Here is a 262,582-nt window from a genome sequence, read left to right as displayed (position 1 = left end):
AATTTGGTAGGTATGTGGAACGTGATGGGACGCACAAAAAAGTCAAATGGAGGTATATCCTAAACCAAACAGGAAGTCGGCCATTTTGAATTTTATGACGTTTTTGGACCGTTTCAAGGCGCCGTACTTTAACAAACTCCTCCTAGAGATTAAACCCGATTGCCTTCAGATTTGGTCAGTATGCTCTTGAGACCTTGGCAGTGAGACGATACTCAAAGATCAAAAAGTTATCGAACTATGTGTCCGTGGCGTGGCGGCAAAAAAACACCATTCGCCATGAAACAGGAAGTTGTTGTAACTCGGCTGTACATTGCCTAATCTGCTCCAAATTTCTCATATGTCATAACATCCTGACCCTGAACACATGTATATGACAATTTTGAATCATAGTAATAGCGCCACCTAGTGGCAACAGGAAGTCATAGGTTGTGTACTTTGACACCCTACTGCTCACAGATTAATCGGATCCCTCTCAAATTTTGTCACAAAAGCCGTAAGACCTTGATAATGCTTCATTGTGAAAATTGTAGGAAGTTGTCGAAGCGTGGCGACGTGGCGGCTCTGCGAATTTCGATCCTTCGCCATGAACGAATAAACTGATGTAACTCGACTCCGCATCATCAGATCTTTACCAGATTTCACATGTTTGATTAAACTCCAGGCCTGAAGACATCTGCAAGCCAATTTTGAATCATAGTCATAGCGCCACCTACTGGCAACAGTAAGTTAAAGTCTTTATACTTTGGCTTGTTTCTCTTAGTTGGAAAATCAGATCAACATCAAATTTGTTCCACACAAATGTAAGAAGTTCATAATGCCAGTTCTCTAAGCTTTTGATGTTTCGTCGAACGCCGTTGCCGTGGTAACGCAGTCTTCGCCGTGAAAAACGATGGTCATTTGGAGAGGTTAAAAAAGCTCGAAACACAAGCAAACTTGACACACAGATCACAAGGCCAAAATGTAGTTCTATAATATGATTTTATTCAATCAGAGTGTTAAATCGGCTCAATAGCGCCCCCTACAAAATTTTGACGAAGCAGCCCTCGCAGTACGTTTCACATAGATTAAGAAAATTTGGTAGGCACATGTATCACATGTGGACTTAAATAAAAGTCTCTTGGGGCCATGCCCTAAACCCAACCGGAAGTCAGCCATTTTGAATTTAGTCTGAATTTCTAGTGTCGTTTTTTCAATTTCCAGGCGCTCTACTTTAACGAACTCCTCCCAGGGAACTAATCAGATCAACTTAGAATTTGGTCAGAACAATCTAAAGACCTTTGTGATTAAAAGTTACTCAAAGCTTGTTGTTTCGTGAAATGCCGTTGCCGTGGCGATGCATTCCTCGCCATGAAAAACAAAGGTGTTTTTGAGGGGCTAAAAATACTCAAAACAAAATCAAACTTGTCACACACATTTAAAATCCTGAATGTAGTTATCTGATGTGATTTTAATGCTTCAGAGTGGCAACTCGGCTCGATAGCGCCCCCTACAATATTTCAACGATGCAGCCCTCGCAGTACGTTTCACCTAGATGTATAACATTTGGTAAGCAGATGTATCACATGTGGATTTAAAAAAAATCGTAGGGGTCCATGCTCTAAACCCAACCGGAAGTCAGCCATTTCTAATTTTGTATGAATTTCTCGTGTATTTTTCCCATTTCCAGGTGCTGTACTACAAACTAGTCCTAGGTAATTAATCAGATCAGCTTAGAATTTGGTCAGAACAATCTAAAGACCTTTGTGATTAAAAGTTTAGAATTCATCAAACATGGACTTGGTGTAGCGGCCATTTTACATGGTTCGCCATCATCCATCAAGCTGTTGTAACTCAACTGTACTTTGTCAAAACTGTCCCAAAGTTGACATGCTTGATTACTGTCATGATTTTAGGACATCTGCATGCCAATATTAACTCATAGTCATAGCGCCACCTACTGGCAACCACGGACGTAAGCAGGATTCTATAATTACAGCGGCCCAAACACTGAACTTGATAAAAGGGTTTGTGGTCACACCATGAGAAAAAGACTTCTCTGATCTAAATATGTGCAAACTAAGATGCTTGGAGAGCAAAAGTTAGACAACAGTGGTTCTCAAACCATGTCAGTGGGCATTAGTATAAATGATTAGTCCAGAGCTTCTACTCGAGAATCAGAATAAATGTTGCAATGAATGCTTCACACTACAATCTAAAGTTACAGAAGAGCTTAAAATTAAAACAGTGTTAAATTAAAGTGTTCAAGTAAAAGCAAATTACACTACTGTTCTGTTAACTTTCATGTGAGTCCAAATACAATCAGCAGGACAGTGCACCCAGTAAACTGACAAGTCTCTTATGTTACAAACACTGAAGCGCATTCACGCACATTCATTTTCTTAATGATCTTAACAGGCTTACATTTATGATTGCATCGGAGTAAACTCAAAACATTTGAGGCATAATGCCTGGCAACATGGTCTTGCTACGCTGCTGGTCGACGCAGAAATATCATCTAACTCGTGCACGCAGTGTATGATGGTCACAGAAATGCATGGCCGCGTCAACTAGAGTCCTGCCGGTGTCCTCGACGTGCGCGTAGTTGCGAGGGCCCGATCAATGCTGCTTGCAGCTTTAATTTTATTTTATTTTTGTAAGGGGGTAGGTTACTCTGGTCCACACTCCAATACAGTAGGTGGCGGTAATGCGCCTTTCACTGGATACCTCCGCCATAAAACCTATGGCGGAGGGTAGAAGAAGAAGAAGAAGACGAAGAAGAAGAAGAAGAAGAAGACGAGCCGCTGGAGGACGCGAGAGCGTCGCTTGTGATCACAGCTGCAGCACCTTACTCATTATCATACTCAGCTACAAAACAATAACATAAATATAACAGTGTTGTTTAGCAATACTATTGTAATAATTTACCGCATTAAGGTTCGAAGTACAACTCGTGTTCCACTGTCTAATGAACAATGTCAGTGTGGGGTTTAGGGCTATTCGTGGGCTCGTTGGTCTACGTGTGTTCGTGGAGACGTGTCTGCTCCGCGTGGGCTCATAGTCCATGCTGCCTAAAGGCGGCCAACGCTTTGTCTTGTCTGCGTTACTGTCGCATTGAATGAGCACGTGCACCAAAACGTCAGCTTGTTCTATTATCCGACTTTTATGATAGTTGAGTAAAGGAAGTCGAGAGCCGGAAACAGTGACAGCTCGCCTTCAAAGTAAAAGTTGACCGTTTTCAAACGTGTTCGCTCCAGCGATCAATTTAAGGAGAGCTAAATCAAATACAGAAACAAATGTGATAAATAATGAACGTACTATGTGCAGACGTGTGTATAGATTGTAAGCTTGCAGTTAAATCACAGCTATTATTTTACTCTTGATAAGATACCTTAACCAGAGCAGGTTATCATTTTAATTTAAATCATTGACCTGGATTGAATGCATAGTAATTGCAAATAGAAGATAGGCTACAATTCTACCATCTTTACAGTGACAGTGGAAGTCCATTCATATAAAGCCATGCAGTAACAGGGTTCAATGAAAAGTAACCACTTATTTTTGTGTAGGCGATGGTTCTCTGTGCTTTATATGACTACAACCTTTGGAAATAAGACCTCGGTCTCAATGGATTTTGTCTAAATAAAGGTTAATAATAATAGTATTGATTGAAAAAAAAAGAAGCTAATTAGCCAGCTGTTCAACTAGAGCTAAACTACTGATTAATAACTGAATAATACATTTTAAAAAAATAAAAAAATTTTTGCTTAAAGTAAATGTCTTATCACTTCATTTTCTTCTCAGAGTGCACCAGAATGCTACATTTTAAAGCTCATATTATAATAACATTCTGCCGGGGAGCATCAATCTGTGTACAGAGTGCTTCAACATGACCTCACACAAGTCACTAACATCACAACCCATAATTAAATAACATCTTCAATATGACAGTCTGCAACAAGTTGCACATGTTTCTGCTCACAACACGGGTCTGTATTACAATGCTTATAACAATAGTAATAACATATAAGACACTTTCACTCTTCTAATTGCTTCACTTTGAACAGAGTACAGAGGTTTTCTACCACAGCCTGCTGCCCGTTGACATGGTAACATGGATTTCAGGCCAGCCAATCAGCTCCTTCCCATCTTCAAACTCTATTTCCGACTCTTATGTCATCTATTATAAAGTAGTACTAACCATTATTATTGCAGCTTCCTTGTTAAAGACATTTGATTGAATCAGTGTAGACTACAGACACTGTACACATGAAAAGCAAAATGAAGTTGTGCAATAACTTTATGAGAGAAATGTTGGATCTGCTGGTTCTATGTGTCAAAGCTTCTTGCTATACAGTCATTAAAAATGGTCAGAACACTGGAGTTAATAACAATGAAGTGCTCCTGAGCAAACTCGCCTTTTCATATTCAGATCCTGTAAGAAAAAGTACTAATATCACGCTGTGAAACAACTCTGTTACAAGTAAAAGTCCTGCATTGGATATATTACTTAAGCAAAAGAAAGTATATGTCACAAAGGGAGCTCTTGAGGAGGACTCGGACGCAGAGTAGAGGTTCAGCTGACAATCTTTTATTTCCAACAAAAATACACAGGGAAACCCCTGGAAACAAAAAAACTCCTCCGAAGAGGGAAGAACGGGGAAATGCTCTGGCTAAACTAATGGAGCTGGGCAATATTAAATACGGGAAGCCAACAAAAACCTCTCTTAGCGAGGAAAGAAGAAAATAACAAAGTAGAACTAAAAATGCTCTGATTTAACTCAAGAGCTGCAAAGTCAAACGGCAAAAGCCAAACCAAAAATCTCTTCTCGAGGAAGGTATTAAACTACAAGTAAAATGCTCTGATTTAACTCGAAGAGCTGAATAGTCAAAAAGGCAAAAATGCAAAACCAAAATCTCTCTTACCGAGGAAACAAGAAAATAATCAGACACTAACAAAAAGGCTCTGAAATAATTCTAAGGGCTGTGAAGCAATAAACGGCACAAGGCTAACCAAGGACTCAATAACAAGGTTTGGGACAGACAAAACTATGACTTGGACTTGATACTAGCGTAGGGCGGGTGTGCAAGACGAAAGGACATGACACACTGGCACAGGACAAGGGGAGACGCAGACTATAAGTACACATGAGGGAAGTGGGGGAACAGGTGGACACAATCAGGAATCAGGGAAGACAATCAGACTGGTGACACATGAGGAAGGGCAAGGAACCTGAAACGAGAGGAGAGTTAATTTCCAAAATAAAACAGGAAGTCACAAAACAAACGTGGAGACAGGACAAAAACCCAACTTGACATACAGGTGTGACAGTATAATCAGGAAACTCTTAAAGTATTAAGTACAAGTTGTATAGTATATACTGTGTTTAGTAATGTCTGTTTACAAATTTGTAAAAAAAATGTCATATCTTTTAAATGTGGAAGTGAGGTCACAATTTAATTTTAGCCAATCACAAATAATATTTTATTAAATTTATAATGATATATATTAAATTATTAAAGTCTGTACATTGTATGACACATGTCATCATTCACCCATTCATACACTGATGACAGGGGCTACCATGCAAGGTGCCACCTGCCCATCTGGGCAACGTTAAACACTCACACACCATGGCACAGCTAGGAGCAATCTGGGCTGAAGTGTCTAGCCCAAGGACACGTGGACATGGATTAGTGGAGCGGGGATCAAACCCGAGCCCCTGTATGATCCTCCTCAGGAAAGATGTCCATGATAGAGAAGGGCTGAGGCTCTGACTCGAGGGTAAGAGGTTCCATCAGCCCCACTACCAGCACTTCCAGTTCTTTGGCCAAATCCAAGTGGTCCGCCTCCACTGGTCCATCGCTGTCCAGCCAGAAGGACTCCTAGTCATGGAGCAGGTGAGTGAAGCGTCTGACGTCCACAGTGGATACAGTTTCCGTATAAGGATGCTGCAACTGGATGGTCTCCATCTGTCACGTGTGTGTGTGTGTGTGTGTGTGTGTGTGTGTGTGTGTGTGTGTGTGTGGAGGAGCTTCCACCACGCCTGTGTACTCTGAGGTCACAGCTTCTTTGCCTGCTCTCCAGATGTGGATGCTGCAGTACAAACAAAACGCTGATCAATCCTCTAAGACTTGGTAAAAGCTTCTATGTATTTGGACTCTCTATGATCTGTCATAGTCCAATACAAGCCTGTCATTGAGTCTCCATCCCATGTGACATGAAAACAAGCTGTGATCCTCAGAAACATTGTCTTATCTTCAGCCATTTAGGCGGCATTGTTATTCCCTACACCGTAGGGGTCAAACTCAAGGCCTGTGGGCATACTTAAAATGAAAGTCTATTACAGTGTACAGGGACCATAAACTACATCTCCCACAATGCATGTTGATTTTGTGACATTGAACTTTGTCAGCTACATTTTATTTCACACTGCGACGGTGAAGGTAAACTGTGTAACTAACCCGTGGTTCACCTGTGCTGAACCGTGACTCAGACAGTTCATGCATGTCTGAATACAGTGATTGTTTATCCTAACAAATGGACGCATCTTACTGGCTGTGGAGGAGCAGCGCTGCACTCGGGACGCGATAGACGAGAGGCAGCTTCTGTGAAGAGAGAGGGAAGGTCAGCCAAATGTAAGGAAACACACAATAGTGAAACCAATCAAGTAGTGCTCTGTTCAAACAATCATTCATTTCAAGTTGTTCAAAATATCTGATCGAATGAATCTTCCCTTGAAGTGGGAGATTTCCCACAAATTCAAATTCTCCAACTTATTCCAGTGAACCTCATTCTATTTTCACTACAATGAGCACTCTTGGATTAATGCTTCTGAATTATGAATAAGAGGCAGTTATTAAGCGTATTGATGAGTCTTACATGGCTGTTGTACAACTCATTACGTTCAACATCACGTGAGATAACAAGGTGCACTTATGTTAACATCTGTATGAGGTTCAGTGGTTCTTGGTGGCCGACGGGAGCAGCCGGTCCAACATTCAGTCTCTGAGGAGCCATTGATGTATGTGGCTGCTCCCAGGGGGGTGCACCCATCCATCCCAGCGGGGACGGCAGGATGAGCTGGAGCTGGAGCTGGAGGTGGAGTTAGATCACCAATATCATCCAAATCCAGATCCAGATCAAATGTTGATTCTGAACTCTGATCCATGTTTTTATTTTGTACAATGTTGCCATAGTGTGTATGTTGTACAACAGAAGATTACTGAATTAATATGTTGTAACAGAGACGGTGTTGTCATTCACACATTGGGCTCTAGTATGGAGAACAGATTTACTATGATCCATCTCATCCAGGAGGTCTAGCAGTGAGTCTGATGTGTACACGCTCCATGCCTTCTAGATTTTCTAAATTGATACTTTGAGTGGAGCTTTGTATAGTATTTTAACATCAACTCATTATTTCCATGGTCATTGTGAAACAAGATTAACAGCTTTGTGAGGATGTATTGAAGCACAAAAAACCCTTTGATCTAAATATTGAAGTCAGCAAGGAAAACGTTTCCATAATGGTGATGAAACATGTTCAACGTTTTAGTTTAGCATGTAAACATTTGCTGCTTAGCACTTAGCACAAAGCAAAGCTGAGGCTGATGGGAATGTCATTAGTGGCATTTAAATTTCGATCTGATGATCCGACCCAAGTCAGAGGATCACCTCATGTCACTCAGGAGAGACTTGTTTTATACTCTAACAGTATTATACATGCATCAAATATGAAAAGTGCAAAGTCTTTGGCCATTGGACTCCATCCTGAAGTGCTATCACCGAGGGTAGGGATCCTGAGGTCCAATAGGCCTGATCCCCCTGACCTGGTGGTGGTGGTGGTGACCTGATGATGAATCAGGAGCAGACTGTGATGCTGACTGGAGGTGACTGGGTGGAGGAGGGTCGCATCTGCTTAACGCTGAAATGACAGCTGACAGCAGCAGAGAGGAGAAGACTTTTTAAAGTTTGACAGCAACGATGTGATTGGCTTAAAGAAACCGTGAACAGAATCTGGTTGGTTACTTAACAGTACACGCCCCCAATCAGCTGATAGAGTAACTACAAGGAGAGGAGAGACAGAGATTAGAATGTTTGTCTTCCTGACTGAACTTGTGCTGAAGCTTCATTGTTCCACTGTAGACCAAAGTGGAGGCCCTAGCATGTACAAATGGGACTGTTACTGATACGACTGGTGGCCTCTGTTCTGTTTCCTCATGACACAAAACATGGAGGAAGAAAGTGATTCCTACGTAATCACACACAAGCTGTTATCCCTCTGCCTCCTAACACATCAACAGTAACTACACATCTAGGAATCCTCCCAGGGTTATAGGTCAGAGTACTGATTGACCAGCCAAACGTGAAAAGTCACGACGTAAGCTAATCTCAGCTCACTCAATGACAGCGCTGCCATGCTGTTGCTTAGCAGGTGAAATGCTCCCTGTGTTCAAGGTCCGTGTCGGTTCTGATAGTCTGTTTTACCTTTCATTCTAAAAAACAAGACTACAGTGACGCACAGCCGTCCTTCTGTTTTTGTACGTATTGGGTTTTTATGAATCCCTCTTTTGTTTTTTCTTTTGAAGAGAGACGCAAAGCAAGACCGGTGACCCGGAAGTGCGAGTATGTCAAAATAAAAGCCGAGGCTGTGATGCAAGCACATACCAGGGTAACATTAAAAGAAAATAAATGAATGAATACAAATGAACAAAGCTGGGCCGATGGGAGTATGCTAGCAACAGTAGATGACCACATGCAGTTTAATATGCATGTACACAGCAAGAATCAATTGTTTGATGCAATACAGTTCCTAATATATCTGAATCAAAGTAATTTTGTTTCATGTTGAGTTGTTGCTGTACGCACTGATATCTATTGTTCCACCACACTGTGCTGTTGCTTGAGTTAACACAGAGCATGTCACATGGAGATTTAGTGTGTTAGCATGCTAACATTATCAGTAGTAGTACAAACATGTACAGCTGAATCTACTGGGGAAAAGTCTTTCACAAATTTAAGTTTTGAGCTGATGATAAAAGGAACATTAAGGGATTACACAAGTGATTGTAATTCATCATGAGGCAGACATGAGTGTCTGAACCACCTTCAATGGAAATCTGTTTTATAGATGTGGAGACATTTCAGCCTCATAGTGGCATTAGAGGAAAGGTCAGAGGTGCATCCGATAGTTGTTGAGGTATGCAGGTAGCAACAGAAAGCATCCTCCTCGTTGACTTCGGTGACAAGTAACAATATTTCAGGAAAATGTGGTTCTCTGAAGGGGGTGCAGCAGAACGGGTGTGCTGCCTTGTTTACTATGGGGTCTGCACTTATTCTGATAGGCGCCACATCGCTCTGTTGGCATCAGGCGGGGGTCAGAGGGCAGCTGTGGGTCTGGTGGGTTCCCTCCATCAGATGGAACAGGAAGGTCTGTTGGACACTCTGCTCTACCTGGGAGGAGTTTCTGGCTCTGCCTGGTAAATGTGTACAGTCCCACATAAACCATGTACATGCACACTACACTTCATTGGGAACTCAGAAACGTGACTTTATTCTTAACAATCCCCACCTTTTATGTAGATGTCCAATCAGTGCTGATGATAATTGTAGTCCACTGAAGACATTCCCTAGTGTGTCCTGTATTGGCATGTACCAGGACACATCTGCTACATCTCATAAATATACAACAAAAACTCACAAAACATCAATGGAGGAAACATTGTTACACCTAAACCTAGCCTTGTTAAGTCATTGTAAAACACTGGACAGAAACAATTGGTAGGAATAAACGCTGAATTCAGAGAGTGAAATGTAGAAATAATCTGTCTGTACAAGCACTCCTCCTCTCTCTGCTGAGTGGCTGCCGGTGCTTCAGCGGCTCTCTCTCCTCCTACGGAGGCAGACCTTTACGTTTAAGAAGACAAAAACTACCCAAACATCATTGCTCTGATGGTTTTGGTTGTCCTATCAAATGTATCTTAGCGATCCTGAAGACTGTGTCCTTCATACTAGGAGCAAGAAGTTTGCTTCACTTTGTGCACAGTGACTTTGTGCACAGTGACGCAAACAATGCTCAAACAAAAAACAACCCAGATAGAGTGAAACAATGCTCATTCTATCTGGGTTGTCGTCAGCAACAGTATCCAACAAAAACTGCATGCTGATATCCATTACAGCAGAAAGATTTTGTTTCTGTTCAGCATGGAAATTTGAGCAAATGTTTTATCTCGCCAACTCAGGTTCCGGAGAATCTCCACCGGCCAAAGTATCCCCGTGCAGCTGCATTCCAGCAGAATACAACAGTGTTAGCAAAAACACTGTAAATGTACACCGTAAAATATCGTCCAGAACATCTTCTGCCCTCGTATTTTGGGATGCCATTTTCACTGATGGAAATGTAACACAAGCGGAAAAAACGAAGACGTTTTGGATGTTTTGCCGCCACACAGATACCAAACCTGAGAGCAGCCCTCTGTAGTTTTAACGTCTAGCGCGTATGTCGACCTCTGTGCCCCAGAGACACAGAGAACATCAGTAACAACTGCAGCCGGTTTTCACACTATCTACCTAACTCTTTCTGACCTCAAAGAGTTAAGTTCAATTCTTTTATGTCTGACAGTCTTATGTGCAACCTAGAACATGTCACACTACTGAAGTATGTGGATGACATGGTGTTAGTGGCTGTAGAGTCATTAAACATGTACACGAATCGTCTTTGGTTGAACAAAAGATGTGTCTAAATGGTAACAAGAACAACCTGTCAAACCCTCCATTTAAACCAATTACAGTTCTGTGCCAGGAGGTGGAGCTAGTGAAGTCCTTTAAATACCTGGGGATGATGTGGAATGCCTTTACAACAAAGCACAGAGACACCTCTTCATTTTGATTTCTGCCAGAGACTGTGCTTTAAACAGTCTCTGTTGGCTCAGCCGTGTGGAAAGCTATGTAGGCAATAGATAGTTTTATATATGTCATGTCATATAAGTTACAAAACTAAATGCAGATAGGCCATGTCAATATAAAACTATATATTTTATAGCCATGTGTGAATACAAACACAGAACAATGTCATTTCTAGGTTCATTGTTCACTAACCTGATCCCTTCAATCCTCATCCCATCTGCAGCACAGGAAACAAAAACGGCCTGTAGAAGGTACTGAACACACATAACTATGCACACGAGTCAGACCGTGAAAAGATGCAACATGACATATTAGGACCACAGACTGCAGCTGTAGATGAGTACTGAGTTCAGACTGCCACTAGATTCCTTCTTGATAATCAATCAGGTTTCTTGTTTTTGTAAGTCTTTCTGCCTCTGTGTGCCTGTGCCTGGCTCAGGTACATGGTTTGAGAGGACTCCTCATGAGGCTGGCTGTACAGGTCTGGGTTTCTTCCTCAACGCCTCTCATGTGGGCAGCAGCCGTGAAGCAGATCGTGGAGGTAAAGGGCCAGAGATGGACATGATCAAGCTGGAGGTCTGGACTGAAAGAAATGTGACTTTAAAGTTGTAGTCTGTCTATTTCTTCAACCCCAAGACACCTTTTGTCACATTCACGTAACGCTTTCACATTTTCTTTTGCTATCAACGTTACAAAGCTAACAGCCATATTTAGCATTATGGGAATGCAGATCTAGTGAGAGTATAGAAAGTTCATTTTCTTTCTGGAAAACACCATGTCAGTGGAAAAATGTTTGGAAGATATGTGGATTGTGAAAAATAAGTCAAATATGTACTTCGGTGGCTGTGGAGCAACAGAATGGGTTATGATCTGTGTTCAGGTTCACGTCTCCCATTAATGGACTCAGGACCGGCCGCTAGTGTCCTACAGGGGCTGGGCCGTGGTGAGACGCTCGTGACACAGATACAGGAAACTGACTCCCAGTGGGGTCTCTTCTTTCTGAACCGTCTCTGGCTGCGGTTACGTGTGACCCAATGACGTCATGAGTCATGGAATACAGTATCCTGTAGTTACTGTAAACCTTGAGTCCGTGGACGGGTTTTAGGGCTCAAGGATCCTGAGAAACTTGGTTAAATGGCTCAGCTGCCACTTTGAGAGGCGAGTCCCTAAACCTCCAGATTCAAGAAACATCAATGTTCTGTCTATTCTTAACCATTTGTCCAGCTTGGTAGTCCTTGTTCCTAGCTGTTTATATTTATGTGTAAGGACTGGAGACACATTGCTTGTATGCACACATATTTGGCCAATGAAGGTTATTCTGATTCCGATTGTGTGTGTGTGTGTGTGTGTGTGTGTGTGTGTGTGTGTGTGTGTGTGTGTGTGTGTGTGTGTGTGTGTGTGTGTGTGTGTGTGTGTGTGTGTCTCTGGACTGAAGGTATACAGGGTTATAGAATAATAGCTTATATAACACACTCCGATGTTATGTGGTTTATTTTAGGCATGTAGATTTACATTTCTAACAGCTCCACAGCAGATCAACTGTCTGGGACATCCTGGACCGCTACATGCGTGGTACCACCGTCTTTTGAAGCTAACAGAAGTGATCAGAGAAAAGATTCCACCGTTTTATCTGACCTGGACAACCTGCAGAAAACATTAAAAGGTACTAAAGTTAGCGATGATGGTGATAATCTCGAACTTCACATATGCAGAGAACGTTTTCTGGCTGATCAAAATAATCCCACAACAATGAATCCTCTTCCTATGAATTTAAACCCGTTGGTATTTTTGGGAAAGAAGAGCCAAGAAGAACAAAAACTGATTTTTGAGCAGCGGTGTCAGAATCTGTTGGCACCCTGACAGATTTGGAGCCAGAGTCTGGATGAAGCACCGATCAAAGAGAACGGTCAGTACCAGAGTCACACCATTCTTTAACTGCTGTCTGCAACTTGATAACCGATGCAATTACATTTTTTAACATCGGTTTCATCGTATTATGGCCCTGAAAATACTCTAAACACAGGATTGGGCCAACAATTTTAAGAAGTGCGGGCATAAAAATGAATAAGAAAGATAATTAACTGAAGGTTAGCACAATAGCTGCACTAGTTACCTTTACCAGACAGGATCTCTCTCTGTAAATACCTTTACAAGCTGTGAACATATTATAATGTATAATGAATACTGGAATTTCACCTTTCGGGTTGTTATGGCTAACCTTTTGGCCAAATTGTTCCTACTGACACATACAGACACAAAACTAAATTGTCATTCATTCAATTATTTTTATTCATTTGGAGACATATCTCTGTCAACATGCATTTTGAACTGAAAATGAGAACAGAGCATGTCATAAATAATATATAGGACATAAACACAGAACAATTATATCAAAAATAGAAAATGGGGCTGATGACGCCTTCAAGGTGAGGCGTTTAAGAAGTGTGACGTACATGTAGGTATATTAATGGAGCCCTAGTGTGACACAGTGGGTGAGAACACACCATCTGACCCATATTACACTAATCTTTATTGATTCAGTTGCATTTCATGAGTTGCTTTGTTACTCACCATACCCACCATGTGTTCTAAGGTTGAAGGAGGAGGCACCCAATCATTTCCTCTATTTATACCCTGAATGATGTCAGCAGTGATGTCAGCAGTGATGTCAGAGGGTCAGACCAAGTACAGGGGGAGTAGAGTTTATATAGATATGTTTGTGGGTTAGTTATGATCTGTTTTATGTTGGTGTGAGTGTTTAGCAAATTGTAGACAATATACAACTGTTGGCTACCTAAAGGTGCTGTAAGGAACAGCTTGTGTCTATTAACTATTGGAGTCAGTAAGTGTTGTCACCTCTACTCATGGTAGGAGCTAGAGCCTGCTGATGGAAGGCTCTATATAAGGAGACTTTGACTGTACAGAGGGAGGAGCATCAGTGTGCAGCTGTGTGCGCTACTTTATGATGAGTTGAGTTTATTCAGTTAAGCTTTTGTTTTGTTTCTATATCTGCGTGGTTACATGTGTAGCAGGTAAATAAAGCACCTTTTTGTTATCTGGACAAAGCCTCCTGTGTCTGCCTCCTACCACTTCAGAAGCCACTCTGGTCAGGCTTCACCACACCTACAAGCAACTAATGTCACACGGCTGGCTAATGAGAATAAATCAAACTGCCAACATGAAGAACAAGGAGATTCACGAGGCTGTTATCCGCCGTCCAGTCAATGTCTAGGGTGGTCAGTTTGAGCATGGGGGTGGATTGACAGACCAAGAAATTATGGATGTGGGTGTAGACTCAAAATGTTATAAATTATTGAACTAATAATTATTTCTTATAATTTCTAGAACTCTTCATACCTCTTGTTCTTCCTTAATCCTTCTTCTTAGGCATGATGCACGGGCTTCACAGAGTAGCCTTCAGACTTGTGAGAGAGGTTCTTCAGCTAGATCCAACTGGGAGAAGAGTGAGGTTTTGTTATGTGGGCATTGGAGGCAGGACATGCTGCCTCCAATGCCCGGTCAGCTGCATGGCCTAATACAACAAAACCAACGCAACGTGTTAAACACAGAAACAAGAAGCAAGCACAGCAATGAAGGTAGTCTCAGATGGGTTGAATGCAGAAGTCAAATTCTGTGTATGTGTATATGACAATAAAATACTAACACAGCATTTAACAGGACTCAGCGGTCCATTAAATTCACAACACTCTGTAAAAACGTACAGGGCAATAAAGGCTGGAAGAGAGCGGGTCTCATGAGTTGTTATCCTTCCCCTTCTTGAAGCAAGGTGGTCCGTGTCTTTCTCCTGCAGGTCGGGTGAGACCACAGTGATCTTTCAAAGGATCCAAACATGTTTGAAAAACACCAAAAACAGTCGGTTCTGACCAACACTGGAGTTGAATAAAGAGAAGAAAAGGAAAAGGGGAAGCGATGTGTGCTGCCTTGTGCTGTAGGGTCTGAACATATTTTGGTAGGCACGTCCAGATCGGTCAGCTATGCTTATGCAAATTTCCATGGAGGCAAATACTTGCTCATTATTGAAGGAGAGTATTACCCATAAAGCCCAGAAGAAGACTCTCTGTGCATATAGAACTAGGTTGACCACTGTGTCTAGGCTATTTTAAGCTACAAATATGTGTTCAAGTGTCTTTGGTCTCAGGAACTTGACCGTGTCAAATGGGAACCCAGGATCTGAATTCAGATTAAGTCTCACTCTCAGGTGAGACTTGATCTGGAAGGGTTTTGTCTTTGTTCCATGGTTCAGGCTTCAGGCTCTACATGTAGGCCTCTATATGCGCATGCTTTTTATTCTACATGTAGGCCTGTCATTGTTCACTTACAGTCAACCAAGTTCAGATGATTTACTAAATGGATTTCCACTCTAATCAACAATTATATAGCAGATGTGAAACATTCAGACCGCTCATAGACATAAACCCAGAGCACTACTTCTGTTATTGCGTTTCTTGTCATCTAACTTGCCGCTAGTTCATTAGCTAGCAAGTTAGTACCGGCTCAACATTAACATACTATACAATTACATTTAATTCAATTACATTTATATTGTGTAGCCCAAAATCACAAATTGTCCTCAGAGGGCTTTACAATCTGTACACATGTGACATCATCCTCTGACCTTTGACCCTCACATCAGAACAGGAACCCTTTAACAGAGAAAAGAGGAGGAGACCCGAGGGAGAGCAACAGAGGATCCTCTATCAGGATGGACAGAAGTGTGATAGATGTCACGTGTACACAATCAACAACATAACAGAGTTACTACACATTCAATGAATGTGACAGAACCACAGCAGGAGGCAAGACCAGGGTCCAGATGAAACCAGGATCCACAGAAACCTGCGAGGAGAGAAAGCACAGAGACTCCAGTGAAGAAGCAAAGTCAGGGATGTGCGTTAACGGGAGGCTGGTTCCACAGAAGAGGAGCTTGATAGCTGAAGGCTCTGGCTCCCATCCTACTTTTTAAGACTCTAAGAAAAGAGATCATCTTACTGCTGTGTTAGCTTCTCTGCACTGGCTCCCTGTAAAATCTAGAATAGAATTTAAAATCCTTCTCCTCACCTACAAAGCCCTGATTGGTCAGGCACCATCATATCTTAAGGAGCTTATAGTACCACACTACCCCACTAGAGAGCTGCGCTCCCTGAATTCAGGGTAACTTGAGGTTCCTAGTTGTTGTTAGAACACGAGCTGCAGCCTTCTGGATCAACTGGAGAGGTGTGAGAGACATATTAGAGCAGCCTGATAATAAGGAATTGCAGAAATCTAGTCTAGAGGTAACAAATGCATGAACTAGTTGTTCTGCACCGCTTTGAGACAGGAAGTGCCTGCTTTTTTAAATGTTAAATGAGAAAATCAATAGCCCATCAATCTCATGTCTGTGTGATAAGTACAGAGCTGGTGTCAGGACGTGTTAGCCTAGCTTAGCATAAATACTGGAAGAAGGGGAAATGAGTTAGCCTGGCTTTGTCCAAAATTTCAACTATGCCTATCACCACCAGACCTCCTAGTGTTTGCCCCACAAAGGATCTGAAAATAATAGGTAATTTGTGATTAGAGACCATGTGTATTATGGTCAAGTACTTGCTTTTTATTTATATTTTACTAACAGCAATTCTGCACACGTTGATATTGATTACAACTGAAGTAGAGAATACACAAAGTTAAACTCAGTAGCTATGTTTGGGTGGTGCAGTAATACCTCCACCTTATAGGGGGCACAAACATTAGTAATGATCAATGGCTCAGCCCTACATCTCCAGTCATAACACTCTGGAAACTACGTCACGTCCCTTACGCTGTCTTTATGCAGGTTATTGACCTGCTCCTTTAACAAACAGTCTCTTGGGAGTAGAGCCTTTGACTATCAAGCTTCCCTTTGTGGTTTAGGCTAAACCTTCCCAATCCAGGCCGGAAATACATATTTTCTCTGTGACCTCCAATGACCTCTCCCAGTCTCACTGGCTGAGAAATCTGATTTCTTCTTTGACAAGTCGGTACTCCAATTCTGTTCTGCTTTCTTTCTGGATATCATTTATAATTTTTCAAACCTAAATCCGTTTGTTATATTAACATTGTTACCTGTGTGTTGGGGAATCTAGATTTGTTCTCATGCCCAGGATGCTGTAGACCAGTTCTATTCTTTATCATCCTTTTTCTGTCTAACAAACCCTGTTCCCTCTTTCTCTACTTCTGCAGTCCATTTTGGTACATGAATGAAACTTTAACAGACAGATATGCTATACAGCATTTTTTATCACAGTTGGTAGCCAAGGCTAACTATCCTTTTCTCTTTTCCTACAGCATCATCTCTATCACAGACCTCCTCACAGCCTGTCTTCTTCCCGTCTATGTAATGACAGTGGCTAGAGATGTCCTGCAGATAATAGTGAGGTCCTGGGGGGCAAAAGTCAAAATCAAAGCCACCATGGCAGGAAGTAATTCAAGCCTTAGTCTGACCCCAAAGCTATTTTGCAGTATTGTGTCTCTCTGTTTCTCTCTCTCTCTCTGTCTCTGTCTCTCTCTGTCTCTCTCTCTCTCTCTCTCTCTCTCTCTCTCTCTCTCTCTCTGTCTCTCTCTCTCTCTCTCTCTCTCTCTCTCTCTCTCTCTCTCTCTGTCAAATTTCAAATTTCAATAGCTTTATTGGCATGAAAGTTTAGAAACAGTATTGCCAAAGCATCAACAAAATTAAACATACAATAATATTAATACACAATAACATTAATATACAAGTGTGTGTGTGTGTGTGTGTGTGTGTGTGTGTGTGTGTGTGTGTGTGTGTGTGTGTGTGTGTGTGTGTGTGTGCGTGCGCGCGCATGCGCGTGTGTGTGTCACTCACTGTCCCTCATGTTGTGGCATGTTAAGACATATTGGGCAGCTAGATACTTCCTATCTCCTTCTCCTAGGAGTATTTTTAATTTTGAGTTGTTATTACATGTTTTAAAATCTGAAATTACAGAGTTGAATTTGTTAAAGTAAATGTTCCTAGTTTGATTGAATGCTTCACATTTTAGGAGGAAGTGCATCTCTGTCTTGGTCTCACCTGTCCCACAGTGACCACACGTTCTGTTCTCTTTTGGTGTCCATGTCTTCTTGTGTCTTCCTCTTTCTATTTCCAGTGTGTGGTCACTGAGCCTGTACCTGGTGAGGATCTGTCTCTGCTGTCTCTCTCTGACAGTAGAGACATATTCTGACTATTAATCAGATAACATTCTAGTCTACTTTGTCTTTTGGTTTCTTCCTTCCAGTGCTCCAGATAGGTTTCTTTACATCGTGTTAGAATGCGTTTCACTCTGATTGGTGTTTGGAGAGCGGTGTTGTTGTGAGACTGGTCCCGGTGTGTCTGAGAGGAGGCAGTTAGTCTCAGCACCAGCTGACATAGGGGACTCTTCTCTGGGCTCAGCTCTTGGGTCTGGAGGGCTTTGGAGTGGAGGGTGTGTAGAGGGCTGGATTTAAGGTGATTGAAGAATGTGAGTGCTCTCTTCTGAATGTTAATGATCAGTGGGAATCTGCCTAGTTCTGCTCTACATGCATTTGTTGGTGTGTTTCTGTGTACGTGTAAAATGTATCTGCAGAATTCTGCGTGTAGAGATTCTGTTGGGTGTTTGTCCCAGCGGGTGTAGCTGTGGTGACTGAGTGGACCCCATACTTCACTACCATACAGCGCAATGGGCTGGATGACACTGTCAAAGATTTTGAGCCAGATTTTAATTGGGATTTGAAAATTATAGAATTTTCTCTTAATTGCATGAAGAGCTCTTGGAGCTTTTTCTTTTAGTGCATTCACTGCCATGTTGAAGCTCCCTGATGCTGTGATGGTTAAACCCAGGTAGGTATAACTCATACTGTGTTCAATCACCTTAGTATTTATGCTAAACTGGTATTTGTTCTCCTGACATCTGGGGCGTTTTTGAAAAATCATGACATTAGTTTTCTTCATATTTACTGCCAGGGCCCAGTTGTGACAGAACTGTTCTACTATGTCCAGCTGTTGCTGTAGTCCCTGTTCAGTAGGAGACAGTAGAACCAGGTCATCTGCATAAAACAGACACTTCACCTCTCTATCGAGGAGGGAGAGTCCAGGAGCAGCACACTGATCACACTGAACAGCAAGTTCATTTATATATATGTTGAATAAGGTTGGACTTAAATTGCAGCCTTGACGAACGCCTCTTTTCTGGGTAAAGTAGTCAGTTTGTTTGTCTTCAATTTTCACAGCACATCTATTTTCTAAGTACATTGATTTGACCAGATCATATATTTTGCCTCCTATCCCACATTGTAGAAGTCTGTAATAGAGCCCTTCATGCCAAATAGAGTCGAAAGCTTTCTTGAAATCAATAAAAGAAGAGACTATTTTACCATTTTTAGTTTGGTGTACATGTTTGTTAATTAAAGTGTGAAGGGTATACACATGGTCCGTGGTTCGGTGTTTTGGGAGGAAGCCAATTAGATTTTTACTCAAGATGGAGTGTTCATCAAGGAAATGCAGCATTCTTTTATTGATAATGGTACAGAATAGTTTACCCAGGCAGCTGCTAACACAGATGCCTCGGTAGTTATTAGGGTTTGATTTGTCCCCACTCTTGTGAATGGGGGAAATGAGTCCTTTGCTCCAGATGTCAGGAAAATATCGTGTCTGTAAGATGATGTTGAACAGCTTCAACACTGCGCTCTGCATCTCTGGGGTGCTGCATTTGATCATTTCGTTTTTGATGCTGTTGGGACCACAAGCTTTTCTTGGCCGGAGAGACTTTATCTGTGCGTTCAATTCTTCCAAAGTAATTGGGAAATCAAGGGGGTTTTGGTTGTCTTTAATTATTTCCTCAAATTTTTTGAGTTTTTCTTTTATAATATATTGATCTGAATTAGTTAGATTTATTGGTATGTCTTTGTACAGATGTTCAAAGTGTGCTCTCCAGGTGTCACCATGTTGGATGGGTGATGCTTGTGGTTGCGTTGTGTTGAAGTTTTTCCACATATCCCAGAATTGATTTTGATTAATGACATTCTCAATATCTTCAAGTTTCATGTTGGTATAATTTTGTTTTTGTTCCTAATTGTACGTTTATATGTGTTTAAAATTTCATTGTATCTAATACGTAAGGCTGGGTTGTTTGGTTGGCGATGTTTTTCATTTGCTATTTTTCTCAGGTCTTTTCTGATGCTCTTGCATTCTTGGTCAAACCATTTGTTAGTGTTTTGCCTTTTAACAGGCTTCCGTTTTTGTTTTATAAGGTCAGCTTTAATACCTGCCTTGTGAAATATCATATTGATATCATCAATGGCCTTGTTTACACCATCTCTGGTGTGGATATATTGATTTTGGTGATATATTGATATGTCGTCCATCAGATCAGGTGAGTTCAAGGCCATGATGAATTTGTCTCCACTGTCTGGGGCCCATCGGTAAGTGGGATTAATTTAAACAGTTTACTGAGTTCTTTTCTTGTGTCATTTATTTGACCTGAGAGTTTAAAGAATATATTTATTTGGTTGTGGTCTGAGAGGGGGGACTGTTGTCTGACAGTGAATGCACTGATAGTGGAGGGGTCCATGTCAGTGATTGCATAGTCCACTACACTAGATCCAAGAGCTGAGGAGTATGTGTATCGCCCTAAAGAGTCCCCTCTGAACCGACCGTTAACTATGTATAGGCCTTAGGCCCGGCAGAGATGCAGTATCTCTTTGCCACTTTTATTTATTTCAGAGTCCAGGTTGTTCCGGTGGGTGATGGTTGGTGTGGTGAATAGGGGAGTCTGACCAAATACATGGTTGTTGCCCTGTGGGTCGATGATATCTGGTTCGATCCCCCGTTCGTCCATTTAGATCACCAGTTAGAAGCACGTTTCCTTGGGCCTGGAAATATGTGATTTCTGAATGAAGAGTTTCAAAAATGTCTTCTTCGAAATAAGGAGAATCTATTGGCGGTATGTAAATGGCACAGAGATATAGATCTCTATCGGTTATGCCCAGGGTTTGATCTAACCTTAGCCAGATGTGTGATTTACCCTGTTTTACTGGTGAGATCTTATGGCAAAGGTCTCCTTTATTCCATACTAAGATCCCCCCCGATGTTCTGCCCTTGCGTATGTTTTTAAATTTTATAGAGGGCACCATGACTTCATTATATTCTGGAGGACAGTGAGTGAGCAGATCGTTTTGACACCATGTTTCTGTTAATATAATTATATCAATATCTTTGAGAGATTTTATGAATTCAGGGTCTTCACTCTTCAGTTCAAACGTTGAGGAGTGGAGGCTCAGGCGCAGGCTGAAAACCCACCTCTTCAGGAAGTGCTACCCTGAGCCTTCCACTTAGCACTTATTGTTTTCATACTAGCTTGTTGCACTTATTGGATTCGTATTACTTATAGCACTAACTGTTTTTCTTGTTTCTGCACTGTACTTTGGCTCTGAGTTATGCTCTGCTTCAGGCTCTTAGATGCTTGTTTGGAAAAGGAAATGTACTTATGACTTCTGGTGACTAGTAGTTCTTTTGATTACTAATGTTGATGCACTTATTGTAAGTCGCTTTGGATAAAAGCGTCTGCTAAATGACTGTAATGTAATGTAATGTAATGTAATGTAATGGAGACCCTGAATATTCCAGCAGCTTATATGAAACAAACGCATTTCAAAACAATCAAAATGAACCTGTATAGTGAGACACATATAAAAAACACCTACACCTATCTATACATTTACAATAGTGAATATTAATTTCAATGGAGGCATGTACTATTTTCACTAATATTACCATTGTATTGACTGCTAGTATTGTTATTTTTACTATTACTCATGAACAATATATGTCCGAGTTGTTCTGTTATGTAAGTGGGAAAGTGTTTTGAGTATGTTCATCTTAGCTGAGCAGAAGCCGGGTGCACAGGGTGTGCAGCATCTCTCTGATGTCTCCCAGCTCAGAGGTAGCAGGGGGAGGGTCTGTGGCAGTAGGTTGGGCTACAACTGCAGCATAGCTCCGCTGTTGTGGGTGTGGAGGTGGATAAGGGGTAGTTGCTGCTGCTGTGTATCTCTGCTTCTGATATTGTAAAAGGGGTTGGTGGACAGGGGCCGAGGAGGGGGAAGGTGGTCTCCTCTGGTTGTGCTTCATATTGGGGTGGTGGCTCTCTCTCTCTGTCTCTCTCTCTCTCTCTCTCTGTCTTTCTCTCTCTGTCTCTCTCTCTCTCTCTCTCTGTCTTTCTCTCTCTGTCTCTCTCTCTCTCTGTCTCTGTCTGTCTGTCTCTCTCTCTCTCTGTCTCTCTCTGTCTCTCTCTCTCTCTCTGTCTCTCTCTCTGTCTCTCTCTCTCTGTCTCTCTCTCTCTCTGTCTCTGTCTGTCTGTCTCTCTCTCTCTCTCTCTCTCTCTCTCTCTCTCTCTCTCTCTCTCTCTCTCTCTCTCTCTCTCTCTCTGTCTGACTGTGGAAACTGCAGTCTACACTCTACGGGAGGACCCAGATGTGGACAGGTGAATGGGGAGTCAATGTGTTTCCAGCTTGTTCCGCTGAATCAAAGCAACTAACAAATAAAACAAAACAAGTTGAAGCAGCTTTAACTAATCATTTAATGGTGGTTTTATTGACAATGAATACAAGTGGATTAAAGCCTGGGCAATGTAGTCTGATCAGGAACTTTCTTTCATCTTATCGCTTGTCTAAATTCAGCCTGTCATGATTCAAGATGTGAGGGTGAGAGGAGGGACCTGTAAGGAGGAAGGTGAGGGTGAGAGGAGGGAGCTGTGAGGAAGAAGGTGAAGGTGAGAGAAGGGAGCTGTAAGGATGGAGGTAAGAGGAGGGAGCTGTAAGGAGGAAGGTGAGGGTGAGAGGAGGGAGCTGTAAGGAGGAAGGTGAGGGTGAGAGGAGGGAGCTGTAAGGATGGCGGTAAGAGGAGGGAGCTGTAAGGAGGAAGGTGAGGGTGAGAGGAGGGAGCTGTAAGGATGGAGGTAAGAGGAGGGAGCTGTAAGGAGGAAGGTGAGGGTGAGAGGAGGGAGCTGTAAGGATGGAGGTAAGAGGAGGGAGCTGTAAGGAGGAAGGTGAGGGTGAGAGGAGGGAGTTGTAAGGAGGAAGGTGAGGGTGAGAGGAGGGAGCTGTAAGGAGGAAGGTAGGTGAGGGTGAGAGGAGGGAGCTGTAAGGAGGAAGGTGAGGGTGAGAGGAGGGAGCTGTAAGGATGGAGGTAAGAGGAGGGAGCTGTAAGGATGGAGGTAAGAGGAGGGAGCTTTAAGGATGGAAGTGAGAGGAGGGACCTGTAAGTAGAGAGGAGGTGAGAGGAGGGAGCTGTAAGTAGAGAGGAGGTGAGAGGAGGGAGCTGTAAGTAGAGAGGAGGTGAGAGGAGGGAGCTGTAAGGATGGAGGTGAGAGGAGGGAGCTGTAAGTAGAGAGGAGGTGAGAGGAGGGAGCTTTAAGTAGAGAGGAGGTGAGAGGAGGGAGCTGTAAGGATGGAGGTGAGAGGAGGGAGCTGTAAGTAGAGAGGAGGTGAGAGGAGGGAGCTGTAAGTAGAGAGGAGGTCAGACTGGGAGCTGATTGTACTCACTCTCAATGATAAGGTCTGAACATTACATTACATTACAGTCATTTAGCAGACACTTTTATCCAAAGCGACTTACAATTCAGTATCTATCTACACACCGTAGACGCAGCTACGGGAGACATTCTGGGGTTAAGTGTCTTGCTCAAGGACACATTGACATGAGACTAGTACTACTAGTCACATTGACATGAGACTAGTAGAGGAGTAGCTGGGGATCGAACCGCCGACCCTCTGATTGAAAGCCCTGCTCTCCACTTAGCCACGGTCACACATGTAACATAATCACAAGAAGCTATTGTTGATCACTGTTGAAATTGTGACGCAGGTCCCTGGTGGACGGCGGCTCTTCCTTCCTTCTTGAACAGTGTCTTTACTGGCAGTGAGTCACAGCAGCCACCTCAGTGACCAGTGAACTCTGACTTGACTAATCCTGAGATAGAAAGATTCCATCTCACGAATAGCATCTATTAATACGACACAAATGTTATACTAAAACAGCAAATACATCTTTACAGGCTACATATAGAAATACTCACAGACTTAGACCTTTAAAGGCTACCAAACAGGAGAAGTGAAAAGGTACTGCAGCATGTCCTCTCAGTAGAATCAGAAACTAACTACGGCAAGAGAGGAGGGATAAATATGAGAAAGTAAATGCAATGACATTCTACACCACTTGGTGTCTCTGATGCAGCACGTAGAAATGTGGGGGCAGAACAAACACCATTAGATTTTATTCTGTTTTGTCGATTGATTCATAATTTAACAGACTACAATGAAGTGGTGGAAGCTGACCGTATTAGGGTCTAGCCTACATTTGTTCAGTTTTAATCTGACGAGTAAACATACACAGGGGCCAACTGAAGATGGAAAATATACTTAAAAGTTATAAAAAAATGCATAGATCATTAAACATAGGAGATCACGCATGCTGACTATGGGAGTTCCGCAAGGTTCAGTCCTGGGCCCCCTTCTCTTCTGAACTGAGCTACTGTTCCTCCTGGGGAAGGGCTGCCCGCACCGGGACCTGTCCATCACCATTGATGATACCGTGGTGACGCCAACTCGGACTGCGAGGAACCTGGGTGTGACCCTGGATGACCAACTGTCATTCTCGGCAAACATTTCATCCGTCACACGCTCCTGCAGATTCCTGCTCTACAACATCAGGAGGATTCGTCCCTTCCTGACTGACGAGATGGCGCAGGTTCTCATCCAGGCTCTTGTCATCTCCCGCCTGGACTACTGACACTCTCTACTCACTGGAGCCCCGGCGTCGGCCATCAGACCTCTGGAGCTTGTCCAGAAAGCTGCAGCTCGCCTGGTGTTCAATCGCCCCGAGTTCTCCCACACAACTTCCTTTCTCCGTTCTCTACACTGGCTCCCTGTAAGAGCTCATCCAGTTTAAGACTCTGGTGCTAGCCTACAGGGCAGTGAATGGAACAGCTCCTTCCTATTTCCAGGCCACGGTCAAGCCCTACACCCCCGCCCGACCACTTGGCTCTGCTGCCTCGAGGCGATCGGTCGCCCCGTCGGTCAGAGGTCCCGGCGGCCGATTGACCCGGTCACGTCTGTTTTCTGTCCTGGCCCCACAGTGGTGGAATGAACTTCCCACTGACGTCAGGACAGCGGAGTCGCTGCCCATCTTTCATCAGGCTGAAAACCCACCTCTTCAGGAAGTGCTACCCTGAGCCTTCCACTTAGCACTTATTGTATTCATACTAGCTTGTTGCACTTATTGTATTCGTATTACTTATAGCACTAACTGTTTCTCTTGTTTCTGTACTTTGGCTCTGAGTTATGCTCTGCTTCATGCTCTTAGATGCTTGTTTGGAAAAGGAAATGTACTTATGACTTCTGGTGACTAGTAGTTCTTTTGATTACCAATGTTGAATGCACTTTGGATAAAAGCGTCTGCTAAATGACTGTAATGTAATGTAATGAGACATGATTGTAAGCTCACAATCTGACTCAGTAATAATGTGTTGGGTGATTTAAAGGTTGAAATATAGTGGATTTTAAATGTTGTACATTATATTTGGTTCTTTACTCATTCATTACTCAACATTCAGTGGCTTTATTTCAGCTACTTCAACACATGTAGTCAAATTAAACTGAAATGAGTTTAAAACTTACAACACGCAGCCTAAACTAACTTTCAAACTACATTCTACAGCTGCACCATGATTCTGCTCACTCAGACACATTAACATATAATCTCCAATATTATAGGAATTATGTTCCATCAGTGTCCGCTGACATCAACTGGGTGCAACTGAGTCACAGCTATGTATATATAAAACAATATGAAAATATGAACCAACGCTGCACACAAACCAAATCCAATCAAATGGACCTACTCACAGCAAGCTACGGTGACTCAAACCACACGATAAAATACACCAGCAAGATAGCTACTCTACCACTCGGTCCGCCCTTCAGTTGAAAACAAAGGGAAACAAATAAAAGAGAAAATGGCTCATTAAATGGATTAGTTAAAAGGCACACTAAAATCAAATAGTGTCTCTAGTGTCCTTGTTTGAAAACTAAAAGAAACAACACATTAATGTACATAAGGAACCTTTACAACAACATTTTATAAAACATGCGATAAATAATCTAGCTTTCTGGACTGGAAAAAAGTCCCCTCCCCCTGTGGAAGACCATATATAACCATATACTATTGTCTTAAGGGGACTAGAACCCATGTAAAAACACAGTGAGTGCATTAAAAAGTAGTAACTTTAGTGTTGTGAATGATCTCATGCTGTGTAAATAGCAGCCACTGGTGGATAGAACAATCATTACAATTGAACCCAACATTCCCCTGCTTTGCTTCAAGCCACTACATAAGGCCTGCAATGAGAGCTGCAATTCTCTCTGCTCTCCATCCAACCCCACCTCACATGTCCATGAGAACACACTCATGGTTTGGATGGACAGTAAAACTACCACACTGCGATCATTGTCAATGTCTCTTTAACTTGAGAACCTCAGGTGGTCAGTTAATATTCCACACTTAAAAAAAAGCTTTAAGTGTATAATTAAATTTAATAAAAATATATATATATATATATATATATATATATATATATATATATATGGTATATATGGTTATGGTCACATACTGCTTCAGATTCAGCCCACTCTCTCTGTTTAGGGCTGTATCTCAGCCCCCCTTTCTCCGATTTTCACCATTGAGACCTCCTTCGAACCGTAGGAGCCAATAGAATTCCCTGGAATTGAAAGCTAGATGATTGACAGCACTATTAGCCAATGGGAATGATTAACGTCCCATCTGATGGCAGATCTGAAATCGAATTTGCTGAGCTTCCAACCCTCCCAAGAAGCCGAGGAGTGTCGGAGAGACACGAATCGAACGGATTCACACAGAGCACATGCAGCTGGACATACCAAGCAGTGGAAGTACGGAGATATTTCATTTTTTCGCTGAGATTCGACCAAAAGTGAGTACAATATTCGATGAAAGCTGTGTGACTTTTTGTGTTCGAAGCTGAATATCTCTGCGATGGTTTACCGGAGAGAGAAATGGAAGATATGTCCGTAATTTCCGTCAAGCGGACATGCTTTTTCATGCTGCATGTTCGTAGGTAGCACGTTGCTAACGGAGTGTAGCAGCTGTTTTCTCCGGTCTTTTCCAGTCATATCGAGTATGATTTATGATATTTTGTTATTTGTTTGCTTGGCTGATGGGAGATGTGTTTGTCTCATGTAGAAGTGACCGAGTTCATGTTGTTCCCAGGACGCTGAGGTTTCTGCAGAACTATAATATCATTATATTCGTTCTTCGTGGGTTCTCTGCCAGTTACTTTTAACACAAAACTCTCTAAGTTTTTATGTACTCTGCGTCCAAATGGGTGACCCTCGGGCTTAAAAGGTTTTAATATTCAGATTTTCCTGAGTAACAAGCTAATATCGGACCAGGACTTACATTCTACCAGTGGTGGTCGTCAGGGCCAGCTAAGCCTTCTCTGCTGGCCTGAACAGAATCACAAAGTTATAGCTATTTTATAATTTAATAATTTTTCACAAATACACTACAAGTATTATAATTTGTTTCCCATTATCTTATTTTCTCATTGCACAGCTCCTGTCTTCCTCAGTTGCTCTGCTTCCAGTGCAGCTTGTTTTAAGTAGAGCTCTTATCCAATCAGATTCAGCCTCTATGTCTCTATGTAAGGAGAGAGGCCCGAGGTCCTCTAGGTAGACCTTACAGATTAAAGTATATGAGGACGATAGTGTTGATTGTCATCGTCTTCAACCAATCAGATCTTTAGTTTGACATGTTGGACGTATTCTAGGTAGCCTGCTAAGTACGTCAGCATTAAGGTGCTGTGATTGGTCAGTGGGCCAGCGTGACTTTTGTCAAACAGAAAGCTAGCTAGCAGATCTTAGTGTTTAGTAAGAGTTCAAGTTGAAACATATGTAAGAAGTTATGACATTGACGTGACATTTTTTGCGTTTTTAAATAGATTTCTCAAGAAGAACATTTCCAGAAAAGCTGGACATTGTATCAAAGGGTCGGTCAAGCCCACAGCTAGCAGCTCTGACCCAGCATGGAGAAGGATTTGTATGAACGGTGTTTCTGGCTGACAGCGGTGGAGAAACGTTTCACATTTTATGACTAAGAATGCGTTTCATTTGCAACTGAGCTCTTGGTGTTTGGAGCTACGCTACGCTAACCAAGGCAGCTACACGACAGGACACTTACAAGCTACTGCTTTTGAAAACGTTTGGAGACCTGAGTGGTCTTTTTAAGTGAAGAGCATCTGTGGTAAGTGAACTGATTTTGCGTCTTTACATCTGCAATAGCGTTTCTATGTGTTCATTTGTCTATCGTGTTGTTTTTATGAATAATATGAATGGCTCGTGCTCTAGCGCCGCAGTGTTGCTGGATTGATTTGTTGCTTTGTTGTCATATAAATATATGTGACTGGTTCTTGTGAGTTGTTCTTGTCATTGTGTTAATTACATTGATTTGGATTATATGCATTGTCCGTTATTTACGAAGCATCCCGTCATGCACGGGGTTATTGTCCGGACAATTGAATCCGTTTAAGCTGTTGTTTCCCCGCTAAGCTAGTTAGCTTAGCCCCCCTGAAGACACGCGCGGTGCCGCAGCCTCAGCTGTTTTTTGTTATTGTTCCGGGTTCAGAGGTCACAGAGCCTGTTGTCTGTTACGTGAGCGCAGTCCACCGAAAACATTATATTTACCACAATTTAAGCTTCTGCATTTTCCAAATGCACTAGTATTATTCAAACGTATTGTTCGGTTCTTAAGCCTCGTACCGAACGGTTTAATAGGAATATGTGTATTATTACACCCTAGAAACAAATAACCATAGCTGTGACGTCATAATGAGCTCATTAGGACATGGCTCAAGTCTAGTAGGACAGCACAGAAGGCCCAGGTATAAAATGCACGGTCCGCCACTGCATTCTACAGACAATAACATAATGAATGCGCTGCGATATGCGCTTTTAAACTGACTGAATGAATGAGGATAGAAACAGTGTGTCTGGCTAAGAGGGAGGAGACGGAGACAAACTCACCTGGGGAATCGCAGACAGGAAGTGCCCACTGGGAAGAATGACATACCTCCAAAGGCGTTGCTTCTGTTTGCATACGACCGGCAATAGGAACGCTAAAGTGACCAAAGCCATGCAGCTCGTGAGACCGGTGTGCGGGGGAGTTCCACAAGCTCTCTTTGCTTATTTAGTATTATAAGATGAAATAAATACCTCTGTTTCATGCTACAAGCATATAAATGCAAGCACAACGGCCGCCATTAAAGTTTATTCTGTGATTTCAGTTAGACTTGTCTATTGTTATTCGGCTCAGTGGCTTTATGTTACTGTGTTAGCTCTCACACGTTCTCTGTGGGTGTGTGCTCATTAACAAGTGTTGGTCCATTTGTCTGGCCCAGTCCCAGTGTTCCCCCCTAAAGCCTCAAAACCTAAGCCCTCAGGGACTTATTGAGGTCACCTGGTAAGTAGTAGTAGGAGAGACCATAAGGGCTTAAAATGGTGTCAATAGGACATATCACGTTACCATGACAATGTCAAAAAATCTCACTCTCTCATCTTCAACCGCTTATCCGGGATCGGGTCGCGGGGGCAACAGCTCCAGCAGGGGACTCCAAACTTCCCTTTCCCGGGCCACATCAGCCAGCTCTGACTGGGGGATCCCGAGGCGCTCCCAGGCCAGTTTGGAGATATAGTCCCTCCACCTGGTCCTGGGCCACTCTCGGGGTCTCCTCCCAGCCGGTCGTGCCTGGAACACCTCCCTAGGGAGCCACCTCAACTGGCTCCTTTCCACGCAAAGGAGCAGCGGCTCTACTCCGAGTCCCTCACGGATGACCGAACTTCTCACCCTATCTCTAAGGGAGATGCCAGCCACCCTCCTGAGGAAACCCATTTCGGCCGTTTGTACCCGCGATCTAATTCTTTCGGTCATGACCCAGTCCACATGACCACAGGTGAGGGTTAGGAACAAAGATCGCCCAGTAGATAGAGAGCTTTGCCTTGCGGCTCAGCTCTCTTTTCGTCACAACGGTGCGGTAGAGCGACTGCAATACCGCCCCAGCTGCTCCGATTCTCTGGCCAATCTCCTTGAACTCCTTCACTTGGGGTAAGGACTCATTCCCTACCCGGAGTGGGCAATCCAGCAGTTTCCTGCTGAGAAACATGGCCTCAGATTTAGAGGTGCTGATCCTCATCCCAACCGCTTCACACTCGGCTGCGAACCGATCCAGTGAGTGCTGGAGGTCACAGCCCGATGAAGACATCAGGACCACATCATCTGCAAACAGCAGCGATGCAATCCTCAGCCCACCGAACTGTAAACACTCCTCCCCACGACTACGCCTCAATATCCTGGCCATGAATACCACAAACAGGATTGGTGATAAAGCGCAGCCCTGGCGGAGGCCAACCCTCACTGGAAACGAGTCCGACTTACTGCCGAGAACCCGGACACAGCTCTCGCTTTGGGCGTACAGGGATTGGATGGCCCCCAGAAGTGGCCCCCTCACCCCATACTCCCACAGTATCTCCCGGGGGACCTGGTCATACGCCTTCTCCAGGTCCACAAAACACATGTAGACCAGATGGGCGTATTCCCAAGCCCCCTCCAGGATCCTTTCGAGAGTGAAGAGCTGGTCCGTTGTTCCATGGCCAGGACGGAATCCGCATTGTTCCTCTTCAATCCACGGTTCGACTATCGGCCGAACCCTCCTTTCCAGCACCTTGGAGTAGACTTTACCAGGGAGGCTGAGTAGTGTGATACCGCGATTATTGGCACACACCCTCTGGTCCCCCTTTTTGAACAGGGGAACCACCACCCCGGTCTGCCACTCCCTAGGCACCGTTCCAGACCTCCACACAATGTTTAAGAATATGATGTATAATTGTGTGTATTTATTTTACAATTTTTACTCCCTGATTTGAATGTCTTCAGGCTCTTTCCTCACAAGATGAGAGGTAACAGATACCTTCAGATAATCTATTTACTTGTTTTTGTCAAAACAGCTTCAATGACAACATTTTGATGAATAAATAAATAAATATCCTCTTTTTGTTCCATCTTTAACCCTTAATGTTTCTGAGTAAACATAATAAGACAGGCTGAACACACTGAGCCATCCTCTTAACGGCACATTGCAATGAATTGTGGGTAATTTCCATGGGCAAAGTCTGCATCTAATACTGACCTATGGAAATGGTTCATAAAGGGCTCAACATGTCTGATAGAGAGCCCTCAGTGGGGCAGAACTAAACCCTCACGGAGTTTGTGTGAGCGCGCCTCAAAGTCCGAGAGTCTGGAGATTGGGATTGGGCCTCTGTCTTTTTCTAAAAATGTTTCTACAGAGCTGTTGTCAGGGGCCAAATCCCAATGTCCCCTCACGGACTCACGGACTTTGAGGCGCGCTCTCGCGAAGTCCGTGAGGGTCTAGTTCTGTCCCACTGTCAGATCATCGAGTGTTTGAGGCTCTCTGGCAGACATGTTAAGCCCTTTATGAACCCTTTCCTATGCTGACTTAGCCTAAGGGAATTACCCACAAGTCATAGCAGCGTGACGTTAACACACTACTACTCGGAGTAGTAATCTTCATGTTCTCCTTCGACGTCTCCTTATATGAATTATTTTTTGTCAGCTTTTTCACGTTTTTTGTTTTTCTCATTACTTGGTTGAGCACTTGTCTGATTACTGGTCTGATTCGCACACATTTCTGTCATTTCAAAAATATATTTTCAAAGCAGCAGTATTCTCTTCTTTGCCTTGTTCAACCTGTTAGAAATGACCAATTTGAATGTTTGCCATCAAAAACTGTGCCTTACAGGTAATACACAACAATTTCAACATGTTTTTTATGTCTTTATTTATGTCTTGATCACTTTCACAAAACATTTCCTATCAAGAAAGCACCATCATTTCACCAACAAACCATCAGCTGGGCAGACGATCCAGGCCGTGCCTCAGGAAACGTGGCCATGCACGGACACGGTTGACATTCATCGACCAGCGAGTTGACAGCATCACCAACCCACCGACAGCGATGAATGTGAACTGGGAACCTGCTTTGTTGGAGCAATACTTTATGTGGAGTTTTCCTAGTAAGGAACCACAGATGAGGATGGGGGGCAAACAAACACTGGATAGGTGTCCAGGGAAAACTGATACGCCGTCCACGTCCAGAACTGAGGCCAGAGGGGTACCTAGAGTGTCACAGTCTGAAGCTTATGTTCACTGACCAAGCATCTGTGCATGACGAGATGGGAGTGAGAATGTGTTGGTACTGTATGTGGTGTTGAACAGCCTGTCTGTTGAGCTGAAAACAGAATTGGTTGACAGTGGATTTTGTTCCCCATATCTGACACTGGAGCTGTGCTAAAAAGAGACCCACTTCCACCAACAACTCTTTCAGTCTACATGTGATCATGTGAATACTGTTTTTTGCAGAACATGCAGTACATTGAATAAGTCAAGCAGGTGTGCATTTTTAGTTCCACTTGTGACTGAATATCCTATATACTATCTAAATACTGTAAAGATGTGTGTAATGCTATTCACATGTATATGGTGTGTCTGTGTTCGCACACATGACAGTGTGTGCTTCAGACTCATGTGAGCTCAAGTCTTAGGGTACACTCAACACTCGATGGTTTCTCTGAGTCACAAACTCACCGACAGCGTTGAATGTTCCCCAAGACTTGAACAACTCAGGACATTTGCAGCAACTTTTCTCAAAACTATGCATTGCAATTTTACATATATGTGAGTGATTTTGAATACAATGGAATCTATCTGTCTCACAACAACTGGTAGTCATACTGTGAGTGTTCTGTTTGTCTTCTACCACAGCATCACGTGTCCTTAACTACATCACTGGGTTGTACTGTAGGTTAGGTGGACTTACCGGCACTAAACGGCTGCATTGTTGACAACACGGGGCTCCACATAGAGCTGCAGCTGCAACTGGCAAAGAAATGACAGATATTTGGTCACTACAGGTAGAAATCAATCAAATCAATAGTTTGTGCATTAGTCAATTACTGCCCATCACATGCAAACACACTTCAAATAAAAAGTACATATGAATGCTATGGCCATTATGTATTACTGGTAATACATTGTACTTAAATACAATTATATATACATTTGATACTATGTGTGAATGTACATTATTATAAGACTAGCTAGATAATAAAGATAAGCTCATTTGAGAATGCCAATAACAAAGTATGCACATTCAAAGCTTCATCCTGCTAGAGTAGAAATGGTTTACCTCTATTTGTTACCTGTAGTGCCTTTCAAACTGAAGATATGTATTCCTTAATGTTTCTATAGTGAAAAGCATCACAAATCTGAAACAATGACATAAATAACTGATACTTCCTCCACCATTATCTTAGTTATAAGTATACCTATTGAGTTTGTTATAATGATTACTAGAAATGTGTTTCCTGCTGCAGGGGCTCCTGTGAGGTGGAATGAGCCACAAACTTGAAACTTCACCCAATAACTGCAAATTCTCAAGAAACATGACCACATGGTGGCGCTGTAATTAACGCCCAATAATCTGATTTTGGTGAGACCACACCCCCACAAATTTGACACATATGACATGTGCTCTACAAAAAGCCACTTTGACAATGTGAGTCGGCCTGACTAGATGTTCCTCCTTGACCATAGGTCTAATTACAACACATTTTCAGTGGAATATTATTGAACCAAGCTGACCAAATGTTATATATAAGCCAAGATATATAAGATAAGACTTATGAACTTCAACAGGGCAAGGCTCAGCACACAGCTGGAGCAACGTCAATAACTGTTGGGCCAATCATCACAAAGTTCCATTCAAACTAACAAATGCTAAACATGAGCGCGGCACAACACAAATAAAGACTGTGAATCATAAATCACCAAACATCACCAAACTTATATATTTATGATTAAGCTGTTAAACCATGTCCCCAAATACCGAGAAATATGAGCTGAGGGAATAAGATGAGTGTGTGTGTGTGTGTGTGGGGGGGGGGGGGGGCTGTCTGGGTTAGAGGAGTGTTGATCGATCCCAGGCTTGGTATTTTCCAGACAGGCTGAATGGTAAAGGTCAAAGGTTAGCCACTCTTGTTTCCTATGAAAGAGCGGCTGTGTGTGTGTGTGTGTGTGTGTGTGTGTGTGTGTGTGTGTGTGTCCAGGCATATTTGTGATGACAAATATCCACGTATATGCTCCAGAAGTTCCACCCACATTGGTGGAAGGACTCATCTCTTACTTGAGGAGACATTGTGTGCCTGTGTGTTGTCATCACTATGTCAATGCAATGTAGGCCTAGCTACATGAGAAGTCACAGCCACACAGTGACACACACACACACACACACACACACACGGTAGTATGGGGCAAATGTGTCCGATGGTGTCCAAGCAAATCCTGCAGAATTTAAAAGTGGGGATGTAAAGTGTTCAGTGTTCAGATCTTCAATGAAGAATAGCTTCGTTTATCAGCTGACAGGTTTCACCGGATTTGTCAGCCACATCTGAGGCTCCCAGGAATCAGTTTACATTGAATAGCAGCAGTAAACAGTGCACTAATAGAAACATAGAAGAAAAATGGAGATAAAAAGCAAAAGAGTTCTGACTATGTTTCTCAAGATCAGTAGAAGTATTGATTTTTCCTCATTTTGTTTTCAATGACTGATCATTTCAAATATTTCTGAAACAAAAATGCTTTGCTACTGTGAATAGGTGTGTGTGTGTGTGTGTGTGTGTGTGTGTGTGTGTGTGTGTGTGTGTGCGTGTGTGCGTGTGTGTGTAACAAAACCTTTTTTAGCCATGTAAAAGAAAGGAATATGAGTTTAAGTGTACTCTTTATTTTGAATATGTTCAGACTGGAGCACTGACCTAAAAGTGAAACTTATCTGTTTTTGTCAACAGTCTGGTGGCCTTGAAGAGAGCTTAGATCAGTTCCCTGTTAGACAGGACCAAGTCCAGCAGTGAAGATACCCTGAAAATAGTGCAGACTTCAGCTGAATATTGCTGAAACATGTTTTGCTGCTGCCCTCGTCCACAAGAGTGCATTGCTTGGCTCCTGTGCTGATACTCTAGTGTGATTCTCCAAACTGTGGTGATGCCAACCACCATGTGCTACACTGACTTTGTATAAGTACCTCATACAACCCCACTCCTCTTTAACGCCCATGGCTCAGGACCTCGTGACCTCCGCACAGACTCACAGGAAGCACAGAGTATATGCCACACATGCATGCATCTCACACACACACACACACACACACACACACACACACACACAGTCATACAGTGTTGTGTTACGTCAAGGTTGCATCTATTGAATTTACACTACTTCCTGTGTATGTGTGTGTGTGTGTGTGTGTGTGTGTGTGTGTGTGTGTGTGTTTGTGCGTGGTTGCGTATGAATGCATGTGTGTATGAATGAGAAGACGCGGTGGCCGGAGCGTGAGGTAAATCAAATGTGGGGGAGGGTAAAGGGAGACACAGAGACACGGGGTGGCTGGTGGGCTGAGTGAGTGAGTGAGCGGAGTTCCTCCTCCCGCCTTCCCTTCCTCCCTCCCTCCCAGTCGCTGCACCCCCTCCCTCACTTGGGACTTGAACCCGTGACCCCCTGGTGAATGAGTTCAAGGGAGGCACCGCCTGGTGTGTGTGTGTGTGTGTGTGTGTGTGAGTGAGAGTGTGCATTAAAGTGAACCGATGGTGAGTTCGCCGGTGTGTGTAGAAGGTAGAGTTTCAACTTTTTAATAGTAGTTCTGAAGGAGAGCTTTGCGTCTCTGGTTGGTTGGTTTGTGTACGTGAGTGAGAGGCTGTTTCAATATTTAGTTAATCAGATTTTATTTAGATATTTAGTGTAATGGTGTGTGTAGAAAATAGTAGTTCCGAATTAAAAGTTTGCCTTCGCTTAACATTATTAATGCATATAGATATTAGTGGGCTTGTGTGTGAAGCCTGAGTTCCTATTTATTCAATGGGAGCGTATATGCACTGTTAATGATTATACATATTTGTTTGCCCCCCCCCCTTTAATGCTGGGTGTGTGACCAATGTCTGCATCTTGCTACCTGACCCAGACTGGATCAATACTTTAATCTAATTGTCATTCACTTCCACCGGGACAGCCAAACACCAGACACACATACACACACACACACACACACACACGTTATGGGGACGAGCATTTTGAAAGGCGAGTCCCAACAATGTGACTGTGAAAACCGATTTATGTCCCCACAAGACAGCTGAAACACGGCTACACACATAAAACACACACTCAGCACATGGAACATGCCTATCTATGCATGCAACCACATGCATACACACAAATATGCTCCTCAAATACAAATGCACACTTGTAAAAAATGTGCACATCCCTCACACACACATACACACTTGAGAAATCATGAATGAAAACCCCATTGTGTGAATGCACTCACTGCTATGTCAGCATGCAGCCTCTGTGTCCTTTACTACATCCACCTCCATGCTCAACTCGGCACGCTTCCCCTGCCGCTCTGGGCGTTCCTCCTTGGCATTGCATCATGCATCAGTTTCAGCAAACATCCGCTGACACATTGTCACATCGCATTCATGTCTGCCAGCAAGCAGCCTCTCCCACAGAGCGACAATGGAAAGTAGATACGAGGGCTGCTCTGGGATCAGAGCCCTGACGCATGCACAACCATCAACCTGTACAAATGTAAGAAATAAAGGTGCAAAGTGACTTACCTAACATCCTCCTCTGAAGGAGCACTGGTGTCTTCATCCCTCTTTCTCTGCATTTCTCTATCTTTAAACCTTATTCTTGACCCCTCCCATTGAAAAACCAAGCCACCACTCTCTCTCTTTCATCCTCCGTTCACATCTTTCACTCATCTCGTCTTCCCCAAATCCCTACTCTTCCTCACTTCCTTCCTTCTCCTTGTTTCTCTTCCTCCTCTTCCTTGTCTGTCGTTTGTCACACTCTTTCCCTTTCTTTCTTCCTCTCTGGTGGCTCTCCGGTGTCTTCCTATTGCTGCTGTAAACTGCAGACTGTCTGGCGAGAGAGAGAGAGAGAGAGAGAGAGAGAGAGAGAGAAAAAGAGAGAGAGAGAGAGAGAGAGAGAGAGACTGTGGAGCAATGGAAAGTGCAAACCAGGACACACACAGCCTCTGTCAGTTTGAATGAACATTGTGCACAGTCGACTTGTCTCTCCTCCCCCCTCTCTCTCTCTCTCCCTCCCTCCCTCTCTCTGTCTACCAGACACCCCTCCTCCACTCCTCTCTAGCTTTGCCCTCCTTCGCTATCTCCTCTTCCTGCTCCCTCGCCGCTACCTTCAAACATGTTCACACACCAAGACTGACTAACATTATAGGGCTGCACTCACTGACACCCCCCAAACACACACACACACACACACACACACACACACACACACACACAAATGTGCACACTTCCCACTCTAGACCCAGACAGTTAACCCATTTGATGCAGCCGCACATGCTGTCTGTTTGATAATTGTCTGATAATTTATTATAATTATGCAACGCATTGTTGCACAACAAAATATTGCAGCGCATTTTCTAGGCTACACAAAAAAACAAAAGGAGTACTGCATTCCTGTAGTGCTTTTAAAAAATGTTTGCATCAGGATGAATGTCAACAGCAGCAACAAAACAATTCTCTAGGCAGATAATATGGCCGGCATCTTAACATTAAAAATTCAACTATACTTTTGAGCATCAAGCATCACCGGTGGTGGTGCAGAAGTGTAGCAGAAGTGTAGCACCCTTTGTTCGGTTCTGTCAGCAGGTTTGCCGGTTAGATTTTACTGTTGGCGCTGTTAGCGCTGTTAGCACCGTTGGCTATGAGCCGTTGGCCTAGGGTCACCATGTTCCCAATCTTGTATTATGCATCTTTAAATAAGTATATCCTGAGAATAAACTTCAAATTATGTATTTTGTCTGCTTTATCTGATGTAAAATGCTGTTTCACATATTGAAAATGAAATATCTAAAAATCTACATGAGAAACCACGTGTACATAGGAAAAACTATATGAAATGTAAGTTTCCTTGTGATATTTAACAAATTACATCTGCTCATGTCATGTGAATTTTTAAACTGTGAAATGGTGGTTCACTTGTGTTTTGCATTTGCTGAATTTAAATTTAAGAACCGAACAATACGTTTGAATAATACTAGTGCGTTTGGAAAATACAGAAGCTTAAATTGAGGGAAATATAATGTTTTCGGTGGACTTCGCTCAACCTGGCAACCCACCACGTAAGAGACACTCTGACCCCGGAAACAAAACATTGTACCCTGGTGAGGCTAAACTAGCTTAGCATGAAAACAACAGCGCTACAAACTCCCCCTGCAGCGTTTAGCTGTTCTACTGATTCAAACAGGGCTAAAGAAATTACCACACAATCCTCATTTCTCCAGACCATAATTCCTGCTTTGTAAAAGAAAACAAAACCCCAAAGAGAGAATCAAATGTCCGACCCTAACCAAAGCTGCTGTTCACTTAAAGACAAAGTCCATCCTCCTTTCTTTGTTAATGAAGAGTTCAATGACGCGGTTCTACAGAACATCGGTGTGGTTCAGCTCCAGCCAGAGGTCCTGTTGTGAACGTGTTCGTTGAGTTGTAGATCCACTCGGGTCTCAGCTAAAGTTTTAAAAGCACCGTAGCTTGTGAGTGTTCTGTCTGCTATGGTGTCATATAGCTGCCTTGGTTAGCGTAGCGTAGCTCCAAACACCAAGAGCTCAGTTGCAAATGAAACACATTCTTAGCCATAAAATGTGCAACACTTCTCCACCGCTGTCAGCCAGAAACACCGTTCTACAAATCCTTCTCCATGCTGGGTCAGGGCTGCTAGCTGTGGGCTTGACCGGCCCTTTGATACAATGTCCAGCTTTTCTGGAAAAGTCCTTCTTGAGAAATCCATTTCTCCTCCTTCAGCCATCGAGTGTTAAAACCAGATACACCCGTAGGTCCCCCATTTGGACGCAGAGTACATCAAAACTTAGAGAGTTTTGTGTTAAAAGTAACTGGCAGAGAACCCACGAAGAACGAATATAGTGATGTTATAGTTCTGCAGAAACCTCAGCGTCCTGGGAACAACATGAACTAGGTCACTTCTACATGAGACAAACACATCTCCCATCAGCCAAGCAAACAAATAACAAAATATCATAAATCATACTCGATATGACTGGGACAGACCGGAGAAAAAGGCTGCTACACTCCGTTAGCAACGTGCTACCTACAAACATGCAGCATGAAAAAGCACGAGCGCCTGACGGAGATTACGGACATAGTTTCCATTTCTCTCCCCGGTAAACCATCGCAGAGATATTCAGCTTCGAACACAAAAAGTCACACAGCTTTCATCGAATATTGTACTTACTTTTGGTCGAATCTCAGCGAAAATATGGAATATCTCTCTCACCGCTGCTGGTGCTCCGTGTGAATCCGTTCGATTCGTGTCTCTCCGACACTCCTCGGATTCTTGGGAGGGTTGGAAGCTCAGCAAATCAGATTTCAGAGCTGGACCTTTTTGAGCTTTATTGGCTAATAGTGCTGTCAATCATCTAGCTTTCAATTCCAGGCAATTCTATTGGCTCCTACGGTTCGAAGGATGTCTCAATGGTGAAAATCGGAGAAGGGGGGGCTGAGATACAGCCCTGAACAGAGAGTCTGATGCAGGATTTGACCTTAAACTAAATAACTAAAAAGGGCATAGAAAGAGCTTAAAACACTCAAAAAAGGTCCAATCTTCGGTCTATTGATTCAATGAACATCATGAGTGATACATAGAAGTGATATAGAGTGTTTTTGAATTTTAAAAATACTTTTTTATTCAAATATTGGAGTATTTGATCAGTTTTCTAATTTGAAATGCTCTATATTTCATAAATGTTTCACTGTATCTATGTATAGCTGTGTATATAGAGCCTATATCAGTTGTTCTAAGAGCCCAGCATATTAAAAGTCTTGGATACCCATACTTTCCAAAAAACAATACCCTAAAAGTGCTGTTTTTCAAGATCGAGCTTTTGAGTTTTCCAAGTTCTGCTGTGTTCCATCCTTATCTTATGTGAACCAGTAACATGTATTCTGATAGTTCCATGATTTTTCTCATCTCAAAAATATATAATTTATTTATTTATTTATTTATTTTATTTTTTTTTTTTATACAATTAATTAGGTATTTCTTATCTTTATTCGAGCTGAGGCCTGCAAATAGGCCTCGTTTTTAAAAGGTTAAAAAAAAAAATCTACACCAAGCAAAACGCTAAAAATGTCATGTTAATTCAACTTGAACTCTTACTAATACTAACTTCTGATAGCTGCTTCAGCTTGATAACAGTGACACTGGCCCACTGACCAATCACAGCACCTTAATGCTGACGTACTTAGCAGGCTACCTAGAATACGTCCAACATGTCAAACTAAAGATCTGATTGGTTGAAGACGATGACAATCAACACTATCGTCCTCATATACTTTAATCTGTAAGGTCTACCTAGAGGACCTCGGGCCTCTCTCCTTACATAGAGACATAGAGGCTGAATCTGATTGGATAAGAGCTCTACTTAAAACAAGCTGCACTAGAGGCAGAGCAACTGAGGAAGACAGGAGCTGTGCAATAACAAAATAAGATAATGGTTAAAATAATTATAATACTTGTAGTGTATTTGTGATAAATTATTAAATGATAAAATAGCTATAACTTTGTGATTCTGTTCAGGCCAGCAGAGAAGGCTTAGCTGGCCCTGACGGCCACCACTGATCTAGAAACAGTTTTGCTTCAACAAATTTGGCTCGAGATTATTTTAGCAACATTCTGAAATGCAACATTTTGCTTCCCAATCTAAATGCAACAGTTTCTCTTCCTATGTTTCACATAAATCAGCTTGATTTTCTTCAATCCAGGCACATGAAGCTACTATAAATATTCTCCTAGCCCATGGCTCATTCAATTCAATCATAGTCATAGAAGCATGTCGTTGTGTGGTTTGCATCTATCAACACCACCCAAACATTGCCCCTTTACGTGTATTTTCAATTACATCGTTCATCTACCCTCCTCCATCTTTAGCAACCTATCCCCACTCCTTCCATCATCCCTCCTCCTTCTTGAGTTACGTATTGATTAGGTCGCTGTGTGTCTGTGTGTCTGTGTGTGTGTGTGTGTGTGTGTGTGTGTGTGTGTGTGTGTGTGTGTGCATACAAGACTGGCCCTGCTGTGGTCAATGAGGTCAACATGGTGGCCAGACAGACATCCCCACCCCCTTCATTTTTTGTTGTTTTTTTCCCTGCCTCCTCCACAACTTCTTGCTCTCCCTTAAGGGTTAGCAAGTGTAGTCAAGGTAAAGGAAGCGTTGAAGTACAATGTCAGCATCCTTCATGGGCTCACCTAAAAGCTCAGTTGACAACAGCTGACAGAATGCACTGGCTTCTAATGTGCACCACAGCATCACATCATAAGCTTGCTGTGTTCATGTGGCGAGAAGCGAGGTAATACAGTAGATTTACGATCCCTGATTTAGTTTCAAATGAACCATCCAGTTTTCTCACAGTAAAGTTAACACAGATAACAGTTGAGGCTTCAAACCATCAGATGGAAGGAAATTCCAACAATTATATCAACATAAAATCATTTTGATTCCCCCATGTGAAAATGTTCCTGATTATTCTCTGAAGACGAACAGGTGATCCTTCGCCTCTCCAATCTTGTCTTGTGTTTTTCAAACACTAGCTGACAGTGACCGCCCCCACTGACCCCGAGAGCCGACGGACTCGCTGTCTGAGTGGAGGAGGGAGCAGGATGGATGAGAGTGCAGGGGTCGATAGAGGTCCTAAGGCAAAGATTGAGGGCGATGCACACAGAGAAAGCTTGAAAGGATGCAACACTAGAGGGAGGTGACAGAGACAATGCAACAACACCATGTTTTCAGCTTTTTGTACATTTTTACCTACTTGCTTGTCAAATTGTTGTGTTAAATATTGCAAAGCTAAAATATGAACTTTAGTTGATAAAACAATTGCAGCAAACAGCCATCAATGGACAAAAATGTTACGTATTGTTGATATTTCAAGACATTAATGACATTAATAATTGATTATATGTTTAACAGCAACTGTCGTGGAAAAGAAGTTCAGGCCGGGCCGGTTGATGAAGTCCAAACCACTGACCCCCAACTCTATTCTTATTCTGTACTTAATACCTATTGGTGTCCTGATGATCTATGAAGAACGCTCTGAAATCAGACAGAGTTTGATGCAATAGAGTTTATTCTGCAAGCAAAGAACACAACCTGAGTCATTCTCCGAAAAATGACTGATTTATTCTGTTCTTACATAGTCTTATATAGTGTGGCTGACATTGCTTTTGCCCTTTTAAGCTCTTTCTCCTTTTCCTTTGATATGTCAATCTTTTTTTAATTAAGTAAATCACAGGTGTGTCACTTTCCCTGTCATTTGGGTGTGAGTTATGTTCGTATGGTTTTTAATGTGTGTATTGCATGTACCAATGTGTCGTAGTCAGCTTTATCTATCACAGGGGTCTTCAACGTTTTTCAAGCAAAGCACCCCCAAACTGGCCTATTAGTGCCACTGCCATGCATAAACATACCTGTTACCTTGCATACAATACTGAACTATTACAATAATGGACAGATTCATGTTTTTTGGTTGAGTTACAAAATGATTCATTTTCGCTCATAACAATGTCCATACATACACTTGGATAGGAGCTGCAGTGTTTTAGTCAGGAATATCTTGCAAAAATGATTACACAAGGATTTGTGGGTGAAGTAAATGTTGTTGTTTTTTCTCTTCAAATGATAGGCAGTGTGTCTGTGATCTTAGTCAGCTGGGGACTGAATAGGCTCTCGGTCAATCACAGAGAACCTGACAGAGCCAGCGTGTAACCTGCGGCCTCGTGATTGGCACAGCAGCGATAGGGGCGGGTCCTCCTCTTTGTGTGCAGGAGGCTTGGAGGGACAGGTCCAGGCTAGTCTCACACTGTGAGTGAACCAGTGCCCAGCTGGAGAGAGCTCCTGTGTGTCGCTGAATGTGTGCATTTCTGACTGAAAGACAACATCTTCTGCCTTCATTTATCTATTCGTTGGATTCATGTTAATGTGTATTTAAAGACTTTTTAATTTGAGAAAAAAAAGAAAACATTTTGCAGACCCCCAGCAGTACCTCCGTGGACCCCCTGTTGAAGACCTCTGATCTGTCAGGAGTTGAATGACTTTTCCTGATAACACCTAGCATAATGCGGCTCTTCTTCACATGCGTCTTTAGTAGTAAAGCCAGTCTTACCACACACCTGCTATGCCTCTTTGGTAGTAAAGCCAGTCTTACCACACACCTGCTATGCCTCTTTAGTAGTAAAGCCAGTCTTACCGTACACCTGCTATGCCTCTTTAGTAGTAAAGCCAGTCTTACCGTACACCTGCTATGCCTCTTTAGTAGTAAAGCCAGTCTTACCGTACACCTGCTATGCCTCTTTAGTAGTAAAGCCAGTCTTACGTACACCTGCTATGCCTCTTTAGTAGTAAAGCCAGTCTTACCGTACACCTGCTATGCCTCTTTAGTAGTAAAGCCAGTCTTACCGTACACCTGCTATGACTCTTTAGTAGTAAAGCCAGTCTTACTGTACACCTGCTATGCCTCTTTAGTAGTAAAGCCAGTCGTACCACACACCTGCTATGCCTCTTTGGTAGTAAAGCCAGTCTTACCACACACCTGCTATGCCTCTTCAGTAGTAAAGCCAGTCTTACCACACACCTGCTATGCCTCTTCAGTAGTAAAGCCAGTCTTACCGTACACCTGCTATGCCTCTTTAGTAGTAAAGCCAGTCTTACCACACACCTGCTATGCCTCTTTAGTAGTAAAGCCAGTCTTACCGTACACCTGCTATGCCTCTTTAGTAGTAAAGCCAGTCTTACCACACACCTGCTATGCCTCTTTAGTAGTAAAGCCAGTCTTACCACACACCTGCTATGCCTCTTTAGTAGTAAAGCCAGTCTTACCGTACACCTGCTATGCCTCTTTAGTAGTAAAGCCAGTCTTACCACACACCTGCTATGCCTCTTTAGTAGTAAAGCCAGTCTTACCACACACCTGCTATGCCTCTTTAGTAGTAAAGCCAGTCTTACCACACACCTGCTATGCCTCTTTAGTAGTAAAGCCAGTCTTACCACACACCTGCTATGCCTCTTTAGTATTAAAGCCAGTCTTACCACACACCTGCTATGCCTCTTTAGTGGTAAAGCCAGTCTTACCACACACCTGCTATGCCTCTTTAGTAGTAAAGCCGGTCTTACCACACACCTGCTATGCCTCTTTGGTAGTAAAGCCAGTCTTACCACACACCTGCTATGCCTCTTTGGTAGTAAAGCCAGTCTTACCACACACCTGCTATGCCTCTTTAGTAGTAAAGCCAGTCTTACCACACACCTGCTATGCCTCTTTAGTAGTAAAGCCAGTCTTACCACACACCTGCTATGCCTCTTTAGTAGTAAAGCCAGTCTTACCGTACACCTGCTATGCCTCTTTAGTAGTAAAGCCAGTCTTACCGTACACCTGCTATGCCTCTTTAGTAGTAAAGCCAGTCTTACCACACACCTGCTATGCCTCTTTAGTAGTAAAGCCAGTCTTACCGTACACCTGCTATGCCTCTTTAGTAGTAAAGACAGTCTTACCACACACCTGCTATGCCTCTTTAAAGCCAGTCTTACCACACACCTGCTATGCCTCTTTAAAGCCAGTCTTACCACACACCTGCTATGCCTCTTTAGTAGTAAAGCCAGTCTTACCGTACACCTGCTATGCCTCTTTAGTAGTAAAGCCAGTCTTACCACACACCTGCTATGCCTCTTTGGTAGTAAAGCCAGTCTTACCACACACCTGCTATGCCTCTTTAGTAGTAAAGCCAGTCTTACCACACACCTGCTACGCCTCTTTAGTAGTAAAGACAGTCTTACCGTACACCTGCTATGCCTCTTTAGTGGTAAAGCCAGTCTTACCAGACACCTGCTATGCCTCTTTGGTAGTAAAGCCAGTCTTACCGTACACCTGCTATGCCTCTTTAGTGGTAAAGCTAGTCTTACCACACACCTGCTATGCCTCTTTAGTAGTAAAGCCAGTCTTACCGTACACCTGCTATGCCTCTTTAGTAGTAAAGCCAGTCTTACCATACACCTGCTATGCCTCTTTAGTAGTAAAGTCAGTCTTACCACGCACCTGCTATGCCTCTTTAAAGCCAGTCTTACCGTACACCTGCTATGCCTCTTTAGTAGTAAAGCCAGTCTTACCGTACACCTGCTATGCCTCTTTAGTAGTAAAGCCAGTCTTACCGTACACCTGCTATGCCTCTTTAGTAGTAAAGCCAGTCTGACCACACACCTGCTATGCCTCTTTAAAGCCAGTCTTACCACACACCTGCTATGCCTCTTTAAAGCCAGTCTTACCACACACCTGCTATGCCTCTTTAGTAGTAAAGCCAGTCTTACCGTACACCTGCTATGCCTCTTTAGTAGTAAAGCCAGTCTTACCGTACACCTGCTATGCCTCTTTAGTAGTAAAGCCAGTCTTACGTACACCTGCTATGCCTCTTTAGTAGTAAAGCCAGTCTTACCGTACACCTGCTATGCCTCTTTAGTAGTAAAGCCAGTCTTACCGTACACCTGCTATGACTCTTTAGTAGTAAAGCCAGTCTTACCGTACACCTGCTATGCCTCTTTAGTAGTAAAGCCAGTCTTACCACGCACCTGCTATACCTCTTTAAAGCCAGTCTTACCACACACCTGCTATGCCTCTTTAGTAGTAAAGCCAGTCTTACCGTACACCTGCTATGCCTCTTTAGTAGTAAAGCCAGTCTTACCACACACCTGCTATGCCTCTTTAGTAGTAAAGCCAGTCTTACCACACACCTGCTATGCCTCTTTAGTAGTAAAGCCAGTCTTACCACACACCTGCTATGCCTCTTTAGTAGTAAAGCCAGTCTTACCACACACCTGCTATGCCTCTTTAGTAGTAAAGCCAGTCTTACCACACACCTGCTATGCCTCTTTAGTAGTAAAGCCAGTCTTACCACACACCTGCTATGCCTCTTTAGTAGTAAAGCCAGTCTTACCACACACCTGCTATGCCTCTTTAGTAGTAAAGCCAGTCTTACCACACACCTGCTATGCCTCTTTAGTAGTAAAGCCAGTCTTACCACACACCTGCTATGCCTCTTTAGTATTAAAGCCAGTCTTACCGTACACCTGCTATGCCTCTTTAGTAGTAAAGCCAGTCTTACCGTACACCTGCTATGCCTCTTTAGTAGTAAAGCCAGTCTTACCGTACACCTGCTATGCCTCTTTAGTAGTAAAGCCAGTCTTACTGTACACCTGCTATGCCTCTTTGATCCTTACTAAGGCAAACAGGCTGTATGTTGACCCATTTAGACCCCAGCTTCACACTCAATATGTAGATGTATTTTACGAGTGAGTTTCAAACAATGAGTTTCAAACATTTAGATATAATTAAACAAATAGATATAATGCTATTATGATAAACCAAACTCTAACACAACAAATAGCCAAGCAGAAGTCATAATGCCTTTAGCCATGTTAGCAGTTTAGCTCTTTGGGGATGGTTGGTTTTAATTCAATCCACCATTTCAATGAAAAAATCTCAACTTCAGGGGCCACCATAAGTTTGACATTTCTTTTTTTAGTAAAATGTCTCAAAAAACGTATTGCCATGATATTTAGTACAGACATTTATGTTCCATTGTTCCACCCATGATAGGATGACAAAGTAGAGCTTCCCTAAGGACTTTTCAATCACGTAGAAGGTACAGGGTGTCTGTACGTATGTGTACATTTTTGAATTTCTACATATATTTAAAACAAGAAACATTTTTATGTGGATTTTGTTTGCATTTATATTTAATGAGAATATTTTGTGAGGACATTTTGTATGTATTGACACAATTTTTTTTGGAGAGACATTTATAAACATCACTAAATACATTTGTTTATCCTTCTGTGTCCATTCATTAATACAGACACTGATCTGAGTACACTTCACTGGATGGAGGAAGACCATCTGTCCTCTTTGACCAAATGGGACAAACATTTCCCAACACAATTTCCATAGTTTATTTTGGACTGCAGAGCAATTCTCACATGTAAAATTTAAACCATTTTAATTGTTTTTATGGATTTTTTGTCTTGGAGATGTTACATGGTTAACATGTTGACAGGAAACATGGGTAGAAAGAGACGAATATGATCTGCAACAAAGGTCCATGGCGGGAATAGAATTATATATAGTATAGTGTCTTAACTAGGGGCTGCAACTACCAGTTGTTTTCCTAATGGCTTAATCTGCATATTATTGTTTACATTAATTGATTCATAATGTGGTCTATATGTCAAACAAAGTGCTTGTTTGATGTTTAATTTACCGTCACATGAGACAAAGAAAAGCAGTGCATTATCATAAGTTAGAACTAGTGTTTGGCTTTTTGCATAAAAAATGATTTACCAGTAAATGATTAATCAAGTATCTAAATAGCTGGTTACTTTCTGACAATCAACTAATCAACTAATCTTATGGCTCCAAGATGGAACAATACAAAAATACAATGTTTAATACTTAACACAACCCCACTGTTCCTCATTGTTTACTATTTCAGCAGTCCCCAAACAGGAGCAAAAGTGCACCGCTGTAAAAGAAAGTGTTGGAAACCGGTGTAATTGAAACTAAATAATATATATAATAAGATTAGTCACCCAACCCTAGTGGCTTGGCTATTCAGAAATGGTGCATTTGTTTACAGTGGCCTGTGTCTCGCTAGCTGCAGTGTTTTCACTCCACCTTCTAGTATCGCCTCAGCTCGCTTGGAACCTCGGCCGAGGCGGTACCAAAACAAATGTATGAGTGACATGTTACTATCTACAACTTTTGCTAATTAATAACAAAAACAGAGCAAGCTGAGGTGAGCCCTGCCATATATGCAGAAAGCCATTTAGGCTAGCATTCACACCTATGGGCAATTTAACCTAATCTGCAAGTCTTTGGACCGTGGGAGGAAGCTGGAGAAAAACCCATGTTTACACTGGGAAAACCTGCTCACTCCACACAAGCCCAAAACCGGCGGAGGGTTCGAACCTAGTGTCAGAACTAATTATTTCAACACCATGTCTGTGACGATCTTGGTTTTGATTTAGTTTGTTTCCTGTTTTATTTTGAAATTCCCTGCCTCCTGTGCCCAGTGGTACTTTGACTTCCTGTCCTTGTGGTTTCCCTCCTTTGTCCTGTGATCACCTGTGTTGTATTCGTCTCGTCAGCCTTGCTCTGTTCCCTTAGGTTTCTTCCACCAATCAGCTTCCAGGCTGCCCTTGTGTCTGCCCACCTGTGTCTTGTTGTCTGATTCCTTTCTTGTGTATTTAAAGTCCTTCCTTTGTCTGTTATGTTCCTCTTATTACCTCTTATTATCCCTTGTGCACATGTCCAATTTAACTGGTCCTGTTTTGTGTCGTTTTGCCTGTTGGATTTTTAGTAAGGCAAGTAAGTTTTGGACATTTGTTTATTAAAATCACAGCATATCATGTTTCTCTTCCCCTGTTGCCTGTTTGCCCCTCCATGACAGTCTTCTATCCTAAAGTGACTGTTCCATAGTGTCTAATGGGATGTGAAATAGTGGCATCCAGTACTGTGTTTGTGCTGGGTCTGGGCTCATACATTTTTTGCACTGTTTTCAATTAAATTGTATTTAATTGGTATAGCCCACTATCACAAACAAGACATTTGCCTCAGAGGGTATTACAGTCAGTACAGCATACAATAGCCTCTGTCCTTGGACTCTCACATCGGAAAAGATGTCATTTGTCAATATATCCTCATGCAACGGTTACGCCCCAAGTTATTTTATCATTTTGAGCGGTTTGGGTGGTTTAGCTCAGGATAGCCCTATAATGCTTCTATCATCATCCTGCCTTTGCTGTACTGCACACACCTTCACGGTTGCTCCTCTGCACTGTAAGTGATAATGTAAGATCTCATAAACCCTCTTCAGGGTTAAAACATGATTTAAAAACACTTGAAAGCTTGTTGTCTATTCTCTCCTGTTTGGTACAATTAAGCCTTCAAAAACTGGAACATAGTCCTTCACCGTCTTTGTTCAACCTGGCATGGAAATCAGTTTAGTCTTGCATACACTGCCTCCCACAAGCGCAGACAGCCAACGCTATGATTTTAATGTTTTGTTTTTTCCAGAATAAACTGCCGTTGCCCACGTCAGCCCACCACTATGCACGCACTTCGCGCCGGCTTTACTATGGTGAGTTTGGATCTAATCCCAGTCTTCACCCCAAACCTAAACCCTGAACTCTTAGGGACTTAATTGAGTGGGAGAATCTGCAAGGGCTTGAAATGGTCTGAATATGAAGGGGACAGCACTTTGCTTCACATTGCTACGAATTGTGGGTAATTCCCTCAGGCAAGGTCTGCTGAAATGTGGACTTAAGGAAAGTGTTCATAAAGGCCTCAAAATGTCTGCAGCAACAAACCTACTTGGTTAGGAAGAGATCGTAACTTGGGTTTAAATAACCACAGAAGTGCCGTTCCTGAGGTACGCAAGTTACGTAATAAAAACGAATGATCAACTGCGGTCTCCTGGCTGAAAGATTGCCGTTTGTTGGGCCCATCCACCGCCCGGCGTGTGATTTAGCGGTGTTTATACGTCCTCGTTCAAGTTTACATGGACACCATGCAAAACAATTCCGTGGGATATCTAGGAATTACGGCCCGTTATTTCTACAAATGCTGGATGAGACCAGTCTGCATGTGTAGAGTGGGTTGGCCTTCAATCTGAAGGTCATTTGATTTCCAGCTCCTCCGGAACACGTCCATGTGTCATGGGCACACTTGATCACAAAGTGCTCCCGTAGGCTGTGCTATAAATGGGTGAATGACATGTCCAATTATTATTTACCATTACACACATAACAAGAGTAGTGAAAACGTATTAGCGTAACAGAAGTAATTATAGAAAAAAACAGCCGCAGTGGATATAATAGAATAATGACAACAAAAGCTGTAGCAGTAATAGAATCATGACTAAAACTAATAATTGTAGCAGTAGGTGTCAGGCAGGGCTACGGCAGTAGGCAGGACCAGGGTCCAGATATAACCAGGATCCATGGAAACCTGTGAGGAGAGACTCTGGGGAAGAAGCAGAGTTAGTAATGTGCATGAATGTGCAACATGAATGCACACAGACGGAGAGGGAAAGGAGTAGTTTCAATAATCTAGTCTAGAAGTAACGACATTGACACATTTTTCTGCATCTTTTTGAGACGTGTCTGATTTACATGGGGGGGTGCAGTCCTTGAAATTTGTTTTATGTGGGAGTTAAAGAGATAATTTACAGTGGTGCTGGATTCCAGAGCAATACCATCTAGAGAAACTATATCATTAGAAAGATTATTTGGGAGGTGTTCAGGGCTGAGTACAATAACGTCAGTTTGCTTTGAGTTTAACTTCAGGAAGCTGCAGGTCATCCAGGATATTGGGTCCTCGAGGCATACTTGGAGTTAAGGTAACTGGTTAGTTTCGTCCGGCTTGATAGATAGATATCATTTGGTATTGTCTGCATAATAATGAAAGTTTATGGAGTGTTTTCTGATAATATTGCCAAACGGAAGCATAAGCTGAATAGAATTGATCCGAGTACAGAACCTAACTAACATTGGTGTACATGGAGGCTTCATGGTTCACATATAGGATTGTTCTGATAAACAGGACTCAAACCAGCCAAGTGCTGTTCCTTTAATGACAATTAATTGTTCCAGTCTCTATAATAGGATGTGATGGTCAATGGTGTCAAATTCAGACAAGTCCTTTTGTCTGATGGACATAGAAGATCATTAGTCCTTTTAGAACATCTGGAAGCAGCCCTGTCAGGATGGGCTCTAAGAGCAGATGGCTTGGATGTAGAAATCTTTGAAGTCTGGTGGTGAAGGTCGATTGGAGAAAAGCAGTCTACATATTTCCCAGGTTGTGCAGCTGTTTCTGCGGTTCCTGTATTTGAGGATAGATCAGTACTGGTTGAGGGCAGGAGGTGATTAATCCTGTCTCTGATAGTTAGAAATGTATCATATAAGAAGTTTAAATGAATTTGCAACAGTGCTGAAGAGAAAGCTGGGGTTGTTCTTATTTTTCTCTATCAATGATGATTAGTAGGCAGCTCTGGCATTACATCGCCCTCTGGTGGCTAAACCCTGAAATAGCGCGAGTCCTTGAATCCAGTGGCGGTTAACACCCCAACCGCAGGATGGCCCCTGACCTATGACCTCCACTTAGTGACATGTGATAGTCCCTGCCAGTGGGTGGGATCAGTGACAACCTGAGTCATCTTTCAACCCATTATGGTTTAATGTCCCCATGGCTGGGTCAGGACTTAAGAGCAGTGATTGTTAGCTGCAAGTAAAGTAGACCAGAACATGTACAGTCACAATGAGTGTCAATGCCACATCAACTTCCCTCCTCTTTTTCTTGGTAGGGGTATCTGTGATTGCATTGCGACGTCTCGGTCTTTGGGAGGAAAGTCTTTTCCCACGTGGTTGCGACAACTAGGTCCAACTCCTAGCACAGCACAGTTCCTGGTAAAAGCATGGTGACCGACCGTACGTGTAGATCAGATTACATCAAGTGACCGTTAACGGAAGAGCTCGTCGGGTGAAGAAGTCTGTTGTCGAGGGGATTTGAGGCAGGCTTGGTCACACTGCTGTAGTTCGCTGTGGTCACGGGAGCTGCTGTCTACATAAGACAGTCGTCGCTTGGATCGTGATGCTCGTCTATTCATGGTGTTACGGTACGGGTGCCCAGAGCGGCCAAATAGGATGAAGAAAGTAAACATTCAATTGATGTAATTTAGGCAGCCTAATCCACCTGTAGGGTCACAGCACGTTTAACATTATTATTATTATTAACAGAAACATGTTCTCACACATTGCTGTGCTAGGAGTTGAAGCTCACACAGCTGTAACCATGTGGAAAACACAATTCCTCCCAAAGACAAAGACTTCACTACGTAATTCCAAATATCCTGACAAACAATAAGAGAAATTGTGCATTTTGGGAAATTAAAACATTACATGGCTTCAATAATCATTGAATCCCTTTGTCTCATGCAGCCAGCAAATAGTGCTCATAAGTCCTCATACGTGTTAGTCGGCCGATCATACATGTGCTAATAACCTCATACAGTGCTTTAGGTCACTTACAGCGTGTTATTGATGTTTATGAGACATGTCAGAAATGTAGAACGTATGTTACGTTAGAACAGTAATGAGCCGATACTACATGTATACTGATACTACATAATGTCCACCACTTCTAATACTTCAACTGTGTTAGTTGTCATGCATGATTAAAAACATTAACAGATTATTATAAAGGCTCGTTACATTTTAATGTAGTGTTAGCAATGTTTGTTCCCACAAACATGTTTGTAGTTTCATCTTTTAACATAAAAATGGAAGAACCATTGAATTTCAGGTATACATTAAGCTCTTCCTTCTAAATCAAGCGAGGTAATGCAATAGAAGTCAATGTATTAGTTGACAATATTTGAAGTTTAATAATTAAAGTTGTTAATTTCACATCAAACAAGTGTCCTCTTGTTGAAGTAAACTATGCTGTATTTATGAAGTACTGCTCTTCAGTTTGAATAAGCAATGAAACGCTCCTCTAACATATGGAAACATGCATCTTTGACAGCATTATAGCAGTACAGTATTAGGACAAGAACAACAATGTATGAAAAAGTATCCTGAGCTGTTCTGTATGAACGCTGAAATGTTGGTCATGTTTGTGTCTTCCTGTATAAAGAGCGCGTTCCTCGGTTCCTTCTTCCTCACTCAGACACACGTCACAGTGGAAAAGAAGACACTCAGGGCAGGACATGTTGGACAATACCATAAGAAGCAGAAGACAGATGACAGGCTTCACACACTGATATCCAGCTGAAGTGGGACAAAACAACAGTGAGACATCTGGAGAGAATTGACACATTTATTGATGTATGGGTCATGGTATATATATGATATTTGAATAAAAACATAGCTCAGGACTGGGTTCCACTGGCCGTGTGAGATGACACTTCATAGCTGAAAAACTAAAGTAGATAAAAGTGGTTTATTGATTGCAACACAGCATGCAGCATGAGATAACTGCACTAGTTCAGATGTGTGTGTCCAGCATGGTGTGCCTGCAGTGTTAGGCTTGAGTCTGCTCCTCTTTCAGGGCTGCTGATTGGCCCTCTTCACTGACGCTCTCCTCCTCTCTGTCCACTACACTAGTTTCTTTCTCCTCTTCCCTCGGTTTCAGTGCTAACCAAGACTCTTTGTGCAACCGCTCGCTCCTGTCCACCTCCTGAGCGCTGGGCGGAGACGTCACCTGCATGTGCGGCGGCAGGTGCTTGAACTCGTCCTCGTTCACGTCGTAGTCCTTCATCTTTGAGTCGAGCACCCACCAGCGGCCGACGAAGCCGACATCTAGCACCCTCTGAGGCAGCTCCCTCCAGGGTGCCGACAGATTGGAGCACTGGGCTTCGTACAGCGTGGTGTCTGGGTCGTAGTCGGAGCGGTAAACCAGAGAGAGGAGGCCCAGGCTGGCGTGGTGTAGCCGTCCCTCGTTATGAAGTTTCACTAGACTCTGTACGTGGCCATCGGAGGTCCCGTTGCGGATCCACGGCGACAGCAGGCCCAGCTGGTTGGAGCACTCCAGCAGGGTGGCTTCAAAAGACGAGCGGTCCGGTTTCGTGTAGCAACAAGCCCAGGCTCCGCCCAGCAGAGAGGCATACACAGAGGCTTTGACGGGTCGCTCCCACGAACCGACGACTATCTCCCGACACGCCTCTTTGTAGTCAGAGACCAGGCCGCGACACCACGCCCCTACAGACACAAGCACAACAGTCACTCAGTCACTCAGTCCTGCTGACAGCACACGGCTCCAGACATGTGGACCACCGAGTCCTCAAGCTGAGTCACTACTCACTGGTGATTTACTGAATTACACTACTGAACTTTAAAAGGAACACTTGTATACAGTAGGGCAAACAGATTATTCCATATTCACTGGAAATGATTTGAACTATATCAAGAGTAGGAGTGCAGCAGATCACAAACCTCAGTTCTGAGTGAATCTCCATTGTGATTCCAGCAGAACTAAAGACCTCCTGCAGGGATCAGGGATCGAGTCTGGTTTAGTGAGTCACACCACTCGTACAGTATAATGCAGTCTGTGATCCAGTCATGTGTTCACTACTTCCCACACGTTGCTGAAACCTGACTATCTCAGACACATGGGACTCGTCCTAGCGCTGCTGTGGGTAAAGTGGGTCATCTGTTAACCACTGGCTCGTACTGTCCACACGTCCACGAGTGAGACACTGAAGCCCTAGCTGCTTCACATCAACTCACTGCTCCTACAAATGCTTACGATGGGTTAGATTCAGTGGTCAAACGTCATGTGGATATGGTGATTCTAATTAGGCCCGAGCAACGACGACCCTATTGAAATTCTAAGAATTATTATTTTTATTTTTCCACTTTGGGTGCATTTTTGGACTATTAGCCATACTCAAACTCACCACATTGTGCACATTGTCAAGCCTGGTGAATATAGCCATGTGATATAGGTTGCATATTTGTGAGTAAAAGTGTCTCTCTAGCGCCCCCTACAAGTTGGACCGGTGACGCCCCTCGTTCAGTACGTTCGATTTACTTGAAATTCAACACACATGTCCATCTCCACTAGCTCTACAAAAGCCTCTCAGACCCCTAAGCTCCGCCTAGAAACAGTAAAAAAAAAAAAATATATATATATATATATATATATATATATATATATATATATATATATATATATATATATATTCCAAACACAGAGCTCATCAGAGGGTTTGGAATAAGAGCCTGACCTCTGCTGGTGACCTCTGACGTAGAGGGAAATGATTGCTTCAAGACAACAGAAAAACAATGACGTTTCTCCATTGTGGGTCTTTTAATAGTGACATCTAAGACCATTTATATACACTGCATATTACACACTTGGATAAAAGTACTAGCTTCTACTTCTTGAAAAAGATGTATTAATATGTTATGTTTTGATTAACCACCCTCCTACATGTGATCTGACACTTCAACAGACACTTTTAAGTGAGTGGTGGTGCCACAATCTGTTCATCTGTCCTTCATCTCCGGAGGGATGAGATGGATCCGTCGACAGACTTGGTGGATCTGAACTGGTTCTGTAGATGCTGAGAACTCTCACACCGCTCCATCCTGGTGCTCTGCAGGCAGCGGTGAAGAGAGAACCCTCTCGTGTCATGTCGTCCTTTTACGAACATCACATTACCAGTGACCTAAACTAAGATCAGCGGCGCTCTATCGACCTTACTCTAACTAAGTAACTAACGCTAACTAGCTAAGCTAACGTTAGCGGTGCTCCTGCATTACACTAGCTGACGTCATGTCCTCACCTGCTTTGCTGTTTCTCAGTCTCTCCCACCTGCTGCTCGTGACCGGAGCTGCTGCGGTTTGTGCCACAGCGGAGCACATCCTCCTCACGACACGCAGCGAAGCCATGTCCGCTGGTAGTGCTCACTGGACGCTCACCTTCACGCCGGGACAGACATGCCGCTAGTCAGGAAGACAGACGACTCGCATGCAGCCAAAATGGCGCCGCACACGTGACTCGTTCTTAACCTTCCGACAGAAAGCCCTACTTCGCAAAGGTTCCGCTTCCTATCACTTAAACCGATATTATTCATTGTTTTATTAGTAACAACATTATGAAAATATCTATGTTGTATATTGAACAGCCATAACGATGTGTTGCATACCTTTGCATTACACCGTATGCTATATTTACAAAATCAACAAACCTTTTAAAAAGATGGTTCACGTGACAGCTTTGTTTACGGATGACGTGTACAGGATGCTAAGCTAACCGGGCTAACCGCGGAGCAGACTGCCTCACAGCACCGCCGCTAGTTAAGAGAGACAGTTGTTAGCAGTGTGTTATCATTAACCCGCGTGTAGTGTTAGGTACGTGTATGTCTTCAAACACATGAGAAATGTGAGCGTGAACGTATTCTAACGTCAGCTACTACAACGTTAGCTGTCCTCAGAGACGTCCTGCTGCGGACAGCTCGGTGAACTGTCAGACAGAGGACCAGTCTGTGGCACAATTCTGACTGTCTCGATGACTTTCGACATTACTGCACAGTGAACCGTACACTGAAGTATCTTGGTAGGTGAGCTCGCTGCTTGAGCAGATCCTTGATCTATAAAGAGATCTAGATCTAGGACCCTAGCTCGTGCATGTATCTGACCTAAGCATTAATCTCCTCCTAGGTCTCGCATGAGATTGCTGTCCGACCACTGAAGCCATGGCTAGTCCTAATGATCTACAGTTCCAAGGTAAAGACTGCGTCGTCATTCCAGCGTGTCTCTGTCCTTCTCTTCGTCTGACATTCCCTCCTCAAATCCGTGTTTCATGTCTCGAGCTTGACTCCGGCTTTCAAAATGTTGACATATTTATTTTTTCAAGCAAATTGGAAATCATATAAATATATCTCGCATCACAATATAGTTTGTGGACAATTTCACATGGGACTGAACGGAAATGACGTTGATAGATAACTGTCTTTTAATCATCATATCAAGTGTGAAGAAAGTGTGAAGTTAGGTTTCCATTCTACTCTGTTTTTCTTCTGCTGCAAGGAAAAATATCCGTTCATATTAATATTGAAAATGTTAGATTCAGTAAATCATGCTTTGGAATTGGTTGATCCTCTTTCCTGTATTCGGCCATATTGAAATGCCTCTCTGTCTATATTCTCTACTGACTCGACACGTTCTGCAGCCTGGAATCATGCGGACAAGTTCTGTTTATTATTTTTTATTTTATAAGCAGGCACTGTTGTTAGAACAGGATCAAGGACTATTTGAACACTAGTTGAACGACTCTGCCGACGTGTTGATGTAACGTGATGTTTGCTGTAAGGCTGTAACACAGGTTCATGTTGGCGGATGTGTTATGTCACCTGATCCTGAAAAAGGGTCAGTTAACTACCACCAATGTGTGTGCACCCTGGGCCTGTTGTTGCACCACTGCTAGTATTAACTCTAGCATTAACTCTAGCATTAACTCCATTAACTCTAGCATTAACTCCATTAACTCTAGCATTAACTCTAGCATTAACTCCATTAACTCTAGCATTAACTCTAGCATTAACTCCATTAACTCTAGCATTAACTCTAGCATTAACTCCATTAACTCTAGCATTGACTCTAGCGTTAACTCTAGCGTTATCTCTAGCATTGACTCTAGCGTTATCTCTAGCGTTATCTCTAGCGTTATCTCTAGCATTAACTCTAGCGTTATCTCTAGCGTTATCTCTAGCATTAACTCTAGCGTTATCTCTAGCGTTAACTCTAGCGTTATCTCTAGCGTTATCTCTAGCGTTATCTCTAGCGTTATCTCTAGCGTTATCTCTAGCATTAACTCTAGCGTTATCTCTAGCGTTATCTCTAGCGTTAACTCTAGCGTTATCTCTAGCGTTAACTCTAGCGTTATCTCTAGCGTTATCTCTAGCGTTATCTCTAGCGTTATCTCTAGCGTTAACTCTAGCGTTATCTCTAGCGTTAACTCTAGCGTTATCTCTAGCGTTAACTCTAGCGTTATCTCTAGCGTTATCTCTAGCGTTATCTCTAGCATTAACTCTAGGCTGTAACACAGGTTCATGTTGGCGGATGTGTTATGTCACCTGATCCTGAAAAAGGGTCAGTTAACTACCACCAATGTGTGTGCACCCTGGGCCTGTTGTTGCACCTCTGCTAGTATTAACTCTAGCATTAACTCTAGTATTAACTCTAGCATTAACTCTAGCATTAACTCCATTAACTCTAGCATTAACTCCATTAACTCTAGCATTAACTCCATTAACTCTAGCATTAACTCCATTAACTCTAGCATTAACTCTAGCATTAACTCTAGCATTAACTCTAGCGTTAACTCTAGTACTCTAGCATTAACTCTAGCATTAACTCTAGCGTTAACTCTAGTACTCTAGCATTAACTCTAGCATTAACTCTAGCATTAACTCCATTAACTCTAGCATTGACTCTAGCGTTGACTCTAGCGTTATCTCTAGCGTTATCTCTAGCGTTATCTCTAGTGTTGACTCTAGCGTTATCTCTAGCGTTATCTCTAGCATTATCTCTAGCGTTATCTCTAGTGTTGACTCTAGCGTTATCTCTAGCGTTGACTCTAGCGTTGGCTCTAGCGTTATCTCTAGCGTTATCTCTAGCGTTGACTCTAGCGTTGACTCTAGCGTTATCTCTAGCGTTATCTCTAGCGTTGACTCTAGCGTTGGCTCTAGCGTTATCTCTAGCGTTATCTCTAGCGTTGACTCTAGCGTTGACTCTAGCGTTATCTCTAGCGTTAACTCTAGCGTTAACTCTAGCGTTGACTCTAGCGTTGACTCTAGCGTTATCTCTAGCGTTATCTCTAGCGTTAACTCTAGCGTTGACTCTAGCGTTGACTCTAGCGTTATCTCTAGCGTTATCTCTAGCGTTATCTCTAGCGTTGACTCTAGCGTTGACTCTAGCGTTGACTCTAGCATTAACTCTAGCATTAACTCCCAGTGTTTCTTGATGCATGTCTGCAGAGTTTGAGGAGGCAGCAGAGCTGCTGTCTGCTGACCCGGGGGCCTCCACACTCAGCGCGTCTGCCTCAAACACCATCACTACAGCGGGAGGAGGAGGAGGAGGAGGAGGAGGAGGAGGAGAGGATGTGAAACTAGACCTCTCAGAGGACGAGGAGGGTCAGGAGGAGAGTTCAGAGGTGCGTAGCATATATGTGTTGACGTATGTCACCATGACACAGGTTCTCAATGTTTTGAGTGGACAGCAGCTGACAGATGTGTGTGTGCTTCCAGCTGTTAGGAGGACAGAAACCAGCTGGTGGCTTCTGGACCTTTGAGTACTATCAGTCTTTCTTCAATGTGGACACAGTGCAGGTATGAACCCCGTCCTCTCTACAAGTACACTGTTGATACACCTGCAGTTGTTACTGAACAATTCATACATGTGGGTTTTTAATGATAAACCAATCTCAGAGGAAGTCATTTACATATCTTATCATGATAATGACTTTTAGTTTGTTCTTCTGCTTGACACCCCATCATGTGATGCAGGTACTGGACAGAGTTAAGGGGTCAGTGATGCCATTACCTGGAAGAAACTTTATCAAACACCACCTTAGGAGTAACCCGGATCTCTACGGTGAGCCAACGGTGACGTGTTGAACCTATTATGTTGTACTTTCCCTTTTATTATCCTTCATTGTCTCTGGATGTAAAGACCGTACGTTCAGATGGGTTTATAGTTGTGTGTAGTTAAGTTGTAGGCTGCAGTCGCTGTGCTCCTCAGAAGTGGAACTACATGTTGAGTCTGCGGAGATACCAGAAGTAGTCGTGGTCAGTCTGGGCTGCTTGTGTTTTCTTTTCCACTTTTCTGAAGCCAGTGAAGGTTGTTGAGAGTGAAGACGATATAAAGCACGTTGAAGAAAGTCATTGTTTTCTTTTCTCAGAAACGCACAACTAAGGGTACATCCCAAGTCTCTTAACTGCATCCTCGTTTCCCTCACTTGCGTCCTTTCCTTTGCGTCCTTGGGTACATCCCAAGTCTCTTAACTGCATCCCCGTTTCCCTCACTTGCGTCCTTTCCTTGCGTCTTAGTCCCTCCCACCTGGGATGCATGGAAAGACGCATGGAAGCCATGCCAGGAGAGAGGAAACGAGGAAATATGTTTTAAGAGATATGAGACGTCCTTTCCTCAGTTGCGTCACGTGAAGCGACGTCTGTGATGACAGCGGATCAGCTGATCACATCTGGATCAGCTGATCACATCTGGATCAGCTTCTGCTCTGGGGCATAAGAGCTTTGGGCTGTCAATGTGGCGGAGCAGAACAACTTCCGGTTCAAGCGAGGAGCGAGGAAATGACAAATAACAGACTTGAGATGTACCCCATCACAGACATCTCCACTGCAAAAGTCCTGCTCACAACAGCTGTGAGGCGTCACACTGAATGATGACACCTTATTCACACTGAATGATGAACGCAGGAGTCTCCTGTTGAGTAGTGAGGCGAGGTGAAAGAGAGGTTCTCTGGACGTATCGGCAGTTCTTCGGTACATCCGTGTTCTGTTATCTTTGATCCTCTATCCTCTGAACAAGTTTTAGATATCTAGGGCTGAAATGCTAACATTTCTTCTCTAAATTTTTCCTGCGAAAAAGGTTTAGATTTTGTTATAATTCCTGGGAGATAACGTGATATAAATGTCAGGTGTTTCATAATAGACAGTTACAGCAGGAATTTGGTGCTGACGGGTAGTTCGGGAATGGAAGAAGTCACTAAAGGTTGTGTGTGTGTGTGTGTGTGTGTGTGTGTGTGTGTGTGTGTGTGTGTGTGTGTGTGTGTGTGTAGGACCATTCTGGATCTGTGTCACGCTGGTGTTCTCAGTGGTGATCAGTGGGAACTTGTCCACCTTCCTCAGTGAGATGGGGAACCCCTCCTACCACTACAGACCACAGTTCCACAGAGGTCAGTCATCCACAGGGTCTTTAATTCACCTGGATAGTCCATCATAGACCTGAATAGTCTGTCTCAGTTTCACTGAGGCTGCTTTCTTTGTCCTGCTTTTCGTGAGCAGTGACGATAGCAGCGGTGGTGATCTTCATGTACGCCTGGCTGGTGCCGATCGGTTTGTGGGGTTTTCTGACCTGGCGGCAAGGGTCCGAGAGGCAGATCGGGGGCTATTCCTTTCTGGAGACGGTGTGTGTCTACGGCTACTCTCTCTTCATCTACATCCCCACCTCGGTGAGTCCTTCACTCTCTCTAATGGATGTCAGGGTCACAGTAAGCTGTCTTTACACAGACAATATGCCAGTATATGTGGATTGGCATTAAACTTCAGTGTATAGATGACACACGGGTCACAAAGCCTCTCTTTGCTGCAACAGTCCTCCTGAGTGATTGAAAGAACACAAACACTATTTATGACATCTGTCTGTCCTTTTCTTTCTGTCCTTTAAGTGCTCAAAGAAGTTTAAATTTGAACATCTACAATTCCATGACGACTGGGGGATAAACTGCACCTGTTGAAATAGATTCCGTCACATGATCGACAGCCACATGCACTGACTAAGTTGCCTTGGTCCAGACCTTTGTATTCAACCACTCCACCTAGTTGGATTGGACAGATTAGCGTGGCATTGGGAAATGAAACAGCGGTTTCTCGATTAAATATAATAAAGCCCGACAACTCGACTTAAAGTGACATTAGATTTGGGCTGATACATTGGCCTCTAGGGTTAGGTCAAATCGAACCCCCAACGCCCCTCGATTAGAGCGGAGGCAATGTCGGACTGAAGATAGAAACAGTGTAACGAGTTGAGAATTCTCCCTTAAGTGGACCTTATAGTAATCTATTGTAATGCCGCCACAAAAATTGAGCCGCAAGAACAATTAACAAAACTAGTTTGCCTGATTTAAGTGCAGAGATGTCTCTTATACAGACCTAGCACGTCTCTATCTGCAGGTGAATTCAATAGTGCAGCAGTTTGAATTCATGTCAAAATCATATCTACTCATCCTGGGGTTGGTTCATTCCTTCCGGACTCTTGGAAGCTGACTGGACCCCTCTTTCAGGCAGATGTGGTCCAGCTGTTTAGTCTGCAACAGAGTTTGATTAGCAGGTTTCACATCAGCCTAAATAAACCAAATTTGATTGAAATGAACCAAACGTGTTCGCTCTGGATGATATATCCCACTGATACATCACTGACCGACACGTAACTCTGTCATTTGCAGGTTTTGTGGATCATTCCGTTCGAGTGGTTGCGCTGGACACTGATCCTGTTTGCCATGGTGATCTCCGGCTCCGTCCTGGTCCTCACCTTCTGGCCTGCTGTCCGTGATGACACCAAGGTGATGTCAGTGGCTACAGTGGTGACCATAGTGGTTTTGCACACGCTGCTAGCTATCGGCTGTAAGGTAAGTAAGCTGCAGGGATGAGGCCTATCCGTTGTACACATTCAACCTGAAGGGAATAGTACATTCTTTCATTTTTTTTCAGATGTACTTCTTCCAGACAGCAGTCCATGTACCAACAACGGCCCCTACATCCCCCCCGCTTCACATAACAGTGGCCACCAGACCCCACTGACCAATAGAAAGAGTGGAGAGAGGAGCTGAAGGACGTCTCTGTTGTGTTTGGAACCACATGCAGATATAATGCCATGTATAGAGAGGCGGGTTGAGGCAGTGTTGATTCTTGCCGATGTGTGATCTGTTCAGTGGTCGCGTGATGAACTGGTGGGATGGGGGGGGTGTGGTTGTTTGTCTAATTTATCCTGATCTACTGGGACTGAAGTAGCACTTGTTCACTGCAATAATTGTACATTTTTACTGTGACGTCTGAGGATGTGGTGCAAGTTTAGAAGAAGACATAAAACATGATTCATTGGTGTAAGGGGACAGTGTAAAACTTCTAAACCAAATACAATCATTAAACCATGCTGCAACCATTCATCAGTGTTTCTGCTCTGTGTGCTTCTGATTGATATTAATTCATGGTATAATAGTCACACCACATGCATGACACAATATCACAAACATGTATTAATGTTACACATTTCATAGCAGGTGATCATAATCAACATATCTCATAGTAACTACGTGGCGTCAGCTCAGAACAGCTGAATGAAGGTGATGACTAAACGTTGGGTGAGGCTCCATAGAACGTGTTCACTCACTCACCTGTTGACTCCACTGGTGAACCACTGGAAGAAAAGCACTTCACTCAAAGCTAGTGAGCGAGCTCCACCTCAATGAACAGTCAGGTACGTCCTCTAACAGATGGCTCATTACACTGGTTTACAGTGTCCGACTGTCTCCCTCCCTTAGAACTATCAAAGTGACATTTCTGTGTAATACTGATGTTCATTATTGCAGCTTGCTATCTGAGAAACATGATCTCACAAACAGAAAGTGCTTTCTTTTATTTTACGTGATGGAGGAATCAGTTGAATTGACAGTTGATTCTGAATGTGTATTATGGTAATATAATAGAATTTCTTAGAAATTGTTTAAGTTGTGTTATTATTGTGTGTTATGAACCTCACTGACATGTTGTCTCTGTAACAGTTCAACAGAGATGGAGGTCTGATGTCTGTGTTTCACCTCATCTCAGGAGGCTTATTGTACCATGCTGATGTTAACATTTCTGAGCTAGCTACAACATAGAGTTGCTTAAAACTCACAGAAACAGCTCATTTTAACCTCATCAATTATGTGAATCATATGATGTGCATATGTAAACTATTGTGGGTAATATGTGTTGATGTTTCAATAAATTGTAAATACTTTAATGGCCACAGGAATGGCCAGAGGGGGAAGTTGTTGTGGCAGTTGATCATGTTCTGTTAGATACCTTCTATCGCAGACGAGGCCATCCGAACTCATCCAATGTAACAACGACTAGTACTCCAACCTTAAGAACCGTAAGAGCCCAGACGGTGGCTCAGCCGTCCTGGAGGAGAGCCACAGACCATGAATCAGATGAGTACGATGCAACCACACGTATTCTAACCCGTGCTAGACCAGGACCTTTTGGGTTCACACCAGCTCACACTTGTCTCTTTCACGTAGAAGGAGACAAGTTCACACCATGTGGAAATGGGAAGCTAGCACACAGCTGACGTTGAGGTCAGAATGAGCAGACTGTGGAATCAAGATCATGCCTATAATATATATATATATATATATATATATATATATATATATATGTGGAAATAAAAACATGAATAGTTCAATATAGACTCTTGTATGGGTCTCAAAAGAAACACGACTACTGAGATCAGTGTCCTGAATATCAATTTTGCAATGCATGTGCAGAAGTTACGACTTACACGTCGCAGAACGAGCCTCCCACTAATTATAAAACTGATCAAGTGGAAGAGTATGAATGTTTTGCCAGTGGTGGATTTACTACGGATGAGAAACGGGTTGATGTAGGCAATACTACCGTTTACTGTAAAGTAACCTGGGTGGTGTCCTGGTTCCCACAGGCTAACATTACTCCTTCATTCATTAGGAGACCGGTATGGTATGAAAACCCAATATTACTAGACTAAAGTTGTGACAACATAACTGTGACCATTCCCACTCTCCATTTGTTAAGTGAACAAACAACAGGCACAGCCGACAGGGATTGAATGTGTGGTGGAAATGTTTTACTGAATATTCTGTTGAAATGGAGAAACATTTTGGGTTTGAGGGAAGAGCTTAAGGAGACTGCTGGCAAGAAAGGTTGGTCAGGGTGTTGGTTGGACCAAACTTTGGGAAAATGGGGGTCCGTATAGGAAAAAAACAGGCATTAGTGCATTAATAGCTTTAATTGTAGCTTTTCTATTGACATGTTGCATCGTACCCATCCTGAGGAGGCAGTGCCAGAGGAGCATGGACAAACAGATGGGTGTCATGACGACCAGGTCTGTTTCCCACTCCGGACTATCTGGAGGACTCAGATGAGGAGGAACCTGGACTAGGAGGCATCTCAGCATAAAGACGGGAGCCTGAACTCTGTTGAAAGTTCATACGTACACGTCCAAAATCACACGTCACATGGTTTAGTGTCATTCCAGGAGGATGAAGTGAAAATGATAAAAACTGAGTGTTTCACTATAAATTGAATGTATTGTAATCAGATAGTTCCACATTCATATACATTCAAAGTTTACAATTCATAGTCCTGATTCATATAGTCAGTGTACCAGTGCCTTAGCTGAAACACATGATCAACTGAGTTTGATCATAGACGTTGTATCTGATGAGCTCCTGTACATGGTTCAATCCTTTGCAGAAACTAGACTGTGACGTATCAGTGAACAGGTTCACTTCATGACAAATGTTCTGTATTAGTATGTAATCAAGAACATATAATCTGTATAATCACTTGTGTTGTTGCAATGCTGTGAGGGATCAGAACTTTGGGTTACATTTCCACCTATTTGACAAGAGCTCTATGAAGGTATGGTGGGGGTCAAGTGACCTCCAAAGGGGGGTTAGATGAAGAAAATCATCATATCATTTAGGGTTGAACTGAAAGCATGTTTTGTAACAGATATCTCAACACAGTTGAATAACAGACATCCCTAGAGGGAAGGATGGTGGCGTCAGGAAACTCCTGAATGCGATAAACACTTCCTGTCTAACGAGCCGAATGTCCTGCCAACATGTTCTGTTACTGTATCCCCGACAAAGAGAGAAGAAAACAGATTACCAAATATGATATTATGTAAGACACCATATGTGTTAACCAGAGGTGCTGGGTTTGAATTTAGACTATAAGTGTAAGTTGTAATAACTGACACGTTGGACTTGATGCGCATTGAAACACTTCCCGCTGGTTGCTACTCCAAGAACTGCGTCTCTTCTCTTCATTTGAGCCACAACTTGATGGTAGTGTTTCTGCCACGACATTGGTCGGTGTGTTTACTGCGCCGCTGAATGAGTACCGTAAAGGCTGGAAAAGCTGCGCCGGTTAAAATAAAAGCGCTCCATCAAAATGTAACAATTCTCAATTATCTATCGGTTTTAGGTCCTGGGTCTATTGGTGACCCCTGCTATACTGACCAACTGTTTCAGTGAAAACACATCGTACTGTAATTTATAAATAAATAACATGAATATTTATTGTTGCAGTTCTTTTACATTCCCTAATATCAGTTACCATCTCATTTGAATACAGCGATGTTCATATTATTTAATATAGAGGGCGTGTTTTCATGAGAAGATATAGTATAACGGTCAAATGTTCTTAAACATGTATTCTAGCTGTATCTGAGTGGTGTTCTTATTCGCTTCAACGAGACAGGATTACACCCTGTATGGGACAGTACCTACTTTGTTTGGTTTCAGTCACCTACAAAATGGTAACAACTTGATTTTATTAAAATGTGTCACACAACAGTCACATACCACAATTTCAATTCAATGAAACAGTCTCTGTGCAACAATAACTCCTTCTAACACTCCTACTGTGATGGCTTCCTCTTCATCAGCTGTCACTGGTTTGCTATGAGGAATATCTAGTCTCTACACTAGAAGCCTCCCCTCTTCTCTCTGCTGTCTGCTCTGCTGTCTGCTCTTCTCTCTGCTGTCTGCTTGTTCTGCAGGCTCTTCTCCGTCTGCTCTGTCTGTGAGTTTTTCCTTTTTTCTGATAGCTTCTGGTCCACACTTCTCAGTGGATAAGACAGTAGAAGGGTCTTCTTGTCCTCTGTTCTGAGTCTAGTTGGGGGGAAAAAGCCCAAACTCACAGATTCTCTGCTCCTTTTTATGCTGCTTTAAAGGTCACAAAAGGTTGCATAAGGACACAAGGCTTCGTAAACGTCAAACAATAAGGACGGATCATTCTAAAAGTTATTTTTCTCCAACATATACTCATTTTAGTGTGGCTATGCAATGTTCGAGCAGAGGCCTAAAAATGGGCCTAGGGTCCAGAAGGACCAGAATACTGGAGCTTGAGTCTTGTTCTTCGTGGGTAGACTCCCTCATGGGCTCGTCTGGTCTTCAGGTGAACACAGTGCTGCAGCGGATGACCTGCTTGCTTGCTCTCTTCTTTTTGAGTTTGCTCTTCTGTCATCTGTTGAACGCATCTAATGAAACTGTTCGTTTGCTCTTCTCTGGGGATGGATGGGACAAAGTGACAGAGGGTTATCACTCTCTTTCCCTCAAACACAAGTCAAAGGTCACAGGTTTAGATGTAGAGGTATCAAAATCTGACTCTGAAATGAAGATCATTGTTGGAATAAAACTGAATTAAATATTGCTCTCTTCCTTGCTGTAAACTGAAAATGACTCTACTTTTGATTTATTCCCTCAGTAAACATTGTAAACATGAGTTTATGGTCTCAATGTCTAGTTTACAGTCTTCTTCAATACAGCATGATGTTCATTTAGTAACTTATGGTCCATTTAGGAGTAAAATAGACAATACACTTTTTTTAAGGTGAAAATATGAATATAATTGCATTCACCTCTAAAACCAGTTTTTATTAGCTACGAGTTGATTGTGAAAGAGAACAAAAACAAACAGTTGTCCTCTTCCTTCTTTCCTTCCTTCCTTCCTTCCTTCCTTATAACCTATGCATGGCGCACACCAAACGGTGGTGAAAGTAACTAAATACATTCAGAAGTTAGTTACTTATACACGTATACTTTCCAAGTTGATGCTCCTTTGTAACTTTACCCCACTATAGTTCAGAGGGAGACATTGTAATATACTCCACTACATTTATCTCACAGCTGAAGTTATGAATAACATAATTAATTCAGATTAAGTGTCTATAGTCTAATAATATATAATAGTATATCAGTGACAGCTGCCTCTTTCCGCAGAATGAGTATTTTGACTTTTACTTAAAACACATCACTGTAGCAACACATTTTTCAAGTTGTATACTTTCAGTGAAGTAAAGGATCCGATTACTTCTTCCACCACCGACCGTTACAGTCTTCTTTATGTAGGTCAGCTTCACACCATGCAGTGCTGTGAGCAAGGTCTCAAGCTGTACGGGGATTGTTATAATCCCCTGACTATTAAAATTATCACGTTATTAATTAACCCCCCCCCCCCCCACACACACACACACACACACACACACACACACCCTGTAGAGATAGAGTCCTTGTTTTCCAGCCTGTCCAACTTGACATCTGGAACGTATTGAGAAACCCTTCCACCAAAAGCCAACACATGGTACGAATCAACAAGGTTGTGTGTGCATGTGTGTGTGTGTGTGTGTGTGTGTGTGTGTGTGTGTGTGTGTGTGTGTGTGTTAAGATATAACGGCGTGCTTGTTTGATATTGTTCTGGATTGACTCTGGCCCATTTGTGTCTCTGTGCTCCTTTGTCTGCCAATAGCTGACTGGACCCTGAGTTGATAGAGGAGGAAGCGTAACGCTCACGGTTATTTCCACTGCCCCAACATGCAGGCTGGAAATACGAGTTTTTCAGCCCCAGTGATTTGCTTCTGGCTTTGTATTGCACTAGCCCGAGCAAAAGCAATGGACAACATGGAGGGGAACACAACCACTTCTGAGGTGAGGGATGCATGTCAAAGGATTCAGGTTGTATGATGTGCTATATGTAGTATGATGCATATAATCAACTGTCTATCACGTGTTATATACCAGGGATTTGCAGCATGTATCAGGTTCCACTACCCTGATGTGTAGTTTGTGTCTGTGGGTACTACAAAGAGTGAAGCAGACGCTGTATTATACTCATTGTGTTGTTGCAGCACAAGAATACATTAAAGTATTGTCCCATGAAAGTGTGAAACATTTCAATGTTTGAGGCAGATTCAGCTCTGGGATGAAATGAATGTACAATATATCAAGAAATACATACATTATTTAAATATGTTTGTATTTTACCCTTTTTCATATTTTGTATTGATTCACTGTATTTTATTATATTTCAATCTCTGTACTTTGTGGCCTGATTGTATTTGATATTATTAAGCTTAATTGTTTTATCTTGATTTTTGCAAGTGACGTTTTGAAAAGTGCCTTGTATATAATGTGTATTAGTGTTTATTAGTATTATTTCTTATTCAGCTGACTTTGATCATCTCCAGAAAGCCATCCGTAGCTCCAGATCTCTGTGTACTAGTGAGCAGCAGTATGTTCACAAGAGGAAACAAGTGGTCCTGGAGTCACTTAGCAGCCTGGGAATCAACTGCACTGCAGTAAGGAAGACAATTCATTTCTCTTTCCTTCGTTTCCTTCACCAAAGAGAAAAGTTGTTCTCCTGCACCTGTTTATAATGTGACGACCTCTCTTTTTATAACAGCAACGTCTTTTTCCTGCATGACTATGAGCAGCGTAGACGCTCATGGGAACACAGTGCTCTCTAGTTCATCCTCAAGTCATGTGATTTAGCTTGTTGACTGTACTAAACGTTCTCTGTACTGCTAAATCTGTAGTGTTAGGTAACAGGTACTGCGGCAAGTGATCTAGAAGGATGTTATAAGTGGTAAGACATGTGCCATTCTTACACACCTGTTCTAGAGGCTGCTGCAGGGATGACGTACTGTTGTAGCCTCGAAGTTAGCATCGTACCGGTTCCCTTGAGAAAACAATCGATTCTTCCACTTGATTTTGGATTAGATAAAAGCGTGAATGCAATCAGTAGAAGTAAAATCCTAACGTTTGGCTATAAACAAACTACCCCTCTGTCGCATGTACGTACATACATTGAGGCTCTGAAGACTGAAGTATGATGACATTTAGCCACTTAATAGCAAACGCTTTTTTAATACACATAACAAATTCACAACAGGGGTAGGGGAGAGTCAGCAGGAAAGACTAGTACATTAAAATGTAACGTGGGATAAAAGTACATTTTTAAAAGTAAAATGAAGTAAAAGTACCCCACTGGAACATGGAGGTGGAACCACACAGGAACACAGAGACTGATACTAAGGCTGGACCAGAGGAGAGCCCAGCAGGAACAGGCAATCCTTCCACTGCCAGGTTGAGAGTGTATCAGCCATGGTGTTTTGATCCCCTCACTGCGTGCCATGGGCAGAGCAGAATCTCCATACACTGAACCAGGGAATGAAATGAGTCATATAGTTCTTCCTCAAAGAGAACGTTTGCTGGGTCCAGCAAGTGCAGTTTTAGACCACAATGCAGATTAAGAATTGAGTAGTGCAATGATTAAATGGAGTCATTTACAACTGGAAGACCAAAAACAGGCAGGTAATGAAAATTAATCAGAAATGCTCAACACTGGGGAAAACTATAATCAAAGAACGGATCAGGAAGGCAGACACCAGCAGATGAGGCATGAAACAGGTGTGGTAGAAAACAGACAAAGGCAGGAAGTAGAACCAAGCATGAGGGAACTCAAAATAAAACAGGGAACTAAACTATCACAAAGACGTTCATGTTCATGGTTGGCTTTTTATACCCTAAGCCATAGAGGAACCCCAGCCATATTATTTGAATAAGGCTTTAGTCTGACAGACAGCTCACATACGAGTACATCAATACATTATATTGTTTCAATGCATGTCTAAAAGAATGCAGAACTAATACAACAGCAACTACTTATAACGTCATAAATAACCCTTACAATGGAGCTTGTAAAATAAGACATTCTCTTATAATTGACTTTACAATGCATTAGCTTAGCAGCTCAAATGAACCAGCTCTCCTTTGTGTTTCCAACAAGGATTCAGTTCCCCACATCACTCTGTTGGCATCAGGCGGGGGTCAGAGGGCAGCTGTGGGTCTGGTGGGTTCCCTCTATCAGATGGAACAGGAAGGTCTGTTGGACACTCTGCTCTACCTGGGAGGAGTTTCTGGCTCAACATGGTAACAAAGTCACACACATTTGTGTATGAATGAGAACTGAACAGATGGACAGACCAACACACAAAACGGAACAAACAATTGAATTCAATTCTGACATTTATTTGATAGCATTTCAGTGAACAACAGAGGTGACTCGAGTAGAGAGGAGTACCACTGCAATACTCAAGACTTAAGATCTCACTGGTGCATGGAACGCTAACGCAAATTCATCAATGAGGAAGCAGTTTGTATGCTAAAACATAATTAGTCATCAAGCACTGCATTGCCATTAACACAACCAATACTATAGTTTGGAAACTGCTCCTCGAAAAGGTCCGTTTAGTTAGTTTTGGGCAAAACTACTTTGTTAGGTTGAGGCACAAAAACGACTTGATTAGGTTGAAAACATGGTTTGGGCTAAAATAAGCATTTGAATCCTAGAAGTTATCTCAGGGTGCATGTTGTGTAGCAATGTGGGCGTGTCGTTCAGTAAGGTGTAGCCTGTCAGACTGTATCGGTTCATGTATGCAAGTAGTAACCTGCCAGGGCAGGAAGGCCCACTAAAGCCAGTTGATTGCCTAATACAAATAAAAGCATGCAGACACACGACACATGATCGTGAACACGGCTGCTCTGGGTTTCTATAGCATAGAGAGGAGGGCCACATGTCATTTAGCAAGGGCTTGAGTTTTACATCCATTCATAATGTTTGCTTCTCTACTGGGTTTGCTTTGGACTGTTAAAATAAGGGCATTCGTTTTTTTTACATTTGGCTTGAAGAGCTTGGTTAATGCAATAGTCAATTTTCTTCCCCATGACAATTCATCTTGACCTCTGTACTTGTCTCCTCTGATAGGTCCATGTCCTCCATCTACAGTGACCCACAGTGGAGCAGCAGCCTGGACACAGAAGTGTCCAGGCTGTCAGGTCCTGGGGTTGAGCTGGAGGTCGCTCTGGCCTGGTTGGGTGAGAGGGCAAAGGAGGAGCACTTCTCTCTCACTGATATCTGGGGGGTCTTGACCTCTGCTGGGATCATGAAACAGGTACCAGGACAAACACGGACACTGTTACTCATATGTCCCATCTTAAAACGCATCACACTCTGTTCTGAAGGTAGTCCTTAAAAACATTGTGTTTCATCAGATGGACCTACGGCGTCTTTCAGACGAGGCCAGCAGAAATGTCACCAACCCTTACCCCATCTACAGCGCCATAGAGAAGCACTGCTTCTCATCTGGTCCTATAGAAGGTACACATTCATGTGCACAGGTCACATTCGGACCTTAGTGACTTATTAGCCCTTTTCACACAGCCTATTGAAACCGGTGTAACAGCCCATAGTATACCCCAGTCCGGACTATAGCTGGGGTCAAAGGGGCCTAGGCTGGATTATACCCCGGCTATATTATGGCCTAGGCTAGATTATACCCCTCAGGCCAGATTATACCCCCGTGATATCAGTAGTGTTGAGTGATATACACAAGAATGACTTAATGTTTCAACATTTTATTGGGTTCAGCTTTGTCAGGTAAGTTAAGTGAGAAAGCTGACTGACTTAAATCTTAAAACTCTAAAACATAGACTTTTATTACTTCAACCAGAAAAACAGAAACAATATTAGACTTCCACAAAGATCAAAGATTACTACGTCCTGAAACTTCAACTTCAATAGAAATATTCAAAGTTAAACACTGATAACAACATCAAAATATCCACAAAGATCAAAGATCACTACCACAATTCTCAGTAGTGTTACACATTACAATAAAAGCACATACCCAAAACATAATGCATTTGTAACATAATGTAATAAAAGTCATAACGTTCTGAAACGGACAGTTTATCCCCGAGGTATAGTCTGGCCTGGAGGGGTATACTCTGGCCTGGAGGGGTATAGTCTGGCCTAGGACAGTTTATCCCGGGGTGTACTCTGGCCTGGGCCAAAGTATACCCCAGTTTGATCTGGGCGGGGCTTAATTTGGCCTGTTACACCGGGACTGTTGGACCATTCATTTTGTGAAAAAGCGTCGTCGGCGTGAGGGCGGACCTTCTTCACGGCTGTGTTACAGAATCTCAATGTGAAAGGGGCTATCGACTTGTAAACAGACTTTCTGTCTCTCAGGAAAATGGTTTGAGGTGAGCCCTCACGAGGCTGGTTTCACAGAGTTGGGCTTATTCATCGAAACGTCTCTCCTGGGCAGCAAGTTCCAGAGCGGAGAGCTTTTGGAGCAAATGCCGGAGATGGATATGGTGAAACTACAAGGTCAGAATCACAGTCACCGTTATTGGCCAGTTCACTTTGACAGCTCCCTGATGTTCTTACATTGAAATAGAAACAGCTAGGAGCAACGACAACACATCTGGACAAAGGTAAATAGAATAGGACTTATGTACACTAGTAAAAAAATGGGTCTTTTGATTATAAATTGATGATATTGTATGAAAGCACCGATATGTCTAAATATAGATGTCTATATACACACAAGTCAAGCGTTCTGTAAACAATACAAAGTGCACATGTGGCAGGGGCAACGCCACCTGGGGAATTGCACCCCAAGGATTACAGACATGAAAAAGGTTGGCATGCTAACTGATCCTATTAAACACATACCTGTAACAGAGGACAGGCGCCAAAAAGAATGAGGCTATCAACAGGTACCTCTCCCTGATTAGGGAGTTAGTTGGGGGAGGAGCCAGCCTTAGGAGCATTCACTGTTACTAGGGGACCATTTCCCACCACACATAGAAATGACTACTGAATGGATATTTGGCAGCAGTGGATATTTTGGTGTTCGAGGATTATTGATCGTGAATGACTGATTACGTGTTCATCAGAATGACGGCCAGTGGACAGAAGCTGTTCCTGTGTCTGGTTGTTTGTCCGTGCAGTGTTCTGTAGCTCCTACCAGAGGAGAGGAGCTGGACTAGTTTGTGTCCAGGGTGTGATGGGTCTTCAGTGATCTTTCCTGTCTCTGGAAAGGATAATTATCTGCAGTCCTGACTGTCCATTGTAGTCTGTCCCTGTCCTGTTTGGTGGCTGATCCAATTCACCCAGTGATGGATGTGAGAACAGACTGGATTATTGCAGCGTAGAACAGGACCAACAGCTCCTGAGGCAGGTTGACCTTCCTGAGCTAGTGCAGGAAGTACATCCTCTGCTGGGCCTTTTTCCTGATGGTGTCTATGTTGGCAATCCGTCCTGGGAGATGGTGGATCTCAGAAACTTGAAGGCTTCCACAGTAGACACAGTGTTGTTCAGAATGGTGATAGGGAGCAGTGTCCACTGTCATCTCCACAGTTGTAAGAGCATTCGACCCCAGGTTGTTCTGACCGTACCAGAGGGCCAACAGTTCAAGCTCCCGTCTGAATGAGGCCGATGACCGCTGTGTCGTAAGCAAACTTCATCGGTCTAACAGACGGGTCTCCTGAGGCGCAGCCGTTGGTGTAGAGGGAGAAGAGGGGAGAGCTGCTGCCTCCGGTCTGTCACCGGCACAGTGAGCTGAATGACTGGAGGGGATGTCTGCAATGATGGTGTTGAACGCCAGGCTGAAGTCCACAAACAGGATCCTTGCGTATGTCCATGGGGAGTCGAGGTGTTGAAAGATGTTGACTGATCTGTTTACCTGGTAGGCAAACTGCAGGTGGAACAGCAGGGCTCCTGTGATGTCCTTCAGGTGGGCCAACAGAACGGGTTGAATGCTTAGCCTGTGGTACTGCTGGAGAACCGCTCATACAAACAACGTCACGCACAACACAGCGCTTTCTTGGGTCCCCAGCAATACACCTGCAATTACATATAGTTGCGCCACACACCCAAGTCACAGCTACTCGAGGTCAAATACACCCATGAAAAAACCCAAGGGGGAGACTTTACCATTATGCCAGGTAGGCAACCTGGGCCTGGGGCCCCAAACAGCTATAGCTTTATTACAATGTTTAGATGTGAAAATCTTGAATTATGTTACTATTCCAACTAATAGTACCCCGACATAACCCTGACAAAGTCCCCAAAGCACATCAGAAATATTCAACTCAACTGTATACTACTTACTGTGTACTTCTACTTCAGAGGAAAACATTGTACTATTGGAATTGAAAGCTCCACTTTGAACAGATATTAGGTAAATCTCGGTACATGGGCCTTATGCAAGAACCACTCGTACAGTGGTTCTTGAGTGGCTTGTACGAGTGATTGAGGAGCACTTGCTATATTATATTATATTATAATATTATTAGTGCTGGGCAACGATTACAATTTGTAATCGCAATTAATCTCATTGTTATGCACAAAGTTCAATAATTAATTCAAAAGTAGTGTATTGCGCACTTTTATTTTAAAGTACTGCTATATGAACAAAAGGTCAATAACATTTGGTTTGAATCACTTTAAACAGATCAGGTTATTTTTAAGAGCAGTATTCTTTACACAGTAGTTATAATACAGTTATAATGATTCTGACCATAGATATTCAGCTGGTGTTCACAGCTTTATCTTCATGTGTGTAATAGATGATATTTAAATATACACCTTTAAAACTGCAAACCTATATACATCATGTTTTTGTGTTTGTTAAAGTCTCAGTAGGATAACTAAATGATGATTATTATACATATTACAAACAAAACAACTTTAAAAACTCTAAAACAACTATTTCAATGAATCATTTCTTTTTTGCTTTTCTAGTGTTTTGGTCAGACACATTATGCAACGTTGAGCGGCAGGAAGAGACGCCACGCAAACAGCTGTTCACCGCTCGCTGCGGTTCTTCTGTTAAAAATGTCCGCTTAATAATAAAAAAGAAAATGCGTTAACGCCTTAACTTGCCCAGCCCTAAATATTCTATGACATTGGCTATTGACTACAATATCAATATAACCATCTCATACTGCAGAACAACTAAAAGTAAGCACTAATTAGAGGTTAGTCTGTCTCTTAGAAGTGTAACGAGGCATAGCTAATCACTTCTTGGATGCTGTAGCCCGTCAGGCTCTTGAAGGAGAACGTGTCTTTAGACAGTGTTCCTATATTGGCAGAGATAGAGGAATGGTTCTCCACATGCATCCTCCCAACACGTCACTCGTCATCACTTGTCACGGGGAACATCCTCCGTTGAAATGCCTGATGGTGCAACATTTTCATGAATGAACACTTCCGATAAATGGCCAGTGGTGGCCGTCAGGGCCAGCTAAGCCTTCTCTGCTGGCCTAAACAGAATCACAAAGTTATAGCTATTTCATAATTTTATATTTTTTTACAAATACACTACAAGTATTATAATTTGTTTCCCATTATCTTATTTTCTCATTGCACAGCTCCTGTCGTCCTCTGTTGCTCTGCTTCCAGTACAGCTTGTTTTAAGTAGAGCTCTTATCCAATCAGATTCAGCCTCTATGTCTCTATGTAAGGAGAGAGGCCCGAGGTCCTCTAGGTAGACCTTACAGATTAAAGCATATGAGGACGATAGTGTTGATTGTCATCGTCTTCAACCAATCAGATCTTTAGTTTGACATGTTGGACGTATTCTAGGTAGCCTGCTAAGTACGTCAGCATTAAGGTGCTGTGATTGGTCAGTGGGCCAGCGTGACTTTTGTCAAACAGAAAGCTAGCTAGCAGATCTTAGTGTTTAGTAAGAGTTCAAGTTGAAACATATGTAAGAAGTTATGACATTGACGTGACATTTTTAGCGTTTTTAAATGGATTTCTGGAGAAGGACTTTTCCAGAAAAGCTGGACATCGTATCAAAGGGTCGGTCAAGTCCACAGCTAGCAGCTCTGACCCAGCATGGAGAAGGATTTGTATGAACGGTGTTTCTGGCTGACAGCGGCGGAGAAGCGTTGCACATTTTATGACTAAGAATGTGTTTCATTTGCAACTGAGCTCTTGGTGGAGCTATGCTACGTTAACCTGAGGTGGCTAACCAAGGCAGCTACACGACACCATAGCAGACAGGACACTCACAAGCTACGGTGCTTTTAAAATTTTAGCTGAGACCCGAGTGGATCTACAACTCAACGAACACGTTCACAACAGGACCTCTGGCTGGAACTGAACCACACCGATGTTCTGTAGAACCGCGTCATTGAACTCTTCATTAACAAAGAAAGGAGGATGGACTTTGTCTTTAAGTGAACAGCAGCTTTGGTTAGGGTCGGACATTTGATTCTCTGTTTGGGGTTTTGTTTTCTTTTACAAAGCAGGAATTATGGTCTGGAGAAATGAGGATTGTGTGGTGATTTCTTTAGCCCTGTTTGAATCAGTAGAACAGCTAAACGCTGCGGGGAGAGTTTGTAGCGCTGTTGTTTTCATGCTAAGCTAGTTTAGCCTCACCAGGGTACAATGTTTTGTTTCCGGGCTCAGAGTGTCTCTTACGTGGTGGGTTGCCAGGTTGAGCGAAGTCCACCGAAAACATTTAAGCTTCTGTATTTTCTAAATGCACTAGTATTAGTCAAACGTATTGTTCGGTTCTTAAGCCTCGTACCAGACGGTTCAATAGGAATACGTGTATTATTACACTCCTATAAACGAATAATGACCGTAGCTGTGGCGTCACAGTGAGGTTATTAGGAGGTGGTTCAACTGCAGAAGGACAGCACTGAAGGCCCAGGTATAAAATGCACGGCCCGCCACTGCAAATGGGGCAGTTCTCATAGCCTTATATGGTATTATTGGGACGTTCATCATGCTAATGTGGCAATTTGAGCAATTTTAGTGAGCTCAAAGACCAAAATAAAGACGATCAAATGATTTCTGCTCCCCTGAAAATGTGGCTCCAGATCTTGTTTAACATCTTCAAAAAAAGCTTCATCAGAACTGTGTGAATGTGGTTTAATTGACTGACAAAAACCCAGCAACTGCCATTAGATTTGATATACATATATGGGTAGTATAAATCCTGAATGGTGCACACAATGTACATACCATCACCTCTTTTCTTATGAGTTTGAATGAATGAAAACGGTGGCAGAGACCAGTGAAGTAAGCTAATTGAGAAAATAAGTTCCATAACTTTTAAAGGTACATGGCCTGTTTGCCTTTGCTTCACAGAATACCACAATATCTGCAGATTGTTTCATGCATACAAGTGATCAAACTGTGTGTGTGCTCGTGTGTGTGTGTTGAAACCATGCAGGTGTTCTAGGTTGTGCGTTGGCTCATGAGGATACAATCAAGGAGTTCATCCCTCCCTGGCTGAAAGGTAATCACAGTTTGACATTGTCTCACACACTAAATGTATGTTAAGACACTGCAGGGATAAATATTATGGTGTGTGTGTGTGTGTGTGTGTGTGTGTGTGTGTGTGTGTGTGTGTGTGTGTGTGTGTGTGTGTGTGTGTGTGTGTGTTTCAGTGCTTGGACAGACAGACGGTACTTCTGAAGAGTACCTGCGTGTATACAATGGCCTTGATAAACTACTTGCCCTTATCAGAAGCACCATCAAGGATCCGACTGCTCTGTCTGACCTCGACAAGTTGCATAAAATACTAGACGGTAGTAGTTATGAGTTACCCTGCTCAGATCATTTCATAAAACTGACCTATTAAATACAATTGTTTTGGTAGCTGCAAGCTAATTTGCAAGATTATAGCTACTGACAACCTGAAAATGATGCTATCAATGTTTAAATTGTCTTCACATTTGAGCGTTTTTGTGTCTGTGATGAAACTATGACACAGTGTCCATTCAAATCTTTTCTTTTCCAGACAAGCTCAAACACAATGAGTCCGCGTGGCTGGAGCCACAAGGTTCGGAGGAAAGAAAACGTCTTTCTCAGCGGTGGATTACGGAGCTGCTGGCGGAAGTAGAGACCTGGAGCGAGAGTCTGGAGGACGGAGCTTTGAAAACACATGGTCAGTGGGTCAAAGTTGTAGACAAACAGACCCATTTCAATATGATGTAAACATGATGTAAACATGTCTGTGTATTACTTTTCAATGTTTTTCCCCAGTCTCTGTGCTTACGAAGAAGGTCCTTCCCAAAATGATGAGATGGGAGTGGGGAACGACCAGCAACTTCCTCTACCAACACCAAGGTGAGAGAACAGACCCCTTCATCAAAAGCTGCGATTACCTTTGGTAAAAACGCTGCTTTGTTCATCTGGTTGATGGTGCTTGACCTCCCTTTACCTTTGTCATGACTTTGTTTAGCTTAGTCAGTGTGGATTACTGCTGAAGTACCACAACTTCATTGCCGTCACAGCGTGCCGGTTTTGATCGGTCAGTAACTGCAGGAGTGAAGGGATGCTTGGATCCTTGGAGATCAGGATGAAAGGCCCCTAAAACCAGCTGTTCTTACTTTTTGGTTGTCATACGTGTTCAACAAACAAATCGTGTTAGGTGAGAGGTGCTGGTGGGAGGATTTTCTTACCACTTGGATAGAACAATTGTGTATCGTGTAACTCATTACATTTTGGGAAATATGCCGAAGAATGGGTGAAAACACGATGTGTATTTGAAAGGTGTTGACCTAGATCTAGATGAACCCTAGATAATAACACGCTCTCAGGAGTTTGTCGAGACCACAAACAGACCTAACAGTGAGACGCATCATGTGGACTCAAACAGGACTCAATGAGGGCTCCATATCTACTGGATGTGTAAACAGATATTGAAACGTTCTTACATTCGTTTGCAGATCCAATGGTTCCAACTTGTCTTCGCTCTCAAGAAAGCTTCCACCTGGTAGACGCCGGGCTGCTGATTAACGTGGCTTACCCTCCATTTCTGGGAGAGAAGAGGGACATTGACCTCATCATCGCACCGGAGTACAGCGCTGGAAACATGTTTGAGGTAGAGCGGCGGCAATCTTCCCTCCGTCCGACGATCCACATCACCACCGCTGTTACGGGCTGTGTTTGGCAATAAGCGTGACGCAAAATGAGTCTTCAGAGGCAGTGGCTCCATTTAAAAAGGTTCACTCAACACAAATACAGTTACGAGAAACATTCTGTGTCAAAACATCTCCTCAGACTGCTTTATTTTACACAAATCACTTAACCCATCTTATTGAGTCTAATATGGCTCTTACAGTAGGCTCACTGTCTGATTATGGATTGACTGCGTTGTAACTTGAACATGTTGTTGATTGAGTACACATCTGGGAGAGGGATCCCTCCTCACTTCTCTCTGGGGTTTCTTCCATGTTTTTCCCATTAAAGGTTTTATTCTTATTTTCTTTCTAAACAGATGCAAGAGTCCAAGGACAGGGCGCTGTATGCTGCACAGATTGTAAAGCCTCCTGAGGCAAATTTGTGATATTACAATTACTTGAATTGTTTCAATCTGCCTGAAGCATAAATTAAAACTAACATCCCTGCAGTACAGTACTCAAATCAAAGCTATCTTGTAAATAATATAGTGGAAATAAACCTATTGCTTAACAGTCAGTAATATCATTATGGAAAAAAAAGAATTTCTGGACTTAATGCGACCAAGTCTGCCGTCCATTTGAGATGCTTTAATGTATTTCTAATATAAATTTGGATGATACACATTGGTAAAACCCCTAATTACTGCTTCTAATCCCTTTATACAAGTATCTCCTCTATAAAGTGGTATCTGCCTATGCCTAACTCAAGGCAATTTATTTCCAAGACTTTGTTCCAGCGAATGAAACCACGTTCACCCTCTGCTCCTTTCAAAGACTCTGACTCTTGCCAGAGATTATGCAGCTGAGCTGAAGAAGCCTTTCCCAGAGATAGACGACAGAATCCTGGAGGAGAAGGACTGGCCAAAGGACTGCTACGTGTTCCAGGGACGAGAGAACGAGCCCTCGATCGTTTACATGCCGCTCTTCAACAGAAGAAACTGCAAGGGTCTGTACCACACACGGAGACTGGTATTGTAGTGAGGCAACAAGCAAACTAAAACATACAGTAGGGTACTAACATGCTTCCATTCATCATTCACTCAGAAACATCAGCAGACACGTTCATTTATATTGACCCATTCATTCCATGTGCTCCATTTCTGGCTTTGTCTTCTATGGTAAACAATGTAGTCCTTCATTGGTCCACATGGCCTATAAAACATTTATCAGCTTACAACTGACTCAACTAGCTTACTTTATGTGTCAGCCGTAGCTTAACGAAATGAATCAGCGCTGATGGTTAACTTGTCAGTACCAAGGATTCAAGGATCATTTATTGTCATTATGCAACACAGGGATGCACAACAACATTCAGTTGTAGCCCATTTACAACACAACAAACCAACACAGTAGTACATTCCTGTAGTGCATTTTTTGGATTTGCATCATAAGGAATGTAAACAGCATCATGATGTGAACACAGAGTCCTCCTCTGGTCCACCAGAGTCCTGCTCTCTGTCCTGATGTCCACCTGTCAAGTGCAGCTTGATCCTGGTGAATGATGGATCCAGGTCTCTGTGAAGACGTGGGCTCAACAGTCACTGAACTCTGAACACTGAATCCATCGACAGCCAGCAGCATGCTGGGTAGTGGAGTAGCCTCAGGTCCCAGCTGGATTAGCTTAGCTTCCATCTTGGCTCTCCTGCCTCTCCTCCCTGGGGCAGTTTGGTGGTGTAGGTGACTATCTGCAACTTAAAATGAGTCCCGAGAGGCTGAGTAGGGGAGACTAACCTGAGGTCGGCTGGCCGTCAATGATGGCTGAGAAACAAACTAACTCTTGTGCTGAATAACACACAATGAAAAACGTTAAAAAGAATTTCTCTTGATGTACAAAGGTAATCGACAGCGATCAACAGCGTCAAACAATGATGATAGTGCTAATAATATCGATAGCAGCGGCAAATAGCGTAAATAGTAAGACTCTCTTACCCGCTCTCCTTCCATTCATCCAACTAAACTACAGAACAGCATGTATCCCCATGGCAACCCCCAACACCGTAAGTGACAACAAAGGGTGTACCAAATGGCCCAGGCCGTCCCTGGCTCCTACAGGTGGCGTTTGGTCCGGCAGGTCTGGCTGGTTGGTCAGCCGTGGGCGGTGATCCCCCTAAAGTCCGCTGCTCTTAATCCTCACGCTTCCTCTTTAGATGTTGATGAATGCATTCTGTCAATAGCGATAAACATGAAAAAACAACAAAATGTTTTAGAACAACAGCATATCATAATGACTTATTAGTTAAAGTATTATAAGACTTCATAGTTGCTAACCACTCAAACATGTTTTGCATGCCTCTATAATCATTATAAACATACTTATAATATGATATATACACATAGTATAAGACAAGAGGCGAGGACATTCAAACTAAAACCCTCGGACCATAGCGCTTACCTGAGCTACACTTTTAGCAAGGTGTCAGAAGTAGAAGGGCAGCAGGTGATTGGAGCCTGAACCAGTGTTCACTGCTTTGTTGTAGATGCAGAGGAGGTCAAAGCGAAGATGGAGGAGTTCTCCACCTTCCAGCGTCCCTTCAGCCAGGAGAAGATTGAGTCTGTGTTGGAGACGGCGAAAGCCAACATAAAGAACAACAAGGAAACTCTGCTGCGGGAGATTCACAAGGCTGTTCTCCACCGTCACAAGAGGTAGGGATGGGTGGGGGCAAAGCTGAATCTCACATCTCCACATGAAGTCTGGGGGCTCACTGTGTCTCTGTGTCTGAGGAAACACTCAGACGGACAGATACAAAAAGAATTCAGTTACCGGAGTTTATGTCCTGTCTGTGGGATCGTCTGAGACAGAGATGTGGATGGTTGACTGATTACAATCTAACATGTCCACTTCTCTTTGCTTCTCCCCACCAGGAAGTCTGTGCTGCACTAGATCTCTGATTTCATCGTGATAACTCAGACACTGTGCCTGAGGAGGCTGTGAGAACACAACCAATACGTAATCATGTAATGTAACAGCATATAGTTATACTTGTTTAATGTACTGTTTGTTTCCTAAAGTGTATGGATTCTACTTTTATCTTAGTTTCAAAGAGGGGAGATCTTGCTGTAGCAATAATTGGCAACATTTGAAGAAGGCCATGTGCTGTTTCACCATGATGATGACCTCCTGCTCAAAACCAGGGGCCGGTACCACAAAGCAGGATTTGAGGTTAGCGAGGTAACTTCAGGGTTAACTCCGGGTTTTCAGCTCCACCAAGGAGGTTCACTGATTACCGGGGTCGTCATGGTTACATACACTGAACACCTAACCGGAATAGGAAAGTTGGAGATAAGCGATCAACTGGTAAAAAAACACTGCCTCCCAACCAACCAAAGCTCGCTACGTAGATATCGGAATCAATGTTGTACAAAGAAGTTTACGTCATAATCCAGACTAAAAGCAACACAGTCTAAACAGACACATGCTGTCAATAAATTGCCGGCTGTGTGAATGTGCAAAGGAACATATTTGTAACATCACTGTCTCATCTAGAGCCCGACAGATCTGACTATAGTTCCATGTGTATTTTGGTAAATAAACGTCTTGCAGATCTATTGTCACGCTGTGGGTGTGACAATATGTTTGCCTTATTCTCTCTGCTGTCAACGCAGCGGTGTGGATCGGTATATTCTCTCATCATATCTTCTCTTCAGCTTCTTGAGCCGCGTGAAGCCGGTTGACATGTTGGAGTTGTTCCTTACAGTGTCGGACTGGATGCAGCGTTACTTTGCTCACTCTGAAGGAATACGACTTAAATATCGCCATAAGAATACATCTAAGCAACACATTAATTTAACGGAACACACATGATTATAGTCAGCTCTACTCGTGCTGCAGCATTTTTTTCCGGTGAAAAGACGTTTAACGGTGATTTTATAGATCTGTTAATTTCAGATCCAGGATTAGTTAAGCCAGATAACCAAAAGAAACTCGGGTATGTTGAACTTGCTTTATGGTACAGGCCTCTGCTCCATCAAGACTGGAGACTGCGAGCCAGCTTATATCACCTAATATTAGTGCCTGGAGAACATTCAAATAATTTCTAAGAGGGAAAGTTTCTCTGTGGTCACCTTACATTTCAGTTGAACACCAGCAGGATCATCACTTGTCTGGAAACCAATCAAGTGTGTCATGGTCAGTGTGTACAGAGACTGAGATTGGACTTTACAATGAAGTAGGAGACATCAAAATGAAAAAATACACTCCAAGACGAAATACAGGAGCCAGCTCAGTGTCTTCCACTATGGCCAAACATCCTCAGCATATCCATATACTGTGCATACTTGCCCCGTTTACTAAATGTTGGTACGTCATCATGTCACATGTCCTCCTATGAAACACCTGTCACGCTGGTTTCGAATGAACTAACCCTATGCCAGCGCTAGAGGTCGCACAACATCCACAGGCGGGAGTTGTGTCTCTATGTGGGTCAATGCAGCCAAGCAGCTGCATACAGCACAGTAACTCTACCCTTTAAAATAAGACGCCTGATCAGTGTAGACAGTGAGACCATCACTGAGTTTCTATGTCTTTCTTTCTCTTCTGAGTTTGTAATAAAAGGATTGGACCTGACTCTGTTTGTATTAACTCTCTTTTAATTGTTTCTGTTGAAGTTTCCTACAGAAGTACGACTTCATCGTTCTCTGTGGCATTCTAAGCACTGATTTCCCAATCATAATCTCTACTGGTGTTTTGTATATCTTCAGGTGAAATAATTCTGTCATCATACGATGTCATGAATATGATCTCTCTCTGTTTCTGCGCGTCCTCCGTGCGCTTTCCGTCGTCCGTGAAGTTGCCTGATCCGCTGCACACATCCGCCCTCTCCAACCGCAAACAGAGGAGAAGAAAATGCTTCATGAACGGATCTCACAGCTAGAATGCCTTCATGGTGGATAGACACAGAGCTAGATGCATTACAGACGCGAGTAAGAACACCGACATGCTGCCAGAACACCAAACCGAGACGCGAAGCAGGACGCTGCCGTGAGGACGGATCTCCGGTGAGGCTTCAAACCGTGTCGGCGCTCCACGGGGGACAGACGTGGACTACAAGAAGAGGGGACAATGTTCAAAGTTGGTCCGCAAAGCGCCGTCCATCAACCGCTGCAGCATACGAGCATGAATTGAACGAATAATGCGTGTCGTTTGGGATATATCTGTGATTCTGCAAACATATATCATCTGCACGTCTTCAGGTAAGGTGCCAAGAAGGAACTATGCTCCTTCACAACAACAGGAGAATATCGCATGATTGAAATGAAATGAAATGAAATGTTGCAGTAATGCCATCTCTCACAGGAAGTCGTCATTAAATACTTATTTAACTAAGATATTATGTCATTAAAGTGATATTTCTGTTCAGTTACTTACTACAGAATATTGGGCTTAATTTCGTCCTCATATCCTGAGAAATCACCATAACTACAAACACACCTGCCAAGGTAACACTTGACCTGTTGAAGTGTGTGGCGTACAGTACGTACAGTACGTGTTAACAGGCTGTTTGCACAGAGAGACATAAAGTACGTCCCATCAGCCACTGATGAGAAAGAAATGAGATGACTGGATTCATGCCTCAGAAGTCACACATCATAACCCAGCACCTCAACCCTCAGAGGCAGACAGTACAGCAGCCTACAGTACACAGGGCTACGACACTGTCAGCATGTCAAACAGCTCATACAGTATGGCCGTGTCACTGACACTACATCCACACTACTCCATTTCTATTTGAAAATATATAACTATAATATGTTTTGCTACGTTTACACTGAGCGTCCTCACTACGCCGGCGTTTGAAAACGCTCCTGAAGACGGATGAGTTTGAAAACTCCGGGTTGCGTCTTCGTGTGGACGGACGAAGACGGATAAGTTTGGAAACGATGACGTAGACACTTGATTGGTTCTTAGCAGTCATGACGTGTCCTTCCCTGATTCGTCACACCTCTATCACGTGACCGGAAATCATAAACAACAGCCTTGATTACCGGTCGACTACCAGGTCAATTCAACACGGACGACTGATGACGGGTGCTGTTGACCGTGTTGTCTTTACTAGCAGCTGTTGTTCAGTTAAAGTCTGCATGTCTGGAGGAAGCAGCTGTTAATGGAGCGATCAGTGAGCGACGTGACCAGCGGAGGAATCGGACCTACGGAGACGTCTGAAGTCACGGTTAGCGGCTTTGGAGAGGACGGACACAAAACGGAGGACTTTCCTGTCCTTATTAATGCTTATTTTGTTCTGCGCAACTATTGTGAAGTCCACAGATAACATGTAGGCTAAAGGAACAAAAGCAGTAAATGTTCTCCAGTGGGACAGATAGTTCAGCCTCCAGCAGAGCTACGAGTGAGAACAGACAACGAAACCGAGAGAACGAGTGAGAGACGAGTGTTCACCACATTTATGGACCATAATCTAGTAAACCACGTACACCGGTACCATCGCGCCCAGTGTACGTGAAGAGTCACGTGATGTTGGTTTTCAGGCGTGTCAGTCTGGACGGAGATGGTTCAGTAAACGGAGTAGTGTGGACATGGCCTGAGGCAACCATCCATTGAGTCTCATACTCAGGCCCCAGTTTCTTAACTCGGTCTGAGAGTGATATTGTCACACTGCTACGTAGACATCAACATACACTCAATATGACATCTTTGTGGCAGATGCTATTAGCACCAGGTTTCAGAAGCCAACGATACTATTTGCACCCGGGCGGATTAGCCAATGTGGCTTTTTACATGTGGATGTTTACAGCCAACCTGTTTTCACTCCTAACATGTCAATTAACGCTGTTTGGTCAGAGCTCAGGAGGGGAGGAGGATGGGTCAAACAAACACAAGACTATCGTCCTGGAAACTGTGATGGACTAACAATACAATACATCTTTACTGTCCAATTCTTAATTCTTAATTCTTAATTCTTAATTCTTCGCCTCCCCAAACACAAGAAACAACAACATTCAGTTAGTTAACAAAGAGACAGGACATCTTACACATGCAAACAGTTCATGTCAGCATCTGCTTAGCTCTACCCAGTCACTTTGTTGAGGACTCTTGGGATGAAGGACTTCAACACATTTTTAGTTTCAAGAGGAACTTTATAGCGCCTCCTGGAACTGAAGAGCTCAAACTCGCTGCAAAGAGGAAAGGAGCTATCTGCCAGGAGACTGCATGTTCCGTGCAAAACTGAAAAGTTAAGAATCCATTTGATCACATCACTCGTCAGTCCCAAGACTCCTGAGAACCCCTAGCTACATGACTCGTTTGTCACCCGCTGATCAGAGAGTTGTTAGTCAAGTTATTGTCACATTCGCTCTCTTCCTAAACCTAACTACCTGTTTTGTGTTACCTAAACCTTACTTCCTGTGAAGACGGAAGTATATTTGGAAAAGACACGATGCATGTAAAAACGCGTACAGAAGTGGCACTAAAGGGACACAGAGCGTCATAGTCTGAAGCTTAGTGCTGCTGACCGAGCTGCATCCTTTGAAGCATAGTGTTGATATAGCGTGGCAGAGACAAGCACAGGTGTCCCTAGCCAACGATGCTATGTGCACCCAGCACTGTTTGTGTATAAGTAGCCTACTGTAGGCTTTTTATATTCTCCCTAAGCCATACCCAAGTACTTTTAGTTGCCTATACCTAACCAAACTGCAGCTATACTGAAAATATTAATAATAATACAAACATAACTAAACTAAGCTAAAAATAGGCTTTCCATGGAGCTCAGACCTGGAACCCTGTGTTTGATCCATTCATCCACCACAACCTTCTCCCAAAGCCTACTACGTCCCTCTTTATCCTTCTGCTGCTGTTAATATACAGAGTCACTGTGACTCACCCACTGCTTTATGGACTGCTGGTTTGAATATTTGGAATAATCATTTTTAGCCACCAAAACGGTTACAATGAAGGACTTCAACACATTTTTAGTTTCAAGAGGAACGACACTGTAGTGAAGTGAAAAGACACTGTGAAAGGTTTAAAGTTGTGTGACCAAAACACGGACAAGTCCTAGACCGGATAACTCTCTGGTAGAGACCTGTCAATCACTGTAGCCCCGCCCTCAAGCATCCCCTGCTTTATGGTCTGTTTGACTCTAAATGGACCATAATGCAAGTAGACACTCCATGTTTTTATAACTGCCCCCCCACACCTCAACATAGCCCAAGCTGACTCAATGTTAGCCCATAAATGAAGTATTAAATAGTGTAGTAAAAAAGTATAACGGTCTCAGGGTCCATCGTCTTGCATCTTTTAGACTTCTTTAACTTTGAATACATTAAACACATTTTTCTGATTATACTTATATACTGAGTTACATTTTCAATGCAGGACTTTTCAGTTGAACCAGCGTATTGGTGCAGTTTTGTATTCATACTTTTACTTTATTAAAGAACCTGAATACTTCCTCCATCACTTGTTCCTGTTTGGTTCATGTGACCTGGTTTTGCATTGGAGCAACAAAGACTCAGCTGTATCTGATGTATCTGATGTTTCTGTTCCCGGTGGGTCCGCCTTAATTGTGCTGCTGCTGCCAGGCAGGCTGGTTGCAACCTGCAGCATTGGATGGAAACGGAGCTGAGGCACAGTCAGTGGCAGCCTGAGGCCAGAGACACACAGGCCACTGGTTCCCCATGCTAGAGGCGCTGCACCGAGCGTCCCACATGTACGGATCTCCATGTGGCCTACTTAGAAAGCTTGGTGACAAGTTCATTCAGCTTCAGGAGAAGAAATAAACAGATCACTGTTTTGATGATTCAAAAGTAGTTAAACCATACAGTATGAATTATACGATTAATCGCGATTAAAAATTGTAATCGTTGCCCAGCACTAATAATTATAAATGCTGTATTGATGTTAGCAGGCATGCATGTTTTTGATTAAAGTTGGACTTTACTTCTGGGCCTTGTTTGGTTTAAAATGGGGGTACTACGTACAGATAGGATGGTTAAATATGAGATGTATGGGGCCAAATGTAATTTATGAATATGCCATCAATAATTTATGCCCAATTGGTCCATTTCTGTTCATGGATGACACTGTCATGGTGACATCAGTATTATAGTATTAAGTATAAATGAGAGACATGATGCTAGCCTTGTTTTTTTGATACAGTACTTACATGTGTTGAAAGAGTACCTGCCATCAGTACTGGGCAGTAATGTGTTACTCAGTAAGACTTAGAGTTATGTGCACTATATTTTCTTTATTTACTTTCTTTGGCATACATATTGATTTGATGAAAGTCTCATCATGGCTCGTTGTATGACTCCCTCCTCTCCCTCTTTACAGTGCTCCTTGTAGGAATCCAGCTGTAACTTGTTATGAACTAAAAGCCCCCGTTAATAGAATTGAACGGTGAGGGTTTAGTTGTTTTCTGTTCTCGGTATGTTTCTGTCTAAATTCCTTTCTTTTCTTTTGTCCTTCACACTACCAAAGGAACTCGCTTCACTGACAGAAGAGCTGATTCCTCTCTCTCTGTGTTTCTCTTTGCAGCCCAGCCTATTGCATCCAAGCTTGATGCGGGTTGGTGGGCGTATAAGGACGTCGTCCAGGGCAGCTTTGTTCCAGGTAATGGTGCCATAATCAACAATATTTGTCAATGCTATGGGAAGTGTGTGGCCGATGAGAGACTAGTCTGCCCAGAACTAGTGCTAATACAAATACTTACAGAAGAAATGAACTTATTACTGTATGGCAAAAGCAGCATCCCTACTATCCCCAAACATGTCACTCATAGAGGGGAATGTCCAGTGACTCGTGTTCAGGGGTAGTGCTCTGTGACAATGCAGGGAGCAGTGTGAATCACAAAGTCAGGGTGGTCAATGGTTGACAGTTAATAACTCAAACTTCCATGTCTCAGTTAATTATGCCTTGTATTTGAATTGTTTTCATAAACTTGTACATAAATCATTCACAAATTGACTCATTTAACGTCTTTGTTTTGCATTTGGGTCACTGATCAGATTCTATATTAGTAATACAAGTTATTATTATTACTAAGTGAGTTTGGAGATGATATAGATGAGTGGCTCTCTATACACCTCTGTTGTCACTTATATTGTCATATTCAAGTAATTAACCTCATGCTAAAGCAAATGCCAGGCTTTCTAAATGGTTTCAGAATGAGACGTGTTTGTGGGTGAAGGGTGACAGGCCTTCTGGGAAAGTTGAGACTGACAGTAGGCTCATCACATTAGGGAGTGCAGCCGGACTTTGACTATAGCTGTTTAAACCTCAGTCTCCTCTCAGTCTAGTTGACAGCTGAAGAATAACGTGATAATGAGAATTATATATCTACATTCTTAAATCTTAACTTCCAGGGACTAAGTGACAAGTTTACGACCCACGGCATGGATAAACACACGGCATGGATTTATTGAATTATGACTCTTTTATGGGGCGATGGCCCTGATATCTGATTTTCTTCAAAAAGACTCAGACTCAATATGAGACTAGAATGAAAAGTACATTAAAATGTACGTTACTTAATATGCTATGTTTGAAATATATTTTTTTATCATTGGAAGATTGTTTGACATATACATTTTTGTAACTAGAATGAATCCTTGTCCAAGCATTCCATTGTGAGATAAAATCCAAATCTATGATTCAGTGAAAACAACTCCGATGTTAATGAGTCTGATGTTTTGTATGTATTGTGTTTTGTCCTTTCTGTGGACATCAGGAAGATCCAGTTAATAAACAATAAACAATGTTAGTTAATAGATTGTAATGTTAGTTTAATAAATTCAAGTTAGATGTCAGAATAATTAAGAAATTAATTAATATAATAAGCTGAAGGATATCCCTTACAATTTGAATGGATAGGAAATTGCTTTACAATCTTCCATAGCTTTTTAAACTCTTGACTGCTGAACAGTGCGTTCATCCTTTGAAACAAAATGTTATGAATAAATGTCAAATAACTAATTTGATTGGTTAACATTTGTCAAGGATATCAGTCACTGTACTTGGTCACATGTTGTCCGTTGTCATTCAGTGGTTCATTGTTGCGTTCATTCATCATTAATTTGATTTATACTTTTGTTTATTTTCCTGTTTTGTAGTTTAGTTATGTAGTTTGTAGTTCAATAGAACTTGATCCTGTGATTTGTGAGTGTATAAAATAATGAGTCACTGTACACCATGCCAAGAACTCCTTAGCAACCCTGAGATTATGAGACTCAATTGATACATTTTGAAATTTTTCCATATTTTTGCGAAATTGGGTGGCATCTTAAATTGAATTAATTATAAAATGTGTCATTTAAGATTAGGGGTGGGAATCCCCAAATACCCCGGGATCCGACATCACAATACTTAAGTCACAATACGATCTTATTCCGATTGTTTGATTTTTGTGTTATGCTGAGAATTGTGATAACATATATTGCAATTCATTACCTATTCCAACTGCAAATGATCTGTTCATCTCTCTTCAGTCATTTTTATTGCAGCAAATTGGTTTTGTCAGTCAAGCAGAGAGACTAATCAACACTTTCATACAAACTTGTTATTAATGTTGCATCATGCACCTGATAAACTGAACAGTTTGTATTGCAAAGTCTACACAGTCCAATCCCGCTCACTTTACCCATGACCGTACCAGAACATACTCAGCACCCTCCTGTAGACTGAAAAAGAAATTGTTACCAAAATGTTCAAATTGTATTTACAATCAGAGATTGTGATATGAAATTTTGATCCTTTTGTCAGATTTATTGTCAGAGGAAATAACAGGATTTCACCGTTGTCATGATTATGAACCAGATATTTCTAATAGCTTATTAACAAAATTATTTATTATCATCATCAACTATATCCTTTTACTTTGTTAAAGTTATAGCGGTAATTTACATACAAACGCACAATTAAAATGGTTATTGATAAAACAATCTTCCGTACCTTAACATCTGTTACCTGTTGCTGCTGTTGGGTCGGGGCATCATAGATATTGTAGCTTTTTCAATCCTTATGGTTATTAAGCCTGACAGCCCTAATATTAATAGTTAATACATTAAAATACCAACTTGGCATTTGTGTATTGATACAATATTGCCACGCAAACTTTAGTGATTCTATGCTTTATAGATTCCCCCACCCCTATTTAAGATAAACTAATTGTGTTTGATAGCTGAAATTAAATGTAATCACTCTACCTCAATACAGTACCAATGTACGGGGTTATGATGCACATTTTTAAGTTATTCATTAGTATTACTTTATATGAATATATTAATAAATGTGTGAAAAGCATAACGCTACATATAGCTGTGCCAGCATAGGAGAAATGTCTGCTTCAAGCTGTTTTGGGAATGAAGCAGGAATACAGTCAGCACAAAATAAAAGAAAAAGGATGGTATTCAAAACTCAGGTTACCATCATATTGTGCTTACATGTTCTGTGATTACCTTTACAGCCACAGGCAATTTTCTGAAATAAGAGTGACAAAGCTGTGGGTGCCTTCAAAAGGAAAGTGGTAAAAGATTGGTGCCTGCCAGCCTCAGGGAAGAAGAAACAGAAATCATTACTGAAAGATGAGCAAACAACGTTAGCAGGGGGATGACTGAGCCCAAATGATGCAACTTCATGCTACTTTGCTGTTAACATTAAGGTGCTCACAATGACCGATACAGTAAAAGGAGCAGGAGTGAGGCAATGCTACTGTGATTTGCCATTAGCTATTACTTTGGCACAAAAAATATGAAACCAAATTTAAGCAAAGATACAGTATGCACCCTATGCTATGGAACAATGGTGAGTCTTTGGCTGGCGTAGATGGCAACATTCATATCTGGTACTCAACTTCAATTCTCTAGTTCATCCAACAGCACCTACTGAGATGGAAACACTAGAAGGATCGGTCAGGTTCAAGACCACCTGGTGTCATGTGGTGTGGTGCAGGGGTAGAGCAAAGACTCAAGCGCAGACACTAGAGACGAGGTGGAAGGCAAGGTTATTTTACTTAAACAAACATACACGGGAACTCAAAAACAACTCCAACGGGGAGCGAGCAAAAAACAGAGAAAAAGGAAAAGTCACAAAAAGGCAAAGTCACAAACCATGGGACGTGGAGGGAACAAAGCTGCAACACAGAGCGCACACAGGGAAGCAACAAAAACGATCCGACAACCCGAACAGGGAAGCAGGGGAGTTCATATGAGAAGAGTTGGCAGAGGGAAAACCCAGGGGCAGGTGATTGGGCACAGGTGTAGTGAATGAGGGCAATCAGGAAACACTCTTAGACACAGAGACACAGGAGGGAGCCGGGAGGAGACCAGGGGCGGAGCTACACAGACAGAGACACAGACACAGGAACAACAGGGGCCAAAGCCGAATCCTGACACCTGGTTGCTCAGGTCACCCTCCTGAACCCCTCTTCCAACCCCCAATCCCACCTGACATCATTAGATGCAATTCTATTTAACAGCAAATTCGATAAAATTGTTTAAAGCTGAGGATATATAAGCCCATTTCAGGCCTGTCTCATCCACTGTGTGGGAGACAGTCCCAGGTGGTTCAATAGGAAAGCTCAGGGAAGTCTGTAACAGAGGTGGGTGGTTAACCAGCCATACATTCGTCTTCACCATTAAAGTCTTTCTCTTGTAAAAGTGAAAAACACTTCTGATAAAGCTTGAATTTCACCTTTGTGTCGCTTGTCTAAGGAGGTTTTCTTGTGTGGTGTCTGTGGTGCCAAGCTGTATGGGTTTGTTACTGCACTTGGTGAGAACCACACTTTGGGAGAACTGTTGTCATTTTGATAATGACTTGATGATTAGGTCCACGGATCCTTTGTATTTACACTGACATTAATAAATCTTCTCATTTTCTCCACTCTGCCCATACTATGATCAGATCTCGAGTTAGCAAAGGCTGGTAGAAATGTCACCAGACATGGTGCGTCCCAGGTCTGTGCTCTTCCTTTGCAGAGGAAAGGTTTGACCAGTGGTTTTTACATTAAAAAGATCCCGCGGCACACCAACAACCAAACAAGTTACAAAATGACACATTTTAGCATAAAACAGCATGGACCGATGAAGTGAAATTGGACATTTTACCACGGCACACCTGACGATCTCTCACGCCACACTGGTGTGTGGTTAAAAATCACTGGGTTATACCTTAACATTAAAAAAAAAAAGAGTCGGTAGCTACGGCTTCTAGCTTTTAGTAGGCAGCTCAAACTAGCAGGAAGAAGCTGAGTTAGATGAACTTTTAACCTGAGTTATTCTTCAAGGATAGGTTCACAGTTTTCCATCATAAAACAAAAATCAGATGGCCATATAAACTGGTTTTGCTTGCTGTTATCATACCTTTAGGGCATATTGGCCATTGAAGGATCCCTTTCTAAAGCACTTCCAATGTGAGTGATGGGGGACAAAGTCCCTTGTGATATGAGGCTTCAGCACACTGAGTCAAATCAAGTGGTTATATTTCAAAGTAATCTTTTTAGTACAAAGCGCCCTCTTTGTGTTTTCTGTGTTGGAGTTGGAAATGCCGGGCTCAGTGGGTTGAGCATGTCGTCCTTTTACCACAAGGTCGTCGGTTCGATCTCCGGCTTCCACATGTCCAGTGTGCAAGACACTGAACTCTAAGTTGCACCCTGGGTGCTTTACAGAAGCCCGCTGCACCTAAAATGCTTAGCATGGGTTAAATGCAGAGGTTCTTCTATGTATATGTCAATAATTAGGCAGCCCTTAATAAAACTTAAAGTAAATACATTTTAAGATTTAAAGGGTGCCTTGGTGCGTCAGAATCAAACATTGAAGTGCACTGACCAGGTGGTGGTATTTGACGTGTTGGGAGTGAGAACGGTGTTGGAGGGATAGCATCAAAAGAGAGGGGCTTTCATACTAATGTTGGGAACCAAAAGGAGAGTGTTTGAGTTATCAGCATAGGAGAAAACTAGATTATTGACATCAATAGAATTATTAATGTCAGTAAGATCATTAACGATTATTAATAATAACGGGGCACCACCCTGAGAACAGGGACCAATAACCAAACTATAAACTAAGTCTCATAATTAGTGTTCACTCACAATGTCAACAGTCAAAGTACTATTACACATTCAGAGTGAAAGTGAAGGTGTTGAGTACGAGCCACATATCAGCTGTTATCACAATACACATGCACAAATTAATCACAGACAGCTGCTCTTTAAAGTATAACAGAGTTTATTAAGTTATGATGATAATGATCTAATCAACTAATATCTATGGTAACAACAAAACTATATATTCATGAGCACGCTATCTACAATCAACAAACTATGGTAAGGGGGAAGTGTGTGTGTGTGTGTGTGTGTGTGTGTGTGTGTGTGTGTGTGTGTGTGTGTGTGTGTGTGTGTAGGGGGGAGGGGCGAGAGAACAGCTCAGACAACGTATGACGTGATCTGAAACGTGGCGACGTCTCTCGCGAGACCACAAGATGGTACGAGACTGTAAGATGGCGGCAGACAGAGATCTCGTTATATACACGTGTCTGCAGCCGTTAGCGCAACCCCGGAGCTACTTTAGCTTCAAGCTATATGTGTGTGTGGGTTAGCAAAAGAAGAGAGAATGCAAACCAAACAAAATAAGATCCTCCCCGTCGCGGTGGTGTACAGAAGATTGTTCTCTCATCTACAGAAACACAGCTGACCACTCTTTGATTGGCTCAGCCACGGTTCTGACCTCTGAACTGATGAGAAACAACTTCTGGCCTCACCAGCGGTGAACCATCTCAACAGTAGTTCAGTAGTTCAGTAGTATGAAATACACAGTAACTTCTACACAACATTAACGATCTTGATCGTTAATCTCTGCGATTATTGAGCATACAACACGTTATAGAAATGACACAGTAACTTAAGCAACACAAACAAGATGATAAACAGAATAACCTAACTCTGCCCAGACACCGTAAGTAGCCTTACTAGGAGGTGATTTTGTGGTCTGATCGGTCGGTCCTCCGTGCGTTGAGCAATAAATTCTCTCCTTAGCAGAGAATTTCTTCGGCTCGTAACCGGCATGAATCGACTTGAAGAAGTCCGTTTCTTCACTTCTACAGGAATATTGTTCACTTCCTCGTCCAGGATGAGAACAAAAACAATACAAACAAACAGTCCGGTAGATACGTCCAGCGAACCTAAAACTGTTCAACCTAGGATTCTCTTTTTAACCACAGCAACGTTGCATTCGTGCTTCCTTTACGACCGAGGTCGAGGGATACGCAAAGAGGTGGGGGTGAAAGACAGTTTTAAGGAATCAGGGGCTGAGCCACAAGGGTCCTAGGGTGTCTGTGGCCCTCGGCCAATTAGATCGCAGTGTTGCATTTGGGTGAAGAGTTCACACCTTGATGTGAACTTCTTTCTGGGGGGTTTGAATGCTTATCAAACTCAAATCAGGCTGAACCCTGCCTGCAGAATAGGCAGGCCCAGACCCCTTTGCTTCAAAGCACATGTGAGGCACATACGCAGAACACTAAAAAGACTTTACTGTAAAAGACGACTTTGAAAAATACTTAATTTGTCTTACTCAGTCTGCTGAATCCTCAAGTGCTTCAGATAAAAAGGATCTCTCACTTAACATTGGAAGTACATTAGGAAGGATGTGTTCAATGTCATTTTTTCCTGTTATGGGCACCGGCCAATTGTTTTAAGATGAGTTTGAAAAATTGTGAACCGATCCTATAAGAAGATGGTCCACATTGCATTTATTACTGGCTGAGATTTGAACACAATGTGACCATCTCCAGAAGTGCTGATGTGATCTGAATGCGTTTGGCATTTAAACTTCTCTTCATCCAGATATCTGATACAGATCACATGTCAAACTCAGTGAATGTGGTCGATGTCATCTTTAGCTAACTAACATCAATGCCGTTAAGTTTAGTAGTCAGTGTGGTCTCTGCAAGTCTCACTGTAACTTCTATCATTTGTAAGCTAAAAGAAAAAAACAGATTTGTTGTCATCTAGAATTCACTGTGTTTATGAACCCAGTAGAACATGTCCACTTCTATCAAGGATGACAATAAATATGACAATAAGCGATGGACAACAACCTACTAAGGGGTAGGTAGCATCATCCTCCTGTGAATCAGCACTGATGGCACATCAAACATTGGACTTGGAGCTTATGTGGAGGTCTCATAAGCCATAGGTCAACAGTTACTTTTGTTTTTGGTCCAAGATTTATTCAGTTTTCAATTCTACTCGACTCATGTCATACATTATTTGTCTGTCCTATGTTGGTACCCATTCCTCTTCCTCTCACTCCAGTCAGCGTTCTTATGTACAGTATATTTGATCACATTTGTGTCTGGTTGTCTCCCTATCTCATTATTCCTCTCCCTCCCCTTGTCTCTATTCTCTCTCATCTCATCTGCTCTTTCATTCGTTCCTACTTTTCCTCACCTGTTTGTGGCTGGTCCATTTTTGCTTTGCCTTTTCTCTCTTTTCCTCCAGCGTCTCCTTGTCATCCCGTCCCCAGCCACCCATCCTCTCTCTCTCTCTCTCTCTCTCTCTCTCTCTCTCTCTCTTTGTTATCCCTCTCATTTCTCTTCTCTAGCTTACTCTTCCTTCCAGCCTGAATGCTCTGGAGTAGTTGCCATGATTCATTTGAATTTGCTCACGACCGGAGGCCCGTTCAAAACCTCAGAGGAGATCTCGACTGCACTCAAACATGGCTCTGATGAGACTGCTTTCTCTGTGTTTCCAGTATACGTGGAAAAACACAGTCAAAGGGTAGATTTTGTTGGTATATTTCTATACAAGAAAACCCTGTGTCCTTGCCTACAGACCCCCAGAGTGTCAGAAAAGACACTCCAGCTCAATCTATCTGAAAACCATTTGTCAAAAAGAGCTCATCAAAATCAGGTCCTGTCTCTGTGTAAAGAGAGGTCCCAAGCCATACATGGGTTTTCTGCTGTTACAGACCTGCTTACAGCTCAAGCAAAGAACACTACTCGTCCTGTTGTTGGCTGGATGAACCAACAAAAAGTCTCCATGTAACTTACTTCCATCACCTGAGGAAATGAACACCCAGTGGATTAACTTCATTTGAAGGTGTTTTAGGAAAACTCCTTCTCAACGAGGGTCAGTATCATCTTCAAAACTGATGCTTTTGATGGATCTGGAATGGTTGTCTGGGACCCAACTTCAAACTTGGAGCTGTAAGTTTTGCCATTTCTATGTTATTTTATTTACTGTGTATTTAGCAGACTGTTTGCCTGTCAACGTTAGCATGCTGTGCTGCTAATGCGGCTAGCTTCAATTGTAGGTCTCACCTGACATGCGATGTTAGACAACTAGACCCCCGAGTCGAATGTTACGATTATGTCACACCGCGTCACGACACCACAGCACTAGGGCGGTACAGGCAGTAACATCGCAGAATCACTGCAAACTGAACCTGCAGGAGTGGGACATAAGTGGAAGGACCTAGTCACTTTGTTTCATAGGATGTTTATGGCATCTACATGTATGTTAAGGGTGGTCAGTGACACAGTAAGAAAAGAATACAGTGTGTATTTTATTTTCACATGAAGTTGTGCCAAGTGCATTTTAGTCAGAAAGTGTTCAGTGAGACAATTAGAATACAATATGCACTTTATTTTCATATAAGTGCATTTCAGTTCAGTGTGCTCTCTGCTGAGTAAACATCTGGAGAGAGAGAGAGAGAGAGCCATGGGTGAGCTGAGAGGAGACAGCTGGTGATCAGAGCAGAGGAGAAGTTGTTAGTCGTCTGTAAACGTCTTCCCGGTGCTTCTCGACCACGGAGAGCCGATGTGAAGACTCTCAACGTGAATACTTCTTTTAGTTTCACCTTGTCTCAGGCTAAACAACACATACAAGTGTAACAACACGGAGTGTAGCGACCAGCTGGACAGAGGGTGAAGTTTCTAGGATCGTTTTCATTCACAGACACACTGTAATATCAGTGACACACTGTAATATTAGTGACAAACTGTAATATTAGTGACACTGTAATATCAGTGACACACTGTAATATCAGTGACACACTGTAATATTAGTGACACTAATATCAGTGACACACTGTAATATTAGTGACACACTGTAATATCAGTGACACACTGTAATATTAGTGACACTAATATCAGTGACACACTGTAATATTAGTGACACACTGTAATATCAGTGACACACTGTAATATTAGTGACACATTGTAATATCAGTGACACACTAATATCAGTGACACACAGTAATATTAGTGACACACTGTAATATTAGTGACACACTGTAATATCAGTGACACACTGTAATATCAGTGACACACTGTAATATTAGTGACACACTGTAATATTAGTGACACTGTAATATCAGTGACACACTGTAATATCAGTGACACACTGTAATATCAGTGACACTGTAATATCAGTGACACACTGTAATATTAGTGACACACTGTAATATCAGTGACACTGTAATATCAGTGACACACTGTAATATCAGTGACACACTGTACTGTCAGTGACACTGTAATATCAGTGACACACTGTAATATCAGTGACACACTGTAATATTAGTGACACACTGTAATATCAGTGACACTGTAATATCAGTGACACACTGTAATATCAGTGACACACTGTACTATCAGTGACACACTGTAGCACCGATGGAGCAGTTCCAGTGTAACATACATGTTGGAATACTGTCACGGTCTCACTTTGTCTCACTATTTGCACTTTATATTGAGTTCAGCTTTTGGTCTAGACAACAACAGTTAAACTCCTTGTTTAATGTTTTGTGTAATTATTTCTTCCTTCCTTCACACGTCATAAAACTTATTTATAATTGTTTTACACTGTTGCCATAACTACGCATGTACGATTAGGATGTTGTTGTAAACTATAACTTCCCTCCTGCACCTTGATGTTATTACATGACCGTATAGTGTTACACTGAATCGGCCATGTTTTACAGGTGGTCTCAGTGACCTGAAGCTCCTGTCTGATCCGGTGTTCCTGAACCCAGCAGACTCCTCATCAGAGGAGAAGATGCCCCAGGTTGACCTGAGAGCTCCTTCAGCATCTGACAAAACTTCAGTCTACAAGAAACCCTTCACTGATGGAGCACATGCTCTCTACAGTCTACATACAAGTTATGTATATTTCAATGTCAGTCTATGAATAAAGGGCATTACTTTCATGGAGGATTTTTGTCATTTTTATATTTACAATGAATGATCTAGTGGTATTTGTAACACCCCGTTAGTTGAGTGTGAGGTTTGCATTTTTGGGTTTCAGTCAAATGTTTCAATAAATATTAGATGGATTACCATGACATTTGGTACATGCATTAATGTTTCACTTGAATGAATTGTAATATCTTTATTAAATCTGAATAAACAAATATATTACATAACACCTCTGCACTTGAACATGAGCTGCACCATTAAAAGTGATTTATTCCTTACTGAAACTCGTATTATAAATGACATGGTTATCTGTGAATTCATAAATCAATCACAATTTTGTTCATTGCAAACATACATTTTTGCATTATAATTCATAGTCTAAAGTATCATTTGTTTGTGACATAGCAGTATAATGTATACTATATATACATATAAATGTCACCTATACTATAGGTGACATTTTTGGCTGCACAATAGTGAGACTGGATTCTGTATTCCTTTCAAAGTTAGAGTTCTTTGGCTTTGTCGGTGCAGCACACTGAATACACCGTCAAACTGACATTCTTATTCGGAATTTTCTCCAACACACGTTGGCAACGTTGCAAAGTTAAGGTGCCGACCTCAGGGGAATGTTGAGGTAGAACAGCAATACGTTGTAGTTTTAGACATGTAGTTTTAGACATGCTCTGTGTGAGAGCAAAACGTGGACCTTTAAATTATAAAGCCGATCTGGCTCGTTAATATTTCTTTCATCGAGAACCTTTTTCAAGAATCGTCTTTTTATTTCTGTGTTCTCATAAAGGTTTTCTTTTTATTTAATTCATCAGAATCAAGATGGATTATGTTATAGCAACACATTGTGTTTGTGTGGTTTCTCTCACATTGCCGCTGTCTGTGTTTCTGTGCTTGGTTGGTCATGAGAGGGAGAGGCAAAGGGAGTGGGTTAGGTAGAGCTGCCCTTTCCTCCTGATCTGATCTCCACACTAGCTCTAGCTGTGTGTGTGTGTGTGTGTGTGTGTGTGTGTGTGTGTGTGTGTGTGTGTGTCCACTATTAGCCTTGAAGTAAGACAGAAGGGGCTCAGGGAGTTGGGCCAGTCTACCTTTCAGCTCTCTCCAGCAGTTACAGCCAGAAAGTGATGAGAGACGTAATCAATAAAAGGAGAGAAGGACAATGAAGGGGCCATTTGTAATTCAGAACGTTTTGCTTATAATTTCAGGAATCTTATGTCTGTCATTAAATCATCTTTATTATGTCAAGGCGTGTTTGAACTGACTAGTGAAATCCAGCCTTCTCTGCTAATGCTATGCTGAGTGAATGTTACACGATCACACATGCATGATGCAGTGCGATTTCTCGAGAGTTTATTAAAAACAAGGTTGAGCGGTTCATCCCATGAACCATGGCAGCCTAATGAGCTTCATTGAATAAAGCTGCTGGGCCTGATAGAATCCCTGGTCCTTAGAACATGTGCCAACCAGCTGATTGGAAATATCTCAGGATATCACAATATCACAGGAATGTTCCCACCTGCTTCTGAACAGCCACCATCGTCCCCTGTACCTAAAACGTCTGCTGTGTCCAGTCAGGACTACCGTCCTGTGGCACTCACTCTTCTGATGAAGTGCTCCAGCATATTCAAAGCAACATCCAGCCAGCCTGGACCAGTTTGCATACAGAGCCAACAGATCCACAGAGGACTGCTCTCCACTCAGCCCTCACACAACTGGAAAATAACAACTCCTACACCAGAATGTTGATTTCCGCTCACCATTCAACACAATCTCCCCCATGAAACTGGTGTTAACTTAGCACTCTGGGCTTGAGAACCTCACTCTGCAACTGGTTATTTGACTTCCTCACAAGGCAGCCACAGCCACAACAGCAGAGCCCCCAAATACCATTGTTTGCATAACTATTGTTGGTCTCCTATTTTGCCCATAGGATCTGAAATCAGCGCACAATGCACCCTTTAGTAAGAGGCACTGGGTGAAGTAAAACTACGCTGTGAACCCATCTGTGGCTGCATAGACGCTCAGAGCAACTGCTGAGCCAAACAAACACTGCACTGATTTGTGTTCAATTTAGCGTAAGATATCACCCAGGATTTGCATAATGCATTTTTGTTTGTTGGTTTGCTTCAAGAATTTGACTACTTAATAACCTTAGCTTTTGTAAATAAACTCTGAACTCTGAAAAAGGTGCTATTTATTTGTCATTGCTAATGTTAGCTTACTTGACTATAAAGGCTCTGCAAAATAGGAGACTGGACAACAATAGTTATGTGGCCTGTTCATTTATGTTTATGAGCAGAATATTAATGCATTCAAACAATTCTGCACGCTGCCTGCGCACAGTAACATCCCAGTGGCCACCTCTAGACATCCCCTTGCCATCCTTAAGCCACCCGAGTGAAACATTCCTAGAACCAGTTGTCACCTGTGAAAGTTCAGAAAAGTTCAACTGATTCTGTGCTGCCTCCACATCCCTGTAAACAGCTGTTAAGCACAACTTCCACAAGAACTGACTGTGCTGCTCACTAACTTCCACTTGTCTTGCAGTGACATAGAGCAGTTCAATTCAATTCAACACATTGTATCACTATCCTTTACAGCGCTTACCAACCATGATCATAGCAACAGTAAGCATGCTAACGATTAGCATCAGCTAAGATAAATGGTTATGAACGGCGAGTTAAAAACAGTTACGTTTGCCTTCATGTTGACTAACCAGGACCAAGCCCAGCAGTTCTGTACCTCTACTATGACATCATGGTGGAATTAGCAAGCTAGCTATTTAACTAGTCAGCTGCTAAATAAGAACAATGATGAACTTCCTGCTTCAGCCACATACTCTTGTCACAGCATAGGAAATCACGTTTCTATTGCCAGATAATCATCAGTAACACGGATTCACCAGCTTTTGTAATGTCCTGATGGCTTTATTTCAAGTCCACAGAAAAGAGAGACAGGTAGTGTGCTGTGCTGTCAAATGGTACACTGCTGTCACCCCTCCCAGCCCTGGCCATGGGCAACTCTGTGCTTTGGTTCAGGCCCCAAGGAAGAGTGCCGGGGCTTTATTAATAAAGCACATTTGACATAGTGGCCAAATAGTGGAATTACAATTTCTGCGTCTGTTACATGATGCCATTAGGCCAAAAAAGACTTTTTCCTATAGACTTACATTGGGAACGAGACGTCTGTAAATAGCCCTTATCATCAGGTCCTAAAAGTTCTAAAACACACTACATGCTACATGTCTTCAGTGGATTTGAACGCACCAGCTCTGTCTCCTATCTGTTCCTGTTCCAGAGGAATCTAGGAGACGAGAAAATAGAAAAACAGAGGCAAGACAGACTGTAGCACCTCCAAGAGACAGCATCTTACCTTGATGTCACATCTCTTGGTGCTATCACTGTGTGTGTTATTTGTGTATTGTGAAGGGGGCGTGTGTCTGTAGCTGTTGTTGTTTAGTGTGAGTATGTTTCTGGCTCTATGTGAGAGAGAGAGAGAGAGAGAGAGAGAGACAGAGAGAGAGAGAGAGAGAGAGAGAGAGAGAGAGAGAGAGAGAGAGTATGTAAGTGGTTATTTCTGTGCCTGTGTGTTTTGGGTATACAATATTACAGCTCAGGGTTGTTATTTGGGAGTGCTGCAGAGTGAGTAAGTAGGACACCAAGTTAGTGATCAGAGGAGCCTCCTCCTTGCTCTTTCGCCCCCTCTTTTTCTCTCTCACACACACACACACACACACACACCGCTATTATCCACATATTTTTCTCTTGTTTTTGTCATGCAGTTTCCCTATTCTGTCTATCTCTTCTTCCTAATATCTCTGTCAGTTCCTCTCTCTCTCTCTCCCTCTCTTTCTCTCTTTCTCACTCATTCACACACCCTTGCTAAGCTCGCCACAGGAGAGATGGAAAGAGGAAGAAATGGAGAGAAGTAGCTATATTATGTAGGAGGAGGAGGAAACAACATTCCTCCCACGGAGTAGAGGAGATATGAACACATTTAGATGGGACTAAAGGAGGGACAGTGGGACAATGAAGTAAAATTGGTGAGAGAGAGAGTGAGACAGAGAGAGAGAGAGTGAGACACAACGGAGAATAGGATAAGAGAGAAGCAGCACCAGTAGAGAGGAGGAGAGTTGAAGCATGAAGTTATGACACTCAATCTCAATACTCTCATGATATCATTACACATTCACATTCGCCACGCCTGATGACCACCCACTACATTTCTTGCAATTACTCACCGCGGTAACAACATTAACGCTAATGCGGGCGGTGATTATGGCATCCCTGCTATTTGTTCTGATTCAGCCGGGCCGCCCTGGGCTGCTGTAATGGATGAGCACATGCTCCCGAGAAAAGTGTTCCAATGAATTCATTGTCCTCTAATGTAGCAGAGATGAGATGAGGGGCTCACCAGGTACAACGTGTTTACCACTGGATGTAGAACGAGTTATTAGGGAACATTTTCAGAAAGCTGTAATCTACAGCTCTGTACTGTAAATGAGCAGGTTGGTTACCTTTATTCATTTCTTCTTTCTTTTTCTTTTTCAAGGTTAAAAGGTTCATTTAAGGTTATTGTTCTATACAAACAAATACAGTTTAGTGTAGTCCCATTTTAAGAAAAAGACACAAATAAATGATGATGATTTTTATGATGTGGTTGAGGGTGGAGGGTGAATTCAGGAGTCTCACAGCCAGAGGATGGAAGCTGCTCTGTAGTCTGCTGGTACGGCAGATGAATCTTCTGTATCTCCTCCCAGACGGCAGCAAGGTGAACAGGCTGTGGCTGTGCTGGGTATTGTCTTTTAATATTCTGTCAGAGCTCCTATAATAATATACAGCAAAGTTCAACTCTACTTCAAGCAGGCAACATCTAGTCTGCAACGGTTCTGTACTTACACTCGTTGAACACATCACTCTCAGAGAATTGCAACGCATTTTCAATGTAAACACACTAGCTTATAACCAAACATCGCCTTAATATAACAACATAAATTACATTATTAACATACCATAACATAACAAGTGCAGCTTGGCAGCATTTAACTGTTTTGTTATACAACACATATAACAATCTACCACTTTTCCTTCAGCTCCAATATACACAGTATATGTAGGAGCCAAAATCAAACTGAGCAAAAAGATGAAGTTTAAAATCCAGCATCCACCTGCAAGACCTAATTCAAGTAAAAGACACCCAAATAGCCGTGGTGCGGCATCTGAACCCACCTTTGATATCTGCGTAATGACGTCTTTGAGTCTGGTGGACATCGTTTTAATACACACCTTCATAAAGTAAGGCTTTAAGAAGTTGATATTGCTCATTTTTAACCAGTTACTAACCTGTAATATACGGATAACGTGCAGTGAAGACACGGAGCGTTCAGTTCGTCATCCAGCTTGCATTTGGTGTGTAGCCTGGAGTTTCTCCCTGAGACACAACTGCTCCGAATGAAGACAAATGGAAAATGAAATAACTCTCAAGCTGGACACTGGTTCACTCACAGTGCGAAACTAGCCTGGACCAGTGTTGCCACCTCCTCAGTAAGGAAAGTAGCTATTGGCTGTCCTAAAAGTCACTAGAAGTCGCTAAATGACATCATTGCCTAATTTGCATAATTCACGTCAGAGTCAAAACACCAGAACAAGTCGCTAGATTTGTCGCTAGTAGCTTTTGACAAAAAAAGTCACCAAGAGGGTTCGGAAAGTCACCAGATTTAGCGAGAAAGTCGCCAAGTTGGCAACACTAGCCTGGACCTGCAAGATATTCCTGCTAAAACACTGCAGCTCCTATCCATAGCAGGCTACTACTGAGGCCAGTATATTATTGTGCCATGTGTATGTATGGACATGGTTATGAGCGAAAATGGATCGTTTTGTAACTCGACCAAAAAACATGAATCTGTCCATTATTGTAATAGTTCAGTATTGTATGCAAGATAACAGGTATGTTTATGCATGGCAGTGGCTAATATGCTAATAGGCCATCACTCATCACTCGTTTCCACATTTATGTTTAAAATAAAAACGTCTGTTTGAATAGCTTGTATAAATGATTATCATGCAATTGGCAGTGGCACGGCCACCCTACTCACTGTACCTCGCACATGTTTAAAATTAAAACATGAAGATATGAACCTGTGTGTTATTTGAATAGCTTAGTATTGAATGCACAATAATAAGGTATGTTTATACATGGCACTAGGCCCAGTTTGATATAAAACACAACTTATACAACATATATAGTCGGGGGTCCCTGCTCCATCTCTATCAGTTTGGGGGTCCTTGGCCTGAAAAACGTTGAAGACCCCTGCTCTAGGGAGTGTGCGAGAGGAAGAATGTAATGGTGGTCTAATGGTGTAATAATATTAAATATAATTTAAAAAAAATAAGACGGGGAGAAGAAATCGAGCGGGAGTCAGAGAAAGATGAGACGGAGGAGACCGAAAAGGAGCAAGGGATAGCACAGACATTTGGGAGCACATGGGCCCATCGGGGAGTCGAGGTGAAGAAAGAGGAAAGGAGAGTGAGCGTCAGACTGGAAATAAAAGAAGCAAAACAGTTGGACATGATCCCGGTGTTGCAAAAAGCTACGACAGCCATAATTCATGTGAACTACCGACCACCAAAGAAATGTTTCATAATGATCAGTACGTCATGTTTTAATCGGCTATAACTAATCAAAACTCAGTTTGAGTCTAATTTCCGGGAAAAATAGCACAGGATTCTGAATAACTGATCATAATTTTGGACTCTCTTGAAATTGTTCAGGACTTATATGCTCTCTATTTGTTCACTTGAGAAAATAGAAATGCATTAAGATCAGCAACAACACAGACCCCAATAGGGACATCAGGACTGTTATTGTGACAGCTACATGTATGCCTGAGGATGTCTTAGCCTTGCAGGCAGAAAGAGAGATGACATCATTGCCTAGTATCAGACACGGGGGACTCATTTCAGTCACAGTGCTCAGGAAGGAGGAGTAATGGTCCAGAGTCTCACCACTGCTCTTTAAGATGGCCCATCAGGGGCAGTCTCAAAGAAAGTCTCCCACTGCTAATTTCAGATGCTGAGGGAACATCGAGCCGGCCTTCCACCAGGGGCACCCGCAGGAAAACATCATATAAAGTCCACAGGTGTTTTACAATTAAATATAGAAACTGTCTGCAGTGAATCTAAAAGAAAGTGAAGACGCTGCTTTGTTTTTGATGTAGCTGCTTTCTGTGCTGCGCTCCTCTGCAGCCCTGTTACATCACACATCTGCTTACTGAAGCTGCTTCATGCTGTACATATTTTAAACAGCAAACCTGTACAAACAACAAACTCTATTTCCTTGTAGAGGTTCAGACTAGAAGTTACATTTAAGGAGATGCTCACACCTAGCCATGACGAAAAATATTGAACGGGGAAAGTGCTTCTGTGCTTATGGTTTGTGACACACTAAGGCAGTGGTTCCCAAAACTGGGCGCGGCTTCATCACCAACACACACACACACACGCACACACACACACACCGGTAAAACAATATAAAATGTAATTATAACAAATACAACTGCAAACTGTAAAAATAGGGCACTATATCATATGGTTCAACCACACCCCTCAGAGCGGCTCATGTTACAGACAACCAGAGAGAGAGAGAGAGACAGATAGAGAGAGAGAGAGAGAGAGAGAGAGAGAGAGAGAGAGAGAGACAGAAAGATAAGAGATAGGAAGGAGGCGATGTACCAAGATGGACAGATGTGTGACTGGTATAAAGCACAAATCAGATGGCAAGTCTGTTACAGCTGTAACAGGCGATGCGACTCCACAACAACGGCACAAAAAAAGGTAAAAGCAAGAAAATATAAGGAGGCTTTACGAGCACTATGGTCGGCCAACAAGAGAGACCCCAGTGTGTTGTGTGTCTTCACACACTGGCGACCGACAGGATGAAGCACACTAAACTGAAAAGACACTTGGAAACCCACCACCCCCGATCATGTGAACAAGCACCTTGAGAAATATACGTTGTTTGCACTTAAAATAAATTAAGCTCATTTTGTCTACAAATGAATATGTCAGAAAATAATTTACATGTAGGAATATGGATGTGCCTATGCATAGGAATGTGATCAATGCAGAGAAAGCACTGAGTAACGTGCACATCTTGTCTTTGATCATGATTCTATATGACAGATTTTTTATTTTCTTGCACACTAATTCAGTTTGAAAAAGCTACTGTTAAATGGGGAACTGTAAGTTGTTGCACTGTTCCTAACTTCAATTTTAACATTTGAAGTTAATTTTATATTCAAGAATGTAATGCATGTAATATGTGTGAAAGCACTACTTGAATTTATTTTTTAGTAAAACAAACTGAACGATAAACTGTGAAGTGGAAAAGTGAAGTGATATGTACTTACTAAGGCAAGTTAACGCCTTAATATTGCGTTGACGCATTAACTCATTAACGCCGGCAATTATTATTATTATTATTTTTAATTAATAAACGGACATTTTTAACACAAGAACCGGGCAGCAAGCGGTGAACAGCTGTTTGTGTTTGTGTGTGTGTGTGTGTGTGTGTTTTCCCTCACAATATGCTGTGGGAAAAATGAAATAGTGACAAGAATACACAACAAGGAGGTTAGAGAGAACTGACCCCGTCTACACACACACACACACACACACACACACACAAAGATGCAGGGTAAGACAGAAGCTCAGCAGCTGATGGCTGCAAATCCCCCATGATGACCCAAGGAAAGAATATCATCACTCGCCCCAGCTGTGGTGCTGATGTTGCAGCTCAGCTGATCTCAGACAGGCTATATGTTAATGAGGCCCTCTATTGTACAGTATAGGACACACTTTATTTGTAGTGCTAGAGACGGACAGTATGTGAGGTGGACTGGAGCCATAAACAGTGTCAATGTGTCTGTATGTCTGGACATGATAGTGCTCTGACCTATACAGGGCCGTCTCTGGATGGATGATTGACTGAGCAGTGCACGCTTTCAAAATGATATTTGGTGAACCCTGACCTTTCCCTTAAAGCAGGGGTCGGCAACCCACGGCTCCGGAGCCGCATACGGCTGCCGGTGTTAACAGCAAGTAGATTGGATGCTTAGTTCAAAAAACTAAGACAGGGTAATAAAGTCGTCTTTAACAATGAAAGGTCGTGTTTGATACTTAAGATCTTCTCTAAAATCTTCTTCTATAAACTCAAACAGACACATTTCATGGAAAGTTTTAGAAGTTTTATTTTTCAGACTTGCTCTATCTCTCTCTCTCACATTAAATTTACTTTAAAATCAACACTTACACATAATAGTTTACTAGATTATGGGTCGATAAATGAGGTTAACACTCGTCTCTCACTCGTATCTCTGCTGGTGGATGAAGTCTCTGTCCTAATCCATGTTTTGTTCCTTTATGGTTTATGTGTGTTAACTTGTTGTACATAGTTGTGCAGAACAAAATAAGGACAGGAAAGTCCTCCGTTTTGTGTCCGTCCTCTCTAAAGCCGCTAACCGTGACTTCAGACGTCTCCGTTGGTCCGATTCCTCCGCTGGTCACGTCGCTCACTGATCGCTCCATTAACAGCTGCTTCCTCCAGACATGCAGACTTTAACTGAACAACAGCTGCTAGTAAAGACAACACGGTCAACAGCACCTGTCATCAGTCGTCTGTGTTGAATTGACCTGGTGACCAAGGCTGTTGTTTGTGAGCTTCTGGGAAAGGGTCACGTGATAGGGGTGTGACGAATCAGGGAAGGACACGTCGTGACTCCTAACAACCAGTCAAGTAGTGAACGTGCAGACACCCTGCAGGTGGCTAATCATCATAAATTCAAAAAAAGAAGAGTCACGGAGGAAAATAGAGTTTAATTCTGCGTGGACGTATTCATTTGCTTTCACTGCCAACGATGCTGGCTCACCTGAATGCTTGATATGTGGCAAGAAATTAGCAAACAGCAAAGAATGTAATGTTGAAAGACACTCCCAGAACAAACACACAGCATTTACTGAACAGCATCACGCTGCAGAGGAGCGAGAAAAAGTTTGTTTCTCCTCTTCTTAAGAGTTTGATATTGTTATAACAGGTGAAATAGCAATAAAATGTCAAGAACTGTCTTTATTCTTGTTCTAGAATTTCATATATACAACAAACTATAGTTTTTGTATACATAATATAACACAACTTTATAAGCTGTGATATCAAAAAGCTTTTGCGGATCCAGACAAATTTGATTTGGTGGAAAATAGGGCAAAACGGCTCTTTGGATGGTAAGGGCTGCCGACCCCTGCCTTAGAGCTATCATTAGGTCAAATCATCTTTGTGACTTTACTGTCTTCCACACTTGTCATCTTAACTCACATGGGACTGAACTAAGCATTCAGAAGCTATAGGAGGACTGAATGTGAGGAAACCACAGAGGTAGAGTCACTGATGAAAGTATTTAACTTAAATAGGTAAATAATTAACTGTGTAAACATACAAAATGAACAAAAATATATGACATAACCTCACTTTTGAACTTAACAGTTATATGACTTGTATTTGGTGTCGCAACAGTCACAACATTAGACGGCAGTCTAGGACTGACGCCCTCTGGTCAGTTGGTTGTTTGATATACTCTTGTCCTACCAAATTGTCATTGGTCACAAGAACACTGGTGTTACTTTAAGAAGAAGAAAAACACTCCTTTATCCACAGGAGGGACATGTGTGTGTGTGTGTGTGTGTGTGTGTGTGTGTGAGAGAGAGAGAGAGAGAGAGAGAGAGAGTTCATGTCCTTAATGAAGGGCTATTGATTTACTTCAACAATAAAGAGCAACGTGATTTCAACAATTATTGAGAGTTGTTGAGTTATTGAGTGTCAACTAGCTATCGTTAAGTACAAGAAGACTGTCGCACTGTAGTTTGTAATGTTTATTTTCTACATACTGTGAATCCATAGCATGCACGTGTTTTCTCAGTAGTCCATCTAACATATGCACCACTGTCATTGTCATCAGTTCATTTCTCCCCTAGCAGACGAAAATAAATCAATAACACAAAATAGTAGTTAACTACATTCTTATGGCAATATGTTTTGAATGAACCTGATGCAACTCAGCAGTCCTTACTGTTGGATCAGGGATTGAGCATCAGCTGGTTCAGGTGTCTGGAGACTAGAACTGGGTACCCAAGGTTATTGGCTTGGCTATCTTAAATATAATTAACGGAACATTGTTTTCAAAGTTTTCTGAATCTGCTCTATTTATTTAGCCTACAGGATAATATTTTACATGGTAACATTGTCAGAAAATGTTCAGACTAGGCTGCGATATGTCAGAATCAGAATCAGAATCAGCTTTATTGACCATGTGTGCTTACGCATACAAGGAATTTGACTCCGGTAATACGTTTAAGCCAAAAGGTGAGCCAATGTAGAATAAGCTGTGTGCAGTGTGACATGTATTTGTTGGCTGGTGGGTGGCAGTCTGTGCATGTAATGTATGTATGCAATATGTTATTTTGTATTGTTTTAACAGCAGACACCGTATGTATGTTCCTTCAGGACAATATAGTCTATCTTATCTTATCACAGGGTTAGAGCTCCAGCTTTGCTTGTAGCATGTGGATGTGTCCTTGCGCAAGACACTTAACCCCAAAATTGCTCCCGTAGCTGTGCCTACATGAATGAATTGTGAGTTGCTGTAATGTAGGATTAGCTTTGATCACCTGTCGTACTGCTGTCCACCACTGACAGCAGTCTCATGTAAAGATCCTCTTTGAATAGTACAGTTTAGCTATCACTCAACAACCCTTACAAGCGCCCATACCACCCACACTACTCCCAGCCCCTTTATGTCTTCTTAAGAATATTAGATTACTGCATGACACGCAGCCCCCTTAACAGCTTGATCCTCCCTACACTGCTATTTTTAAGCATCTATCTCTGTAAGTCATGTCAGATGTGAAATGGGCTTTGAGATGAGGAAGGGAGGGAGAAGATTGGTGGTGGTAAAGATCAAAGCATCAAAGAAGTGGGGAAAAAAAGCTTCATCTTTTGTTCCTATTAGGGCTAAAACTAATATAATCATACCTATTTGTAGTTAACCACCTTATTGTTGACCACATAGTACTGCATATCTTCACAAGCAGTGTGTGTTGTCCGGTGTAATGTTGTTAGAAGGTTGAGACATTGTGGTGGAAAATATTCCTATACTGAAATACATAATACCAAAATCCAGGTTGTCTTTAAGTATTTATTCTCTGCACAGAGAAGGTTCAGTCATCACACAGAATGCGTTCAGTCTCAGTGAGGAAAAACCAAGAAGAAAGTGAACAAGCTTTCTTTATACTGAGCAAAGGTGGCCAACGGTACAGACATCTCAGTCTCAGACTTCTGGTCTCAGACTGATGGAGCAACATTCAAAAACAAACGGACAGCAACCAAAACCAGCGGCCCAAAGGCCGTGGTGCTGGAACATTCTCATACAACACAGTTAGTTATCTTCATGAACAGAGAGGGAGAATTCTTCTTCTGCTCAACAGAGACACGCTGAAGTCCAACAAAGTCCAGAGCAAAGTGACTGATGCATGAGTACAATATACTGAGTAGAAATATATATACTACGTAAAAAACATCCATTGCAACATCCATGTATTATCTAAGTATACGTCTGATTTAGATGTTACTGTAAATACAAAGCATCAATCTGTATTAATCCATGGCTGACAATAGCCACCCTCAAACACAAAATGGACTCCTGTCTTTGAGAAAAGATATTGGTGAACAACAAAGGATTGCAGAATAAATGATTCTTCTCCTTATTTTCATTGTGGTCCTCTATGAAGACAAGAGACACAGAAGACAATGTTCTGAAGCTGTAGTCAGTCTGTTTGCTGTACGTTCATACGATGATCTATGAAAAGTAATGCACTGTAATTCTTATACAACCCACGTAATCGATTTGTACATAATCCATGTAGAGCCAGGTCAAGTGGTGTGGCAGGACAACGATGGGGAAGGTCTCGGGGTCCACTGTTCGTCTCCAGAGTGAAACTAGAAATCAACTTGACTCATTTTTCATGTAACTTGTGCACTTAAGTAGTTATTTTAACGCTGCCGGGTGCTATCATAACAATCTGCCTATTCCAGGTCTCCTGACACCAGAATATTATATCAAAATATTTAATATCTGGACTGCTGTACTTAACACTTGTACATTTAAAGTGTACCTGATCATTTAAATTGATCAGGATTCACTTTGAACTGTACTTATATATTTATCTGATATCTTTTACTCTGTTATTTTTCATTTTATTAAACACCTTGCTTTATTACCTCTTTTTTTACTTATTTATTTAGAACTGTACTGTCAGTCAACAGCCCTATCAATGCATTCAGTAGGTTTATATATCCACTCACATCTTAAGAATCAAAACTAAACACGTCTGATATGCCAAACAGCCCCAGTATGGTTTGTGACTTGAAACTGTGTAAGTGGTTTATCCCAGCTAGATGTTTATAGACACTTTCATGCCAAACTCCCTTTCCCTGGTGTCTGTCTGCAGCGTTGACAGTCACACTCATGGGTTCAAAAGGTAGCAGGCTGCCCTACTTTTCAATGCTATTTTACAGACTGCTGTCTGGAAACAAAATCCTCCCAGCTGTGTGCAGGTGGATTTCTGAGGTAAACTGGAAGAAGATCACATTTATTAAACAAAGGCTCATTACTAAACACATTTTAGAGCAACAACATAGGATACTAAGTTCTCATTCTTTTTCAGAAAAAGTAGAAAACTGCTCAGCAATATTAACCTACTTATAATTATAATAATTTATATTTATTTATATTATAAATAATATAAAGACTCGATCCGGACATTTCACAGGTAGGAGTATCCTTAAAGCACCAACAAGATCACTTTTTAAGAAGCTCTTCCATGTCTGACAGGATGTTCAATGTGATGGGTTGAAGGTGATGTCTATGCATGCTGATCATCTTCAGTACCACAGCAGAAGACACCTGGCTCGGGGCTTAACTGTAGCAGGTGGTTGACTGTTGCCCTTGAAGGAAGCCCCTTTGGATGTGAAACTGTATTAGTGGTAACCAGTAACTGCAAGCTACACTACCTGGTGTCACAGTAGTTGTTTTGATGCTGTTGAAGGTGAAAGAGGAACCCGGGCATCTTTACCACAGTATATGTATTTAATCTGAAACTCAAACTCTCTTTAGCACACAAATTGAAGGAACTGACAGGATTGCATTTCACTGGAATTGTACCTTGTATGATTACATATTACAAATTAAATGTGTTTATTGATGAGCAAGCAAACAGCGATTTCAACAATCAGGGTCAAATTATTTTAAAAGTCAGCTTTGCAAATGTTTTATAATGAACGAAATGCATTCAATGCATTTATTGGGCCTCCAGAATAAACTCAAATCATTTTGGGGAACAATAGACTGCGCATGTCTGCACTTCAAGTAACGTTTAGAGTGTCAAGTTCTTCTCCAGACAAACAATATATAGTACATATATATATATATATATATATATATATATATATATAGTACATATATATATATAGTACAGAGAAACACCTTCACATACAACCAGGTCACCGGTCAGAGCATTAGATGTCCTGGTCCTCATCAGCTCCCTTGGGTTGAATAAAGACTTAGATAATGAATACATGGTGGATAGAGCCACTATGTCAAAATGACAAATCAGTGCAGACAGTCTATGATAATATACTCAGCATGTTAGTGAATATACTAACTGTGTGAATATATATATAATATATAAACAACATGATTAAAATGCTTTGTTCTGCTTTTTTTTTGCATCAATGGAAAGTGTTGTTTGTAAAGTAACACACTGTATTCCATGGAAGCTAAGCTATTGTTTTGTGTGTGTGTGTGTGTGTGTGTGTGTGTGTGTGTGTGTGTGTGTGTGTGTGTGTGTCCTAAAAATGGCATTCCGATACCACTAAACTACATGTCAATCAGTTTTCAGAGGAATTGATTTCTTCCTGGATTAAGATTGTGTTTGATTTATCACAAACAACCTTCTCAACAAAGTCAGCGTGAACATGTGAAAAGAAGAGGTGAGTGGATGGATGGGTCCTAAAACACAAATGTTGTCTTATTTTACGGTACATTAAGCATTTTGAGTTACGCATGTAACCCAAAGGTTCTTTGAGAGCATGCATTGCCTCAGACGGCTGAGCAGCTTAAAGCCAACAGTGCTAACAGGATGACTGAGGCTCAGTGTGGAGCGGGTCGCAGTGTTGCCAACTCCTCAGCAAGGAAAGCAGCTGTTGGCTGTCCTAGAAGTCGCTAGAAGTAGCTTGATGACGTCATTGCCTCATTTGCATAGTCGTTAAATGTGAGTAAAGAACACCCTAAATATGTTTACAAATACAAATGAACTTTCTTCAGTTGATTCTTTTTTATTTTGCCATTGAAATAGGCCATCACTTCTTATGGAGCCCATTGTTAATCACCGTCATAACTGTTTCAAAAGACATATACATCCCGCTCTGTAAGCCAGGACGGGATCAGGACGGGATCAGGACGGGATCAGGACGGGATCAGGACAAGATCAGGACAAGATCAGGACAAGATCAGGACAAGATCAGCGACGACTTTGTGCGATTCATTTGCAGTCGGACGGACGTCGGAGGCGGGGGGGCTCACAGCAGCACCCGCTGATCGTTCAGGACAGTAGCTGCAGAACGAGACGTGCTTCACGTCAGACTCTCCAAAACACCAGAAAAAAGTCACTAGATTCAGCGAGAAAGTCTCCAAGTTGGCAACACTGGCGGGTCGTCCCTCAATCAGAGGATTGGGGGTGCAATCCCTGTCCATATCCACGTTGATTAGTCCTTTGGCAAGACACTTAACTCCAAATTGCTGCCGTAGGCTGTGCAGTGCCTGCAGGGTATGAATGGGTATGAATGGTTAGTTAGTCCTGATGGCAGGGGGCAGTTTGCATGGCAGCCCTTGCCATCAGTGTATGAATTGGCTTAAATGTCTGAATGACATGTAATGTTAAAGTACGCTACAAATACAAGGCGATTCCTCATTTACCACGACATTGCTGAAAGAGCTAACATTATTTACCTAAAGGGGAACCGGAGGACAGGCGCTACTTCTCTGCAACAGCTGTGTAGGTTAGGATGGTGTTATCAGCTGGAACCACTGCATGAGAGCGGTGGGGAGTGTCGGGTCAATGGGGCGCGCTCACATGCACTGACAAGTACTAAAGAGCAAGTGTGGACCGTCCGGCTATGTAAAGAACACGCAGAGAAGAAAATCTCTGTGGATGTTGAACGTTAACATGACCAACATACTTATTAACAAGCAGTTTTGTTCTATTTTTATTTTGTTTAGTTTCAAATGTGTTTAAAACTGCAACCATGATCCGTGAGAAAGTACGTTTCACTCAAAACCTCGAGTGAAACGTGAAAAATTGAGAGTTAGTCATTTTTCAGAGACAGGGTTGGTATGTGTGTGTGTGTGTGTGTGTGTGTGTGTGTGTGTGTGTGTGTGTGTCATAAATCCTAACAGAGCAACTTTCTGGGTCATGTTCATGCTGAACATGCACCCCTCAGAGTCACAGATGCAACGTACTGCACCTGCATTTCACACTCTCAAACACACACACACACACACTCACACACACACACACTCTCTCACAGTCGTCCTCCTGGCCGAGGAATATACACAAACTTAGAACATTGTGTGGGGAAAAGGAAGGGAAGGGCAGGATGTTCCTGGAACAAGGCCAACGATCACATCACGCTCTTTTCCTTCTCACTGTTTTTTGAGAGAAGAAGCTTCCTGTAGAGAATGTAAACGTATGAAGAGTCTGAATCGATCAAAGGTGCTTAGAGGTTGGCAGCATGTCTATTGCCTTCCAACGGCTCTCACTATAGACTATACATCCACACCAGTACGTTTCCATTTTAAAACGCATATCTTTAACTACGTTTACATTGAGCGTCCACACTACTCTGCAGGGTTACCTGTTAGTGTGGATCACATGACCCTTTCACTGGAAGAAAACAAACAGCAGCAGCCTTGATTACCGATCGACTACCAGGTTAACTTAACATGGACGACTGATTACAGGCGTTGCTGACCGTGTCGTCTATTAAGCAGCTGTTATGCACTTAAAGGCTGCATTTTATAATTCTACTACCGCCGGCATGCGGAGGAAGCAAGCGAGTATTGGAGCGCTTAGCGAGCGCAGAGTCCAGTGGCCCTATCAACCCTACGAAGTGGATGGTTGAAGTCAAGGTTTGCTGCTTTGAGGTCGATGGACACAAAACGGGGGACTTTCCTCTGCATGCTAATACTAGGACTGGGCAAGTTAACGCGTTATCATCGCGTTAACGCATTCATTAATTAATCGCGACAATTATTTTATCGCGCGTTAACGCAGTTTTTTTTAATTTTTAAGCGGACATTTTTAACACAAGAACCGGTGTTCCGGTTTAACCAGGGACCCTGTTAACTAGAGACCTTCAGCCCAATGCCTCAATTAACACCTGCCAGTGAGCGGTGAACAGCTGTTTGTGTGGCCTGTCTTCCGTCACTTCCTGTTTCCTTCACCTACATTCTCCTGGGTCCTAAGTCCCTCCAAGTACAGCTTCTTATCACCCTCTATGTACAACGTACATTTATAACTAGTACCACACATAGTACACGGTACTCAGCAGGTACATTTATAACTAGTACCACACATAGTACACGGTACTCAGCAGGTACAGTTATAACTAGGACCACATAGAGTACACGGTACTCAGCAGGTACATTTATAACTAGTACCACATAGAGTACACGGTACTCAGCAGGTACATTTATAACTAGTACCACATAGAGTACACGGTACTCAGCATTGCATGTGTGTCTGACCAAAAAGTGTAGTCAAGGTGTATATTTAAATATCATCTATTACACATGAAGATAAAGTTGTGAACACCAGCTGAATATCTATGATCAGAATCATTATAACTGTATTATAACTACTGTGTAAAGAATACTGCTGTTAAAAATAACCTGATCTGTTTAATGTTTGCAAACCAAATGTTATTGACCTTTTGTTCATATAGCAGTACTTTAAAATAAAAGTGCACAATACACTACTTTTGAATTCATTATTGAATTTTGTGCATAACAATGACATTAATCACAGAAAATTATAATCGTTGCCCAACACTAGTTAGTTAATACTTATTTTGTTCTGCACGACTATTGTGAAGTCCACACAGAAACTATAAAGGAACAAAAGCATAAATGCTCCGAAGAGCTTTAATTTTGAAATGCTACATCAGAATGTCCTGGTTGTCTCTGAGTGACACCTTGAGGTGGTCTGCTATCAACCTGAAGTAAATTATTTTGTAACTATGCACCATTTCCTCTAAAATAAAATCTGAAATTAGACAAATTGTCTCGTGAATGTGATTTTAATTAACATGTATTGTATTTTGTTACATTTTCTGGCACCAGTATTTTGTATTTTATTTTAATACATTTATTTGAGGGGTATTTTGATGATGAGATGTATTTTTGCCTTGTAGACTACCTGGGTAGCTCTGACAGGTCAGAGAATACGGCCAACATGTGAAACTAAAGATCTGATTGGTTGAAGACGATGACAATCAACACTATCGTCCTCATATACTTTCATCTGTAAGGTCTACCTAGAGGACCTCGGGCCTCTCTCCTTACATAGAGACATAGAGGCTGAATCTGATTGGATAAGAGCTCTACTTAAAACAAGCTGCACTGGAAGCAGAGCAACAGAGGAAGACAGGAGCTGTGCAATGAGAAAATAAGATAATGGGAAACAAATTATAATACTTGTAGTGTATTTATGAAAAATTGTTAAATTATAAGATAGCTGCACCTTTGTGATTCTGTTTAGGCCAGCAGAGAAGGCTTAGCTGGCCCTGACGGCCACCACTGTCAAAATCCCATCAGAAGTAAGTGTGATATGAAGTCTATACTGCACACAGCAGCATTATAAAGCTGTGTCAGTAATGTGTAATAATACATGCATACATAATACATAGACTATGCTCTCCATTTAAATAAACGACATTTCCATACATTGCAGGATATGTATATGTACAGTACATACATGTGTCCCTTTGCACAACTAAGTGTACGTGTGAGAGAGTGTGTGTGTGTGTGTGTGTGTGTGTGTGTGTGTGTGTGTGTGTGTGTGTGTGTAAAATACCAAGCAATATGGGTCAGAATGGGTAATAGTCTCTTAAGCTTTGAGCTGGGCTAATGCATGGCTAGTAGTCTGCTAATGGTTTGTCCATTCACTATGTTTAAAGTGCACGCTCACTCTCAATTACAGATCTGACACAGCTCACATTTCATGTTGTTACCTATTGAAGCAGCTTTTTCACTAGTTTCAGCAGTGAACAGGCTCTAAATGCAGGGCGGCAGATGAAGATAAGTGTTTTGCCAAAAAGAAAATTGGATTGGAGAAATAGTTAGTCCTGAAGGTGAAATACTGGGTCGGGAAATAGTAGACTAAAAATGTGTTATTAACTTTAATGAAAGCTACAGATGATCTGTCTGGTTTATCTATCCCTCGCTGTTCTGTGAAAACCATGTATCTCCAAAATGTCTTAATTTCACAAGCTAAAGAAGAGTAGCCTTGTTTTTGGCTTTGTGCATTTGTGTTAGTATTTTGACAGTTTAACTAAGAAAAACACACAGAGCCGGGTGATATAACAGTGTGTTGACATGCAGCTGTTTGCCGAGCAGGGGTCAGGATTGCACTCTGCAGGTCAGGGCCGCCACATCTGTCACTTCACTCAAGAATAAGAGACATGGAGATGGAGAGAAAGTGAGAGGATGTGAGGACAGAGTGGTGTCGTGGGCCTTGTGCAGGTGTGAATTGGAAAACAGCATGCAGCTAAAAAAAGAGCCTCTCATGTGTTGAAAAGAAATCCTATTAAATAAGTTTGAAGTTCACATCCATCAAACTTTTTTACTTTTTTCCCTCTTAGCTGAGCCTTGGCTGAGCACACTGACTACCGCTCATGTTTATTTTTGAATCATAATGACAGCTGCTTTACACTGTGAGTTGTCATTAAGTCCGTCTCTGACAAGCATTATGACGCTTTAGATGGAGATAAGCCCTCTCATCTGTGTGTTTGTGTGTGTGTTTGTGACTTAGGCTATTCAGGGATACATTTCAGGCTAGAGACCAGTTAACTGGAGACTGGTTGTGCAATTGGGGACAAAAGCCATGACCCCAATGTACACCCCTGTGTATGTAAGGTCAGGTCAAGTCAAATGTATTTATATAGCCCAATATCACAAATCACACATTTGCCTAAAGGGGCTTTGACGTTAAGTGTCAAGTCATGCAGCCCACATGTGGCTGGCTTTAGGTCAGCTATCAGCCCGGCATTCTCATCCAATCCCGGTCCAGGTCCACTCCTGCAGGACAGAAGAACCCAGTAATCAGGGTTAGGGTTGTATAGATATTGTAGATGTGTTGTCTCTGGATAGTGCCATTACCTCTTCATTCATCAAGGCTTTCTAGTTGGGGAATGATTTTATTTCCGTTGTAATCGTCACATCATCAAGACATTGGCTGATAAATGATGTCACTGTTGATGTATATTCCTCCAGATTGATGTCGGTCTCCTTGGTTCCAAACAGTCCTGCAGAGCAGCTGTAGCTTCATCAGTCCATACTTTAACTGTTGTTTGATGGTTTGCCCAGTTTAATTAGCTGGGCGTATGTAGGACTCAAAAGCAGGGAAATAGGGTTTCATTGTCCAATGTTGGGCAGGGGAGTGCTTTGTAGCTGCCAGGAATATTTGTGTGAACATGTTCCTGTCTGTTCTTTCCTCTGGTGGAGATGTGGGCATGCTGGTGGAATCTAAGTAAAACAGATCTGAGGTTTGTGTGATTGACTTTGACTACCTTTGAGCATAGAGCATCATGGATGTAAACACAGTCTGGTTAGTCTTACTACATCCATCTTATTTTCCAGCAACTGGACATTAGCTAGGAGCCTGCTGGGTAGTGGGATAACGTTGGGTCCAAGCTGCTCCCGGCGCTCTTCCCTCTCTTTCTGTGGTGGTCACACCACTTTGGCTGACCCAAATACCATCAGGCTGAGTGGTCAGAAGATTTTGTGGGAGGTTATCGTATCAAGATCCGCTGCACTGATTCTAATCCTCGTAATTTCTTTTCCGATGTTGATGAGTGTATTTTTGTCAAAAATGTAGCATAGTCTATCAGCAACCTATCTGTCACAATAGACTGAATGGGTAGACCAGCAGCTGAAGGGGTTATTAACAGGGGTTGAGGGAGTAATAACGGGAAACAGTGCTCTGAGGTGGCAACGCAGAGGAAGCAGATGCATTTCCACTGTCACACAATCGGAGGCTATAGTTGCCACAATAAAAGAATATAATGCCAAAGATAAGGAGCAGCCACATACCCAATCAGAAAGGTGAATCTTTTGTTGGAAGATTGGGTGAATAGCAGTCAATGAAGCAGTTTCAATTATTACATTACATTACAGTCATTTAGCAGATGCTTTTATCCAAAGAGACTTACAATTCAGTATCTATCTACACACCCTAGACACAGCACACAGGAGACATTTTGGGGTTAAGTGTCTTGCTCAAGGACACATTGACATGAGGCTAGTGGAGCAGGAGATCGAACTGCCGACCCTCTGATTGAAATGCGGTCCTGCTCTCCACTTAGCCACGGTCACAAACTTCATTTACAATGTTCATTTATTCAGGGCTTGTCGTCAATGCTTGCACACTTTTCCGTGGCAAGTTACCCGACTACAGACAAATGGAGTGCCTCATGCAGCTGTCCAATCATGCAAGTGAAAAATAAACGTGATCTTTAGAAGGCGCCGATATTTAGTTAAAAGATGTGATCAGGAGCTTGGCATTGTTTCTTTCTACATAACGATACTTGATAATGCAACATTGTGAACAACGTAAAGTTTGTTCTGAGCGACAAGAAAAAAAATGGACCATTCGTGTCCCTCTACACAAAACCCATATGTGTAATTTCATAACTATTTCACGACTGTCGCAACACTGTATTGATACATTTCACACAAGACAAAAAGGTTTGGAGCCACTGCTTTATCATAAGCAATAAAAACTAGTGGGAGAACTTTTAGACAGACTTTAATAATGTCAATTTCTCTACCTTAGTTATACTTACAGATAACAACCTGGAGACTTTAATGAAAGCTCTTTTTTTAGTCATATTTTAATGAAGCCATATTCAAATTAAAATCTCCCTAAACTCCCCATTTCTCCTGTCCCGTCATAATGAGGCACGGTGACTCACTTTCTCTCTGTTTTTATGGTTTGAACTTGTGAAGCACTAGAGCACACACACACACACACACACACACACACACACACACACACACACTAATTACTGCTACTCTCTCTTGTTCTCCCTCTCTTTCTGCTCACCCTCATCCCAATCACTACCAGTCCCATCTTTCTGGGGTCTGGTGCACTCAGCCTGGAACTTGTGCGCCATAGGGAAGAGGCAGTCACCCATCGACATTGAGACCAGTCACATGATCTTTGACCCCTACCTGACCCCTCTGAGGCTCAACACAGCAGGACGGAAGGTAAGGACCAGCACCATTTAGATCAGTTATTCACGAAAATTGGGTCGGGATCCACAGCTGGGTCACAGGAGATTTTATTAGGGTCAGTACAACTTTTACCTACATGAGGGAGACTGACTGTATTGTTCTGTAATTTAAGTCAGTAATAACAATGAACCTAATATGAAACTATAGCGCATATTCTGTTTGTTTTACTGATGAGTGGAAAAAAAGAAGCCTGTTGGTGTCATTCGTTTTCAATAACATGCATAAAATACATGTGTTGTATATAATATGCACGTACATATCTCTTCAAAATGGCTGGATTAACCAATAAATATAATATGAGGTGATGCATAAATGGCAGTACAAAGGGTCAGGAACCTTCCTTTACACACAGGTAGGCTCTTCTCGTGATTTATAAATCAGGCCTATTGTGAACTGGGTTGTGATGGTTTGTCATTTTAAAAAGTTACTGAAACACTGATTTAGATTACCTGACATCTGTCTTTGGATGGGTTTTTGAATATATCCTCAGGGACTCGATCCTAAATATTACAAAGACACTGACCGATGAATTTCAGGCTTAAGGGTGGAGACAGAACTCATCTAACATTCTGATACAAGCAGGACTGTCCTTCTCTGACAGCTCTGGGCTTTACTGTTGAGAACAGAACAGGACATATTCTCTCAATCAAGACGTGGAGAAACTTCTGCCTGACAGAGACTATGAGCTTTTCATCCATATCCGAAGGCTTTAAAATTCCCTGCTGCATTTGACTCACTAGGCTCAGGAGGCATTACAATTTCAGCCCTTTACACAGCAATCACAGTTAATCTTTACAGGGAAAATCCTCTCTAAAGCACCCTGAATCACCATTAAAACACCGGTAACACTTTATAATAACTACAAACTATGAAGCATCCACTAGCAAGGACCACATCATCAAATAGAAGCGTTTAACAGATTTATTGAAGGTAAACGTGATCGAGATGCGTCGTGTAGCTCGTCCGGTTAGCCGAATGAGTTGTGGGGAAGCTACGATAGGGAATCCGCCGTAGCACCCGGGCACGGCAAACCCCCAAAACCCCATGTTATTTGAAACTAGATCGACCCGAGTACAGGTCATTACGATGTGGGCGAATGGAAGGAAGGGGACATCATTAATCAAAGTGATGGTATGAGGCGGGGAACTCTGAACATCTGAGGCAGGCGAAAAAGCAGGCAAGAATGTAGCTTCAGTTATGGAATAGGTTAGATAGTAGGGACTGCTGGAGGCCCTGCTCGGGTTACCGCACAAGAGTTTAGAAAAGAAGCCCATTTCACATAGGTAAGTAATCACGGAACGGGCCGAGGTAACGAAAACAGGTCATTGAATGAAATTGAACGACGAGACTGTTATGATGTACTGGTTGCGCCGAGGAAGTAGTGGAAAATCTTTCGAAGCTGACCCCGTGAACAAAAAGTTGACGGAGATAGGTTATCGACGATTGAGTTCTGCTGATTGATGATTGGCAAAATCTAGGTAGGATTTATGAATTTAACGACGGCGTTGAATATGACGATATGAGAGGACGGATCTTCTGAATGTCTGGAATAAGAAACGAGAAGGCAATCGCGTTGCAGTGGCATCATGACATGACGTGAGCTGCATCGAGAACGCACTGGTAAGTAGGAGTAGTAGTAGGACCCTTGATGGATGGGTGTCGCGATGTCCTTTGATGATTGGGTAAACAATTGCTAGGTTGTCAGGAGTTAAGAGATGGACTTGCTGGGCCATTCGTGGCCCCACGGAATGCCTGCGGCTACTATTGGGTAGATTTCATGGAGTGAAGGGAAAACGAGTTGGCATTTGCCTGCGAGGTCCAAGGGCAAAACATCTTCTGTCATGGAAACCACCAAAAACGGGCATTGTTGTACGGACCGATTGTGTGGGTCCGTCGCTGGAAGTAAATGGTGGGGGGCACTGGCGTCGCTGCCAGGTGCCTTGGCCAAGGCAACTTGCTGTGGTTGCTGGGAATAGGTGGCGGTGGGCGCTGGCATCCCGGTGCCAACTTGCTGTGGTCGTTGAAAGTAAACGTGTGTAAGTCTGTTGGATTCCACTGAGACTGAGAATGTCTATGACCAGCACAACATTTTCTACATTTTGACCTATAATGGTTTATAAAGACTGAAAATTAAAGGAATGAGGGTAAGTTGTTTGGAAAAATAACAGAACATTTTTCAAGCTCCTCTCCACTCTGACGGTGATATCATCACTCTAGGTCTGAACATCCCATGCAATACACACCCATTATAAAATCTAAAACAGTCCCAAAATGTTCCTGAAACCTAAACATGAAAACTGTGCTAGCTATCAAAATGCCTATTTGGCCCAATAAAGACCAGAGTTTTGTTAACATGTTAAACTTCAAATAATTTTTCCACGTTAAAGTATGGCGGGTCACTACATGCGCAAAGTTCAGTGATTTTTGAGCTCTCTTTGCCCCAAAACCTCATGTATGTGTATATGTGGAAATTTCTCTGCCTTTTTTGCGATTTTCATGAAAAAGGTTGGGCGAATCTCTATGAAAAGTCATAGCACACGATTCCGGATCTTGCCGCACATTTTGATGTATTTTGACACATGTGTTGGCAACGCTGTGAGAGGAGAAGTGCGTCAAACTGTTGTGCGGAAGAAGGAGAAGAAGAAGAAGAAGAAGCCCGCAGGATTATAGTCAGTGTGCTGTGAACAAGGCCAAACAGTCTTGTTGCGCCACAGCCACACTCAATAAAGTTTTACTGACATGGTGTGACCTTTGAACTATAAGGTTTTGTAAGTGGTTTTGTGATGTTGAGGTTCAAAGTTTACACATACCATATAGTGTTGGAGTCTGACTATGGCCCTCAGATGCTTTTATATAAAGGAGCATATGCTGGCCTGATGTTTAACAAGAGGCCTGATCCTCATAGGACACTCAGGATCTAAAGAATGTGCCACACCTCAGAGTTCCAGCCAAACTTAATACTGGTCCCTTATTGGCCAAAAGTCAAAATCCGCTGGACGAACATAGACTGTGTTTTTATATTTTTGTTTTTGGATCCTGCAGTGAGAGAACGGATAACTTCTACAACCCGTTCTCTCGCCATTAATGTATACAATGCCGGCCAAAGGACGACAGTTCCCTTTTTCTTCGCCGAAGGAATCAGAGGCTGATTTGCGTTACACTTGGAGCCGCGCAACCAAGTGCATTCACCACTCGAAGGACCGATCAGACCAAAAGAAACCTTCTCATAGCAAGAGTTTAACTGGTGTCTGGGCTTTTAATCAAGTCATTTGGTGTCTCCCTCTTTCTACTAACACGCACACACATAGTTAGACACACATACTGATTTAGCTAAACATCTCAGACATGTGGGTGAACGTAGTCTATTGTCTCAACCCACATTGTGCGTAGGTCCACATGGTTACATACGTAGCAACCTCCCTCTATTTTGTCGTAGTTCTTTTTCCTCCGCCATCTTGTTTGTAGGCCCGCGGGGGCGGCCCCACTTGAGATTACATTCAACCACTGTTTGAGTAGTTTGCTCCTCCCCTACACACATGCACATACATATATATATATATATATATATATATATATATATATATATATATATATATATATATATATATACATATATATACTCTCACCACAGTTTGTTCACTTGACTTTAGGTATTAGCCATATAATTGTACGATAGTGTTTGTTGGCTTTTGATATTTTTTGATTTGATCATTTATTATTTGGATTTAATAAACTCTGTTATATTTTAAAGAGCAGTCTTCTGTGATTACTTGCGCATATGTGTGTGATAACAGCTGGATGTAGTGGCTTGTGCTTGAATTCAACCTTCACTGTTCGCTCCGAGTGTAGAACACTACTTTGACTGTGGACATTTTGAGACTCAATTTATAGTTTGTTATCGGTCCCTGTTCGCAGGGTGGTGCCCCGTTATTATTTGTAATTGTTAATGAACTTATTGATGTTAATAACTCCATTGATGTTGATAGTTTAGTTTCATATTTGCTGATAACCAAACACGCTCCTTTTCGTTCCCAACAATAGCAAACAGAAAATAGTTCTTAATAATGTCTACATTTATAATATCCAATCAAAATCATATCATCATTGAACTTTTTGATACTGAGAAGTAAAGTAATATTGCAATGCCTTTTCTGCCTTAGCAGTAAATAATCTATTGATTTTTACATTAACAGTCTTACACGCATTTGCTCAGTCAAAATTCAGGTGCAACTCAACAGACACATATCCCACCCTTTCAACCAGTCCTATGTCAATGAACAGGAGCCTGACATGTCCAAGACATGGAACAGAAAGTAATGGATATGGAAAGCAGAGGTAACTTTGTCTTCTGCCCTGCAAGAACAGCTTCACAGAAGGGTGACCAAAAGATGTCTGCATTAACATCAATTGTCCTTGGAGTTGCTTAATTCAGAAGGCCATTACACTGGGAGCCCCAGCAGTACTACCGGATGGGCACCTGCCACAAACCCCAGGGCCTGCAGGGCAGACGCCATAACCATTACACCCCACTGCAGTTGCAGACTGCCTTCGGTCTGTGGTTCGAGAGAGTGGCACGCAACCTGCTCCACTTGTTTCTGAGGCATGAGAAAACTCATCCACGTCCATCTGGGAGGATAGATCCATCCAAAACAAGCTCCTTAAACTCCTGAACAGCGGCTGGTTAAAACAGCCCACAACATCATTGGAACCCATCTCCTGAGCTTCAGTGATCAGAATCAGAACCGTGTATTGCCAAGGAAGTTTACACAGAATTTGTCATGGTGGGAGGTGCATAACATTAAACAATCAACAACAATCAACACAGTGCAAGAAACAGAAACATGTTAAAATGTACAATAGAATACAAAAGAATATGAATTAAAGTACTATAAACAAGTGAGATGTAAGTGAAATGTTAAAAGTGTTGAGTGTATTTAAATAAAGAAACATAGAAGTGATGTGCAGGGGAGTGACCGGTAGGAAATTGTCCTGGAGATGACAGAGTCAGTAGGGGTCCCGGGCTTTGTTAATGAGCCCGATGGCGGATGGGAAGAAACTGTTCATGTGGTGTGAGGTCTTGGTCCTGATGGACCTCAGCCTCCTGCCAGATGGAAGGGGCTCGAACAGTTCATGTCCAGGGTGAGAGGGGTCGGCTACGATCCTTCTTGCTCCCTTCAGGGTCCTTGAGGCGAACAAGTCTTGGAGGGATGGCAGATTGCAGCCGATCACCCTCTCAACAATATTGGTGATAAGAGGAACCTGCAAAGAGCTAAAGGGATATTAAAATCAAAAGTTTATTTGTATATTCTATGTACGTTGAGAGCAATATGAAAACCGGAGTCAAATTCCATGACTGCGTATGTATACATGGCCAATAAAGCTGATTCTGAAAAGACTGTTCACCCTGCTGCTGTCTGGAAAGAGATACAGAAGTATCAGCTGCTGAACCACCAGAATTCAAAACCGCTTCTTTCCTCAGCTGTTAGACTCCTTAACTCCACTCTCCCTATAAAATATAGTTATAAGATTAGCAATCTTATGTTGATGTGCAGTTAAGAATGCCTCTTTACGTTATATAATATCTACTTTAAATAATGTGTCGTTCTCCTATTTAAAAGATTGTAGGCAAGGGTAGATACAGGGAGGGCAGTGTAATCAGCCCTCCTAATAGAACAACTGTAATGGAAAGCATCCACTTCATCTCTGCAGTAGCAAAGCCAGGCCACTCATCCACTTAGCTCTCACATTTTAGCAAGCCTCTTATCTGAGGAAAAAAGAGCAGTTACATTTGATCCCAAGCTTTCAAGCCCCTGTGAGCTCAAATAATAAGGGTGTTACAAATTGTATATTATGGTAGTATTTGTTTATTCCTGTCAATTGTTTTCCGTAAACTGAGGACATAATCGGGCCACAGAAATTGAAATCTGACTCACAGCACAAGCATTAAATTCAAACAGGTCCTTTGTGTTTCATGCCAATACTTACTTGTATAATTTAACTATAGAAGCCAACATGCACAGCCCCATCCATGGCCTCCAGGATCGCGAGAACAGTGTCAACCACTAATCATGGCCGCCGTGGTTCAGACAAGGTTTGAGATCAGATGAGTGGCAGGAGAAGCTCAGGCTCTACTAATCCAAACCACTGGGGAATGTAGGTCGCTTGGGCTAATGAAATATCCGGATTACTGAACCACTGTGCCAGAGCTCATTTGAAATACATTTGCATGGAGTTTTTGTAAATATGCGTGCAAATGCACACTGCAAAATCCTACGTGGTCTAATTAATTACAAATAGTTCATATTTTGTGCGTGTGTGTTAGTGTGAATGATCGCCAAAGTACACGTTCACATTTGAAACTCAGTAAAGTGCAGATCTCTACCAGGTGTGTCTTCAACGGCCACTGCTGTATTGTGCTATTGAATGAATACAACCCACAATTTGTTAATCCCCTGTCTAGATTGCAAGTCTATCAGATGTGTTTTTCACTGCACGTCTCACACAACAGATGCACTGTTAATGTAGTCTATACAGATGTGTGCACCGGCCCTGTGCTGCGGGCATAGCTGCTACATGAAGCTTTTACTTTGGCTTCGACAATATGTGTGTACAAGTGAGGTTGATGTCTAATAAAAAGGCATGGAATAAATATATAAATTTACATTTAGAAACCGATGGAAAGCCGAGAGTGCTGCTCTCTAGCTGTATCCTGAGACTTGCATGTAATCCCACAGGTTCTCCCTTTACTTGTACCGAGCAGCTGGGAAGCAAGACCCGGGAACTTCTTGATTATTGAGTATCTCTGTGGTAACTTACATTGTACATTTACTGCCAGTAGACATTGTCATTGTTAACCTCTCCTTTTGCTTCCAAGACTGGGCCCTGAGTGCAACCACTAGTCCGTCGGAAGGTACGGCAGAACCGCTTAGCAGCCGCTGAGTGGCAGCGAGGCAAAGCAGTGTGTGTACAGATAGTTCTGTTTGCTGTTAGCCAAACACACCGTCCAAAACACTAAAAGTGCGCCAACTGTCTTTCCCCCACCGTGTCTCTTGGAGCAGAGCAGCATAGGGTCAGAGATGCACTCAGCTGTGTTATAACTAGCAGCCCCTACTGGTCAGTGGGCTAGTTAAGAGGAGTGAGAGAGGAGTCAGCAGCCAGTCAATGGCAGTTAATAAAGAAACAGCGGTTTCTTTATCGATTAAAAAGTATTCAACCAATCAGCGTTGTTCGATATGCACCACACAACTGAGGAGTACTAATAACAACAACAACAATGGAGACCAAGTTAACAATTCTGTCTGATATCAGGCAAACCCCCCACTCTTCTAGCAGGTCATACATGATGATTGAGAGGGATCACTCTTGTATAAGTCTATACATTGTTTTTAAGACTAAAGTAGAGTATGAGTAGTTCAATCATTGCACAGTACTTGAGTAAATGTACTGTCTGTTGAATATAGTACTAGCAACAGTTTCCTGTTTAATTTTGAAGACTTGAATATGATCCTTTTGTAAAATTGGGTGTTATAATGATGTTATGTGTCGAATCAGGGATTGAGACATTAACAGCCTGTGACTTTACGCTTTAAAAACATTTAGTGCCTCTCTATTCCCCGGGGGTTCCTGTCCAAAATGGTTTCAGGCAAAGTGGTGTCGGGCCTTAATCTAGCCACGCATCAAATACACAATCCATGTGTCCATGTCCTTTGGGAGGGGTTTAGCACACAGATGTTTGGCAGGCTGTGTACTTCCTTTTTTACAAAGGGTCAGAGTTTCAACTCTTTTGTGGCATCCAGGCCAGCTGTATTATGGGAAAGTCATTGAGGATTTTCTCAGAACTGCTTGATGCACTGTGAAACCATGTACTGGCTTTCCCAGTGTTTCAATAGACATGATGTTTTAGCACCATTTGTTGTGTTCTCTTTCATTGACAATAATGTTGTCCTGATTCAGTTCCTCTTGCGATGATCAGCTGCATGACATGAAGCTAAAACTGGATTTGGTTAGAAGAACTGTCTGAGGTGCTTGAAAATGTACAGCTGTGCTTTAACCTAGACGCAGTGAAAGTTGTTCTCCCTACTCAGCAGTCTCCTTACTGCCCAAAACCTCTGTAGATTCTGATGGTCCAATTAAAGTGTTACTCTAAAGTTTCATCAAGATCAATTCACTTATCGTGAGGAGTAAGACTCAGCGTCATAAAATGTCCTCTGTGGCTCTGGAGCAGCTTTGTCAAGTCCGACACCTGTGTGGTTTATTTGGTCCGAACCAAAAGATGTTTTCGGACCTGAGGAACTTTTCTATCACCATAAGAACTTGGTTCTAGGAACCTCCACTTTTAGTTCTTAAAACGCAGTTTGAGGGACTCAAAGGGAGCCCTTGCCCTATTTTTAGGCCTCTGCTCGAAAATTGCATAGCCGTACTAAAATGAGTATATTTCTGTAACTACAAGGTCTATTTTAATAATTTTGGTGTTATAATTAAGGGAACACTTGTGAGATTTGTTCAGATGTGTAAATATCAGTATATATGTTACTGGTTAAGAGTAAATGAAGATGGCACACAGCACAAATTGAACATTTTCAGATTCGCCTAAAAAAAAAAAAGCACTTTCATGATATTTATTTCTTAGGAATGATGTAGCTTGAAAGTTTAAACCGCTCCCAGATCATAGCACAATATGTGACCGTGGTGATTATTAAAAGCGGCAATGTGAAGCGACACGAGTCACAGCATAAATCTTTAGAGCAAACGTACCCACTCACATCTGAAATGAAGACACAGAAAATAAACAATCTAAGAGCTCAATATGATCAGAATCCTGACATGAATTCACTGACCAACAATGATGTTAATAGAGAGAATAGAGTTGAAACAAGTGGTTTAATAACCACAGATAGAGTCCCTGCACACAAATTTCTCTTTATAGAAGATGAGAAAAATATAATATGGTTTTCTTGGTTGAAATCACTTCACCCTGAATAAACTGAATTTAAAGCTGCAGGGCATGGATGCATGATTTTCAAAAGCTTTCTGTTATGTAATTTAATCTTAAATGCATCCCTTATTGTATGTGAAATGAGAGAAGAACATTTATTTAATACTAGAGTATGTATTATTCATAATGCATACAGTTCAATTTAAAAACTGACAATAAATATTATTGAGATATTATTCAACTAAACTTTCTCTATTTGATTTGATAATCAGTTGTTGACTACGTACAAACGTTGATACAACTGTTGGCTACTTCAAAATATATGGAACTAAATCATTATTGTGATGTTCCGGACCTTTAATGAGGAAATTCTCTCTAACTGGACCTCGCTTTTAATTGAATATCCCTGCTCTAGTATACTAGTATGAACTTATGTTAATACTACTTAAAAAGTTTGAATTATGCTCTAACTAACATCACCTTACTTCACAGTATTCATACTCACAGAAATGACAATAAATAAACATCAACAGTGAATATTCAACAAACTTATTTTGAAAATGTCGTACCTTATAACATTTTTAGCTGACCCAGTAACTTTGGAGGGATAGCATACAGGTAGGAAGAACATAGGCTATAACATTAGCATGCTAGCAGCGATTAGAATTAACATACCAGTACATGTATTTATTAGCTCTCCAGCCTACATGACACTGGCTCTCTCCTAAGCCACGTTGGTATAAACATTCCCTCAATTCAGCCATAGTTCACAGTTATTACCAAACATACATATCTAAAACATATAACTGTATTTAGCTCACAAAGAACTGGACTTTCTTTTAGCTCAGTTAGCAAAATTATTTTGATCAGCGCCACCATTTTAACAACAGAAGCTCGCTAAAACTCAATCAAATTCAATGTCTCTGCATGTTCCAGTTACTAAGTACTCAAGTGTCCTTATATTGTCTATTACCAGGGTTCTGTTTAGAGTCAGTTTACCTGTTGAAATATGAAAATACAGGTTAGGTCTGTCTCTTCTATACTTTAACTCACTCATCAAGTAGTGACGGCTTCCTTCCATCTACTGGCATTAGCTACTAATGCCCTGATATAATGCATATGTTGCCCTCCCGTCAGTGGATGATGACGGGCGCACCAAAGAACGGCAGCAGACACCTTGAATATAGTTCAAACAAATGTTTTATTGAGGGTGTCTGTTTTCTACGTTACTCTTCGCTTGCTGTTCTTCTTCTGCGAAACTTTGCAAATGTACAAACTAGACAACAATACTAAAATAACCATGCGGTCATATTCGCCAACGGGTTAGCTTGTTAGGCTAATGCTAATAACGGCCCTATCAACAGTTTTCTATCAAACGACTTACAATCTAATACTCGCCTTAGCTAACAAGCGTAACAGTTGCTCTCAACAAAGTGTGCCTTTACAATTCGAAATCTCACCTTGAATATAGTTCAAACAAATGTTTTATTGAGGGTGTCTGTTTTCTACGTTACTCTTCGCTTGCTGTTCTTCTGCGAAACTTTGCAAGGAAGCGTGAATACCATGCACAGACAACCCCCCTAGTGGTGAGCTGGCGACACCTGCTGGCCGTTTTAACTATAACACACATTACAATAATCGACAATTAGTTAGTCAAAAATCCATTTATCTCACACTCTCCCCCACTTGAACAAATGTCGTCTCGACATTTAACTACACTGGTAACCTTTTGTGTTTGTTTTTACCCCTACATACATAGAATGGTATTACAATGATTGGGCAACATGTTCTTTAACATAAAGGGTATGACATTTTTTTCTTTGGCACCATAACCACCGTGCACTGCGATCATGACTGCCCCTGACTTTGTCACTTTACATACCCATTACCCCCATTCCACATTACTACCATTCTATTAGTCCTTGTACCTGGGTGGGTTTCTCTCTCTGACAGTCCTCATACCCACTTCATACTCAAACGCTCTGACACACTTCGGCCAACAGATTGTGTGCTCTGCTCTTCCCAGGCCAACAGCCACTGTATGTATAGTTTCAAATGGTAGGAGTCTCTTTCTCTCAGTCAATGAACTTTATCAGTTTATTTCCACTACCAAGGCCGCCAGTAGCTGTTCACAGCTATTTCTCTGGTGGACACTGTTCTCTGTGTGAAAGTAGGCTGACCAAGTTTGTCGTATGTCAGTGTCTGTGGTCGTCTCCTTTCTCTTTTGGGATATCCAGCTATCTGTTCTGTTTCCTCCAGCATCTCAATGTCAGAGTCCACACTTTCTCCTGGATTCCCAATGTCATCCTTGTTGTCCATAACATCCAGTTCTGCCCTGTCAGCAGCTGGGTTTTCATCCTGTTCCTCATGAGCTCCATGGAGTGAGTGGTGTCTGTCTGACACATCAGATGTGTCCTGAGGATAGAATTCCGGTGCTGTCGGATTCAGTGCAAGTGGATCTTGCTGTTCTGTGGATGACCAAGAGAGTACTCCTGTGGGAAACTCCTCTGATTCTTCATCAGTGTCTGTTTGCTGGATGTGCTGTGTTCTGAGTCCCTGATCGATTCTATTATTGTTTCTTGTCCTTACTTGCTCTGTGTTTTGGAGTGTTTTTGGTTTTGTGTTTTCAGCTACAGGCAGGAAGTCACATGGCAACAACAGATTTCTGTGGAGGACTTTTGTCCTACTTTTCCCACTCTCAGATTGGACCTCAAACACTGGACTGTCATCCCCTTTACGTCCTCTGATGATGTAGACATCATCTCCCAGTATGAGCGGAGTTTGCCAGGCCCTCCTCTCTCTGTCGTATTCCTCACCAGAACTCGGCTGCCCACTTGTAACTCTGGACCATAGATTCTTTTGTCATATTGTTTTTTTCCTCTGTCGGCTGATCTGCCTGCATGTTTAGACGCTATCTCATAGGCCTCTGTCATCCTCTTTCTCCATTTCTCCACATAGGCCTGATATGAGCCTGGCTGGTCCTCCCTTTCTATTCCAAAAAGGATGTCCACTGGAAGCCGGGGTGTCCTGCCAAATAACAAGAAGAATGGAGAGTAGCCTGTTGCATCACTCGAGGTGCAATTGTAAGCATGCAGGACTTTAGGAAGATAGCTTCTCCAGTCCGTTTTCTGTTCCTCTGTCAGTGTTCTTAACATGGAGAGAAGTGTTCTGTTGAATCTTTCAGTCTGTCCGTTTCCTTGTGGGTGATAAGGAGTGGTGTGTGATCCCTTGATACCACAGAGTTCTTTTAAACGGTGCAGCAACTGGTTCTCAAATTCCCTGCCCATGTCATGATGGATTTTTCTAGGAAACCCAAATTTCATAGCAAAATCGTTGAATAGTTTGTCAACCACAGTTTTTGCTGATTTGTTGGTAGTTGCGTAGGCTTGGGCAAAGCGTGTATAATGTTCTATAACCACCAGAATATATTCATACCCCCCTTTAGACTTTTCCAAGTGCAGGAAGTCCACTGAGACTAACTCGAACGGGTGAGTGGTTTTGATACTCATCATCGGAGCTTGTGTTGTTCGGTTTGGTTTCCTCTTCTTGAGGCATTCACACATATTCGTCACAAAGTGTTCCACGTCACGCTGCATTTTTGGCCAAAAGAAACGGTCTCTGATCAGATTAACTGTCCTTTCTGTGCCCAAGTGACCCATCTCCTTGTGAAGCTCTTTCAGAACGAGAGGATGGTAGATCTTGGGGAGTACTAGCTGACATCTAGACTGACTCCTCCTATGCAAAATTCCATCTGCCTTGATCTCCAGTTTACTCCATTCCCTAACAAGGTTTCTCAGCTCCGGGCTTTCCTTCCTTAGGACATTGGGACTAGGCCTTTCATTTTTCATTTTGTAGTCCAATACTTTGCCTATTACCGGGTCTTTCTGTTGTGCATCTCGTATTTTGTCTTTGGATATTGGCTGTACTGTGCTGACCAACCTGTCTGTATCGGCCTGTTCTTGAAGGGTACTGAATGAGACTGAGCTCAACAACGGTGCTGGCTCCTCCTGCTGCACCAGGATACCCTGCCTACTGGCACTCACTGTTTCCTGACTGACTGACTCTGTGCACTGACTTATGTACCTCTCAAAATACATGGGCATTCTAGACAAGCCATCTGCATCTACATTTGCTTTACCTGGTCTGTACTTTATAGTAAAATTGAAATCCGCCAACTCGGCTACCCATCTCTGCCCTGTGGCATTTAACTTTGCAGTTGACAGTACGTATGTGAGCGGATTATTGTCAGTATACACAACAAAGGAAGGAGCATGGAACAGGTAGTCCCTAAAGCGCTCACAAATAGCCCACTTTAGTGCCAGAAACTCTAATTTACCAGAATGCAGATGATAATTTTTTTAGTTAGTGTTCTGGAGCCATAGGCTATTACCTTCAGCTTGCCTTCCCTCTGCTGGTACAACACCGCTCCGAGGCCATCTTGTGATGCATCAGTGTGGAGAACGAATGGTTGGTTGAAGTCAGGGTAACTGAGTACTGGTGGGCTGGACAGCTTGTCGACTAGCTGACACACTACTTGGCGGTGTTCCTCAGTCCATGTCACATGTGTCCCACTGGGCAACTGTCCCTGTTTCCCTCTTTTCTGCGTTGTTTTTCTTTTGAGGACTTTGGTATTAGGAGGAGGATCTGTGCCACTTGGAGGAGCTGCTAACAGGTCATACAATGGCTTTGCCAGGCGTGAAAAGTCCTGTATATAAGATCTGTAGTAGGAGAGAAACCCTAGCAACTGTCTTATCTCTCCAACGGTAGTAGAACGTTTCCCCTTTAAGGCCTGCACAGGGGCTATTTCTGCAGGATCCATTGTGTATCCTTCCTTAGACACGATCTTCCCCAGAAATCTCACACTGTGTTTGAATAGTTCACATTTCTTTGCTGTGAGCTTGATGCCGTGTTGTTGGTACCGCCTCAGAATCATCTGTATGTGGTTGACATGATCCTGAAAGGATTTACTATGGACTAGATTATCGTCTAGATATGGCTTGCAGATCTCATCTCGTAGTCCCCATAGACAGTCCTCCATACTCCTTTGAAATTCCGCAGGTGCTGAACTCAATCCGAATGGGATTCGTATCCACTGGTACAAGCCCCATGGAGTTATAAAGGCTGTGAGAGGCTGGCTCTCTTCATCAAGGAACCCTTGGTGGTATGCCTTGCCCTGATCTAACACTGAAAACCAGGAACTCCCACTGAGACTATCTAGCATATCCTGTATCCTCGGGATGGGATGTCTGTCTGGCACTCATTTACGATTTAGTTCTCTGTAATCGCAGCATAATCTCAAGCTACCATCTTTTTTTCTGACACAGACAATTGGTGAGGAGTAGGGTGACTTTGCTTTTGTGATCCAGCCCCTGTTGAGGAGATCTTGCAGGTACTCCTTCACTTCCTGGTGAACCGGTTGTGCATTTTCAGTGTTGGAATACAGCCAACGTCCATGTCATCTTTTGCAAAAGCATTACACTCCTCTCTCAGCATTTTTTTTGCGATAGCCTGCTGCTCGCTGGTCAGGTGATCCAGTGCTATAGGTGGGTCCCATGCTTTGCTGTCACTCTGGGTTGGACATGGTGTGTCTGTGTTGACTCCGCCAACCTCATCAGGTGGTGTGTTTCCAGTGTCCTGCGGCTCTGTCTGTGCTGCTTGTCCCTCCATGACGGGCTGCACTGCTGCTGGGTAAACTGCCTTCACCATCTCAATGTGCCCTAAGTTTGTGCGTGGGCTCAGTGCGACACTGTGTTTAGTGCTGTTAACTATAGGGACTGGAATAGTGGTACAATTCCCCTTTCTCCTGGTGAATAGCACTTCCTGTATATGTACCCCTTCTGGCAGATTGGTTTTTGTGTCAGGGCAAAACAACATCACTGTGTCTTCGTCAGTCTGTGTGTGCGAGCGGCACCTCACTGTGGTTGATTCTCCAGGAAGGAGAACTATTCTATGCTTTCCCGTTTTCATGATCACTTCCTCCTTATCTGACTGGTAAGTGTGCATTAATTGTATGAAGGTCTCAGCAGCACTGGAGTCAATGCCAAAGGCCCCACTAACTATTTGTGTAACACAGTCCTCTGTTGTCACTCCCGGCTGTTTTATTTGTGTATTTATCATTTCCTCTATCACGTTGAAGCCTATGATGGGATCCTCAGCTACCTTCGGGTCGCTGGACACAAGTACTGGTACCAACATACTGTGATTAGAATCCTCAGAGTTGTTCAGTTTGAACTCTACCGGTATCCACCCAATAAATGGTATTTCTGTCTGATTGGCTGCAACCCCATTTAGTGGATCTGGTCCAATAAGTTCATCAATCTGACGAATTGTGCTGTGAGGGAGGTGTTTACCTCTCCAGGCATCATTTATCACTGTTGCCTGTGCTCCTGTGTCCCAGAGTGCTGTAACAGGTGTGTTGTCAAAGCTACATTTCACCATATTCCGTCTTCCTATCAGTTTAATCAGTCTCTTTTTCTGTTTGGCTGAGAGGTAGTTCACCTTACACATATCTGGTAATTTGTGTTTTCTTTCTTCCTCCTCAGTTACCTTTTTCTCGACCTGACTGATTGCCACACAGAGAGTCTTGTGCTTTTCCCAGTGATTTCTCTGACATTCTTTTGAGCAGTATAATGTGGCTAAACACCCCTTACACTTTTGTAGTATTTTTCCCCGGTCCTCCTCTTGTAGGCAGTTCTGGCAACATCGGGACTGTGATGGTTGTTGTTGGGTTACTGTGGGTCCCTCGACAGCAACCCTCTCCCGTTTCCCTGGGACTGGTAAGGAGCCCTGCATCCACGAGACACATGTCCAGCCTGGCCACACTTGAAGCAGTGGTTGCAGCTTTCTCCTTCACCTTTGTCCTGGCAGGTCCTGCAGCCTCTCTTCCGAGCCCCTCTCTCTCCCATTGTCTGTCTCCTGTTTGTTCTTGTGTCTGTACTCATGGAAGCCAATACCATCTTTTTCATTTCTGCCATTTCTGTTTTCAGTTCCCTCACGATTGAATGGATTTCAGTCTCTGATGTGTGGCTGGTTGTCGGAGGCTTTTCTTTCTGGTCTCGGCTGTTCCTCCCAGCCTGTGCAGTTGGGTCTGGAGAAGAGCTATGTTGGCTGCTCGCTGCCTCGCCTGAAACACTAACATGTAGCTCATTTACACGGGCTGACTTGACAGTGGATTTCTTGAGTTTGTTGAGTCTCTCGGCCTCAAAACTTGCTGCCTCATTTACTCTTTCAATGAGCATCTCATCACTGACTGCTGGGTCATCCAGGAAAGGCTTTATCTGGAATTTACCTGGAATCACTCAACAGCCCTGTGCCCACGGACCTCAAGAATTTCTTACTTATCAAATCAGGGCTATATTGCTCTCCTGACTCATTTTCCTTTGATGCAAACAGCAGCCTGTCTTTGAGTTCTATCGCCCTGAACAGGAAGTTTTGAGCTGATTCCTTCGGTTCCTGAACTATGCTAATGAGTCTCTGGTACAGGTCTGATGTGTCTTCCTCCTTATAGTGCCCCTTTAGAATAGTCTTAAGCTTTGAGAGAGTCAGGTCAGTTTTCATTTCAAGCATATCCCGCAGTTTCAGCCCTGGGCTAATGGCTTTTATGACTGCTTCAATGATATCTGATTCACCATGACCTCTCCGAAGTCCTCCATCTATTTGGTGTACGAGGTTGGTATATGACAATTTGTCGCGCTGTCCTCCCTCGCCAATTTGCCCACTGATACGGAACTCTCTTCGAATGGTTACTTCAGGAATTTTGGATTGTTGAGGGGGCTGGATAGGCTCATTCACAGTGGGGTCGGTTATATGCAGTTTATCACTGAGAGCTTTTATTTCCTCCTGTAGGAGCTTACGGGACAGTTCTTGGGACCTCTGCAGCTCTATGTACTTCCCCTTTATCTCTTGTAAGCGGAGGAGTTCCTTCTCTGTTTCCTCACCACTCCCGTCCATCATTGCTCCCATGAAGGCTAAAAGATCTTGGATAATCTGACATGCTTCATCCTCATCCTCATCCTGTTCAATAGCATCCAGTTTCTTCTCCACTAATTTGACAAGTGTTCGTCGACTCCTATCATTTATGGTCTCATCATCTTCCTCGATACAGTTTAGGTGTGTGCAGACTTGTACTACCTGATCCCATTGTAGTTTGGTCAGAATTGAGCTGGCTCTGTCCAGAAGCGCCTCAAGTTCCATAATGAAACTGCAGTTCTCTAACGGTTGTTCTAGGTTCGTCTTGGGAGAAAGATCTTCCTCTCACTGCTGGAGATTTTGCTCGAAGACTCCTTTCTCCTGGCTGGCTCGCCAAGATATGTTGCCCTCCCGTCAGTGGATGATGACGGGCGCACCAAAGAACGGCAACAGACACCTTGAATATAGTTCAAACAAATGTTTTATTGAGGGTGTCTGTTTTCTACGTTACTCTTCGCTTGCTGTTCTTCTTCGGCGAAACTTTGCAAATGTACAAACTAGACAACAATACTAAAATAACCATGCGGTCATATTCGCCAACGGGTTAGCTTGTTAGGCTAATGCTAATAACGGCCCTATCAACAGTTTTCTATCAAACGACTTACAATCTAATACTCGCCTTAGCTAACAAGCGTAACAGTTGCTCTCAACAAAGTGTGCCTTTACAATTCGAAATCTCACCTTGAATATAGTTCAAACAAATGTTTTATTGAGGGTGTCTGTTTTCTACGTTACTCTTCGCTTGCTGTTCTTCTTCTGCGAAACTTTGCAAGGAAGCGTGAATACCATGCACAGACAACCCCCCTAGTGGTGAGCTGGCGACACCTGCTGGCCGTTTTAACTATAACACACATTACAATAATCGACAATTAGTTAGTCAAAAATCCATTTATCTCACACATAGAACGCACTCTGCTGACAATACTGGGCTTAGCAGGAATGACATAACCACACATCCCAGTAAAGACCTACTTACAGAATGACGGACAAATGAGTCGACGGTGAAGTCAAGAAGTTAACTCGTTCATTAGCACACACTCACTGAGCTAAAGAACAAGTGGGAGCTGTTGCTCATCGAGCTAACCCAGTAGCACAAAGGCCTACCCAGTAACGTTAGCACAAAGGCTAACCTATAAGCTCGAAGCACACCCACTGAGACGAAGAAGCTGATTCAGACTGAAAGCTACCTTCATGACGACTGTTTTGGTTGTTACAATATAATTGTGGCATGTAATATAGTTGTTAATTTATTCTTATATGACTTTTCCAAGCTAAGCTGGAGATGTGTGCTAGCAGCACAGGTTGGCTTACATGCTAATGCAAACAGTGGGTGGTTTTCTCTGTTTGGCCCGAATAGCTTATTGTTGCATATTAGTTCTGGTCCGGTTCCTGTGCACGCTGCCTTTTCACGAACAAACCAAGAGGAGCACGTACATGTAAGTATAGACTGGCAGGTAACTTATTGATTAGGCTGTTTGGCGATTGACATCCTGCATCATCAGGACCCATGTGGGCAAATACAATTCCATTCAAATCAGTGGTGCAAAGCTCACAAAGATTACAAACATTATTAGTATTATTAGATGGCAAATTGGCTGCACGTTATCATGAAAAATGACCAACAGTTAGAGGCAGGATTGCACAAAAGCCTTTTTGTTTGCTCCCTTATGTGGACGTTGAGGAGTGCATAGACACTTCGATGAGGCGTCTTGTACAGTAATGATTCAGGACTTAATATTTTGGGATTGCTGTTACACACTTTTTAATGAACTTAATGAACTAACAAATCAGGCTGCACCTGGTAGGATACAAGCACAGCAGTTTGACAGCGTTTGACCCAAATCAACAGTGAAAACACTGATGTGCACATGTGTTGATTTGCATAAATATATTATCTACATAGCCTTGTACAGATCAATAAGATTACATCCTGAACAGACTGTAGTTTGTTTTAACCGAACCAAACAGGTTAGTTGTGAAAGCACCCTTAATTATCTAATCTCAAAGGTTCACTCACTCATTTTTTAGAGCTTTGAAGTAGATGTGTGCGTTTGAAAGATATGGGCATACAAAGATTGTATGGTGTATTGGTCTAATGCTACAAAGTTGTATTATGGGAAATGTAGGATCCAGTGTTCTGGAGCAGGACCTATAGACAGTGTGCAAAATACTGTGTGGCAATCACCCTTACCTAGTGCTCCAGTGGTATGCTGAAGTCTCAATACACAGTATACAAAATTCCATGGATGCAAGCCAAGGCAATGCTATACAAGCTTTGCATGCTTATCACCAAGGCTAGTATCGTTTACAATGAAGCAGCTCATTGTTAAACCTTTCATAAATAATACCTATGGTTGTTGTTTTTTACCGATTAATGCTTATTTAGTCATCCATATTTACCGTTGAAACATTTCAGGGGCCAAATGTTAAAAACAATGATAATAATAATAAGAATGTTATTAATAATAATAACATTATTCCATCCCTAGAGCCATGCAGCTAGCTTGGCTGGAGGGTCTGTATAGGGGAAAACAGATCTGTCTTAGTAGCGTTCGTCTTGTTTACCCCTCCTACAGAGGATTTCTAAGCCACAGCACTTCATCAGGCCCAGGACCTATCACAGTGAACTGACTGAGAGTGATTGCTAATTGTTCAGGCGACTGGCCAGAGCTGACTTAATCATGCCATTTTTATCCACAGTCTCACATTACCATGTGTGCATAAATGTGGGAGGAATATCACTAACTCTGCCAGTGTCAACCCTCTGAGCTACAGGTCCAAAGGGTTTGTGAACGTTATTTGTCATCACCTTTGTGTATGAATAATGCTTCATAACAGTATATTAAATAAATCAGAAACACGCCAAATTAATCTGCTTTTCTCTTTAACCAACTCCTGTGAATTTGTGTGTTTTAGTCTCATATATCACCTGATTTCTTGGTTTTAAAACCTTCAATTAGCCAGTTCAACTCTGTGTGTAGCATTTAGGGGATCTATCGGCAAATATACTATTAAGAATGTTTCCTTTAGTGTATAATAACCAGAAAATAAAATGAATTGTGTTTTCGTTAACTTGGAATGAGCCGTTTATATCTACATTTGGAGCAGGTCCTCTTCACGGAGCCAGCTGCCAATGTTTCTACAGTAGCGGCCATCGTAGTTCTTGGTTGCAATCTGCCACCTCATCGCTAGATGCCACCAAATCCTACACACTGCCCCTTTAAGAAAGGTTGGATTCATGATGTTCTTCAAAAGAGAAAATAATCTGTAGTACAAGTTAAACCCTCTCAGTCTTTTTTCATGATTAATGCTCGTGTGCATCTGCTGAGCGAAGGCACATAGCATGGCCATCTGTCCTGGCAAGAGTGTGTGTGAGTGTGTGAGTGTGTGTGTGTGTGTGTGTGTGTGTGTGTGTGTGTGTGTGTGTGTGTGACAGGGTTTAGGAGCATGTTGACAAGACATGGAAAAGGGTGGAAAGCATGTGTACAGAGAGGTTGTGTTAATGAATGAGAAAATCAAAGGTTGAGGGTAGATGCCTGCCTATGTGTTAATGCAACTGTGGGTTGCTTGTAGGTGTATGTGCAGGTTATAGAGTCAAAATGAAGACTGGAAAGAATCTACCTTTGTGTGTCTGCATAGTGTAGCGTGCACCTGTGTTTTATCCAGCTATTCAGGTCAGCCTCTCTCATCTTCTAGCTTCTTGTAACTAAGTTTCCTCAGAAGCTGTTGCACAACAGATTGTCTGCTTTGACTCCTGCTGTCAGCGACAGATTTCTTTGTTGCTTGAAAATTCACCGGCTGCATCTACATACATGTTTACAGTAATCCTAACGTATTTCACACATTTATAGATGCACAGGAACACACATTGTAAGTACTGCACACAAACAGAGCTGAAGAGCTCATACATTTGGTGTCTCAGTGTGTAAGTATGATACTTACAATATAAAAGTCTTCTGGGTCTTGAGGTTTTCATGCTGAGCAATATGTTAACATTCCCATGGGAAGTCTGGACTTACCATTGTGGACATACCAGATGAATCCTATCTAAGACAAGAATGACACTGATCATTGAAAGTGGTCATTTTCATCCTCATCTTTATCAGCATTATAATGGTGCCCCCATCCAGAGGATGCAATGTGACACTTTAAGCCTATCAAATTAGTTTTTGCAAGCACATAATATATCTTGTTGGGACAATATCGTCACTCCAGGATTTTGTAAACATATACAATTCTTTGTTTTTTGAAAACCAGACTCTATCAATATGCAAATATTTGTTGTTTTAAAAGTGTAACTGTCGGACACAAGATGTCTCCTACGGTCCATTCTCAGTGTGTATACACTGGAGGTTTCAAGGTGTCACATCACACTGGTGTAAGTTGAACCATGATCGGCTTCTAAACTAGATGTACGTCTGGTAGGTGTTTAACTGAGATTTAAGGTGGGTTCCCCCTTCTGCAGATTATTGTGATCAAGTCTGCACAGACGTCATTCTCAATGGTGAAAGGATAGTAAAGACATTTTGTGACTGGGAGGACTTTAATGTAGTTCCTTTAAAAGTGCTTTTACTGTGCCCCTAATTTCTTTGACTCATAGCAAAAGTACCTATGATAAATACGTGTAGAGCACTGAGTTGAATTGAGTGATTACTAATTACCTTAAAACAACGTATAGCGTGCTTTAAAGTGAGATGTAGCACACAGGATCCCTGAGAAATATTCACTAAAACAACCTTGGAAAAGGTGACGACAAAGTGTTGCAAAATGTACCCGATCTGAAGGGCCACATTTGATGACGTGCTGAAAGCAAGCCATCATGATTTCATCTTTGATTCAATGAGTATATGTTATGATGCGAGGCACATGCTGTGGCAGCTTCTTCGTAGGGCCAGCCAATGCTGCTTCTCATAGCTCAGTGTCTCTTTTGAGTCTGGAGTAAACATTTGAATTGAAAATGGCAGAGGCAGAGACGACACAGCAGAGAAAAGTGCTGGTTCAAATTTAAAAACAAATGTAACACATTGATACCGTCCATCTGTGTTCTCTCCGTTTTGTGATGGATCAATGCAGTCTGGCCTCTGACCAAGCAATCAAGAGCTAACGCTAACAGCTGGCTAACGTTCCATTGACCCGTCACACAACTGAGAGAAAACAGACTAAAGATACTTCTGTACAATACCTTTGCTTTTGAAAGAACATGGAATTACGGTTGTCCGTCAAAACCCTCTGTATACATCCATGATCAAAATGGATACAGATCTGCTGGAGAGGGCAGATTAAGCTAACGCTAATTAGCTGACAAAAGGTTCGAAGAGAAACTGAAGTGTAACGTTATGTTAAGGAGTTTTAGGATATGTCTTCAAGGCAGAAACCTGAGCAAATCTGGTCAAATACAATAATAATAATAATATAAAGAAAATGTAGCTCAAAGCGCTTTCCAAAAATACAATAAAAAGGGGCAAATAGACAATAAACTAAACTAAAACTAAAAAAAGATTACACAATAAAAAAGCAGATGCTAATATATCAGTGAAATAAAAAAACAGATCATAATTATACAAATTAAGAGTTATATATATATAAATATATACACAGTTATATTTCCCTTGTATTCTTATTCTTTATTTGACATTTCTTTATTTGTTGTAAAAGTGCTGTAGACAGATTAATCCGTTATAAAATAGTAGTCAGTTGCAGCCCTACAGTAGAATGTGTAACAAACTAAAATGACCATCCTCAATACCAAATGGCTATAAACGTCTGATTGGTGGTTTTGGACAGTTACCAAGATTGTCCAACACAGCCTTTAGGGTTTCATCTAACAAGCACTTCCGGCAGCTTGTCGGGGAATTGTGTTTAATATTTACAGATTATATGCTGCTATCAGTCAATTTGTAGAAGTATTTTTTGTCTTGTCAACAGTGGATGTTCATTGTTAGCCAATCAGCAACAATATCACCCTGTAATCTATTAGATGACAATTTGTGTATGTGATGCTCTGAAAAGGCCATCGACTTAATTTACATCCGATGCAGTGACAGAGAGACCTTCACATTTACAGCTGAGAGATGCGACAGAAAGGTGTGACGAGACCTCCAAATATGACAAGTAACTGTCCTCTCGAGGACGTTGAATGCTCTGCAGCATGCTGACATTTCACTAAAAGATTGGACAGCATTGGGCGTGCATGTGTGTGTGTGTGTGTGTGTGTGTGTGTGTGTGTGTTGTGAAAGTGACAGTTCATTAGTCACATCCTATGTCATGGACGGACTCCAGTACACAAAGGCGCACACACATTCACACAGAGTTATGCAATCACCCACTCAGTCACACAGTAATTGATCCGTGTCATTAACTAACACACAGACAATTTGGACTTCTTTATTAACATGTATTTAATTTTTAATTTTCCAACCCCAACCACCTCCTCCTACTTCCTCCCTTCTCCCTGATGATTTCGCCAACTTCTTTGACAAGAAGGTAAACGATATCAGAACCTCCTTCTCTCAGCCCCTCTCTCCCTGTCCAATCCTGCCCCCACAGCTCTCCCTCCCATCTCCACGCCCCATCTTACCCTTTCTGGCTCCTCTCTCCCCTAACGAGGTCCTCAACCTTGTTACATCTAACCGCCCCACCACGTGCTCCCTTGACCCGATCCCTTCCCCTCTTCTTCAGTCTATTGCGACTGAACCCCTTCCTTTCCTCACCCACCTCATCAACACATCTCTTGTTTCAGGATGCTTTCCCACGGCCTTCAAGACCGCCAGAGTCACCCCCCTTCTGAAGAAACCATCACTTGACCCCTCTCATGTCAAGAACTTCAGACCGGTTTCTCTTCTACCCTTTCTATCCAAAACACTTGAACGTGCTGTCTTTAACCAACTGTCTTCCTATCTCCACCAAAACAGCCTTTTGGACCCCCACCAGTCCGGGTTCAAAGTGGGTCACTCGACAGAGATGGCCCTCCTTTTGGTGACAGAGTCGCTTCACGCCGCGAGAGCTAACTCTCTCTCCTCTGTCCTGATTCTCCTGGACTTGTCTGCGGCGTTTGACACAGTGAACCATCAAATCCTCCTCTCATCCCTCGAAGGGATGGGCGTCTCAGGCTCTGTACTCTCCCTGTTTGCATCCTACCTGACGAGTCGATCCTACCAGGTGACCTGGAGGGGGGCCGTGTCGGAACCATGCATGCTGACTACGGGGGTTCCGCAAGGGTCAGTCCTGGGCCCCCTTCTCTTCTCGCTCTACACAACATCTCTGGGTTCTGTTATTCGTTCACATGACTTCTCCTACCATTGTTATGCCGATGACACCCAGCTGGTCTTGTCATTTCCCCCCGGTGACACCCAAGTGGAGACACGCATCTCTGCATGTTTGGCTGACATGTCGAAGTGGATGACGACACACCACCTCAAGCTCAACCTAGACAAAACTGAGCTACTGTTCCTCCCGGGGAAGGGTTGCCCGCACCGGGACCTGTCCATCACCATTGATGATACCGTGGTGATGCCAACTCGGACTGCGAGGAACCTGGGTGTGACCCTGGATGACCAACTGTCATTCTTAGCAAACATTTCATCCGTCACACGCTCCTGCAGATTCCTGCTCTACAACATCAGGAGGATTCGTCCCTTCCTGACTGACGAGACGGCGCAGGTTCTCATCCAGGCTCTTGTCATCTCCCGCCTGGACTACTGCAACTCTCTACTCACCGGTGCCCCGGCGTCGGCCATCAGACCTCTGGAGCTTGTCCAGAAAGCCGCAGCTCGCCTGGTGTTCAATCGCCCCAAGTTCTCCCACACAACTTCCTTTCTCCGTTCTCTACACTGGCTACCTGTAAGAGCTCATCCAGTCTAAGACTCTGGTGCTAGCCTACAGGGCAGTGAAAGGAACAGCTCCTTCCTATCTCCAGGCCACGGTCAAGCCTTATACCCCCGCCCGACCACTTCGCTCTGCTGCCTCGGGGCGATCGGTCGCCCCGTCGCTCAGAGGTCCTGGCGGCCGATCGACCCGGTCATGGCTGTTTTCTGTCCTGGCCCGACAGTGGTGGAATGAACTTCCCACTGACGTCAGGACAGCAGAGTCGCTGCCCATCTTTCGGCGCAGGCTGAAAACCCACCTCTTCAGGAAGTGCTACCCTGAGACTTCCACTTAGCACTTATTGTATTCATACTAGCTTGTTGCACTTATTGTATTCGTATTACTTATAGCACTAACTGTTTTTCTTGTTTCTGCACTGTACTTTGGCTCTGAGTTATGCTCTGCTTCATGCTCTTAGATGCTTGTTTGGAAAAGGAAATGTACTTATGACTTCTGGTGACTAGTAGTTCTTTTGATTACCAATGTTGAATGCACTTATTGTAAGTCGCTTTGGATAAAAGCGTCTGCTAAATGACTGTAATGTAATGTAATGTAATGTAATGGATGTGGCATGAAATAGTAATATCCAGAGAGTTCTGTTAAAGGAGCAGCTGAGTTTAATCTTTAAGGCTGAAAGTTTTCCTCAGATGTTGTGGTCCAAAACAGCTGATAACATAGACGTCACACAAAAATGAACATACATATATGTTTTAAAACTTTTACTTTTACTAGGTTTTGAGAACATTTTATAGCTTACATTCCCTGTTAAGCGCGACAGACCCGAATTTGGACCTGCAGTGTATGAATGACTAGAGAGTCCCGATGGGCAGGTGGTACCTCACATGGTAGCCCCTGCCATCAGTGTAAGAATGGGTGTGAATGGGTGAATGAATGATAAAGTGCTAGTCGGAAGACTAGAATACTGCTATACAAGTACAAGTTACTTTACCATTAACCTATTGCATACAATGTTCAGCTGATTGAAAGAAGTAGCCACCAGAGGATGAAGCAACAGACCGTTTTTATGCATTATATTTGGATTTCATATATTGACAAATATAATGTTTTTTTTAATCTATCAAATGTTAGAAATTGCTGAAATGCGGTTCTTTCTTGGTGCTTTTTGTCCACTCTAGGCACCCGTGCAGAGCATCAAAAGCCAGGCGGCAGGCTTTTAGTGAACGACGGCTCACTTGCCCACAGTCGGTATGTGGCAGATGGGCAGCACATTGTACCTGCCAAGCTGAGTGGCACCACAGCCACAGTAGCTCTCGGTGAGCAGTTCAGAGACTCCCTAGACTAACTGTCTGCTCGGCAGCAATTTGACAGGAGCAGCTCGCTGCCACTTTAGTAATTACACTTGGAATCTTTCCTCTCCCCAGTTAGTCATGTTGGTAGTTTATCTAATCTAAAAATTTATTTTTGGGTAGATGCAGCTTGAAACTAAACTAAAAAAGATCCATTCCGTATAGCCCTAGTGAGTAGGCCTATTTCAATCTAACCCTGAGGAAAACCATCTGTGGTTGAAATATTTGATCAGTTATGAGCCGAGAAATGAAAGCAGTGTTTTTCGCCAGCATAATTTGGTCTTTACTTGTCTGTCTCTTTTCATCAGCTACACAAAGCATGACAAGTTAATCCTCACCGTTTGATTATTCACTTTAGGACAGAAAGGAGTATTAGTACATTTGAAGTATCATATACTGTGTGAACATGTTATAGAACTTATTAGTTTTAACACAACGGACTGTTGGGAGAGATGAGAAATGAAAAGAATAAGAGGTAAGTGAATTACATTACAGTCATTTAGCAGACGCTTTTATCCAAAGTGACTTACAATAAGTGCATCAACATTGGTAATCAAAAGAACTACTAGTCACCAGAAGTCATAAGTACATTTCCTTTTCCAAACAAGCATCTAAGAGCATGAAGCAGAGCATAACTCAGAGCCAAAGTACAGTGCAGAAACAAGCTAGTATGAATACAATAAGTGCATTCAAAATAAGTGCTGAGTGGACGGCTCAGTGTAGCACTTCCTGAAGAGGTGGGTCTTCAGCCTGATGAAAGATGGGCAGCGACTCTGCTGTCCTGACGTCAGTGAGGAGTTCATTCCACCACTGTGGAATCAGGGCAGAAAACAGAAAAATGAGATGGAGGAAAGTAGATGGAAGTCAATAGAAGTGAAATAGAAATAGAAGCCTCTCTCTGCCACGCACACATATACATACACATACATCACCCATTCACGCACTTTAGAGTTTGATTGATGCGGAAGAAGAAATGTCACCATTCTGAGCAGGACATTTTACGTTTGACAAATCAACTCGCTAGTGTTCTCTGATGGACAAACTATGCAAAGATGCAGGCCTGTTTCATCCTGCATTCGTAGCAATACCTACAAAAAATAATACACTGTAATTCGCAGTTTCCCCACAAAAAAAACAGTCTAAGAGTAGCTGATCAACCTGGCAACCCACCCAACGTAACAGTCAGCATGCTGTCTGACACGCCCACCACGGAAGAACAACATGTACTCTGCTGAGCCTCGTGTGTTCTGGAAGGCACACTACGCTAAACTAGCTTAGCATGAAAACAACAGCAGTACACAGGCTACAACTTCCCGCAGCGTTCAGCTGTTCTACTGATTCAAACAGGGCTAAAGAAATCAACACACAATCCACATTTCTCCAGACCATAATTCTTACTTTGTAAAAGAAAACAAAACCCCAAACAGAGAATCAAATGTCTGACAATAACCCCGCGCATGAGGGGATGCTTCATCATTAACGGACAATGCATATAGTCAAAATCAATGTAATTAACACAATGACAAGAACAAACCCACAAGAACCAGTCACATGTATTTATATGACAACAAATCAATCCAGCAACACTGCGGCGCTAGAGCACGTATTCATCCACACTGAAGAGCAGCATTCAGATATGATTCACATCAGAGGAACAATATGAACCATATCATGAAAACAACTCCATAGAAACATGAACACAGTAGTAACGCTACTGCAGATGTATATATATATATATATATATATATATATATATATAATTACCCAAGTGATGTTAATGTGATGTCATGACTTCTGGTGACTAGTAGTTCTTTTGATTACCAATGTTGAATGCACTTATTGTAAGTCGCTTTGGATAAAAGCGTCTGCTAAATGACTGTAATGTAATGTCATCAGAGTTATTAAGGCTTGGGTTTGACCTACAAACTGGGGGTGTGGAGTTTGAAAGATGTGGTTTTTACCAGACATGTAGGGTCTAATGAAAAGATGCTGGTGAGCTGCATTATGGGAAATGTAAGATCTAGTGTCTTCAGAGGCCCAGGAGGGACTAAAATTCTCCATTACTTTAATTCTTACGATTCTTATTCAAATTGATCTCTTGCAATTCCCTCATTGTTATAGAAGATTGCTGGAGTACCATGACTCATGGTTCTGATGGCTCTAGACACAAAAGACTATATTATGTTCAGAATTGAATCCAGTAAAAGCAACAATGTCCAAGTAAGATGTTCAAGTAAAAGTGGCAGATGAAACTGAAATATGTGCTCTCACATATGAATAGCAGTCAGAGCATGAACAGATAAAAAAGACAAACATTTAATGTTCCTCCATCTCACCTCTGTCAGAAGGTTTAAGCCAGCTCATTAGATTTCATGTTCAGCACCCTAACCACTCAGCCATCACGGCTCTCCTTTTCTTCAGTTTCATCTTAGGCATTATTAATGCCATATCCACGCTCTCTGCTTTTCTCTGTTATTCCCTTTTCCACCCACACCTTGTCTGATTTGCCAATTTCCCTGCAGTTCCTTACTAATTTCACTGTCCCTGCATCTAATTTTGTTCATGACTGTGACATTTCCCCCCCTGGATTTTCTACTTTTTCATAATCATCTTCTTTATTCCCTTTTCTCCCTGTCGACCCTCGTGTGCATGAGTCTTTCCTCTCTTTCCATACATTTGGTTCCATCACATTCTTGGCAGAAAACAGACGAAGGCTTTGAAGATTCGCCTCATGCTTGTTTGGCTTTCTAAGAGCACACATCAAACAGCTTCAACCTGATTGTACTCCATTACTTGGAGGATGTTTTATTTGGTTTTCCAGTGTGGCGAGCTTCCACACACAAGTCCCAAAGTCCTCCTGCTGAGCAACAATACAGTCATCTAATGCCTCTTTGTTGAAAGATGTGGAAATGCTTTGAGACGTTAGCTTCTGTCCTGCTCATCTGCAGCGACAGCTGCTCCCCCACTTTAACTTCAGCTCATGCTATGTTTTCAAAATCAATGTAGAAAACAATTTTTCAATACCAACTTGTCAAAAACCACAGCGTGGTCAGTGGCTCTAAGCTTCGAATTATGATGCTACCTCTAGCATCAGTTTTGGACGTGTCAGGGATAGTGTGGTAGTTTCCACTCATTACATGATGTCTTTAAAATAAACTTCCATAGAGGACATTGGTGTCACTTCCAACTAAATTGAGGATGCCAATTCATTTGGTGATACTTTTTAGATCTTCAGAACCCAAGGATATGAATTCAGACCAAGGTCAAGGTAAAAATCTACCAAAAAATAAGCCATTAATTAAAATGTAACACTTTGTAATAACTACACGCTATGAAGCATTAGTTCAGTATGAGTAAACACTTAACTCATCATTTATAAAGCATTGTTCCTACATTAACACTCATTAGTATACAATTCATAACAGTTATAAATGATTTATTCTTCATTAATAAGCTCGTCTATATTGTGTTTCATGATTATGTTTTCATACTTTATAAATGATGGATTCCCCATTTGTAAATGAAGTATTATATATATATTGCAAACCAATTATTAAGGAGTTGTAGATGATTAATAACATCCTTTATAAAGTGTTAATAAATGATTAAGAAGTTATTTAGATGTACATTATTCATGCATTTATACATATAATGATTTAGATATGCACTAATGGTTAGGGTCTATGTTAATATATGCTTTATAAACGCGTAAAAATAGTGCAATTCATGATTAGTTCAGGTAGTTACTAGTCATTTATTAAGTATGTTGTGTGACCTCATCTAAAGTGAGAACTATCTATGCTTTACAAAGCATTTATAAATGACATTGAAAGACCATCAGTGCCTCAAAACCCACAACAGTCTGTTATCTCCTCAACAGAAAAGACAAAACACAAAGTGATGAAGAACATATCAATATTTATTACAAGATGCAAACAATGTACTCGTATTAATACAAACCTCTCAGCCATTCATTCATGTAAAAAAACAAAGGGCAATAGAAGAAGACAAAGTACACAAGCCATAGTTGTATACGTTTTGAGGCCTGGAATTTATTTAATAATCTGGGTTTAATTAGCAGCATACGGTTGTTTATCTCTGTTTTCCAGAAATTCGGGAATTCAAGTAGGTCAGACCATACATAACTTTGTTACAGTAGAGTTAAATAAAGGAAGGAAGGCTACAATAATGAGTTATGTTTGGTGCTGTATTTATTGTAAAGTCCGGTTTGAATTATGATAATACATTAATACTTGTAGTATAGTGGGGTTGCAGTGTTAATTGTGGCAACTCATTTTGATTTGGTTTTGTCAGTTTTAGTCAACTTTTAGTCAACAAAAGCACGTTCAGAGAAGATGAGTTATAGGGCTCACACTTGTATACAAATTGCATTGACAAGTGTTTGATTTATCACTCAAGATAAATCTTCAAGCATCTTAATTCTTTGTAGCTTACCAATAAGATACTGAATGAACAAATGCATCCTTACCTGAGAAGCTGAGCTTACTTCTTGGGCACAGAATAGGTCATTCATTCAGGTTTTCTTTTTGTTTGATTGATTTGTTGGTCAGTTGTTTGGGATAGAAGCTCTTCAAGAGGTCATAGAAAAAACTAGGTTGATGGTTTAATAGTCCCATAACGTATTCATTGGATTAGATATCATCGGCCTACCGTATATGAACACATGAATACACATGAAACCTACCAATACCAATCAAGACGGCACTTAGTTCTTTTGTCCTACCCACAGAATATATTGTCTCTCGCTCTGTGAGACTTTATATAACTTTAAGATAACATTAATATCCAAAGTGAACTGTCCTCTTGTTCCACTATTAGGTTGAGACAGTCAGCTCACTGAAGACTCCATAAAAGACATCACAGTACATCCTACTTTTCCATTCTGTATTTTAGTCAGAAGGCAAGCTGCTGTAGTTCCATGCCCTGGGTCAAGGGTCAACGTCACCACTACAAGACAAAGGAGGCCCAAAGACAGAGAAGTGAGCTGATCTACCAAGGGAAACCAGTGGCGATCTTTGAAGATTACTGTCCTGAAATTATTGAACAACGCAAGGCATTCTGGGAGCTGATGTTGTCTCTCTATCCATTGTGGTTAAACAATCCCTCCTGTACCCAGCAATTGGTGCAATTTCCTGGCAAACCAGCAGAACATTTGACTCTCCTATTAGGGAAGAGCAGTATCGCTGCTATTATACTAATCTTGGGTAAACCTTTCTATTATTATTCTTGATTAGCATTATTGCGCTACGTGTTACTGCTCCAAGATTTTGGTTTACACTTTCATAGTAAACATGACACAGGGAATGTTAAAATGTCCTCGCATTTATATTATCGCTGAAACAAACAAAATGTCTTTATAAATCTATGTCATTATAGGTTTGGTTAACTAGCCTTTTGCTAACTAGCTAACTTTAGCATTACATTACATTATTGTGTGCCAAGGTTTACAAACTTATGATGCTGCATTGCGTCAGGTGCACCTCCTACCAGATATCACAACATTAAGCAGTGAAACCAGTAGGGAGCCCCTGTCTTGTGTATGCTCTGCCCCCGATCTGACAAGACAACCTGTATCAAAAGGCTGCTTATCAAGGGCAGGTGCAGCTGTAACAGGTCGAGAGTCAGGTAGGTCTGGTCTAGGTTGGGCCTGGATTGTCATCTTCATCGTCTTGACTAAATGTTCTGCAAAATAGGAATAGGAGACTGACCATAAACAGTTATCTGTATACATATAGCCTAATAATTCATGTTTTAGTCTATTATTAGGAGAATAATGTATTTTAAAAATTCTGCTTGCACACACAAACAAAATGAAGAGAACCTGGTGGCCACCTCTAGACATCTCTTTGCCACTCCTCCACTGCTGTGCACCGCACCCCTTTGCTAGGAAGGATCTATGCACCATGTGCCAGGAAACGTTGGTCACAGGTCACTAACTCAACTTTTTCCATTTATATCATGTTCACAGATAGTTGGCAGAGAGAACAGGGTCAGGGCTGCAAGCATTATACTTATGAAAGTGTCTCAAAAGTAAAACTTGTTTCTCCCTCTCTGTTTCTCTGTAGATGGGATGTACCATGTACAACACAGGGAAGCATGTGTCCCTGCGGCCGGACAAAGCCCACCTGGTGAACATCTCAGGGGGCCCACTGGGTTACAGCTACAGGCTGGAGGAGGTCCGCCTTCATTTCGGGAGCGAGGACTCCCAGGGTTCAGAGCACCTCCTCAACGGACAGGGATTTCCTGGAGAGGTAAGAAATAAGACAGAGATGACACACACTGGATTCAATTATTCATAGGACTCACATGTACACCCACACATCTACATCGGCAAAAGAGCAGTGAATACTAACAGGCTGATAAGATAAATGTGGATGGCAGACAGAGACATTGGCAAGCTTAACAACTACGTACATCATTGTTTCAGATAAACACGTGTGCAAGAGCAAAAAAAAGCACACAGATGAAGTTCTGAAACCATTATCTCTCATTAAGTAGGAAACTGTTAGGTGAGCCATCTTGATCTCACATGTTGTTATCCACCATGAAATGAATTCAAACATGTGGTTGTCAAGTGTTTCCTTGTCTCGTGGAGCCCTGAGCCTGTCTGTACTCACTTTTGAGACATGCAGTTATGTTAAAAGAAGCTGTGAAGTGTTGACATGGCTCTCTTTAATTATGCAGATTGGGTTTGTGGCTCTACATGGAGCCAAAAGTGATCTCAAAGGCTTAGTTGACATTTGTTGTGCAGATCAAAAGAACCACAAGTACAGCCAAAGTCAAGTCTGTTGTGTTTATACAGAACAATGTAGCCCTCAGGGGGGTTTACAATCTGTACAGCAAACAGCAAACTCTGCAGCTAGTAATGGATGAGGCTACGTTAATGATGTCTATCAACACAAAGTAGAAGACAATCCAACTGGGCTATGTACTACGCAATATCACAATTTCCTGAGAATGAAGGAAAAGTCACAGAATTCCACACTGATTTATTGAAATAATTGAAAATCCTACTTTCACTTCCAGCATCAACAAATCTGTTGACAGATTTGGCCATAGATGTAAAAAAAGATGCTTTTCTGACCAACATATTATCTGTGAATCAAATTCTACAGAATGCCATTAGGTCCTGATTTCCTCTAATGTTTTCAAAGTTAATACTTAGTGTGCACACTTCATTTGGATCCACTCAGCATCCACTTGACATATTGACACGCAGACCCGAGATCCTTGGTAGTGAATCCTGCCTGTATTGTAATGGCTGTAGTTTTACTTGGACCCACAAACAGAATATAGTTGAAAAACAGAGAGTGAATTGATTGAAGTAATTGTCTGTGATTCCTAGTATGTTGCTAGGGTGAAGCAGAATTCTTGGTAGAAGACTAACTGAGACAAACAGGGGTTTCTAGTGAGTCAAACGGAGGATTAACAGGAGGCTGGGATCCGGAGAACTGAACAAGAAGGAAAACTCTAAATTTCTCTAAAAAGTAGTTTCGTTGGCCTGAGCTATGAGTGGAATACTGAACCAGGCTTTTATGCAGCAGAGTGTTGCGTTGGCTTGATTACAGATGAGCAGCAGATATAGCAGGAAACCACACCCAACTCCAGACAACACAAACAGGAACATGCAAACACAAAGGGAGCACATAACAGGGAAAGGGGAGAACAGGACCCTGACTCTATTGGAGTCAAATTTGGACTCAACCCAACGTGGGTCCCCGGGTCGGGTTTCGGTCAGGCTCGTATTTGGCAAATCAATTAAAATGGATAGTTCAGGAAGTCTTGAACATTTGGGCTCTAATGATGGACAATGTCACATTGTCTTCTTGGTTTTGAAAAGCATGTACATGTATACATTAATCAGAACAATAATTCACACTCAAAAGTATTAATTAGCTGCAATCCTGCTTGAGTAACTCCAGTTTTGCGTATAGTGCCCTCTGTCACTGTGTCTCTCTTTCAGGTCCAGCTGATCCATTATAACCAGGATCTATATGCCAACTACACTGAGGCAGCTAAAAGCCCCCATGGCATTGCTGTGGTCTCCATCTTCATAAAGGTCAGCATGTCCTTATGGGGGTACAGTGAAAAACAAAGCAATTCTTAAAAGAGCTCATCTGTCACGGTTGGGCTTTGCCGTGTGTGTGTGTGTGTGTGTGTGTGTGTGTGTGTGTGTGTGTGTGTGTTGTCTCTCCTGATCATGCTCATTATCTCCACCCAATCACCTGCCCCTGGCTTTTCCCTCTGCCGACCCCACTCATCTCGACTCACCCCCCTCACAAACCTGCCCTGTCCCAGTTGTGGATTATCATTTGCTCCTGTTTCCTCCCCGTGGACTCTTCTCGTCTCCAGTCCTTCTCCCTCGTGTTGGCGCTCTGCGTTCCACGGTTTGTGACTTTGCCTTCTGTGACCAAGCCCTTTTGTGACTTTGCCTTTTAATTCAGTTTGTATTTTTCACGCTCCTGGTTGGAGTGTTTTTGGTTTCTGTTTTTGACTGCCTTATGCCCAGTAGAAGAGCTTTGCATTCCACCTCACCTTGTCCTGTCTGAGTCTGTGCTCCACTCCTAACCCCACACGGTTAACCGTGAACCATCACAGTATGGAATTTAATTAACTAATGTGGTAGATTTAAATCACAACCTCTCAGTTGTGGATTATGGATTGTCATCTATCTAACTAGAATCTTTGTCTGTCTGTCTGTGGGATCCCACGGAGTGTTTGGTCGAATTTGGTGCACTTTGGACAAGCAACACATTTTAAATTAATAAACTTTGAATAATCAAGCAGACAGTGCTCTGTTCAGGACTCTGCAGTCCAGCAGCTCATTGACTGCAGTTCACTCTTGCTGCTTGACGCTGGCTATAGCCTACTAACACAACATGAACGCTGGATAACTTTTCTTCACTTCTGTGGACTCGACAAGCATGAGTGGATAGTCGACAGGAGCAGCAGCACTCTGCCATTGCAACTCAAACTGTGTACGTGTTCACAGTCCTAACTTTAACTGAGACAAAATACCCCATCTCATTATACCCAACAGAGGAGGATCCTCTATCAGGATGGACAGAAGTGTGATAGATGTCACGTGTACACAATCAACAACATAACAGAGTTACTACACATTCAATGAATGTGACAGAACCACAGCAGGAGGCAAGACCAGGGTCCAGATAAAACCAGGATCCACAGAAACCTGCGAGGGGAGAAAGCACAGAGACTCCAGTGAAGAAGCAAAGTTAGTAACAAACGTTAATGGGACATGAATTCATACAGAAAGAGATGAAGACGAGGAGAGAGGAGCTCAGTGTATCCTAGGAAGTCCTCCATCAGTCTAGGCCTATAGCAGCTTATCTAGGGGGCTGGTCCAAGGCAAACCTGAGCCAGTCCTAACTATAAACCTGAGCCAGCCCTAACTACAAACCTGAGCCAGTCCTAACTACAAACCTGAGCCAGTCCTAACTATAAACCTGAGCCAGTCCTAACTACAAACCTGAGCCAGACCTAACTATAAACCTGAGCCAGTCCTAACTATAAACCTGAGCCAGTCCTAACTACAAACCTGAGCCAGACCTAACTATAAACCTGAGCCAGTCCTAACTACAAACCTGAGCCAGACCTAACTATAAACCTGAGCCAGTCCTAACTACAAACCTGAGCCAGTCCTAACTACAAACCTGAGCCAGTCCTAACTATAAACCTGAGCCAGTCCTAACTACAAACCTGAGCCAGACCTAACTATAAACCTGAGCCAGTCCTAACTATAAACCTGAGCCAGTCCTAACTACAAACCTGAGCCAGACCTAACTATAAACCTGAGCCAGTCCTAACTACAAACCTGAGCCAGTCCTAACTACAAACCTGAGCCAGTCCTAACTATAAACCTGAGCCAGTCCTAACTACAAACCTGAGCCAGACCTAACTATAAACCTGAGCCAGTCCTAACTATAAACCTGAGCCAGTCCTAACTATAAACCTGAGCCAGTCCTAACTACAAACCTGAGCCAGCCCTAACTATAAACCTGAGCCAGTCCTAACTACAAACCTGAGCCAGTCCTAACTACAAACCTAAGCCAGGCCTAACTATAAACCTGAGCCAGTCTTAACTATAAACCTGAGCCAGTCCTAACTATAAACCTGAGCCAGACCTAACTATAAACCTGAGCCAGTCCTAACTACAAACCTGAGCCAGACCTAACTATAAACCTGAGCCAGTCCTAACTACAAACCTGAGCCAGTCCTAACTACAAACCTGAGCCAGTCCTAACTATAAACCTGAGCCAGTCCTAACTACAAACCTGAGCCAGACCTAACTATAAACCTGAGCCAGTCCTAACTATAAACCTGAGCCAGTCCTAACTACAAACCTGAGCCAGACCTAACTATAAACCTGAGCCAGTCCTAACTACAAACCTGAGCCAGTCCTAACTACAAACCTGAGCCAGTCCTAACTATAAACCTGAGCCAGTCCTAACTACAAACCTGAGCCAGACCTAACTATAAACCTGAGCCAGTCCTAACTATAAACCTGAGCCAGTCCTAACTATAAACCTGAGCCAGTCCTAACTACAAACCTGAGCCAGCCCTAACTATAAACCTGAGCCAGTCCTAACTACAAACCTGAGCCAGTCCTAACTACAAACCTGAGCCAGGCCTAACTATAAACCTGAGCCAGTCTTAACTATAAACCTGAGCCAGTCCTAACTATAAACCTGAGCCAGTCCTAACTATAAACCTGAGCCAGTCCTAACTACAAACCTGAGCCAGACCTAACTATAAACCTGAGCCAGTCCTAACTATAAACCTGAGCCAGTCCTAACTACAAACCTGAGCCAGACCTAACTATAAACCTGAGCCAGTCCTAACTATAAACCTGAGCCAGTCCTAACTACAATACTGAGCCAGCCCTAACTATAAACCTGAGCCAGTCCTAACTACAAACCTGAGCCAGGCCTAACTATAAACCTGAGCCAGTCTTAACTATAAACCTGAGCCAGACCTAACTATAAACCTGAGCCAGACCTAACTATAAACCTGAGCCAGTCCTAACTACAAACCTGAGCCAGTCCTAACTATAAACCTGAGCCAGTCCTAACTATAAACCTGAGCCAGGCCTAACTATAAACCTGAGCCAGCCCTAACTATAAGCCTGAGCCAGGCCAAACTATAAACCTGAGCCAGGCCTAACTATAAACCTGATCCAGCCCTAACTATAAACCTGAGCCAGTCCTAACTATAAACCTGAGCCAGTCCTAACTATAAACCTGAGCCAGTCCTAACTACAAACCTGAGCCAGACCTAACTATAAACCTGAGCCAGTCCTAACTATAAACCTGAGCCAGTCCTAACTACAAACCTGAGCCAGCCCTAACTATAAACCTGAGCCAGTCCTAACTACAAACCTGAGCCAGTCCTAACTACAAACCTGAGCCAGGCCTAACTATAAACCTGAGCCAGTCATAACTATAAACCTGAGCCAGTCCTAACTATAAACCTGAGCCAGTCCTAACTATAAACCTGAGCCAGTCCTAACTACAAACCTGAGCCAGACCTAACTATAAACCTGAGCCAGTCCTAACTATAAGACTGAGCCAGTCCTAACTACAAACCTGAGCCAGCCCTAACTATAAACCTGAGCCAGTCCTAACTACAAACCTGAGCCAGGCCTAACTATAAACCTGAGCCAGTCTTAACTATAAACCTGAGCCAGACCTAACTATAAACCTGAGCCAGCCCTAACTATAAACCTGAGCCAGTCCTAACTACAAACCTGAGCCAGTCCTAACTATAAACCTGAGCCAGTCCTAACTACAAACCTGAGCCAGTCCTAACTATAAACCTGAGCCAGTCCTAACTACAAACCTGAGCCAGTCCTAACTATAAACCTGAGCCAGTCCTAACTACAAACCTGAGCCAGTCCTAACTATAAACCTGAGCCAGTCCTAACTACAAACCTGAGCCAGACCTAACTATAAACCTGAGCCAGTCCTAACTATAAACCTGAGCCAGTCCTAACTACAATACTGAGCCAGCCCTAACTATAAACCTGAGCCAGTCCTAACTACAAACCTGAGCCAGACCTAACTATAAACCTGAGCCAGTCCTAACTATAAGACTGAGCCAGTCCTAACTACAAACCTGAGCCAGCCCTAACTATAAACCTGAGCCAGTCCTAACTACAAACCTGAGCCAGGCCTAACTATAAACCTGAGCCAGTCTTAACTATAAACCTGAGCCAGACCTAACTATAAACCTGAGCCAGCCCTAACTATAAACCTGAGCCAGTCCTAACTACAAACCTGAGCCAGTCCTAACTATAAACCTGAGCCAGTCCTAACTACAAACCTGAGCCAGTCCTAACTATAAACCTGAGCCAGTCCTAACTACAAACCTGAGCCAGTCCTAACTATAAACCTGAGCCAGTCCTAACTACAAACCTGAGCCAGTCCTAACTATAAACCTGAGCCAGTCCTAACTACAAACCTGAGCCAGACCTAACTATAAACCTGAGCCAGTCCTAACTATAAACCTGAGCCAGTCCTAACTACAAACCTGAGCCAGACCTAACTATAAACCTGAGCCAGTCCTAACTATAAACCTGAGCCAGTCCTAACTATAAACCTGAGCCAGTCCTAACTATAAACCTGAGCCAGTCCTAACTACAAACCTGAGCCAGACCTAACTATAAACCTGAGCCAGTCCTAACTATAAACCTGAGCCAGTCCTAACTACAAACCTGAGCCAGCCCTAACTATAAACCTGAGCCAGTCCTAACTACAAACCTGAGCCAGTCCTAACTACAAACCTGAGCCAGGCCTAACTATAAACCTGAGCCAGTCTTAACTATAAACCTGAGCCAGTCCTAACTATAAACCTGAGCCAGTCCTAACTACAAACCTGAGCCAGACCTAACTATAAACCTGAGCCAGTCCTAACTATAAGACTGAGCCAGTCCTAACTACAAACCTGAGCCAGCCCTAACTATAAACCTGAGCCAGTCCTAACTACAAACCTGAGCCAGGCCTAACTATAAACCTGAGCCAGTCTTAACTATAAACCTGAGCCAGACCTAACTATAAACCTGAGCCAGCCCTAACTATAAACCTGAGCCAGTCCTAACTACAAACCTGAGCCAGTCCTAACTATAAACCTGAGCCAGTCCTAACTACAAACCTGAGCCAGTCCTAACTATAAACCTGAGCCAGTCCTAACTACAAACCTGAGCCAGTCCTAACTATAAACCTGAGCCAGTCCTAACTACAAACCTGAGCCAGTCCTAACTATAAACCTGAGCCAGTCCTAACTACAAACCTGAGCCAGACCTAACTATAAACCTGAGCCAGTCCTAACTATAAACCTGAGCCAGTCCTAACTACAAACCTGAGCCAGACCTAACTATAAACCTGAGCCAGTCCTAACTATAAACCTGAGCCAGTCCTAACTACAATACTGAGCCAGCCCTAACTATAAACCTGAGCCAGTCCTAACTACAAACCTGAGCCAGGCCTAACTATAAACCTGAGCCAGTCTTAACTATAAACCTGAGCCAGACCTAACTATAAACCTGAGCCAGACCTAACTATAAACCTGAGCCAGTCCTAACTACAAACCTGAGCCAGTCCTAACTATAAACCTGAGCCAGTCCTAACTATAAACCTGAGCCAGGCCTAACTATAAACCTGAGCCAGCCCTAACTATAAGCCTGAGCCAGGCCAAACTATAAACCTGAGCCAGGCCTAACTATAAACCTGATCCAGCCCTAACTATAAACCTGAGCCAGGCCTAACTATAAACCTGAGCCAGTCCTAACTATAAACCTGAGCCAGGCCTAACTATAAACCTGAGCCAGGCCTAACTATAAACCTGAGCCAGGCCTAACTATAAACCTGAGCCAGCCCTAACTATAAACCTGAGCCAGCCCTAACTATAAACCTGAGCCAGCCCTAACTATAAGCATTATCAAAAAGGAAAGTCTTCAGCCTGCTCTTAAATGTGGTGAGTGTGTCTGACCCCCGGACTGAAGCTGGTTCCACAGAAGAGGAGCTTGATAGCTGAAGGATCTGGCTCCCATCCTACTTTTTAAGACTCTAGGAACCACAAGTAACCCTGAATTCAGGGAGCGCAGCTCTCTAGTAGGGTAGTATGGTAGGTTGCCAGGTTCCAACTAAGAAGAGACTAAAAATGACAAAAAATGTAAATAAAAGGACTACAAAGGGATTAAATCAGCTACAAGGAATTACAAAACAATTGCTAAGAGATACAAAGAGACTCGTGACTAAGAGGAAAAACATCCACAAAAAGACACAGATAAACTTCAAGGAGATTCTACATTCACCCATTCACACCCATCCATACACTGATGGCAGGGGCTAACATGCAAGGTACCACCTGCCCATCACGACTATCCAAGCATTCAAAGTCATTCATACACCGCAGGAACATTGCAGGATATTGGATCATTTTGGGGTCTTGGGCAAGGACATATCGACATGAACTAGAGGAGCCGAGGATTGAACTGCCGATCCTCTGATTGAAGAAACCTGCTCTTCTACTGAGCCACAGTCTCCCTACAGGATTTCAGCTCACCTCGGCTTGGGTCTTATTTTGATTCAGTGCAATGGTGACATACTATTACAAACTGAGGAGGCAGGTGTCAGCAAGATGTCCTCAAGTGTCTTCAAGGTCTTCAGCATCATCAGATTCTCTATATACCACAAAAACTGTATTAGTGTCAAAAAAAGGCTTCTGCCAGACCGCCGCTCCATCTCAAAGTCCCAGGCTGAATGTCAGTCCCAGTACGTCCTGCTGTGTACTTGCCTCGTGTTAAAGTCTGCCACTGGTGGTTTTTTTCTGTGAACCAGATTTCACCGGTGCTGACCGTTTTTGACCGTGAGGAGCACCAACTTGAGTGGGTGATGCGGTGTGCTTTTTTTTATGATCTCTCTTTGTCATCTCTCAGCTCTCTGAAAACTCCAACACCTTCCTGAACCGCATGCTCAATAGAGACACCATCACCAGAATCAACTACAAACGTAAGACACACAGTCTGTCTGTCTCTCTCTGTCTCTGTCTCTCTCTGTCTCTCTCTCTCTCTCTCTCTCTCTCTCTCTCTCTTTGTCTCTGTCACATAATTTTTATTTGTCGCAATTCACAGATATTCTTCTGAACATTACATGCAGGTTGCAGTTCACACTGAAATGTGTCAGAACTATACAACTTTAGCAAGTTGCCAATTCAAACCTGATTTCTTGAAGTTTAGAGGTTATAATTTAAATAAAAAAATGGTGGGACATACGCATTTTTTGTGTTGTTCATCGATCTCCATCAATTGACTAAAACATTTTTCATGTATGATATTACATATTTCCATATAGTCTAATAAAATGTGTGGTTTGATCATATATTTTCACAAACTTACATTATATTTTAATTGTCAGTCTCTCTTGGTGCTAAACCAATCAGATTGTAGTTTTTAACATCATTAATAATACCAAACATTCATACGGCTCAAATTGGACCCAAAATGTAAACATGCAGCGCAGGCCCGTCTATCATCAAAGCAGACTGTTTACTTAGTCTGACACGTAGGCATGTACTGTAACGGAGGCCTGTTCACTTTCATGTTGACTTCACGTTGTGCTATGGCATTTTGTGATTATTTTCCAATCAGCACTCACGTGGGTCACAAAGGAGACACCTGATGGGACCTGATCTGAACCAACTTGGTGCTTTGTTGTTGGACTTCTGGGCTGATAACAAAAGCAAAGGTTCATAAGTGTACTTTGTACCAGAACACAGTAGGCTTAAGATCAATGATGGCCTTTGTGGTCCTGCCATCAGATCTGTGCTTGAATATAGGCTACATTGAGCTGTCAAATGATTACCACCTTGTGGTGAGTCGGATCAGATGGTCAACCAAAACGTGCAGTGAGGGTGAACCGGGAACGTCTGGCTGAGGCCGGTGGGGACATTGAATCCCAGTGGGACATGTTTAAAGCCTCCATAGCTGAAGCACAGTGCCACCACTCGTCTTCACCTTTTTACACTAATTCATGGCTGTTTGATTTAAAGTTGAGCTATTGATAATAGTTACATATTTTATGATAATTTGTTTTTAATTAGTCAATATGCTACAAGCAATAACCCTGCACTGTAACCTAATATGACCCAGGGCTCTATATAAATTGTGCAAGGGCAATGCAAAGTGGTAGGACGCACGGACTCTGAGTCTGGCCTGTAACACCTCAAATCAGAGGCTGCAGAATGATCAACATGTGTGTCTTGCCTCCTCACACCTGTGCACCATGCACTGTGAGCTGGGCAGCACCACCAGGAAAAGAGTATTTCAAAGTTAGATCAAAGCACTGCTTGCTGGTCGTTCACCGCACCAACAGAGCCCTAAGTGTCTACAGCCATGCTAGCAGCTGTACTTGGGCACAGCAGTGCTTTGAGCTAAATGCTAATGTCAACATGTTAGAATGCTGGCACTTTTAGCGTCTTAGCATGCCAACATAATTTGTATGATTGGAATACCATTGGTTTTTGCAGGTATTAAGTCAAAATGGGATTGCAAAATTGATATAAACTCATCAGGAATGCCCAAACCAGATGTTGATGCAATCAAGCTGACAGTTGCGGAGATATACAAATGCTAACCTAATGGTGGTGCTACAGGAAAAGTCAGGGATCACTAAAGTCATTAGGGTTCATCATCGGGGGACTTTACAACTCCTGGCAATAAATCCATCATATTTGGTGAGATATTTCAGTAAGGGCCAAAGTGGTGGACCAACCAAATAAGTAATGTACATTGCCATCCCTAGAGGCATGCAGCCAGCATTGCAAAAAAAATGTTGAGGTCCAAAACTTAACACACCAATCTTTTATTTCTCAGTCATTCTCTGTGTTTCCCTTCAGCAAGAATACATTCTTATTTTCATACAATTTAGTGCTTCATTGCCAAAACCTCCCCATAATGTCCCCATAATGTGATCGTGTGAATAGATTTTTGTCCCTAATCAATACAACACACATTGCTCCAACGTACTTATTTGGAAACATTGGGAAAATATTACTTTTAATTGGTCCAAACATTATGGATCTATACACTGATCCAATGTTCTCCATAAACCACACACTCACAGTATGTCATCTCTTTTTCACTTTTGTGTCCACTGATGGGTGTGAACGTAACAGACATTCACACAACGCACTGCATCACCTTAACACTCTTCTCTCTCTCTCTCTTACCCTCTCTGTCTAGATGATGCGTTCTTATTAATGGGTCTGAACATAGCCGACCTTTACCCTGACACCACGCGTTACATCACCTACGAGGGCTCAATCACCATCCCTCCCTGCTATGAGACTTCCACGTGGATACTCATCAACAAGCCTGTCTATGTGACACAGATGCAGGTACATGAGTGTAGCATAAGTACATGTGACGGGCAACATGCATTCTGTTGATTCGATTTCTACTTTCCTTGCCAACACAGGGCACAAACAGCTCTGAATTGCAAATTACGACTTCATAACATGTAACTGAAAACATCTACTTTTTCCTAAGTGGTTTAGATAAAAGAGGCTGGTTGTAACAGTGATGTAATGAAATGCAGTGCATACAGTGCACACAAACATCTAAATATTAAATTGTACCTCTTTTGCCTCTGAGTAGTCTCTGAGGTCTAAAAACATCTGTATCTTTTGAAACAGTATGGATGGAATAGTTGGTGATGTAAACAATGCCATCATCTGCATGCAGTCGCAGTAACATCTGCACATCCTGTTGTTCCTCTGTTCTGACCAGAGAGCCTTTTATGTGACTGAAGAGCAGCTGGATAGATCAGATGCAAATCCCAGCTCTTCAAATCAGGAAGCTCACTGTCAAAGTGCAACACATTACAATCCAGCACAGCACTCACCTGCATACATCAATGAAATAAACTCCCACCCACCATCTGCAATTTACTCAAATTGTATTTACTCCTGCTCTCCCTCTCCCATCCTTTGATCTCAACGCTCTCTAATCTCTTTCTCTATTTTCTTCATTCCCTCTTTCTCTTTCACTTCTTTTACATTTCTATTACATCAGCCTTTTCTCCATTATATTTGCTCCACCCTCTAATTTTCTTGGGCTTCTATGCTTCCTCCTTTTATATCTCTTCATCCCCCTCTGTTCTCTCCTCTCTCATCCCTCCTTCTACACCAACTGTAGTGACATGTACAGGTTTTCATTTGGTAAAGGAGAACCACCGATTTTGCAGGTGCCTTTCAACAGCTGCCTTTTATTTCCTAACATGGATGTTGACTCATCCTTAAAACAGGATGATTCAAAGGCGTTCAAAGATGGCATCCCATTCAGTCCTTTGAAAGTTGCTCACTGGGTGCAAACAAAGACGTTCACAGGCTTCTTCTCGCTTCCTACAACTTCCTTAATTGTGACGTGTACTAGAGTCCTTCTTCAGTCAACCCGCTTGAGGGTATGCAAGACTTCCGCTGTCCCAGTCAACTGACTGAACTCGACTGACTTGAATAACATTATTCAATAATACAGTTCTTCAAGACTTTCCAACTGTTACTGGACCAAATAGATTAAAACAAAGTCATTTTGGTGTGTGGGGGGTTAAACAAACTCAGCTGAACCAAACTGTGTTTGTGAATTAAACTGCACAAGCTGAACTCAAACAAACTCAACCAATGTCACTGTCCACCCACAGATGCACTCCCTGCGCCTCCTTAGCCAGAACGAGCCCTACAAGATCTTCCTGAGTATGAGCGACAACACCCGGCCCACCCAGCCTCTGTTGCAGCGCTGCATCCGAACCAATATCAACTTCAATAAGCCAGGCCGAGACTGTCCCAACAACCGCGCCCTCCGCCCGCAGTACAGAGGTAATATGAAGGAGGAGAGGGGGAGGTTGTGGCGATGTTGTTTCGGCATTAAAAAATAAATAAATCAACAAATATTTTATTCTGTCAGAAATGAATACCAAGTATGTTTTTTACACTTTCCATCCCTTCTAAGCTGATTAGGGCAGTTTTTACATGCTCGTGACAAGACTGGAGATATTTTTCAGACAGTTTTGCCAAAATCTCTATAATTCATGAACCCCATTCACTCCTGTATAAACAACCAGGAAAACCTCCATATCATGATTTGCTCATTTAAAAAAAAGATACACTCAAGAACGCCATTGGACTAGAAATGGTATGTTACTGGGTCTTCATACATATTTAATTATTCAATGCAGTGTGTTTCCAGATGATGTTGCGTTGCCAGGTTCAATTCTTTTGCTTGATGTGTTTCTTTTGCTGGAGCCTCTGCATCTGGTCAGTTTATTCATGGGATAATGTGGTTCTTTGGATAAACATTTTTTACAAAGTGATATTGTCTGTCATAACACACCATGATTCTTCAATATGCAAATATTTAACAATATTTAATGTAATAACCAGGCCTGTGGCCAATATTTTGGAAATACTGAAGCCAAGAGTCCAAAGTCCCCCAGAAATATATGTCCTTTAATCATACTTCTGATTTTGAACTAAAACAGTTAAATTGAAGAATTATTTAATAACTTTAAATTGTAGTATAAATTGATTGAAATTGTATATCAACTTGGTTGTTAAAACCCATACATTTCCTAAAATACTGAAGACATGACCTTGCTATTATCTATGGTAGCTACAGTGCTTATGCATTTTTTAAAGATTCAACAGTTGCATCAGAAAGATAATCTTTGATTTAATGTTCAATAATAAAAGTACTGAATTAAATAATAGACCACTTTAAAAAATACCTTAATAACACCATCTGCAGAACTTTAAGCAATTTCACCTTAAAATACTGGTAAAATACTGGCAGCAGAGATGCCTTTAATTTACTGTTATTGTACGGTGCAGCTACTGTAATTTATTTTAACAGTATCTTATTGTATATTGGATTACAGGATGTGATAGTAAAATAACTGGGCTTTACAGTAATTTTACTTTATACCGTTAACATAACATGTTACCGTTTATTTACAAAGGGTAGTAAAATCTGCTACTTTTGCATTTAATTTCCCAAATAGTCGGTAGTCCTCATCCTGAGCACAGCCACGTGGAGTTCAACCAAGGGCCAAGGTAAAGGTACGCTTATCACTATTCGTAGTCTATGTGTGCTGTCCAAAGTCATGTTCAGGAACAGCCGATCACATCTTGTCACTCAACAATGATTTGTGGGCGATGAGCAGTTTGATTAAAATGTGCCATCATCATAGTAGAAACATAAGCTTACAATCAACAGTACGATGTTGATGGATAGTGACTCACTGAACTTAGAGAAGCGTATTCCACCACTTCACAGAAAATACTGCGTTATGCTGGTAAATTAAAGTTATTTGCCGCTGTGGTTAACCAACTGCATTAACTGTTAATTTACATGCAAAGAATGCATATTTAACTGTATGTTACAGTTATTGTGAAATACTGTAAGATACTGTACCGTTCCTTAAATTTACAGCAATTCATTACAGTGAGGAAATACAGCAAATAAGCAGAACTCTCAATCCTTCTGCTGTTAAACATGTCACTGCCATCAGAAGAAAGGAGGGCTAGCAGTTTGTAGTTTTTAAATCTACAGTTAACAGTACATGAGCTTAAAGCACACAGCAGTGCCTTCTATCTGTGTAAACAAGTGCATTTAGACCCCTATAGCAGCAGCAGTATGAGATATTAACATGTAATCCTTTAAGATCTGAATCTGCAGGTTTATGTTTAAGTATAGAGATACAGCTGGTATAATTAAGCGCACACACACACACACACACACACACACACACACAACAAATATGGAACTGTTACACAGAGAGAGTGGGAGTCCTCCCATCATCTCAGTGCCCCATGTTTTCTGAATATCTTTGGTATTGATCCGGTTGAGCCCAGCATGTTCTCCACAACATCAAATGGAATCCATGGCCTCTACTTTCCTTTGATGATTGCTTGTTACAGTACAGAGCAGGAACAGGAGCTTGTTTATTCACATTCAAAGAGCAGAGAGAACACACCGTCGGAGGGAAATCTCTCTGAGCCAAAGGTGTTAGACTATATCACAGGCTCTGGGTACAGCAACAAACCCATTCTAAAGCAAATAAGTAAAGTGAATTGTTAGCATTTCATGCTGTCTGAGCAGAAGCTTCAATGTGGTCTTAAATGCACATCTCTTTAATTTGTTGTCCCTCTTCTTCTCTCTGTCAATTCAGTTCAATGTAAGAAGCTTTATTAGCATGACATTTGGAATATAGAATAAAAGAGATAGTGAAATAGGAAATTGAAATACAATGATATAAATAATAATAATATATACAAGTAAATAAAAGTAAAGAAGATAGTGGAGGTAATCAGAAAATGTTAAAAGTAAATCTTATTTCTTCTGTTGTGGCAGAAAGTGACATATTTAAACACTGAACATTCTTTCTTTTCCCTCCAAATGAGCGGTGATTTCCCCCTTTTTGTCAGACTTAGAAATCACAGTAATTATTTTCAAATTTTGGGAAAAATTCCTCCCTATCGTTTCTGCATTTCCGACATTGCGTTCAAAATATTCTGTCTCAAAGCTTCCTCATCACAACGACAGTACAGCCTGTCCTCTCTTGAGTAGTCAGCCCTGTCTGTTACCAGGCTATGGTCCCTTTGTATGTACACTGTGGTTCTTATCAGTTACTGTGGTTAAGTAGTCTGCCACAGTATACTGTATGTTAAGGGCCAAATGCCTCTCTTGTTTGTGCTGGAAGTGTGTCATATCATTCCAACAAGTGGTGTCTTTTTTTTTAGTCATAAATTTGCTCAGGTCCAATCTTCTGCGTGGAAGTGTAACTGCTCTGAGGCTGGCTGGGGTTTGTGATATCAGAAAGTGAAAGGTCAGGCAGCCTCAGTGGATGAGGGGACTCATGTTTAAGTCTGAACTTTGAAAATTCCGAATTGGAATTTGGATTTGAACTGAAGGCTTGATGGAGTAGACAACCCAGTTTGATTTCTCTTTGAGTTCCTCCACAGCAGAGCTGAAGTTTCTTGTGAAACTTATTCGAGGTAAGTATAGATATTTTAATGTTCTATTTGGGTTCCACCTATTTTACATGTTGGGTTATTTCTCTTTAACCTTGAGTGTAAACATTTAACAGATATGTACAATATAAATATATATCCAAAAGTATATAAAGAACAACAATGACAATGGTTTTGAGATATTAGTGCAGAATGGTGGTAATAGTGCAAATGGAGGTAGTAGTGCAGTATGTCTGATTAATTGTTCATCAGTGACGGCCAGCAGAAAGAAGCTGGTCCTGGTTCTGGTGGTTTTGGCATACAGAGCTCTGTAGCGCCTACCAGAGGAGAGGAGATGAACAGCTTGTGTCCAGGGTGTGAAGGTCTGCAGTGATCTTTACAGCCCGTTTCCTGACTCTGGAGGTGTACAAGTCCAGGATGGAGGGCAGGCTGGAACCAATGATCCTCTCTGCAGACCTGACAGTCCGTTGTTGTCTGTTCCTGTCCTGTTTAGTAGCCGATCCAAACCACACAGTGATAGAGGAGCAGAGAACAGACTGGATGATGGTGGAGTAGAACAGGATCAGCAGTTCCTGAGGCAGGTTGAACTTCCTGAGCTGGCGCAGGAAGTACAACCTCTGTTGGGTCTTTTTCCTGATGGTGTCGATGTTGGAGGCCCACTTCAGGTCCTGGGAGTGTGGATCCCAGAAACCTGAAGGTTTCCCCAGCGGACACAGTGTTGTTGAGTGTGGTGAGGGGGGGCAGTGTTGGGGGGCTCCTCTTGAAGTCCACTGTCATCTCCACAGTTTTGAGCTTGTTCAGCTCCAGGTTGTTCTGACCACACCAGAGGACCAGCTGTTCAACCTCCCGTCTGTACGCAGACTCATCAACGTCCCCGATGAGGCCGATGACCGTTGTGTCGTCTGCGAACTTGAGGAGTTTAACAGTTGGGTCCTCTGAGGTGCAGTCGTTGGTGTAGAGGGAGAAGAGCAGTCTGTCCAGTATGTCCGGAGTCGAGGTGTTGCAGCATGTGGTGCAGTCCCATGTTGACTGCATCATCCACCGACCTGTTTACCCAGTAGTCAAACTACAGGGGGTCCAGTCTGCAGGTGGGTCAACACCAGTCTCTCAAAGGATTTCATGACCACAGATGTCAGGGCGACGGACCTGTAGTCATTTAATCCTGTGATGGAGGATTTCAACATATGGAGAGCATGTGTTACCTCCGTCTGCTCTGTTCAGATACAAAGTTATCTGAGAGTGATCTGATAGAGGTCTTTGTTCTTTCACCATTTAGGATCTCAAGGGTTTTTTAGTCTACTTCTGTTATTGCGTAATCAACAGATCTGCTGCCAATCTTCTCATAGAAATATGGAGATGTTATTGGTGAAATATAGATTGCAAATGTGATATTTCCTTGTTTCTCCATTATTCCTGTTGAGTCGGCTAGTTCTGACCTATACCATATCAACATCCCCATTTAGTTTCTACCCTGGGTGGCACATTTTGTTTTGTTGATGAGGACCATAGGGGGACAACAAGCGAGGGCATCTCCTTTGCATCAAGTCACCTGCAAGATCATAAGATCAACATCCTTAACCTTGTCTAACAAGTCGAGGTTTCTACTTTTTAAGCCAATTAAATAAGAATTTAAACCTTGACTAATTAACAGTTGCATTCATTGCAACTGTAACATATTGACATTTTAAAAAGAGAAGAACAAATACAATTTTTGAACATAAAACAAATTTACAATGTCATGATTATATGTTTTAAACTTTAGTTTGTGATCCTTTTTGGTTAAAGAACCACTACATGCTCATCACCACTAACCCTGACTGTGGCCTATAAGATGAGAGCAATGTACGCAGTATGTCCTATGCTTCACAGTTTACTGTGGGTGTGGCCTGCTTCTCCTCTGATCCCCTCAGAAAAGGATGGTGTGCCTGAGGTGGCGGTCCTGGGTCTGAGGTTGGTTTATGACTGGGTATATGACTAATTCTCTCCTGAGGTCTGTGCTGTGGTGGTGGTGGTGGTTGTAAGTGCTTGGGCCTGGGTTGTTATGTTCTCCTTAGCATGCTGTTGACAGGTCCTTTGAGGTACCTTTCTGCTGTAGGAAGGCTGTTGGTCCTTGTGTTGCTTCTTCTGTTGAGCGTGTCTTTCACTGTCTTAATGAACCATGGAAAAGCTTACTTGAAGACAGTGACGGGCCGCGTGTTTTATACAAAGAGTTTAATGACACGGTTGTGCAGAACATCGGTGCGGTTTAGTTCCAGTGAGAGGTTCTTCTCGATTCAGTGATGACAGTCGAGCCTCCCCAGTTGTACTTCTTTAATACGTTTTAATGTGTTTGAGGGCTGAAGATGTCCGCTCCACTGAAGCAGTGGATACTGGGATTGTCACCGCCCAACATGTCACACTAGCCCACTGACCAATCAAGCAGCACCTTAATGATGAGGTACTTGTAGGCCAGCTAGAAGCTCTGAAAGGTCAGAGAATACGCACAACATGTCAAACTAAAGATCTGATTGGTTGGAAACTATGACAATCAACACTATTGTCCCCATTTACTTAAACCGCAACATAGAGGTGAAATCTGATTGGATAAAAGCTCTACTTAAAGCAAGGTGCGCTGGAAGAATATATGTAGTGTATTTAGGAAAAATAATTAAATTATAAAATAGCTATAACTTTGTGATTCTGTCTAGGCCAGCAGGGATGGCTTTGCTGTCCCCCAGCCAGCCCGAAGGGCTGGTCCCTCAGCCAGCCGCAGGGCTGGGGACAATTGGGCTAATTTGTCAGTCCATACAAATGTAGGAGGAATGTCACTTTTTTGAGTTATAAGGATTAATCCTTGTAATTCCCAAAAACTGCCATTTCTCCTACATTTGAACAGGCCAAGATTTAGCCCAATTGTCCCAAACCAATTGTCCCTTATGTTCCCATTTTCCCCAACCAATATCTCCAGTTTGCTATGGAATAGGAGGCTGAAACTTGGGAAATTGCATACCTTGGAACAGCTCAACACGTGAGCAGAGTTTCAAGCAAATCGGACGACTTTGAATTTTCCATCAAACCAGGCAAATATATACAGGCTTTGGGCTTGATTGACGTGGGAACCAAAAAATGCACTTTGTCCAATCCTTTCAATTTTCATACCGTTGGATCCAGTCTGTGAGGAGATGGTACTGTCCAAATTTCATCTTCCCAGCCCTTTGGACTGCCCAGCCCAAAGTGCTGGCCAAATTTTTGCCTAATTGACGTGGGAATTGATTTGTAAGGACTAAGCCTTGTAACTTTAGCCTTATAAAAAATGTAAAAAAACTGACATTTCTCCTACATATGAATGGGCCAAGATTTAGCCCAATTCTCCCAACCCAATTGTCCCAATTTGTCCCAAAAGATAAATTCCATACAATTAGACGTTGGTCCAAGAAATCTTAGTTTCAGAGCAATATATTGAACGGTCATTTGTCTGAGAAAAGTCCCGACTAGGGAGGTTGCGACATGCCTTCTCAGTGACAGCTCGAATAGACGATGCTACTCTCTCTTTATGTGCCCTCAGGTCATTTGTACCTGTGTGGATTAGGATCAGGCGGCAACCTCGCAGTTTTGACGAGTGAAGTCAATGCGGAAGTGTCTTAAACTTGCATTATCTCTACTGGCCAGCAGGTGGTGACTATTCTGGTTGCAAAAAGAAGTCTGATTGTATAGAAGTCTATGAGAAAATGACTCTACTTCTCTCTTGATTTATTACTCTCTCTAGTTTCAAGTCTTCTTCAATACAGCATGATGTTCATTTAGTAAATTATGGTCCATTTAGGGTCAAACAGACCATAAATCATTCTCCCTGATGATTTTGCCAACTTCTTTGACCAGAAGGTAAACGATATCAGATCCTCCTTCTCTCAGCCCCTCTGTCCCTGTCCACCCTCTCCCTCCCTCTCTCAGTGTCCTTGTCCACCCTCTCCCTCTCCACCCTGTCCAGCCCTGCCCCCACAGCTCTCCCTCCCCTCTCCATGGCCCATCTTACCCCATCTGGCTCCCCTCTCCCCTAACGAGGTCCTCCACCTTGTTACATCTAACCGCCCCACCACGTGCTCCCTTGACCCGATCCCTTCTCCTCTTCTTCAGTCTATTGCGACTGAACTCCTTCCTTTCCTCACCCACCTCATCAACACATCTCTTGTTTCAGGATGCTTTCCCACGGCTTTCAAGACTGCCAGAGTCACCCCCCTTCTGAAGAAACCATCGCTCAACCCCTCTGAAGTCAAAAACTTCAGACCGGTTTCTCTTCTACCCTTTCTATCCAAAACACTTGAACGTGCTGTCTTTTATCAACTGTCTTCCTATCTCCACCAGAACAGCCTTTTGGACCCCCACCAGTCCGGGTTCAAAGTGGGTCACTCGACAGAGATGGCCCTCCTTTTGGTGACAGAGTCGCTTCACGCCGCGAGAGCTAACTCTCTCTCCTCTGTCCTGATTATCCTGGACCTGTCTGCGGCGTTTGACACTGTGAACCATCAAATCCTCCTCTCCACCCTCGAGGGGATGGGCGTCTCAGGCTCTGCACTCTCCCTGTTTGCATCCTACCAGACAAGTCGATCCTACCAGGTGACGTGGAGGGGGGCCGTGTCGGAACCACGCATGCTGACTACGGGGGTTCCGCAAGGTTCAGTCCTGGGCCCCCTTCTCGCCTCGCTCTACACAACATCTCTGGTTTCTGTTATTCGCTCGCATGACTTCTCTTACCATTGTTATGCCGATGACACCCAGCTGGTCTTGTCATTTGACACCCAAGTGGAGACGCGCATCGCTGCATGCTTAGCTGACATCTTAAAGTGGATGACGACACACCACCTCAAGCTCAACCTAGACAAAACTGAGCTACTGTTCCTCCCAGGGAAAGGTTGCCCGCACCGGGACCTGTCCATCACCATTGATGATACCGTGGTGACGCCCACTCGGACTGCGAGGAACCTGAGTGTGACCCTGGATGACCAACTGTCATTCTCAGCAAACATTTCATCCTTTACACGCTCCTGCAGATTCCTGCTCTACAACATCAGGAGGATTCGTCCCTTCCTCACTGACGAGACGGTGCAGGTTCTCATCCAGGCTCTTGTCATCTCCCGCCTGGACTACTGCAACTCTCTACTTGCCGGAGCGTCGGCCATCAGACCTCTGGAGCTTGTCCAGAAAGCCGCAGCTTGCCTGGTGTTCAATCGCCCCAAGTTCTCCCACACAACTTCCTTTCTCCGTTCTCTACACTGGCTCCCTGTAAGAGCTCATCCAGTTTAAGACTCTGGTGCTAGCCTACAGGGCAGTGAAAGGAACAGCTCCTTCCTATTTCCAGGCCACGGTCAAGCCCTACACCCCCGCCCAACCACTTCGCTCTGCTGCCTCGGGGCGATTGGTTGCCCCGTCGCTCAGAGGTCCTGGCGGCCGATCGACCCGGTCACGTCTGTTTTCTGTCCTGGCCCCACAGTGGTGGAATGAACTCCCCACTGACGTCAGGACAGCGGAGTCGCTGCCCATCTTTCATCAGGCTGAAAACCCACCTCTTCAGGAAGTGCTACACTGAGCCTTCCAGTTAGCACTTATTGTATTCATACTAGCTTGTTGCACTTATTGTATTCGTATTACTTTTTTTTGCACTTACTGTTTTTGTTTGTTTCTGCACTGTATTTATGCTCTGCTTCATGCTCTTAGATCAGGGGCGGGCAATTATTTTTGCCAAGGGGCCACATGAGAAACAGGGACTGTTGTGGAGGGCCGGACCAACAGACTGAACTGGATCCTGCTCTATATTATTCCACCTCTTTATAAAAAGTAAATTGTATGGTTTTGATAAGCCGTGAGTGGTAAGAGTAAATATTATGATCAGTGGTGGAACGTAGCTAAGTCTATTTTACTGTACTTGTGTACAAATTCAAGGTACTTTACTTGAGTATTTCCATTTTATTCAATTTTGTACTTCCACTCCACTACAAACCTTTCCTAACTACCCACACTGAGCAACACAGTATAACAGAGTTAAAATAAGCTCCACCTGAAACATCTGAAGCAGGAATAATGATCCAAACAAATATACATTTGTAATATCCATATACAATAGTAAAACACTGACAGGGATCATGTTTTGGATAAATTAGTACTTTTATTACAATTGTTTGTCCTCATTTTCTGTTTTGTCAGTTCAGAGAACCAACATCTTCTGAGCATGTTGCTTTTGCAGCTAAGCTGGCAAAGCCTCAGCTGTCCGTGTCCGCTCTACATCACCAACACATCCCAGGTAGACAAAATGACCCGGCCCAGCTCCGGCGTAAGCTCGGCATGCCGGAAGAAACATGGCGGGCGGAGTCCGGTTGCAGACTGAGACTCGGGATGAATTACGCGCCAGAATCGGGCCAAATACACCAGCCTCATTCCAGCGGCCGACGCTGCCATTGTTGGGATTGCAGTGATGCTACTGCTTGCACACATCCACGAACGTACTAACGTACGGAAATTGAGATAAAAAACAGCAGCAGTCGTCTTCAAAATAAAAGCAATGCAGCTGTACTCCGTGCATGATGTACAGTTATTTACGCTTTATGTTTTCCCATTGACGTCTCGCGGGCCAGTCAGCGACAGCGAACGGGCCGGATATGACCCGCGGGCCGTACAATGCCCAGGTCTGTCTTAGATACTTGTTTAAAGGAGATGTACTTATGACTTCTGGTGACTAGTAGTTCTCTTGAATACCAATGTTGAATGCACTTATTGTAAGTCACTTTGAATAAAAGCGTCTGCTAAATGACTGTAATGTAATGTAATGTAAAGCAGAGTATGATGTAGGGCGGGCTTACTGTGACTGACAAGTTGCTGAGATTGCGGAGGAGTGACGTAGAGACACCGTCACTCCACAGACCAAATGGGTAACTTCCGTTCACTAGTTGCAAAAAGCCAATATGGCGACTGCCATAATCCAGGATGGCAACGGCCAAATGGACGACTCGAGACAGCTTCATCTGTCTCTATGCCACAATCGCCCCATAATAATAATGTAATATAGTAATATTAGGCAACTTGACTTTCTCTGTGATATTAGCGACTTGAATCATTAGCAAACGTGGTTAACGCACAGTGCATACAGAGCTGGGGTAATCCCACTTGTAATTGTGCATGGACTTGCGTAGTTGCACATTTCTTGTATGTATCATTACAACGATTGTGTAGCACTCAATTCTTAAATATTTTTCCTCAAGTTAATTGAGGTCATTTTTGTTTTGAACACTGCAAACGCTGAAATAAGCTAGCCCTGAGCTGTACTTTCATTCAGTTGTTAAACCTCACCTGCAGGCAAAGCGGGGAACATTGCTGCATTCTCCATGGTGGTGGTGATGGCAGATGATCAAACAGCAGGCCAGAGAGCTGAAACAACATTGAATAAAATGATGACTGATGTACAGCCAATGTTTGGAATGAGGAATGAAGTGTCTCATGTGTTCATGAGACACTTCATTCAGTCATACTCTCAGAGAGATGGAGAGGAGATGCAGGTGGCAGACAGCACAAAGCACTGGTGATGAGAATATCTCTCTCCCCTTCACAGGCGGATTCACTCTGAATTCATCTTCTTTCTTTCAGTTTATTCTTCTCTTACTAATAACCCTTGATTTCAACTATGTACTTTCAGTCCCTCTACTTCACTCTTGTTTTCTCTATTATAATGAATACATTATTAGCAGACTATCTCATGCATGTCTGTCCGTCCTGGAAGAGCAATCCATCCTCTGTTGTTGTTTTTGAGTTTTTCCTCCAAATAAAGGATCTAAGTATAGATGGTATCGTACGCGCTGCAGATTGTAAAGCTAAAGCCACTTCAAGCAAATTTGCAATGTGTGGGAAGATAGTGGCCGTCAAAAGCAAACATTACAATGTGTTTAGTCACTGACTGGTTTGACACAATTGTATCACATTACTTTTGTACTTGTATAGCGCTTTTCTCGTCTTTTCGAGCACTCAAAGCTCTTTCACACTACTTGTCATCATTCACCCCTTCACACACTGATGGCAGGGGCTAAGTGACACCTGCCATCAGACTAACTCATTCATGTAGGCACAGCAACGGGAGCAATTTTGGGGTTAAGTGTCTTGCTCAAGGACACATCGACATGTGACTAGCGGAGCCAGGGATCGAACCACCGATCCTCTGATTGAAGGATGACCCTGCTCTCCACTGAGCCACAGTCTCACAACACACTCATGACCTGCTTAGAGTTGGTGAATAGTTTGGAATTGAGTTGTTTGTCTCTACTCAAACATTCTGTTTTTTGCTTTGTCTTTCTCTTTACAACTTCTGAAACCTAAGGCACCTCTTTCCTGTTTAATTTTTCACTTTCAGTTCTAGTTATGTCACTTCCTTCTCTTCTCTTTTCTTCCTCAGTAAACCAGTGGCTCCTCAAGTAGAAGATAAAAAGGTATCGAGCTGCAGCACCACGAGAGGAGAGGCAGAAATCATCGAGTCTATTTCAATCTGACAAACCAAGCTGGGCCTGCTGTTTGACTTGAGCTGAATGGGAGCCAAACTCATTGTGCTGTATTAAAGGCAGCCTAACTAAACTGATCTCAGCTAATCTCAGCTGACCGGCCTTCAAACCATCTTCTGTGCAGGCCTACCACCCACCTACAGTGTGAACACAACTCGTAGGCCAGCACAGTGAGGGTACAGACCTGACTTTGAGTCTAAAGTGTGAAATAGACCATAAGTAATCTCATGTCTCTTCTCTACTGTGTTTTCATCTTAACTCACAAAGACTCTCATTCGTTTTCTTTGGCTGGTTTTCAGAGGGATGGATGTTATTTAAAGACTACAGTGTGCTCTGCTCGCCTGCTAATGCAAATGTTGAGTACACAAGGCAATTATGAACATGATCATCGGTTGACTGGAGAAACGATTACATTATTACTGAACCCCCGGCAACGAAGACAGACTCAGCTGTGGTATGAGGAGAGGTCTGCTGGTTCTGAAATCAAGTAGTAAGTAAAGAAGGTAATGAATGTGAAATGTGTGAATTTCAGGTTACAGAGGGAGAGACTGCAATGCTGACATTTTATGGAACTGAACAGATGCATATCACTGGAGACCAGAGGTTTTCATTTTGCATGTTTGTTTTTTTACTTCACTTCAGGTCTCTGCTTTGCACCCCAACATAAAGGGTAGGTCTCCCCTCTGCAAGTCAATGGACTTACTGAAAATCTCCAATCAGAATTGTTTATACTAAAGGCCTAACTCCTCCCCTTGACGTCCAATCGTAGCTTAACAACCATGACTAGTGGCCTATCGAGCTCTACATGTGTCCACATGTTGAAGTAGTGCACATGGAGCTGTGGTAAGAAATACTCTATGACTCAAAGTTTGGAGGGTGGTGTCTGACAAAACCAAGAACACGAGAAAACAATCGATGTAAGAAATGTATTACAGTGTGTGTGTGTGTGTGTGTGTGTGTGTGTGTGTGTGTGTGTGTGTGTAAACTGCAATTGTTAGCATGCCCAGCTAACTAGCTTAACTTTCCACCTAAACAAGTAACCAAGTGTCATTTCCAAAGTCAAGGGGCATGTCAATAACTAATTTGATTATTTCATGTGGTTATAGATTATCCTCTCTTTGTGTGCAGTGTATGAACAGAAAGTTTGACGGGCATAGCAACAGTAACTAAGGGCGATGGGGCTTAGAGTTCGTCAATGAGTCAGATATAACCGGAGTAAAGCGAGGTGAAACTGACGTTGAAGTAAGCCAGCAGCAGCAAAGTGCTATGGTGCAGTTTAAAGGTTGAACTTCAAATCAAGTTGATGAGTTAAACTTCTAATGCTGAAAGGAAATCACATCATTCTATTTACAAACACCTTCAGATTGTGCTGAAATCAATCATGCACTCAAAAGATAGAACATAAATATTCACTGAAATATTAATATTATATATTAATCTTGTACACAAACATTGAATGTGTGAATATGTTATTCAGTGTTTCTCACCATAACACTCAGGAACATTCACAAAAGGGTCGCTCAGTTCTTGCAGCTGCACAAATAAAACTAAAAGAAACTCATTTTCAAAGCATTATTTGATGCAAAATTGTCTACTTTCTATTGAAATGAGCCTCATTACAAAAACAATCCGATTCACAAAGATCAGCAGTGATAGCCAGAAGCAGCTACAGAGAAGATGTTACACCACTAACTGGGATATTAGATCCTGAAGAGGTTTTCTCTGTCACGTTTAAATTCCCTGCCTGAAGTTTTGAGGATTGCCTCTGCACCTCGTCGGTTAGGACCTGTTGCTAGCAGTCTGAAATCTATCTTTCCCTCTGTGCCACAGTCCTGCCTGCTGTGTTCTGTTCATATTGACACAGATAATTACAATCAGAGGCCAAAAGAATTTCGCTCCACTACAAAACTTTGCACTGTAATGACATTACCACGACATCTTTTGTGAAGTGGAACTTGAGACCGGCGGACGGTGGTGGCAATCCATTCTTTCTGGATTCGCCCGCCTGTATACTTGAGCTTCAACACATGTTGAGTGACTTTACTACCTCTTAAAACATTTGCAAAGTTGGGAAATTTGCACTTAGTAGAGTGTAGATCTCCACCAGGTGTGTCTGCAACGACACAGGCAATGAATAGCAGTATGAAGCGGTCAATGAAAGGTGTTGTGATCAAAGTATGAGTCAGATTAGCCGTGGACAGCACAGAGTTGCACAGTCACTCACTCGCTCACTGACTCGCACACTCACGCACTTACACGAGTGATTGATAAAAAACACTCCTCTGTAGTGCCAGCAGTTGTCAGAAACTCCACAAGGTACCTTCTACCAACAGATGTCAGTTCTTTGCAGTAAAGGTCTTCACGAGGTACGAACCAGGTGATCAGAAGTGATGGAGAGTCCCATTGGATCCGTTCAGGTAGTGGACACATCGACACGGTCACAGTTCCCTGAATATAATCTGAATTTTGCCTAGTAATCCCAGTCAGGTCTCAGTTACATGACACTAAGTGGAACCATGAAGGCCCCAGTCCACAGTGAGCATGTCGACGTTTGAATTGACGCTTCAAAGCTTTAAAATGGACGACCTACAGTCTGCATGCCATGGATGGGAATCGTGAATCAACACCAACACATTAGCTTGTTTTGCTGTTGTTATTAGTTTGCTGTGATGTTGTTTCTCATGCAGGGAATAAAGCTGGGCCTTTCTGTTTCATAACTGTAAAAAATAAGTAATGAGTGCTATGAGAACATGTTGAATAAGCACATCCCAAGATGTACTCGCTCCTCATTCAAACCTCATTCTGATGGCTGTCTTGCATTTTAAGTACAAGTTGGTTGGGCAAAATTAAAACATGTTTACACATCATCACTAATGTGTTGTGTAATGTTGGTTTAAATGTTTAATCATGATGAACTAAATTACATATTCATGACCATCTATTCACATCTATTCAAAACAACACTTTTGACTGTCAAATGCACTGCAGGGGGTTGTTCTCATCCACCAGGTCTGGTGACGTAGTACAAAGAGCAACAAAGTGTCCGTAGGGAGGAGGTCGGGGTAGATGGGTGGGTCTAAAAACAGCTGACTCTCACCGGGGACACCACAATGTCACATTACTTAAGGGTTAAATACACAGCGTGTCCCTTAAAAAAACAACGTATAGACTAATACAAAGGAGTCATCACTCATGACCCACTTGAAATGTGTCGCTGTATCTGTAGAGACCCTGCTGTCTGCATGTATTTTCTTTTTTCTTATTATTTTGCTGTGTTCAGGACGTCATTAAAGAGACTATGGGCCACACGTGGAAATGCAACCCCCAGCCAGTAACAGCACGCACTGTGTGCAGCCAATCGGGATCGTCAAATACCGCTTCCCACAGGGGAAGGTATGTGTACGTTTATTTGTGCTTCGCACCGATCAGAAAATATCATTTTATTTCTCTGATTCACTGCTATGTTGTCGCTAACTCCACCCCCTTTCTACTTCATGGCTCGCCTCTGCAGACTGTTGAGAGAGAAGTATTGGCAAAGACTGTATATAAGAAGTGGACGTAGTCGTTGTGAGGTCATTAGATTGTGGACTGATGTTTTGAAGTCTTGTGTTGAGCATTTTGACCGTCGCCATCTTGGATTATGGCCGCCCCCATGTTGGCTTTTCCAACCAGTGAACAGAAGTGACCATATTTGGACTGTGGAGGAGTGACGTAGAGACGCCGTATGCAGCTCTGGTAGAGACCTGCCAATCACTGTGTAGCCCCGCCCCCTAAATCATCCCCTGCTTTATGGTCTGTTTGACTCTAAATAGACCATAATGTACTAAATGAACATCATGCTGTATTGAAGAAGACTGTAAACTAGAGATTGAGACCATAAACTCATGTTTACAATGTTTACTGAGGGAATAAATCAAGAGAGAAGTAGAGTCATTTTAGACTAGACTTCTATACAACCAGAGGAGTCGCCCCCTGCTGGACTCTAGAGAGAATGCAGGTGACACTTCCACATTGGCTTCACTCTTCAGAACTGGAGGTTGCTGAGTATTAGTGAAGAGTAGCCGTTACCTTTTTCATTGACCCTTTGCTAAGTCCCGCCCCTCGAACGCAGACTGGACCATCAAAGTATAAGATATTTCAGGGAAGTTAGTGACAGTGTGTTCCATAGTGACTCAACGGAGAGATGAATCTAGATTGCAGTGTCCCCGATGGGACCTTATTTCAGAAACACTACAGTCGTCAATTGCCTGAAGTTTTATGAATTGTAGCATGAAGTACACATATTTGTCAAGAGAAAATTTTGCAAGTCATAACAGTTGCAGTTTGTCGGAGGTTTGTGGTCGTATCATTTCACTCAGTTAAGTAGCCTGCATCAGTCGTCCCCAGCACTACCTAGGTAACAGAGCTAACATTATCTAACATGATGTGTTCTATCCAGCGACTCCTCCGCCTTTATCAGACAGGAACCAAAAGAACGAGCAAGTCCCATTGCTCGGTAAGTACCTCCCAGAACCGAACACAAAGGCAACATGGCTACAGCGAGAGCAATACAACCTTTCGGTGTCTCGTCTTTCTAATAACGTTTGTCTTATTCTAACAGTTTTACGACAAACTGCAACTTTCACCTGATGTTTTTGGCTAATACTTCATGAGAAGGGTTAGTGTGTAGGATGTGGCGCTATCTAGCTGTGGGTTGCAACCAAATGAAACTTGGCATTTGTATTAAGAAGACGTTAGCAGCATTCTAACAGCACCATGAATTGCATTTATATCACCACAACAACATCAAATCGTGTTTTACAGCTTTGTTGCGGTGATGACATCATAAAATATGAGAAGAGAAATTCAAGTTAAATTCAAAAACCTCAATAGAAACTTTGAATGTAAAGAAGAAAGGAAAGACATTCGGTACAGCCCTAGTGATAGGCCTTTTATTATGGATGATTCATTCTAATGTTTGAGACTGTTATCTCTTTGGTTGTATTATGTAATATTATATATTATATCAAATTGTCTCTTGTTGAATCTTATTGTCTCCTTTATAATATGATGATATGAATAAAGTCAAATAAATCAAATTATAGACTGTGTCTGTTATGTCAAAAAGTAAAAATAGAGTGTGCCAACATGTGTTGCAGAGTCCTTAACCTCAAATCATTCCAGCACAGATGTGTTAAGTCCCAGATGTTATCACCGACAGACACAGATCACATCCAGGTCGCTCCAATCACACAAAGACCATAAGAAGTCCACAAATCAGTCTCTTATCTTTCTGAAAATGTCTCGTACCAGAGGACTCATTTAAGCTAATCAAGAAATAATACTGTGATGTTTCATCATTAATTACCTATTAAATACAGGTGTGTACAGGTGAGAAAAGCCGGTCTGATGTTCACCTTTTTTTGGACCCTAGCCATGGTGTTAATCTTCATGCAGCATCCTCAGAAGGGTGTTCAGGGATTCATGGCAGTGGAGTCAATGTGATTTCCTTGTAACATCATTTCTTCAGGGCATCAGGCCCGGTCCTGGGTTGTGTGTGGTTCTTTTTTGCACACAGTGAGCCTCGGCCTAAAAACAGTGATTTAGAAACAATCCCCTCCCGGACAGTCTCCTCCCCCCTCTCTAACTCTGAACTCATCAGACTCCTCTTTGCAGTTATTGGGTTATAAAGCTTAGAAAGGCGCATGGCTAGGGAAGGCTGCTAAAACAGATGCCCTCGAGGTAATGCTCCCTCTATTGCAGTGGCACCTTTTTGGCATCAAATGGCGAAATAATATGTAATTTTCAGTCGGACTAACCTTGGGCTGTTTTAGTAGCCGCTGTATTTTCAACACCCTTTCAGAAGCACCTCGTTGGATACTGCTGAATAACTGAAAATTGCCATTTGTTCTTATAGTGGTGGATTGTCCTCAGTCCTAACTAGATCGATGCATTAGTGCACTAAAAGACACTTTTAAGCAATTGGGTGTTCCTCTCTCTGCAGAGAAAACCCAAGGCCCTCTGGAAGTGATTGCATTTTTAGGCATCACATTAGTCAGCGACTTCATGCACTGCCTAATGAAAAGTTGGTCCGTATTCATGAAGCCATCAAACAGATACATGACTAATTCAGACTCGTTCAATCCTTCGCATGATCGTAGCGTTTCTGATATCACATGGCAACATGTACTTCATCAATGCCATGTCAAGCACACAAACATGAATCTTCTGCTCACAACAAACAGAGCTCTCCGTCTGAGAATAATTATTGGTAATGCATAAGTAATAATGTGGGCTTACTATTCCTTAGTTCATGTGCTATTTGGGATTTTTGGGGTAAAATAAATATAGATACAATAAAAAATAAAAATAAGAATTTCAATACTCTTTAGGACAACGATTACCGTGGCAAGCTTCGTAGCATTCGGGTCATTTTATACACACATGATGCTCCTGATGCAATCAAGTGTGATTGCCCAAGCCCTGACTAGTGAGCATCAGGCGCTCGAGAGCAGAGCAACTTGAAAAATGGGCAGGCAATAGAGACTTCAGGCTATTATCAGGTGACAGGGACCTGAAAGTGCTATTGCTTTTGTACAGGTTATTTTGATTATAGTTTTTTCTGCACAATGGCATTTTTGAGGGGCACGCTTCACAAAAATGTACACGCTTAACAACTGGTGAAAGTTGCTCGGTTCTGCGGTGATTGGGCTCAGGATGGCTCCTATCGCCCCTCAAATTCCACAAGAAAAGAAACTGTTAAAAAGGATCTAAGACATCTGAGACTATGTCGGGGGTCCTGGGGTATGTCCCCCGAATGAAGTTAAGAGATCTACAGAGACCTTTGTGCTCTTGTAAACAACTGTTGTTTTAGCAATGGTGGAATGTAACTCAGAACATTTACTACTCAGGGAACTGTACAATTATGAGGTACTTGTAACCCACTTTACTTGAGTATTTCCATTTTATGTAACTTGATACTTCTAGTCCACTGCATTTTAGAGGGAAATATTGTATTTTTTCTTCACTACATTTATTTGACATTTCATTAGTTACTAGTTAGGCTACTTTATAGATTTAGATTCTTAATACAAAACTATAAACTGTGATGTATCATTAAGTTGTATATGTGACCACAAGGCCCGGATTTGGTTTAAAACGTTTAGAGTACACTGACTCTTTAATACTGCTCAAACCAGCTAAAAGCCCACAGATCCTCTGTTGGTACATGTGGCGGTAAATGATGGACTGAGACAAAAGGATTCCCCCAAGAGGACAACATTTATTACAAACAATATTTTAAACAGGGTATTAAAAACACAGGAACTCCATTAAATCTAATAGATTGAAGACAGTAAAAGGTATAAATATACTTTGTGACACAAACAACAGTAAAAGAGGGGAGTGCTACAGGATACATGGTCGTAGCCGCAGACAGAGAGGGGAAAGTAATACTGGGACAGAGTACTCACCACGCCCTACACACACACACACACACACACACACACACACACACACACACACACGTACCAACGTACATTTATAACAAATACCACACATATTACACTGTACTCAGCGCTGCATATGTGTCTGACAAAATACCAAAAAAAACAAAAAAGAAATGATTCATTTAAGTGTTTTTGTTTGCAATATGTATAATAAGAATCATTTAGTTATCCTACTGAGAATTTAACAAAAACATAAAAACATGACGTGGAGAGGTTTGCAGTTTTCTAGCTGTATATTTAAATATCATCTATTATGAAAATAAAGTCGGCTGAATATCTATGATCACAATCATTACAACAGTATTTTAACTACTGTGTAAAGAATACTGCTGTTAAAAAGAACCTGATTTGTTCGCGATTAATCGCAGAAAATCATGTGATTAATCGTGATTAAAAATGTTCATCATTGCCCAGCACTAATATATATATATATATATATATATATATATATATATATATATATATGATATAAATATTAAGAATATAAATTAATTCAAATTAGCTCCACCTTTACCAGCTGCAACATAAAAGTGATGCATCAATAATTTGAATCCTAGCTTGAACATATTATTTGAAACGGGCCATTCTGCATAATGAGTATACTTTTACTTGCGCTACTTTAAGTATATTTTGATGCCAATACTTTAGCACTTTTACTTAAGTAACATTTTGAATACAGGGCTTTTACACTGTGCTCTAGTAAACAATGTATTCATAAACATATAAATATAAATGAGACAAGACAGGATTCATGTGTTTAAAGACAGATCTGGTGGGTTGCTAACAACCTCGCAGATCGCACACTGGGGACAATCCGCCCCAGTTCACAGTCGGTATGTCAGTAATGTCGGGAACAGGGGCGCTGCCAGTCTCTGCAGGGAGAGAGGGCGCAGCAAACACTGAGTTCACTTCCCCAAGAAAACGGCACATTCCGGGCAAGGGGTGCTGTAAAGCTGACACGGCAGGAGTCACTAGCAACTGTCTGTCACTTGCTGAATGGAGCCTTTTCGCTACAAGTTGTAAAATGTGTTATCTAATATGGTTCTTGAGCTTGGGTGTGGCAAGGGGGCTCCATAGTGCACACTACAAAATGTCAACAAAGCAGCCCTAGATGTACAAGATCACTAGATAAGAGTTGTAGCCTAAGGACATCTCGATGTAAATGTTGAGTTATAGTAACTGCGCCACCTATTGGCATCAGGAAGTACAAACATTGTTTGACTTACATGAAATAGATGGTCTACACTTCATATACAGCAACACAATGCATGTTTAATGTGTGTTCTCTGGCGTCACAGGGTGTGCTACACAATTTGTAATACATAAGTTCAAGAGCCACGTAGGAAATAAAGTATAATCGAGTGTGCGCTGTCCGATGGTCTTGGAAATGCCTCACCCAACGTCCAGCCGGTGCCCCCCTTCATGTGGGAACGCGCAAAGGCCCATTCAGTTGTTCTTGCATCAATAGCAAGCTCCTTTTTTTTGTTTGTTTAAGTTTTTGATTTGTGAATGAATATCATTAATGAAACATTATTTTAAAGTTTTCTGAATCTGCTCTTTTGATTTACAGAAAATGATTGTTCAGGGCAAATGTTTTCAGAAGAATTAAATGTTTAGACAAAGGCTGTGCTATGTTTCAATGAAAAAATAATCAATTACAGTTTTTGTCTATGCAGTTGTAAATATTTTGTCTATTGTAATGGTAAAAATATGCATAAATAACTGTGTGTCCTTGCTCTGAACCAGAAACTTACATATCAGCTATTAAAGGAAAAGGCTACTGAAAAAGTAGCAGAAACAACTATCTGGAATAACAGCCTGTGCTCGTGATATTTTTTGTTACCTTGTGTACCGAAGCTGAGGGAACTCAGCAGAATACAACGAAATACTCCCTAGGGGGTGTGACTCCCTTAAAGAGACAACAACTGTATAAAGGATGTTGAATATTGTTTTTCGTTGAAGGCTTTTTCAACAGACTGCTGTGATACGTGCTCTGTTGTACAATCTTCCGCTTGCAAGCAAATAAACGACAAGGCAACTTTGATTCTCATCAAGACTCTGTTTATTTCAATTGATTGAACTACAAATTCTTCTCCCAATTTACATAGAAACTTTCCAGAACAAATTGGTGTCAGAAGTGGGATCGTTTGAAGTTCCATTGGGACTCCAAAGGACGTCCGGGAAGTGACTACTTCAGGATCCACCAAAAGAGATTCTGCCCCATACCTCGTCAGACAAAGGGAAAGGGGACCGGCGGCCAAAGGGGAACTGATTGACTTCACAACGATCCAGACAAAGAAATAATTTCTTCATATCGGGTAAGAAGTTGAAATTCCAATCATTCATTTTATACGGGATGACGAAAGTCTTACCGAATTAGATACAAATTCACGTAATATTGAAGAACAAACAGAGACGGGAAACAAAGTTTGTTTATTCGTTTGGTCATTTGTGATGATATTGTGTCACATTATTACTAAAGATCTTACTGGGTTCATCATTTTGTGTCATTATACTCCATAATTGAAGTGTTTACGGTGGAAGACAGAATTGAGTTTACAAAATAACGGTTGAACTTTAAATACAAAACATTTAAAGATCGTAATCCAGATATCTTGACCACGTTTATAAGTCTGTAATAAGACCACTTGTAAATAAGACCACTTTTAATATAAGTGTGAATTGAAGTGTGAATTCAGATAAGGTTTTTGCGAAGTTTTACCAGGTAAAGAAACTAAGACTTATAGTGACGACTCTATTTTAGCAGATAAAAGTACTTACCACGCCTGAAAGATGGGCGGTAAACAGAGTAAACCTGTCCCAGAGGGACCGATAGTGGACATGATGACCCAAAAATACGGTGACAGATGCATAGAATTTTTAAATTATTGGTCATCCGAATTTGGTTTTCCAACAGGTGGTTCTTTAAGTTCCACTAAACTTAAAATGTTGAGAGGGACGGTGCATGTGGAGGGGAGACGACTTCCACCCCTGTAATGGAAGTGATACACACTCACACATGCATAACACACACACACACACACACACACACACACACACACACACACACACACACACACACACACACACACACACACACACACACACACACACACGCACACACACACACACACCGCCGCCTGCAATGAAGAAAAGCTTTCTGCACTAACCGCACGAACATTCACACCCACACAAGAGCAACAGACAGCACTCACTGACATCATCAGTCATTTAGAACAGCAACAGAATGACAAACACACTTATGCAAAATTCTCTGACAACTCATTTAAAGAAATACCTACCACAGAGGTTGTAGTAAATGGTCAAAAATTATCATTTCTTGTTGATTCTGGGGCTACTCATTCGGTAATACAACAAAAGTATTTTCCAAATCAGAGTATGAGTGGTAGATATGTGTATTCTCAAGGGGCATTGGGTTTAACAGTAACTGAGAAATGTACTGTTCCCATGACTAGTGTGCACACTGACCTTACCGACCCTGGCCCAGACATTAAAGTGAAACATTCATTTTCGTTATCATCTGTCTGTCCAATAAATCTAATGGGGAGAGACCTCATGTGCTCTTTTGGCATCTGTTTGATCTCCACTCCCACAGGACTTAAAGTGGTAAGACAACGAACTATTACTCAGCTGACTGCCAACATGACTGATCCACTGTTTGTGTATCAATGGAAAATTTCTTTTGATCAAGCAAAACAAATGACAGACTTGGCTGACACTCGTGTGTCACCTCAAGCACAGCGCATGCGCACTGACCGCCTGCATGGCACAGCACATGTGTCAACAGGACCTGATGACAAATATGAAAAGGATTTTTATTACAATTTCAATGACCACATTGTATGTGCCACACTCTTTTGGTCTTCGTATAAATGCGCTATTTCTGTTTTGTTGTCTTATATCCAGGATCACCTGTTCCAGGTGCCGCACTCCTACCCACACATCTCGCTGTCCAAATCTGTGACGGATCAGTGGAGAGACTTGGACCCTTTCGTTAAATCCTGTGAAGCATTGACTGACAGCAGACAACACGTGACCCTCTGGTTATCCATTCAACATCAACCAGGTTCTATAAACAATCATTTAATCTGACAACAGCCACTCTCAGATCTGTTTATGTCTTTGATGACTCTGATACATCAAATGATACACACACTGACACGTTTGTAACTGATGTCTCCTCTATTTCTCCGGCCCTTAGTGCTGTTCCTTCATCGCTCTGGGCATCGCATAAATATGACGTGGGACTCATCAACAACTGTCAACCTGTGGTCATCACCCCTCGCTCAGATTTCCGTCCACATAAACATCAATATCCTCTGCGCCAAGAGGCCATTGACGGTATTACACCAGTTTTTGAGTCTGCTTAATGCAGGAGTGATTGTTCCATGTCCTGACTCACCGGTAAGAACACCTATTTTTCCTGTTAAAAAGATTTGTGATGCAGGCAAACCAACAGAGTGGAGATTCGTTCAGGACTTGAAAGCAGTAAATGCAGCAGTCCACGCGAGAGCTCCTAATGATCCTAATCCTTACACCATTCTAGCACAGGTTCCTCCTAAAGCAAAACGGTTTTCTGTTATTGACCTCTCCAATGCTTTTTTCAGTGTCCCAGTGGACAAAGACAGTCAGTTCTGGTTCGCCTTCAACTTCAATGGTAAGCCTTACACTTTCACTCGTCTTTGCCAAGGCTACACTGAATCTCCAACCATCTACAATGAAGCACTCAGGGAAAGCTTAGAGGGCCTCACCCTGTCTCCAGGGTCCGCTCTTCTGCAGTATGTAGACGATTGTCTCATTGCAGCACCAACACAACAACAATGTCAAAAAGATACATTAAAACTATTAAAACATCTGGCAGCAGAAGGCCATAAAGCCAGCCTGTCCAAACTGCAGTTTGTATCTCAAAATGTACATTTTCTTGGTCATGACATTTCCAGTGAGGGGAAAACCCGATCTCCTAAACGCATTGCATCAATAGTGACGCTTCCAAAACCAACAACTAAGAAACAAATGTCTTTCTTAGGGATGTGTTCGTATTGTCGTTCGTTCATTCCTAACTACTCTCAAATGGAGCAACCTCTGTCTGAGTTAATTCATGGCAAAAACCTAACTGCGCATGACAAAATCATTTGGACAGAACCAGCCTCTCAGGCCTTCATGAAAATGAAATGCGCGTTACAAACGCCGCCTACACTGGGGTTACCAGACCCACACAAACCGTTCACTCAAACAGTCGATGAACGCTCAGGTTGTATCACATCTGTGTTATTACAATCTCATGGTGATAAATTGCGTCCGGTAGCATATTTCTCCGCAAAACTCGATGCTGTCGCTGCAGGCCTGCCACAGTGTCTCCGTGCAGCGGCTGAAAAAGCACGAGCCGCCTCTCGTGATATTGTGGGTTATGCGCCGTTGACCCTTTTAGTCCCTCATTCTGTGTCTTTGATCCTTCTCGAACAGAAGTCATCACATCTTTCTGCAGCGCGATATTTGCGTTATCACACGTGTCTCTTGGACATGCCAAACGTAACTGTTAAACGCTGTACTAATCTTAACCCAGCATCATTACTTCCTATTCCTGGTGATGGTGAGGAGCATAACTGTTTGGCTGAGCTCCAAGCTCAGTGCACTCCTCAACCTGACCTTCTGGACACTCCTCTGACCAACTGTGACCTGGTAATGTATGTTGATGGATCTGCCTCTCGCGATCCACAGACTGGTAATAATCCTGTTGGTTTTGCTGTTGTTTCTGACTCAGCTGTGCTCTGTTTCGGGTCCTCTTCCATGTCACCTCTCAGCCCAGGCAGCTGAGCTCATCGCACTCACTGAAGCATGTAAACTCGCTAAGGGTAAAACAGTCACCATTCACACTGACTCTCGCTATGCATTCGGTGTAGTTCATGACTTTGGTGCTCTGTGGAAACACAGACAATTTTTGAAATCAGATGGCAAACCAGTTCTACATCACACACTCATTGCAGAACTGTTGGAATCTATTTTGCTACCAACTGAGATTGCAGTATGTAAATGTGCTGCACACACATCTAACACTGATGACGTTTCAAAAGGAAATGCTCGTGCAGATGCTGCTGCAAAAGCTGCTGCACAGCTTCCTCTTCACATTTCTGATGATGACAAAACCCACTCATTAGTTACAGTCCCTTCTTCTCTTTCAGCCATGCAGTCACTCTCCACACCGGATGAGAGGCGCCTTTGGGCCTCGGCTGGCTGCAAGTTCACTGATGGACTGTGGTCTGGACCTGATGGCAAACCTTGTTTGCCTAAACATTTCTTTTCTCATTATGCAAAATGAACACATGGTTTTGAGCATGTGTCAAAAGGGGGAATGTTAAGTGCACTTAGTGAGACTTGGTTTACAAAGGGGTTCACAGCATATGCACAAAAGTTTTGTCAATCCTGTGTAACTTGTGCAACTCACAACACAGGCAGACCTACAGGGGTAACCAGACAAGCTGCACACCCACCACCAACACGTCCGTTTGAACACGTTATGATGGATTTTGTTGAATTATCTCCATCTGAGGGTAAGAAACACTGTCTCCTGATGGTAGACATGTGGTCTAAGTGGGTTGAAGTTTTTCCATCTAGCAAACAAACAGCTACAACAGTAGCAAAAGCTCTGATTGCTGAAATCATTCCCCTATGGGATATTCCACCTAAGATATCAAGTGACAATGGTTCTCACTTTGTAAATCAGGCCATAACAGAATTAAGTGCATACGTGGGTATTGACTTAAAAACACACTGTGCTTACCATCCAGCCAGTGGAGGCGCTGTAGAAAGAGAAAATGGAACACTCAAGACCAAGTTAGCGAAATGTTACGCTGACACAGGTCTCCCTTGGACAAAAGCCCTGCCTCTAGTATTTGATGTACATGCGAATGAGAAAACGAACACGCAGCAATCTGAGTCCTTTTGAGATTTTGTTTGGTGCTCCACCTCATGTAGGCACCGAAGCACCGAGAGCTCCTCTTCCGTCCACCACACTATGCGAACATGAAATGTTAACATATTGTGCACAAGTCTCCTCTGCTTTATCTAACATAAGAAAACAGGTGTCTGCAGCCCTTCCACAACCAGCAACAGGACCGCTGCACAAGCTGCAGCCTGGTGATTTCCTGGTGATCAAGGACTTCAGGAGGAAAAGCTGGAAAGCCAAGCGCTGGCAGGGACCGTTCCAGATCCTACTCGTCACTCACACAGCAGACAAAGTAGCTGAACGTGCCACTTGGATGCACACAACTCACTGCAAAAGGGTTCCACCTCCTGCTGAGACGACTACAACTCCTCCTGCTCCTGCACATGCCAGTGCGATGAAATAGGAGCCCTCTACCAGTGACACACTGCTCCGTGTCACCATCGAGGGATCTACGTGACGTGCGGTCACCAACGCGGGTGAAGCAAGTGACCTTCGAGGGAGCTATCCATTCGGCACCACACCCAAAAATACACATATAGTTGCATACACACATTTAGAATCTAAAGAGTGGTAAAACAGTGTCTCTGACAGTTTTGTGGAAACCTTACGGTGTCAACATAAGCAAAACTGATCACACAAACCAGTTGCTCGGGTGAATTCCATACAAACTGGTTGGCTGTTAGCACTCTCTCTCATCATGGAACGACATCGACCATGGAATCCGTTCCGCCGCTATGGTGGCGCTAGTGTAACATTATGTGTAATGTTTTTGGTTTCATTCTTTGTTGTTCTGCCTTATATTTTGATGCATGTACTGTACATCACATTCGTAACCCTCCTTACAACTCGACCGACACAGACCGACCCGACAATATAACAACCGCCTCACCTGCCACACCAACAACACCACTGTACTTTCATCCCCAACAACGATGCAGACGGTCACGTGATCTCTCAAGCGATATACAATATCTCCCAGCTCCAGGAAGCCATGATTAAAGACGGCACACCCCCACCTGATTTTTTTACAAACTTATGGCAAACATGGAGGAGCTCCCTCATTCAAGCTGGTGTTTTCATATTGGTATTTATCATCTTTGTAACATGAGTGGTCCCTATGCTCAGGAATATGGTCACTAACTTAATGTCCAGACAAATGGTCCAGTACTCACTGATTTCGCGCGAGGCCAATGACAGAGACCATCAGCCTGACCTTTTCCCTATCCCTGACTACCAAAGCGACACAGACTCTGACTCCGAGATTGACGAGGAGAAAACGAAGGTGTAACATGTGACTTCTTTGTTTTATAGTATTCAATATTTTAATCACCGACACATATTTAGCTTGCTACATCACAGAGATCTTTTATATCACAAAAACAGCTTTTTCTTGAGACATCTCACATGAAGATGTATTTTAAACCAGATTTTGGAGTAATACTTCTGATGTTATTGAAATGTCCTTGTAACATATTTTTGCAATATAGTGTGATTAATGAATAATCTAAAGAGTGGAATGTAATGGTAAAAATATGCATAAATAACTGTGTGTCCTTGCTCTGAACCAGAAACTTACATATCAGCTATTAAAGGAAAAGGCTACTGAAAAAGTAGCAGAAACAACTATCTGGAATAACAGCCTGTGCTCGTGATATTTTTTGTTACCTTGTGTACCGAAGCTGAGGGAACTCAGCAGAATACAACGAAATACTCCCTAGGGGGTGTGACTCCCTTAAAGAGACAACAACTGTATAAAGGATGTTGAATATTGTTTTTCGTTGAAGGCTTTTTCAACAGACTGCTGTGATACGTGCTCTGTTGTACAATCTTCCGCTTGCAAGCAAATAAACGACAAGGCAACTTTGATTCTCATCAAGACTGTTTATTTCAATTGATTGAACTACAAATTCTTCTCCCAATTTACATAGAAACTTTCCAGAACACTATGCAGTTGTACATACTTTGTCTATGCAGTTGTAAATATTTTGTCTATGCAGTTGTAAATACTTCGTCCGTGCAGTTGTAAATACTTCGTCCGTGCAGTTGTAAATACTTCGTCCGTGCAGTTGTAAATACTTTGTCCGTGCAGTTGTAAATACTTTGTCCGTGCAGTTGTAAATATTTTGTCCGTGCAGTTGTAAATACTTTGTCCGTGCAGTTGTAAATATTTTGTCCGTGCAGTTGTAAATACTTTGTCTATGCAGTTGTAAATACTTTGTCTATGCAGTTGTTGCAAGTCAAAAATCTTCAAATTTTCTACTCACAAAACAAGTGGACTGGAAACTCTCAGCAACGATTGTCCATGCGACTGGTGGCAAAGGTTCCAACCGCTAAAAGGATTGAGCACTAGGGAAATTACTGACAGTAGTTAAGTATTTATCCCTATATTCCCAGCAGAAAGGTATGGAGCCAAACAAAGATGTCCACCTACAGCTGTAAGCCGCCTGAACAAGCTACACTGTATTTGACCTAAATCATCTGTTAAAGACTGTGGTGAGGTTTTTCCGGACACCGTGAGCAACGTGCTTTGTCTGCAAATTCAACTCACAAGGCATTCCTTATCAAATATTTATCTTCATTTTGGATTCAGAGCTGTAACTGCAAAGAGGAGTCTGTGAGTGCCTGTGTGCATGCCAGCCTGTTTTCGTGTGTGCGTGTGCGTGTGTGCACGCATCTATCAAGCTCTTGGCTGGACTGCATTTTGTCAGATTAAAGAGGGTCTGATGCTGAGTCTTAAGCAGCCTGCTGTCTGGTTTGTCTTCAGTGTCTATCACAATAATAGTCATGGGAATATCACACTCTGCTCAGCCCTGTTAGTTCACTCTCTCTCTATCACTCTCTCTCTATCGCTCTCTCTCTGTGCTTTTCATCCCCTGCATCTCTAACACTTTGTTTCCTTCTGACACAATACTGTGCATTTGATGAACACAAGTAGTGACGGAAATAGTTGTGTGATGAGCAAAAGAGAACATGAAAGACAAAGTAAAACCCTGCTTTACTTTCTCCTCAGTACATCAGGCCAACTGCTGCTTGTCTGGCTTTCGGTTTCAGAAAGTGAAAAAATTATTGGATGCAGCCCCTTGACAATTCTAGTGTCAGCAAGGCGTGTGGAGAGAGAATTCCAAGTGATGTTAGACGATCCAACAAGCAGTGCTGCCAACCAGGTGTGGCCAAACTCTTTGGATTGCCGGCCATAAACAAAAAAAATTGGTCAGGGGCCAAACAGTAAAAGCGTAGTTTTCATCCACTACAAAAAAAATCATATATGCCATAGAAAACTAATCAAAAATAACTACGCAACACAACTAAATTGAGAACAAAATCATGGTGGAAGTAGCAATACTACATTAGCTAGCTAACTAGCCAGCCACTAATTGAGAAAAATGAAATACACTTAGTGCTTCCTTACGCAATCTTGTCACAGCATAGGTAAACACATTGCTATTGTAACGGGTGGTGTATGGACCCAATTGCAGTACAAAGGACTCAGAAGACAGAGGTAAAAAGTTCAACGTTTTACTTAGACTCCGGCAGACAGGCAAACGGTTTAGAAACCGGCAAACGGGAATCAGGAGAGGAGAGGCAAAGTTCTTGGTCAGGGACGGAAGGCTAGGTCGAATAACCAGGAGGCAGACGAAGCAGGGAATCGGGGACAGGCGAGGTCGGTACCGGGAAGACAGGCAGGAGAACGCTGGAAAGACTCGCATGGCAAAGAACAATCTGGCAAAGGAGTGAGTGTGGAGCTGGTGACTATATGCTGGGCTGATTGCATGTGATGAGAGGCAGCTGTGTGCACAGGTGAGTGGAGTGAACTGACGAGGTGGGCGTGGCTGACAGGCTGAGTGGGGCAGAGGCAGGATCAATGGAAAATTACTGATGGCTGGATGACTGAACTGTGACAGCTATGGCCACATAATCAGTTATCAACACTGATTCACCAGACTTAACGCCTTGATAGCTTCATTTGCAGTACACAGAAAGGAAAGAACACACCTGTGTTGTAATGGTAATGCTACACAATGGTAAAGAATAGATGCTGTGGTGAGAGGCGAGGAGGGGTCTGCTTAGAGGTTGTTAAAAATGTTTTATTTCATGATGTAGATAAGTCGACTTTATCTCAGAATTTGCAAGATTTCAAAAAACCTTGCAACAATAGGGCTCGTTTAAAACAGTTTTGAGCCATTTTCAACCATGAAATGTCAATATTTACACCAGCATTGTTTTGATCAAAGTACAGTCATATTTTTCAGTTTACAGCTTAAATAACACATTTAATTATGCAGTTACTCTTTACAAAATTTTACAAAATCAACAACCCATAATAAGTAGCAGGTCATCCAGGTTTTTATGTCCTTAAGTGGTTTGGTTTCATCTGGTTTGGTCAATAGATATGATTGAGTATCACCTGCATAACAATGCAAGTTTATGGAGTATGGATATTGCCTAAAGGAAGCATATATAAAGTGAATAACATTGATCCAAGCACAGAACCTTGTGGAACTCCATGACCAACGTTGGTGTTCATCCAGGTTTCATCGTTTACAAACTGAGATCGATCTGATGAATAGGACTTAAACCAGCTTAGTGCGGTTCCTTTAATGCCAATTAAATGTTCTAGTCTCTGTAACGGGGTGTAATGGTCAATGGTGTCGAACGCAGCAGTAATGTCTAACAAGACAAGAACAGAGACAAGTCCTTTGTCTGAAATTAAAATCCACAAATGTCAGTATTGAAATTTTCATCAAAAACATATTTAGATTTGTTTACTGTTAAACCTACATTTAAAAACAGCTTGCAGGAGAACATGGCTGGATATAAAACGTTTACATTCACTCCACTGATATGAACAGATAAATGGTCATCTATCATTGTCGTTATCGTATAGTTAGCCAACTGTCACCTGGATAGCTCTATTTACAACTGAGGTGTGCTGTCTCAGGACTTCTATAGTTAGTGACTTGCTAGCTGGAAGGCTAGCTAGATACTCCTCCTCCATCATGTGTCTGTGCCAGCAGACTAAGAAACACACTGGCGGGCATTGGAGGCCCGTCAACAGTCATTCTTTCTGGCCCGGGTCCGCTAGCCCTTTCAACTTAAGTCAGCGTTTTCCATGGCGTAAGTTGCTGAGCAAAACGTTTGTGCCACGCTGATGACGTGTTAAGCGGGCTTTTCCTTTGTCCCACATTGATGACGTAGTGAAAGTTGGATTTCTCTTGAATTTACTTATTTCGCGGATCAAATCATCTTGGGATGTCTTCCTAAAACAATGAGCAGATTCGGCCGCCTGCCATCGGGACATGCAACTGTAGAAAAGTATGAATAGTGGAGATTGATATGCTTGGTTAAAATGAATAATTAAATATGTAAATATAAACTAATGAAGCTCCTTGTTAGCTCCAGTCATAATAATAATAATAATACATTTTATTTATATAGCGCTTTAAAAGGCACTCAAAGACACTTTACATGGTAAAAAAACAAAAAAACAATAAAAGCATTTATAATAAGAACAAAATCATAACAGTAAGGTACAACACAAAAAGAAAGAAAGAAAACATACATAACTGACTTTACAGGTTAAAAGCAGATTTGAACAGGTGAGTTTTGAGTGCAGTTTTGAGTGCAGTTTTGAAAGCGGCGAGTGAGGGAGAATGTCTGAGGTGTTGGGGAAGGGAGTTCAGAGGGAGGGGGCATCAATGGAGAAAGCCCTGTCCCCCCAGGTCCGATGCTTGGACAGAGTAGGGGGGGTAAGGAGGTTGGCGTCGGCGGATCTGAGGTTGCGGTTGGGAGTGTGACGGCGCAGGAGGTCTGAAAGATATGAAGGGGCGAGGTTGTGAAGGGCTTTATATGTGATGAGGAGGATCTTGAAGTGGATTCTTTGCTGTATGGAAAGCCAGTGGAGGTTCTGAAGGACTGGGGTGATGTGGTCTCTGGTGGAGTGGGAGAGCAGACAGGCAGCAGAGTTCTGGATGTATTGAAGTTTGTTGATGATTTTGGTTGGTGAGCCATACAGGATGCTGTTGCAGTAGTCCAGTCGAGAGGTGATGAAGGTGAGGATGAGAGTTTCAGCGGCAGCGGAGGAGAGGGAGGGGCGGAGACGGGCAATGTTTTTGAGATGAAAGAAGGCGTTTTTTGTGATGTGATTGACGTGGCGTTCATAGGAGAGGGTTTGATAAAAAATGATACCAAGGTTACGGACATGTGTGGAGGCAGGAACAGTGGTGCCATCGATGCAAAGGGAGAAGTTGTGGTGGGATTTGTTTAGTGATTTGGGGCCGATGATGAGGATTTCAGATTTGTCGCTCTTGCGTTTGAGGAAGTTGGCTTGCATCCAGGTTTTTATATCTGTGAGGCAGTTGGTGATGGTGGAGTGGATGGTGGGGGTGATGGATTTGGTGGAGATGTAGAGCTGGGTGTCGTCAGCATAGCAGTGGAAGTGGAAACCATGGTGGCGGATGATGTCAGCAAGGGGGAGCAGGTAGAGGATGAAGAGGAGGGGACCGAGTACTGAACCTTGGGGGACACCATGAGAGACTGGGGCTGTGTCAGACTTGAATTTGTTGATGGTAATGAACTGTTCACTGTCGGAGAGGTATGATTTGAACCAGGAGAGGGCTGTGCCAGTGATGTGGAGGGAGGACTCGAGACGGGAAAGGAGGATGGAGTGGTTGATGGTGTCGAAGGCTACATTGAGGTCGAGAGCAGTACCAGGATGTTGAGGGAGTGGTCATCTGAGGAAAGGAGGAGGTTGTTGGTGACTTTGATGAGGGCAGTTTCTGTGCTGTGGTGAGATCTGAATCCGGATTGAAATGGTTCATACAGTTGGTTTGAGTCCAGGTGATTTTCAGTTGATGGGCAACAGTGCGTTCCAGTATTTTAGACAGAAAAGGGAGATTGGAGATGGGTCTGTAATTGTTGTGGATGTCGGGGGCAAGGCCAGGTTTTTTGAGGATGGGTGTGACAGAAGCCCGTTTGAGTGTGGGAGGGACAGAGCCAGTAGACAGGGAGGAGTTGATGACAGAGAGGAGGTGCGGGCGGAGGGCCGGGAGACAGGCCATGACTAAAGTGGAAGGGATAGGGTCCAGGTCACAGGTCGGAGTCTTCATGCCAGAGAGTGATTTATTGAGATCCGAGGGGGAGATGAGAGAGAATCAGGAGAGTGACCGGTCAGTTAGTGGAGGATTTACAGATACAGGGTTGGACGGAGCGGGGCTGGAAGTGGCCAGTTGGTTGTAGATGGTGTCAATTTTTTCTTTGTAGAATGACAGGAAGGAGTTACATTTCTCGGCTGTGGAGGAGTGGGAGAGATTCTCCATAGGTTTGAGGAGTTTGTTTATTGTGGAGAAGAGGACCTTAGGGTTGGCGGAACCAGAATGGATGATGCCAGAGTAGTAGGTGGAGCGAGCAGAGTTGAGAGCCAGTTTGTATTGCTGTATGTATTCCTTGTGAGCCAGGGTGTGAACTGTGAGGCCGTTTTTTTTGGAGAGTTGTTGGGGTTGTGGGTTTTCATGCGGCAGAGTTCCGGGGTGAACCAGGGAGCAGTGTGGGTGAAAGAGACAGTTCTGGTTTTGAGAGGGGCAAGCAAGGCAGGAGGATAGTGTGTTATTGTAGAGGTTAACCAGGTCTGAGGGGGAGGGGCTAAGGGGGGGGGGGGGGGGTGTGGAGTCATACATTTATAAATGTTTTATATCAGCCATGTTCTCCAGGTAACTTATGTTTGTACGAGTACATTGTTTGCATCTTGTAATGAATATTGATATGTTCTTTATCACTTTGTTTTGTCTTTGTCTTTTCTGTAGAGGAGATAACAGACTGTTGTGTGTTTTGAGGCACTCATGGTCTTTCAATGTCATTTATAAATGCTTTGTAAAGCATAGATAGTCCTCACTTTAGATGAAGTCACACAACATACTTCCAAAGCTGAATTGTCAATTTATAAGATAAGGCTTCTTCTCCATACCACCGGCAGCTGAGGCTCATGGGTATTATAGTAATACATCCACCATGCCAAACTGGCGAAAATCAAACATATCTTCTCAGAAAAATGGAGGTCCAAAACATAAACCTAGGATTGTTAGTATTCAGGAAACTCTGTATATTAAGAATAACTGGGGATATAATTACAGTGACAGTAACACTTCCCTCTGTGGGAATTAAGATCAAATATTGATCAAATATTGATCAAATATTTATCAAATAAAACCTAATGGTCCTTCATTAATTTCTGAATAATAACTGTATGCAGCTGTACACCGTAGCTCACCTACTGTAATTAAATAAATAAAGCACTTAGGGCTGTGAACAAAAGCGTTATACAGAGTTGCAACAAGATCTGCTGACGAGGCTGAAATTATGAACAGCAAAGTGTAGTTATCCTCATTCCCCTTGACCCCTGGTTTAAATAGAAATGGAAATTGTCAGTTAATTTATGCTAGAATTATTTAAACACATATAACCTTGCTTCTTACTGGCACTACTTTCTATAATTGAACAAGACTGACATGCTCTTCGAGTTTGCATTACATCCCCTGCCCCTAATGGTTCCACAGCCAATAGTCAGTGTGCTCAGACACTCTTTGGCCTGCATGATTTCAAAGACACAGAGACAGACTACTGTCCTATCATGCAACCCTGTCTTCTAAAAATGACGTTCCCCCAAAACTAAAATGCATTCTCAATTACGTTTTTAGGAGACAGGGCTGGTCCTATACAGCGCAGTGCATTGACATGTGTGTAGCGGCTGCAGTGCATCCGGAAAGTAGTCACAGCGCTTCACTTTTTCCACATTTTGTTATGTCACAGCCTCATTCCAAACACACACACAATACCCCATAATGACAAAGTCAAAAACATTTTTTTACATTTTTGCAAATCTATAAATATAATGCGTACATAAGTATTCACGGCCTTTGCCCTTTTGGGCAGTTTCTCCCATTCTTCTTTACCCCAAATGGGTCGTAAAAATAAATTCAAGTAGTGCTTTCACACATATTACACGCATTACATTCTTGAATATATCTTCAAGTAAAATGAACTTCAAATGTTAAAATTGAAGTTAGGAACAGTGCAACAACTTACAGTTCCCCGTTTAACAGTAGCTTTTTCAAACTGAATTAGTGTGCAAGAAAATAAAAAATCTGTCATATAGAATCATGATCAAAGACAAGATGTGCACGTTACTCAGTGCTATCTCTGCATTGATCACATTCCTATGCATAGGCACATCCCGGTGACGTGCGCTGAGGTTCGTGACTGGTGAGGCTCTGACTCGAGTCAGATTTGCAAATATATGAACCCAATAGAGTAGTGTTATGGGTCTCAACTCTCTCGCAGACAAAGGGAGGCCGCATGTCTCCTACTGCTGCGTCTTTCGTCAGCAGAGCAGGGCCAAAAAATCTGCTGGTTCCGGCTTACAATCAAAAAGTATTTAATAACAAACAGAAGCTAAACAAACTGAAGTACAGTATCGAGTTAACGCGCTCCCACCCAACAGCCCACCTCTCTGGATACCTGTAAGGTGGCCAGCAACGAGAACTGAAGAGAAATCCTCGGCAACAACGTCTCATACTTTAAAGTCCATTATCAGCTCTGTGATTGGCTGAAATCCAACTGTCCCCTCCTGGATTCGGACAGTGTCCACTCTCGGCTGACCTCCTTGGCCTGGTCCGCCCCTCCTCATGCGGAGCGAACCCCCTCATTCCACAGGGCTGTATTCACCAACATCTCTGCTTGTCTAATACATCTCCTTCCCACGCTGTTCACACCTCCTCATATTCCTGAAGCCGGCTTCTCCAAACCCATCACCATATGGTCACTTACGAATCTGAAAAGCTTATATCAAAGGTCCCTGTCTCTCCCTCACGGCTCAACAAAAGAATTATTAAATTGAACACACAAATGTACATTAAGAAAATTCACCTTTGATTGGTGAGTGTACACGTTCAGTGAAGTGGCTGACAAACTAAATTCATTTGACAGGGGACTGTCTCTTACCTCTTATTATACCACACTCAGCTTACTGTACCAAAGATATGGTGTGTATGGATGGTCTGGGCTTTTTTTATAAATACCTGTTGTGTGGGAAATGAAGTTTGCTTGGTGTTTGTGTAAGCATAATAACATTTAGTGAATCACTGGTTGGAGAAACAGGAGGGTCATTTATGGTAATTGAACCTCAAAAGTTTCTTTGAACCCTCAGATCTTTTCATGTGGTAAACTGGAGAAGGGATTATGTGTTAACATTTCAACGGCAATTAATTGTGCAATCAAATCATACATAATTTGCCCTGGTTGAGGCAATTCAAGCCAATTTTAAGACGTATACTCAAATTTTACAAAAACGTAAATGTGCATTCATGGTGGATGAGATGTTCAGTTAAATAATAAAAAATAGCTTCAACCAAAGCAAATCATTTCTCTTAGTGCTGAACTGATAATGTGACGAGTCATCTGCTATTAACCTACAAGAAGTCAAACGCGCAGTGCGATGTGTGCTGAGGATGGATGCCAGACGATGTTACTACTACAAGCAAAGTTAGGTTGCTAGGATACAATGGCAGGCTGGAGTGTGATGGAGCAGGAGTGGGTGCTGGATATGTGTGTGTGTGTGTGTGTGTGTGTGTGTGTGTGTGTGTGTGGGGGGGGGGGTGATGGTCCTCCCACTGAATGCTTATCAGACATCTAGGAAAGATATTGTGTAACAGAGGGTGGTAGGAAACAATGAGAATAGGAAGAGGAAGAAAACAGGGGAGGAAGGACTGGCTGCAAGGAGTACAGGTGAGAGAGGGGATAGAAAAAGAGAGAAAATGTGTGTGTGTGTGTGTGTGTGTGTGTGTGTGTGTGTGTGTGTGTGTGTGTGTGTGTGAAGCTCAGGATGTGTGGAAAACACTCAGGAGTCAGGGAGGACGAGAAATGTAGGAGGAGAGGAGATGTGAAAGCAAGAAGCAACAGTGTGAGAGTGATAAACGGTATAAAAGTATATAGACACCTATACATTACACCCATATGTGATCGCTTAGATTAGAAAATAATAATATTAATAATAATAATAGTAATAATATGTTGGGATCTATCAGGAGCGTGTTTGGTTATCAGCAAATATAAAAACTAATTAGATAGAATTATTAATGTCAATAATATTATGAACAATTATTAATAATAACGGGGCATCACCCTGAGAACAGTGAAAGAGGAGGAAAAAGAAAAAACAAGAAAGATCCTCATCACCATGGCAAAATACAAAGATCAAACAAAAACCCGACTAGCGAACTTAGATTTGGCCAGCTTCTATAACAATTACCAACCTCGCTCGTGGTGACTGATCTACCACAACACGGTTATGAAATACAACAGTAGTTTTTGCATAGCACTGACGGAACTCGGCGGTCCGTGAGCAAACACAATAATCCGTTCTAACAATACAGTAAACTTAAACAAAACAAGGTAATAAACACACTATGACCTATCTGTGCCCAGACACTAAGCCTCCTACTGTGAGATGACTTTGTCCTGGTCAATGTGGTTCTTCCGAGTTCCTGGGTAAAACTCGGGATCCGGAGCTCCAAGCAGCACGGCAATAAAACTCTATGTACAGAGAGGTTTCCTCGGAAATTAAGGGGATTCTTCATCCTTATGACCAGCAAAATGTCGACGTTATTGGGGAGAGAACGGGGCATAAAAAAATAGAGTATTGTTCGTCCAGCGAAATTAAGACTATAACCTGGTTTCAAAGCAAAGTTGTTTCTGTGCCTCCTTTTCTTTTTGTTGAAGAGATTTTCATGGTTTGTTATTAGGGAATACTGTAATGTCTTTATGAATTTTGGTGTCCACACAGAAGGATATGTAAGAAGAAACAGTTTGTGCCAGTTCATTTAAATCAGAGCATGAGCTATAGACATCTCAATCTGTAAAATCAAAGCAAGCCTGTAAACTGGCAATGCTGTTTTCTGTCCAATATTAAAATATGTTTTACTGTTTGCTTTCATCACTTACAGATGGGCTTGTAGATTGGTGTCACAGCATGCCTTGTTGTAACTGGTCAGTCAAAGGCACCACCCTGTGGTTAAATCTCAATTCAATTTATTTATATAGCATCAAATAATAACAGAAGTTATCTCAAGACACTTTTTATATAGAGCAGGTCTAGACCATACAGAGACCCAATATTACTCATGAGCAAGAACTGGGCAAGAACCAGACTGTGTGGACGACCTTCTGCCTCAATTGGTTGGGTTGACAGAGAGAGAGACAGGCAGAGGGGGAGAGAGGAAGAGAGAAACATGCATACAGAGCAGAGAGGGGGAGGGAGAGAGGGACACACAGACAGACTGTTATCAAAAATCAAAACATATTCATAAAGAAACTCTAAAGAAAGATAATGAGTTATCTCTTACCAAACACAGCACATCCTTCACACCCCAAATACTGAATTATAAATAAAAAGACCAAAAAAAAGGTTTTTCTTGTAAATCCTGAAACCGTGAGGGCAGCTGCCTGAAAAGTCTAGTCAGTCTGGAGCATTGAATAAACAGAGGGTGTATCATTTTTGACTGTGAGCAAAAAAGGAAAGCCGTCCCCCAGGATTTAAGCGCACCAGATATCTGTATGTAGCTATGTAGCGACTGTGGGTGTCTTCCAATTAGAGGATCGATGTCTGATCCCCGCTCCGCTAGTCAATGTTTCCTCGGGCGAGACTTGACCAAGGACTTGACCCATAATTGCTCCAGTAGGTTGATCGCCGGCGATCGGTGCACAATGCATGCCGGGTAGATTTGTGTCCAACTTGATCCCGACTTGCTCCGACGTCAGGAACATGTGGGCAACGGCCACAGAATTTAGAGCCAGGCGCCGCAGTTGCTCTCCACCGACTGTATGACCCAATGCATGATGGGAAACGCCTGGCGGTTGCCAGATCAGAGAACAGTTTGGCTCTTAGATTTGACAACAAACACCACATTTTGTAGAAAATCCTAATTTCTGTTTAATTATAATAGTTAACGCTCATGTTGGGCAACAAAGGTTTAATCTAAAATCATATTTTGTGTGGTTGATAATAATAAAGTTTATTTACAGAAAACATATCAAAACGAGCATCAAAGTGTTTCACAGACAGCCATAACGCAAGTGTCCACAGTTTAAATATATATTTACAAACACACATGAATAAATCCAAATGAGGTCTGTAAACTACAAGTACCCTACAGATCAGATCTAACAGGAAGTAACTGTTTCTTCGACTTCCTGTTTATTCTTTAAAGGCGGCTGAAAACTGTCCGACTTGACAGCAGTGTTTTGTCAACACCCACTGCTGCTGCCACCTGCTCTCGTCTACTTTCCAGGCGAGGCGTAGCTCATCTGGAACGAGCCTACTAACATCAAACCCTGGGGAAAAGAGAATGGCTCGACGTGAACTCTCAGACCGTGTGTCGGGGCCCGATGGCTCTCCTAGAGGCATCCCGTTGGTTGATTTTAATGTTGCACAGGTGTACTCGTCTTGCTAGCGAGCTAACGGGGGAGTGATGTTCTTCTTACGTTGACGTTACAACAGTAGTGATAAAAGGTGTGGATTATTTAACTACAGTACGATTTAGTACTTTACCCCTGGAACAAAAACTGGAAATAAAATGTTTGGGACACATCGACCTGATGACTAAATCATAACTCAAGAAGGAAAAGATTAACAAAGATGATTTAACCACGAGTGGTTCAAGAGGAAAACTATTAGCATATATTTATATTCTGCACACTGAAAATCTTTACTAAAACGCCTGTAGGGCAAGTGTGGATGACAGACACAACCCTCCTCATACCGGCCCCCTGGATAACTTATGTTTTCTTATATTTTCAGTATTTGTCTCATTTCCTGTTTATTTTGGCACGTGTCTGTCGTTTCAGAGTCTTCCCTTCCTGCCCTGTCTGATTACCTGCCCCACATTGATTGGCTTCACCTGCTCCTGATTACCTGTCCTCCCTTGTGTATTTAGTCGGTGTGCTCCCCTTTGTCTGTGCCTCATGGTTAGCGGTCCAGCATTTCTGTTCTCAGTCCCAGTTTTAGTCTCCAGTGTTTGACCTGGTTTTTGGATTATTGGACTTTGCCTCATCCTGACAGATCACCTGCACCGAACCTTGCTTCAGTGAAGTGTTTTTACTAACTACTGACCTGCCTCCTGAGTCTGCTTTTGAATCTTTTGCCTGTTGGTTCAGTGCTGATATGTTCAATGTATGTGTATGTATGTCTAAAGGCGGCTTGAAAGCAGAGGGGGGTTAACAATTCTGGTCTGATATCAGGCCAGGGCGGCACAGGTGTGCTAGTCTGACAGTGCACATTCAACAGCATTTCCCGTCAGGAAACGGCATATGCCAGATCTAAAGCTGAACTTTAGTTCAGACCTCATGCACACATGAAGCTGACTGGCTCTAGGTTTGAGAACAAACACAGATGTTCTGAACAACCGAGGTATTAAACTCTCTGTAAACAAAGAAAGGAGGATGGACTTTGTCTTTAAATAGTGAACAGCAGCTTTGGTAAGTGAACTGCTTTTGTTTGGTTACATCTGCAGTAGAGTTCTAGTGGCATAACGGATCACCCCTCACGGTTCGGCACACCGGATTAATTGCTTTTTTTTTTTTTTACAGTTTAATCGTCAGTGTGAAATAAAGTTTTACTGCTGCTCATACTTTTTCAGGTAATACGTCTCTAAATATCTATGCAGAGTTGCAGTGAAAAGCTATAAAGCAGTAGTGTGTTCACGTGAACGGAGTGTGTTAAAAGCATTTAGTCACATGTTTGGCTTCCCTGTTACTAATAATGAAGGGATGAGGGTGGCGGACAATACCGTTACGGTGTGTAGGCATTGTTCAACGAGAGAGACATACGACAACGGCCATACATCGGTGTCCACATCCTGGTCTGTCAGCCACAACACCAACACCTTATCACGGCGACATCTAAGGAAGCGTTAGTGGCAGAATCACACCAGGCTAAAGCTATTACATCTACTGGAGTCTTTAATGCTGCAGACATGAGGCCATTCTCCGCTGTGGAAAACAAAGGATTTCTAAATGTGGTTAAAGTGCTTGAGCCACGCTACGAAGCCCCTTCATGTACCCACCTCAGTATGAAGATCGGTCCAGGCCTCTATGACAGGACTGTGACAGCTCACCACGGTGGAGCGGGACTCAAAGTCAGGGCTGCAGACACGCCCCCTCTGTGAGAGAGACACACATACACACACACACGGACACACACGGCGCTACTCTTTCCCCAGACAATGTAGATATTCTCATCTTTTTGAAAAAAATACATCTTAAATATTTTTGTTTTCATGTAAGACTATAACCCAAGGTGCTTAGCTTTAAGTGTTCTAGAAGTTCTTTAATTAATAAATGGAAAGCAAAGTTATATTTGTCCACCTCCTTCACCTATATTTGAAAAATCCAGGAGAAAACCATGCTTTGAGCGCGAGGGGCGTCCCCTAGCGCGCGACTACTATCACTGCTCTTCTGCTCGCTCGCGAGTAGTTTTTCTTTTTGACACTAGTCACCATTGTATCAAAACTAGAAAAAAGAGCAGTGATAGAAGTCGCGCGCGCTCAAAGCATGGTTTTCTCCTCGCAGACTGCAATTTTGCACGCGCGGGACCTCTACACACGCGCGCGCGTGGATCTCATTTGTGCTCGCGGATTTTGACAGATTTGCCTTCATAGTACTGCACCACGAAGCACCAGACGCATCATTCTAGAAGAGCTGTCAGAAAGTGGAAGTACAGATAATTCATTAAAGTCACTTAAAATAGTGAAACAAATCTGTTATCAATATTCTCCATCGTACTGGACTCTACATGATGATACAAATCGCACTACGGATGTCTCCAAATATACTTTAGAGCGCAGAAATAGACTTCTTCTACTTCTACTTCTACTTCTTCTTCTTCTTCTTCTTCTTCTTCTTCTTCAGTTTTATGGCGGATGGCATCCAGTGAAAGGCGCATTACCGCCACCTACTGTATTGGACTATTGGAGTGTGGACCAGAGTAACCTACCCCCTCACACAAATAAAACCAAATAAAACACAAAACAAAACAAACTGCGTCTAGTCCGCCGCAAATTCAATTGAAGAAGAAGAAACGCTCTTCCCCCCCCCCGACACCACTGTAGTGAATGCTGCGCGTCTCCGCGCGTGACCCGGATGAAGTTCTGCTCAACTTTATATCCCACAATTCCTTTCTCCGTCTTCCTCTTTCCCTACTGCAGCCATGTCTAAGAGAGGTACGAAACCCGCCTTGTGAAATCCACATTCATCTGCTGTGTTTTACTTTCTGCCAGTGCTTATATTGATGTTAGTGTGTAACAGAGTGGGGAAGATAACACATCTACGTGATTAGTTTAACATTTATGCGAACGGTCTCCGATTTGTGAACGATAGCATTTCCGTGGCTAGCTAACAGCGAAGCTACGTCCCGCTGTTAGCACCGTGGAGGCGTGAAGCATGTACCGCTGAAGCTAGAGGCAGAGCGTGAATTGGCCGATTTGCTGTAAACTTCAGACAGCTTTAATTGTTAAAGATCAAATGTCGCATAATTTAATGATCTCAAACGAGAAGCCCGTGCTGCAAACCGCCAGGTGTGACGTTAGCTAACGTAAGGCCAGCCTAGAGAGCTAGCGTTAGGCTGTGCCGGTAACGTTACATCACGTTACCTACGTGAGTGTCTAACTTGATACTTTAGCCACTGTTAAAGCACGTTTGTGAATAACGGGGCTGCCTGAGTGTCTTTGTCACTCAGCTCATGTCTGTCAACTCTTCCAACCTTAAGCACCGTTTTTGACGTAAAGTTAGCAGCCGACACGTAATGTGTGGCCTTCTGTAGCATCGTTACGAGTCTTCTGTAATGAATGTTTTAGTCAACTGTTGGTCTCAATGTTCAGAGACTCTGTTTTCAACACAGGACTTGTAGTAAAGTGTGTAGCTGCTACAGTTAGCAGATGATAGCAGGCCAGCCTTTAATCTTAAAATGTTACGGTGTTCAGTTTTTGTTATGGCCTCATTTCCCAGCTCTTAGAAACCCGAGTCTCTGTTCCACGCTGTCCCCCTTCCTAAAGCACTTGCTCAGTCCGCTCAGTGTCTGGGTGAGTTGTCGTGGAAGGGGACATGAAGCTCATCACTGTGGGTGAGATGGCGGTTACACACTGGCTGACTAATCTCAATCAGTGATGAGACAACATGACAAGTGTGGCAGCCCTCATTTCTGAACAGCTGGGCCTTAAATCAACACAACGCATCAAATCATAGATCCACATCGGGACACGTTTGCATCGTCTAAATTGCTGATAAGCACATACTAACTAAAATGTCTAAGAAAATCTCCAGTATTTTTCACTGTTGTCAGTACTTCTCATTCATCAAGTATGTAGTTCATAGTACTGCAGGGCTGACAACATGTGTCCAACATTACAGTTGAATATTTGTTCTTAAAAACGATAAATTCAAACTATCTAAATATCTGTTTTTGGGCATCATGTCCATGGAACTGCGTTGTTACTGGCTGCAGTACTGAGCGCCATGCTTCAACCTTTTTGTCTGACGTTCTGTTTTTATTTGCTCCTGAGGAACGGATCCAGTCCACAAAACAATGTTTCATATTGTCTGTTCATTTCTTCATTGAATTATCAGAAGCGTGATGTATTGTGCTGTATGTCGAGATATATGAAATGAGCTCTATTGCCCATCCCTGTTTCTAAAGAGCTCTAGTTAACCTGCTGGTGACCTGTGTTTCCACTGCAGCGATGTTGTGCTTTAAGTCCTACTGTAGTGAACACATGTCAGACAGTCTGCCAGCACAGGCCAGTGTTAGATCACATGTAAGTGATCACGTTTACCTGTCAACGTCTGAATCAGAACATCCAGTGTCTTATGGAACACCATTTTAAATGTGTGTTAACGGCATACGGTAGGGATTATGACCGCTTAAAGTGGATAACAAATGTAGAAATGGCATTTAATTATAATCCGGGGTCCCTTGATTTTGTTCTGGAAGTGGTGACGGGGTAACTGCTGATTTTAACTGTTCGGTCTTCTTACAGGACGTGGTGGTTCATCTGGAGCCAAGTTCCGCATCTCGCTGGGTCTCCCAGTAGGAGCGGTCATCAACTGTGCTGACAACACAGGTACGCCTCAACTGACCCCTTGTTGTTTTGGATGAAATATGCAATGCAGGAGGTATTAAGTCCTGAGTTACAGTACAGTACCCTAACCCTGCACAGCCCAGTGGATTCTTGACTCTTTGAGTTGGACAGGAGAAGATGTGTTAAGATGGCAGCAGACATGTACTTTAGCGAGGACTTTCTACATGTACGTTCTGTTGTGGTGGCTCCATGAGTTCAGTGTGAGCCGGTTACACTGTTGGCTGATTGGCCAACAATACAAATCTTAGTCTCTGTTCCACGCTGTCCCCCTTCCTAAAGCACTTGCCCAGTCCGCTCAGTGTCTGGGTGAGTTGTCGTGGAAGGGGACATGAAGCTCATCACTGTGGGTGAGATGGCGGTTACACACTGGCTGACTAATCTCAATCAGTGATGAGACAACATGACAAGTGTGGCAGCCCTCATTTCTGAACAGCTGGGCCTTAAATCAACACAACGCATCAAATCATAGATCCACATCGGGACACGTTTGCATCGTCTAAATTGGCGATGTTCTTGAACTGATGACTCTGCCCCGTCGTCCCCTTCATGTCTACCTTCTCCCTCCGTCCCTCAGGCGCTAAGAACCTGTACATCATCTCTGTGAAGGGCATCAAGGGGCGTCTGAACCGTCTGCCTGCTGCAGGAGTGGGTGACATGGTCATGGCCACAGTCAAGAAAGGCAAGCCAGAACTCAGGAAGAAGGGTGAGTGGAACCAAGCTGCTGCTGCTGTGGGGTTAGGAGGACCAGGCGGCTCAATGAACTCTCTCATAAACCACCGAGATATATTCATTTAGGTCCTCTGCAGAAATGTGTTGACAGAACTTGAACTTTCCACACTGCTTTTGTCCACAGTGCATCCTGCGGTGGTGATACGGCAGCGGAAGTCGTATCGGCGAAAAGACGGCGTGTTTCTTTACTTTGAAGACAACGCAGGTGTCATAGTAAACAACAAAGGAGAAATGAAAGGTGGGTTTGTTCACACTCTACACCAGGCTCACCATCTGCTGTCAGTCGTTGTGACTCAACGGTTGTGATGTTTTGCTGCGTAATGACCTCGAGTAAAGACGTGGGAGCTCGGCAGGTTTGTCCTGCGGTCTTTGAGACTCACTGATGCAGCTGATTGTAGAGACGGTAGTGACCTCTGTGGAACAGCTTGTGGTGGTGATGTCTCTCATATCGTTCACTGAATCATTCCTGTACATTCTACACAGTAAACCCGGTCCTCACAACCTGCAGTCCTCTGTCACAAAGACACAGCTCCGTGTCTCGGAGACGTTTCCTCGGTCAGCCTGACGAGTTATGGACGTGTAACCACACTTGATCCACTTTTGGCTGCGGCTCATCCAGAGATATGGCGTGATATTTAAAATATCATTTTAAACGAGACACTTCCTCTTTCGACTTCAAAGTAAAAGCCCTCTAGCGTTTCTAAGGACAGAATCCCTTCATTTGTAATGCTAAGCTTTGTTTTTAAAGTATTTGCAGGACCAGGTTTGGTGAACTTAATGTATTTCACAGCTCCATAAATCAGTGAAATGTCCAAAATCTAAAACGTACGCAGCGAACGAATATCAAATGGTCTATTATTCAGGTCCGGCCTTCCTCCAAACCAACCCTAGTGGTGCCGGTTGTAGGTCAATGGAGGAGATTCCCCTTGAAAAAGCACTTTCTCTGTCTGCTCAGTGGCTGGGTCAGTTGTCGAACAAGGGAACATGAACGTCACCACTGTGGGTGAGACGGCAGCGTCACTGTGGCTGACCGTCTCAATCAGTGGTGAGACAGCACTACCAGGCTATGAGGAGCTCACTGTTCTATCCTCTGTATTGCTAGGTCTAACCCTCTGCTGCCTTCAGTCATCCTGCCACATTTTATTTGTTTTCCTTTTTGTTGAATATGTCTTTGGTCTCCTGTCCCTCGTTTGCCCTCTGTGTAGAAATGAAGCATGCTGTGTTGGAACCAAAATAACTCCGCCGTGCTCCTCTGTGTCTGCAGGTTCAGCCATCACAGGCCCAGTGGCCAAAGAGTGTGCTGACCTTTGGCCCAGGATTGCCTCCAACGCTGGCAGCATAGCCTGAGCTGGATCCTGCACCTCTGTTCGTTTTCAATAAAAACTGTTGGTAATCCAGCCGCTGGTCTCGGGTGTCTTCATTTACCCTCCATGTACAGGAAACCATACCTTGAAGGTAATGCTGAAATAAAATGTCTTGTTAGACCTCTGCTCTTTGAAGGTGGGCTGAGCTCTGATGGACTCGGGTCACAAATCTCCATCTGCCAATATGAAGCATAAGAGGTCTAATAAACCGATTACCTGAAACACACCTGTTGTATGGATGGATGTGATCCGTTGATTCTAGTAGGTAATGGATGATTTCATCAGGTGCTCTTAATACTGCTTTTGATGTTTCAGTATTCATAAACATGGCTTCAGTTTATGTGGAAAGAATTCTGAACAAGACCCACCATGAGAGGCTGGATTAAACACGAAGATCCGTCTTTATTTCACCGCCTTCACTTTACAGATACATGACTTCAGAACTACTTACAGATCAGAACCGGCCCACGGTTCAATGGGGGGTGGTGGGGGGGGGGGGTTGTTGAGGGAAGCATTCAGACTACAGCAAGATAAACCACTGGGACAAGCTAAAAAGCTGAGGACACAGGACATGTCTTCATGAAGATGAGGACAGGAAGTGATGAACACAAGGATGGGCTGCAAATGCAGTGTGTGAACAGGCTGTACTAACTGACATCAGCACTGTGACATCACTACAAACATTAACGGGAATATTATCGATACATGCGCTAACTGGCTTACTGCTACTACCACCACTACTACTACTACTACCACCACTACTACTACCACCACCACTACCACCATCTGTTACTCCAGTCTGCACACAGCTTCCCTTACAGAATATCACCGATGTGGTTTATGAGCAGGAGCACAGGGTAGATCGGAAAGAAATAGTTTCATTAACAGCTGTTAAAGGAGGCCTCACCACAGAGGTACCGATGGTGGTGTGTAGCTCCTCTTCCACACACACACACACACACACACACACCAGACGTCACCTTCACGACCTTGAAGAGATTCCATTCCAAATTCAAAAGCAGCTAATCGTCACATTTTAGAAGCTGGAAGTGAACGTTTTTGCCTTCATACATTAGTTCAAACAGAACAGGTGACACTCAAAATGTGTGTTGAACTTTCTGTTGATCCAATAATCAATTAGTTGACTTTGCGAGGCCCCTCAAAGTGTTCATTCTCCTCTTATAACTTTGCATTGAATGCAGTGTGCAATGCTCAGCAGAGTAATGCGTTAGTGTCATTAGTGACTAAAGGGTGAACACAATCCATTCATTGTTTCACCACCAATGAGGGATAATGGGAAATGTATTCACATCGTCATGCAAATTCTTTCTTTTCAACTGAATTTGTCCGCATATTCCAAACAAATATGTGGTGTATTAGAAATATGAATGTGAACATGAATATCTACATTTGCTGCAGGCAGAGCTGTTCAGAAGTAGTCTCATTGTTATAACATATACATGTGCAGGTTGGTTAATGCGCTGTCCTGGTCCTAACAGATGAAGGGTTTCATTTAGTAACACTCCCCTTCATGGTATCACATGCAGCCTGGGAATAAACGGGCCTCCTCCTCTCCCCCTGGACTCCTCATCCGCGGGGGGGGCCTCGGTGCGGGCGCTGGGTGTCGGGCCGGGCTGGGGGGGCTTCTCGCAGGTGGCCTGGGGATGGGTGTGCCACGTCCCGTCCCGGTAGGTGCAGTAGCATACTGTCCACTCGTCAATGTTCACACGGTCCCCCGCTGGGATCACCCTGTTCCCAGCAAAGCAGTTGGGACCTGGAGTGACAGGAAAGACAGTACAGTACAGTACAAGTACAATACAGGTACAGTACAAGTACAATACAGGTACAGGTACAGTACAGTACAGTACAAGTACAATACAGGTACAGTACAATACAGGTACAGGTACAGTACAGTACAGTACAGTACAATACAGGTACAGTACAGTACAAGCACAGGTACAGTACAGGTACAGTACAGTACAGGTACAAGTACAATACAGGTACAGTACCAGTACAGTACAGTACGGTGCAGTACAGGTACAGTACAGGTACAGTGCAGTACAGGTACAGTACAGGTACAGTACAGTACAGGCAGAGATGGGCAGTATTTCTATTGTATTTGAAATACGTATTTCAATTACTTTTGAGTATTTCGTAATTTGTATTTGATAGGGCCGATAAAAATTTTACGTAATTTGTAACAAAATACTTTAGAGTGGAGTCATTTTGTATTTAAAATACTCAAAATACTTTCTCCACAAATCAAAAAACAGTTCAGAGTTCAGTCTGTCAAGATAAATATGTTATCTGAGTGTGACAGATGTCAACTAGCTTGATGTATAATGTATGTCTGGTTCTGGCTACATAGCCTATTGTATGAACATGGTGATGGTTATACTATCAAGCTAGCGATCGATGCTAACATGCTAATGACGCTAGCATGCTGTCTAGGCTAGTGCATAGCCAGTGTTTAGCAAGTTAGCTTATCAGTGGAGTAGCTAGCTATAGGAAGATGGACATTGGGAGCTTGTCTGTTCATGATAACCTTATCAAGAGACGTCTGACCATCTCACCTCATTGTGTTAAAAGTGATGCTGTATCTTCTCACTGTGAAGGTCATAATGACATATCAATTACTGGCAGATAATAGAGTTCACAGTTAGCCAGGCTATGACAGTAGATATCCATTTGTTAAAAAAAACTAAAAAACATTAAATATCCAATTTATTTTATTTAAAAGGCATATTATGAAAGTATTCTTAGTTGTATTATTTCATACATTCTACAGTTGGCCAGGTGGACAACATGTCTCAGTACAGTCATGTATTTAGGCTTTTTACCTACAACTGGTTTTAATTCTATATTTTGCTTTTATAGTATACATAGGCCTAATGTGTGATGCTATTCATATGTGATGAATATTTTCTTGTTGATACAAAGCCAAAGTCTATGGGCTGTTAAGTCCTATTAATAAATATATATATATATATATATATATATATATATATATATATATATATATAAATATATATATATAAATATATATATATATATATATAAATATATATATATAAATAAATATATATATATATATATACACATATATATATATATACACATAATCAATCAAGTTGTTGTCTTTTAATAGCTTTGATTAGTTACACTGACATTCTGTGACTGTTCTTCATTTTTGTGGGGTTCATCAGAGCTTTGTGTACATTATATATATATATATATATATATATATATATATATATATATATATATATATATATAGCCCAACCCTGAATGCTCTGTTATACCAAATTGGGAGAAAATGGAAAATCCAGAAAAAAGTATTTCCTATATTTTAAATACAAAATACATGTATTGTATTTTGTTACATTTTCTGGCACCAGTATTTTGTATTTTATTTGAATACATTTATTTGAGGGGTATTTTGTATCAAAATACATTTTGATGTATTTTTGCCCATCTCTGAGTACAGGTACAGTACAGGTACAGTACAGGGTCTCACAATTTGTTGTTGTTGTTGTTGTTTGCTTACCCTCAGTAGTGACAGCACTACTTTATGTATTGTTGGGTGAACACAAGCTCGCTAATTAACATATTACATCATGTTTGTTTAATCTGTCAAAAAAAAAACATGCATTGTAAAAAATAAAAATAAAACTTGTTCTGGTTGTTTGCTGCCAAGACACTAAGACAGTAAACATTATAAACAACATACCTGCTAAACGTCAGCATGCTAACATTAACCACTGTTAGCGTGCTAGCATAGCATAGTTAGCATTTAGCTGTGCTCAATGAAAGCCTCACAAAGCATGGCTTGTTGTAGTCTTTCTTGCTGAGTGATGACTCAGAAGCAGTCACGATAACAGCTAGTTGAATTCTCTAGATGCTAAGGAAAGGAGACAAGCCTGGGATAAGATCTTCCTAAGCACTTATGCTCTCCCTCAGATCTTTCCTTGACCTCATGACGTTTCCACGAGGACAAGGAGAAAACCGAGGACGTCATGTTTTCTACAGACTAGCTGGTGAACGTGGTGGAGCATTGAGCAGCTACAGAGACGGATGTAACACAGAGCTGAAGTAGAGTGAGTGTCAGAGTGCTGTGTTTGCACACTTTAATATTCAGGCTGGTTTCTGCAGTGAAAGCATTTAGAGAATCAATAATAATAAAAAAAAATCATAGAGACTTGAAGCACAACTTCTTTCTTCAATGGTGGTTCAAGTTCATGATGAAAAGCCTTATCGATGTGTGCATGATATTAATAGAAGAGGGCAACATGATACGAGCATACTGATTTATATTTAAGGTCAAATGAACCTATGAAAAAATCCTTCCTCTCGATGCTATTTATTGTCCTGAATGCATGTAATATAGTATAATAGGATCTCTTTATAGTATATTATAACTATAAGTTATGTATTGTTTGGGATGGACATGAATACCATGCAAGCAAAAATGTAAACAGTCTTCCTTTGATGTGATTTGCATCCCTCAATCACAGATGGGGGTTCCTTTATTTGGCAGCTACCTGTGAAGCAATTACCAGCGCCGGTCAGCAGGAGGACAGGAAGTACAGTTCATCCGCTGCCAGATCCAACCACGTTCAATAAAGCACAGCTGATGAGAGGGAATGTGACAGCAGCGAGGGGGAAACGATGACGCAACAAAGCAAACCATCTGTCCAGCAGAGGAGCAGCAAAGATAAAAACTACTATTTAGATACAACCGCCATAGAGCAGCAAGGCAACAGGGAAGCAGATGTATGTGTTTATTTAATGTGCTCATAAACAATCAATGAAATAATGGTTTTGGTTGTGAAGCTACTTTGGCTTTTCATTTTATTCTACAAAATGCAATCCATAATACAAGTTATTTTTATCCCTGATGCTATTTCTTTCTGGCGCACACACAAAACCCACCGACCTAAGACCTTAATGCCAGCGGCAGTAAAAGTGTGTGTGACATAACAGGGAGGGCTCTATACGCTGCTGTGTGTGTGTGTGTGTGTGTGTGTGTGTGTGTGTGTGTGTGTGTGTGTGTGTGACGTAACCTGCGCTGCTTCTGAGAGCTGCTACAATGACGGCCTTCTAATGATGAGCAGAGGGCACCAGTTTAAGTGTGTGTGTGTGTGTGTGTGTGTGTGTGTGTGTGTGTGTGTGTGTGTGTGAAGGGAGAGTCAGTGAGATGGGATATCATAGCACGTGGTTGTGCTTCTGCTACACACGGATAAAAGTGATGTTAAGAGGTTGTGAGTGGAAAATTAGATTTCAGCCTAGTAATAACTATGTATGGAAGGTAAGCTAGGACAGCAAGTTGGAAGTTGCTAAAGGATACGACTGGTGATATTCTTTCTCTTTTATTATACATGTGGTTTCATAAAAAAAAAAAAAAAAAAGCTTAGCAATTTTCTAAAACACAGGTTGCTAAAACAGGAGGAGGTAGTGCATGTGTTGGGGACTTTTTTCAGCTACAGATTAATACAATAATATGTGTTGGTGAGTATTTGGGACAGCACGACAGTGGAAGTGGGCTAGAGCCCAAATATTTGGGTGTGACTGTGGATTAGTGGTAGAGCTCTACCAACTCCATGTCGATGTGTCCTTGAGCAAGAAACCTCTGGCCACATGACAACATTCACACCTGTCCATCAGAACTCACTAACATTCACACCTGCCCATCAGAACTCACTAACATTCACATCTGCTCATCAGAACTCACTAACATTCACACCTGTCCATCAGAACTCACTAACATTCACACCTGTCCATCAGAACTCACTAACATTCACACCTGCCCATCAGAACTCACTAACATTCACACCTGCCCATCAGAACTCACTAACATTCACATCTGCTCATCAGAACTCACTAACATTCACACCTGTCCATCAGAACTCACTAACATTCACACCTGTCCATCAGAACTCGCTAACATTCACACCTGTCCATCAGAACTCGCTAACATTCACACCTGTCCATCAGAACTCGCTAACATTCACATCTGCCCATCAGAACTCGCTAACATTCACATCTGCTCATCAGAACTCACTAACATTCACACCTGTCCATCAGAACTCACTAACATTCACACCTGTCCATCAGAACTCACTAACATTCACACCTGCTCATCAGAACTCACTAACATTCACACCTGTCCATCAGAACTCGCTAACATTCACACCTGTCCATCAGAACTCGCTAACATTCACATCTGCTCATCAGAACTCACTAACATTCACACCTGTCCATCAGAACTCACTAACATTCACATCTGCTCATCAGAACTCACTAACATTCACACCTGCCCATCAGAACTCACTAACATTCACACCTGTCCATCAGAACTCACTAACATTCACACCTGCCCATCAGAACTCACTAACATTCACATCTGCTCATCAGAACTCACTAACATTCACACCTGTCCATCAGAACTCACTAACATTCACACCTGTCCATCAGAACTCACTAACATTCACATCTGCTCATCAGAACTCACTAACATTCACACCTGTCCATCAGAACTCACTAACATTCACACCTGTCCATCAGAACTCACTAACATTCACACCTGCTCATCAGAACTCACTAACATTCATACCCATACTACCTTACATGGTAGCTCTGTCATCAGGGTGAATGGGTGAATGATTACATGTAGTGTTAAAGAGCTTTGAGTGGTCAGAAGACCAGAAAAGAGGGACACCAGTACAGTCCATTTACCACTTACCACAAACTACAGTGTCTGTGTTGGTGGTAATGAAGGAACCCCGCGCTGAAAATTCTGGAAAGTCCAAAGTCCACTTGTTTGCATTAATGTGCTCAGTATTTGATGGTCCCAGTCAGATCAGGAGACATGTTGTGTACAAGGTTGCCCCCAAAAGAGGCTTTCTAGAGAATGGCTTGTTGTTGAGTGTCCAAGATTGAGATGGTTCATCCTCTCGGGACCGTTCCTGAGTTTAGTAACTTCGTCACATTATACCTGTTACATAGTTTTACTCCCTTGTGTGCCGGTGGAAACTGTGGCTTGATAGCCTGCAGTCCAAGAGGAAAGACCAAAGGGTGACCAAACACATTAGTGGTCCTCTGTGGACCATGAATATCCACAGCACATTTAAGGCACATCAATTAGTTTAGAGACACTCATGGACCAAAGTAATGGACTGACAAAGAGACAGCACTTGGCGTGAACCCAACACGGAGTCTTACCAGCCTTACAGATGGGGCAGCAGTGGTTGGGCTCGTAGGTGGGGTTGACACAGTGCGGGGCGGGGCAGTCCGAAATGCTGCAGTACACCTCTCTGTTGGCCTCGCAGCGACACCGCTCACACCTCGACAACTGGAACGCACAAATCATTGTGACGTCATTGACTTCAGCTTTTAAGTAACATACGGCCATTTAACAAAAGTAGTCCCATTATCTGTGACCATTTGGTGTAATTACAGGAAACACAGGTGACCGGTTCAATCTCATCATCACGTCACAGACGATGTGTGGACAGGCAATGTCAAACAAAGACAGCTGATCTGTCTCTAGTGCTATTGGACCGGTTGGATGCACTTCATCAATGCACCATCAGTTACATAAAAACAGTCAATACCCGTCTTTCCACTGCTCAATCCCCACTGAGCACAAACCAGGCAGCCCCTCTCTGTGTGATCAAACGTGGAGCAGCTGTTAGGACTGGCATCAACTCACTCGCAAACCTTTCAAACGTGAGCACTTATGACCTATGTAGGAACGACAACATTGCACTAAATGCACAATTTCTGTTTCCGTGATTGCACGAGTGTGTCTACATCTGAACTGCTGCTGTTAACAGATTGTGGGATTGAGATGCTGTTAGCAAACATCCAGAATTATTAGTACTCATCTCTACGTACGTCCAATATTCACTCTCCTTTCAGCAACAAGTTCTACTTCACACTACTTGATGTCTGTCTGCTGCTGTGTGGAGCTGATGAGACAGAGGACACAGAGAACCACCTGCACAGTGGATTATAGTTTCACCCTACACATCTTCATTAGTTCTGTTGTTCAGCTTTAAGCTTTCTGTAACAACAGAAACTTTAGCGATACAACTACTCACCCACAATACATCTCTTTAATACATCACACGTGGTACATTGTAATGAGGTCATGGATTCTTACCTCTGCTCCGTCTCAGGGGGAGGGACTGTGTCAAATACATTTTTAAGATGCATAATTCTTCGTTAAAATAAGATGAATACCACAAAGTGACGGACAGACACACACATGGTTGGCTTAAAGGCAGACTATAATGAAGCTGTGTGTGGGGAACACACAGGGACGATGGAAGCCTTGGGTTAATAAGGGTGGAGTGTGACTGAGTATTTCCATGGTATGCTGCGCTACGCTTTTACTCCACTACATGTATCTCTCAGCTGTAGTTACTAGGTACATTAAACACTTCATAAAGTACCCAACATAATGTAAAGGTGTTCAAGTTTAGCTCTACCTTCCAATAATAAGTAGAGTAACAATGAGCACTTAAAATGCAATTTACTACAAATACTTGAAATTGTACTTAAATAAGCTTTTGAATGCAGGACTTGCTACTTCTGCTCAAGTTAAAGTACTTCTTCAGACTTTACTTTTGGAGGTGTGAGGGTTGGGGGGGGGGGGGGGGGGGGGTCGGATCGTTCTCACCCTGAACTCCTCAAGGGGTCGGTACGTTTTCCCCCCGTAGACGCAGACCCTGGCCATAGCCTCGCACACCGGACAGCACGCCCTATAGCTCATCCGCGTGCACCGGGGGTGGATGCGGGGACACTTGGGTTGGACGCACACAGGACCGTCCACGGTGCACGTGCACGGACACGCCGCGGGGCTCGGGTAATACACTTCTCCGATTCCGTAAACAAACCCGTGGTCGTCGATGCACCACTTCCCCCGGTAGTCGCCGAACTCGTAATCCAAGTCGGTTTTGGAGGAGTACTCCGCCGCCACCGCGAGCTCCGCGACGCGCCCCGGACCGTGCGTCAGCAGCAGCGGCAGAACGAGCGCGATGGAGAGGCAGCCGAGCGCGCGGTGCGGCTGGCTCATGGTGAACAGGTTACCGTCACCGACACCGACCGTCTGCGGGTCTGTGAGCTTCTCCCACCATCAGGGGCGCCGGTGACGCCGATACATGCGCGTCAGTCTGGAGTGTCACCGACACGCTGCCCGGGACTTCATTCAGACACATGGCGGGAAAAAACAAGCGCGCCTTTAACGCGGTGACTGAACAACAGAGAGATGAACGCGCTCACAGCGAGCTGCTGCTAAAGCCGCGGAAGAGATTTGACCAAACTAACTGAAGTTTAGTTCAGTGGTAACAGCAAGACACGAACTATGAATACATGAAGGATTAGAATAGCTCCATCTTATAGGGAACCTCAGGGTGATGACGTCATTAGAGACAGGACAGACAGTATAACACACATAACAGTAGTAGCAGTGGATAGAAGTGACCACTAGCATAAATAATATAGAAATAACCACATTCAGTAGAATCCTGTCTGGGGCTAATCACTCCTTCTCTGGTCAGCAGGAACTACTTCCTGCTCAGTGACTTTGTGTTTTAAGTCAGTGGCTCTGCATCCTGTTGTGAGTACGATTTAAATCAAAGAATAATCCAATACCACTTTCTCCCATATTAATATTGAACACGGGTGTCCATACATATAGTACTGTATATTCTCTAATGTCTTTCAAAATGTGTGCTGTAGACCAAATACTAGTGTTAAGAGAATACACATATAAACACCTTAAGATCAGTTTTACAACACTCACTCTTACTACTTAAAATCTGATTTCAGAAGTAGCATTTCAAAGCGAGGCGTCAGAAGGTCCAGCAGAAAGAACACAGCCACGGGAGACTGAGAAATCCTCTTTAATTGGCTAGATAAGTCCAGACGGTACAGAAAAAAGATGCAAAAACAGGCAGATTACTAAAAACAGTTCAGGTAGGAAACGCTCCTTTAAATGCACAGATGACTGAGGTTACACGTGGATGTGCATGTCCCTGCTCGTGGTGTTAGTATGCAGTCTAAAAACAGTCTTTCCAATAAATAGCCTCAGCGCTTACAGGAGCAGAGCGAGTACCTCGGCTCCTTCTACACACGGGATGAAGGTTAACTGTAGACGCGACATCATATATCAACAGCTTTTAAAAAGCACACTGAGAAGTGCAGTCCTTCCATTTGTCGGTAGGTTTCTGCGTCGGGTCCAACACTTATGATTTCATGTAACGGTTTCCTCAGTCTCAACTCTTTAACACTCCAGTTCTTCTTCTGATTCTTGCAGGATATGGTTTTAATATAGCATGCTGAACAGAGCACCAACAATGACACGCGGCCCGTCTCCGTACCGACTGCAGCGCTGGAGACGGTCACATGGTCGAGTACAGGGTTAATACGAGGGCTGGGCCTCAGTGTAGTAATCTAAAGGGTCAACTACGTCTCTAAAAACACACCGTAGTCCATTTGCAGTTCACAAAAACTGCTAAGCTAAACAATGCTGAGGTTTTATATTGGGGTGGGGGACAGACTGCGATCATGAATCATGTAATGAACACTGAGTGTGGGCTGATCTAAAGGGTTATACAGCAGGTGATACATAAGTGTGAGGTGAACACAGTGGGAGCTACTGGAGGTCTGCGTTTCAACGATGCATGTGGATGAAGAACAGCCAACAGCAACTCCAGAACTGTGGTGGTTATGTTGTGTTTTAAAAACCCATCAAGAGACATGATTATAAAAGAGGAATGGCTTGTACAATGCCTGGAACACACAAACTCGCTCGGGTCAAACTTTGTATTCTTTGGTGACATCTGGATTCATTCGGTCACTTTCTGGGATTTACATTTTAAAAGAAATTTAAGCGACATCCTAATTCCCCCCACAGGATCTTGCGTGGCCCAGCTGTGTGGACGGGGCTGATGCACTCTTAATGCATGTTAACTATGTATTGACCGTACTATCAGAGCCTCAACCATTCAGCTGCTGTGACAGAGCCACCATCCACGCCTCACTTCATCAACACCTGGTGCACAACTACAGCACCGCTGCTCCACCCAGAGGAGGAATACAGGAGAGCTGCAGCAGGCGGAGGCCTCTACGGTGACCACTGTGCCTCTAACAAAGCCACTATTATGCATCGTACTGTTGGCCGCTCTGGCTGGGGGGTAGTAGTGGTGGCGGTGGTGGAGGGGCTGGTTCTTCTGAGGGAGGGGGAGGCGGAGGTGCTGCAGCCACATTAGGGTTAGCCGTGCCGGGGTTGGCTTCCTGAGCCGCCGGGGTGTCGGGTGTCGCCGCTCCGGCGTTGCTGTCGGAGGAAGGAAGGGGCATGCTGTTCCTGCTGTCGTCACTGGGGGTGCTGCTGCCTGGAGTGCTGCTCTCCCTGGGTGGCTCGGGGGGAGGGGTTGCTTTATCAGTGGCAGGAGGGGCGGGGTCAGATGGAGGAGGTGGAGCGGGCTGAGGGTCTGACGGGGGCTCCGCAGGGGCCGCCTCATCTGGGGAGAGATTGAGAGATCGAAGCTTAAAATAGTTGGGCAGATTTGGCATTGTGTGCGAGAACCACACTCAACTGAAGACCGGACTTCCTCACAAACAGACCAACACCGTGAGTTCCTGAAAGCAGCAGCACAGAGAGCTTAAAGGTATTCTGCAGATAGAAATATGAAATTCTGCTCATTTATTTGGCGACCCTAATAAAATCTCCTCCATACAAATATTTATTTTTCTTTTGTAGCATGAAGGGACTATAACTGTTGTAGAGTGACAATTATGAACCTTTCAAATCCCCAAAAGGACACTTCTGCAGTGTCTCCCATGGACAGGACCTGCTGCACGCTCTGTGTGCATCCTAAGAATAATCACAACAAGCTGATGCACTGAGAGAGCAAGAGGCTAGCCAGCCCACCTGTCGTGGGAAAATATTTTAAACAAATGATATATTTTAATAATATATTTAATATTAAAACACAAGAAAGTGCAACACTGTCGGTACCTGTCTCCATTGGTGTGGGCTTGTCCTCCTCCTTGGTCCCTGAGTTGGGGTTAGCTGTGCTGCTAGCATTGCCACTGCTCTGCTCTGCAGCTTTGTTTCCAGCTGCCTCCTGTTGCTGCTGCTGCTGTTGTTGTTGTTGCTGCTGTTGCTGTTGTTGTTGTTGTTGCTGCTGCTGCTGTTGTTGTTGTTGCTGCTGCTGTTGCTGTTGAGCAGCTTTCTCTGCCTGCTCTGCTGCCTCTCGCTCCCTCTCCTCCGCCCGGCGCCTGGCCGCCTCTTCAGCAGCAGCCATCTCTGCTGCTAGCTTCTCCATGTCCACCTCAACCTTTTGACTGCAAAGCTGGAGACGGAGAGGACACTCGTGAAACAATGGCTTCTACAAAACACAATGGTCCATGTACAAATTGACCTAAAGATGTCACCAGATTGAATGCAAAGACACACAGTTACATAAATACACTTCAGTATGAATGCTCAGTTTGTCTACAAATCAGGATGTGAGAATTCAATGCATAGACTATGAGTGATCATCTTTAGGTTTCAGGTTCACATGTAGTTCATCTTTCTACAGTAAAACCTCATCCTTGCTCCTCACTCGGCTGTCTCAAGGTAGGAAAGTGCTGCTGTACCCGCTTGAGCTCAGTGTTGAACGAGTCGGTGGTCTCCAGGAAGCGTCTCTTCTTGTCTTGGTGGCGATCCTCAATCTGCAGAAGCTCCGCCTCCAGCTTCCTCTGAAACACACAGATGGAGTACAGAGTGAGTGTCTCTGAGGTGCGTTGGTACCGGCCATGTGCATACGATTACATTCTCCAACATGTGTCCACGAGGAAGAAAGCGACTGAGCTCCTCTCATCTCGCATCTTCTTGGCAGAGAGTGTCCGTCCAGCCTACCTGGTGCACCATGAGAGACTGGACCTGCCTCTTGAGGACCTGCATGCGGGCTGTGGTGACCACCGAGCGGACATCGGGCACCACGATCTCGCTGAGGATGTCACTGATGAGCCGGTGGTTCCTCTGGAAGCGAGCGGCTGCCGTGTGCTTCACTGAAAATCCGTCATCGTAGTCTGGAGGGAGGAAACATAGGACACTTAACGGTCCACCAGGAGAGAGGGGAGCCGGCTAGCAGCTCACATTCACACATCCCAAAATCACCTTCACAACCGCTCTGTTTCAGGTGCAGAGAACTACAGCCGTAAACGGTGTTACGGTCGTCACACACATACAGACACATGTGAGCACATTCAACCCATCCTAAGCAAAGGCAGCATTGGGCAGCTGTGAAGCACCCAGGGAGCTGAAGGAGTCTCCTTAAGGAGACTAGGGCTGCAAAGGGGCGGAAGCTTTCCGGTAAATTTCCATAAACTTTCCATGGGAAGTTTGAGAACTAGACTAAGCAGGCCTAGCTCAGCTGGACCCTGGTGGGAACATTGTCTGCCAGAAAGCTAAACGCAGAACGTTGTGTCGTTTCTGAACGTCTTTGAACGTCGTGTCGTTTCTGAACGTCTTTGAACGTCGTGTCATTTCTGAACGTCTTTGAACGTCGTGTCGTTTCTGAACGTCTTTGAACGTCGTGTCGTTTCTGAACGTCTTTGAACATCGTGTCGTTTCTGAACGTCTTTGAACGTCGTGTCGTTTCTGAACGTCTTTGAACGTCGTGTCGTTTCTGAACGTCTTTGAACGTCGTGTCGTTTCTGAACGTCTTTGAACGTCGTGTCGTTTCTGAACGTCTTTGAACGTCGTGTCGTTTCTGAACGTCTTTGAACGTCGTGTCGTTTCTGAACGTTTCTGAACGTCTTGTCGTTTCTGAACGTCTTTGTCATCACCTGGCATGTTGAGTACTTGGTATTAAAATGAACATGGCTTCAGTTTACCAACTGTATGTGTAGACAGTAGTAACTGTGTACAGCAGTGACAGTAGGATGGATGCATGTCCACACTAAAGTACACCATCACCTCCATCATTCACGGCTGTTGGGGTCCATCAAAAAGCACGAGTTGGGACTTTATCATAAATAAAAGTAATTACTGCAAATGAAAGGCTGAGCAATAAAAACGTGATTCAAAACTATATTTTAAAGATGTATGGAATGCAGCCCATGCTGTGTTTCTTTGCAAAGGATGTAGCTAGATACTGTAAACCACATCATCTCAACCCGACGTGATCAAATAGGTCAAATGAAAGCATTCCTCCACCACATGCACACTACTGCCTTTGAGCAATAGGGAATACACTACTGTATTCAACGTTCATGTTTTTATGGCTCAATGAAAGAATGAGGTTCTACTCAGTCAAAAATGACATTTTTTTAAAAATTTGTATTAGAAATGTTTGCATGCATGTCTGCTTATGACAAAACTAAATGTTGTTTTGTCATAAGGTAAATACAGTTAAATTACCCCAAAATGTCCAGTTTATTCCTATTGAAAGTTTCCAACTTTGAATATTCCTGGAATTTTGCAACCCTAAAGGAGAGTGTCCTTAGAGAGCGTCCTTAGAGGGTGTCCTTGAGGACGACCCCGCTCTACCCTCTGAGCCACAGGGGTCAACACTCAAACTGAACCCTGGGCTTTCAGTGCAGTGTGGCTCCGTACCGGCCTTCACATCTACTCAGGTTTAGAAGCATGACTAAACATCTTTGATATCCCGATCGATGCACTTCAGAGAGGATTTCAAACCCACCGTCCGGGTCTTCGGCGGGCTGGATGCTCATGTACGGCTCTCCTTTGTCCACGCGGCTCTGCCTCTGCCGGCTCTCCTCCTCCATGGCGGCCTCGGCCCGGTTCTTAGCGTTGACGTAGGCCAGGTAGGCCGGTGAGTTGTGGTAGGCCTTCAGAGAGTCGTTGTACTCGATCTGAGAGAGAGGAAGCGTGTCAGCTGAACAAAGTAACACGACAGCCTATCCGATGCAGACGGCTTCTGTTACAACACGCTGTTATCAAGTCGAGGGACTTTGTTGAGTATTTTTAATGTTGGGTCAATTAAAGTGGCATTCCACCCAAAATCCCCTGTGGACATGTTTGAAGCTTTCTCCATACATGAACGATGGAGTAAGCCTGAACTGGACTGATGAACACAGTGAGATGTTCCTTAATCTTTGCAGAGCACATTCAAGTTAAACGAATAGATGTTAAATTACAGCCTCATGGTTGTATGTCCTCAGCCAACCAGTCATGTCACAATTTACATCAATGTCATCATGTCACCACTGGATCTATCCTACATTTATGTGACAGTCATAATTAGCTCATGAATTCTTGAGTCACAGTGAAACGTGTTGGGAGGTCACAGTGGGCTTGGTGGATGTTGTGTTCCACACTAAGCTGCAGAACCCTGGAGGGGATCACTTTACCTCTGTCCTCAGTAAACAGGGCTGTGACCAGCACCAGGTGAAACTGCTCCACTACTATCTGAACACATGCTAAAAATGGATTGGCAAGAGAATTCAATGGTAACTGTGATGGTGTCTGGTTACCGCTTTGACATTCTTCAATTGCTCTCAAAGCGCTCGACTTACAGTGCATTTAAAGAGACGTCTCTGTGTGTTTGAGAACTCGTGGCAGAATTAGCTCAGACGTCTGGACAACAGAACCGCGCACAGCCTACACAACATACAACGCAACACACACTCAGGACAGCGCCACTCGTGTCGGCTCACCTTCTCCGCTTCGTACTCGTTCAGGTAATCCTGTTTCTCCTCGTCGGTCAGGTCTCTCCACATCCCTCCGATTATCTTTCCAATCTCCCACAGCTTCAGGTCCGGGTTGGACGCCTTCACTTGGTCCCATACCTTTTGCATTTGCGCACAAACGCAAGATGCACGCACGCACACACACACACACACACACACACACACACACACACACACACACACACACACACACACACACACACACACACACACACACACACACACACACACACACACACACACACACCATATGGTCACAACAGGGAAACTGCAGTTAATGGCGAGTTAGGCTACTGTAAGACAGTGAAGGAAACAAAGGAGGAAAAGAGCAAAGGAAGGAAGAAATTGGCTTCAAAATGATCATCTGGTATAAGGTAATAAGCATATTTTGTGTTGCAAAAAGATTGGATGGAATGGAATGAAATACATCTAAAGACAGAATCAGTTTTACGTGAACATGAATTTGAGTAGATTTTGTCTTCAAGGTTAAAACGTGGGCTCTAGGGTTAGAGAAGCAGCAAAGCAACAGGCACAGAGGGGAAGGAGGTCATGCTTGCAGAAGGAAACACAAGGAGATGTCATTTCTCTGTATCGTTGACAAACACGGGAGGCTACTGTAAGCCAACAGAGTGGAGAGCATCCACTAGGTGGTTGAGGTGGTGGTGAAGGCGTCATGGCTTGGCTGTTTCCCACCCTAAAACCCCTGCAACGTTTCAGGGGATGGGAGGACAAGCAGTAAAAGCAGACACCGTGGATGGGTGTCTTACCTTCCTGCTTACCTTCCGGCTGTACCGCATGTAAGGCATCAGTGGCTTGTCTGGAGGTTTGGGAGGCTTTGGGACGGTGATCCCTGAGGAGTTCTGTGGAGGGAAGACAGACAGAGAGAGACAAGGGAGGGCAGAAGAGTGGGGGGGGGACATGAAGGAGGAACAGAAGAAGGACAAAAGGTTTAGAGAGAGAGGAGAGGAGAATATCAGCTGACTCATGTTGAAGCTTGTATGAAGGCAAATTAAGAGGCGTTTATGTGAATGTGACAATACAGACCTCTAAAGAGGTCCTGAATGCTTTCCTAGTCCCTACAGCTGGATACATGTATGATGCACATTGATTCACGTTTGGAGCCGCTCCAGATAATCTATCAATTACAAACGGTCGCTGTTTAGAGGTCGGCTAGACAACAGGCCTGTGAGCTTTGAGGCCGGAGCTCCTGTTTGCATTCCCACTGCATCTGACATCCACCACACCGGCCCACTGAGGGATGTATGGCAGTGCTGCATCCATCATCATCATCATCATCATCATCATCATCATCATCATGTGTACCACACAGGTGTGCCAACATTCATGGAGCTATAGAGTGTAGTAACCAGGAACTACATGTCTCACTGTAGGAAACGGTCAAATTCACCCACTGGCCCTGAGAACATTCAACTCCATATTCACAACGGGACAGTTGAGCACGAGTCTAAAAGGTGGATCTGTTCTCCATGTTCTCTGTGAGTACAGCTCTGGCTACGCGCCGTTCAAATTGTAACCCCATGTGACAAATCAGATGGTTATTCAGAAGCATTTTAAAAGCTCATCTCACTGCTAAAAAGCAACACGGTCAGCAGAGGCCACGCCCCCGAGACGTACAAAGAAGCACTGCAGCTGGGTCCCTGTTCGCCGTAGACCTCCATCCAGACAAAGACCAGCAGCAGCGTGCAAGGCAACACAGAGGTTCACCTGCACCACTGGCCCAAACAGCTCAGCGATAAAATCACTACTAACAGTTCTGAGGGTTTTACAAAGAGACCATTTGTTCTTTAAATGTGTAGGAACAGGAGGTCCTAAAGATCTACATTTCAGCCAAATCAAAAGAGACATTCAACCTTTGGTTCACCATAATGACTGTAATACTTGATTGCCTATGGAGGGTAGAAACGGCGCTTTTCAGCGACACACAGCAGAGCTGCTGAGCTATGAAAGCCTGCTGACCATCGAGTGGAGTTGGTACAAAGTGGCTGTCAGGACACCCGGTAGTCCTCTTCACCTTCAGTGCCTCACAAGCGAATGAACACGCAGACGCTCACTAAGAGACAAATAAAAGAGTGCAGCTTGAGATGTCTGTCCTGTGATCTTTTTAGAGACGCACCAATGACAGCGTCCATCATGGGGATGAGAACGTAGATCTTTCTGCAGCTGGTTTTCCTCCTAACGGAATGGAAGTAAATGTTTGGTGAAGCAGACTTAAAATGTGTTGCATTGAAAAGTCTAAATGAACCGTTTAAACGGTTATTCTTTCATTCACACCGTCTGCAACATGTTGACTGCAATATGAAGAATGCTTCTGATAAACCCACAAAACGCCTGTAATAGAAACTTCTAGCTGAAGCTCACGTAGCAACCTACTGATACTTTAGGCAGTGCGTGGAGCACTGAGCCCATCTGTGACCGATGACTGACGGTGACTGAACACGACCCTCTCCTGTCTGCAGCCCAAGACACTTTCTTAGTAGTAGCCTCCCTCTTATGCTGAACCCAGCCCGTGTTTGGATTTGTTTTCCAAAGCCCTCCATCAATTCATTACCCTGCTGGAGCCTCCGGAGCTCCCTCCCAGCCGGAGGTTGTTGTAGGCCAGATGGCTGTAAGGGTTGTAGCCCACAAACCCTGGGGTGGAAGGCAATTGCTGATGGAAGACAAATGAGACAAAACACGAATGAGAAATGGTTTACAAACAAGAGGAGGAAGAGGGGTAAACATAAATAAGTGAAAAGGGGGAAAAAGTGGAAATCTATGCATATTGTTTTTCTTGTTTGTTTTCCATGATGTCATCATGCAAGACAAAAAAGGCAACTGGCCGCCAGGCTGGCATTCAGAGTCCAGTGTGAATGTAAATCAGGTCCTTGTGACAAGCTGACGTTGTTAAGCCAAAGCTGCATTTAATCAGCCATGTAAGCGCAACATTTCAACTTGAAACACTTTAAACAGTGCTGCCCCCTGCTGTCACAAAGAAAGAAATGAAAAGCATCACAACAAGGCTGCTGACTACAACCGTACACCAAATGTGCTAAACTCTGATCTTTGAGGCCAAAAAAGGCTCAATATCTTAAATCACGTGTAATCCTAACAGCGCATGAGGCTCATTGATAAATGAGTGGTGGTTTGATAGTAAGAAGCAGAAGTGAGAGCGAGGATGAGAGCTGGAAGACGTCCTCTGTGTTCAGACAGAGAGAGAGAAATCAAATGAAAGCAATAGAAAGCCATGTGGAGCGAGTAAGACATCGAGAAAGAAAGACAGAAAGGAAACCAAAGAGAGCGCACACACCTAACACGGCCCTGTGGCCACTAAACAGAAGAGGCTGAGGCGGGAACACTTACTGTAGTCGGGGCAGGGGGAGGGGGAGGGGCGTAGGACGGTCGTTCTGTGAGAGAGGAACAGAGAAGACATGTTAGACCACAACCTGCTCTGTGTGCACCTGTGTAAAATCAGATTCATCCGTTACTGTCCCTTCATAGCACTGCTATACAGCAAACACTAAACAGGAATGGTGATTTCAATCAGCACAAATGAGGCCTTCTAGACAACCAGAGGAGTCGCCCCCTGCTGGACACTAGAGAGAATGAACGTTTTAAACGTCCGCTTCACTTGTCTGGTTGAAATCAGCAGGACTTCATGCTTAACTCATTAAACATGAAGTCAACATAACGTTATGTGGCCAAATGTCATCTTGTAAAATGTAGTTTGACGAGAAATCAAGTTGTTTGAAAGAGTAAATATACAATAAATAACAGACGGAGTTATGACCTGTCTAACTTCCAAAGATTAGCTCTAAGCTTAGAATAATGAAAACTACTAATGTGGGAAAAAGTAATCTCTTAGTTCCTAATCATTTCAATCGTGTTTCTTAATGCAAATAATCACTATAGATGACTGTGACAAAGTAAAGGAATAATATTAGACCGGTTGACTTCCAAGAACGTGAAAAGATTTTTCAGGACGTTGGTGAAAAAATGAGTCTAACGACGACGACGATCTGTAGGTTCCACACAGTTCATCTACGATCTGTACGTTCCACACAGGTCATCAACGATCTGTACGTTCCACACAGTTCATCTACGATCTGTACGTTCCACACAGTTCATCTACGATCTGTACGTTCCACACAGTTCATCTACGATCTGTACGTTCCACACAGTTCATCAACGATCTGTACGTTCCACACAGTTCATCTACGATCTGTACGTTCCACACAGTTCATCTACGATCTGTACGTTCCACACAGTTCATCAACGATCTGTACGTTCCACACAGTTCATCTACGATCTGTACGTTCATCTACAATCTGTACGTTCCACACAGGTCATCTACGATCTGTACGTTCATCTACGATCTGTACGTTCCACACAGTTCATCTACGATCTGTACGTTCCACACAGTTCATCTACGATCTGTACGTTCCACACAGTTCATCAACGATCTGTACGTTCCACACAGTTCATCTACGATCTGTACGTTCCACACAGTTCATCTACGATCTGTACGTTCCACACAGTTCATCTACGATCTGTACGTTCCACACAGTTCATCTACGATCTGTACGTTCATCTACAATCTGTACGTTCCACACAGGTCATCAACGATCTGTACGTTCCACACAGTTCATCTACGATCTGTACGTTCCACACAGTTCATCAACGATCTGTACGTTCCACACAGTTCATCAACGATCTGTACGTTCCACACAGTTCATCTACGATCTGTACGTTCATCTACAATCTGTACGTTCCACACAGTTCATCAACGAGCTGTACGTTCCACACAGTTCATCTACGAGCTGTACGTTCCACACAGTTCATCTACGATCTGTACGTTCCATACAGTTCATCTACGATCTGTACGTTCCATACAGTTCATCTACGATCTGTACGTTCCATACAGTTCATCAACGATCTGTACGTTCCACACAGTTGACCTACAATCTGTACGTTCCACACAGGTCATCAACGATCTGTACGTTCCACACAGTTCATCAACGATCTGTACGTTCCATACAGTTCATCTACGATCTGTAGGTTCCACACAGTTCATCAACGATCTGTACGTTCCACACAGTTCATCTACGATCTGTACGTTCCATACAGTTCATCTACGATCTGTACGTTCCACACAGTTCATCTACGATCTGTACGTTCCACACAATTCATCTACGATCTGTACGTTCCACACAGTTCATCTACGATCTGTACGTTCCACACAGTTCATCTACGATCTGTACGTTCCATACAGTTCATCAACGATCTGTACGTTCCACACAGTTCATCTACGATCTGTACGTTCCACACAGTTCATCTACGATCTGTACGTTCCACACAGTTCATCTACGATCTGTACGTTCCACACAGTTCATCAACAATCTGTACGTTCCACACAGTTCATCTACGATCTGTACGTTCATCTACGATCTGTACGTTCCACACAGGTCATCAACGATCTGTACGTTCCACACAGGTCATCAACGAGCTGTACGTTCCACACAGTTCATCTACGATCTGTACGTTCCATACAGTTCATCTACAATCTGTACGTTCCATACAGTTCATCTACAATCTGTACGTTCCACACAGGTCATCAACGATCTGTATGTTCCACACAGTTCATCAACGATCTGTACGTTCCACACAGTTCATCTACGATCTGTACGTTCCACACAGGTCATCTACGATCTGTACGTTCCACACAGGTCATCTACGATCTGTACGTTCCACACAGGTCATCAACGATCTGTACGTTCCACACAGTTCATCTACGATCTGTACGTTCCACACAGTTCATCAACGATCTGTACGTTCCACACAGTTCATCAACGATCTGTACGTTCCACACAGTTCATCTACGATCTGTACGTTCCATACAGTTCATCAACGATCTGTACGTTCCATACAGTTCATCTACAATCTGTACGTTCCATACAGTTCATCTACAATCTGTACGTTCCACACAGGTCATCAACGATCTGTATGTTCCACACAGTTCATCTACGATCTGTACGTTCCACACAGTTCATCTACGATCTGTACGTTCCACACAGTTCATCAACAATCTGTACGTTCCACACAGTTCATCTACGATCTGTACGTTCATCTACGATCTGTACGTTCCACACAGGTCATCAACGATCTGTACGTTCCACACAGGTCATCAACGAGCTGTACGTTCCACACAGTTCATCTACGATCTGTACGTTCCATACAGTTCATCTACAATCTGTACGTTCCATACAGTTCATCTACAATCTGTACGTTCCACACAGGTCATCAACGATCTGTATGTTCCACACAGTTCATCAACGATCTGTACGTTCCACACAGTTCATCTACGATCTGTACGTTCCACACAGGTCATCTACGATCTGTACGTTCCACACAGGTCATCTACGATCTGTACGTTCCACACAGGTCATCAACGATCTGTACGTTCCACACAGTTCATCTACGATCTGTACGTTCCACACAGTTCATCAACGATCTGTACGTTCCACACAGTTCATCAACGATCTGTACGTTCCACACAGTTCATCTACGATCTGTACGTTCCATACAGTTCATCAACGATCTGTACGTTCCATACAGTTCATCTACAATCTGTACGTTCCATACAGTTCATCTACAATCTGTACGTTCCACACAGGTCATCAACGATCTGTATGTTCCACACAGTTCATCAACGATCTGTACGTTCCACACAGTTCATCTACGATCTGTACGTTCCACACAGTTCATCAACGATCTGTACGTTCCACACAGTTCATCTACGATCTGTACGTTCCACACAGGTCATCAACGATCTGTACGTTCCACACAGTTCATCTACGATCTGTACGCCTCATTGTTGATGTCTTTTGTCTTGTTGGAACTTGTTGCAATAAGTTATTACACAGCTGGAGAAGCGATGTTTAAAACAAATTATTCCACTTTGATAACACCACTCTGAACTGTATTTATACTATTCATTATGTTTTTACACAAGAGTTATGATACAAAGAGAATAACAGACTGCTAATAGGAACAACGCTGATGACGTGAACTACTAACTACTACTTCAACTAACATGCACGTTTCACGTGTTCAACTAAAAACGTGCACGTTTCACGTTACTTACTTGACATCGTGGCTGCAGACGAGACTAAGTAGAGCAGGCAATTTCCATATTGGTCAATCTGTATCAGAAAACACAAGAGAAGAAGAAAACCCGTCACACACGATATATAAAGTGAAATCACTCCGCTAATGCATTGGTTAGATCGGTAGAAGCCGTAGCATAAAGACACCGGCAGATGATTGTAAAGCAACAGTACCGACGAAGAGGACGAACGTTAACAATGGCTGAGCGGAATTAAAACGCTAACGTTAACTTACCCTGCTTGGCCTACTAGCCCAACCTGCTAACACAAAGAGGCCATTTAGGCCATACTAATCTTGATGGTATTGCATTCAACGGTTTTTAACGTCATTTAGTTACTAATGCGGAAATTACACAAAGCACGAGCTCTTACACGGTTGACGCATCAAAAGCGCGCACATCTTTCAAGACGTTTGAAACCTGGTCGGAGCAGCTAGGCTAACGAACAATACACCCTCCGGCTAACAGTACATCGAGGTGGTTAGCCAGCCGCACGATCTCAGTTATCCAACTGTTATTCAACCACATTTGACGTCGCTTCTTCACCAGTGACAAAATGATACAAATGTAACCGTTTTCAAGTAATTATGTTGGAAACTGCGTAAACATACTCAGTCAGTCGTCCTTTGTTCCCTCCGTAGAGCCGCTTGTTCCGCCTCACACAAACCGGAAGTGTTAGCTTCGTTCTGTTGGGCGGAAAGGATGTTTTCAGAATAAAAGCGTGACTTCAGATATACAGCAGCTGCACAGTTGCCATAAATATAGATCAATACAATAAAACCAGCTTCTGAAATCTGCAATATTCCAAATCAAGCAATATTTCTTCAATTTGTCTTCTTGAGAGTTCTAGTTGTGTTATCAATAACCAATCATTATTTGTAGTATGATATCAAATTATATGTGGGAAAAAATGCTATATTTTCATCATTGATCCAAGTCTCACACAAAGATGAGGGTAGTAGAAGTCTTGCTTATGCAGTGATACATCATAATAGTAAATACTTGGTAAAAACGGAAATGTGTTTATTAGACCAAAGATTATGCTGATCACTTTTTAGTTTTGGGGGAGAGATGGAGATTACAAAGCAGAGCCACTCTTTGCAAAATTCAGGCATATCTTGTCTCATAACAAAACATTAACATTTTATTTTTGCCAAGCAAGCATTTTCACAGATGATTTATTTATTTGAAATACAGACTCTGAGATGGCTGTTTAATAAAAACAACTCTAAATTCTGAAAGGGTTGTTATGTCAATGTCTTCAGGTAGTAACAACTGAAATTAAAGCTGCAAGCAGCGATGGACAGGCCCTCACACCTTCCCGCGTCTCGGGGGTACTGGCGGGACGCCGGCAGACGCGGCCGCGAATGTCTTTGACCATCGGACAACGCGTCCCGGAGTTTAACATATTTTTCCCGCTGGACTCTGCGATGCTGGAATTTATGTAGTGCAAATATTCCACCAGTTCCTGCATCCACTATGTGGCGCTAGAGAACATGCTTAAACATGCATTGTGTTGCTCTACATCAAGTGCAGACCACATCATGTCAATATCATGTAAATCGGATACTGTCCTTCACATAACGCTGACTTCCTGTTGCCAGTAGGTGGCACTACGACTTTGAGTGAAAATTGGCTTGTAGACATCCTCAGGCAATGACTGTTATCAAGTATGCCAACTTTGGGACAGATTTAAGCAAGTCCAGTGGAGTTACATCAGCTTGTTGTTTAATGGCGAATCACGTAAAATGGCCACCACACCACGGCTATGTCATTCCATCAAACGTAAAGCTTTGAGTAACTTTTATTTGCAAAGGTCTTTAGATTGTACAGACCACATTTGAAGTGGACCTGACAAAGTCCCTAGGAGGAGTTTGTTAAAGTATAGCAAATAGATATCAAGGGAAAATTCGCACAAAAATCAAAATGGCTGACTGCCGGTTGATTTTAGAGTATGGTCCCAAGAGACTTTTCTTTAAGTCTATATGTGATACATGTGCTTACCAAATTTCAAACATCTAGGTCAGGGGTATTAAATTAACATTCCAAAAGGTCCAAATTGAGAAAATCTCCTCGGGCAAAGGTCCGGAACATTTATCTAACTTGCGCTATATAAATATATATATATATATATACATATATATATATATATATATATAAATGTATATATCTATATATACATATATATATATACATATATACGTATATATATATATACGTATATATATATATATATATATATATATATATATATATATATATATATATATATATACGTATATATATATATATATATATTCAAGAAGCCTAGTAGTAGTAACAACGTCTCTGTGTAGCCAACAACTGTCAAATCAAATAAAGAAAGTACACATCAATTATATTTGAACAATTATTATTCTCAGTTTTCAAATTTAACTGGATGGATTATAAAAATACATAGAAATACATAAATAAATGTTCTTCTCATTTCAAGTAAAATAAGGGCTGGATTAAAGAATAACTGACATAACACAAAACTTTTGAAAAAAAAAAATGTGCATCTTAATAGCAGAGCACCTCAAGGTGTCACTCAGAGAGAACCAGGACATTCTGATGTAGCATTTCAAAATTAAAGCTCTTCAAAATCACATGCATGAGCTAACTTCAAATCACATTCATGAGACAATTTGTCTAATTTCAGATTACATTTTAGAGTAGATGGTGCATAGTTACAAAATCATTTCACCTCAGGTTAAAATGAAGTAATTCATTTTAGAAAAATAATTTCACTGAATTGCCCTGCAGCTTTAAATTCAGTTCATTCAGGTGTGAAGTGATGTCAATCAAAAAAGCCACCATATTATATTCTTCTCATCTTCTAACAAGAGAAATGTGTGAGCATGGACTTTATGTGTGGTTATTAAACTACTTGTTTCAGCTCTATTCTCTCTGTTAACATCATAGTTGGTCATGAATTCATGTGTTAGGATTCTGATCATATTGAGCTCTTAGGTTTACTTTCTGTGTCTTCATCTCAGATGTGAGTGGATACGTTTGATCTAAAGAGTTGTGCTTTGTCTCGTAGTAACGCTTCATATTACCGCTTTAATAATCGTCACGGTCTCTGAACATATGAGACACACTGGTTTTAAACTGTCAGTGTGAAGAAAGAACCTATGAGAGTCTGTTCATTGTTGGTTAAAGACTCTGGTCTCTCTGGTCTCTCTGACCTCTTCATGAGAATGTCATGTGAAACAACTTCTGACTCACGTAATAATTCTCCTCGTTCCCTTTCCTCGTCTCCCCGTGTTTCTACATCTCACATATTTGATTGGCTGAGCTGCATAACATGATGTGATTTACGCCGCTGAACAAGTGCCGTAAAGACTGGAAAGCTGCGCCGGTTAAAATAAAAACGCTCCGTCAAAATGTAATAATTCTCAATTATCTATCGGTTTTAGGTCCTGGGTCCGGATACAGCGGTGTCTGGGTCCGGATCCGGACTGCGGTCCGTCTATTAGTGACCCCTGCTTTACAGCATAGCGTTACAAGCAAAGGATAAGCATGACATCTGAAGCTTGTTGGCTATTGAGTTTTATGTCTTAAGTTGTTGGACAAAGTCTACATGTGGTTGTTATTATTACAGTTAACAGTTATTTTGTGGTAGTTGTAGTTTCAGTAATGATAAAAATAGCAGTGTTGTAGAACTCAAGATCGGTCTTATTCTCAAGAATACTTTTTAAGGTCTCAGGATTAGTCGCATTTTTACTCTGTGTTGTCTCAGTTTCAAACATAGAGGTCTCTGGATGTTTTTTCAAGACCACAATTGAGGTATTTCACAAAATGATCCATGTATTGTGCAATTCATTTGTTAACATCAAACAAAACGGTCCCTAAACACTGGTCTTGGCCATGATTTGCTCTCGGTTTAGGTGGTCTTCACTTCATCACTAAAAAGCAGCAGCAGCAGCAGCAGCAGCAGCAGCAGCAGCGTGATTTCAATCAGGAGAGACAAGTGAATGATTAGTAGTTAACATTTATTATGACAGATGATGCGTTAATGAGTTTCACAGAAATTCTTTGGCGCTTGAACTCGACGAGGAGATTTGTGATCGAGTTGTGATTGCCCTGAGCGGCAACAATATAAATCCACCCGTGTAGTCCAGACACTGGTGGTGATGGTGGCTGATGAGGTTGCTGAGTTGATGAGGCTGATGAATCTGCGAAGATTGGGCAGAGATGGGGAGGTGGAGGGTTGCGCAACAGCAGCATGAACTACTGAAGGTAGAGAGACGGTCATATTTAAAGACAGACAGCGGCAAGATGATAGGCTAATGATGTCCTTGTGCTATTGGCTAGAGACCAGCTGATCTCATGATTGACAGCCCCAAACAATAACAAGGAAATAATGTGTGCATGCATGAGGACTGACAGCAGACGTATGGTTAATAAGCTATGGGCTTATGCATGCATGAGTATAGTCTTCCTGTCTGAACTTACGCTAGAGCTTCATTTCAATCAGGAGAGACAAGTGAATGATTAGTAGTTAACATTTATTATGACAGATGATGCATTAATGAGTTGCACAGAAATTCTTTGGCGCTTTAACTCGACGAGGAGATTTGTGATCGAGTTGTGATTGCCCTGAGCGGCAACAATATAAATCCCCAAAAGTGAGAAGGGTAACACAGCGATATGTTCCCCTCAAAAGAAAGTATAACTTACCAAGCTGTACTTGAATGGCTGCGGGTTTTTCAGCGAGTTGGTGTGGACTGCTAAGAGATGAGGCGTGAAATAAACATTACGCTGCAATGAGGTTAAATGGATAGCCGTACTTGTGATTTGGCCAGCAGTGCCCTGCTTGCAATGTATAGGCTCCTGCCAGAAATGGCTTGAGGATAGCAGTGAGCAATGGCATGCTTGCCATGTATAAGCTCTAGCCAGCAATGCGATGCTTGCAATGTATAGGCTCTAGCCAGCAATGCGATGCTTGCAATGTATAGGCGCTAGCCAGCAATGGCTAATTGACATCAGTGACCTGAATAAGAATAGTTTGAGCTAAGAATACGTGCTAGGGTACTGGAATGACACGCATGGCCTTTTTTAGATTTCGCCGAGCAGGAAGTTTCCATTACCTGCCTCTTTTAATGAATCATACAACATTCATAGGAATTGAATGGATTTACCCCCAAAAGAGGTCAGCAGTGACCTGAGAATTAGCAATGAGATGGATCTGATACTACTTCGATATACATGACGTCACTTCTTAGAATACAATATTGTGAGCAATTACAGAAGCAAAGAAAATGTAGCAGATAGGCTATAACGAAATGACAATCTGAACTACTTGTAAAATAGAATGATGTGATGCTACTTACCTGATATGACTATATAACGCTACTTACCCGATATGATTGATATGACTCCACATTTCAGAACACAATTAATATGGCAATTAATAGTGGCTAAATGGCAGCAGTGCCCTGCTTGTGATGACTGATGTAGCCAGCAGTGGCTAAAGGGCTGCGTGCCCTACTTGTGATGAATGATGTAGCCAGCAGTGGCTAAAGGGCTGCGTGCCCTGCTTGTGATGAATGATGTAGCCGCTAAGCGGCTAAGGGGCAGCGATGCCACTAGGGGGGGCGAACGGGAGAACTTCTTCGGACTCGTGTTCTATGCCACAACAAAACGCTGTCCTGTGCGCTGTATCTCTTTCGATTCGTTGATCCATTTACTCCGTTGCACATTGACACCATATCATTAAATCGCTTTGTTCAATCTTACTTGTATCAATGCATCTTACTTGCTTAGTAACAGAACACCGCAGGATACCACCCGACAGGATAAGACACACGTTGACATGCCATGCTGACCCGGTCCAAAGCCGTTTGCTCCATGTCCACGCCCCTCATTCTCATCACCAGGCACTTACCTATAGGCACTATATGTCAGTGCGCCACCCTGTGTTCAATGTCAGAACAGCATGTCTAAATTCGCCTTGCATTTCCCTCAAAGCTAAAAGAAAACAACAGAACTACATTATGGCTCAAACTCCCTGCTTGTAATGAATGATTTAGCCGCTGTGGCTGAAGTACTGGAATATTTTTTACCTGGATGTGAAGAATTAGCTTAATATATGATTAGTCATTAGCTGAATTATACATTAATCAGATCCTATGAATTATCTTTGACTGGAATTACCGGATAAGAGGAACCAGTGAGCAGCGAAATAGCCATTGAGCCAACACACCACCACCAGTTATATGCATGTATCGGGAATGATTACTGAAGACCTTTAGATGCAACACCGAAGATGATAGCAGCCAGCAAATATGAAAGTAGAAGCAGAAGAAGAACTGCAACACCAGTTAAAACGTGATTTACGAGGGATGAAGGCACGCTTAAATGGGCAGAGCCTGTCCAGTCAATTTATCTATACTTATTGTATAGAGCAGGACAAGACGGAACTCTATAGGGACCTGACATGATTTTCCCCCATGATGCTGCAATAATGCAATTCCACTTAACAATTCACCCAATGCTGCTGCAACGAAAGAGTCCACTACCCGATCCGATGCAGCATCGAATGCAAGACCACAACAGATCACAATGCTGCAACGTACGTGATTCTGCTAACAGATGCTCAATGCTGCGACGCATGCGATTCCGTTACCAGATCCCCATGCTGGTGCTGCAATGCATGCAAATCCGCTACCGGATGCTCCATCCATGCTTGTACTGCAACGAATGTAATACCGCTAATGGATGCTCAATGCTTGAGCTGCAGTGTATGAGATTCCATTACCGATGGTCCGTGCTGCTACTGGAACGCATTTGATTCTGCTAAGAGATGCTCAATGCTTGTGCTGCAACGCATGTAATCCCTGCTGCTTCTGCATTGAATGCGATACCACATGACAAAGTTATCGGCATTTGAGGTCATGAAGACTATGATGCAATCACTAGGGTTACGATAGGTCAAAATGCAATATGCGTAGATAACCTTCATTTAACCAGGAAGACACACAGAGATTAACCCTCTTTTACGGTGGGATCTAGCCAAGGCAGCGTTGAATAGCAGCATCCCGCATACGACGTATGAGGATACGTTAGACCATGATGCATTGACAGTGACCCACTTACCAGTGTAGACGGATAGGAGAACCAGGGCTGCTGAGGTAAGACTCGGCCTTGGTGCAAGGGGTGCTCTACCAAATGAGCCATTTTATTTCATTTTATTTTATTTCATTATATTTTTATGATCCTGCTATACGCCTGAAAAGGTTTGTGACCGATATCTTTTGTGACCTAATGCTGTGACAATTCTGTCCATGGACTGACATGCAGATAACTATCTGGCAAAGTACTAAAGATCATTTCTGTGGTAGTTCTGTTACCTGAATGTAATGTCAAGGTCAGCTATGACCAGGAGAACATATTATTCGAGAGGGCAATGACCAGCGACAAAGTTGTGAAGCAAAAACTCCACCACCAGTTAAGTAAACAGAATCTAAGCAAAACGGATTTACGGAGTGGCACTTTCAGTACCATTTGAAAGGTTGATGAAGACCGCTAACTGTGGGATGCTATCGCATGAATCGTGAAGAGGAATGCACACCTTAAGAAAGTCTAGCGACTGATTTACTCATGAGTGAGACATTAGTGTTCCTGGTGCGTGGCCCTGACAGGACTTTCTGGTGAAAACATCTTACATAATGCAGATATCTGAGAACTACTCACGGAGAAATCCTTAAATACCCCGCCGATGGACATGAGTTGTGAGAATACACCAGTACGCATGAAGAGAGTTGCCGTTATGCCAGCTGACCATGCTTATAGTGATGAGGTCAGCAATAACCAGGCATTTGTTTAAATGAGGCCGGCTTGATCTTTCTTAAGAACTTCATGATTGCGCTGCTAAGGAAAACTGAGCATGCCATGAATGATCGTGCCTTTTGTATTAAGTATTTAATTTGCTTGATTGAAAATTAGACCATAAAACAACCATAATAAACTCCCCGACAACTGTACTTGTAGTTACGTAACATGAGAGCCTCAGAATGGGGACGGCTACACTAAGGTACTGATGAGAACCTTGCAAGTTCCATCTAAGTGAGCCTGCAACACTGCATATCTAATACTCTTAGGAACAGAGGGTTAAATACGTCCTAACTACATGCGTCTCCAATATCCCTGCTTAAAATGAGCCATATAGATGCCGTATTAAAAGGTAGGTTAATTGAGGCCCGCCTCTATTACCGAATATACGGTAATAGTACTTCCATTGAACAGAGAACGCCAAGAAAACACGCATCGTTACGGGTTTGACACGACCTAAAACTACTGACGACCAGCCGGACCGCATTTATCAGATTGAGAAGACGGTCTGGTTCCAACACGTGGATTCATGTCTTCACCTTGATTGTTGAGCGACTTGAAGTGAACGAATGCGGAGCGCATGAAGCTGCAGCCACGAAGAGCCGGCGCTGAGGGACGCCGGTATGAGCGGAGGGATTTTCGGCCCCGTGGCGTGCATCGATCGTTTGCTGGATTCAGCCTGAGAATGCGTGGTGCCGAACAGGTTGCTACCTGCACAGAGTGACCCGGAGTAACCAGTGAGGTTCCCGGCAGGGAAACGAGAGGAGAAGATGCTTTCTCTGCTGACAAACTGGACGTCGCTTTCTCCTAAACGCGAGACTGGAAAAGTAATCGCGGACGTTTTCCGATCCCGTCGGATCGTGATGAAAACGCACGGACACTGGGCTGATGGAGTGCACGAGTAACGGCGACCTGACCGTCATGGAGGGTTGCGCAACAGCAGCATGAACTACTGAAGGTAGAGAGACGGTCATATTTAAAGACAGACAGCGCAAGATGATAGGCTAATGATGTCCTCGTGTCCTTGTGCTATTGGCTAGAGACCAGCTGATCTTAGACAGCTGATCTCATGATTGACAGCCCCAAACAATAACAAGGAAATAATGTGTGCATGCATGAGGACTGACTGCAGATGTATGGTTAATATGGGCTTATGCATGCATGAGTATAGTCTTCCTGTCTGAACTTACGCTAGAGCTTCATTAGTGTTGTTAGTAGTACAGAAGCTTCATCTTCATGAATGGTAAAACCTGTATTCAACAAGTATCTCTAAAGACGGCAGCAAAAGCACAAAACTCATTTTAGATGCGATCAAGGCCACCCTGAGTTTTTTCACCAACATTCTTTCTTTAAAAAAACTATGAAAAGAGTGGATGGATTTTGGCCTGTAATTAGTCAATGACATCAGTCATTTATCAATTTAAATTGTCAAAGATTTGCTGGTTAAAGCCCGTTGAATATATGTGTTGCTTGTCTAGAAAGTAGAAACTTCTTCATTGAAAGTATCGGTTCTCTTTGCTCTTTTGTAAAATCTACCCTGTATGATTTAAAACTCCTTGCTGTGATGGAGATGATTCTTCGATTCTGTCTTGACTATTGCAATTATCTTCCACCTACTTTAGCAGGACTTTCCTTACATCTGGTCCAAAATGTTGCTGCCAAATCCTATTAAAAGTTTTATGTAACACCATAAACCTGTTGAGACCCATACGTGGTCACACTAAAGAGCTACTGCAGCCCTACAGGAACCCGAGGTTGCAGTACACTTCTTACTGACATTTCTCAGCATTCATATTTTGCCTCTCCCAAATCTATGGAGCTTAACTCAGGTGTCAGTTCACGTGTTAATACCATATTAAATAGTTGCCAAGATAGTAAGAGGAAAGAAGTAGTTCAACAGAAGAGGTATGTGAAACAGTGTTTGGAATATTCTGGGGAAAACAACATTGCATAAGACTGTTTTGAGATGACAATTCACTAAGGTACAAAGACACTCAGCACGCAGAGAGGCCTACACTCACACAAATTACACACACGAGACACTAATTAGCTTCCTCCTGGAACTCATTTGTGTTGTTGCTTCTGAGTGTCATGATGATCCCAAAACAAACACATCACTCTGCCTCCATGACATGACATTTGTAAGGGTAGAGGTTTACAAGATGTTAGTTTTGAAGAAATTAAACTACATGGAGCAGTAGTGTTTACGTCTTTCTCCATCTTTAGTATGTTAGTATTTGCTAATTAGTACTTAACACAAAGCACAGGTGAGGATATTGGAATATAATCCGTTTTCCTGAAAGAAATCACTTCTTAACATGGTGATAGTGCAAGAGAAAAAGTCAGGGGATCACTTAAGTTATCACAATTCAAACTAGTTGTTGAGACCGGTCACTTAAAGCTACAAATGTCACCTTTCATTCATGCTTACTCTATGCTTACTGTACATATACTTAGTGTGCAATGTAGCATATGCTATTTAGAATAGTTCTGACCACACCTCAATGTTTAAAGGAAAAGTTCTACACTTTCTGAGCTACACTACACTTGGCTTTTGAGACTATCAATATGTACAGAGCTGGAGTCATGACATAGCTTAACATAAAGATGGGACAGGACAAGCAGCTAGCCTCTATCCAAAGGGGGATAAAAAACAAATGCCATCCAAACGAGCAGATAGGATAACATATTGTATTCTGGTGGCTACCTGCGGTTCTGAAAGGTGAAGCCAATGCAGAAGTGCCTTAAACTTGTAGTCTGACCATCAGGGGCAACTCCTCTGGTTGCAAAAAGAAGTCTGATTGTATAGAAGTCTATGAGAAAATTACCCTGTTTCTAACTTGATTTAATACCTTAGTAAACATTGCAAATGTGATGTTATGGTCTCAAACATTAGTTTCAAGTCTTCTTCAATACAACATGATTTAGAGGGAAATAGACCATAAAGCAGGGTAAGCTTTAGGGAGGGCTACCTTGCGATTTACAAGTCACTACCCCTACCAGAGTCGTGTAAGGCCTCTCTACACCACTCCTCCACAGTCCAAACATGGCCTCTTTCAGTCACTGGTTGCAAAAAAACAAGATGGCAACAGCCAAAATCCAAGATGGTGACAGCCAAAATGCCGAACTACAGGCTTCAAAGTCCACAAACTAATGGGTGACGTCCCGACGACTATGTCCACTTCTTTTATACAGTCTATGATTGTATCTTGAATATCTTTGGCAAGAATGGGGCCTCTAAAAATGTGTTGTTGATATTCACAGATCTTAACTTGTTAACAACCCAATGGCCCAGCGACTGAAACATGTGAAAGCTAGAGAAGATCCTGGTATCATATGAAACTAGAAGACCTTAAGAGTAATTTAGGCTTCTGCTGAAAAGCTTGTTCAGAGCATCCAGAGAGACGCAGAGTAGCATTGCCTATAATGTGACACGGGCGTGGCACTACAGATGCTGCAGAAGTTTGATTGAACATCACAGCCGGGTAATGGGATTTGCCCAATATGGAACTATTGAATCATGCCCATCAAATAAATTTAAAGACGGTCTTGGTTGAGAGTATCCATCTGTTTGAAGCAGAGCTGATATGCTAGTATTGATGAGTTTCATACGATCTTTATATTTCTGTGCATTAATATAAGCAACATACTAAATCAGTGATTTACTTTTTATTGTAAAAAAAAGTACCCTGGTTTCCTTGTAAAGAAAAAAAAAGTTAATTCTGGTGTTGGAGGTTTGTAAACTGTTTAAAATGTATACATGCATAAATGTATAATGATATATGTCTGTATATGACAACTATCAATATTCATATAGTGCATTGGCAATACTGTATTTTGTTATGGTCATGTCAATAAAGCTGACGGAAAGAGAGAGAGAGAGAAACAAAGAGAAACATACACACACACACACACACACACACACACACACACACAGAGAGAGAGAGAGAGAGAGAGAGAGAGAGAGAGAGAGAGAGAGAGGGAATGTTTTTCAGGCCAAGGACCCCCAAACTGATAGAGAGATGGAGCAGGGACCCCCGACTATATATATTGTATAAAATTGTGTTTTATATCAAACTGGGCCTAGTGCCATGTATAAACATACCTTGTTTATATTGTGCATTCAATACTAAGCTATTCAAATAATACACAGGTTCATGTATTCATGTTTTTATTTTAAACATGTGCGAGGTACAGTGAGTAGGTGGCCGTGCCACTGCCAATTATAAACATACCTCGTCAACTGATACCAATATCAACATTGTCTGTCGATTGCATGATAATCATGCATACAAGCTATTCAAAATGACGTTTTTATTTTAACATAAATGAGTGATGGTCTATTAGTGCCACTGCCATGCATCTTGCATACAATACTGAACTATTAAAATAATGGACAGATTTATGTTTTTTGGTTGAGTTACAAAATTATCTATTTTCGCTCATAACAATGTCAATACACTTGGATAGGAGCTGCAGTGTTTTAGCCAGAAATATCTTGCAAAAATTATTTCATATGGATTTGTGAAGTACATTTTTTAATTAAACTTTTTTTTTTTTACAACGGTATCTTCTTTTTAAATTATATGCAGCGTGCGTCCTTGTGTCTGTGATCTTAGTCAGCTGGGGACTGAATGGGCTCTCGGTCAATCACAGAGAACCTGACAGAGCCAGCGTGTAACATGCTGCCTCGTGATTGGCACAGCGGCGATAGGGGCGGGTCCTCCTCTTTGTGTGCAGGAGGCTTGGAGGGACAGGTCCAGGCTAGTCTCACACTGTGAGTGAACCAGTGCCCAGCTGGAGAGAGCTCCTGTGTGTCGCTGAATGTGTGCATTTCTGACTGAAAGACAACATCTTCTGACTCCATTTATCCATTCGTTGGATTCATGTTTATGTGTATTTAAAGACAATTAAATTTGTGAAAAAAAACCCCAAAAAAGATGAAAAATTGTCAAATCAACCACAAATTTCGCGGACCCCCTAAGGGTCACGGACCCCCTATTGAAGACCTCTGGGTTAAAGTATTCGTGGGTCTTGTGAATAAACTGAATATAAAAAAGACAATGGCCTCCATAGAATAGTAGAACAGACACTTGATAAGCAGTATTTATTTGACCGGTGGTATAGTGTATATTACAAAAAACTACATTTCTGTGCTGGAGGTCAAAAGGCGATGTAAATGTTTCTGTTAAGAGGGAGTAAGTAGTACTAGTATAACTACTACTTCACTCCCACTTCCAGGCAGCGTTTTTTGGCCTGGCAACAACTGCATGAACAGGAAATATGTGAGACATTTGCCAGATCAAAGATACAGTGTAGGTCAGAGGGGCTGCTTGAAAATATACCCCTTATTTGAAATATTATGTCATACGTTTAGCAAATCCATTTTAAACTGTTTTTTTTTTCAAAATGACATGGTTAAAATTGTGACAGCTTTGAATTTCAGTTTTTCCCCAATCAGTGTTTTTTATGAACCTTTCAGTCCACCCAAATAGAGAAGGCTAAATCTGCAGAATGGAAAAACATTGATAAATGCATCTTTTTTTATCAGTTGTTAATATATGAAACTTGTGCTTTTTGAGGAATGATGCGTCTGTTGAATTGCTTCCACAAGCTTTCTCTCATATCTTTAGCTCTTAAGCAATATATGAGTGGATTAATCATAGGGGGAAAAGGCTATACAACATGATTATTACTATTTGCATATCAGCACTAAATGTAATGCCAACATTGCTGGCTAAATACACAAAACATCTGGGTAAATAATAGAGGGAGATTATAATCAGCTGAGTACTGCAAGTGGACAGAGTTTTTTTGCGACCTTGTATATTTGCAATCTTAAGTACTGCTATAATTATAGAGCAATATGAGAACAGTGTAAATGCCAGAGGTCCCAGTAAGTAAACCAATGCAATCACAAAAGCAGGAAAACCATAAGGGGCTCTGTCAGTGCATGCTAGGGTTGTTATACCAATGTGATCACAGAAGTACAGATCGTGGAGTTTTTAAAAACAATGGGATATTTGAGAGGATGGCAGATCGCCAAATACCTATCTAAAGCCATCAGGAAGAGAATTAAGGAATTCACTGTGCCAAGATAGTGAACAAAGTACATTTGGACAAAGCAAGCAGAGAATGAAATGGTCCCTGGTTGAAACCAATGCTTACTGATAATCTTAGGTAAAGTGGTTGTGCTAAAAAGGATGTCACATGTACTCAGATTTAGAATTATTTAATACATTGGCTTATGGAGACTTCGGTTGGTTGCAAATAAAAAACAAAATGTAACATTGCCTGTCAAAGTTAAGACATAAACTAAGAACAATACTGCTGAGACAAGGCCTTGGTATTCTGGATAAAGTCCAGGGAATCCAGTAAGGACAAATTCAGTCACGGTGCTCTGATTTCCCTCTGGCATGATGGAGCAGAAATGTCCTCAATACACTGAAAAGGAAATATGGAGTCAACACTTTAGATGAAACACGTTAAACATCATCTCAAACATTTTAATAATACCATTGCAGCAATAACGATTATTTGTCTGAGGTATAATTAATTGTCTTTTTTTATTTTATTTTAATGATTTTAATGTATTACTATAAACTGGTTGACTTCAGCCAACTACATCAAATTCTCGGACTCAACCTTTTACACTTACCTTTCTCAAACAGTTTGGCAGCATATTCTGCCGATTCGCCGGCTAATTCAGCTCTTAAAAAGACTTTGGGAAGCATGTCTTGTGATGAAGGTCCATATCCACCTTTTTAGTAGTAGTAACATCTCTGTGTAGTCAACAACTGTTAAATCAAATAAATAAAGTACATAACTGAAAACTTTCAAAAAAAATTGCATTTTAAGAGGAAATGATGCATAGTTACAAAATCATTTCACTTCAGGTTAATAGCAGAGCACCTCAAGATGTCATTCAGAAAAAAACAGAACATTCGGATGTAGCATTTCAAAATTAAAGCCCTTCAAAATCTCATGCATGAGCTAACGTCAAATCACATTCATGAGACAATTTGTCTAATTTCAGATTAGATTTTAGAGGAAACGGTGCATAGTTACAAAATCATTTCACCTCAGGTTGATAGCAGAGCACCTCAAGGTGTCACTGCGATTTTGAAGAGCTTTAATTTTGAAATGCTACATCAGGATGTCCTGGTTCTCTCTAAGTGACACCTTGAGGTGGTCTGCTATCAACCTGATGTGAAATTATTTCGTAACTATGCACCATTTCCTCTTAATAATCGTCACGGTCTCTGAACATATGAGACACACTGTTTTAAACTGTCTGTGGGAAGAATGAACCTATAAGAGTCTGTTCATTGTTGGTTATAGACTCTGGTCTCTCTGGTCTCTCTGGTCTCTCTTCTCTCTCTTTGGATAACGTCATGTGAAACAACCTCTCTGACTCACGTAATAATTCTCCTGCCCCTCGTTCTCTTTCCTCGTCTCAGCCCTGTGTGTCTACATCTCACTGGAGTCAGGAAACGTGTCAGAATACCCATATTTGATTGGCTGAGCTGCATCACGTGATGTGATTTACAACGCATATAATTGGTCGGTTTGTTTCCTGGACCACTGAACAAAATGTGATAATTCTCAATTATCTATCGGTTTTAGGTCCAGGGTCCGGATCCGGACCACGGTCCGCCTATTAGTGACCCCTGTGCTATGCATAGCAAGCAACACTCATCTCATGATGGTTATTTGAAAGAAACATTTATTTAATAATGCTAAAGCAGTATAAGTCCCACAGGAGTAAACAACTGCACTTGAACAAACCCCCAGTGTGTACCTAAATGAATACTGAGGAGGGAGTGTTAATATCCCCAGGGTTTAATGGAGCTCTCTCAGCACACAGCCGTGTTTGTCCTGAGTGTACTGCTTTACAGCATAGCGTTACAAGCAAAGGATAAGCATGACATCTGAAGCTTGTTGGCTATTGACTTTTATGTCTTAAGTTGTTGGACAAAGTCTACATGTGGTTGTTATTAATACAGTTATTTTCCGGTAGTTGTAGTTTCAGCAGTGGCGGGCCGTGTGTTTGATACCTGGGCCTTCAGTGCTGTCCTACTACAGTTGAACCACCTCCTAATAACCTCGTTATGACGCCAGCATGACGGGACGCTTCGTCATTAACAGGCAATGCAGTCAAAATCAATGTAATTAACACAATGACAAGAAGAAACTCACAAGAACCAGTCACATACACTGAAAAATAATCTGTGACGTTTACTTCAAAAAAACTAGGTATCAATTTCCTCACAGAAATTCTTTTTAATTTTTACTCAGGAAATCTCAAGTTAAGTTTACTAATTAGTAAGAGTTGTTTTTTATAATCAAGTACATTTCACTTGCAAATGTCTTCCTTAGACATACAATGTACTGAGCCTTTGATAGTAATCTTTACTCAGGCTACCTTTGCATCTAATTACAAACCCCTGTAAAGTCAATTAGGTGTTTCATGTTTAATTAACTAGATTTTCTTGACTTTTTCTTTTGAGAAATATTAAGTAATATTTACACAATACATCTTTTATCTACTCCTACTCTACACAACTATTCAAATATAAATTTGTTGCATTTTTTAACCTGGGGTACTTTTATTTAATACAATTGTCTTAACATAAGTCTTCTACAAATCATGAAACAACAGCTTCTTTTAGACTACAGCACCTTTACTTTTCAACTGGTGACAGACACACACCAATACCAACATATACAGTTGTGGTCAAAAGTTTACATACACTTGTAAAGAACATAATGTCATGGCTCTCTTGAGTTTCCAGTTATTTCTACAACTCAGATTTTTCTCTGATAGAGTGATTGGAACAGATACTTCTTTGTCACAAAAAACATTCATGAAGTTTGGTTCTTTCATGACTTTATTATGGGTTAACAGAAAAAGTGACAAAATCTGCTGGGTCAAAAATATACATACAGCAACATGAATTAGCAATTTTGGTGACTTAGAAAGTTGTGTCAATGAAATGAGCTTCATAGCATGGCCTCTTAACTTCTTGTGAGTGATTATGAGTGACTACAGCTGATGACTTCTCTGAGGCCATTTAAATAGGGCTCATTGGATACAAACGCCCACAAACGCTACAATGGGAAAGTCAAAGGAGCTCAGCATGGATCTGAAAAAGCGAATCATTGACTTGAACAAGTCAGGAAAGTCACTTGTAGTCATTTCAAAGCAGCTGCAGGTCCCAAGAACAACAGTGCAAACAATTGTTTGTAAGTATAAAGTGCATGGCACTGTTTTGTCACTGCCACGATCAGGAAGAAAACGCAAGCTATCACCTGCTGCTGAGAGAAAATTGGTCAGGAGGGTGAAGAGTCAACCGAGAACCACCAAAAAGCAGATCTGCCAAGAATTAGAAACTGCTGGAACACAGGTGTCAGTGTCCACAGTCAAGCGTGTTTTGCATCTCCATGGACTGAGAGGCTGCCGTGCAAGAAGGAAGCCCTCGCTCCAAAAGCGGCACCTTAAGGCTCGACTGAAGTTTGCTGCTGATCACATGGACAAAGATAAGACCTTCTGGAGGAAAGTTCTGTGGTCAGACGAAACAAAAATCGAGCTGTTTGGCCACAATGTCCAGCAATATGTTTGGAGGAGAAAAGGTGAGGCCTTTAACCCCAAGAACACCATGCCTACCGTCAAGCACGGTGGTGGTAGTATTATGCTGTGGGGCTGTTTTGCTGCCAATGGAACTGGTGCTTTACAGAGAGTAAATGGGATAATGAAGAAGGAGGATTACCTTCAAATTCTTCAAGATAACCTAAAATCATCAGCCCGAAGGTTGGGTCTTGGGCGCAGTTGGGTGTTCCAACAGGACAATGACCCCAAACACACATCAAAAGTGGTAATGGAATGGCTAAATCAGGCTAGAATTAGGGTTTTAGAATGGCCTTCCCAAAGTCCTGACTTAAAATCCCATTGAGAACATGTGGACAATGCTGAAGAAACAAGTCCATGTCAGAAAGCCATCAAATTTAACTGAACTGCACCAATTCTGTCAAGAGGAGTGGTCAAAGATTCAACGAGAAGCTTGCCAGAAGCTTGTGGATGGCTACCAAAAGAGCCTAATTGAAGTGAAAATGGCCAAGGGACATGTAACCAAATATTAGCACTGCTGTATGTATATTTTTGACCCAGCAGATTTGATCACTTTTTCTGTTAACCCATAATAAAGTCATGAAAGAACCAAACTTCATGAATGTTTTTTGTGACAAAGAAGTATCTGTTCCAATCACTCTATCAGAGAAAAATCTGAGTTGTAGAAATAACTGGAAACTCAAGAGAGCCATGACATTATGTTCTTTACAAGTGTATGTAAACTTTTGACCACAACTGTATAATCTGGTTGGCATTGCCAGACAAAACATTTCTAAATCAGTGCTGCCAATAAGAACTTTAAGAACACAAACGCTTAGTCATTTAACAAACACCTGTAATTTGAAACGACTTACTGCTTGAAAACACTTAGATACACAGAGATAAATGTGTTGCATTTCCATGGATGACGAGGATCTTCATGACATGTTGAGCAGAGTCCTCTTCAATGACATCTTTGGTGATATCCTGTCAAAAAAATGTGAATCAGAGGTCAACAGACTACACACATTTTCTATAAAGTTCCTAATTAAGTAAGAGTAATTCACTAGGTTGAAGTTGCTAATTAGAAGACTTCAGATACAATAATACAAACTAATTAAGACGCTCATAGAAAGACATTGGATAAATGCTAGGTAAGTGTTTAGGTAACAATTGATTCATTTACTTTTACATAGATAAAGACTAAAGTAAGTATGTTATTATGTAGTGAATTTCTTTTCTAATCTATTTCTTGGTAGGTTGGACCGAGAAATAGATTAGAAAAGAAATTCATGTCTTTCATATTAGTGTACATTCAGGTCACTGAGGTAACTGATTTTAGATAAAAGATAAACTGGCATTATTATTATTTTTAAAAAACGGTTTCAACAAAGGATGCTAAAACACTTTTTTTATATTTTCAGAATCCTCTTACTTTTGAAGAAAAGAAATATTTTATTTGGACGCAGACACCAAAGTGCAACTTGGGATTTTTCAATCAGGTGGTTAGGGTAGTCTTGGGGACTATGGAAATAATGTCAAAACAGTTAGTGTTTTTTAAGTTTTTAAAACATGAATTAAAGTCAATAAATTAATAGAATAAGGTCAAATGTATTGTTTTCAAACAGATACAGTTTAAAGTTGAAAACTCTTCCAAGTCCTAATTATTTGTTAAATTAAAATGTTTTTCACCACACATAGTGGCATTAATGACTTCTCTATAAAATATCAATGTACCGAGATTAGAGTTAGATTATTAGGTTGGAGAACAGACAAGTTTATTGTGGTCAGAAAAGTCCTAACTTTTCAGAAATTACCTGGTAGTCTTTGATGAGTTCCTCTCCAGACTCTCCAAGGAACTCCATCAAGCAGCAGATGATGACGTCTCTTCTTCCCTCAACATGTTGCTGTTAAACAGACAGAAGTGACTTTAGTGCAGAGAATGTAAATGCATATACAAATAGAAGTACATTGTTAGCTATTGGCAATAGAAGCCTGCAACAGTGTTCGAAAAGGGCAAGTTGAGAAAGGAGTAATCAATTTGAATTGTTTAATGATGTTTGAAATATTTTTGTTTTTATGTCAGACTATAGCCCAAAGTCTTCTTTAATTAATAAATGGAAAGCAAAGTTATATTTGTCTCCTCCCCTTTTCTTTGCTGATCCAAACCGTGACTCAAAAACCGTGATCCGAACCGAACCGTGACTTTTGTGATCCGTTGCACCCCTAAACAAAGCGGTCCCTAAACACTGGTCTTGGCTATGATTTGTTCTCGGTTTAGGTGGTCTTCACTTCATCACTAAAAAGCAGCAGCAGCAGCAGCAGCGTGACTGGTGTTGTTAGTAGTACAGAAGCTTCATCTTCATGAATGGTAAAACCTGTATTCAACAAGTATCTCTAAAGATGGCGACAAAAGCACAAAACTCATTTTAGATGCGATCAAGGCCACCCTGAGTTTTTTTACCAACATTCTGTCTTTAAAAAAACTATGAAAAGAGTGGATGGATTTTGGCCTGTAATTAGTCAATGACACCAGTCATTTATCAATTTAAATGGTCAAAGATTTGCTGGTTAAAGCCCTTAAAATCTGAGCTTTTGTTAATTAAAAGTATAAACTTATTGATAGAAAGTAGTGGTTCTCTTTGCTCTTTTGTAAATTCTAAATTCTATGATTTAGAACTGCTAGCTGTGATGGAGATGATTCTTCGATTGTGAACAGAAGAGGTATGTGAAACAGTGTTTGGAATATTCTGGGGAAAACAACATTGCATAAGACTGTTTTGAGATGACAATTCACTAAGGTACAAAGACACTCAGCACGCAGAGAGGCCTACACTCACACAAATTACACACACGAGACACTAATTAGCTTCCTCCTGGAACTCATTTGTGTTGTTGCTTCTGAGTGTCATGATGATCCCAAAACAAACACATCACTCTGCCTCCATGACATGACATTTGTAAGGGTAGAGGTTTACAAGATGTTAGTTTTGAAGAAATTAAACTACATGGAGCAGTAGTGTTTACGTCTTTCTCCATCTTTAGTATGTTAGTATTTACACTTAATAGCTAGTTTCAAGTCTTCTTCAACAAATCATGATATCCTTTTGTAGATGATGGTCTCATTTAGAGTAAAGTAGACCATAAAGCAGGGTATTCTTCAGGGCGGGCTACCTTGTGATTTAGAGGTAGCTACCACTTCCAGATTGCAGCAAGACTGGCATGGCCGTTTTCAATAGGGACCCTTGACCTCTTAACTCAAGATACTTGAATGAAAATGGGTTCTCTAGGTACCCACAAGTCTACTACACTTTACAGACATGGTCACTTTATTACAGGGGTCACTAATAGGCAGACCACGGTCTGAATCCGGACCCAGACACCGTTGTAGTATCCGGACCCAGGACCTAAAACCGATAGATAATTGAGAATTATCACATTTTGACGGAGCGTTTTTATTTTAACCAGCGCAGCTTTTCAGCCTTTACGGCACTTGTTCAGCGGCGTAAATCACATCATGTTATGCAGCTCAGCCAATCAAATATGTGAGATGTAGAAACACGGGGAGGCGAGGAAAGAGAACAAGGAGAATTATTACGTGAGTCAGAAGTTATTTCACATGACGTTCTCCAAAGAGAGAGAAGAGACCAGAGAGACCAGAGAGACCAGAGTCTTTAACCAACAATGAACAGACTCTTTAGGTTCTTTCTTCACACTGACAGTTTAAAACCAGTGTGTCTCATATGTTCAGAGACCGTGGAGATTAATAAAGCGGTAATATGAAGCGTTACTACGAGACAAAGCACAACTCTTTAGATCAAACGTATCCACTCACATCTGAGATGAAGACACAGAAAGTAAACCTAAGAGCTCAATATGATCAGAATCCTAACACATGAATTCATGACCAACTATGATGTTAACAGAGAGAATAGAGCTGAAACAAGTAGTTTAATAACCACACATAAAGTCCATGCTCACACATTTCTCTTGTTAGAAGATGAGAAGAATATAATATCGTGGCTTTTTTGATTGACATCACTTGACACCTGAATGAACTGAATTTAAAGCTGCAGGGCAATTCAGTGAAATTATTTTTCTAAAATGAATTACTTCATTTTAACCTGAGGTGAAATGATTTTGTAACTATGCACCATCTACTCTAAAATGTAATCTGAAATTAGACAAATTGTGTCATGCATGCGATTTTGAAGGGCTTTAATTTTGAAATGCTACATCAGAATGTCCTGGTTCTCTCTGAGTGACACCTTGAGGTGCTCTGCTATTAAGATGCACATTTTTCAAAATCTTTCTGTTCTGTCAGTTATTCTTTAATCCAGCCCTTATTTTACTTGTAATGAGAAGAACATTTATTTATGTATTTCTATGTATTATTCATAATCCATCCATTTAAATTTGAAAACTTAGAATAATAATTGTTAAAATATAATTGATGTGTACTTTCTTTATTTGATTTGACAGTTGTTGGCTACACAGAGATATATATATATATATATATATATATATATATATATATATATATATATATATGGCAATAAATAGCGCAAGTTAGATAAATGTTCCGGACCTTTGCCCGAGGAGATTTTCTCAATTTGGACCTTTTGGAATGTTAATTGAATACCCCTGCTTTATTCTATACCGATGCAGTTTGGGGCAATATCTCTGCTTATGTGGATCCCGAAACAGTCTTGGAATTGCATAAATTGGGTGTGACTGTAAAGACTCTTTTGGGTTCAATGATCCTACCTGTATGCATGTGTGAGTATGTTAGTCCCCATACTAGCCATTTCACATAGTGAGACTTTATGTCACTGTATAATATGACCTATTGTGACCTCTAGGATAATCACAGCCTCATGAAACTTCACAACCACAAACTAGACACCTAGGTCATTCAGAGGATGTATGACTTTCCATGGTATATTTACAATGAGCGGGTTTCTAAGCACTTTCCAGTACGTAAAAATGCAGTTTTTACATTTAAGTCTCTTAACTGACCTGCAGCAAAAATTGGATTTCTGTGCAGAATTTTGCTAAATGGTTTAAGATACCACATACAAGCTCAAATTAGCTGGAGACAATGTCCACTGTGATTGGACAATGGGTCTGCCCAATGAAAGGTTTCTGTCACCGTGAGCTATAAAGCCTGTCTGGTAAACTCCGCTGTTGGCTATAGTGAAAGCTGTTTGTTTGATGTCAGAGTTGTTTTTGTAAAATCAGACAACTGGTTATAGTTGGTTGTAATGTACAATGTAATTTCCTCAACTTCTTCTTTGTATTATTTTATCTTGATATTTTGTTGAATATGTCTTTGCATAATGCTTCAATCAAAGTAACAGAATTCATTATTGGTGGTTTTGAATCAACCAACAGACCTATGTTGGTTGGTGTCGTTATTTTGATTACCTTTGTTCTAACCATTCTAGCCAATATATTAAACATCCTCTTCATTGTTGTTGACAAGAGATTACACCAACCAATGTATCTTCTGATTTGCAACCTTGCTGTGGTTGATATACTGTACGCCTCCAGCAGCAGTCCAACAATGATTGGGGTTTTAGTCGCTGGGGTGAATACTATTTCGTATGTGCCTTGCTTAGTTCAAATGTTTGCTGTACACTTGGGAGGGATGATGGAGATGTTTGCTTTATCGGCTATGGCATTTGATCGATTGATTGCTATTAGCTATCCCTTTCAGTACCACAGTTATTTAACAAATGTGCGTACTTTTGTCCTTATCTATATTCTGTGGATTGTTGCTTGTGGCTTTGTGGCTGTAATGCTTGCGTCCTTGCTTCCTCTCCCTCACTGCTCCTTAAAGCTGCAGTACACTTACTGTGACTATGCTGCCATCATACGAACTACTTGTGTTGACCTCACTTACTATTTCAATATGGTTTCCATCATGTTCTTTTTTGGGTTTTTTTTCACTTTCATTATGATTTGCCTGTCATACTTGTATATTTTATTTTTTGTGAAATTGTCCTCAAATAATGACAAACTAAAAATAGGCAGCACTTGTTTGAGTCACTTGGTTGTGGTAGCAGGTTATTATTTGCCATCATTTGTCCGCGTTGTCTTGACCAGGTTAGGCGTCGTATTAACTCTTGAGGCTAGCCATGGGTTAATGATTGGGACCATCCTCGGTCCGACTTTGTTAAATCCTGTGGTGTACTGTCTTAGGACGAAAGAAATTAAATCAAAGCTGTTTAACATATTCAAACAAGTTGAGGTTTCTAAGTAGATTCTTATGAACTGTGATTTAACCATAAAAGTTTGATCCTTTTATGGTTAAAGTGCTAAAATGCTAAAATATATTCATACTCACATTTTCTAAACTGTTTGCCTGTTAACTGTTTTATGTCAGGTGTTCACAAAACGATATATGAAATGTTGTACATGTTTGAACTATCACTGGCATAACATGTCACACTATACTTGAGGACAGCTATTCACAAGTCCATCCTCACAGCTGCTGATGAAAAGAAAAGAACGACTAAAGACTATTTAGTTTTTCATTTAGTGGTTAATATCATAGCTAGGATCAAAAATCATTACCCCAGTCTGGACCTGAAGTTGGACGATGTTGATAAATTATTTATTATTTATCATGGCATGTAAGCGATATACTGTACTGTATATCATGATGCTTTTCATTTTGAAATACTGAATACATATTTAAGTCTGTACTAATATATGTGATACAATTTGTGTAAGAAATGCAATCAATTTGATATTGCCATAAAACATTGAAATTACCCTAAAACAACCATATCAAAGGAACAATATGAATATATATTTAACATGAAGTTTAGTTTTTATGCTTTGTATTCATTTTAATACTACAAACTCCTTTCAGTAAAACTTTACTGAAGTGAATTTATGATTGCATATTTTACTAAACTACTTTTGGAAAGACCTACATTCATAATGTTATGGCACAATCAAGACATCCCAGTGTCTCTTTTCACTTGTATGTCAAACTTTGAGAAAGCGATGTTCATTCCTCAAGCTTACTGAATTGAACCTGTATGTGGATTCTGGACCTACAACCAAATCAAATTATTATTTTTTTGTTGCTTTTTAAGTCTTTATTTATAAAGTAAAACTTTGAGGCAAACCGCTATTTGACTTTCACAAACTCACTCGTCTGTCACTGTTGGACATTTTGCAAAACAAATCAGCAGCTGTTTACTGCACTATGTAGGAAATCCTTGGAGGTTCATTACCAGAGCGGAGTGCAGAGGGTGCATCACTCCAGAGGGCTAAGAGTGACACTTCTTTCCTATCAACACTTTGTTAACCTAATGAGCAAAGTTAAAGAAAGAAAGAGTAGCCATGACGCAACGGTAGTAACAAAGTTCAGAGGGAGGAGGAATGCCTCAGCCACACATCTTTCTATAAAACAATATGCGATATATGATCATCAAAAAGCCGTAACTTTTAATGTAACTACAGCATTATCAAATTGGCAGTGAGTATTTAAAAGACTTTAAATAAACTTTCTTATTCAACATGTTTGTGGTACACCCAGTATTTTGCACATGTATCTATAGTTCATGGATTAACTTTAATTTATCTATTTGATAAATTGACTTTGTTAGCATTGATATAATATGAAAACATATTTGTCACCACACAAGTCAAAATACTGTGGACTTCTCTGAGGGTAAGGATGTATTGTTCAGTGGTCATTTGGTGAACCTTAAGGGAAATTAGCACTAAATGAGTAAACTTGTTAGTGTAGCAGTATTACATCAACATCATTCATACTTCAAAAATGTTGTTTTCTGTGGTTTAATCAGAACTACAGCCTCGATTGTCTGTTAGTGTTGCTGAGCTCAATGACCCGCTCTTATTTAGTACTCGTTGATTAAACATGTTTTAAAGTTCTTGTCTTACTTCTCTCTTGATTGTATTGGCCAGTAGTTAACTGTGATCATACAAAACCTTTAAAAGTATCTGGACATGGATGCGATACATTGTTGAAATATACAGTAAAACTTCGAGAATTCATTATCATTGCAGTTTTACAATAAAACAAAGGACAATTTATCGATAAAATGATCAATTAATGATTACTTGAGGATTCATTAAATGCAAATCAGTCGCTGCAAAGTATTTGAGCTTATTCAAATCAGGCACAGTCATTGATATTCAGCAAGATTTCATTATTTGTCCCCATCCAAGCCTCACCAGGAGGAGTTTCAAAGCAAAGGTGGAATGTGGAATTTTCCTTAATAAATATGACAATGTGCCAATAAAACATTAATGGAGACAATGGAATATTATTATAAATTGGAAATGAACTGTGTAGAATATTTGTGAGGTCTCTACATGGTCATGAGATTAAGGTGTGCAATATTGAATTTGACCACAGTGTGGAGACAAAGTGTAGTTCAGCATGGCTCTGTAAGAACGATTATCAAAAGACTGATGAGATTCTTTTGATCCACAGCACTCTTAAATATTGTATTCATCATATTTCAAATAGTTGTCTCTATTGGCATGGAGTAGGCAGGTGTGTTTACTATAGTATTGACAAGAGTAGACAGGATATTAGGGAGAGGAAGTGGACGACATGCAGCAAAGGACCGGGGGTTGGACCCCAGCCTGGGCTGCTTTGTCGAGGTCTAACATCAGTACATTAGGGCCCCACACCACCAGGTGAGCAA

The 262,582-nt window shown here is 42.3% G+C and overlaps 8 protein-coding genes and 1 pseudogene across 13 annotated transcripts; 5 read left to right on the top strand and 4 right to left on the bottom strand.

The window, feature by feature from the left end:
* Nucleotides 1-53,042: 53,042 nt before the first annotated feature.
* Nucleotides 53,043-55,733, bottom strand: timm29 (translocase of inner mitochondrial membrane 29). The gene is made up of 2 exons (XM_068724804.1): nucleotides 55,527-55,733; nucleotides 53,043-53,937 (listed from the first exon to the last, which is right to left on the bottom strand). Exons 1-2 carry the CDS (start codon nucleotides 55,630-55,632, stop codon nucleotides 53,261-53,263), a joined length of 783 nt encoding a protein of 260 aa, XP_068580905.1. The 5' UTR covers nucleotides 55,633-55,733; the 3' UTR covers nucleotides 53,043-53,260.
* A 247-nt stretch (nucleotides 55,734-55,980) lies between these two features.
* Nucleotides 55,981-62,645, top strand: yipf2 (Yip1 domain family, member 2). Of its 2 annotated transcripts, none has more exons than XM_068724801.1 (9): nucleotides 55,981-56,299; nucleotides 56,404-56,469; nucleotides 58,722-58,897; nucleotides 58,992-59,072; nucleotides 59,250-59,337; nucleotides 60,542-60,658; nucleotides 60,768-60,934; nucleotides 61,928-62,110; nucleotides 62,193-62,645. In XM_068724801.1, the coding sequence occupies exons 2-9, from the start codon at nucleotides 56,439-56,441 to the stop codon at nucleotides 62,280-62,282; spliced, it is 933 nt and encodes a 310-aa protein (XP_068580902.1). In that variant the 5' UTR covers nucleotides 55,981-56,299; nucleotides 56,404-56,438; the 3' UTR covers nucleotides 62,283-62,645. The 2 variants fall into 2 exon arrangements, with proteins under 2 accessions (XP_068580902.1, XP_068580903.1); XM_068724802.1 differs by having other exon boundaries at nucleotides 55,981-56,303.
* A 5,462-nt stretch (nucleotides 62,646-68,107) lies between these two features.
* On the top strand, nucleotides 68,108-83,912 carry LOC137882504 (cytosolic phospholipase A2 gamma-like). 2 transcript variants are annotated; one of them, XM_068724844.1, is made up of 14 exons: nucleotides 68,108-68,221; nucleotides 68,761-68,871; nucleotides 70,362-70,504; nucleotides 71,340-71,526; nucleotides 71,627-71,732; nucleotides 72,606-72,746; nucleotides 77,614-77,679; nucleotides 77,831-77,971; nucleotides 78,184-78,330; nucleotides 78,429-78,512; nucleotides 79,115-79,269; nucleotides 80,123-80,294; nucleotides 81,826-81,991; nucleotides 82,211-83,912. In XM_068724844.1, exons 1-14 carry the CDS (start codon nucleotides 68,108-68,110, stop codon nucleotides 82,227-82,229), a joined length of 1,752 nt encoding a protein of 583 aa, XP_068580945.1. In that variant the 3' UTR covers nucleotides 82,230-83,912. The 2 variants fall into 2 exon arrangements, with proteins under 2 accessions (XP_068580945.1, XP_068580946.1); XM_068724845.1 differs by lacking the exons at nucleotides 81,826-81,991; nucleotides 82,211-83,912 and having other exon boundaries at nucleotides 79,115-79,391; nucleotides 80,123-80,208.
* Nucleotides 83,913-84,136: 224 nt separating this feature from the next.
* LOC137882456 (carbonic anhydrase-related protein 10-like) lies at nucleotides 84,137-195,143 on the top strand. 2 transcript variants are annotated; one of them, XR_011103955.1, is made up of 10 exons: nucleotides 84,137-84,538; nucleotides 88,839-88,913; nucleotides 122,006-122,148; nucleotides 154,335-154,520; nucleotides 156,233-156,328; nucleotides 163,226-163,298; nucleotides 165,530-165,684; nucleotides 166,986-167,160; nucleotides 188,422-190,400; nucleotides 190,536-195,143. XR_011103955.1 is itself a non-coding variant. In XM_068724764.1 (9 exons), the coding sequence occupies exons 1-9, from the start codon at nucleotides 84,478-84,480 to the stop codon at nucleotides 178,744-178,746; spliced, it is 987 nt and encodes a 328-aa protein (XP_068580865.1). In that variant the 5' UTR covers nucleotides 84,137-84,477; the 3' UTR covers nucleotides 178,747-181,693. The 2 variants fall into 2 exon arrangements, 1 of the variants encoding a protein (XP_068580865.1); XM_068724764.1 differs by lacking the exons at nucleotides 188,422-190,400; nucleotides 190,536-195,143 and adding an exon at nucleotides 178,724-181,693.
* A 14,294-nt stretch (nucleotides 195,144-209,437) lies between these two features.
* rpl23 (ribosomal protein L23) lies at nucleotides 209,438-213,582 on the top strand. Its single transcript, XM_068724828.1, has 5 exons — nucleotides 209,438-209,542; nucleotides 211,355-211,438; nucleotides 212,031-212,159; nucleotides 212,310-212,423; nucleotides 213,450-213,582. Exons 1-5 carry the CDS (start codon nucleotides 209,530-209,532, stop codon nucleotides 213,530-213,532), a joined length of 423 nt encoding a protein of 140 aa, XP_068580929.1. The 5' UTR covers nucleotides 209,438-209,529; the 3' UTR covers nucleotides 213,533-213,582.
* Nucleotides 213,583-213,931: 349 nt separating this feature from the next.
* On the bottom strand, nucleotides 213,932-222,748 carry si:dkey-283b1.7 (von Willebrand factor C domain-containing protein 2-like). Its single transcript, XM_068724862.1, has 3 exons — nucleotides 222,233-222,748; nucleotides 220,771-220,900; nucleotides 213,932-215,323 (listed from the first exon to the last, which is right to left on the bottom strand). Exons 1-3 carry the CDS (start codon nucleotides 222,626-222,628, stop codon nucleotides 215,079-215,081), a joined length of 771 nt encoding a protein of 256 aa, XP_068580963.1. The 5' UTR covers nucleotides 222,629-222,748; the 3' UTR covers nucleotides 213,932-215,078.
* Nucleotides 222,749-224,625: 1,877 nt separating this feature from the next.
* LOC137882477 (SWI/SNF-related matrix-associated actin-dependent regulator of chromatin subfamily E member 1-like) lies at nucleotides 224,626-237,113 on the bottom strand. Of its 3 annotated transcripts, XM_068724808.1 has the most exons (11): nucleotides 237,034-237,113; nucleotides 236,402-236,459; nucleotides 232,621-232,664; nucleotides 231,830-231,928; nucleotides 230,028-230,120; nucleotides 229,228-229,359; nucleotides 228,252-228,423; nucleotides 226,463-226,635; nucleotides 226,201-226,302; nucleotides 225,575-225,911; nucleotides 224,626-225,077 (listed from the first exon to the last, which is right to left on the bottom strand). In XM_068724808.1, the coding sequence occupies exons 2-11, from the start codon at nucleotides 236,406-236,408 to the stop codon at nucleotides 224,716-224,718; spliced, it is 1,521 nt and encodes a 506-aa protein (XP_068580909.1). In that variant the 5' UTR covers nucleotides 236,409-236,459; nucleotides 237,034-237,113; the 3' UTR covers nucleotides 224,626-224,715. The 3 variants fall into 3 exon arrangements, with proteins under 3 accessions (XP_068580909.1, XP_068580910.1, XP_068580911.1); XM_068724809.1 differs by lacking the exon at nucleotides 231,830-231,928; XM_068724810.1 differs by lacking the exon at nucleotides 231,830-231,928 and having other exon boundaries at nucleotides 230,040-230,120.
* A 12,713-nt stretch (nucleotides 237,114-249,826) lies between these two features.
* Nucleotides 249,827-250,697, bottom strand: LOC137882482 (olfactory receptor 2AT4-like; annotated as a pseudogene).
* Nucleotides 250,698-259,020: 8,323 nt separating this feature from the next.
* On the top strand, nucleotides 259,021-260,151 carry LOC137882462 (olfactory receptor 4D2-like). Its single transcript, XM_068724772.1, has 3 exons — nucleotides 259,021-259,039; nucleotides 259,334-259,604; nucleotides 259,995-260,151. The coding sequence occupies exons 1-3, from the start codon at nucleotides 259,021-259,023 to the stop codon at nucleotides 260,149-260,151; spliced, it is 447 nt and encodes a 148-aa protein (XP_068580873.1).
* Nucleotides 260,152-262,582: the final 2,431 nt, after the last annotated feature.

The sequence above is a fragment of the Cebidichthys violaceus genome, unplaced genomic scaffold (genome assembly GCF_023349555.1).
Source record: "Cebidichthys violaceus isolate CVI_PGR_0920_01 unplaced genomic scaffold, fCebVio1.0.p SCAF_32, whole genome shotgun sequence".
NCBI classification, from domain to species: Eukaryota; Metazoa; Chordata; class Actinopteri; order Perciformes; family Stichaeidae; genus Cebidichthys; species Cebidichthys violaceus.
This window is presented reverse-complemented; position numbering and strand designations above follow the sequence as displayed.

Coding starts and splice junctions, on each gene's coding strand:
- timm29 (XM_068724804.1), bottom strand. CDS start 55,632: ATGGCTTCGCTGCGTGTCGTGAGGAGGATGTGCTCCGCTGTGGCACAA. Junction 53,938..55,526: donor ACTGAGAAACAGCAAAGCAG/GTGAGGACATGA, acceptor TTGTGTCTGTAG/GGGCGTGGTGTCGCGGCCTG.
- yipf2 (XM_068724801.1), top strand. CDS start 56,439: ATGGCTAGTCCTAATGATCTACAGTTCCAAG. Junction 59,338..60,541: donor GAGTAACCCGGATCTCTACG/GTGAGCCAACGG, acceptor GTGTGTGTGTAG/GACCATTCTGGATCTGTGTC. Junction 60,659..60,767: donor CAGACCACAGTTCCACAGAG/GTCAGTCATCCA, acceptor TTTCGTGAGCAG/TGACGATAGCAGCGGTGGTG.
- LOC137882504 (XM_068724844.1), top strand. CDS start 68,108: ATGCAGGCTGGAAATACGAGTTTTTCAGCCCCAGTGATTTGCTTCTGG. Junction 77,680..77,830: donor CATCCCTCCCTGGCTGAAAG/GTAATCACAGTT, acceptor TGTGTGTTTCAG/TGCTTGGACAGACAGACGGT. Junction 79,270..80,122: donor GCGCTGGAAACATGTTTGAG/GTAGAGCGGCGG, acceptor CTCCTTTCAAAG/ACTCTGACTCTTGCCAGAGA.
- LOC137882456 (XM_068724764.1), top strand. CDS start 84,478: ATGCGTGTCGTTTGGGATATATCTGTGATTCTGCAAACATATATCATC. Junction 154,521..156,232: donor GACAGGGATTTCCTGGAGAG/GTAAGAAATAAG, acceptor TCTCTCTTTCAG/GTCCAGCTGATCCATTATAA. Junction 156,329..163,225: donor TGGTCTCCATCTTCATAAAG/GTCAGCATGTCC, acceptor GTCATCTCTCAG/CTCTCTGAAAACTCCAACAC.
- rpl23 (XM_068724828.1), top strand. Junction 212,160..212,309: donor GCCAGAACTCAGGAAGAAGG/GTGAGTGGAACC, acceptor TTTTGTCCACAG/TGCATCCTGCGGTGGTGATA. Junction 212,424..213,449: donor CAACAAAGGAGAAATGAAAG/GTGGGTTTGTTC, acceptor CTGTGTCTGCAG/GTTCAGCCATCACAGGCCCA.
- si:dkey-283b1.7 (XM_068724862.1), bottom strand. CDS start 222,628: ATGAGCCAGCCGCACCGCGCGCTCGGCTGCCTCTCCATCGCGCTCGTT. Junction 220,901..222,232: donor GACCCCTTGAGGAGTTCAGG/GTGAGAACGATC, acceptor TGTGCGTTCCAG/TTGTCGAGGTGTGAGCGGTG. Junction 215,324..220,770: donor CTGCCCCATCTGTAAGGCTG/GTAAGACTCCGT, acceptor CTGTCACTCCAG/GTCCCAACTGCTTTGCTGGG.
- LOC137882477 (XM_068724808.1), bottom strand. Junction 226,636..228,251: donor GCCCGCCGAAGACCCGGACG/GTGGGTTTGAAA, acceptor TCCTCCCTCCAG/ACTACGATGACGGATTTTCA. Junction 225,078..225,574: donor GCCCACACCAATGGAGACAG/GTACCGACAGTG, acceptor ATCTCTCCCCAG/ATGAGGCGGCCCCTGCGGAG.
- LOC137882462 (XM_068724772.1), top strand. Junction 259,605..259,994: donor GCTATTAGCTATCCCTTTCA/GTACCACAGTTA, acceptor TGTCTTGACCAG/GTTAGGCGTCGTATTAACTC.